At 55.5% G+C, this 274,114-nt stretch overlaps 12 protein-coding genes and 2 non-coding genes across 17 annotated transcripts; 8 read left to right on the plus strand and 6 right to left on the minus strand.

Moving 5' to 3' along the window:
* Nucleotides 1-25,756: 25,756 nt before the first annotated feature.
* TMEM94 (transmembrane protein 94) lies at nt 25,757-58,754 on the plus strand. 3 transcript variants are annotated; one of them, XM_049776120.1, is made up of 32 exons: nt 25,757-25,889; nt 37,470-37,599; nt 44,747-44,866; nt 45,797-45,924; nt 46,404-46,540; nt 47,520-47,722; nt 48,093-48,244; nt 48,557-48,659; nt 48,742-48,828; nt 50,097-50,213; nt 50,441-50,497; nt 50,704-50,808; nt 50,910-51,074; nt 51,180-51,374; nt 52,012-52,327; nt 52,575-52,748; nt 53,276-53,378; nt 53,467-53,684; nt 54,376-54,557; nt 54,668-54,806; nt 54,932-55,047; nt 55,191-55,290; nt 55,445-55,553; nt 55,717-55,906; nt 56,058-56,135; nt 56,353-56,438; nt 56,534-56,615; nt 56,748-56,896; nt 57,003-57,097; nt 57,199-57,292; nt 57,684-57,854; nt 58,125-58,754. In XM_049776120.1, the coding sequence occupies exons 2-32, from the start codon at nt 37,576-37,578 to the stop codon at nt 58,195-58,197; spliced, it is 4,068 nt and encodes a 1,355-aa protein (XP_049632077.1). In that variant the 5' UTR covers nt 25,757-25,889; nt 37,470-37,575; the 3' UTR covers nt 58,198-58,754. The 3 variants fall into 3 exon arrangements, with proteins under 3 accessions (XP_049632077.1, XP_049632075.1, XP_049632076.1); XM_049776118.1 differs by lacking the exons at nt 25,757-25,889; nt 37,470-37,599 and adding an exon at nt 40,094-40,201; XM_049776119.1 differs by lacking the exons at nt 25,757-25,889; nt 37,470-37,599 and adding an exon at nt 40,094-40,201 and having other exon boundaries at nt 54,379-54,557.
* A 467-nt stretch (nt 58,755-59,221) lies between these two features.
* CASKIN2 (CASK interacting protein 2) lies at nt 59,222-70,207 on the minus strand. Of its 2 annotated transcripts, XM_049777523.1 has the most exons (19): nt 69,769-70,207; nt 66,206-66,257; nt 65,649-65,746; nt 65,201-65,346; nt 65,000-65,095; nt 64,778-64,908; nt 64,560-64,668; nt 64,068-64,176; nt 63,839-63,933; nt 63,097-63,334; nt 62,878-62,999; nt 62,720-62,780; nt 62,536-62,624; nt 62,318-62,428; nt 62,085-62,186; nt 61,854-61,992; nt 60,110-61,585; nt 59,809-60,031; nt 59,222-59,425 (listed from the first exon to the last, which is right to left on the minus strand). In XM_049777523.1, exons 1-19 carry the CDS (start codon nt 69,860-69,862, stop codon nt 59,335-59,337), a joined length of 3,582 nt encoding a protein of 1,193 aa, XP_049633480.1. In that variant the 5' UTR covers nt 69,863-70,207; the 3' UTR covers nt 59,222-59,334. The 2 variants fall into 2 exon arrangements, with proteins under 2 accessions (XP_049633480.1, XP_049633475.1); XM_049777518.1 differs by having other exon boundaries at nt 59,809-61,585.
* A 2,703-nt stretch (nt 70,208-72,910) lies between these two features.
* TSEN54 (tRNA splicing endonuclease subunit 54) lies at nt 72,911-81,029 on the plus strand. Its single transcript, XM_049782814.1, has 11 exons — nt 72,911-72,966; nt 73,049-73,213; nt 73,310-73,373; nt 73,476-73,559; nt 73,871-73,969; nt 74,856-74,908; nt 78,024-78,125; nt 78,227-78,825; nt 79,685-79,745; nt 80,050-80,166; nt 80,531-81,029. The coding sequence occupies exons 1-11, from the start codon at nt 72,917-72,919 to the stop codon at nt 80,679-80,681; spliced, it is 1,545 nt and encodes a 514-aa protein (XP_049638771.1). The 5' UTR covers nt 72,911-72,916; the 3' UTR covers nt 80,682-81,029.
* Nucleotides 81,030-89,190: 8,161 nt separating this feature from the next.
* Nucleotides 89,191-106,583, plus strand: LLGL2 (LLGL scribble cell polarity complex component 2). Its single transcript, XM_049782751.1, has 25 exons — nt 89,191-89,341; nt 94,897-94,994; nt 95,666-95,747; nt 95,903-96,018; nt 96,997-97,155; nt 97,939-98,101; nt 98,221-98,353; nt 98,486-98,540; nt 99,127-99,281; nt 100,536-100,753; nt 101,268-101,335; nt 101,429-101,582; nt 101,660-101,764; nt 101,967-102,259; nt 102,371-102,521; nt 102,763-102,913; nt 103,369-103,485; nt 103,580-103,746; nt 104,308-104,572; nt 104,669-104,783; nt 104,908-104,954; nt 105,110-105,157; nt 105,278-105,320; nt 105,416-105,454; nt 106,244-106,583. Exons 1-25 carry the CDS (start codon nt 89,267-89,269, stop codon nt 106,245-106,247), a joined length of 3,021 nt encoding a protein of 1,006 aa, XP_049638708.1. The 5' UTR covers nt 89,191-89,266; the 3' UTR covers nt 106,248-106,583.
* Nucleotides 106,584-108,831: 2,248 nt separating this feature from the next.
* On the plus strand, nt 108,832-146,835 carry MYO15B (myosin XVB). Its single transcript, XM_049768498.1, has 65 exons — nt 108,832-111,053; nt 111,146-111,209; nt 111,479-111,588; nt 111,705-111,779; nt 111,984-112,080; nt 112,270-112,373; nt 112,509-112,572; nt 113,094-113,207; nt 113,298-113,459; nt 114,855-114,968; nt 115,057-115,115; nt 115,187-115,325; nt 116,864-116,959; nt 117,111-117,242; nt 124,726-124,851; nt 128,451-128,528; nt 128,723-128,823; nt 128,918-128,963; nt 129,088-129,212; nt 129,528-129,645; nt 129,815-129,978; nt 131,344-131,437; nt 131,763-131,830; nt 131,979-132,012; nt 132,220-132,277; nt 132,566-132,696; nt 133,760-133,855; nt 133,939-134,174; nt 134,252-134,430; nt 134,552-134,624; nt 135,193-135,354; nt 135,508-135,608; nt 135,682-135,758; nt 135,852-135,936; nt 136,057-136,116; nt 136,220-136,326; nt 136,403-136,606; nt 137,367-137,448; nt 137,675-137,770; nt 137,853-138,042; nt 138,133-138,223; nt 138,318-138,603; nt 140,190-140,302; nt 140,384-140,443; nt 140,888-140,963; nt 141,061-141,179; nt 141,281-141,399; nt 141,548-141,689; nt 141,783-141,894; nt 141,983-142,113; nt 142,336-142,463; nt 142,553-142,604; nt 142,682-142,754; nt 142,950-143,026; nt 144,658-144,731; nt 144,821-144,924; nt 145,067-145,161; nt 145,251-145,328; nt 145,410-145,506; nt 145,595-145,740; nt 145,816-145,945; nt 146,060-146,179; nt 146,274-146,407; nt 146,503-146,643; nt 146,779-146,835. The coding sequence occupies exons 1-65, from the start codon at nt 108,832-108,834 to the stop codon at nt 146,833-146,835; spliced, it is 9,198 nt and encodes a 3,065-aa protein (XP_049624455.1).
* Nucleotides 127,271-127,377, minus strand: LOC126025288 (U6 spliceosomal RNA). The gene has a single exon (XR_007501319.1). It is a non-coding gene; the product is annotated as a U6 spliceosomal RNA (small nuclear RNA).
* Nucleotides 146,836-147,054: 219 nt separating the features above from the next.
* RECQL5 (RecQ like helicase 5) lies at nt 147,055-174,360 on the minus strand. The gene is made up of 19 exons (XM_049770756.1): nt 174,219-174,360; nt 171,831-171,952; nt 169,201-169,719; nt 167,781-167,886; nt 166,646-166,757; nt 165,871-166,033; nt 162,311-162,390; nt 149,715-149,936; nt 149,539-149,638; nt 149,421-149,457; nt 149,262-149,320; nt 149,108-149,181; nt 148,809-148,902; nt 148,582-148,716; nt 148,006-148,460; nt 147,846-147,918; nt 147,581-147,766; nt 147,438-147,507; nt 147,055-147,356 (listed from the first exon to the last, which is right to left on the minus strand). The coding sequence occupies exons 1-19, from the start codon at nt 174,343-174,345 to the stop codon at nt 147,256-147,258; spliced, it is 2,835 nt and encodes a 944-aa protein (XP_049626713.1). The 5' UTR covers nt 174,346-174,360; the 3' UTR covers nt 147,055-147,255.
* SMIM5 (small integral membrane protein 5) lies at nt 151,310-156,580 on the plus strand. Its single transcript, XM_049770736.1, has 3 exons — nt 151,310-151,551; nt 153,982-154,103; nt 154,265-156,580. The coding sequence occupies exons 2-3, from the start codon at nt 153,983-153,985 to the stop codon at nt 154,372-154,374; spliced, it is 231 nt and encodes a 76-aa protein (XP_049626693.1). The 5' UTR covers nt 151,310-151,551; nt 153,982; the 3' UTR covers nt 154,375-156,580.
* On the plus strand, nt 160,112-160,291 carry SMIM6 (small integral membrane protein 6). Its single transcript, XM_049777428.1, has one exon. It carries the CDS (start codon nt 160,112-160,114, stop codon nt 160,289-160,291), a length of 180 nt encoding a protein of 59 aa, XP_049633385.1.
* A 558-nt stretch (nt 174,361-174,918) lies between the features above and the next one.
* Nucleotides 174,919-205,281, plus strand: SAP30BP (SAP30 binding protein). Its single transcript, XM_049770671.1, has 11 exons — nt 174,919-175,028; nt 178,111-178,220; nt 182,611-182,658; nt 196,836-196,878; nt 200,642-200,730; nt 201,996-202,087; nt 202,937-202,997; nt 203,220-203,271; nt 204,058-204,116; nt 204,611-204,695; nt 204,819-205,281. Exons 1-11 carry the CDS (start codon nt 174,923-174,925, stop codon nt 204,998-205,000), a joined length of 927 nt encoding a protein of 308 aa, XP_049626628.1. The 5' UTR covers nt 174,919-174,922; the 3' UTR covers nt 205,001-205,281.
* On the minus strand, nt 177,350-177,456 carry LOC125997262 (U6 spliceosomal RNA). The gene has a single exon (XR_007491653.1). It is a non-coding gene; the product is annotated as a U6 spliceosomal RNA (small nuclear RNA).
* A 10,911-nt stretch (nt 205,282-216,192) lies between the features above and the next one.
* Nucleotides 216,193-248,710, plus strand: ITGB4 (integrin subunit beta 4). The gene is made up of 39 exons (XM_049768508.1): nt 216,193-216,274; nt 217,016-217,098; nt 218,444-218,545; nt 218,633-218,837; nt 219,163-219,259; nt 221,801-221,972; nt 223,800-224,063; nt 224,281-224,370; nt 224,559-224,681; nt 225,927-226,091; nt 226,273-226,349; nt 227,857-228,059; nt 230,425-230,528; nt 230,664-230,762; nt 230,900-231,029; nt 231,642-231,764; nt 231,859-231,965; nt 232,416-232,449; nt 233,134-233,325; nt 233,501-233,604; nt 233,726-233,784; nt 233,962-233,985; nt 235,349-235,497; nt 235,585-235,764; nt 236,773-236,921; nt 241,284-241,488; nt 242,567-242,727; nt 242,937-243,117; nt 243,223-243,360; nt 244,458-244,640; nt 244,907-245,038; nt 245,762-245,998; nt 246,081-246,239; nt 246,493-246,636; nt 247,122-247,310; nt 247,492-247,647; nt 247,927-248,091; nt 248,172-248,291; nt 248,378-248,710. Exons 1-39 carry the CDS (start codon nt 216,193-216,195, stop codon nt 248,515-248,517), a joined length of 5,427 nt encoding a protein of 1,808 aa, XP_049624465.1. The 3' UTR covers nt 248,518-248,710.
* A 154-nt stretch (nt 248,711-248,864) lies between these two features.
* GALK1 (galactokinase 1) lies at nt 248,865-255,287 on the minus strand. Its single transcript, XM_049770625.1, has 8 exons — nt 255,068-255,287; nt 254,086-254,275; nt 253,541-253,660; nt 253,267-253,402; nt 252,937-253,118; nt 249,536-249,686; nt 249,281-249,443; nt 248,865-249,170 (listed from the first exon to the last, which is right to left on the minus strand). The coding sequence occupies exons 1-8, from the start codon at nt 255,230-255,232 to the stop codon at nt 249,099-249,101; spliced, it is 1,179 nt and encodes a 392-aa protein (XP_049626582.1). The 5' UTR covers nt 255,233-255,287; the 3' UTR covers nt 248,865-249,098.
* A 7,719-nt stretch (nt 255,288-263,006) lies between these two features.
* Nucleotides 263,007-265,365, minus strand: LOC126004262 (histone H3.3A). Its single transcript, XM_049770726.1, has 4 exons — nt 265,274-265,365; nt 264,777-264,911; nt 264,509-264,662; nt 263,007-264,351 (listed from the first exon to the last, which is right to left on the minus strand). The coding sequence occupies exons 2-4, from the start codon at nt 264,902-264,904 to the stop codon at nt 264,223-264,225; spliced, it is 411 nt and encodes a 136-aa protein (XP_049626683.1). The 5' UTR covers nt 264,905-264,911; nt 265,274-265,365; the 3' UTR covers nt 263,007-264,222.
* Between the last annotated feature and the right edge of the window lie 8,749 nt (nt 265,366-274,114).

The following is a 274,114-nucleotide window of genomic DNA, read 5'->3' on the forward strand; positions in this document are numbered from 1 at the left end:
CATTCCCAGCATTGCCAGGAGTTATTTCTGAGTGCCACCGGGTGTGGCCCATAAACAAAACAAAAATAAGAAGTATGTCAGGTAAACTGTGCTCTGGAGTGACTCGTGACTGTGCTTGGCCTCTATATGCGGTGACCATGGGCTATACAGAGGTCAAGAAAGGAAAACAAGACCAGTCCCTCCTTCTCCCCCAATATTTCTTCAGCCCAGATTGGAAGAACTACAGAAGCCAATGGTGGGGAATTCAAAGATTTGGATGACAGAAATCAGAAAGTGAATGAGGGACCAGGCAATAGCACAGCAGGGAGGGCATTGACCTTGTACGCAGCCCACCCAGGTTCGATCCTTGGCATCCCATAGCATCCCGAGCACCACCAATAGTGATTTGAGCACAGAACCAGGGATAATGGGTCGGTGAGGTGGCACTAGAGGTAAGGTGTCTGCCTTGCAAGGGCTAGCTAGCCAAGGAAGGACTGCGGTTCGATCCCCCAGTGTCCCATATGGCCCCCCCCCAAGCCAGGGGCGATTTCTGAGTGCTTAACCAGGAGTAACCCCTGAGCATCAAATGGGTATGCCCCCCCCAAAAAAAAAAGAACCAGGGAGCACCACCAAGGATAAAGATGATGAATGATGGGCCTGGAGTGATAGCACAGCGGTAGGGCATTTGCCTTGCACACAACTGACCCAGGACAAACCCTGGTTCAATTCCCAGCATCCTATATGGTTCCCAGAACCTGCCAGGAGTAACCCCTGAGCGCCACCAGATATGACCCCAAAAAACAAACAAACAAAAAAAGATGGTGAATAAATTGTTATGGGCAGGGGAGCTGGGGGGATATGAGAGAGACAGACAGACAGACAGACAGACAGACAGAGACAGAGAGAGAGACAGAGACAGAGAGAGAGACAGAGATTATATTTATTCCCCTGGGATTTTCTGCTGCCAGCTGCTGAGACAGGCTATAAAAGTCCCGAGGTGAAGTGGGGGGGCATTTTTCATCTCCAAGGGCAAATAAATAAAATAATAAAATCCAAGATAAGTGACTGGACTCTGGTCCAGAGACACATTTGAAGGAGACTCCCTTCTCACTCTTCCTTGCTGCTCCTTCTTGCTCTGTCTTGTTCCTTCTTGCTCTCGAACTCCCTCGCTTTCACTAGCACAGGCAAGAGTCCAGAGCATTTGGGCTGGGAGCTGAAATGCAAATGGAAAAGTCCACCTGTGTTTCTGAGCATCTCAGGAAGAATCACTAGCAATTTAATTTGAGAAAGTTTCTCCAACTTTGCTTTTTTTTTGGTGGGGGGGCTCACACCCAACAGTACTCAGAGGCTACGCCTGGCTCTGCACTCAGAAATCGCTCCTGGCAGGCTCAGAGGACCCTATGGGATGCCGGAGATTGAATCCAGGTCCATCCCGGGTCCACTGCGTGAGAGACAAATGCCCTGCCGCTGTGTTATGGCTCCAGCCTCTCATTTATTTTAAACAACACCAGGGACCAGAGACCCTTTCTTCTCTTCAACAGCAGTGCTACACTACTCCTGGCTCCGTGCTCAGGAATCCCTCCTGGAAACAATATGTGGTGTCAGAGATCAAACCAGGGAAAGCCACATGTAAGACAAAGCATTTTAACCTCTGTACTTTCTCTCACTTTCTCTCACTCTCTCTTGCTCTTTGCCTTTCTCTCCTGCCAAACATTTCCTTTGTTTATTTTCGGGTCACACCTGGCTGGTCAATGCTGGGTTCACTCCTGGCAGTGCTCCAGGGACCATATGGGGTACTGGGGATAAAACCAGGATAAAACCATATGTAAGGATAGCATCTTTTTTTATTTATTTATTTTTGGTTTTTGGGTCTCACCGGCATCACTCAGAGGTTACTCCTCGCTCTACATTCAGAAATCGCCCCAGGCAGACCATATGGGATGTCGAGATTTGAACCCCCATCTTTCTGCATGCAAGGCAAACGCCTTACATCCATGTTATCTTTCCAGCCCCAAGGATAGCATCTTAACACCTAAGCTCTCTTTCTGACTAAACTGAAAACCTGTCTGAACCTCTGACATCCCTTTCCTTTGTAAAATTTTCTATCAATGAGTTTTATTTATTTATTTATTCATTTATTTATTTATTTATTTATTTATTTATTTATTTTTGGTTTTGGGTCACACCTGGCAGTGCTCAGGTGTTACTCCTGGCTCTACGCTCAGAAATCGCTCCTGGCAGGCTCAGGGGACCATATGGGATGCCAGGATTCGAACCACTATCCTTCTGCATGCAAGACAAACGCCCTACCTCTCTGACCCCAGTGAATTTTACTTTTATTTTCTTTTGGTTTTTTTGGCCACACCCGGTGATGCTCAGGGGTTACTCCTGGCTATTCACTCAGAAGTCGCTCCTGGCTTGGGGAACCATATGGGACGCGGGGGGATCAAACCCAGGTCCGTCCTAGGCTAGTGCTGGCAAGGCAGACACCTTACCTCTAGCGCCACCGCGCCGGGCCCATATTTTATTTAATAATAATTATATGAGGAGGCTGGAGAGATAGAAATAGAGACAGAATGGTTGTGCAGGGGCTGGAGAGATAGCACAGTGGTGTTTGCCTTGCAAGCAGCCGACCCAGGACCTAAGGTGGTTGGTTTGAATCCCGGTGTCCCATATGGTCCCCCGTGCCTGCCAGGGGGCTATTTCTTTTTTTTTTTTCTTTTTTCTTTTGTGGTTTTTGGGTCACACCCGGCAGTGCTCAGGGATTATTCCTGGCTCCAGGCTCAGAAATTGTTCCTGGCAGGCACGGGGGACCATATGGGACGCCGGGATTCGAACCGATGACCTCCTGCATGAAAGGCAAACGCCTTATCTCCATGCTATCTCTCCGGCCTCTTTCTTTTTTTTTTTTTTCTTTTTTTTTCTTTTTTTTTTTTTGGTTTTTGGGTCGCACCCAGCGGTGCTCAGAGGTTACTCCTGGCTGTCTGCTCAGAAATAGCTCCTGGCAGGCACGGGGGATCATATGGGACACCAGGATTCGAACCAACCACCTTAGGTCCTGGATCGGCTGCTTGCAAGGGAAACGCCGCTGTGCTATCTCTCCGGGCACTGCCAGGGGCTATTTCTGAGCAGATAGCCAGGAGTAACGCCTGAGTGCTGCTGGGTGTAGCCCCCCCCCACCAAAAAAAAAGAGTGGTTGTGCAGCTTGCCTTGCACACGGCTGACTCAGGTTTGGTCCCTGGCACCTCATAATGGTTCCCTGAGCACCACCAAGAATGATCTCTAAGTGCAGAGCCAGGAGTAACACATGAGCGCCTCCAGGTATGACTGAAAAATTAAACAAAAAAAAAATTACATGAGGGGCCAGAGAAATAGCATGGAGGTAAGGCATTAGCCTTACATGTAGAGGGTCGGTGGTTCAAATCCCGGCATCCCATATGGTCCCCCAAGCCTGCCAGGAGCAATTTTTGAGCGTAGAGCCAAGAGTAACCCCTGAGCACTGCCGGGTGTGATCCAAAAACCAAAAACCCCCAAAAAAAAGAAAGAAAAAAATTACATGAACCCACCTTTCTCTGAAAGATGCAGGATTCACTTTTTTTTTTTTTTTTTTTTTTTTTTTTTATATTTGGGCTACATCAGGTGACTCTCAGGGGTTACTCCTGGCTAGGCATTCAGAAATCACTCCTGGCTTGGGGGAACATATGGGAAGCTGGGGATTGAACCGAGGTCCGTCCTGGATCAGCTGTGTGAAAGGCAAATGCCCTACCATTGCTGCACTATCGCTCCGACATCGCCGAATTCACTTTTAAGATTATTTATGAGGGCCAGAGTGATAGCACAGCAGCAGTAGGGCGTTTGACTTGTACACAGCCAACGTGGAAAGAACACAGGCATTCCATATGGTTCCCCGAACCTGCTAGGAGCGATTTCTTTCTTTGTTTATTTGTTTTTGTTTGGGGCCACACCTGTTGACATCAGGGGTTACTCCTGGCTATGCACTCAGACATCGCTCCTGGCTTGGGGGACCGGGATGCTGGAGGATTTAACCGCGTCCATCCTAGGCTAGCGCTTGAAAGGGGCTTACCTCTAGCACCACCACTCTGGCCCCCAGGAACGATTTCTGAGTGCAGAGCTTGGAGTAACCCTGAGTACCGCCGGGTGTGGCCCAAACCTGTGTAATACAGAATATGCCCACTGGGATGGGAAAACTTTCCTAATGGAGGAAACAATTTGCTGCAACCAACGTTACTAAAGAAAATACTACTAGGGCTGAAGCCCCAGTACAGCAGGGAGGATGCTTGCCTTGTAGGCAGCCAACCTGGGGCTCAATCCCCAGCTCCCCAAAGGCCCCCCCCCCAAACACCACTAGAAGTAATTCCTGAGTGCAGAGCCAGGAGTAGCCTCTAAGCACCACTGTGCGTGGCAAAAAAAATAAATAAATAAAAATAAGAAAGCAGGGGCCGGCGAGGTGGCGCTAGAGGTAAGGTGTCTGCCTTACAAGCACTAGCCAAGGAAGGATCGTGGTTCAATCCCCCGGCGTCCCACATGGTCCCCCCAAGCCAGGGGCAATTTCTGAGTGCTTAGCCAGGAGTAACCCCTGAGCATCAAATGGGTGTGGCTCGAAAAATAAAAATAAATAAATAAAAATAAGAAAGCAGGTGCAGAAGTCTAGAATTCAACTTTCTCTGCTATAATTTCGCTTCCTTTCCTCATCTTCCTGAAATCCGTGGATTGTGCACTTGGGGCTGGGATTGTCCCAAACTCCACTTTGTGTCCCTCCCTAACCAAACTTCCACCTTCAATCTATCTGCAGATTGTCACTCTGATGTCCCCAATCTTCTCCAGAAAGGAAACAGCCTTTGAGCTTCCTCTTACCTGGGCAGACCCGTGTCTGACTGTAGATTCAGGACAATCACCACCAAAGACCGGAGGCTGGATACAGCCAAACTATGTAGGGGGGTTATATGGGTTGTTGTTTGTTTGTTTGTTTGGGGGTCACACCCAGAGGCACTCAGGAGTTAGTTAGTTCCTGGCTCTGCATTGAGGAATTACTACTGGCAGATGCAGGAGACCATATGGGATTTCGAGAACAATATGGGATGCCAGGGATTGAACCCAGGTTAGTCCTGGTCGCCACGTGTAAGGCAAATGCCTTATTGCTGTGCTATCACTCTGCCCCCTGTTTTTTGTTTGTTTTTTCTTTTTTGGTTTTGGGCCACACCCAGTGGTGCTCAGGGGTTACTACTGGCTCTGCACTCAGAAATCACTCCTGGCTTAGGGGACCATATGTGATGCCCGGGGATCGAACCATGGTCCTAGAGCAGCCGCATGCAAGGCAAAATGCCCTACCACTGCGCCACCACTCTGGCCTCTGTTTGTTTTTTAACTATGGGTAGATGGTCAACACCCAGCATGGATGCAAAGGGCAATCCTGGCAGTGTTCAGGGCACCATGCAGTGCGGGGATTAAACTCAGGTCTCCTGCAGGCTCAGCCTATGCTCCAAGCCCAGGAAATGGTTCTGGGTTCTACCCCAAAGCACCTTAGGGCTGGAGGAAGGGGGCAGCGAGTCAGACACTCATTTTTCTTTTCTTTTCTTTCCTTTCCTTTTCTTTATTGGTTATTGGGTCACACCCGGCAGTGCTCAGGGGCTACTCCTGGCTCCACGCTCAGAAATTGCTCCTGGCAGGCTCAGGGGACCATATGGGATGCCAGGATTCGAACCGATGACCTTCTGCATGAAAGGCAAACGCCTTACCTCCATGCTATCTCTCCGGCCTGAGACACTCATTTTTCAAGCAGCTGAACCCAGTTCAGATCTCCAATACTGCATAGGGTCCCTGGAGCAAGCCAAGTGAGAACCCTGTGCACAGAGTCAGGAATAGCCCAGAACACTGCCGGGTGTGGCCCCCAAACTGAAACAACAGCAAGAAGACACAAAGCAAACTTCACAGGCTTGTGAGCAAGTAAAATGATTTGAACCTGCAGCTGCGGCTGTCAGCCACAAGCACCTGGTGAGGTTCTGTCTGAGGCGAGGGTTGTGGGGATAGTTCTGGTGGTTATTCTTCCCCCTCCTTTTCTTTCTGTTTCTCTTCACCATATGCAAAGCAATCACTTTTCCATTGTGTTATTCTTTTTGGGGGGGTTTTGGTTTTTGGGTCACACCTGGCGGTGCTCAGGGTTACTCCTGGCTCTGTGCTCAGAAATCACTCCTGGCAGGCACTGGGGACCGTGTGGGATGCCGAGATTCAAACTACCATCAATTCTGGATCAGCAAACTCCCTACAGCTGTGTTATCTCTCCGGGCCCCCCATTTGTGTTATTCTTTGGCCCCAAGTTTGTTTTTTGTTTCTCGTGGGTTTTTGTAATTATTTTAGGTCTATGTTCTTGGAGCAGGTTCAGGGGCCACTCCCCACTCAGTGCTCACGAGATGAAGCTTGTTTCGTGGGGATCAAACCTGGGCCTCCAGCTTGCAAATCATGTGCTTCCAGGGGCAGGAAAGCACAGCAGGTAAGGGGCTGTGACTTTGTATGCACCTGGCCGGGGTTTAATCCCTGACATCCTATCGGGTCCCCTAAGCCCTCCAGGAGTGACTTCTGAACGCAGAGCCAGGAGTAAGCCCTGAGAACCACTGGATGTGGACCCCAAAGCCAAAAAAAAAACAATAAATTAATAAATAAGAGATTTCATCCTAGGTAAATTTCCCCATACAGGGACCCCTGGGTAATTCCGTCTGGGGGCCAGGAGGGGTCGCTGTATACAGGCGCTTCTTGGGGAGGCCGCGCTAAGTGGTCTGGAAAGCTGCTTCCTCTGGACCCCAAAAATGCGCCCTGGGTGCCAGTAAACGTCCCTGGCCAGGTCCCAGCCGCAGAGCTGGAAATATTCAGTGGTAGCAGAGGCTATGGAAATCCCACTTCTTTAGGATCCAAAAAAGAGTCAGGGACTAAGGAAACTCCCCACTCTCCTCCCTAAATCCCCCCCTAAATTTGCAAGCACAAGTTCCAGTTTTTGGAAGTCACTCCTCCAAGGACAGAAGTAATCTGGCCACAAGGAGATCGCCCAAGCGACCTTTTCCTGCCCACTCTCTGCCCTCCCGGCCTCTGGGCTTTATGGAGGATCCAGGATGGAGCGAATCTGGCTTGGCCTGGTGTCTGGTTTGTAGATTTAGAAGGTTCCAGAGCCTGGCCAAGAACTTTGCGGCTTTGGAAGGAAATGAAATAACATGGCTGTGTAGTTGGGTCAGAGCAAGGGCTGGCCGGCCTGCCAGGCTCCCCACCGCCAGCTGTTATTACTGTTATCGCTAGGATGACGTCTGGGCCCTGGCACTCAGACCCTCTGCAGTCAAAACCGAGCAGAACCAGATGGCCAGACAGTGCCCTCCAGGGGCACCGTGGGCCCTAAACCTCCCTCTTACAGGAAAAACTTCTGCCCTCAGCCGCCTGAGCACAGAAAGGGGCTAGCGTGGGGTCCAGAAAACCAAGAATTTGGGCCAGAATTATAGCACGGCCTGGATAGTGCTTGCTTTGCATGCAGGCTTCCCAGGTTCGATCCCCGGCATCCCAGATGGTCCCCTGAGTACTACCAGGGGTGATTCTTGAGTGCATAGCCAGAAGGAAGCCCTGAACACGGCCGGGTATAACCAAAAACAAAAAACAAAAAACAAAAAACAACCAAGACTTTCAGCCAGGGGCCAGAGAGATAGCATGGAGGTAAAGTGTCTGCCTTGCATACAGAAGGTCAGTGGTTCGAATCCCGGCATCCCATATAGCCCCCCAAGCCTGCCAGGAGCGATTTCTGAGCGTAGAGCCAGGAATAACCCCTGAGCGCTGCCGGATGTGACCCAAAAAACAAAACAAAAAAAACAAAATAACAACAACAACAAAAAAAGAATTTCAGCCAAAGCAGGGAGGGTGTTTGCCTTGCATGTGGTTGACCCTGGTTCCATCCCTGGCATAGGATTCCCCCAAACACTGCCAAGAGTCATTACTGAGTGCAGAGCCAGGAATAACCCTTGAGCATCACTGGGTGTGCCCCTCTTAAAAAAAAAAAAAAAAGAAAACTAAGAATTTAGGGATGGGGGGGAGAAAAAAATGTAGGGATAGAGCAGGTAGGCAGATTGTCTTGAACCTGGCCTACTTGGGTTTAATTCCCAGCACCCCTGAACTTGCCGGGACGGATCCCTGAGTACAAAGTCAGAAGTAAGCTCCTGTGGGGAGTGATCCAAAAACAAAACAAAAATCAAGAATTTGGGTGGTAGATGCCATTTACCATAGTACAAATAAAGCAAAAATAAATAAACAAAACATTAGAGGTCAGAGCAATAGCACAGCAGGTAAGGCTTTTGATTTGCAGGTCACTCACCTAGCTTTGAGTCCCTGCATCCTATAAGGTCTCCTATGTCTGTCAGGAGTAATTTCTAGTCTAGCACAGAGCCATGAGTAACTCCAGAGCACCACCAGATGTGGCCCCAAAACCAAAACCAACCAACCAACCAACCAAACAACAACAACAACAACAAAATAAGGGAGGAATATTACCAGATGTATGGTAGTTCACAGAATTATTTTCTCAGAGGTCACTCCTGGTAGAGTTTGGGGGACCAGTATGGTGTTGAGGATCAATCCTGGGTCAGCTACATGATGCAGGGCTAGCGACTTACTGTTGGACCAACTCTCTCGCTCCTAGAGAACTTTTTTTGTTTTGTTTTGTTTTGTTTTGAGTCACACCCAGTGATGCTCAGGGGTTACTCCTGGCTATGCACTCAGAAATCACTCCTGGCTTAGGGAACCATATGGGATGCTGGGATTCAAACCGGGGTCTGTCCTGTGTTGACCGGGTGCAAGGCAAACGTCCTATCACTGTGCTATCTCTTCGGCCCCGTGGGGCTTTTGTAGAATTAAACCTCGACACGCAGCAGCAGGAGTTCAGATCAGTGAAGCTCAAAGCTCCTAACTCAGATATTTAGGGGTCAGAAAGATAGCACAGGGCCGGAGAGATAGCATGGAGGCAGGCATTTGCCTTGCATGCATAAGGACAGTGGTTTGAATCCCGCCATCCCAGATGGTCTCCCGAGCCTGCCAGGAGCAATTTCTGAGCGTGGAGCCAGGAGTAGCCCCTGAGTCCTGCCGAGAGTGACACCCCCCAAAAACAAAACAAAACAAAACAAAACAAAAAAACATAACACAGGGGCCGGGCGGTGGCGCTGGAGGTAAGGTGCCTGCCTTGCCTGCGCTAGCCTAGGACGGACCTCGGTTCGATCCCCCGGCGTCCCATATGGTCCCCCAAGAAGCCAGGAGCAACTTCTGAGCGCATAGCCAGGAGTAACCCCTGAGCGTCACAGGGTGTGGCCCAAAAACCAAAAAAAAAAAAACAAAAAAAAAACCATAACACAGTGGTAGGACATTTGCCTTGAACATGGCCTATCTTGGATGTACCCAGGTTTGATTCCTGGCATCCCATATGGTCCCTGAGCCTGCCAGGAGCGATCTCTGAGCGCAGAGCCAGAAGGAACCCCTGAGCACCACTGGGTGTGGCCCCCCAAAAAATAAAAATTATAAAACTACAAAACCCAGACTCAGAAATTTAGGAGGGTCAGACTGGGAAACCTTAATTTCTAGCCTGGGCACAGACACCAAGACCGATGGGGTTTTACAGCAGTCATGGGCTGGGAGGGTGTAAGGGGTGAGAATCAGGGGGCCCTGGAATGCAGTGCTTGTGTGCTGCTCCTATACATGTGTGTGTGTGTATGTGTGTGTGTGTAATTGTATGCTGTTCCTGCCCAATAAAGTGCAAAACAGTTCAGCCAGAGTTGGTGGGAAAAGGTGGTGCAGATTGAACTTTGGGAATCAGCACCCAGCACCAAAGGCTCTAAGCATGGGCATTGCATGTTGGCCCAAAAGCCCGAGCGCCCAGCAGCGCAGAAAGGGGCGCGAATCCCCTTGGTCCAAGGCTTATCTAACTTTTCCAAGACCCCTCCCAGGAATGGGCGGGGTCTTGCAGGTAAGGTAACACCTAATATTCAGTTTCCAAGACCCCTCCCAGAAATGGGTGGGTCTCAGGTACACTACACAATGGGATGCTGGGAGTTGAACCTGGGTTAACCATTGCAAGGAGCTGAACACTATCACTCCTGGCTTTGGTCATTTTTATTTTTTTTTAACTTTTTATTGATTGATTAATTGGTTTTTGGGCCACACCCAGCGGCGTTCAGGGTTCAGGCGTTCAGGCTCTACATTCAAAAATTGCCTCTTGGCAGGCTGGGGGACCATATGGATGCTGGAATCAAATCGAGTTCCTTCCGGGTCGGTCGCATACAAGGCAAACACCCTATAGCTGTGCTATCTCTCTGGCCTTGGTCATTTTTAGTTTTAGTTTTGGGCCACAACAGGGAATCAGACTCAGGGTCTCACGGCTGCCAAACATGCATTTGCTCTCTGAGCCACATACCAGGCCTCTGATCTTTGTCCTTCAAAACTGATCAGAGAGGGGCCAGAATGACAGCACAGAGGGGAGGGCATTTGCCTTGCATGTGGCTGACCTGAGTTCAGTACTATAGGGTCCCCCAAGCCTGCAAGGAATGATTCCTGAGTACAAAGCCAGGAATAACCCCTGAGCGCCACTGGGTTCGGCCCAAAAACTAAACGAACAAACAAAACCCCAGAAAGAAAGCTCGCTCACAAGCAGGTGCATCCAGGACCCCAGGATGCTGGAGCCATGTTGCGGATCCTAGGGACACAGAAGGTTCCCCTGGGGCCTTTCCCAGACCTGGACCCAGAGGCACAGTAGCAGGCAGGCGGGGCCCATTTCCCGTGGTTCCCCACGACTCTCCCCTTGCCTGGCCAGGCCTCTCCAGCAGCTGAAGGAGAAGCTATGTGACCCCAAGTGCCTCTGTCCGGGAGGAGAGCGGAGGGTTGAACCCTCCCATGGAATGTTGGCAATGTGGGCTTGGCAAGCGGGAATGTGGAGACCAAGTCTGCCCTCCTGACTCCCTCCAGCCCTAGGGAGGGAATCCCTGCTGTGAATCACACGGTTTCTCCCAGCCTTTGGGTCTTATTATAGTGAGAAAGGTCTGTGCTGGCCCGGCCAGGCGCTAAATATACTGTCCCAAGGCACCCCACACAGGGGCCCCCCAGGACCACAGAGGCAGCTGTCGCCTAAGGTCTAGCTTAGCTTTAGATCACGTGCTCTTCAAAGTCAAGACTTTGGGGGCCAGAGAGATAGTATAGTGGGGAGAGCGTTTGCTTGCCTTGCACGTGGCTGACCTGGGTTCAATCCCTGGCATCCTATAGGGTCCTCCCCCAAGTCCCACTAGGTGTAATCCGTGAGTGCAGAACCAGGAGTCAACTGAAAGTACCGCTGCTTGTGGGTTTTCCCACCTCCTGAACTGAGTGCCTAGATGTGGTTCTGTTGACGATGCCAACATTTCTTTTTTGGTTTTGGGGTCACATCTGGCAGGGCTCAGGGATTACTCCTGGCTCTAGGCTCAGAAATCGCTCCTGGCAGGCTTGGGGGACCATATGGGACACCGGGATTCGAACCAACCACCTTTGGTCCTGGATCAGCTGCTTGCAAGGCAAACGCCGCTGTGCTATCTCTCCGGGCCCGATGAAACATTTTTTGAGGGGCCAGACCTGCAGTACTCAGGGGTTCCTCCTGACTCTGTGCTCAGGAATATCTCCTGGCAGGGTGAGGGGAACTATGAGATGCCAGGGATCTAACCCAGGTCATCTACATGCAAGGCTAGTGCCCTCCCACTATGTTATTGCTCCAGCCCTCACCCCCAATTTTTTTCCTGGAAGGAAATAGAAACTTGACATTGGAGATGCTGGAAGGTATCCTGGGTCACTAGAAGTTACTCCTGGATCAGTGCTCAGAGGACCATAAGATGCCAAAGATTGGGCCTGGAGAGATAGCACAGCGGTATTTGCCTTGCAAGCAGCCGATCCAGGACCAAAGGTGGTTGGTTCGAATCCCGGTGTCCCATATGGTCCCCCGTGCCTGCCAGGAGCTATTTCTGAGCAGACAGCCAGGAGTAACCCCTGAGCACCGCCGGGTGTGGCCCAAAAACCAAAAAAAAAAAAAAAAAAAGATGCCAAAGATTGATCCTGGGCCTCTGCACAGCAGGGGCCTGAAGCAATAGTACAGTGAGGACGTCACTTGTCTTGCATGTGCTGGGATCCTGTCCAGAGCTCCTGCCTCAATGCCTGGTTTCAACACCTTGAACCATCTCTCTGACTTTATCTTTGATTTTGTTTTGTTTGGGGGCCACACCTGGCTGTGCTCAGGGCTGACTTCTGACACTGGCGCTCAGGGATCACTTTAGGTAGGAGTTGGGGGACCCTCTGATGTGCTGGGGATGGAACCCAGGTTGGCCACAAGCAAAAAAAAAAAAAAATGCCCTCCCAACTGTGCTGTCTCTTGGGTCCCTGTTTCAAGATAAACTTGGTTTGCTAATCAGAATGCATTTAATTGAACTTTTTTTGTTTGTTTTTTGGGTTACACCCAGCGATGCTCAGGGGTTACTCTTGGCTTTGCACTCAGAAATTGCTCCTGGGGCCCGGGCGGTGGCACAGGACTTAAGGCATCTGCCTTGCATGTGCTAGCCTAGGACGAACCACGGTTTGATACCCCGGGGTGCCATATGGTCCCCCAAGCCAGGGGCAATTTAGTAGCCCCTGAGCGTCACCGGGTGTGACCCAAAAACCAACCAACCAAACAAACAAAAAAAGAAATTGCTCCTGGCTCAGTGGGCCATATGGGATACTGGGGATCAAACCTGTATTTGTCCTGGGTGAGCCGCATGCAAGGCAAACGCCCTATCACTGTCTTACTACTCCAGTCCTGTAATTGTTTTCTTTCTTTTTATTGATTTTTTTTTTGGGGGGGGGATTTTGGGTCACACCCGGCAGCGCTCAGAGGTTCCTCCTGGCTCTACGCTCAGAAATCGCTCCTGGCAGGTTCTTAGGATCATATGGGATGCCGGGATTCAAACCACTGTCCTTCTGCATGCAAGGCAAACGCCAGACCTCCATGCTATCTCTCCGGCCCGTCCAGCCCTGTAGTTGAACTTTAGCTGCCAAATGAGGTGGATTTTCTTTTCCGTGCTTCACTCGTTTCAGGAAGGTCCATGACGGGCAGGGCATCTCTTTTTTTAGATTTTTTTTCTGGGTATAGTGTGTGTTCACAGAAGTTGATCAGGTTTGCTCTATAAACCCAAACTCTGTGAAAGAGGAAGAAAGCATGCTGAAGGCTAGAACAGCAGTGGGAGAACACTAGCCTGGAATGTGATTGACTTGGGTTCAAACTTCAGAAACCCAGAGAGTCCCCCAAGTTCACCAGTAGTGATTCCTGAGCACAGAGCCAGATGCAACTCCTGAGCACTTGCAAGTGTGGCCCAAACCTAATAAAAAGGAAACCAGCTGAGCAAAAAAAGGGTCCTTGGCCAGGGAATATCAGATCCACGCTGTGGGCCCTGTTTGTGATAAGGAAAGGCACAGTAACTGTTTTAAAAAAATAAAATAAAGGGAGGGAGACCGAGTGATAGCACAGCGGTCGGGCATTTGCCTTGCAAGCTGCTGACCTGGGATGGACCCAAGTTTGACCTTTGACATCCTATATGTTCCCTGAGCCTTCCAGGAACAATTTCTGAATGCAGAGCCCTGAGTGCCACTGGGTGTGGCCCCAACCCCCCAAAATAAAATAAATAAATAAATAAATAAATAAAGGGAGGGACTGGAGCCATAGAACACCAGTTAAGGCCTTGCCTTGTTTACTGCCAACCTAAGTTCAATTCCCAACATCCCTGAGCCTGCCAGAAGTAACCCCTGAGTGCTGCCAATGGGTGTGGCCCAATCCCCCACAAAATATAAAATGGAGAGAGAGAAAAAAACTAGTAGTTGCCTAAAACAAAAAAAAACAAAACAGAAAAAAAATGAGTTGGGCCCGGAGAGATAGCACAGCGGCGTTTGCCTTGCAAGCAGCCGATCCAGGACCAAAGGTGGTTGGTTCGAATCCTGGTGTCCCATATGGTCCCCCGTGCCTGCCAGGAGCTATTTCTGAGCAGACAGCCAGGAGTAACCCCTGAGCACCGCCGGGTGTGGCCCAAAAACAAACAAACAAAAAAAAAAACAAAACAAAAAACAAAAAAACTAGTAGTTGCAGGAAGATACCAACAGGGAGAGAGAGAGCTCTCAAAGGTGTAACTTTTGGATACAGGAGTCCTGGGTTTCATCCCTGATACCCCAGGGAACTCCGCACAGAACCCCACTCTAAACACAGCCAAATATGGCCCCAAACAGAGTAAAACAAACAAGAAAACACAGCCAGAATGTTTACTGCAGGAACCTTTCAGGAACTTTCCCACGAATTCCTTTGTCCCCCAGACTCAGAAAGAAAAACCCCAACAAAACAGTATCAAAGGGGTTTGAGGCATTTCTTCTGGGTCTTCAGCCTGAGGGCAAAATCGGGGTTTGAGTTTGAGCGCCTGGTCTCTGCAAAATAATGATTCTGAGAGTGGGTCCCCTGATCCCCAACAGGCAAAGCCTGAAAGGGGACCCTCTGAGAGAGGGTCCCTGGGGAGTGGGGCATGAGCATTCAGATAGAAAAGGAGGCATTTGGAGTTTGTGGCCCTGGACATTCCCTCCCCCACACACTCCCACCCAGCCGCCTCTCTGTGGCTTTCCTGGGGGAAATCATTGCAAGCTCCAAGCAAAAGCATCCAGTAGAGGAACAAGTCCCTGACATTTCTGGGGGTTTCTATGGACACCAGAAGAAAGGGCAGGGCGGGATGAAAAACTAAGGAGGCGGTTGGCAATTCGAGACCAGGCTGCAGGGAAAAAAAATAAAACAGCTGAGAATTTGTCACATGCTTTCCTGAAAGCCCTGGTCACCCCAAGATAGAAAAGGGGCTTTTAAAAACAGCTCTCAGAGTCCCACTTATTGCGGCGCAATTCAAGGGCTCGTTCTGCCAATTGTCCTGGAATAAACTTGCTTTCCTTCCTTCTGAGGCTTATTCACTCTCTCCTCTGGGCTGGGGGACAGTTTCCAGTCCATATTGTTTTTTGTTTGGTTGGATTTTTCTGGTTTCTGGGCCCCACTCGACAGCGCCCAAGGGCTAAGGAATTACTATTTCTGGCAGGCTTGGGGGATCCTGTGGGATGCTGGGGATCAAACCTGGGTTGGTGGTCCAGAGCGATAGCACAGTGGTAAGACACAGCCTTGCATGTGGCTGACCCAGGAAGGACCCAGGTTCAATCCCTCGCATCTCATATGGTCCCTGATCCTGCCAGGAGCAATCCCTGAGTGCCACCCAGTGTGGCCAAAACAAAAACAAAAACAAAAACAAAACGAAATGAAACAAAACAAACCTGGGTTGGCCATGTGCAAGGCAAATGCCCTCCCCTCTGTGTTATTGCTCTGGCCCCTTGGGGTGAGACTAGGGGTACCTGAGGGGGGCCAAAAACTGAACCAGTATCATCTGCAGGCAATGCAAGTGGTGCTTTCCACTCCACCCCCATTTGGGGGGGCACAGCTGGCTATGCTCAGGAGTGACTCCTGGCTCTGCCCTCAGGAATTACATCTGGCAGTATTCTTGGAACCACATGAAATGCTGAAGATCAAACCCAGGTTCCTTCCCATTGTGCTATGGTTCTGGGGTTCCCCCTCCTCACTGTTTTTCTCTGGCCATCTGGGATTTAACCCTATGCTGGCCGAAGCAGGTGGGTTACAAGACCAGAAGTAAAGGGACAGAGACTGTCTGAGCCCAGACCAGCTTTTCCAGAGCTCACCCACATCTACCTCATGGTTCCCACTGGGATGCAGCCTCTTGGTTCTACAGAGCTGACTGTGAACTCCAGAGACAGCTGCTGGGAGAGTTTGGCTCCACTTTAGCAGTTAAAACGAGGGGAGAGCACTTGCCTTGCATGCAGCTGTCCTATGTTCAATCCCTTGTGTCCCATATGGTTCCCTGAACCCCACCAGGAGTGATCTCTGAGTGCAGAGCCGGGAAACAGCCCTGAGCACTGCTGGGTATGGCTGAAAAAAAAAAAGAGAGAGAAAACTTCAGGCCTGGAGTGGAGCACAGTGGGAGAGCATTTGCCTTGCATGCAGCCAGTTAGGCATGCCAAAAGGGACCACCAAGCCTGCCAGGAGTGATTCCTGAGCACAGAGCTAAGAGTAACCTCTGAGTCTATTGGGTGTGCCCCCCCAAAAATGGAAAGAAAACAGAAAACTTGACCACATGATGAACCTTCCAGTCGAGAGCACATTTCCATTTCGGTCTAGAAGCTGAAGGATGATTTCTGGGGTGTGTGTGCCATGGGGTAAGCCTTCCTGGTGTGTGTGTGTGTGTCTTGGGGTGAGACCCCCATGGGATGTGCATGCCCTAGGGTGAGCCTTCCTGAACTCCATTCTATACAAGCATAAAAATAGGGGCAACTTCCCTATTCCAGAACTTGAACCCATGAATTGGGATCTACTTTTTTTTTTTTTTTTTTGGTTTTTGGTCACACCCGGCAGCGCTCAGGGGTTCCTCCTGGCTCTATGCTCAGAAATAGCTCCTGGGGGGCCAGAGAGATAGCATGGAGGTAAGGTGTTTGCTTTGCATGCAGAAGGACGGTGGTCCCCCAAGCTTGCCAGGAGTGATTTCTGAGTGTAGAACCAGGAGTAACCCCTGAGTGCTGGCGGGTGTGACCCAAACCTCCCCCCGCCAAAAAAAAAGAAAAAAAAAGAAAGAAATCACTCCTGGTAGGCTCGGGGGACCATATGGGATGCCGGGATTTGAACCACTGTTCTTCTGCATGCAAGGCAAAACCCTACCTCCATGTTATCTCTCCGGCCCCCCAGGTTGATAGTTTAACTCACAAACACCCCATCCACGGTCTGGGTAAGAGAGTGTTCATCTTGCTGGACATCCTGCAGTCACTGCACAGTCACGGCTGCACTCAGCAGGAACACCAGGACTATTTGTCTTCTGTCCTGATCCTGGGAGCTGGATCTGGTCCTGGGAGTTACAGGATCTTCAAGGGGTCCTTCTTATTCAGGCTGTGACTCCCTGCAAAGAGAAAGGAGGTTCCTGCTTCTTCAATCCTGCAATTTAAACAGCTGTTGGGGTGCATAGAACATAGGGCCCTAAAATCCAGTTGCCTTTCCTGCCCTGGGTCAGACAGAGATAAAGAAATGCCTTCCAGACCTTGTGCTAATTTTTTACCCTTAACATTACCAAGGGAAGCCATAATTTTTGCTCCTTTCCTTATACCACCCATCCTTGTTAAATGTCAGCGTCTGGTTAATTCTTGCAACTTGCCCAACCTCTGGGATAGAGAGGCATATTTGATGTCAATGGCCTTAGCTCATTGAATTCCCGTTTCCCTTCTTTGCCCTTATTCCCCTGGAGGCTTTCCTGATGACCTTCTATTTTCCCTAGAGATTTCACCACCTTAGAAGTCATTAAAAGGAGGGTCAGAGAGAGCACAGTTAAAAGGGCATTTGCCTTGCATGCAGCAGGACAGATGGTGGTTTGAATCCTGGCATCATCCCATATGGTCCTCCGTGCCTGTCAGGGGCGATTCCTGAGCGTAGAGCCAGGAGTAACCCCTGAGCACCGCTGGGTGTACCCCCAAAATAAACCATAGCAAAAAAGTCATTAAAAGGGAATGCGGGGCCCGGAGAGATAGCACAGTGGCTTTTGCCTTGCAAGCAGCTGATCCAGCACCAAAGGTGGTTGGTTCGAATCCCGGTGTCCCATATGGTCCCCCGTGCCTGCCAGGAGCTACTTCTGAGCAGACAGCCAGGAGTAACCCCTGAGTGCCTCTGGGTGTGGCCCAGAAAACAAAAAACAAAAAACAAAAAAAAAAAAAAACAAAAAAAAAGGGAATGCGGCCAAAGGTCCATCTTCTGTAACTTCTTCAGGCTGGCAAAGGACTGTGCACATGCCCTGGGCTTCTTCCCCACCGCACAGCTAGTGACTGCCCCTCTCTTTCTGCAAACACAAGACCAACAAAGGCCTCTTCAGCATCTCTGCAGAGGAAGGGATGGGATGCGAGTAACCACTTGGGCTCCTTTCAGCTTTCACACTTCACCCCATTTATTACTCGCTCCTGGAGAGAATTCGTGCTGGGCAGCCCCGTATGCCTACCCACTAGATCCACAGACACAAGGTTTCCCTGGGTTGCTCCCCTGCGCTAGGTTCTCTGGGGGCCGGAAGGAGGGCAGCAGAGGAAGCTGGGCCTAAGCCAGCTGTGCGAACACACCTGAACTTCACCCCCATTAAACAGCCCCAGGAGTGTAAAAGCTCACTTGTTTCTTCACAACCCACAAGACCACACCTGTGATAAACTCAAAACAAAACTAAAGGCGACGGCTGTGTTCTTTGGCCTTTAAACCCAGAGGCACCTCATTGAGGCAGGCCACCCAACACGGACAGCCTGAGGATGGTTCTCTCTGGATGGTGGGGAAGATAGCAATGGCAACCTTGGCTGGCACAAGAAGGTATACAGTAAGCCAATAAAGCAGAAAGGGGAAATCTAAGTGCTGTTCTCAGATTAGTATGCAGGCACTCCCACACCTGCCCTATATTGGAAATCTGACGGGGGGGGGGGGTCCCCAGCTGGTTTTCCTCTCTCCAGTATCCCAATCTTAAGCGCTAATTTGGTTGTTCCTGAAAGTAGCAGAGTCTTACTTATACTTGATCTTTTTTTGTTCTTTTTTTAGTTTGGGGGCCACACCCAGTGGTGTTTAGGGCTGAGTCCTGGCATTGCACTGAGAAATCACTCCTGGAGGAATAGGGAACTCTATGGAGTGCCAGGAATTGAACCCAAGTTGGTTTCATGCAAGGCAAATACTCTACTCATTCACTGTCCTATGGCTCCAGTTCCTAGGAGTGATTTCAAAACACAGAGCCCAGGGGCCAGAGAGATAGCATGGAGGTAAGGCGTTTGCCTTTCATGCAGGAGGTCATCAGTTCCAATCCCGGCGTCCCATATGGTCCCCGTGCCTGCCAGGAGCAATTTCTGAGCCTGGAGCCAGGAATAACCCCTGAGCACTGCCAGGTGTGACCCAAAAACCACAAAAACAAAAAAACAAAACAAAACAAAACAAAAACACAGAGCCCAGAGTAAGACCTTAGCACCACCCATCTCTTCACATATACCAAAAGTAAAAAGAACCAACACCATAACCTAGTGTTAAGTATGTTGTCTTCACAGAAACAAATATATGTGAATGTAGACATCCAAAAAAAAAAAAAAAAGCTGCAAAGTCACTTTAAGTCTAAGTTTATAGACAAAAGTGCATGGGGGGGGGGGCAAAGCAGTGGAACAGCAGTAGGGCATTTGCCTTGCACGCGACTGACCTAGAACAGACCGTAGTTTGATCCCCGGATACTCCATATGGTTCCCCAAGCCAGGAACGATTTCTGAGGGCATAGCCAGGAGAATTCCTGAGCATCACCAGGTGTGGCCCAAAATCCCCCCCCCCCCCCAAAAAAAAAAAAAGGTGCACAGGAGATGGCTGTATAAAAGATTTAGAGAGAACTTTCTTGAAATCCTGTTCTGGGTGGCCCTACTATGGAGGTGCTTCTCTGCTTCTTTACTACCTGAAGTGGGTGGTGGGTGGAAGTGGGGGTGTCTGGTGACTCTAGCAGAAGAAGATCAATCTACTGAACATTGGGAGACTGTCCATCTGTCTGTCCCAAGAGCACATTTCCCAGTCTGTCTGTTTATCTCTCTCTCTCTCTCACACACACACACACACACACACACACACACACACCCACCCATATGTATTTAAACACAAGATAAGCCCAAATCCCAACAGCTTCAAGTTTCTTCCAGGAAAACCGGCTCCTTTTTTTTTTTTTGTTTGTTTGTTTATGATGCAATTACTCAGCTATTTATGTCAATTTTTTCCTACTTCCTACCACCAATATCCGCTCCACCGCCCTTTCCCATTAGTCTCCCATCCATCATTCTGCCTCTGGAAAGGGCACATTTTTGTATATGTTTGTTTATTTATTTATTTATTTTTTAACCACACCCGGCTATGCTCTATTCCTAGCTTTGCTCAGGACGCCTTGGGGGGGGGGGGCATGTGGGATGGCGGTGACCGAACTCAGGTCGAGCGCGTGCAAGGCAAGCGCCCTACCTGCTGTTCTATCGCTCCGGCCCCTGTATATGTTTATTTTTGCTTTTGCTTTTGGGCCACACCTGGTGATACTCAGGGGTTACTCCTGTTTTTGTGTTCAGAAATAACTCCTGGTGGGCTCGAGGGACCACATGGGATGCCAGTGATGGAACCTGAGTCAGCCGTGTGCAAGGTAAACGTCTTCCCTGCTGTGCTATCCCTTTGGCCCTTTTGTATATGTTTCTGCCCTGTGGTATATATATGTTGCTGATAGATGAAAAGCAGCTCTTGAGAGAAGGACCACAGGATTTTTCCCACGCCAGCTACACTAGGTCCACTCTTTCCTGGGAGGTTCTTTAGGATTGGAGGAGGAAAAAGTTCCCTTTTAAGTCAGGGAACACTCCGAGATACTCAGGGGTTACTCCTAGAGGTGTTCAGTGACCCTATGGATGCTAGGGATCCAACCCCTGGCCACCAGGTGGAAGGTAAGTACCCTACCTGCTGTGCCTTTATTTATTTTTTTTTAATTTTTTTTTTTTTTTTTTTTTTGGTTTTTGGGTCTCACCCGGCAGTGCTCAGGGGTTACTCCTGGCTCCATGCTCAGAAGTCGCTCCTGGTAAGCACGGGGGACCATATGGGACGCCGGGATTCGAACCGATGACCTTCTGCATGAGAGGCAAACGCCTTACCTCCATGCTATCTCTCCGGGCCTTTTTTAAACACACCCAGTGATGCTCAGGGATTACTTCTAGGGGTGCTCAGGGGACTCTATGGAATACTGGAAATAAAATCTAGGTTGGCCACATGCAAGGCAAATGCCATTTCTGTGGTGCTGTAGCTCTGGCCTTTCCCTGGTCCCTACTCTGTATTGTTTTGTTTTGTTTTGTTTTGGGGCCATACCTGGCAGCACTCAGGGATTTTTCCTGGCTCAGTGCTCAGGAATCACTCCTGGCAGGCTGAGGGACCCTATGGGACACTTGGGATCGAACCCAGGTCAGCCACATGCAAGGCAAACATCCTCTTAGTTGGCCCGTCCTCTGGCTTTTTCCATCCAATTTTCTAATTTTCTATCTTCTGTGCTAAAACTGCTTTGTTGTTGTTGTTGTTGTTGTTTTGGTTTTTGGGTCACACTGGCAGTGCTCAGGGGTCACTACTCCTGGATCCATGCTCAGAAATTGCTCCTGGCAGGCTCGGGGGACCATATGGGATGCTGGGATTTGAACCACCAACCTTCTGCATGCAAGGCAATCGCCTTACCTCCATGCTATCTCTCCGGCCCCATTTTTTTTGGGGGGGTACATCCAGTTATTCCTGGCTCTGTGCTCTCAAAAATCACTCCTGGCAGGCTCGGGGGACTATATGGGATGCTGGGAATCGAACCTGGGTCTGTCCTGTGTATGCAAGGAAAATGTCCTACCGTTGTTCTATCATTCCGGCCTCTCTGCTGAAATTGTTGAGTGATGGGAAACTAATAGAACAGACAGACCCTTCCTCATGAAGGGTAAGGGTGTGTGTGTGTGTGTGTGTGTGTGTGTGTGTGTGTGTGTGTGTGTGTGTGTATGGGGGGGGGAGAGAGAGAGAGCAGTTAGTTGTTTGTTTTTTGTTACTCCTGGTTCTATGCTCAGAAATCGCCCCTGGCTGGCACAGGGGACCATATGGGATGCCGTGATTCAAACCACCATCCTTCTGCATGAAAGGCAAACGCCTTACCTCCATGCTATCTCTCCAGCCTCGAGAGAACAGTTGTTAAGGCGTTGCATGTAGCCAACCCCAGTTCAATCCCTAACAGGCACTACATAATCCCTTGAGTATGACCAGGGTTCACTCCTGAGCACAAAGCCAAGAAGAGCCCCTGAGCACTGACCATTTATGGCCCAAACTCCTCCCACCCTCAAAAAAAAATAGAAGTAATAAATTGGGAAGACAGATGGTAGTCAAGAAACTCAATTCAGTAACTATGTACTGAGAACAGGAGTCCAAATAAGGGATGCCAGGGAAGCTGGAATAAGCCAGCTGCCTCAGGGAGCTTGAAATCATGCAAAAATAATGCTGTGTGCAGAATCCTTTTGTAAAGGCCATCCTGGGGGATACAGAGGAGATAGCTCTGTGCAGAAGGTTAGGTGGGGTCTAAGGAGGATATTTGGGAGGAACATGTATTGGAATATTGTCCTTTTTTTTTTTTTTTTTTGGCCACACCTGGCGGTGCTCAGGGGTTCCTCTTGGTTCTGCACTCAAAAATTGCTCCTGGGGCTGGAGCAGTGACGCAAGCGGTAGGGTGTCTGCCTTGCATGCACTAATCTAGGATGGACCATGGTTCGATCCCCTGGTGTCCATATAGTCCTCCAAGCTAGGAGCAATTTCTTTCTTTTTGTTTTTTTTTTTTTTGTTTTTTTTTTTTTTTTGTTTTGTTTTGTTTTGTTTTTGGGCCACACCCGGCTGTCTGCTCAGAAATAGCTCCTGGCAGGCACGGGGGACCATATGGGACACTGGGATTCGAACCAACCACCTTAGGTCCTGGATCGTCTGCTTGCAAGGCAAACGCCACTATGCTATCTCTCTGGGCCCCTAGGAGCAATTTCTGAGTGCATAGCCAGGAGTAACCTCTGAGCGTCACTGTGTGTGGTCCAACACCCCCTCTATTGCTCTGGTAGGCTCAGGGGACCATATGGGATGCCGTAGATCAAACCTGGTCAGTTGTGTGCAAGGCAAATGCCCTACCTGCTGTGCTATCACTCTAGTTCCTGGAATATTGGTTTGATTGACAGGAAGGAACCTACTCTATTCAGAACTCCTTGGTAGAGGAGCAAGGGAGAGAGAGGATGCAGGAGTTTGGAGGATAAGTGACATGTCTAAGTAAGTGGCTGAGACTAGTTTAAGGTCAAGAGCCCCCAGAAGTTGACCAGGATGAGGAAGGCTGCAGACTCCACTCTGCATCTTGGCTTGGTTCAGCCCAAGAAACAAAGGCATTGATTGAGGGTAGGTGCTCTGTTTTTGACTCAGTATCAGTTAAAAAAAAAGTTTGGCCCATCGGGCTGGAGAGATAGCATGGACGTAGGGCATTTACCTTGCACGCAGAAGGATGGTGGTTCGAATTCCGGCATTGGTCATCCGAGCCTGCCAGGAGCGACTTCTGAGCGTAGAGCCAGGAGAAAAACCTGAGCCCTGCCAGGTGTGACCCCAAAACAAAAAGAAAACAAAAGTTTGACCCAGGGCAATTATGCCTGGTAAGCCTGGACTTCGTTATTTATTTATTTATTTATTTATTTATTTATTTATTTATTTATTTATTTATTGGGTCACAGCGGCTCAGGGTTACACCTGGCTCTGAGCTCAGTGGTCACTTCTGCCAGGCTTGGGGGACCATATGGGATGCCAGGAATCGAACCACTGCCTGTCCGTCTGTCCTGGGTTGGCCGCTTGCATTGCAAATGCCCTAATGCTGTGCTATTGCTCCGGCCCCTTGTTTAATTTATTTATTTTTGTTTTTGGGTCACACCTGGTGGCACTCAGGGGTACTCCTGACTCTGCGCTCAGACATCACTCCTGGCAGGCATGGGACCGTATGGGATGCGGGATTTGAACTACCGTCCATTCTGGATTGGCTGTGTACAAGGCAAACACTCTTCTGCTGTGCTATCTTTCCGGCCTTGTTTTTATTTGAGGGGGCTACACCTGGTGATGCTCAGGGGTTACTCCTGGCTCTAAGCTCAAGAATCACTCCTGACAGTGCTTGGAAGACCCTATCGGATGTTGGGGATTAAACCTGGTTGATTGTAGAGGCAAATGACCTACATATCTCTCTCTCTCTCTCTCTCTCTCTCTCTCTCTCTCTCTCTCTCTCTCTCTCTCTCTTTTTCTCTTTTGATTGTAGAGACAAATGACCTACATCTCTCTCTCTCTCTCTCTCTCTCTCTCTCTCTCTCTCTCTCTCTCTCTCTCTTTCTCTTTCTCTCTCCCTGATTTGTGATGAATTTTGAAAGTCAAGCAGAGACTTACTTGCTCTTCATCTCTTTATTTTATTTATTTATTTTTTTGGTTTTGGTTTTTGGGCCACACCCAGCGGTGCTCAGGGGTTACTCCTGGCTGTCTGCTCAGAAATAGCTCCTGGCAGGCACGGGGGACCATATGGGACACCGGGATTCGAACCAACCACCTTTGGTCCTGGATGGGCTGCTTGCAAGGCAAATGCCGCTGTGCTATCTCTCCGGGCCCTCTTCATCTCTTTATTTGTGAAGATAAATACATACTGGTGGGAGATGCATGCAGGAGAGCAAAAGTGGCATTTTCTGGTTCAGCGGAGAAGAGAAAATTTACTGGCATGATCACATTTATTAATTGGGGTCAGGGGCTCTAATTTCCCACGACCAGCCATGGCCAGCCATGGTCTTCTTCCAATTTTATAAGCAGACTCAAAAACAAAAACAAAACAAAAAAACACCACCCAGGAGAGTCCAGACTTAGATCTCTGGGAAAACAGAAGCGAATGCTGACACAGGCTCCCTTTGTTTTCCCAAGAGAGAGCTCCCAGGAGATTTTGCTAATGATGCAGAGAAAAAAAATAAATAAAAAAACCCCATAAAAATCTTCTGAAACTTGTTTTTCCTTCCAGAGTTAAGCTGGTCTGCAGGGGAAACCTGCAATATTGCCATAGATTTTCCCCCTTTCCTGAGTGGTTCTGTCCAGTCTTTAAGTAGAGAGTTCCCAACAACAAAGGGGGGACTAGAAAAGAGAGCAGGAGCCATTGCGAGCAGCAAAGTGGGGAGTATTTCGAAACCAAAAAAGGGCAAGGGAGTTAGCCCAAGTCATAAAACACAAGTCTGGCATATGGGCCCCACAAATTCAGTCCTTTGATCACATCTGGCCTAAGCATCTATCAGGCCTGCATCATCTATCTGCCATACTGCTCTGGGAATGATCCCTAGTGTTAAGACAGAAAGAAGAGTGTTCACTCTTCAGGCCTGGGTTACCCCCTTGACCATGTATTTTGCTTGCTCGTCTTTGCTTTGCTTATTTCTGCTTTGGAGAAGCCCATATTCTCTCTGAAACATGTACTTTCTCTTTCCTCACATCTTCCTAAAAGTTTCAATAAGAGCTTCCTTGCTTTACTAAAAAAAAAAAATAATAATAGTAAAATGAAAGTTTCCAATAAAACATTAAAAGGGGCCTAAAAAATAATACAGCAGGATGGGCATTTGCCTTGCACAAGAGGCCAATCCAGGTTCAAGCCTCAGCATCCCAAGAAGTTTCCTCCGAGCCTGCCAGGAGGAATCCCTGAGCATCACGGGTTGTGGACCCCAAAACAAACCAACAATAAAAGTAAGTCCATGAAATCAAATTACAAATAAAGAAAAAAAAAGTTCTCTGTTTCTATAGGATTAGTCTCTAACAAAAAGAGTCAAGGCTTTGCAAAGCCTTGCGCTGGCCCTTAATCAGGGCCTCTGGACCAGAAAGTTCTCCAACGCCCAAGGATGGACAGAGGTTGCGCGCTCTCCCTTGGGTATCACTCTGCGGTGAGTTCCGCCAGGCTCTTGAGGGGGCGGGACCAGCTTCAGCCTCAGAGCGCGCCGCAGCTAATCAGAACGCAAACCCCCCTGCCTGTCAAGGCCGCCAACCAATCGGCGCTCAGAACTGGGAGCGGCCGGCCGGCGTCCCCAGAGTCCCCGCAGGGAGGCACGCCCCCTCCGAGTTGCCAGGAACCGGCATGGCCGCGGCCTCCCGAGGCGGGGACGCGGGGTGAGCGAGGGGGCTGGGAGGGGACAGGCCGCGGGCGAGCCAGACGGGTCCCGGGGCCTCGGTAAGTACGAGGACCCCCCGTGGCCTCCAAGTGGGGGTCGGGGCCGAGGGGCTCGTCCTCCCGCCGCCGCCGCCTTTAGATTCGGAGCCGAGGCCTGGGGAAGAGTCTGGGGTCTGCACCCCGGGGGGCGCCCTGCCAGGGCCAGTTGCAGGGACCGGCTGTGGCCACCGGCTCTTGGTTATTTCCTGAACCCCGAAATGGCTCCCGTTCGCCCGGGCCCCGGTGTGACCCCGCCGGAGTCCCGCAAGAGCCACCGAAGCCAACAAAGAACCCACGTCCCGTTGGGTCGCGGCCTCCCAGGGGGCCGGAGCCCCCCTTTTCCTTCTCTCTTTCCTCCTTTTTCCTTCCCCCTTTCTCCCCATTTCCTTCCCCTTTCCCCCTTTTTCCTTTTCTCTCCTCCTTTTTCCTTCTCTTTCTCCCCTTTTCCTTCCCCCTTTCCCCCTATTTCATTCCCTTTCCCCCTTTTTCTTCCCCTTTGCCCCCTTTTCCTTCTTCCTTTGCCCCCTTTTTCCTTCTTTCCTCCTTTTTCCTTCCCCCTCCCCCTTTTTCTTCCCCTTTTCCTTCTCCCTTTGCCCCTTTTTCCTTTTCTTTCCTCCTTTTTCCTTCCCTTTCTCCCCTTTTCCTTCCCATTTCATTCCCTTTCCCCTCTTTTTCCTCCCCTTTCCCCTTTTCTTCCCCCTTTCCCCCCTTTTCCTTCTCTTCCCTCCTTTTCCTTCCCCTTTCTCCCCTTTTCCTTCCCTCTTCCCCCCTTTTCTTCCCCTTTTCCTTCTCCTTTGCCCCTTTTTCCTTTTCTTTCCTCCTTTTTCCTTCCCTTTCTCCCATTTTCCTTCCCCCTTCCCCCCTATTTTATTCCCTTTTCCCCCTTTTTCCTCCCCTTCCCCCCTTTTCTTCCGCTTTGCCCCCTTTTTCCTTCCCCCTTTCCCCTTTTTCCTTCTCTTTCCTCCTTTTCCTTCCCCTTTCTCCCCTTTTCCTTCCCCCTTTCCCCTCTTTTTCCTTCCCCCTTTCCCCTCTTTTTCCTTCCCCCTTTCCCCCTATTTCCTTTCCCCTTTGCTCCCCTTTTCCTTCTTCCTTTGCTCCCTTTTTCCTTCCTCCTTTCTCCCCTTTTTCTTCCCCTTTGCCCCTTTTTCCTTCTTTTGCCCCTTTTTTCCTTCCCCCTGTCACCCCTTTTCCCATTCCCTCTACCCCCCACAATTCAGACCGTTGCATCCCCCAGCCTCAAGCTCGATTTGGCCGCCCCAAAGCTCGTGCGCCTCCCATAATATCCATCCTGGGCTCCCCAGGCCTGAGTTTGCACTTGGCGACGCGCCTGCCTCGTCCTTGGGGGGGTTTCATCCCGGCCCCTAGTCTTTCCTAGGAGCACCCTGAGAAACACTCCTGTCAGACGTTGTGCTGTGGCCCCTCGTTAGCGTGGAGTATTCCCCTCCCCTCTGCTCCCCTCGCTTCGCTTTGGGGTACCCCGCTTGGGCCGAGCTCAGGCGCTGGATGGAGCTGGTCACGTGAACGTCCTCCCACCCTCCGGCGAGTTTTTGGGGAGGCGCTTGGGGGAACCGAGGCGGACGCCCAGGATGCCTGCTTACATGCCTGGGAGGGGGCGGTCTTCCTGCCTGGCACTTAGCGCTGAGCTTGGTTCTGTGACTTAGTCCTAAGGCCCGTCTCTTTTTGAGAATCTGGAATATTCTTTTTTTCTTTTTCACCCCTGGAATATTTCTTTTTATTTTATTTTATTTTTTGCTCAGGGCTTCTGCCTGGCTCTGTGCTCATGGATAACTCCTGGAGATGCTGGGGGACCGGCCCACTGTCCTTCTCTCCACCCCTCCTTTGGAATATTTGTATTTTATAAGATGTAGAGACACTTTGTTGGGAGTGGAAAAGGGATGTGAAGGATCAAAGAGCCCAGACTCCTGAGTTCTTTATGCATTTGATTGTTTTTTGTTTTGTTTCGTTTGTTTGTTTGTTTGGTTTTTGGGTCACACCCGGCAGTGCTCAGGGGTTCCTCCTGACTCTATGCTCAGAAATCGCTCAGAAATCAGATTCGAACCACTGTCCTTCTGCATGCAAGGCAAACACCCTACCTCCATGCTATCTCTCCGGCCCCTCTTTATACATTTGAACCCACTGTTTCTTAAGAGAGTGTAAACAGAGTGACAGGCACCCTAATATTACCGAGTCCCATGGAATGAGTCTCCTTTCAAATGAGATGGTCTCTGCCAGGACACATTTGCATTCTATAATTTTATTTATTTGTTGTCTTTGGGCTATACCTGGAGATGTTCAGGGGTTACTCCAGGCTCTGTGCTCAGGGATCACTCCTGGAGGTACTCAAGGGACCATATGGGATGCTGGGGACCAAACCCGGGTTGTCCCTCCTCACTGTACCAGCTCTCCAGTAGGGGATAAATTATTCCAAGAATTCATACATGTGAGGTTAGGGAGAAATCTAGGAAGCTGCTTCCTCTATTTTGGGGACCCCACCTTGTGTCACCCACAATGCTTTTAGAGAGACCTGATTGGGAATAGTGTGCAAGCTGGAGAAGAATGAAGAAAGTGAAAGTATCACAACAGAGTGCCTTTTTGATAATATTGGCCAAAGTGGGCCCATCTTTATCTTCCAGAGGTATTTTGAGGGGGTCACACTCAGGAGCACTCGGGTTACTCCTGGCTCTGTTTCCAGAAATCACCCCTGGCAGGCGGGGGACCATATGGGATGCCAGGTTTCGAACCACTGTTTGTTCTGAATCGGCTGCGTGCAAGGCAAATGCCCTGCCTCTGTGCTATCTCTCTGGCCCCTTCCAGAGTTAGTTTTTTAATTTTTATTTTTGGAGGGGTTGGGAAATCACTGTTGGCAGTGCTCAGGGCCTCTTCCTTTTTTTGATTTTTGTTTTTGGGTCACACCCAGCAGTGCTCAGGAGTTATTCCTGGCTCTGTGCTCAGAAATCGCTCCTGGCAGGCTGGGGTGGGGTGGGGACACCATTTGGGATGCGGGGATTTGAACCACCATCTGTCCTGAATTGTCTGTGTGTAAGGCAAATGTCTTACTCTGGCCCCTCAGAGCTCTATGTTCTTAGTGTGGTTTGGGGAATCATATGGGCTGCTAGGAAGTGAGCCTGGGTCAGCTGCATGCAAGGCCAGAACTTTCCGCACTGTACTCTCTCTGATCCCCAAAGGTAGCTTTTATTACAATTTTATTTTACATTGGTAGTTTGAAGTGTGCACTGGTGAGGGATTGGGTGTTGGACTATTGTATGACTAAAATTCAACCATCAACAACTTTTTTTGAGGGGGGCGTTGGGCCACACCCATCAGCACTCAGGGTCTATTCCTAGCTTTGCGCTCAGAGGGGGACCATATGGGATTCCGAGGATCGAACCTAGGTTGGCTGTGTGCAAGTCAAACACTCTACCCTCTGTGCTATTGCTTTGGCCCCCCCAATCAACAACTTTGTCAGTGCACATCTCATGATGATTCAATTAAAAAACAACAGAAACAAACTAACTAAAAAGACCTGAGAGATAGTACAGGGTTTAAGTAGATTTGCATGCAGCTAACCTTGTTTCATTTCTGGGCACTACACTGTCCCTCTTGGGTGACACTCCCTCAAACCCCAAACGTACAAGCCAGGAGAGGAGAGCAAATGTTTTGCATCCTGGAGGCTATGGTGTGATATCTGGCACCCTATGGTCACCTGAGCATTGCCGGGGTGACCCTGAACACTGCTACATGGACTCCAAAATTTAAAAAAAAAAAAAATATATATATATATATATATATATATATATATATATATATATATATATATTGGTTTTTGGGCCACACCTGGCGGTGCTTAGGGGTTACTCCTGGCTTTCTGCTCAGAAATAGCTCCTGGCAGGCACGGGGGACCCTATGGGACACCGGGATTCGAACCAACCACCTTTGGTCCTGGCTGCTTGCAAGGCAAACGCCGCTGTGCTATCTCTCCGGGCCCCAAAAAATATTTTTAAATTAAACAAAACCAAAACCGAAAATAATCAAGGTCACAGGTAATATTCATGATGCAAAGCAGGGACAGGGGACCTTTTCCCCGACAAGGCCCACTTGGGTGTTTATATGCTCATTTATGAGTCTACAGACGGCCAATGAGAAACATTCACATCTGGCCTTCTTGTACCAGGCAAGACCCTCGGATTTCATGGGTCTCTTATGGCCTAGAGACCGGACATGCCTGAGCCTCGCTCTAAGCAGTAGTCCTCAAACTATGGCCCGCGGGCCACATATTGTATTTGTATCTGTTTTGTTTCTTCATTGCAAAATAAGATCTATGCAGTGTGCATAAGAATTCGTTCATAAGTTTTGTTTTTACTAGAGTCAGACCCTCCAATGGTCTGAGGGACAGTGAACTGGCCCCCTGTTTAAAAAGTTTGAGGACCCCTGCTCTAAAGAGTCAAATCCAAGGCAAGTCCGTAAAAGTTTGAAAATTAGGGCCTGGGGTAGACCCAGGATTCTTACACTTGCCTTGCATGTGTGAGACCATGGATTTGGAGCCGGAGAAATAGCATGGTGGATAGGGTGTTTGCCTTGCACACAGCCCTCCCAGTAAGGTGTCTGTCTTGCACACGGCTGACCCAGGAAGGACCGGCTGACCTAGGAAGGACTGTGGCTCTATCCCCTGGCGACCCAAATGGTCCCCCAAGCCAGGAGTAACCCCTGAGCATCACCAGGTGTGGCTGAAAAAACAAACAAACAAACAAAAAATCTCTCCTGGCTCAGGGGGACCATATGGGATGCCGGGGATCGAACCCAGGTCCATCCTGGGTCAGTCGCCTGCAAGGCAAACACCCTACCACTTGCGCCACCACTCTGGCCTCATGCTGTCTGGTTCTTTTGCTTAGAACTACAAATAGGGAAAGTGCCAGATACCCGGCTTGGCTGCTTGGCCATGAGGAACAAGCCAGTCGCTCTGTTCAGAGCTGCCCAGTCATCTCGAGTTCACTGCCCTTGAACTCCCTCCACCCCCACCTCGCTTGGTGCTTGGTGACCCACAGACAAGGGGAGATTAGACTAGCCGAGCTGGCTCGGCCTGGCCCCGAAGCAGCGAGGGGAGAACAGAAAGCCCTTCACATTTCTATTTTGAGAAGTTGCTAGGGAGGGCCCGTTCCAAGGGGGAGAGCAGCTTTTGGGAAGCTTAACTCCTGCCAGTCTAAGGAAAAAGGATGGTGGAAAGTGAGGCCCACCCCCCACTGCAATCCTCTGTGTGTGTGTGTAAAGCATTGATGCATATACAACCTGGACAGACCCAAAGGTTTCCAAGCTTTGGAGTCTCTGACTGTTCCTGAAGCTCAAGGGGGAAAGTTTCTGGCAAGTGAGCAAATAACCTTGTATTTCTCTGTGTTATCTCAGTATAGATCAGTATATCTTCCTTTAGAGCAGGGGTCTCAAACTCAATTTCCCTGGGGGCCGCAGGAGGCAAAGTCGGGGTGATCCTGGAGTGCAAAGTCAGTAGTAAGCCTTGAACATTGGGGTGTGTGACCCAAACAACTGAAACAAAACAAAACAAAAAAAGATTCCTCTAGGGCAGGGCCACAAAATGTTGTACGGCCGCGAGTTTGAGACCCCTGTTTTAGAGGATATCTTCCTTTTTTTTTTTTTTTTTTGGTTTTTGGGCCACACCCGGCGGTGCTCAGGGGTTACTCCTGGCCATCTGCTCAGAAATAGCTCCTGGCAGGCACGGGGGACCCTATGGGACACCGGGATTCGAACCAACCACCTTTGGTCCTGGATCGGCTGCTTGCAAGGCAAACGCCGCTGTGCTATCTCTCTAGGCCCGGATATCTTCCTTTTCTCTTTTCTTTTCCTCTATCTTTTTCTTTGGTCCACACAGTGGTGTTGGAGCAGGCCCACCTCATGTCTCCCAGTGGTTCTCACTGTAGCATCCATTGAGTGTCAGGTCCAGAGTCATGTAAGCAAAGCGTGGGGCCCTGGCTGGCCCTGGTCCGAGAATGTCTTTTCTGGAAAGATCCTCTCCTAGAAAAGAATGAAAGACTGCACAGTGGGGAGGGCATTTGCCTTGCTTGTGGCAAAGATTCTCAGCATTCTATATGGTCCTCTGAGTACTACCAGGATTAATTTCTGAGTTCAGAGCCAATAGCAAGCTGCCAGGTATGGCCCAAAACCAAAAAGAAAAAAGAAAGAAAGAAAAAGAATGACATCTTGGTGGGGATCTGAGGGGACAGCAGGGAAGGCACTTGCCTTGCACCCACGTTCATTCCCCAGCACCCTAGATAGTCTCCCAAGCACCACCAGAAGTGATCCCTAAGCACTGAGCCAGGAATAAACCTTGATATGGCAACCCACCCCTGCCCCCCCAAATTAAAGTGGGGCTAGAGAGAGTATAGGAGGTAAGGCTGAGCTATCTCCTGAGCACTAGGGATCACTCCTAATCACACAGAGTCAGAAATAACCCCTGTGTACTGCTGGGTATAGCCTAAACCCTGCCTAGCCCCAAGTAAATGATAACAAAAAATATTTGTGGGACTAGGGAAATAGTTTAATGGGTTAAAGAAAAACAACAAATGAGAAAGAGAGAAAAAGAGAGAGAGGAAGGGACAGATGGGGGTATAGCTAAGATCTTAGGCACATTCCTTGTATGTGTGAGGCCCTGGCATTGCCCCCACTCAATAAAAAAGGGGGCTGGAGGCTGGCATGCTCAAGGCCCCAGGTATGATCCCTGACCCTCCATTGACCCTGGAGCACTGCTAGGTACCCATTTCGTCTTCAGCAGGTCTGAACATTGCTAGGGTTGTCCCCCAAGGTCCTCTGAACACTGCTTGGGAGGATCCCCCCCAAAAAGTGTAAATTCTGGGGCCAGAGAGAAACTACAGCGGGTAGCACTTGTCTTGCATGCAGCCGACTAGGTTCGATCCCTGGCATCTCATAGGGTCCCTTGAGTAATGCCAGAGTGATTTCTGAGTGTAGAGCCAAGAGTGGCGCCCAAACAAAAACAAGTTTGCGGGGCCGGAGAGATAGCATGGAGGTAAGGCGTTTGCCTTTCATGCAGAAGGTCATCGGTTCGAATCCCGGCGTCCCATATGGTCCCCCATGCCTGCCAGGAACAATTTCTGAGCATGGAGCCAGGAATAAACCCTGAGCACCGCTGGGTATGACCCAAAAACCGCAAAAAAAAAAACAAAACAAAAAAAAAAAAACAAGTTTGAAGCCTGGTTTCTGCCCAGTTCCATTTGGTTTGGTCCTGGAGCACAGGTGGAGAGGAGACCTGGCCATGTGATGACCACAGAGGCGGCAGGAATGTCGTCGTTCCCTCCCACCCCAAGCAGACCCTGGCAGGAAGTGGGAGGCCCCAGCGGTGATGTGATGAGGGGTTTATGTAATGAGCAGCTTTGCCTGTGGCTTCCAGACAGCCGTAAACACTGTGGGGCACGCGGCTCGGACCCCGCAGAATGCCTGCGCCGGCCTGGACACCATCCAAGATGCCTGTGGGTTTCTCTGGCTTGGTGGCAAGAGTAGGGAGAGGGTGGTGACTGGAGGGGCACCTGCAGGCCATCAGCTGCCTGTGGGATGCAGAGATGTGGGAATGCAGGGACAGGTACCAATGCAGCTTGCTTCTTTTCAGGATCTGCACTGGCTACTGTTTTTCTGAGCACGTCCAGTAGTGCTCAGGGCCCACTCCTGACTCGGCACTCAGGAATCACTCCTGGCAGGGCTCAGGGATAATGGGGCATGCTGGAGATCGAACCTAGGTCATCTGTGTGCAAAGCAAGTGCCCTCCCCGCTGTGCTATCACTTCGGCCCCAATTTCAGGGGCCGACTTTGTTTAAAAGGAATTTGTTTTCGGGGTTGGAGTGATACCCCTAGCAGGTAGGTTACTTGCCTTATACGCTGCCAACCTGACTTTAATTATCTGGCATCCCACAGGGTGTCCCGAGCCTCACCAGGAATAATTTTTGAGTGCATAGTTAGGAGTAAACCCTGAGTATCACCGGATGTGGCCCCAGAGACATAATAAATAAAACTCAAACATAAACATAAAACTACGAAGTGGGTATAACAGGTGGGGTGTTTGTCTTACATGTGGCTGATCTAGGTTCAATACCTGGTCTCCCATTTGGTCTCCGGAGCCTCCCAGACCTACCAGAGCACAGAGTCAGGAGTAACACATGTGGATCACAAACAAAACTAAATCCCCTCAATCTCTCTCTCTCTCTCTGTGTCTCTCTCTCTCTCTCTCCCCCCCACCCCCGAACTTCATCACTAGTGACACATAGGCCCTGAGCACTGTGCCAGGAGTAGTCCCAAGCACCCCAAATGAAAGACCCCCAAAGCAAAAAAAACATCTCTCTCTCCAGTTTAATCCTTAGCACAGATACTGAATTGAATATGAGTCCCCAGAGTGTGTTTTTGGGGGTGCAGGCTGTGGCGGGAGACCAGCTAAGGTACATTCCTGGAGCAGGACCTAGCAGCTTTCTCAGCCTTGCCCTCACCCCGAATCTTTGTGTTCTTCCTCCTCTGTTTTTGTTTTTCTGTGGTGCCAGGACTTGAATGCAGAGCTCATGCATGCGGGGCATTCACATCTCCAGCCCTACTTATACATTTTTTTTTTTTTTTTGCTTTTCGGGCCATACCCTGTGACGCCCAGGGGTTGCTGCTGGATCAAACCATGGTCCGTCCTAGGTCAGCTGCGTACAAGGCAAATGCCCTACTGCTATGCCACCACTCTGGTTCCTAGACATTTTTTTTGGGGGGGGGCACACCCAATAGCACTCGGGTTACTCCTGGCTCTGCACTCAGGAATCATTCCTGGCAGGTTCCGATACCCTATGGGACACTGGGGAACGAACCTGGGTGGACCATGCAAAGCAAGTGTCTTCCCTGCTGTGTTATCACTCTAGCCCCCTAGACTTTTTTAAAATGGTTTTTGTTTAGCTTTTTGCCTGTTTTGGCAATGCCAGGAATCGAACCCAGGGCCTCATACTTGCAAATGCTTTACCCTTAAGCCACAACGTTGGTCTGAAAAAAATAGTTTGTGTACTTTGCCTCCTTCCCCTCCTTCCCTCCCTCCCTCCCTCCCTCCCTCCCTCCCTCCCTCCCTCCCTCCCTCCCTCCCTCCCTTCCTTCCTTCCTTCCTTCCTTCCTTCCTTCCTTCCTTCCTTCCGTTTTTGGGCCACACTCAGCAGCACTCAGGGGGTTACTCCTGGCTCTGAGCTCAGAAATTACTCCTGGCAGGCTCGGGGGACCCTCTGGGGTGTCAGGGATTGAACCCGGGTTGATCACGTGCAAGGCAAGCACCCTCTCCACCGACCTCTTGCTCCAGCCTCAGTTGCCTATATTTGTTGCTGGGGACTGAATCCGGGTCAGTTGTATCCAAAACAAGTGCTTCATCCTTACACTCAGCTATTGAATTCTCATTCTTTTTTTTTTTTTTTTTTGGTTTTTGGGTCACACCCGGCCTTGCTCAAGGGTTACTCCTGGCTCCATGCTCAGAAATTGCTCCTGGCAGGCACAGGGGACCATATGGGACGCTGGGATTCGAACCGATGACCTCTTGCATGAAAGGCAAACGCTTTACCTCCATGCTATCTCTCCAGCCCCCTCACTCAAGTTATTTTGAGGCTTTTTTATTGTTGTTGGTTTTAGGGCCACACCATTGGCACTCGGAGGTTACTCCTGGTTCTGCATTCAGGGACCCTTATGGGATGCCGGAGATCGAACCCGGGTTGGCCTCAGGTGAGGCAAATGTCCTCCCTGCCCTGTGCTATCATTGATCTGGCCCCTATTTGGAGCTTTGTTGCTGGCCGCAGGATTCATTTGGTCTCCAGGATCCCAGGGTGGCGCCGACCTCCTCTGGCCCCTGCAGGGATGGGGCGCCATGGGGACTTGGAGCTGTTTCTAAACGCAGCCTTGGGGAAGGGGGGGTTCTGCTTCTTGGGGTCCCACAGGGCCAGCGGGGCGGGCAGCAGAGGGACGAGGTGTGGGGCCACCCTGGGCAGAGGAGGCGGCGGCGGGGACTTAAGAGCTGACGGAGCCCTGGAACCCCGGTGCCTAGTCTGTGAGTGCTTTAGTGGATTGGGAGTGCCACTGGCTTCTCGGACTTGCTCATCTCCATGAGGCTTCAGTGCTCCACTCCCCCGGGAGCCACACTCATCAGTAGGTTAGCGCCCCAACAAGATGACCTCATAACATGCTCTCTGACTTGCCAGTTTTCCCCTGTCTCCCTGTGCTGTGTAGCCCTTGCCCCAGTTCTTCTGGCTACTTGAGTGGTTTCTATTTTTTTTTTTTTTTTTTTTTTTGGTTTTTGGGCCACACCCGGTGGTGCTCAGGGGTTACTCCTGGCTGTCTGCTCAGAAATAGCTCCCGGCAGGCATGGGGGACCATAAGGGACACCGGGATTCGAACCAACCACCCTTGGTCCTGGATTTGCTGCTTGCAAGGCAAACCACCCTTGGTCCTGGATCGGCTGCTTGCAAGGCAAACACCGCTGTGCTATCTCTCCAGGCCCTGACTTGAGTGGTTTCTTTTTTCTTTTTTTTTGGGTTTTGGGCCACACCCGGCGGTGCTCAGGGGTTACTCCTGGCTGTCTGCTCAGAAATAGCTCCTGGCAGGCACGGGGGACCATATGGGACACCGGGATTCGAACCAACCACCTTTGGTCCTGGATCTGCTGCTTACAAGGCAAACACCGCTGTGCTATCTCTCCGGGCCCGGCTTGAGTGGTTTCTAAGATTTCACTTGGCCTTCATTCTATTTCTATTTTGTTGTTGTTGTTTGGGGGCAGTACTCAACTGTGCTCAGAGGTTACTCCTGGCTCTGCACTCCGGAATCACTCCTGGAAGGTTTGGAGGACCCTATGGGAAGCCAGGGATTGAACCTGGGTTGACTGTGTGCAAGGCAAATATCATCCCTTCTGTGCTGTTGCTCTGGCCCCAGACCCTCTGTTGTTTACTTGTTTGTTTTTGTTATTTTTGGGCCACACCCAGCAGCGCTCAGGAGTTACTCCTGGCAGGCTCAAGGGGGTCATATAGGATGTGGCATCAAACCCATTGGCCTCATGCAAGGCAAACTGTCTACCCACTGTGCTATTGCTCTGGCCTCCTGACCCTCTATTGTTGAGACCAGGATGCTGGGGATTGAACCCTGGTTGGCATGCAAGGCGAGCGCTTTACTTGCTATACTATCTCTCAGCCCCTCAGATTCTTGTTTATTTGTTTGGGACCACATTTGCAGTGCTTAGGGCTTACTCAGGGGAATCACTCCTGGCTGGACTTGGGCAGCGGTGGGGGAAGCCATCTGGGGAGCCAGCGATCAAACCTGGGTCTGCAGCTTATGAAGCAAATGCTCTCCCCTCCATTGTCTTGTTCCGGATTTTTAGTTTCCTTTCCATGTGGGAAACGCAGCCCATCCTGGATGAGCACTGAGAGCAAGCACCCCGGGTTTTACCCCGCAGGTTTAGATGTGGGTGTCCGAGTCCTCTGGTCCTCCATGCTTAGAAATGTGGCCACCCCACCTTGAGTTGAAGCGCACAGGTTTCACCATGGTGAGGAGCATGGCCCAGTGCCCCCAACTCCTGACATTTCTTTCCTTCTTTCCTAGAGGCTGTGACTGAGACGCAGAACCAGGGCCTTGTCAATGTGGGGGAGTTGCTGTCCCCCTGGGGGTGAGCACGATACTCTGGGCATGCCTGCAGCACCCTGGGCCCATGGACCTCAAGGAGAAGCACACGGTAGGTGGCACCTGGGTGCTGTGGTTGTGCGTGGTGGGTGCCAAGACCATGGCCCATGGCCTGTGGGTGGCTCTGAGCCGTGTTGACCCCCTGACATCCCCCTCCCCGGAAGTAATTTCACTCCTTGGCTCTGTTCTGAGACATCACCAACAGGCTGCGCATGGGGTCCGGGTACCTCTCTGTGGTAAGGGATCCCATGGATCTCTGTTCCCATTTAATTTTTTGGTGACTTTTTGGTTTTTGGCCGCACCCAGCAGTGCTCAGATATTTCCCTTGGCAGGCTCGGGGAACTCTATAGGATGCCGAGAATCGAACCTGGTTCAGCTGTGTGCAAGACAGATGCCTTCCCACTGTGCTATTGCTCAGCCCCATGGCTCCAGGCCCTTTGTCCAGATCCCTGGCCCCATCTCCTGCCATCTCCCACAGTCCCCAGAAAATCTCCTGGGGGCACTGGGAGGTAGCTCTGACCCCCCCCCCCCATCCCCAGATTCTGACATTAGCGTGAGGGTCTGAGTTCTGTCAGGGGTGACCTGTGGCCAGGTCACAGGGGCCTTAGAGAGCACGTGGGAGGGGGGGTTGGTGTGACCCCCAACACCTTAAGGTAAAGATGGAATAATGAGAGAGTCCCTGTTGCTTCTGGCCCCCACAGCCTCCGGGACAAGCAGGTTCGGGATTGTGGATTGTGAAGGGCCGCCACATCTGCGGGGAGGGAGGACAGCTGGAAGGAAGGAGGTGGGAATAGCTGGTACCCCACAACCCCCAGTTGTCATGGATCACACACAGTGGAGCTGGGTCTCTTCTCCCTGGCTCAGGTGTGGCTCTTGGCTGCTCCCACACAAAGAGCCTTGGAGGGACAGGTTGGACTTTCTGGCCCCTGTGCTGGGAGCAGCAACGCATCATAACCCCACCCCATCCCAGTGCACCCACAAGCTTCTTCCCTCCCCTGGGTCCGCCTTAGTGTTTCCAGGGGTCCCATGGAGGGGCAGCTCTGGAGTTTGAGGGGGCTGCTAAGTTGACTGGGCCTCACCCTCCTGCCAGTTGTCCTTCCTCCCCCCACCTGCTGTCCTCCCTCCATCCCTCCTGCCCACTGTCCTTTCTCCCGCCTATAGTCCTCCCTCTCTCCTGCTAACTGTCCTTTCTCCCTTCTGCTGGCTGTATTCTTTACTGTCAACTCAACTGTATTCCGTCCTTCCCACCTGCTGTCCTCCCTACCTTCTGCCTACAGTCCTCCCTCCCCCTCCCGGGCTGTCCTCCTCCCACAGGGTTATCCCCTAAACCTCCCGCCCATGGCTGCTCTGCGGCGTCGCCCAGGAAACTGGGCCCTGGGGAGGCACTTGGGCCCCTGCCTGCCCGTGGATGGTTCGGCTCTGGTATGGTGCTCCCTGGGGCTTCTGCAGCCCTATCCCGAGGGTGGCCTGGCCATGGGCCAAGGGTCCGTCTGTTCCCAGTGCCTTTGGCCCCTCCTGTACCCAGGATGTGCCCCAGAACTTCCTGGATGTCAAACTGGGGTTTCTCAGAGTCAAACTTGGACCAGCTCAGGCTGCTGCAAGGGGGAGGGGGACCCGGAGTCACAGCTTCATTGTCTGTCTGGGATGGACCAGTGGACAGATGTAAAAACGGACAAACTCACACGCTCACGCCAGTGTCCTGGAGCCCGGCAGTATGTGGGCGTGTGTGCAAGTGCAAGTGTGTGGGACTCAAGGCTACTGGGGAGCCCCAGCCCCCACATACCTGAGGAGCCCCAGTCTCGGGGCTGGCGTCTGTCTTCTCCTCCCGCCTCCCCCCTGCTCCAGTTTCTCAGGCTCCACAGGATGCGCCGCTATTAATAGCCCCCCCCAGTCCCCTCTGACCTCCTTCCCGCAGCCTTGGCGTCGCCTCTGCAGTACCCTGCATCCCTGAGTGATCGTGGGTGCTCCCGGAAAGCAGGCTGGACCTAGCCAGCTGGGGGGGGGGGCCTCATTCTGCCTCTGCGCAAAGAAGGGCACCTGGGAAGAGGGTTGGCGTCGCCCCCTCGGCTGCTCTGCTCCCTAGCACCGGCCCCTGGTGGATGAGCCCAGCTCCTGGACATCTGGCGGAGCCCAGAGTACACAAACTTTCTCCCCCACCCCCCCCTCCCTCCTGCGCTCCTGCCTCTGCCTCTGTCTCGCCTCCTCCCCAAATCTGCAGCCGCTGAGAAATAGGCTGAATTAATCTGCACATCAGACCGGCTCATCACAGTCTGGTCTGGTCTGGTCTGGCTCTCTCTCTCTTTCTCGCTCTCTTTCACACACACACCCCTCTCTCCTTTTCATTTCTTTTCCTCTCTCCTTATTTCTCTGCCCTCCTTTCTGTTTTTGTCTTTCTCATACACTCCTTTCCTTTTTCTCTCTTGCCCTATTTTTTTCTATTCCTCTTCCCTCCCTCTCTCCATCTTCTTCTCTCCCTCTCTTCCCTTCCCCCATCCCTCCCACCTTCCTTCCATCCCTCCCTCCCCACGCCCCCCCTCTTTCTCTCCATTTCTCCCTCTCCTTCACTCTCTCTCCTCTGTGCTGAAGTTCTGAATTGCCCCATGCTCTTCAGACAGGCAGAGCTGTGGATGCCCCAGCAGGGGAAAGGCAGCACAGTGAGTACTGCTAGGCTCTGTGCTCTGCAGATGTTGGGGGTCAGGGCTGCTGTGGGCTAATGGGAGCCCTGGAGGGGGCCAAGCAGCTGGGTTGCTGTCACCGGCCCTGCGCAGGTCATGCTGAGTCTGAGGTCTTTGGCCAAAGCCACGAGAAGTCTCCGCCTGCTCTCAGGACAGCATGAGGTGGACACAGGAGGGTGAGTGAGGCTGCTGACCTCCTCACCCTGCCTGGCTCAGGCTTGTGATGGGTATCCAGGGCCTGACTCCTTTCCCGGATTTAGGGGTTCCCTGGGGCCCAGTGAGGGTTCGGGGCAGGGAGAGTCAGGATGCAGTTGTGACTGGTGGCTCCTAGCCTGGCTAAGCTCCTGCAGTTCACCTGCTCCCCCAAACTTCTGGGGCTACCTGCTGGATTCCACTTGCTCCCCCAAACATTTGGGGCCTAAAGGGAAGCAACTGGGGTGCAAAGAGAACCCCAGGATGCCCTAAGTAGCTCAACAGCCACCAGCCCCAGCCATGTGCTCTGGAGAGCAGATTCTGATTTGTGATGACATGGGGAAGGGGCTTCACCCCACCTCTGCCGGGGCCCCTCATGGAGCAGTTCAGTGGAGTGAGGGATGGGTCAGTGGGCTGGGTTGGTCCTGACTGTGGAGACAATGGCGGTGGGGGTGAGTAGAGCTGGGGAGATCTTGCCCCTTTGGGGTCCAAGTATCTCAAGTCTCCAGGCGAAGAGCACAACACCCCAATTTCCTATGCTTAGGACCTCCCTGTGGCTGACCCCGTCACCCACCTGCGTCACCACTTTCTGCGTCTCCCCTGGAAAGCTGCCACCCCAGGCCCTTGAGTGTAGATGGATTGGGGAGACCGAAGCACAGCACAGGGGGGGGCCTTGGGGAGCTGGCACCCTGCAGGCAGCAATGGGGGTGTCTGTGCTTCCTACTCCTTCCTGGCCTGTGCAGGCAGGCCTTGCCCGGGGTGAGGGGTGGGGAGAGGGGGCGTTGGTGTGTAATTAGGAAACCGCTAGGCCCTGAGTTGCAGGGCAGCTTGGAATGGCCCGTCTGGAGCCAGTGCCCCCGGCCAGACACAACATGCGGGGGTGGCCGCCTGCTCGCTCATGCTGCCGCCGCCAAAGGGCTGGCAGGCCCTGTCCTGCCTTGGCTTTGCCCTGCCTTGTTCGCTGCCATCCTCTGTCCACACCTGGAAAGGAGTGGGGGACAGGGTCTGGAATCTGGGGGCCCAGCCAGAAAGGGGCCCTGGGCAGCTGGGCTGGGGATCGGGAGAGCCTGGTTTGCGGGGGACCTACGATGAGGTCAGGGTTTTGGGGCAGCAGAGGAGACGTGCTGAGATTTATTTGGGGTGACATGCAAGCGGCTCTCTAAGGCTCCTGGTAGCTTTCTTGGGGGATCCCAAGACCTGTGGATTTGGCCAGGGCCCCCTTCATAGTTGAGGTCACACCCAGAGGTGCTATGGGGTTACTATTGGCAAGACCCTGTGAGATGCGAGGATGGAACCCAGGTTGGCCTCCTGCAAGGCAAACTCCCTCCCCGCTGTGCTATTTCTCTGACCCCCCTCCCTTTTCTCCAGCCCTTGCCTGCCTCTAGGGGAGAGGCCTTTCCACCTCTGCCCCTGGAGGAAGCTTCTGGGGGTACTCTGAATCCCTCAGTTCCATCCTTGGGGCTTTCCCAAGTGACCTCCTCAGGGGCTGGCTGGAGCTGAGCTGGCTCCCCCTTTTTCCTCCCCCCCTCCCAGCCAGCCTCCTCTGTTTCTGTTCCCAGAGGCATCCGCGCCCACAGCCACTTGAGAAGCCTCATCAGATGTTCCTGTTGGTCTGTCCTGGCTGTGGCCTCTGGGGAAACCCCAGAAATCCCTGGACCCCCAGTGGAGAGAACATGGCTCAGCGATAGTTTTTTTGGGGGGGTGCAGTCCCTGAGGTTTTTTTTTTTTTTTTTTTTTTTTTTTTTACTTCTGGCTCTGCGCTCAGAAATCACTCCTGGCAGGCTCTGAGGACCAACCATATGGGATGCTGGGAATCCAATCCAGGTCTATTCCTGGTCCTCCGCGTGCAAGGCAAATGCCCTACGACTGTGCTATAACTCTGGTCCCTCTGAGGGTTTTTTTTGTTTGTTTGTTTTTGGGCCACATCTGGCTCTGCGTTCAGGAGTTATTCCTGGCAGGCTCCAGGGATGCTGGGAGAAACCTGGGTCAGCTGCATGCAAGGAAAATGCCCTCCTCGGGGCCGGAGAGATAGCATGGAGGTAAGGCGTTTGCCTCTCATGCAGAAGGTCATCGGTTCGAATCCCAGCGTCCCATATGGTCCCCCGTGCTTGCCAGGAGCGACTTTTGAGAGTGGAGCCAGTAATAACCCCTGAGCACTGCCGGGTGAGACCCAAAAAAAAAAAAAAGAAAATGCCCTCCTCGCTGTGCTCTCCATCAGGCCCTGTGAGTCTTGAATCCAAAAAACTGCCTGGGAAGCAGTTGCCCTGTGACCAGAAGTGGGGAGCTGGGGCTTAGTGGAATTGAAGGGGAGGACTGGGAGTGTTGGGCCGTACCAGGTACCACCCCACACCGGTGATCAGCTGTGGGCTTGCCAGGGCTCCATGATGGAACTTTGATCTGCTCCGCCCTTCCCAGATGAGTGGATGTTAAGTGGGGCATGTGGGGCTGAGGCAGTTTAGTGGCCCCTTTCAGGGGTATACAGTCTTGGGGAGACCTGGGCAAGACCAGGAACCCTTGATGACTGACTGCACCTATTTTTGTTTGCAGGGGCCACACCTCAGTGCTCAGGACTTACTCCTGGCTCTGTGCTCTTGGCAGTGCTCGGGGACTATATAGGATGCTGGGGATCGAACCCCGGGTGGGTCATGTGCAAGGCCACCTCGCTGTCATATGTCTCTGGCCACATCTAGACAGCACCAGGCCAATATAATTTCCGGATACAGCCCTTTCCTTAAAAGTGGGGTCCCGGGGCCAGAGAGATAGCACAGTGGAAGGTCATTTGCCTTACACACAGCTGATCCAGGACAGATGGTGGTTCGAATCCTGGCATCCCACATGGTTCCCCGTGCATGCCAGGAGTGATTTCTGAGTGCAGATCGAGGAGTAACCCCTGAGCGCCGCCAGGTGTGACCCAAAAACCAAAAAAAGGAAAAACATGGGGCCAGAGCGATAGGACAGCAGTAGGGCATTTGCCTTGCATGCTGCTGACCCAGGTCAGACCTAAGTTTGATCCCTAGTGTCCAGCCTGCCAGGAGAGATTTCTGAGCACACAGCCAGGAGTAACCCCTGAATGCCACTGGGTGTGACCCAAAAACTAAAAAAAACAAAAATGGGGTCCTGGATGTGCAGGTCCTTCCCCAGGGATTTAATGTGGGGCTGAGCCCTCAGTCTGTCAGAGCAGCACAGGGTCTGGGGTGATCAGAGTTGTGTGAGCAGACCCCAAGAGTCCCCCTGCTGGCTGGGGTGTAATGATTTACTCCTGGTTCTGTGTTCAGGGATTACTCCTGGCGGTGCTCAGGGGACCACATGGAATGGTAGGGGTTGAATCATGATCAGCCACATACATGCAAGACAATCACCTTATTCGCTGTAATATGGCTCCAGCCCTGGAATTTTGTTTGTTTGTTTTTTGAGCCCTACCTGGTTGTTCAGAGGCTACTCCTGGCTCCGTGCTTCAGGGTGACTCCTGGTGGTGCTCAAGGACCCATGCTGGGGATTGAGCTCAGGCCTCCAGCATGCAAAGAATATGCTGGCCGTTTTGTACCAAATCCCCCACCCCAATGTCCTCTTCTCAAACAGTCCTTAGGGACCAGTTGGGGCTTCTCCTTCATGTTTTTATTTCTTTTTTTTTTTTTTTTTTTCCCGCCCGCCCGCCCGCCCGCCTTCATGTTTTTATTTCATTGCTTTTTCCGCTGTGACAGGAATGTAGTTTGGGGGTCATACTTGAGGGTTAAGCTGCTGAGTGCCCCCTTCTCCAGGAAATGGCAAAGCTAGCATTTTTCTGGGGCCTCTCCCCACCACATGAAAGAAGTACCTGCTTCTGGGCACAGCGTTTATAAGATGGTGCCTCCAAGCAGTGGAGGGAGGTGGGCTGGTGAGAAAGGGTAGGCGTGGGGCCTTGATGCTGTGGGTCCAGAGTTGACTGAGATGAATCAGGAAAGGCTGCCTAGAGTTTTGGGGGAAGGTCTGATGCCTTGGTGGTTACTCCCAGCAATTCTCAGCCAACCTGGTGGGCAGCACAAGGCTAGGGCTGGCAGGCTTCGTGCCAATCCCAGTGTTGGGGCCAGCGGTGCTGGGAGCCTCCAGTGCTAAACCTGGATGCTGGGGGGACCGTATGGTGTGGGGGACCCATCAGGCATGTGCCCCAGCTGTTCTCCCTGGCCCTGGCTTCGGTTTAAACTGGAAGTGTGGGGGTTTGACAAGAGGTTTGACCAAGCTCACCCTAAGAGAGGAAGAAATAGGACCATGAGGGATGTGATGGTGGGGCCTGTGGGCACGCTCTGCAGGGCTTCTTCCCCCTGGGGAGGTGCTGAGCGCCTTCTGCTTCCACAGGGCGAGCCCCCCTCGGCCCTGGGCCTGTCCACCAGGAAGGCACTGGGCATCCTGAAGCAGCAGCTGGAGGCGGTGCTGGACGGGCACCTGAAGGAGCGCAAGAAACGGCTCACATGGAAGGTGAAGCTGCTGGGCGGACTGCGGACTGCCAATCTGGGCTAAGGGGGGGGTCCAGTTGGAATGAAGCTGAAAGGGCTGTGGAGGGACTCCTGCATCTCACTTCCTATATGGGCCCAGGGGCTGAACTCCACAGCAGTACAGGAAGGATGGGACCCGGGTCTGGGGCGCGCGCGCACACACACACACACACACACACACACCCGGACACACCCGGACACACACACACACATCCGGACTCACACACACACCCGGACTCACACACACACCCAGACACATACACACACACACACACACCCGGACACACGCACACATCTGGATTCACACACACACTCAGACTCACACACACACACCCAGACACATACACACCTGGACTCACACACATACCCAGACTCTCTCTCTCTCACACACACAAACACAGACTCTCTCACACACACACCAAGAATTACACACACACACCCAGACACACACTCACCCGGACTCACACACACCCGGACTCACACACACACACCCAGACTCTTACACACACACACACACACACCCAGACACACACACACACAGCTGGGGCGGGCTACACGCACAGACACCCCCCCCCCCCCGAACACACACACACATCTGGACTCACACACACACCCAGATACACACACACCTGGACTCACACACACACCCAGACTCTCACACACACACCCACACCCAGACTCTCACACACAGACCAAGAATCACACACACACACCCAGACTCACACACACACCCGGACACACTCACACACCCAGACACACACACACACACCTGGACCCACACACACACACACAGACTCTTACACACACACAGATACACACAGACACTTACCACACACACAGACACACACACACAGACACACACACCCAGACTCACTCACACAGCGGACTCATGCCTTGCCTCCTGTTCCCCCAGGAGATGTGGAGGAACAGCTTCTTGCACCAGAGTAACCGCTGCTCATGTTTCCATTGGCCGGGCGCCTCGCTCATGCTGCTGGCCGTTCTGCTACTGCTGGGCTGCTGTGGGGGCCAGCCGGCTGGCAGGTATGTATGTACAGCTCTGGGGTGCCTCTCTAACCTGAGGCCTGTCTTCTTTTTTTGTTTTTGTTTTTGTTTTTGGGCCACACCCGGTGGTGCTCAGGGGTTACTCCTGGCTATCTGCTCAGAAATAGCTCCTGGCAGGCATGGGGGACCCTATGGGACACTGGGATTCAAACCAACCACCTTTGGTCCTGGATCGGCTGCTTGCAAGGCAAACGCCGCTGTGGTATCTCTCCAGCCCTCTGAGACCTGTCTTCTGCCTCTCTAACCTGAGGCCTCCCCTTGCCTCCCAGGGCAGCAGACTGGCCCTCGCTGCTCCCACCTGGGGCCTGTGTTGTTGAGCTACTCTACCGAGTGCCAGCGGGTGTGGACGAGAGTGGGAAGCTGACCCCAGAATGATGGGTGCAGGCCTGGGGGAATCACGCTGAACTGAGCGAGTGTCTCTCCACCAGAGTCCCCACCTTTCCTCTCCTTTCTCCCAGTCAAGGTGTGGAGCTGGTGAACGCCTGTGCTCTCTTCCTCCTGCTGATCCTCAACCTCTTCCTCATCGGGCGCCAAGACCGGCTCAAGCGCAGGGAGGTGGAGCGGCGGCTCCAGGGAATTATCGACCAGATCCGAGGTGAAGAGAAGGCCTGCAGCGGGTCTGATGGGGGCTGGAGGCAAGAGCCTGGCATATAGGCTGCACCCCTGGGGCCTGCAGCTGGTTCCTAGGATCCATGTGGCTTGTGGGAGGCATCCATGGTGCTCCCTGGGCTCTTCAGCATATCAAGGTGTGGGTGGGCAAGCTGGGGGGGCGTTAGCTGAAACTTGCTATCCAAGTTGGGAGCCTCATGAAGCCCTTGCTTTGGTGTCAGTCCTGCTTGGGGTCCCGTGCAGGGATGGTGTAGGGACAACGAACACCCATCAGGAGCAGCCCAGTAGGATCTCTGTTCCTCCAGTTGGGGTGATGTTGCATGGCCTGCACCAGGGCCTGAGGACTGTGTTGGTGCCTGCTGAGAGCTGACCAGGGACTGGAGGGAGACAGTTCTCTCCTCTCCCAGCATCTCCTGCCACCCCTTCCCCAAGGCTGCATACGAGTTATTTTGGTCAGCCCTGAAATGGCAGTACCATAATGGGGTGACAGAGGGGCCCTGATATCCCCAGGCAGGATGAGTCTCTAGTTCTAGACCATCCGTGGCTCCTTTCTCCCTCCCTCCATCTCTCACTCCTCAGCTTCATATCCCACAGCGGGCTTCTTGAGCTTTGTGTTTGGTACCCTAAAGCCTCTTCCTGTCCCTCTATTGCTCCCCCTTTCCCCTCAGCCTGATCAGGGGTGGCAGCGAAGCCTTATGCTCACAGGATGGCTTGTATGTGGCATTAGCAGACACATGTGGGTCTCCTCTCATGAGGTTTAGACTGTGACTGGTAGTAAGGTGCAGGGTATGAGAGTTTCAAGTATTGGGGGAATGAGAAAGGGCCTCCGGGAGAGATTTGAGGCCTACAGGAAAGCTGGGGTAGACGTGAGGGTCATTGCCTGACAGTCGGGAAAGGCAGGACCAAGAGGCTGCCTGCATGTGAGGGGCAAGGGTGACAGGGCCTCTGCTTTGTATTCTCTTCAGATGCCCTTGGGGACGGCAAGGAGGTCACATGGCCCAGTGCCATGTACCCTGATCTGCACATGCCCTTTGCGCCGTCCTGGTCCCTGCACTGGGCCTACAGGGACGGCCATCTAGTCAACCTGCCCGTCAGCCTCCTGGTGGAGGGGGACATCATCGCTCTGAGACCTGGCCAGGAGTCCTTTGCCTCCCTCAGGGGCATCAAGGTAGCACTGAGATCCCCACCTCCACTGTAGGTCCATTGAGGGCTTTGTGGGCCCAAATCTGGGAGCAAAGGGGGGGACTTTCTCTGGGTCAGGGCTGTCTTCTCTCTGGAAATCCAGCTTCTCCCCAACACACAGCCATTTCAGACCAGAGGGTGTTTGCCTTACCAGTGGTCAACGGGTTCCATCCCCTGGACCCCATAAAATCCCCTGAGCCTGCCAGGAGTGATCCCTAAATGCAGAGCCAGGAGTAACCCCTGAACATTGCTAGGTGTGGCCCAAAACCAGAGAAGCGCCCTGACAGGGTTGTCAGGGGTGTCCCTGTGTGTCCCAATGTGCCCAGTGTCCATCCTATGCCCCTTCCTGCCCACAGGACGATGAGCACATTGTCCTGGAGCCCGGTGACCTGTTCCCGCCCTTCTCGCCGCCACCTTCCCCCCGGGGGGAGGTAAAGAAGGGCCCCCAGAGCCCCCAGCAGCACCGACTCTTCCGAGTGCTCGAGACCCCTGTGATCAACAACATCCGGTATGGCGGTCCACCCACCCTCTTCCCTTTCTTTGCCCAGGGTGGGGGCTAGAATGGAGGCTCTACCCTTGCAGGAACTCTGGCATCTGTGGAGACTGAGTTGGGTGGGCTAGAATATTGGGGCCATTCCTGGGGCTGACTCTGGGAATGACAGTTGGGGATGACCCTAGATCGATCCCAGGGACCAGAAGACAGTCACAGGGTCATATTGTTACTCGCTGAGGTTGGGAGACACTTGCATATGGGGGATATTCGCAGCCCTGAGACACTTGCATGCTGGCTGCCAGCCTCCCTGAGTCCCTCCTCGCACAGGTGGTGTCTGGACACAGCCCTGTCACGCCCTGTCACGGCACTGGACAACGAACGTTTTACAGTGCAGTGGGTGATGCTGCATTACGCGGTCCCAGTAGTCCTGGTGTGTAGGTGCCTGGTGAGGGAAGGGTGTGGGTGGGCGAGGCAGGCTCCAGGGGCTGAGGCTCTTCTGTCCTGTTCCACAGACCGGCTTCCTCCTCACCAATGCTCTGCGCTTCATGCTCGGGGCCCCGGGGGTCACCTCCTGGAAGTATACACTCCTCCAGCTGCAGGTATATTGGGCTGCTCGTCCCCTCTCTCCTCTCTCCTGCTCTCTCTCCCTCTGTCTCCCTCTTTCTTCTTTTCTCACTCTTTTTTTTTTTTTTTTTTTTTTTTTTTTTTTTTTTTTTTTTTTGGTTTTTGGGCCACACCCTGTGACGCTCAGGGGTTACTCCTGGCTATGCGCTCAGAAGTTGCTCCTGGCTTCTTGGGGGACCATATGGGACGCCGGGGGATCGAACCGCGGTCCGTCCTAGGCTAGCGCAGGCAAGGCAGGCACCTTACCTCCAGCGCCACCGCCCGGCCCCTTCTTTTCTCACTCTTGCTCTCTCTCATCTTTCTCTCTCTCCCTTTACTTGCTCTCTCACTTTCTTCCCCCCTTCTCTCTCCCCTTCCTTCCTTCCTTCCTTCCTTCCTTCCTTCCTTCCTTCCTTCCTTCCTTCCTTCCTTCCTTCCTTCCTTCCTTCCTTCCTTCCTTCCTCTTTCCTTCCTTCCTTCCTTCCTTCCTTCCTCCTTCCTTCCTTCCTTCCTTCCTTCCTTCCTTCCTTCCTCCTTCCTCCCTCCCTCCCTCCCTCCCTCCCTCCCTTCCTTCCTTCCTTCCTTCCTTCCTTCCTTCCTTCCTTCCTTCCTTCCTTCCTTCCTTCCTTCCTTCCTCCTTCCTTCCTTCCTCCTTCCTTCCTGCCTCCCTCCCTCCCTGCCTCCCTCCCTCCCTCCCTCCCTCCCTCCCTCCCTTCCTTCCTTCCTTCCTTCCTTCCTTCCTTCCTTCCTTCCTTCCTTCCTTCCTTCCTTCCTTCCTTCCTTCCTTCCTTCCTTCCTTCCTCTCTCCCTCCCTCCCTCCCTCCCTCCCTCCCTCCCTCCCTCCCTCCCTTCCTTCCTTCCTTTTCCTTCCTTCCTTCCTTCCTTCCTTCCTTCCTTCCTTCCTTCCTTCCTTCCTTCCTTCCTTCCTTCCTTCCTTCCTTCCTTCCTTCCTTCCTTCCTTCCTTCCTTCCTTCCTTCCTTCCTTTTTTTTTTGGTTTTTGAGCCATAGCCAGCAGTGCTCAGAAATTTCAGAAATTTCTGGCTCTGCACTCAGAAATTGCTCCTGGCTCGGGGGCCATATGGGATGCCGGAAATCGTACCTGGGTCAATCGCATGCAAAATCAACGCCCTACCACTATGTTACCACTCCAGTCTCCTCTCTTTCTTCCTTTCTCTACTTCCTGCCTTCACTTTCTCACCTTCGTTTTTCCCATGTGTCTCCCTCTCTTCCTCTTCCCCCCATTATCTTTCCCTCGTTCTGCAGGTGAATGGCGCATTGCCCATCCTCCCACTCCTCTTCCCAGTGCTCTGGGTCCTGACCACGGCCTGCGGGGAGGCCCGAGTCCTTGCGCAGATGAGCAGGGCTTGCCCCAGCTCCCTGGTGGGTACTTCCTAAGGGTGCTGGGCAAGGATGGAAGGGGGGCTGGGCTGTGCCCCAGTCAGTGGGTCGAGTGCTGCATGCCCTAGGTGGGAAGCCTCCTGGACCCTGACTTTGGCCCTAATCCCCTACCAGGGATCCTCCCACCTGCCTGGGGTGTGTGTAGGGGTTATGGCTTCATTCAGGAGGCCACCACCTACCCACTGAGGCCGTGCCCTTTGTCCACACAGCTGGCCAAGTTCTCAGAGGACACTCTCAGCAGCTACACCGAAGCTGGCTCCACCCAGGTACCCCTCAGTTTATCCGTCTTTCCCAGGTGGAGACTGTCCTCCCACACCTGCTACCCTTTCCCCAACCTGGGGACGTCCCCACTTTATGTGCCTCTGAGACACAGTCCCCCACCACTGCATCTGCCTGGCCGTAATCAAGGGGACTTGCCGACCGTACCCTGGCAACTTTGTCTGCTTACAGCCCCACTGTGTCCCCCCACCAGGAAATGCTGCACTGCATCTGGGGCCATTTCCTGCGCGTGGTCCAGGGCACATCGCCCACGCTCAGCCACAGCTCCAGCCTCCTACACAGCCTGGGCTCTGTCACGGTGAGGTGCCCACAGGGGACTGACCTTCGGCAGGGGTTGGAGGAAGGAGGTACCCCTCACCAGTCCCTGCGTCTACCCTGTGTGTCTCCTCTGCCCCCAAGGTACTGTGTTGTGTGGACAAGCAGGGGGTCCTGTCCTGGCCCAACCCAAGCCCTGAGACGGTGCTGTTCTTCAGTGGAAAGGTGGAGCCCCCCCACAGCAGCCATGAGGACCTCACTGAGGACCTGTCCAGCCGCTCCTTTTGCCACCCTGACATCGCAGAGGAGGTAAGACCCAGACTGGCTGCTGGCTTGAGGAGGATGAGTAGGGTGGGGAGAGTGCTCGGAGCCTCAGCTCAGCTCGGACCCCAGAGCATGTTTGCTTCTCTGCAGCCCCACGAGCGAGATGCCCTCCTGACAGGCCCACTGAACACCACCTTCGACCTCACCAACGAGCAGGAACATGGGGACTGGCCCAGTGACGGGCCCAAGGCCCCCGAAACACACAGCCAACACAAAGCACATGGCTGCAGTGCCAACGCTGGCTTCAGCAGGGACAGCGAGGGGGCTGAGGAGGGGCTCAGGAAGGTGAGGGACTATGGGATGGGGCCACTGAAACTGAAATCCACCGGCCCTCTGGTCTCCCTTACGACCCATTTCTTTCTCCTCATCACATCACACAAGACAGAAAGGTCTGGGCTGGAGCAATAGCACAGAAGGGAGGGCATTTCCCTTGCATGCAGCTAACCCAGGTTCGAACCCAGCATCCTATAGGGTTCTCCAAGCACCGCCAGAAATGGTTCCTAAGCACCACAGGTATGGCCTAAAATTAAAAAGGAAAAAAATGAAAGGCCTGGGCTCTAGCTTTATGGTAGAAAATAAGCTCAGAGCTGCTGGTTACCTGGAAACACTGCTGAGAGTAGCCCCAAAACATACACTGATACTAGGGAGATGAAGCCCTTGGTTTGGCACTATCCTAACACGGACTTTGCTGCAAATGCTAAGCATCGGCCCCACATGAGGAGCTGATTCTCTCTGCAGCCCTAAGTTGGCTGTGGTCCCTCCAAAACATAACCTGATATCTCGGACTCCCTCTGTGGCCCTGATTCGGGGAGTTGCTAGGAGCCAGGGGACAGGTGGGCCCAGCACTCTCTGGAATGGGGGGATCCTTCTCTTAGATACAATCTCCATATTTCCCCTTGCTCCTGGGTGCCCCTCCCACCAGAGCTTGCCGGCGCTGGAGGGCCCAGCCTTGGAGGCAGAAGATTTGGTGTGCGACTACCGGCTGGAGATGCTGAGCCTGTCCCAGGACCAGCAGAACCCCTCGTGCATTCAGTTCGACGACTCCAATTGGCAGTTGCACCTCACCTCGCTCAAGCCGCTGGGCCTTAACGTGCTGCTGAACCTGTGCAGTGCGGGCGTCACTGAGCGCCTGTGCCGCTTCTCCGACCACCTGTGCAACATCGCGCTGCAGGAGAGTCACCGTGCCGTGCGGCCCGTGCAAGTGCCCTGGGGCCTCTGCGAGCTGGCACGCCTCATCGGTCAGTGCCTGCAATCCCTACCACCCCTACCTGCAACTCCCGTCATGCTGTTTCCTCCCCAGTTGCATCCATAGCTCCACGCACTGCCTCTGTTCTGCCCCTTTGCACCAGCCGCTTCCTCCAGGGTGAGGGGAGGCAGCTCAGGAGAACTGGGTGGGGACTGGGTGGGCTTTCCAGGCTGGGGAAGGACACGAAGAGAACTTAGCTTCCTGGAGTGAGGGCTGAGCACCCACCATGGCCCTGACAGGCTTCACACCCGGCGCCAAGGAGCTCTTCAAACATGAGAATCACCTGGCGCTATACCGGCTGCCCAGCGCCGAGTCAGTGAAGGAGACGTCGCTGGGTCGGTTGTCCTGTGCCACCAAGCGGCGGCCCCCTCTCAGCCACATGATCAGCCTCTTCATCAAGGACACCACGACCAGTGAGTCCCACCGTGGGAGCTTGGCCACGTCTGTTCTCTCTCTCTTTTTTTTTTTGGTTTTTGGTTTTTGAACCACATCTGGTGATACTCAGAGGTTATTCCTGGCTATGCTTGGGGGACCATATGGGACACTGGAGGTCATCTGCGTGCAAGGCAAATGCCCTATTGCTGAGCCACTGTCCCAGTCTCTGATCTCTTGTTTTCGGGCCACACACAGCGGGACTCAGTAAGCCTGGTTTACTCCTGGCTCCTGCTCAGTAATCATTCCTGGCAGACTCCGGAGATACTGTGGGATGCTGGGGATCAAACCCAGGTTGGCCAGTGCAAGGTCTGCTATGCTATGGCTCTGGCTTCCTGTTCCTCTTCTTGTGGGGGAAGGTTCTTCTTGTGGGGGAAGGTTCGGACACTTGAGCCTCCAGTGGACCAGCCTGGTGTGGAGACCTGTTGTCCAGGTGGCTCCCCTGTGTCCCCAGAGGGTCAGCACAGGACAGGGGCCACTCAAGGCCGGGTCCCTCTGCGTCCTGCAGGCACTGAACAGATGTTGTCCCATGGGACGGCTGATGTGGTCCTGGAGGCCTGCACAGACTTCTGGGACGGGGCTGACATCTATCCACTTTCTGGTTCTGACAGGTGAGTGAACCCCAGAGCCTCTGCTGTTGTAGCTGGAGTGGTCACCTCCTAGCACCCCTCACTCCTCCCACCCTGTTTCCCCATGCAGAAAGAAGGTGTTGGACTTCTACCAGCGAGCCTGCCTTTCCGGCTACTGCTCTGCCTTTGCGTATAAGCCCATGACCTGCACCTTGTCCTCGCAGCTCAATGGCAAGTGCATTGAGCTGGTGCAAGCGCCCGGCCATGCCAGCATCTTCACCACCTGTGAGCTGCCCAGCACCATCCCCCTCAAACTGGGTGGACGCCGCAGCAGCTGGAGCTCTGACGGTACCCACAGGGCCAGTCCTATCTCCGCTCTGTCCCCAGATGCCCCCTTCTTTCTGCCCCCCGCCATTGCCCCATGGGTTCATGCCATCTGTCCAAGTGAGCATGATTGGTGGATTGCAGTCTGATTCAGATGGGACTAAAAGGCCAGTCTTAGAGGCCAGAGCGATAACACAGCAGGTAGGGCATGTGCCTTGCAGGTGGCCAACCTGGGTTCGATCCCTGACATCCCATAGGATCCCCCAAGTCTGCCAGGAGTGATTTCTGAGCACAGAGCCAGGAGTGACCACTGAACACTGCTGGGTGCGGACCCTCCCCCCAAAAAAAAAGAAAAAGAAAAAAGAAAAGAAAGGCCAGTCTTGGAGCCATCCAGGACAAAGGGACTCAGGGCTCTGCTCACCTTCCTCTACCAGCCTCCAAAGACACCCACTCTGGGTCTTACGACTTTAAGACCCCTGAATTCCTGCCCTGCTCTGTCGGGTGGCTGAGGGTTGGGCCGGGAAGTCACCCGACTGATGAGGATCTTTCATTCTTTTCTCTGTGTCTGTGTTGGTGCTTTCGTGTCATGTGCTTGTGCATGTGTGTGTTGGAATCTGCGGGTTCCTGTGTCCTGCGTTGTTCACGGCTGTGGTGCCGTGCCTGTGTGTGTGCCCATGTATGTCCTTGCTGGGCCCCACCATGTGGCTGCCTGAAGAAGGGATCGGGGAGGTGCTGGAGAAGGAAGACTGCATGCAGGCCCTGAGTGGGCAGATCTTCATGGGCATGGTGTCCTCCCAGTATCAGGCTCGGCTGGACATTGTTCGTCTCATCGACGGGCTGGTCAATGCCTGCATCCGCTTCGTCTACTTCTCCCTGGAGGACGAGCTCAAAAGCAAGGTCCAGGGCCGACCTTCCCTTCCTGGGGAGGGGCCACTCCAGCTCTTTTTTTCCTGCCTTCGATGAGTGTTCATAGGCCCTTCCTCTCTCCCTCTCTCTGCCTTCCCCAGGTATTTGCAGAAAAGATGGGGCTGGAGACCGGCTGGAACTGTCACATCTCCTTGACACCCAATGGGGACCTGCCGGGTTCTGAGATCCCACCCTCCAGCCCCAGCCATGCCGGTTCCCTTCATGATGATGTGAATCAGGGTGAGGGCAGAGGATGGGTTTGTGTGTGTGTAATAACTTCCTTTCGCTAGGGAGAACCCCAGGCCCTCTTTCTGGTCCATTCTGTAGGCTGCCTGCTTCCGCCTGACGGGCTCTTGTCTCTGCAGTGTCCCGAGATGACATGGAGGGACTCCTGCTCATGGAGGAAGAGGGGCACTCAGACCTCATTAGCTTCCAGCCCACGGACAGTGACCTCCCCAGCTTCCTGGAGGACTGTAACCGGGTAGGATGGCTGAGGGGATGTGGGGCGGGAAGTGCCCGTGTGCCCGTGTGCCCGTGTGCCTGTGTGTGTGTGTGTGTGTGTGTGTGTGTGTGTGTGTGTGTGTCCTTTGCGCCTCCTGAGGCTTGGGCATCTGCTTTCTCTAGGCCAAGCTGCCCCGGGGCATCCACCAGGTGCGACCTCACCTACAGAGCATCGACAATGTGCCCCTGCTGGTGCCCCTTTTTACTGACTGCACCCCCGAAAGTGAGCACCCCCGCCAAGGCACCTAGGGGTCTACCAGATCTAGGGAATCAGAAGTGACTCTCCTGGGGGGAGTCCAGTGCTGGTGGGTCTGCCTGCTCCTTCCCCAGCTGCTCGGTGCTCCACTCACCTGATTGCCCCCCCCCATTTCCCCCAGCCATGTGTGAGATGATCAAGATTATGCAGGAGTACGGGGAGGTCACGTGCTGTCTGGGCAGCTCCGCCAACCTGCGGAACAGTTGCCTCTTCCTGCAGAGTGACCTCAGGTCAGCGCCCGGGGGGGGGGGGGCCCTACAAGACTCCCCTGGAGTCACATCTGTACTGTCCTGGGCGGGGTGGGGAGGTGGAGGCCGCAGGTGCTTGCAAGCATGCCAGGAGAGTGGGTTCTTTCTTTTGTGGGGTGCTGCTGCTTATGGGAACTCTCAACAGTATTGCTCTGGACCCCCTGTACCCGTCCCGCTGTTCCTGGGAGACCTTTGGCTATGCCGCCAGCACCAGCATGGCCCAGGCCTCCGAGGGCCTCTCCCCGCTACGGCTCTCGGGCCAGCTCAACAGCCTGGGTTGTTCCCTGACCTTCCGCCAGGAAGAGACCATCAGCATCATTCGGCTCATCGAGCAGGTGGGGTGTGTATGTGTGGAGGGGTGTACCCCGACAGCAGCATCCCCGGCCCTCTAGTTTCAGGTCCTGTTCCCCAAGGGGGGTTCTAGGTGGGGCAAGGCAGCTGTGGGGCCTGCGTGAGACCTATGTGGGTCCCTTCTGGTCTCCCCAGGCTCGCCACGCTACCTACGGCATCCGCAAGTGCTTCCTCTTCCTGCTGCAGTGCCAGCTGATGCTTGTGGTCATCCAGGTGAGCTGGGCCAGGCGGGCACTGCCCTCTGCCTGCTCCATTGCTCAGTTCGCTTTTGTAGGCACCCTGTAGGCAGATGCGAGACCCCCGGACCCTCCTCTCTGCCTCCATTGGACTTACCTCGTTTCTCCGCCCCTGTCAAACCCTCCTCTCCATCTCCAATGGCCTTGCCTCGTTTCTCTGCTCCCATTGGGTCCACCTTGCTTCTCTCTACCAGTTCCTTGCCTGCCTGGTGCAACTACCTCCCATCCTCAGCACAACCGACATCCTGTGGCTGTCCTGTTTCTGCTTCCCACTGCTCAGGTGAGTGTCAGGAGGTACTGGACTGCCCTGTGTGCTTATCCATCTGACTCCCATGGGTCGCTGTCACCGCCTCTCACCCAGTCTCTGCTTCCCAGCATCTCCCTGCTGGGGAAGCCCCCGCACAGCTCCATTATGTCCATGGCGACAGGGAAAAACCTTCACTCCATCCCCAAGAAGGTGAGTGAGTGGGCACTGTGGCGGGACCGCAGCTCAGTGGAGTGTGGGGAGCAGGGTGGCGAGCGAGGTTACCTGGGAGCCCCCACTGGCAGCCCAGAGGGGATGCCTGGCTAGTGACGCCTTCTCCCCCAGACCCAGCACTACTTCCTGCTCTGCTTCCTGCTCAAGTTCAGCCTCCCGGTGGGCTCGTGCCTGGTCTGCTTTGGCTTCACACTGCAGAGCTTCTGCGACAGCGCCCGGGCCCGCCACCTCACCAACTGTTCCTCCATCATGCTGAGCAGGTGTGTGCTGCCCCGGGCCTTGGGCCTTCCCCCAGCACCCCTGGCTGGCCCCCCCCCCCCTCTCCCTGGACCCCTCCCTGGCTGAACCTGTGCCTGGCTTTGGCAGCGAAGCGGACACGGCTCCGGCCTGGTTTAACGACTTTGCCAACGGGCTACTGTCGGCCCAGAAGCTGGCGGCGGCGCTGATCGTCCTGCACACTGGTGGGTGCTGTGGGGCACCCTGGGATGGGGCAGCTGGGGATGAGGGGCAGTCTGGGGTGCCCCGGGACCAGCCTGATGCCCTTTCTTCCCATCCTCGCCAGTCTTCATCTCTATCACCCACGTGCACCGCACCAAGCCCCTGTGGCGGAAGAGCCCCCTGACCAACCTGTGGTGGGCACTGACAGTGCCAGTGGTGTGAGTGAAGGGGCGGGGCCCAGGGCTGGTGGGTGGAGCCTGAAGTTAGTAGGAGTGGCCTGGGCAGGTAGATGGGGCCAATAGTGTGAGAGAGGGGCTGAGAGTTCCTCCCAGAGGGCATGGCTCCCCATTGGTGGGCATGGTCTTGGGGTGGTGGGCAGGGCCTGAGACCAGCAGCTGATGTGCAGAACTTGGTTGGGGCTGGTGGCTGGGCCTGGGACAGGTGGGTGGGACTCGCCATTGGTGGGCGATGTCCAAGGTGTGAGTGACAGGGTGAGTCAGTGACCAAACGGCTGGGCCAGTGGTTGGTGGACATGGTCTGTCTTGGGGGGGCCCCTTGGGCCGAGGGCTCGGTAGGAAGCTGAGCTCTGCCGACCTGGCCCGCCCGCAGGCTGCTCGGGCAGCTGGCCCAGACAGCAGTGGATCTGCAGCTGTGGACGCACAGGGCCAGCCCTGTGCACTTTGGCCCGGAGGATGTGCCTTTGCTGACGTGGCTCCTGGGCTGCCTGTCCCTGGTGCTTGTGGTGGTCACCAACGAGATTGTCAAACTGCATGAGATCCGGTGAGCGCTGCTCCACCCCTAGGCTCAGCCTGGGCCCTAAGGCCTTCCTTTCCCAGCTCTGCTTCCCTCTCTGTCTCAGCTCCTTTGCTGGTCTGGGAGTTATGCTTTAACCTGGACTTTGTTTCGGTTTGGGGCTGTACTTGGTACTGCTCAGGGCACTCTATGCATACTGGGTTCAAACCCTGGTCAGCTGTGTGTGCACATTTTAAGCCTTACTCGCTGTACTATTGAGTTGGCCCTAATCTGGATTTTTAATTTCCTGCCCTCCAGGGTCCGGGTCCGCTACCAGAAGCGTCAGAAGCTGCAGTTTGAGACCAAGCTGGGCATGAACTCTCCCTTCTGAGCTGCCCTACCCGCCCAGGGAGTTGGTATCATGAATGTTTCAGGGCTCAGGGGTCCATGTGCCTCATGGGGACACTTTGGGTCTCCTCCCCTTCTGACTAGGGGCCTGGGCCCATCAGAGTGCCCCAACTTTGCTTTTGTAACTGCGTATCTATGGGCTTCTGAGAACCTCAAGGGCCCAGTATATGAGCCTTTCCCAGCAGCAGCTGAGGCCAGCTTGTGCACTTGAGGCCATGCCAGAGGTTAGGGTGCTGTTGGTGTCTCATACCCTGTACCCTCTCTTCCTAGGGCCTGGACCCAGGGGGGGCTAAGCACAGCTCCCCCTCACGCTGAGACCGGAAGATGAGCCCTCGTGGCCTCAGCCAGTACCACTCACGTTGGCCATCAGAGTGGGTCTTGGGGACCTGGCCCAAGTGGGGTCTTCCACCTCCCCTCCCCGTCCCCAGTTCTCTTGTGTGAAAGTTTTTACTCTGCGTATTTTGTACTGGAAATGAGCCTTTTGGAACGAATGCAGACTGGTTTGTTTGTATTAAAACTTGTAAATTGCTGGAGAAAAAATATCCATGGCTGGTCCTTGAGGTGGCCACAGTGCCTGGGGCTCGGGTGAGAGGTGGGGGTCCATGAGGTGCTGCGCAGACTCAAACACAGGAGCAGGGCCATGTGGAATGACAATGACACTTTCATTGGTGTTAGTGGGATACGAGAGAGGGGGAGGGTCAGAGCCAGGGGCTGGCCAGCAGGGTGGGGTTCGCCTGCTGTGGTCCAAGGTCCCCCCCCACTCCTTCCACCCATGGGGCCTCTCAGGCAGTTATCTAGAATAAATTCCATTTAAAATATATGCATTTCTCTCTGCTTAAAAAAAGAACATTTACAGTTGAAAGTCTGGACTCTGGAGACCATCAGTTCATCCCCTGCCCAGTCCTGGGCAGGCCTTGGCAACTTATTTAGATATCCCCGGGGCCCCTAGGAGGACACCTCAATGCAGGGGGAGGGGCCCACATGAGGGGCAGGAAGCCTAGCCCCCCTTCTTCCTGGGGAGACATCGCCTGACAAGTCCCCGCCCAGCCCTCTCCTGCCAGCTACTCCTGGCACCTTCTAGCATCTTCTGGGCTGGGGCCAAGGCAGCAGGCAATGCAGCTCAATCCAGCATGGCATCCAGTTGGTCGGCCAGGGCATCGAACATGGTGCTGATGTCATCCAGGATGTGCTTGGTGGAGGTGCCAGCGGGGCTGTAAGGGGCAAGGAGGGGACCAGGCCTGATGAGCTGAGTGGGCTGGGCACCCCAAACCATGTGTCTTCATTCTGACCCTTCCTAAAGCAGAGGTGCTGCTGTTCCCCTCCAGTGCCTGAGGCTGGGGGAAGTCACCTCTCAGACATTTTTTTTTGGCTTTTGGGGCCACACTGGCTGTACTCAGGGGTCACTCCTGGGGGCTCAGGGGACCCTATGGGATGCTAGAGGTCAAACCCAGGTCAGCCACTTGCTGGGCAAACACCCTCCCTGCTATACTAGGGCTCCAGTATTTTTGAAAGTTGGGGTGGCTTCAACCAGTTCCATAGACTAGTTCTGGGTAGCTCCAGACCGGGGCTTTTGTTGCAGTGGTGGGTCACTCACCCTTCTCTCTCCTCAGCGCTGATGCTCTTCTCGGCGGCCCTCAAGGCAGCGGCCAGGGAGGAGCTGGTCTGCTCCAGCCTCTGCTGGGCCCGGGCCGGGCCTGGTGGCCGCACGCTCTCGGGCCTTGGTGGGGGCACTGGGCGGGGGCCGGGCCGGGCCGCCAGCTTAGGACCAGAGAAGGCCAGCTGCGTGCTGGCTACGGATATGGACTTGGGGGCTGTCCCTGCAGAGACAGGGCAGGCCCGTGACGTGCCTGGGGGTATAGCAGTGGCCAGTGGACCCTCTCCTGGCGCCATCTCACCTGCTCCAGGCACCTTGAGCAGAGCTGTCGGGGGTGCAGGGAGCTCGGGCTCTCGGGACTGCCATGTCCCAGCTGTATGTTCCAGAGCCGGCCCAGGGCCAGGGGGCGTGAGGGGCTGTGAGGGGCTGCTGGGGGCCACGGGGTTCACAGCTCCTTCACCTGCAGGACTGCTGGGCTCAGGCCGCGAAGTAGGAGCAGCTGGCACGGGAGCCTCGCTGGGGGCCTGGGGAGTTGCTGGTGCTGTGGGGCTGGAATTGGTGCTCACCACCCCAAAAGCCTCCAGTGCCGTCTGCAGCGGCTCCCGCTCCCGACACCGGGGCCGCCGCTTCACTGTGTCAGACTCAGTGAGGTTGAAATCCAGGCCCAGGGGCAGGGCCGTCTCTCGGGGTGCAGGGCCAGCGGGCTTGGGACGCTGCTTGATGGTCAGGTTGCCCTCCTCAGCGAACGGCAGCCCTTCCCCAGAGCTGCCCCGCGAAGGAGGTGTTCCCACCGTCCCCGGCTCCTCCTCTTCTGTGTCCGAAGCAGGGCCAGCAGGGGTTGGGGGTTCCGGGGGTTCGGAGGGACCCGCTGGTTCACTCAGTGTCCGCCTTCGGGGTCCCCCGCTGCCCTCCTTGGGCCCAGGGCCAGCGTCCACGGGAGGCGGCTCAGAGGTGGGCCCCGAAACGGAGCTCAGGCGCTTGGGGGGTGGGGGTGGGGGGCCTTTGCGACGAGCCCGCAGGGCAAAGGACTGGCTGCGGGGGGTACCTCGAGCTGGGGTCAGGCTGGGGCTAGTCCTGGCCAGGGTGCTGCGCCCTGGTCTCCGAGTAAGGGTGGCGTAGCTGCTTAGGGCACTGCCCACTGGCCCTGGGCCCTCCCCGTCCGTGTCCCCCTCTGTCGAGCCAGAGCGACTCAGGCTGTGTGACCTGCGCTTGGGCCTCGGAGGATCAGGGGGGATGGCCTGTGGTCCAGACAAGTAAGAGAAGGCTCGAGGTGCACCTGCATGGGGCCCTGGGGCTGGGCTGGAGGTTGAACCCTGGGGGTGCATGAAGACATAAGAGGGGGCCCCTGGACCCGGAAGAGGGGAAGAGAGCTTCAGGGGCCGCTCGGTGCCTTCTGGCAGGTTTCTCTCAGGTGGGGTCCCAGGGTCACCCCCGCTGGCCGGAGACATGGGCTGCTCTTGTGAGTGGCCAGAGCCCCGTGAGCGTGCACCGATGCTCTCTTGGCTGGGGGAGCGGGCGGGGGGCAGGGGCAGGGGCTCAGAGGCCCCCCCGGCCATGGCCGCCTGCAGCTCGGGGCTCAGCTCGCTGCCCTGAAACGTGAGGAGGCGGGGGCCACCTGCAGTCCCGGGGCCGTCCCCATTCTCCAGCCCCTCGATAGCCATGAGCTCAGGGTCTCTGGCTGGCCGATGGCCGCCTTCACCCGGCGAGTCCCCCTGCAGCAGGCCCCGGCGGAGCTCAGCCAAGCGCTTCACCCCCAACATGAGTTTCTTCTGGTGACCTGGGGAAGCAGGTGGAGGGCGGGTTTGTCAGGAGCTGAGCCCCGACAAGGTGGAGCCCAGTGGTCAGTTCCAAGGAGTCCCCACTTAGCCCCAGTGGGGTCCCACCCACCCAGCTATCAGCCCTAGGGAGGTCCCCACTCCCCACTTAACCATCAGTCATTAGAGGGTCCTGACCCAGGGGAATCCTCACCCAGCCAGTAGCCTCAAGGGGATCCCACTTAGCTGTCAGACCCAGGGGAATCCCTCCAGCCACACCACATCACTCACCTAGCTTGTTGACCCCAATCTCCTGCAGCTCCTCCCACGTGAGCTCAGCCACCAGCCCCATGGAGTCATAACCACTGCACACGAGTTGCTTGTGGTACTGCGGTAGCCCTAGCGCGCATAGCCACTCCAGCAGGTCGGCCTGAGGGAGAGGCGGGCAATGTCACCGGCACGGTTGGGCTAGCTGAGGGGGGGACACATTTGTGGCCTTGTCCCCCCCGAGGGTTTACTCACCGGGACATAACTGGGCAGCCACTCGGCGATACTCAGCTGGGCAATCTCTGAGGCGATCTTCTTCCTGTGGCCAGGCTTGGTCACCCCGATGGCTGTCAGGTCCTGCCGGGCATAGTGATACCCTCAGCCCTGCCTGCCTGCTATGCCTGCCCACCTGCTTGTTCCTTCCTTCCCTCCTTCCCTCCTTCATCCCTCCCTCCCTCCCTCCAGGAGGCGTTGGTGGCGCTGCCCACCTCGGGTGTCATTCGGCTGATGGTGGGCACGTCATAGCCGGCCTGCAGGAAGTGGGCCGTGTAGCCCTCCAGCTGGAACTCGCTCAGCCAGTTGTGGATGGCCTGAGCGTCCTGGAGAGATGGGGTGGGGGGTAAGCTGCTGGGACCCTTATGTCCCTGAAAGCACCACCTGGGCCTGCAAGTGGGGATTGGAGCCTGGGTTGGGGGTTGGCACCTACCTTCCCCTCTAGCAGCTGCTCCGGCCTCACGTCCTGTGTGAAGGGATCCCCGGGACGGTAGGCAGCTGCAGGCCGGTGGCTGAGGTTGTCTATAGGGTAAGAGGAACGGAGAATCAGGGAAGGGATCAAGATGAAGACGCCCCCTATCCCCTCCCCAGCGCCTTTCCTCAGCCCCCTCGCCTACCTGCTAGGAGCGAAGGGTGCGATGCAGGCAGCGCCAGGTCCTCTCGGGCCAAGGGCAGTGGCTGGGACAGACCAGACATGTGAAGAGGCCGAGAGTGTGGGGGATCTGGCCACAGGGGATGAACCCTGCCCTGGCTCCCCTGTACTCCCCTCCCCTACCTGGGCATTCTCAATCAGGAGGCCGGGGCCATGGCCGTTAGTGCCCTCGGAGCTCTGCCCGCTGCCGGCACTGCGGATGCTGCCTACGCTGCCCTCGCTGCCCACGCTGTTCCGGTCACCTGCTGTGGGGCCCAGTAACCCAGGGTCAGCGCCCCAGCGGCCGACAGCTGACTGGCGGCCTGCCCCGTGCCCTGCACCTGGCCCTGCGGGAAGGAGTACCTGGGCTGTCGGGGCCGAGCCCCCCATGCTGCAGAGAGTCGTCAGTCGTGGGCTGGGGCGTCCGTGGGAAGCCGGGGCGAAGCGGGGTGGGTGTGGACGGGAGGCGGGCCACGGGGAGGCCCACCCGCTTGCTGACCACCTCCACGATGCCCGGTGGGAAGTAGCCCACTCGGTCTGTGCCTCTCTGGCTCTCGTGTATGTGGCCCTTCCAGCGGCCGTCAGGGTGCTGCTCCAGGACCTGCGGTTGGGGGCACAAGAGGGGTTCTGTCTATTCTCAGCAGGGACCCTCTTCACCTGTGCATCCACTCCCACAGACAGCCGATCCCTGGGCTTCTGGGGCTTGGAATGGACCCTAAACCGAATGGTCGCTAACTGGCCTCGGCTGGTCACTGATTTCTTTAATCCCCCATTTGGCTGCATTTAGACACAGGAATGCCTGGGCCACAACCCAGTAAGGGTACAGGGATAAATCTCAGCCCATTGGGGCCGGAAGAGAGCAGAGAGGGGAAGGTATTTGCCTTGTACATGGCAAATAGGTTCCCTGCATTCTGAATTCCCTGCATCCCATATGCATTAACCAATTCTAGCCAGGATTCCTGAATGCAGAGCCAGGAATAACCCCTGAGCACTGATGGATGTGGCCCCCTCCCAAAAGAAAATTTCAGCCAAAGCTGAATCCAGGATTCCTGCCCACCCTACTGATGATCAGGTAACCCCACTCAATCAGTTGGGGGTGTCTCACCGTGATCACGTCCCCCGCCCGAATATTGAGTGCTGTGGGATCGTGAAGGTTCCAAAAATCCTTGAGTGCTCGGACCTTTAGTATCCCCGAGGCTTCTAAGAGAATGAGACCAGGGTTACAAGGGGGCAGCTGCTGAGGGTGTCTGTACCCCCCTGCCCACTGCTGGGTCCACGGCTCCTGCTCCCTTCTCCCACCCGCAGGTGGGCAAGGAACCAGGCAGGGCCCTCACCCCGCAGCAGCTGCTTGATCTCCCGGCTGGCCTGCGAGGTGGTGAACTGGTTGACGATGTCCAATGCCGTCTGATTGTAGGTGTTACGGATGTTTGCGTCCACCCCACCCTGCGGACACGAACCCACCAAATAAACACCCCAGGCCCTGTTTGCCTCCACCCCCGAATTCCCTGGACTTGGACCAGTCCTGAGGAGCAGCATTTTCCATATTTTTTTTTTTTGGTTTTGGGGCCACACCCAGCATTGCTCAGGGGTTCCTCCTGGCTCTGTGCTCAGGAATCACTTTTGTCAGGTTCGGGGGTCCCTTTGGGATGCTGGGAATCGAACCTGGGTGGGACATGTGCAAAGGTGCAAAGCAAACTTCCCCCAAGTTGTGCTATAACTCCGGCCCCCAGTTTCCAGATCTTTACAGAGGAGGCTGGGTAGGGCTGCGCTTGAGGTGCCTAGCAGTGGGTGGGATGTCCCCTTGGGTGGGCCTGGATCTCACCCACCTCCAGGAGCAGCCGCACCACCTCGGTCTTGCCGTAGAGCGCAGCCTCATGCAGGGCGGTGCCAGTCTTGGTCTGCCGGTTGATCTCGATGCCGGCTCGTAGCAGCTGCCTGCAGGTGGGCCGGGGAAGCACGGCCATCAGAGCGGGGTAAAGAGGGCAGAAGGACTTCGAGGGACTATGCAGAAAGGGAAGAAGGAAGTAGGAGGGACAGCGGGTACCTGATGACCTCCCTGTGGCCGTTCTTGGCAGCCAAGTGCAGGGGTGTGGTGTAGTTGGGGTCGCACGGGTCCTTGGCCTCGCCCTCCAGCAGGGCCACGCAGAGGTGGCTGTTCAGGAGCAGCTGGGTCACCTGCACAGACAGGCTTGGTTCGAGATGCCGGGACACCCCAGCCTGCCCCCCCCCAACATACACACCCCACAGAGGCCCTGTGAGGCCTCACCTTGAGCCGCCCGAATTCACAAGCCAGATCCAGGGGTGTCTTCTTGGCTTTGTTGACCAGGCAGGGGTTCGATTGATGCTGGAGGAGCATTTCCGACTGGGGATGGATGGGTGGGCAAGAGCACCAGGTGAGAGACCCTCTCGGGCTAGCTAGCACACTGGCTGGTTCCCTCTTCCCCCAGGGGCACCCAGGTTCACGTACCACCTCGTAGTGCCCGTACTGGGCAGCCAGGTGCAGTGGGATCTGCCCGTCCAGTGAGGCTGCATTTACTGCCGCAGCCGCTCGCAGCAGCAATCTTACAGGCTCCAGCCGGCCCTGCCAGGCTGCGTAGTGCAGTGGGCGCATACCTGGTGGGGGTGAAAGGCCAAGAACAGGGGATCAGAGGACACTTGGTGCGGGTTTGGTCAGGGAGAGTCGGGGCTGTGACCTCACAAGAGCCCTGGTCCTCCCACGCTGAGGAGGGGTGTTGGTGCCCCCTATAACACCAGAAGGGGAAGTGTGGGGGGGACATTCAAAGAAAGTTGCCTGTCCTGCACGTATGAGCCCCTGGGTCCCAATCCCTAGCACCCACAAAGTCCGCACTGGCCATGCAGCTCCAACTGAGGCAGGCAATTAAGTCAGGGTGTGCTGGGCTCCCCAGGGCTCTCACCGTTGCTGTCCTTGATGTCCACTGTAGCCTGAGCCTCCAGTAGTAGAGCGATGAGCTCCAGACTGCCCCCCAAGGCGGCGTGGTGCAGGGCTGAGAAGCTGGTGGGAGAAACACAGGTAGGTAGGGGTGTCAGGGGCGGTCCCCAGCTTATTCAGGCTCTTCTTCTGATGGCCCGGCCCAGCCCATCCAGTCCCGGGGGCTGGCAGGGACCCACCGCTGGCCTGTCACACCCCCCCCTTCTCCTACCCCGGGGCTGCCGTGGGAGCGCTGAGCGCTGAGTGGCCATGGCATGAAAGGGCCCAGTGTCTGCCTGAGAGGCCTATTTGTGTGGCCGCCGGGGAGGGAGCCGTGGGAGCGCCCGTGGGGCCCCCTCCAGGGAGAAGAGGGGGCTCAATAGGAATCTGGCCTCAGGAGGCCCCTCAGCAGCCGTCAGATGGACAGGGCTGGACAGGGGTGCTCGGCAAATGCACTGAGTGGAGTGGGGGAAGGGGGCCAGGGGGGTCACCTCTGTCCTGGGGTCCTCCACTCACCCATCAGCATCCTGGGGCCCCACTCACCCATCAGCATCCTGGTAGTTGACGTTGAATCTCTTTGTGGACCCGAGGAGTTCTGCAGGGGTGAGCAGGAAGCTGCCATCAAAGCCCCCCAAAGAGCCCTCTACTCCCAATCTAAGGAGGGCCCCTTTCCCTCCACCCCCGCAGCTGACCTGGTGCGCAGGAGAACACCTGTCCCATGACTGGCTCTCTCCAGCCACAGCCGGTGCAACCTGCGCTCCTCAGCCCGGCCCTGCATGTTTATAGGCCCAAAGGGGGTGGGCAGGGGGCTGGCATGCCCGGCCCTGGGTACACGGGGCCCACGAGTGCATGGTTGGCATTCCTGCCTGCCTCGGGCAGGAGGGTCCCATTGTACCAGAAACGAGGGGGCAGGCAGAAGGGAGAGTGCTGATGTTTGAGGCTCTAAGCACCATGCCAGGTCTTGTGGGCCCAGGACATGCCCAAAAGGAGTGGGGGCGGGGGAGAAAGGGACACACTGCTAGGCTTGAGCTGTGTGACCCCGGGGAAGTCGCTTAACCATTCTGGCCCCAGCTCTGCCAGGCGGGAGTCACGAGACCCTAGGCAAGTGACTTAACCTTTCAGGGTTATCCATGAGGGTGGGGCTGTCACACCACTGTCAGCGAGCCTCAGGGATGAGGTCATTCCACAAAGGTGGGTATGCCCGGTGCCCCTCTGAGTGATGAGCTCAGAAACAGGCAGGTGCCCCCCCCCACAGGAACCGGGCATAGGGAGAGAGGGGCAGCCCTCATGGAGTGCCGGCAGCGACAGCGTCCTGGGTGTCACCAGCTGGATCTCCCACCTCACGCCCCTGCCGGGAAGGAGGAGGCGCACCCCAGGCTGGGCACGATGCCAGACATGCTGGTCCAGGCTTGTCTGGGGGGCCCCCCGGTGGGCCTCTGAGTCCCCCAGCAATCCAGGGCCCCCTGTAACAGGGAGGGACAAGCTGACAGCAGGGCACATGGGGTGTGGACGGGAGCAGGGGGGCCCCCACTAGCTACACACTTAGCCACAAAGGTAAATCCAGAGCCGACGAGTGAGGAGTGACGCAGGGCAAAGAGGGTAGGGACTCAGAAACACGCCCCCCCATTTCCTCCAGCCCCCTTGGAAAGTCCTGGTCACACACAGATCCATTCAGGGCCATGGAAGGGACGGAAGGTTCTAGAAGCAGGAAGGGCACGCTTCCGACTCTTGCTTTTCCCTCTTCCTGGCTGGGTGGCCTTGGCCACCCTCGGGGTCCCTCTCTGAGCCCCCAGTGAAGACAAGGGACTAGACAGAGTCCTGCATCCGGCCCTCCCGCCGCCGGGCCAGGCAGCATGGACAGCTCTGGGGAGTGGCAGGACAATGCGACAGGAGGGACCAACCGGAACAGGGGCCAGGCGGCTGGGCCGCTCTGTTCTCTTCTGAACAATGGCCGGAAAGGCGGCGGGAGAGGCCCGGGGAGGACGCAGGACCCAGGAGGGACCTTGGCGGGGCTCCGGGCACTTCCCCCTGGCCTGGGGCTGCAAGGGGGCGCTCCCGATTTAGGCCAGAGCAGAGGATATGAGCTCAGCGGCCCCCAGCACACCCCATTTCCTCTGGCCAGAACAAGGGACACTGATGAGTGGGGGAGGGGGGCCAGGACAGCCCTTTGCTCCATTGAGGCCAGAGAGCACCTGGTCTCCTGATCCCTCTTTCCACACAGTCCCCCAAACTCCCTAGAAGCAAGAGGCAGACACAGCACTGACAGCTTCCACTACCTCCCGAGAACTCTCCGGTGCCCCGAAAAGTGTGTGATTTGCAGGGAGTCTGGCTTTGTGATCTGGGGGTACTCCTCTCCTGGGGCGGGAAGATTGTCTATGAAATTCTATTTTGTTGTTTAGTTTTTTGGGCCACACCTGGCAGTGCACTGGGGTTACTTACTCCTGGCTCCATGCTCAGTTTACTCCTGATAGGGCTTGGGGGACTATGGGATGTGAGGGATCGAACCCGGGTCAGCTGTGTGCAAGGCAAACACCCTCCCTGCTATGCTCTCGCTCCAGCCCCCAAGGTTGATGTCATTCTGACGTTACTGTAGGTTCTGACCTTACCCGGCTCCAAGTGAGGTCCCACGGAAGCAGGCACAGGGAGCCCTGGTTGGGGGGGGGGGACATCATCACCCAGTGGGGTTCTGTCCACTAACTGATGGGAGAACCCATCAGTGCTGGAAGCGGAACTGGAAGCTGGGGCCCTGGCATGTAAAGCCTGTGCGCAGGGCTCAGAGCCTGCCAGGGACATCCTCTGTATCCTCAATTTTTCCAGCATCTCATCTCAGAGGACTGGCCAGGGAGGTGTGGGGTGGGGGCAGGCCCAACCTCATAAGGGACCCCACGCCTGGTTCCTGTGTAACCTCAACCTGGTCATGTTCCCTGGGAGTTAGATCTGGGGACCTGTCCACCTCCCAGTTCCCTCGGTAGCTGTTGGGGGGGGGGGAATGGAGAGTGCGCAGACCCTACCCCATGTGTGCCAACTTGAGGCTCCCAGGTACAGGGAGGCCAAAACTAACCCAGAGGTGAGAGGGGGTGTGTGGTCACTCACTTCCGGGCCTCCAAAGTCCTTCTGAGGGACTCCTGGCCCATCCCTGTCTACCTTTACCTCACCCAGGGAAGAACCCGCCCCCTTTTCTCCCACACCCTTCTACCTGCCCTGAGGACCCTTAAATTCCTTCCCCAGCCCTGCCCCTGGTGTGGGTGGGAAGAACCGAGTGCAGGTAGCCTGGGGGCACATTTCTGCACCCAAGTGGCTAGACCACAAGCTTGCAGTCACCCCCTCTGCTCAGGATGGCAAGCAAGGGAGCCCCAAGCATGATATCTTTGGGGGTACCCCCAGAGGGGCCCCTTGCTGCAGAGATCTCCAGGAATTCCATTTACCCTGAACCACCCAATAGGTAGAGATGTCACGGAGGAAAGACTTGGGGATAGAACATGGAACAGTTTCAGGGGACACGGGCTGCTACTGGGGCTCAGGGGGGTGTAGAACACGGTTTGCTCTCCTCTAGAGCCCTACTGCCAGGAGCCCACAGAGGGCAGTGACGAAGGCCAGAGCACTAGCACATTTGGGAAGTTGTTTGCCTTGCATACGCTGACATGGGTTCGATCCCTGACATCCTATAGAGTCCCCCAGGCTTCGAGGAGTAATCCCTGAGCGCAGAGCCAGGAATCAGCCCTGAGGACTGCTAGGTGGAGTCTCAAAACAAACAAACCAAGAGAACAAATTAGAGGGCACAGTGAGAAGGACTGGGAGGAGGTAGCACGGAATTAGGGGTTCCTTGAACTCAGGGCTCAGGCCCAGCACAGTCCCCGAAAACTCCTAAATAAATGTTCTTCAGCCCATTCATTCGACAGAGTCCAGGCGGTTAAAGCCCAAAGAGGTTGAGATGCCCAAAGATGCTTGGCAAGGGAGACCATCGCTCTTCTGGCTCTGCCCCAAAGACTTTTGAGGTCTGGCCCCTCCCAGCACCCCCTGCCCCCAGACTGCCCTGTGACCTGAGCAACTCAGGGGTTCAGAAGCAAGACAGCACCACCACCACCCCTCCGCAACACCCTACTTACTTGTCTTCGCTGCTTTGACCTTGGCCACTAGCTTCTGCACGCCTGGCACGTCCCCATTCTTCACGGCAAGGATCAGGTCCTGCTCACGCCCCATCCTGGCCTCTGGGCGCAGGGGTGTAGGGGAGAGGCAACGGTGCAGAAGGGCTGGGAGGCGTCAGCGCCCCATGCCTGGGCCCCACAAGGGGCCAGCAGGCCTCCTGGGGAAGCTGTGAGCTGTCCCAGGCTTTTGGGCTTCAGGTCGGAGGCTCCCTCAGGGTGCTTAGTGAGAGGCCCTCACTGGGCTGTGAACTCTGGTTTGCTCTTAGCCCAATGTTTTGGGGTCCAGCTGGGATGGGAACTGCCGATCCTTCCGGCGTGGCTCAAGAACACCCGTGCGTGCCCCAAAAGTTGCCAGCATTCCTTGTGCCCAGGACGACGGGTCTTGGGATTCAGAAGGTGGTGAAAGCTGTGCCCCACACTGAAGAGCGTAAGAGTGCCTGTAAGGAGGGCAAAAGCCAGGCTCAGAGGAAGAGCAGAACAGTATTCCTGGGGATATTGGGGGCCCAGCTCCCCACACTGCCCTTAAGACTCCAGGACAGAGTTAAGGGTAAAAAGAGCCTGAGCTGAGACTGAGTGTTGTCTTGGGGTGCAAGTGGCACTCTGGAATCGGGAGGCTGAGTCACGGAGCCACTGAACCCCAGGGCACCTGGCAGCACCCCAGCCTTGGGCAGGAGGGGCCCTGGCAGCCCTGGGAGGCCAGGCCAGCAGCCTCAGGCTCCGACACCCACAAGCTGGCAGCCGTGGAGGTGGGGCCCGGGGTGGGTCGGGCCGGGCCGGGTAGGGAGGGGAGGACCTGGGCAGGGGTCACTGGGCAGCAAGTAGGAAGGTACCTGCCGGCTCCGCCTCCCGCCCTAGCTAGCTCGCTCGTGGCCAAACACCTTCGCCCCGGGGCTCTTGCAGAAAGAGCGCGGAGGGAAGGAAGAGTTGGGGAGCAGATGGCACCCCAGTTCTGCCGCTGGCCTGGGAAGGTTCTCAGCACCTGTTGCAATAGGCTGAGCCTGGGACGAGGAAAAGTGGGGAAAGCAGCTGGGCAAGGGATGAGAGGAGAGGAGAGAGAGCTGGAGGGAAGAGGGGGTTACAGCCGGGAAAAGAGGGGCTTCCCAGAGGGGGTTCCCCAAAAGCCTGAATCCGAGGCCCAGCTCCAACTCCAACTCCAGGGGCAGAAAAGCAGTGCCTTGGGGCTCCTGGCTGCCCCCCCAAGATCCCCTCTCGGAGCTAAACTCGGAGCACCCACGGTCCTCGACCAAACAACCAGCCCACACCAGGGGGAGGGCGCCCCTGCAGATCTCGGGGGTCGGGCCGGCTCCCCCGCCCCCCGGAATGCCCGTCCGGAGCGGTGCCATCCCCCGCCAGGCCAGGCCAGGCCAGCCGGACCCACCCGGGAACAAAGCAGGCGGGAGGGCTGGCTCGGGGGCGTCCAGCGCCTGCGGGATCGGGGCGCCCGGAGAGGGATTTCGGGGATCGGGGCGAGCGGACGGGCGGGCGGCGGGAAGGGGCGAAGCGATGGCAGAGAAACATACAAAAGTTCCAAGTCCGAGCCCCGGGCCCGCAGCCTCACCTCTGCGCCGCCCCGCCAGGTGGGGAGGACTTGGGGTCCGTCCGGCTGGCGCTTCGGGGTCCCCCGGCGCTCGGGACGGCGGCGGCCCAGTGCCCCCCGGACCCCGGGTCTCCTCCTCCGCCTCCGCCTCCGCCTCCTCTTCGAGGGCCGGCTCGGCGCCTCCCGCAGGAAATCCCGCCCGATCGGGACCGTCCGACCGCGCAGCCCGGCTGTCACTCAACGCACAGGACACGCCCACACCAGAGACCACGCCCCAAAAACGACCACGCCCGTTGCCCCTGCCAATCACCGAGTCGAACACGCCCCCAATAAAACCAGTAGCCACAAAGCCACGCCCCTATTGCCTGAAGGCCACGCCCCGTCCGGACCCGCTTGGCGCATGCGCCCAGGTGAAGCGTCCTTAGCGGGCCTGAGCGAAGTGCCACGCGGGTCCGGGGTTGGGGTTCGAGTGATCGATCGATCGCAGGCCGCCCAGTCCACGAGCGTCAGGGTGGGATGGGAGATCACACGACAGGGCGTTGGGGGGACGCAATCTCCACCGGAAAGCCCCTGCTGCTGCGCCCCAACTGGTCCCTGGAAGCCCCCCGCCCGCTGCGACCCCGCGGTCTTAAGCCCCAGGCGCTGGCCGGGACAATGCTGCCACCTAGCGGACGGTGCCGGCGTGGCTCCTGTTGGCCGCAGCCCCGGCGGGGACTCCCCCACCCCAAGACTGAAAGGAGGTGCAGATGCTGGATGGGGTGGCGCTTCAGCACTATCCCGGGCCGGACAGCGCCTACCCTGCGCCCCCCGGGGTTCGAATCCCGGCTTCCCGGCCCCCTCGGAATGGGATTCCCAACTGCAGGGCCTGCAGGAGCGCTGTTGTCTTCAGTTCGGGGGACACCCCCGGTGATGCTCAAAGCTTACTCCTGGCTCTGAGCTCAGGGATCACTCCTAGAGAAGATCGGGGGTGCCAGGGATCGAACCCTTGCAAAGCAAGTGACCTCCCCTCTGAACCATCACATCTTGAATGCTGACCCTCTGAAGAAGCCCATTCCATTCTGGACAGCTTCCTGGGACTTTCGGGGTGCAAAGCTACATTTTGGAGAGCCACCGCTTTGACATCCCTTCCACCCCCATTGCACCCCGTCCTCATCCCGCTGCTAGGGCTGGCCCGGTTGGGGACCCGGAAGCCAAAGCTTGCTAGAGACTCGCCCTTTTGGTGGTGCACGCCACCTACCAGCCCCGTTTTACTAGAAGACCCCCCCGTGACCCCTGAAAGAGCGAGTGGAGACGGGATCTCCTAGAAACCGGCCTGCTCTCTGGCCCCAACATCCATCACTAATCTGCACAGGCCTCTAGGCTGGGGGGCAGGCGCTAGGACCCAGAGAGCAGCCAGCCACGGCGGGCGGCGGCGAGCCCGGGGCCGGCCGGTCGGACCGGTCGGGACCCGTCCCGGGGGCGGGGTGAACGCGGCGGTAGGCGCTAGGACCGCACGGAGGCCGGCCGAAAGGCCCGTGGCATGGGCGTGTCTAGGGGCGTGGCCCGGCGCGCGCAGGCGCAGTTGGCGGCCCGATGGAGGCCGAGCCCGGGGCCGTGGAGGTTCCCGCCGGGCGCGTGCTCAGGTGGGGCTCGGCCCGCGGGGCCGCGGGGGGTGCAGATCGGGGGGCGGCGTGGCTGCTCACCCCGCGGCTGCTCCTCCCGCAGTGCTCCGGAGCTGCTGGCCGCGCGCTCTCGGTCCCAGAAGCTGCCGCAGCGCTCGCATGGCCCCAAGGACTTCCTGCCCGACGGCTCGGCCGCGCAGGCCCGGCGGCTGCAGCGGTGCCGCCAGGAGCTTTGGCAGCTGCTGGCCGAGGAGCGCGTGGAGCGCCTGTAAGCGGGCATCGGGGCCGGCTGCATGGCTGGGGGGCGCCCCCTCTCCCCCCCGGGGTCCCCTGGCTGACACGCCTCCTCCGCGATGCCCTCCAGGGGCAGCCTGGTGGCCGCCGAGTGGAGGCCCGAGCACGGCTTCGTGGAGCTCAAGTCTCCTGCGGTGAGCACGCTTGGGGGTTCGGGGAGCCTCCTCCTCTTCTCCATCCTCTCCGGACCCCTGTGATCTCTTTTCCCCCTCCTCCGGGCTGGCTTCCCCGATTAGGGCAAGTTCTGGCAGACCATGGGCTTCTCGGAGCAGGGCCGGCAGCGGCTGCACCCCGAAGAGGCCTTGTACCTGCTGGAGTGTGTGAGTTGGGGATTAAACGGGCAGGGGCTTGCGGGAGGTTGTTGTGGGGACTTCCCGAGGGAAGAAGGAACTGGGAGGAAAGTGCAAAAGTTGGGGGCCCGAGAGATAGCATGGAGGTAGGGTGTTTGCCTTGCATGCAGGAGGACGGTGGTTCGCATCCCATAGGGTCCCCCTGAGCACTGCCGGGTGTGGACCCCCCCAAAAAAAGGAGTGCAAAAGTGGGTATGGGGTGCTTTGGGGTGCCTTGCAATGAACAGAGCTTCCAAGCCAAGTCGGTGGGACCGCCCCCCAGTGCAGCGCTCTTTTTCCAGGGCTCCATCCAACTCTTCCACCAAGACCTGCCTCTGTCCATCCAGGAAGCCTACCAGCTGCTGCTGGACGGGGACTCCGTGACTTTCCTGCAGTACCAGGTAGCTGCCACTCCCCCCAGGCTGAGATCCACCCAGCCACAAAAATTCGGAAATTCCATGCTGGGCATCCAGGGGGATGCTGCTGCCTACAGGAAGGGTCATTCAGAGGTGATCAGTAAACGACTGACCAGTAAACAGATAAGCCAGGCCTACAGTATGGGGAGTGACCAGATCTGCTGATAGAAACAATCACAGTCCTGTGGTATGGGAAATAGCGAGGCTGTGGTGGTGGGGTTTGGGGGGGCCCAGTGATGGTCTGCTGGCTGAAGCCTGGGGCCCTCTGGTGGGAAGAGATAAGACTGACCAGACGCCTGGTCTGGCGCCTCAGGAGAAAAGCCAGAGTCTACAGCAAGATAGAAGCCAGAGCAGACAGTGGCAGTGGTGATGACAGGGGAGACATTCCTGTGTGATAAGAGTTTGGAGCTACAGGCTGGACCTGCAAGGGAGCTTTTTCCACTTCCTGCCTTCTCTGAACTGCACTAGCAGCTGTGCTCTTGTAGCAATATGATAGGAGTTCTTTGTTGTTTGGGGGTGGGCTGCATCAGCAGTGTTCAAGGGGCTCACTGCCAGGTCTGGACTCACTCTGGGAACCTTGAGGTCTGAAATGAATCCCAGGTCGCCTGCAGCCCTTTGAGCCATCTCTGGAGAAATTTTTTTTTTTTTGGGTCACATCACACACCAGCAGCGCTTAGGGGTTACTCCTGGCTTTGTGCTCAGAAATTGGTCCTGGCAGGCTCGGGGGACCATATGGGATGCCAAGGAGCAAACCCAAGTTGGCCCCATACAAGGCCAACACCCTATACACTGTGCTATTGCCTGGCCTCAGGATGTTTGTTTTTGGAAAGTGGATGTCTGATTTTTTTTTTCTCTCTCCCTTCCTTTTGAGGTTTTCAGCCACCTGAAGAGGCTGGGCTATGTGGTCCGACGGTTCCAACCCAGGTACGCTACAGGTCTCCTTTCCTTTGTGTTGGTCCTGGTCCAGGACCTTTGGCGTTGGTGGAGAGGCTGTTGGGATCAAACAGGTAGTCCCTCGCTCCTGGCTTCCCTAGATTAGGGTCCCTTCAGCCCACTCACCCTCAGTCTCCCCAATACTCTTGGGAGCCACTGGGCAGGAACAGTGCGTGGCATAGCATAGGCACCACCCAGAGGGCCTGAGCGAGGAAGGAACAGCTGAGCAAAGTATCATGGGCCTTGTTCGTTTTTATTTGGGGTACACACCTGATAGTGCTCAGGTATTACTCCTGGCTCTGTGCTAAGAGATCACTTCTGCTACTCTTGGGGTTGGGGGGAACAAAAGGTGCTGGGGATCCTACCCAGGTAAGCCTGTGCAAGGTAAGCATCCTCCCTGCTGTGCTTTCAGGATGGCCCCAAGGTAGAATGATAATTGCAGTATTTCATTCTCCCTCCTGCGGCCTCAGTTGCCACAGACCCTCAAATCTGAGTGCCAACTGATTCCACTTTGTGGGATTTTTTTTTTTTTTTTTTTTTTTTGCTTGGTTTCTTGTGTTGTTGTTGGGGGGGAAGGGATTGAACTCAGGGTTTCACACAGGCAAGGCAAGTGCTTTGTTTGAGCTTCCCCCCTAACTGCTAGTGCTTTCTTTGGGGGTGGAGGAGTGCTGGAGCAGGGCAAAGGTGCTTGACTTAACAAGACCAACCCTGGGCCGGGCGGTGGCGCAAGAGGTAAGGTGCCTTGCCTGCCTTGCCTGCGCTAGCCTTGGACGGACCACAGTTCGATCCCCCGGCGTCCCATATGGTCCCCCAAGCCAGGAGCAACTTCTGAGCACATAGCCAGGAGTAACCCCTGAGCGTTACCGGGTGTGGCCCAAAAAAACAAAAAACAAACAAAAAAAAAACAAGACCAACCCTGATTTGATTCTCAGCATCCCATATGGTCTCCTTAGCCTGCCAGGAGTGACTCCTGAGTTCAGAGTCTGGAGTAAGCCCCAGGCACCACTGGTGTGGCCACATCAAACTATGCTGGAAGCAGAAGACTGATTCTGGGGAAGCCGGGGCTCCCACAAGCAAGGTCTATGTACCAGCAGCCTTTGCGCCATCTCCCTGACCTCTCCATCTTTGTGGTTTATGGTAGCTAGAAAGCTGGAAAAACAAGCAAAGATTTAAAAAAAAAAAAAAAAAAAAAAACAAGCAAAGATTTTTTAATTTATTTGGAAATTTTTAAATAAAAATTGAGGGAGGGGCAGAGCAATAGGGTAGGGCATTTGCCTTTCACACAGCTGACCCAGCATCCACATCCTTTTTTTTTTTTTTTTTTTTTTTTTTGTGGTTTTTGGGTCACACCTGGCAGTGCTCAGGGGTTATTCCTGGCTCCATGCTCAGAAATTGCTCCTGGCAGGCACGGGGGACCATATGGGATGCTGGGATTCGAACGGATGACCTCCTGCATGAAAGGCAAACGCCTTACCTCCATGCTATCTCTCCAGCCCCAGCATCCACATCCTATATGGTCAGGAGCGATTTCTGAGTACAGAGCCAGGAGCTCTTTAGCGCTGCTGAGTGATTTCCGCCCCCCCCCCAAAAAAAAAAAAATCAAAGGTGGCCAGTGAGACTTAGGTTCAAACCCACTCCACCACCATCCCAAGCACCAGCAGATGTGGCCCAGAAACCAAAAGCAAACCAAAAATAACTATCAAAATGAAGTAACCATAACTGGTACAATACATTTACTAGGTTGTTTTCTGGTGTGTGTGTTTTGGGGTCACAGCTGGTGTTGCTCATAGAACCATATGAGTGCTGGGAGTTGAACCCCAGTCGACAATGTGCAAGGTAAACGCCCTACCTGCTGTCTTGTCACTCTGGCCCTGAAAAATAGGTATTTGTCAAAACAATTTTGACAACAGGTAATCCCTTCAGATGAGATTCAAATGCCAGGGATGGCTGAATCTTTCCTATTTATTTATTTATTTATTTATTTATTTATTTATTTATTTATTGGTTTTTGGGTCACACCCAGTAACACTCAGGAGTTACTCCTGGCTATGTGCTCAGAAGTTGCTCCTGGCTTGGGGGACCATATGGGACACCAGGGGATCGAACCGTGGTCCGTCCAAGGCTAGCGCAGGCAAGGCAGGCACCTTACCTTTAGCGCCACCGCCCGGCCCCTATTTATTTATTTATTTAGCCACACACGGAGGTGCTCAGGTTACTCTTATTCTGCACTCAGAAATCACTCCTGGCAGGCTCTGGGGACCATATGGGATGCCGGGATCAAACCTGGGTCAGCTTTGTGCAAGGCAAATGCCCTACCCACTGTGCCATTGCTCTGGCCCTGAATCTTACCTATTTAAAATACAAAGGGGGATGACTGGAGAGAGAATACTAGGTGAGGTGCTGGCTTTGCATGCAGACAACCCAGGACCAGGTCATCTTTGGTACCACATATCGCATTGCCTGGTGTGATCCCTGGGTGCACTGCTGGGTGTGACCAAGAGACTGAAAAGGACAGTGATAAAGGGTGGGAAGGGGAAGAGGAAGGAGAAAGAAAAAGAAAAGATTGTGACTCAACAAGAGGTGAGCTTGCAGGGCTTTCAATTCCTGAAAGTAGGATTTTTTTTTTTTTTTGGTTTTTGGATCACACCTGGCAGCACTCAGGGAAAACTCCTGGCTCTATGCTCAGAAATCACTCTTGGCAAATGCCTTACCTCCATGCTATCTCTCCAGCCCCAAGATTTTTTTTTTTTAAATTTCGTTGCTTAGGGTAACGTGGCTGTGCTCAGGGGTTACTCATGGCTGCACTCAGAAATTACTCCTGGTAGGCTTGGGGAACCCTATGGGATGCGCCCTCCCCACTGTCCTATTGCTCTGGACCCCAGAGGGTATGCTTTTTCTGTCCTTTTGGTGCGTTTCAATCAGCTCTGGGTTTACTTACACCTCACTCTGCCTGACTCCCCCATCAGAATAGCTTGCGCTGTCCCTGGTACCAGGGCTCAGATTCAAAGGCCTGGGTGCAGACATGGCCAGTGCTCTTGCTGGTACCTGGCTTGAGCCCTCGACTGAGCCCTGGCTCATCATCTGCTTGGCCCCTTCTCACCCACAGCTGCATCCTGTCCCCCTATGAGCGGCAGCTGAACTTGGACAACAGTGACCTGTGCTCAGAGAACCAAAGTGGCAAGAGGAAGCGGAGGGGCTCCAGCTCCTGGTACCCCACCCTGCACAGCCCCTGGGGGGGAGTACTGTGGGGGAACTCGGGTGTTAGGTTTAGGAGCCCCGTGTCTGTGTGTTTCCGCCCACACCCCTCAGGTCTGTGACGAAGAAGCCCAAGGGCCCAGAACACCCCCTGAAAGGGACAGGTGGGACACCCACCCCCCCAGCCATCGTTGGCCCAGCTTCCTGTACCCAGAACAGCCAATGTCCAGAGGACACACCCCAGGAGCCAGGCCCCATGGTGGGCCCCTTTCAGCTTCCAGGGGTGTCCCCAGACCCCTGGCCTGTCTGCCTGGAGAGTGGCCGAGCAGAAAACGGGCTGCGGGCGGCTAGTCGGCCGCGTTGGAACTTTGAGCAAATCACCTTCCCCAACGTGGCCCCCGAAGATCGCCACACGAGCCTGCCGGCCCCAGCCCCAGAGCTGCTTCCGGCCAACGTTCAGGGCCGTGCCATTGACGCCGAGGCCTGGTGCCACCAGATCAACCAGCGGCGGGAGAAGCCATCTAAGCAGGGCCGGAAGCCATCGCTGCAGGAAGGCGTGAACTCGCACCCCGAAGTGCTGAGCTGTTCCAACTGGCACGAGTTCAAGGAGCTGCTGCAGCGCTGGAGTCTGCAGGAGACCCCGGGCCGCCCTCCGCATCTGTGGCACCAGCCTGTCACCCCCTTACTGAGCCCTGGCCAATCTAACTCTCCAGGTAGCCTGTCCCCCGAACCGTGGGACTATGCTGGGCACTGGTGTGTATGTTGACCTAGGCTTCTGGGCCATGGAGACAGGAGTAACCGGTGGGGTGGGACCTGCATGGGAGTTGGGGACAGCAGGTCAGGATCTCCATGCACGGGTGTAGCTGGGCCACCAGCTGCTGAGGTGCAGACCCCCCCCCCCCAACTGTTGGCCAAGAATAGGAAAAACAGTGTTTGTCCTGCATGCTTTTTGTTTGCTGGGAACCACACTTAGCAGTGCTCTAGGATTGCTCCTGGAGCTGCCCTGGGTTGACCCTGATAATGGTGCCGGATGTGGCCTTGTCCCCCAAAATAGACCCGCTATTATTATTAATGGGTTCAAACTCCTTGGATAATGGGTAACTAAATTCCTCACCACATCAGCTAACTGCATTTCAGGTAAACCACAAACTCTCTGTGATTTGTTTTGGGTCCACACCCAGATACTCGGGTTACCCCGCCTCTGCTCTCAGGAATCACTCCTGATGATCAGTGGTCAGGGGACCTTATGGGATGCTGGGGATCGAACCTAAGTGGGTCCTTCCCACTGTGCTATGGCTCCTCCCCAACCACAGTTTTATAGGAAGACTCTTATTTCAAATCCCCCTGGGGTGTGCCCATTAGGGGCCCAGAGTGGGGCTTTGTGTCCCAGGAGGCTGAAGAGCAGCATCTTATGATTTTTTTTTCTGGCCCTAGCCTCCCTCCAGCCATGTTTTCTTCCTGTGCACACACACAGACCCATTTGCACAGTTTTCACCTGTTACCCCTTTTGAAAGGGGTGGGGCGTGAGGAGTGTCACCCTTTTTCTAACGCTCCCTGTTCCCTGTCTTGTAGCTGCAGCCCTCCAGCAGATCTCCGTGCTACAAACCACACACCTCGCTGATGACGGTGCCCGGTGAGTAAGTCTCCAGGTAGTGCCCATCTCTTCTCCATCTCGGATGTCAGCAGGACTTGGCAGCTGGAGGGTGTGTAAAGTCCCCTCACCCCAAGACACACGTAGCCACCTATTCCCGAGCAGAAGCTAATCTCAGATCTAGGAGTAGCAGTTTCTGAGACAGGCCAGCAGAGCCCCCCCCCCCCCCAACAGAATCTCAGAATCCAGCTGCTTCCAGGAGCTGTGGGGATAGAAGGGGCAAGGCAGTGTGGCTGGGAAACCAGGGAGCTGAGGTGCTTCCTAAGGGGCGTCGTCTTGTCCATAGGCTGTTGGCAGAGACTGGGGGCTTGGAGATCAGCTTCGATGTCTACCAGGCCGACGCCGTGGCCACGTTCCGGAAGAATAGCCCTGGCAAGCCCTATGCCAGGATGTGCGTCAGCGGGTATGACTCCAGCCTCCCCCTCCCACCGGTTCTTGGGTGACCCATGTGCAGGCACCTCCCCTCTCCACGCCCTTGGCAAGTGTGTGCCAGCGGGGAGTGGCCCCCTGCTCTTGGCCTGGCATTTCTGGGGATTCCCTCTCCTGTGCCAGCTTAGTTGAGGGCTCCTCCAGCAGGGTGGCAGGACTTAGGGGTGAGACCCCCTCCCTAACTGGCCCCTAAACCTGTGCAGGCTCTGAGTTCCCTGAAAATCTCCCAGGGCCAGCAGCTGGAGTGTGTTGGAGGAGAGAGTGAGTGAGTGAGAGTGTGCTTTAGCCAGCGAGCCAGGGGCCAGTCTCAGTCTGCCTCTGCCCTTCTTTCTCTGCAGATTTGACGACCCTGTGCCCGACCTCCGCACCCTCAAACGCTTGTCCTACCAGAGCGGGGACGTCCCTCTGATCTTCGCCCTGGTGGATCACGGAGACATCTCCTTCTTCAGCTTCAGGGACTTCACGCTGCCCAGAGACCTGGATCAGTGACCATCCCTCTCTGCAGGGTGGCGGGGTGGGAGGTTGACCCAGACCCACACACACGCCACTCAGGACCAACTCAGCCGCCTGCTACACCCAGACTGGGACACACGCACACACCCCACCAGCTGTGGGGCTCAAATGCTCTTGGCAGCAGCGGGCAGCGCCTTGCCTCGCCTTGGCCTCCAAAGCAGCGCTTCCACGTCCACGTCCCGGCCCGAGACGCTGCCTTGCTTGTCACTATCCGATCCCCCCCCAGGGGCTGCAGAGAGGACACAGTGCCTTTACACGAGCGGGTGCCTGCTTCACGCCATAAAGCCAAAGCCATTAAAAATTAAGATTCTTTTCTCTACTGTGTGTGGACAACCCTTCCTTCCCCTCCGCAGTCCTCCCCCAATTCAAGTGTCCATGGAAAGGACCCCCTAAAGTCCTTGAGCTTGCATTCTTGTTTTTTTGTTTGTTTTTGGGTCACACCCAGCACTGCTCAGGGGTTCCTCCTGGCTCTAGGCTCAGGAATCGCTTCTGGCAGGCTCAGGGGACCATTTGGGGTGCCGGGATTCGAACCACTGTCCTGCATGCAAGGCAAACGCCTTTGCCTCCGTGCTATCCCTCAGGCCCCGAGCTTGCATTCTTGGGCGTGAGAACCCCACGACCCCACGCCTTTGGGGGGTGGGGACTGCTTCTAGCCGTGCTGCCTGCCTAGGGGACGCCCCCTCCTTGCCTCGGGTCGCCCCTGCTGCCCCTTAGGGGGCCCCTCTGGCTGCTGCTTGGCAGCTGCTCGCAGGAGGGAAGGGACCCGCCCCGAGGGGAGGCGCCTCGGCGTCGCCCTAGTGTCCCAGAACCCTCCACTTCTGGGCCCCGAAACTTCTGGGGTGCCCTGGGCGCGCTTGGGCCCAGCGCCCTCCGGAAGAGCCTGCTGGGCCGGGCCGGGCCGAGCCAAGCCCTACCCTCCCTCCCTCCCTCCCTGCGGCAGCCCGGCGGGACAGGCGGAAGGGCCGCGTCCCCGACGCGCTCTCGTTCCGGGGACTATTTCCTCCTGCTCCTCCCGGGAGGAGGCGGCGGCACACAGGGCGCGGCACTCCGTCCTGCGGCCAGGTGCGCGCAGGTGAGCCCGGGGGTGGGCGGGGCCAGGCTGGGCGTCGGGGGCGGCGGCCACGCCCCCTCGTGCCATCGGAGGCCGCGGATTGGCCGGCCGGCGCGCGAGGACCCGGACGTCCCCGCCCCGACGGCGAGGGGCGTGGCCGATTGGGGGAGTGGTCTCTGAAAGGGGCGGGGACTAATGGGCACGCCCTTTATGTAAATCGGCGTCCGCGGGCGCTGGAGGTGAGCAGGAAGGAGCCGGGGCCGCTCTGCAGCCCGGCGGAGGAAGCGGCCCGGGGACGCCCGGCCTGGGAGCAGGCAGGTACGCCGACGGGCTTCGGAACTCAGCCTGGAGCCGGGATCGGGGCACGCCCCGTCGGAGCTGGACGTGGGCCGGGCCGGGCGGCTGCGATCGGGTCTGCCCGCCGCGCCCTGGCTTGCTGGCCGGCTGGGTGGGTGGGTCAGTCCCGTCCACCCGGTCGGTCCCCGGGGCGAGTTTGTCCCGGAGGAACTTTCTCCTCCACCGGACTCCGGGCTTGGCAGCGCCCCGCCTGGCTCCGCGAGGGCCGGCAGGTGACAGGTGGGGTCCAGGCTGGTGCCGGGCTGCCGGGTCGAGGCCCCCGGAGCGCCCACGTGCCGGCAGGCCACTTGCCTCCCGCTCCCGGATGACCCCACTCGGTCGCGATCGGGCCCCGCCGGCCCTTTGTGCCTCCGACCTCCGGACGCAGGAAGCACGCCCGGGGAGGGACTCGCTGGGGCTCGGGGCCTTCCTGCTGCTGCTTGCTGTCTGCCGGCCCCCGGGGAGGCCTGGCCTGGGTGGCACCAGGGCGGGCCTGGGTGGATCGGGCCCGGGTCCGAGGGGGGGGTCTTGGCTTTTCTGTCCCCTGGCTGGCTTGCCCCGGGACCCGGGACAGGTGGGGGGATGGGGGTGCTGCGACAGGTGAGCTCTGGGCGGAGCTGCGGGCCCTGGCGCCGCTTCCCCTGGGGAGGGATGGGAAGCGGGTGCAGGCTGGCGTCGCCCGCTCGGGCTCTCTGGGACCCCCAGTAGAGCTCAGGTTGCAGAGAGGACCCCCCCCGCCCCGCTGGGGTGTGTCCACAGTGCGGGAGACCCGGGCTCCCCCGAAGTGGGAAGGTCCCAGCCCTGCGCCTCTTCAGCTTCAAGGAGCTGCAGAAGCTGAGATCAAGTTGGAAGGGGTTTTTCTGAGCAAGGCGAGCCTGCTTGGTTCTGGTTTTGGGGGTGGGGGTCCACTTAAGGCTTACTCCTGGCTTTGCACTCAGAAAGGACTCCTGGTAGGTCACCATATGGGGTTCCCAGGAATCAAGCCCAGTCTGCCATATGAAAGGCAAGTGGCCTGTGTCTGTAGCCCCGTTTTGTTTGTTTGGTTTTTGGGTCACACCGGCAGGATCAGGGGTTCCTCCTGGCTCTACGCTCAGAAATCGCTCCTGGCAGGCTCGGGGGAACATATGGGATGCCGGGATTCTAACCACCGTCCTTCTGCATGCAAAGGCAAACACCCTCCATTCTATCTCTCCGGCCACTTGTTTGTTGTTTTTAAGGAAGCTGGAGATGTTGCTCCAAGATTATTCCCTGTTTTATGGAAGGAGGATTGGGGTTTTCATAAGTTTGCCTGTCAGGACACTGGGGTGGGGTGGAGTGCAGAATTCAGGGTCCTCTTTTATGCCCCAGTGGACTGGCTCTAGGGAAGGGGAGAGCTTTGACAGGGTTCTGCACCTCTCAAGACAGTCGAGTTTCCTTTGAAGGCATAGTAATGAAATTTTAATAATTAGTAACTCCTTTGTTTGTTTGTTTGTTTTGGCCCACACTCCGGGGTTCCTCCTGGCTCTGCACTTAGGAATCACTCCGGGCAGGCTCGGGGACCCTGAAGGATGCCAGAGATGAAATTCGGGTCAGCGGCAAACAAGACAAGCGCCCTTCCCTGCTGTGATTAGTAACTCCCTAATCCACCGTAGCACAGGGGGAAAAAGTTCCCTAACTCTAGAGGACACCTGTGGACATAAAGATAATGGGCAGGAGGGGCCCTGGCGAACCCCCTCACCTCCGAGATTTATACAGAAAAAGTTAACATTAAGAACAGACAGAAGGGGGGTTGTAGGTAGGACACAGAAGAGGAGACCCCATGCCTGCCCGATGCTCTTCCTGAGTGTCCCCCAGACCTCCAACACACCCTTCCCCACCCCCACTCATACAGCTGCATGCCCTTAGCTCCTCCATGTCTCGCAGCTGCCCCTTTTGCTAAACAAGCATGGACCTTGTTTAGCCGAAGACACCTCAGGGATAGCCAGGTGAGGGAAGCGCCTGAGCGCATGGGGGCCCCTCCCCGAGCACACACCTCCAGGTCAACTTTAAAAAGCAGCACCTGGCTTTATTGAAGGCAAGCCCCCCTCCTCTCCTTGACCCTGATCTCCAGGTGGGCTCTGTTTGGGTCTCATTCCTGGTGGGGCTTAGGGGAATTTGTGCAGTGCTGGGGGGGGGGGGATCGAATCCAGGTCCCCTGTGTGCAAGGTCAACGTCTTCCCTGCTGTACTAGGTTTCAGTGCCAGGATTTATGTGGGATTTCTTTTTGGGCCACACCCAGGGGTGCTCAGGGGTTACTTCTGGCTCTGCTTTCAGAACTCCCTCCTTGCTGCCTCGGGGAACCATATGGAATGCCGGAGATCGAACCCCAGTCGGCCATGTGCAAGGCAAACATCCTATCCACTGTGCTGTCGTTCTTATGTGGGATTTAGGTGGTCCCCTTATTTATATGGATTTCTTAAAGTCATTGGGGGTGTACAGAAAAGCACCCCTGGACTCTGCTGGTTGCCATCAATCCCTGGAGATAGTAGACTTCTGGGGCTCCTTCATGCCAGGCCCTTCTGCCACCTTTCCCACATGTCCCGAGCATTTGTGGTCACAGTCTATGAGAATGGGGGTCGGGTTGGAGCGATAGCACAATAAGGAGGGAACTTGCCTTGCACACAACACTCCCGGCTTTGATCCCCAACATCCCATAGGGTCCTCTGAGCTTGCCAGAAGGAACTCCTGAGCACTGCCGGATGTGGCCCCAAAAAGAAAATGGGCGCTACTCCCTGGTGGCCCCTGGGGTTTACCGGGAGGCCCTACCCGCCTGTGCCCTGTACTTTGTTCTGCTCCCTGGGGGTGCCCCTCCCACCCCGCCTTTCAGAGGAAACTGGTCCTTGGCAGAGTCACCCCCACTCCCCCACCCTGTGCTGTGTAGACCGAGAGTTCTGGGGCTGGGAGAGGCAGCTCTGGGCGTGGGTACAGGAGCTACAGGGCGTCTGATGTGCCCAACAGGAATTCAGCAGACACGGATGCCACAGCCCAGAGATCTCACTGACTCAGGGCTCCTGGCACAGCCTCTGGGCACCGGATCTGTGGTACCCACCATGGTCTCCGGGCCCCAATGCCCACTGGTCTTGACTTGTCTAGACACTGGTAGGAAATGCAGAAAGTTTCCTCAAGGATCTCCCCTCCTTAGTGCTTTCTGGGGTATTGGGTCTATGTTCAGTGTGACTAGAGCCATCAAACAGCCACATCATCCATTAGGGTGCAGCAAGGAAAAGGCACATCCTGTGTTTTATGGGACCCACAGTAAGCAGTACACAGGTCAGCTGATCACCCCTTTTGCATTAGCAGCCAGGTCCTGGGTTCCACCCCCACACACTGAAGAAAAAAAATTTGGGGGGGGGGGTCACACCCATTGATGCTCAAGGGTTACTCCTGGCTATGCGCTCAGAAATCACTCCTGGCTTGGGGGACCATCTGAGATGCCGGGGATCCAACAGAGGTCCATCCTGGGTCAGCCACATGCAAAGCAAACACCCTACTGCTGCACTATTGCCCCGGCCCCTCACACTGAAAAAAACTTTTGGGGGTCACACCTGGCGGCACTCAGGGGCTACTTCTGGCTCTGTGCTCAGAAATCTCTCTTGGCAGGGGACCATATGGGGATGCCAGGATTCGAACCACCTTCAGCCCTGGATCGGCTACATGCAGACAAACGCCCTACCACTGTTCTCTCTGGCCCCAACACTGAAAATTTTTTATAAAGGGGAGACCATGGTCTGCACTGCCTGCTTCCCTGAGCCCAGAACAGCACACAGGTGTGGCCCAGACAAATATGAGCTTTGGAAACTAGGGCATCTGTGGGCACCTGTTGGCAGCTTTGAGGGGAGATTAGGCCAATGGAGGCCTGCCAGGTGCAGGTGCTAGTCCTGGATATGGGCAGGAGGGCCGGCACTGCCCTCTCCTGGGATGGCCATTCAGGTGCTTGGCTTTAGTTGGAATTTTGGGCCATGTTCAGCAGTGTGCTAGGGCTCACTCCTATGCTTGTGGATCACTCCTGGCTCCTGGTTCTGTGCTCAGAAAGCCTTTGGAAACCCTTTGTGGTGCTGGGATCGACTGGGATTGGGCCTTTCCTGCTGTGCTAACACTGGACTCAGATGTTCGTTTGCTGTGCCTGAGATTCATCCAGCAACCCAGGGCCTTCCACGGGCTGGGTCCTCTGAGGCTGAACCGCTGTGTTTTGAGTGCGGAGGCCATTCATAGGCCTGGTTGGTCAGCTTGGAGTTCTTTTCACCTGGACTTTTATCTGGACCCCACCTGACAGTGTTTGGGGTTCCATGTGGTGCCTAGAACCCAACTAGAGCCTCCAGTATGCAGAGCCTGTTCTGTTTGAGGGCCACACCCAGCAGTGCTCAGGTGGGATTTGGGGGGACCCTGTGAGTTTTTGGGGATACAGCCCTGGTGGGCTTATGTGTAAGGCAAACGCCCATTCCCACCCCACTGTCCTTTCTCTCTAGCCTCTCACCTGGATTCTTCCAGGCCTGAACCCCGAAGCCGCTGTTCCCAGGATGCTCTGTGCAAGTGAGCAATGCTGGGCCAGTTGCTGGTTCCGATTTTTCTTCCCCAGTGTCCCTTCCTGTCCCACCTCCCTTCTTGCCAAGGTTTGGCTGCTAAACTGTTGCCGGTGCCTTAGGAGTCTGGGTTTCCTGAGGCTTCAGTCGAAGGCTGAAGTCCAAGTGGGCACAAACAGATGCCCAAGGGGTCAGCAGCTCCCCTTTGGTTTAGGGCCCTGCCCCCAGCTGGTGTAGGGGGTGTCTCTACACAGGCTCTCAGGAAGAAAGTTAGGGCAGCTGGAGCCATCGCAGGGCTGTGGGGAACTGGAGTTGAGGGACACCCCAGAGGGTCCCCCAAATGGCATAAGGCAGGATTCCTCAGCACCTCCTGGGGCACCTGTGCAGAGATAAGAGGGTTGTCCGGAGACCCCTCTCCCCCGACCCCGGGCAGGGAGACTAGGATGAAGACTTCTGGGCAGCTGGGAGGGAGCAAGTTTCTGGGCAGGAAACCCCCCTCCCCCCCCCCCCCCCGTAAGTAAGTTGTGGGTGAGGGGCTTCTTCCTGGTCACCAGAGCAGATGTGGATTCAGAAGAGAACTGAGCTCACACACATACACATGTAACACACCCACTTGTACGCACACACTGCCAGGGTGTGGTCTCTGCTCCTTCCTGCCCCCCTGGGGCCCTTGCCAGGGGTGGGAGCAGCTCTGACCCCTCTCTCTGCAGGCCCAGCCATCCCTCCCTACTCTGCCAGCCTCTCTCAGCAGGCCCTTGACCCACCCCGGGATTGGGGTCGGGTTTCAAGGCCAGTCCCAGCAGGCCAGGCAGTTGCTGAGAGTTCAACCTCTTCCCACCTGGTCTCCTTCCTGCCCCCCTCCCCCCACCCCCGTGTCCTATCACCCCTCCTTGGATCTCCTGGGGACCCAGCATTTGAGACCCGCCCGGCTGAGGGCCAGAATGGGATTTAAAGTGGTGGAAAGTATGTCTGGCATGTGCGGGGCCTGGGCGCTCTCCTCAGCCGGAAGGTTGGCCACAGTGGGGCCCCCTTCCCACAACCCCAACTAGGAACTACCAGAATGCCCTCACTCTCTCCGTTACGTCACCCCCTCTTCCAGGCCTGGACCAGGTGGGGGGAGTGGCAGGACACCTGGAAGAGCCTTCCGGAAGGTGACCTTGACTGCTGCTTTTGAAGGCTGCTCTGCAGAGGAGGGTGCAGGGGAGCAGCCAGGTGGGACTCCACACATTACCCATGGGTGTGTATGTGTGCGTGCGCTCGTGCACAGATATGTGTGTGGGATGTGTAGAGCTCTGTGGTGGGGTGCAGGACACATAGGGTTTCTACACAATGGTTTTATGGACACACCCAGAGGCGCTCAGGGGTTCCTCCTGGCTCTGTGCTCAGAAATCGCTCCTGGCAGGCTCTGGGGACCTTATAGGATGCCGGGGATTGAACTGAACTGAACTGAATCCAGGTCGGCCATGTGCAAAGCAAATGCCCTCCCCACTGGGCTCTGGCTCTGGCCCCAGGCCCGCCTGTGCATGAAGCTCTGTTGACCAGGAAATTATTCTGCTTCAAGAAAAGGCCTGGGGGCGGTGGATGGGGAGGAGGGAGGGAGGCTCGAGGGGTACCAGCTCTGAGGGGGGCTGGAAGAAGGGTCTTGGCCCCTCACTGCCCCTCCGCTCCTGTCTCTTCTCAGTCATCTCCTGATTTGGGGTTGGACAGGACAGGCACCTGCTTCTGGGACTGGGATTTGGGGTCGGGTGGGGGAATTTCTTGGGCACCTTTGCCCCTCTCCAGTGAGCCAGCAGGGTTGTTGTACCAGGGCACAGACCTGTTCCATGCCCACCATCTCCTGGGAGGCCCCCCTTCCCTGTCTGTGTGTCTATCCTGAGCCTCCCTGTTCCTGGGGATATGAAGAGGCCAGGGGCTCCTCTCCCCATCTGGCACGAAAACTGCCCCTGGTTCCCCTTTTCCTGTTCCCCTCTGTCCCCCCTTCCAGTGCCCTCCAAAACTGGGGTCTGGCTCAGATCTCCCAGGGTGAGGGTTTCCAAGTAGGGTGACTGTCGCCACCTCCTGGAACCCAGAAAGATCATTTCTGCCCCCTCCCCCTGCTACACACCCACCCTTGAGCCTGGGCACCTGCCCCCTCCCAAGGCTGAACCTGAGCCGCTTCCGGCTGGGCCCAACCCGGCCTTGCTCCTGGACAGGCCCCTGGCCCTGTGGTCAGCGGGAGGCCCGGCTCAGGCGCCGGAAGCCCAGCTCAGTGATCCTGCCTCCTTCCTCCAGGGCTGATCCAGAAATAGTCTCCTGTAGAGGTGGGGGACGCATTGCATGGGGGGCAGGGGAAGGGGGCCGACCCAGGAGACCAACTTCAGCCTCTCCAGCTGCCTCTGGCCCAGCTCCCGAGGTTTCCCTTTCTGTTTCCGCCTGAGTTTTTATGGTTTTTAGCAAACAGGTTAACAATTAAACTAATTGGCTTCCCGCCCGCTGCCCTGCTGCCCTCCCCTCACCTATAAAGCCGAGGGAGGGCCCTGTTGGCTGTTTGCTCCTCCCGCTGGCTGGCTGCTGCGGGGGACTCACAGCACATCCCTGGGGGACCCTCAACGCCTCACACTGTGCTCAACTGCCCCTTCCCTTTCTCTAGGGGGAAGATGAGGCGGTTCCTGAGGTCGGGCCACGACCCTGCCAGGGAGATACTCAAGAGGGACCTTTTCCAGTTCAACAAGGTATGAAAAGGCCAAGGCCTCAGTCCTGCCCCTGCCTCTCACCCCCTCTTGGCCTTGGCAGGCCTCAGTCTGCAAGACTTATCTTCCCTCCCTCCACCTTGGGGTCCAAGGAGAGGCGGCCCAGTTGGGGAGAAAGGTGGGACTCCAAACCGGAACTGCTCTCCGTTCTCCCCTCTCCTTGGGCTCTCCCTTCTCCTTGGGCGCCCTGTAAACGGGGCCATAGCACAGCCAGTTTATGAGCTCCAGCCCCAGTGAGGGTAATTAGCCTCCAGCCTCCACTTTGATCTCAGCACTGACCACCCACCCCCACTTCCCTCTGCCCCAGGCCGATTGCAGGGAGGGGGCACTGCACTTCCTCTGGGCACCTCCTGCCAGTCCGATGGACACTCTACCAGTGCCTGTTTTGTGTCCTGCCACCTGCTTTGCCCAGTACCCATGCCCCCTTCCCTTCACTGGCAGTTGCTCTCCAGTTCTCTGGAATAAGATCACCGGGTTACAGCCCAGCCTGGGGTGAGCCTCCAGTGGTCCCCATGTGCCCTGACCATTTTTTTTTTTTTAAATTTGAGGAGCACAGTGGGAAGGGCACTAGCCTTGCAAGCGCAGGCATGGGTTTGATCAATCCCCAGCATCCCATTTAGTCCCCAAGCAATGCCAGGAGTGATCCCTGAGTTTCACTGGGTGTAGCCACCCCTCAAGTATTGGGGTGGTTTTCAAGCAGTCTCAGGAGGTCTGGGGGGGTCACAGGGTTCAATGGCTCAGCCCAGGGGTACTCAGGCCAGCAGGGACCACCCCTGGCAGTGCTGGGAATCTAATTTGGGTCCTTGGCTTGTGTGCCTGGACCCCCAAACCATCTCCCAGGCCTGTCCTCTGATTCCCAAGACCATTGGCCTGGGAGTCCAGCCTTCCTGCGTGAGCCCCTCCCTGTGTGGGATGGGCTATGAGATGCCCAGGGCCCTGGGTGGTCACCTCTGCTCCTGTGGAGGAGCTGGAGTGGCAGGAATGGGCCTGGAAGCCCCCCATGGGGAGGGGATGGAAAAGGGTGTCTTCGTGCTCCCACTGTGATCTCCGATTCTCTTAGCCCTCTGGCAGTGCTCTGGGGACCATACCGGATGCCAGGGATCAAAACTATGTCAGCCACTTGCAAGGGTAGGAGCAGAACCCCTCCACCCCAGTGGATGAACCTGTAGGCTCTCTGTGTAAACAGCCTCATGTGAGGGGGAAATCCTCAGGGATGACCTTTCGACCTTTATCTATGGGGACTTTACTAGCGAAGTGGCTCTGAGGGGACACAAAGGTCTAAAATTCCACCTCTGGACTGGAGTTACCGGAGAGCCCCAAGAGGGCAGGGAGGTTTTATTGGAAAAAAGAGACCGGAATTGGGGGCAGAGCTTGGGAGCAGGGGTGAGGGGCTGGGGTGGCCTGTCTGACCCCCATTTCTGGCTGCATCCCTGAAGTCTGTCCCCCAGCAGGGGAAAAGTGACCCCCAGAAACTCTCTGGGTCATTGTTCAGTGTGGAAAGGGAAGAGGCAGATGGCTGAGCTGCAGGTGGGTCCAGACCAGGGTGAAGTTCCACATTGTGGGGGAAGCACTCTGCGAGAGTGGGGGTCCCCAAAGCACACACACACCCCTCTACCTGGGTGCCCATTCCCTACAGCTGTGTTGGGGGTCCCCGGTGTCCCCCTCTGCTCACCCCTTTCCCAGAGCCCAAGCTGGAACTGGGGCCAAGGCCTCTGGAGCGGCTCCCCACAGTCCGGCTAAGGTTACACTGGGAGCCTCAACACTGTCAAAGGGGGCCTTGTTCTCTGGTCACCTGAGGCAGGTCCAGGACCTGGGACACAGAAAGGGCTGGTCCCAGAGCTCAGGCAAAGCTGGAGGGGAGATCTGGGAGTTGCCCGCTCCCTGGAAGTCACAGGGACGTTTCTAAACGTCCTTGAGGGAAGTTAGTCAGTGCCTGACCCCACTCTGGTTCCCAGCCTCATTGACCTGGTCCCAAACCCCAAACCCTGTCCTACCTCTTTCCCTGCAAGATCCTTTTGGCCTCCCTGGAAAGCCTCTGCTCTGCTTTGCCCTAGCTCCTTCCCTTGGGGTGGGGCTGTGGTCTCATTTTCCTGTTGGTTGTTGCTGCTGCGGGACCTTTTGTGGAGGACCCCTGCAGCCTCTCTGTGCATTTCAAACCTCTCTCCTGGCCTGCCCCTTCCTTTGAAATTCTGCACCCCTTTTTTTTATTGTATTTGGTTTGGGGATTCCACCCCCCCCCCCCCACCAATCATCTCTGCTCAGGCTGGCCCTCAGCAGCCACACCCCACAGTGCTCTGGTGCAAACCTGGGAAGTGTTTGCCCCTGGAAGTGTCTTCCTCTGGCCCCGGAGAAGGGGTATCCCAGAGAAGACTTCCGGCCTCTGAGCCCTCCTATGGGTGTATATGAGGAGGGGGGCAGCAGACTCCTGTGTCTGGCCCTGGGCCCTGCAGGCGATGAAGAGGGGAGCTGAGCTCAGGGCCAGCAGGAGGGACCCAGATATGAGGTTCTGGTTGGGGCACTTGCTCTCCTCCTCACTGACTTTTGGCCCACATACTGAGGCTGAGATGTCTGGAACAGACTATCTCAACCAAGGCTCCCCTCTCTCCCCCAAAGGGGTTACAGTGGGAGCAACACAGCACCAGACAAGGTAGGATGGAAGTTGCGGGCACAAGAAGGAAAGAAGATCAGAAGGGATCCATGAAAGTGGCAACAGAGCGATAGCACAGTGAGGAGCGAGGGCCTTTACCTTGCATATGGCTGATGGCTGACCTGGGTTCCATCCCTGGCATCTGACCTGGTCCCCAGAGCCTGCCAGGAGTAACCCCTGAGCATCGCCGGGGGTAGCCCAAAAGCCAGAAGAAAGGAGGCGTCCCGGTCAAAAAGAGCTTGAGAAGCACTGGTCTACATCCTTCCAGTAGGAACCAGGGATTCAAGTAATATGTGTGGGTGGGGGGGTGCGGCTAAAAAAAACCTTAAGGGATGAAATGATAGCACAGCTGTAGGGCTTTTGTCTTGCGCATGGCTGGCCTGGGTTCGATTCTCTGCATCCCATATGGTCGTGTGTCGTCCTCCCACCCTGGGTCCTCCAAGCCTGCCAGGAGTGATTTTTTTTTTAATTTTTTTTATTTTTGGGCTACACTCATTGACACTCATGGTTTACTACTGGCTATGCCTCAGAAATCACTCCTGGCTTGGGGGACCATATGGGGCGTGGGGGGATCAAACTTCGGTCCATCCTAGGTCAGATTCATTCAAGGCAACTGCTTTACTGATGTGCCACCGCCCCGGTCCCCCAGGAATGATTTCTGAGCCTGGAGTAATGGAGTAATACCGGGTATGGCCCCAAAAAGACACAAAAAAGGGGGGCCTCCGCCACATTTACTGTGTGGTATCCATGGTGGGCTCAGGTTAGTTGACTGTCTCCAGCCCTAGCCACTAGACTTTTCTCCCACAAGCTGCCTTCGTGGCTTGTGCCATGTGACCCTCTTGGCAGTGTGACTTGATGGTGCAGTTGGGCCATCTGGGGCTCTCCCTGCCTCGGTTTTGGAATCTGGGGGTGTTTCCTGCCCAGAGCTGGGTGCCTAGACTGGGATTTAAGTCCCTCTGCATGGTGCCTGGAATCCAGGTCCAAACCTGTACAAGGACATTCCCAGTTCCCTGCAGCTCTAGGCTCTAGACACCCTGGAAGGGCCTTGTCCCCCCAACCCCCCCATCCCCAACCCCTGCTGCTACCACCCAAGATTCTCTCCCAGCTCTGCCCTAACAGTGTCTGTCTGCTTCCGGAGTTCCCCCCCACCTCGGGCCCTCCCCCTGGGAACTATTTACATTCCAGGGCTTCGCCCCTCTGCATTTTTCACATAGCTGATCCCAGAGCCTGGCAGGAGCTGGGGAAGCCAGGGCTGACCCCCAGCTTGTCCAGGTAGGGCCGTCTGCAGGGCAGAGCCTGTGCAGCCAGACTTTGGGGGGAGGGGGAAGAAGGGGGTCACTCCAGGTGGGCCCCAGAGCAGGCATTTTTTTTCTGTGTATTATTGACCTCCACCCCACAGGGTAATCCCCCAGACCACCAAGAGGCAGACTGACAGCCAGGGCAGGCATTTTATTCCACCCCCACCCCACCCAGACAGAATAATCAATCCACCAGGCCACCTGGCCAATCCAATCTACAAACCAACAGACAGCCCCCCCCACCCCCGAGTTTGCTTGGTGGTTCACAACACCCTTTCAGTTTTTGGATTTTGGGCCACACTCTGTCATTCTTGGCTCCGCACTCTGATAGCTGGGATTGAAGCTGGAGATGGAGCCCACATGCAATGCAATCCTAAAGCCCTACCTGCTGTGCCATTGTTCTGCTCCCTCACACCCCCCTTTGAAGAGGTTGGGTCAAACCCCCCCCCACACACTGGTCAGCTCCAGAGGGCTGGAGACAGCACCACCCCAGGGTGTGGCCCCCAAACAAAAGTCTGGCTGGGCCCTCCGGGAGAAGCCACTTGCTCAGCCCAGGATTCCCTACCCAGGCTCCCAGAGAGTGACCGTGGTGGTCTGGCCTCACCCCTGCACCGGAAAGTACTGCCATAGCTGGCCAGAACCTTTGCTCTGAGCTGGCTCTGCTGGCTCCGGTGGGCGGAACCGATTGAGAAACCACCTGCAGGTCCTGGGGTGTCCACAGCCCCTTCCCTCCCTTGCCTCAGTATCCCAGGTGCTTGTTGACCCCAGAAACAGCTCGACCAGGGCAAGAGGAGTAGCACAGCGGTAGGGCATTTGTCTTGCACTTGGCTGACCCAGTACAGACCTGGGTTCGACCCCTGACTTCCCATATGGTCCCCCAACCCCGAGCCTATCGGGGCAATTTCTAAGCAAAGAGCCAGAAGTAACTCCTGAACATTGCTGGGTGTACCCCCCTGAAGAAAAGAAGGAAGGAAGGAAGGAGGGAGGAGGGAGGGAGGGAGGGAGGAAGGAAGGAAGGAAGGACAGACGACCAGTCCTGGAAAACTTCTAGAAAGTGAGCACCAGCAGCATGGGGCGGATGTTGGATATGGGCCCAGTCCTGCCTACCTGGCCTGTCTTAAGGCCCTGCATTAGGTTCCCAGCACCCCATAATAATCGCCAGTCACAAGAGTGGTGTGTAAGCAAGCCAAGCTAGTGCGTCTGTCTGTCCGCGTGTCTGCAGGTGTTCCCTCCCAACTGGGCAGACTCCACCCTCGGCATTTATGTTTCCCCAAATACCCAGGCAAGGGCACTCAGTGGTGTTTGGGGGAGATGCCTCAGTTTCCCTGACTCCTGCTGGAGTGATAGCACAGTGGAGAGGGCGTTTGCCTTGCACACTGGATTCGATCCCCAGCATTCCATAGGATCCCCTGAGCACAGTCAGGAGCGATTCCTGACTTCAGAGCCAGGAGTAACCCCTGAGTGCTGCCAGGTGTGGCCCCCAAAAAACGAAAATCAGAAGAGTGGTGGGGACTCTTCAGGGGTCCCATGACCCCCTCCCAGTAGGGGTCTGTAGGAGTGCAGACCTCACAGGCCCTTGTCTTTCCCCACAGACTGTGGAGCATGGATTCCCACATCAGCCCAGCGCTCTCGGTTATAGCCCAGCCCTGCGCCTGCTGGCCATTGGCACCCGCTCGGGGGCTGTTAAGCTGTATCCTTCTCCTGTGCCCCTTGGGACAACCCGAACCACCCCACAATTGGCAGAAGTCATAGCATGAGACCCCTCTTGGAAGCTCTGGGGAGGGGGGTGTCCTATCTCCTCTGCCCGCCCACCCCACCTGCATTGAGCAGCGAGTTTCTGCTTGAACTGGGGGTGACCTGGGCTGGGTTAGAGGTGCAGTTTGTTTGGGGATGACACCTGACCATGCTCAAGGTTGAACCCAGGTTGGCCACATGCAAGGCAAGTGCCCGCCCTGCTACACAGTGGCTCCAGCTGCTGGATTCTCTGTTGTCCACAGTGTTGGTTTGCCCACTGAGGATGGATCCCAGTACACATCCACTGTTTTTCCCTAGCACCCCAAAATCCAGGTTTATGGCTGATGGAACCCTGGAAGGTTCCAGAAGATCACCCCCTATTGGTTCTGTAGCTGACCAGGTGAAACTTCAAGTCTTGGATCCCCCCTCCCAGACTGACCCAGACTTAGGGGACAGCCAGCATGCCTTCTCCTCCCTTTGGGAACCCCCATCCCTCTTAGCAACCTTTATAACCAAGGTTCTAGGGGCCACAGCTTCAGGCTCCCTGTGTCTCCCATGGGAGGGAGGTGCCCTCCCGCCATGGGGAGGAACCCATTTCTGCAGCTTTTCCTGAACCGAGGTCCCCAGCTATGGCGCCCCAGGAGTGGAGTTCATGGGGCTGCATCGAGAAAACAATGCGGTGGTGCAGATCCATTTCCTGCCCAGCCGGGTGAGCCCCTCTGCCCCCCACATCTTCCAGCAGGGGTACCTGGGTGACGGGGAAAGTGTCTTTTGGATGGGGGTGGTCTTTGAAGCAGCACCCTGGGTTCTCCTCCACACATTGTTTTGGCTGACGGTCCCCTGCCCTCTACCTGTGTCCCCCAGTGCCAGCTGGTGACGCTGCTGGATGACAACAGCCTGCACCTGTGGAGCCTGAAGCTCAGGCAAGGGGTGTCGGAGCTTCAGGAAGATGAATGCTTCATGCTAAAGGGGACCCCCGGGTAAGCGAGGCCCCTCCCTCAAACAGTGCTGGATGTTCGAACACACCAAGGTTTCTCTGGCCCAGCCTCCTTGCAGCCCAAACCCCTTTGCTATGTGCCCCGTATTGGTAGAAAAAAAAAAATCCAACCATCAGGCCAAAACAAGAGTATAGTGGTAGGGCCCGGAGAGATAGCACAGCGGTGTTTGCCTTGCAAGCAGCCGACCCAGGACCTAAGGTGGTTGGTTTGAATCCTGGTGTCCTATATGGTCCCCCATGCCTGCCAGGAGCTATTTCTTTTTTTTTTTTTTTTTTTTTTTTTTTTTGGTTTTTGGGCCACACCCAGTAACGCTCAGGGGTTACTCCTGGCTATGTGCTCAGAAGTTGCTCCTGGCTTGGGGGACCATATGGGACACCGGGGGATCGAACCGCGGTCCGTCCAAGGTTAGCGCAGGCAAGGCAGGCACCTTACCTTTAGCGCCACCGCCCGGCCCCCAGGAGCTATTTCTGAGCAGACAGCCAGGAGTAACCCCTGAGCACCGCCGGGTGTGGCCCCCCCCCAAAAAAAAAAACAACAAAAAACAAACAAAAACAGCATAGTGGTAAAAAAAAAGAGAGAGAGCATAGTGGTAGTGCTGCACCGGGTTCGATCCTCAGCATCCTATAGGGTTCCCCGAGCCTGCCAGATGTAGTTTCTGAGCCAGTAGGAACCCCTGAGCACTGAAATCAGAAAGAAAAGAGGGACCAGAGCAATAGCATAGCGGGGAGGGCATTTGCCTTGTACACGGCTGACCGAGGTTTGATCCCTGACATCCTATAGGATCCCCCAAGCCTGCCAGGAGTGATTCCTGAGTTGCAGAGCCAGGAGGAACCCCCCTGAGCATTGCCGAGTGTGCCCCCCCCCCAAATGCAAACAAACAAAATAGACCATAATTTGTGGTGGGGGTGTCTGCGGCCTAGCCAGCATCCCCAGTTGATGGGCAGTCGCTGTTGCTGGCAGGGCCGCCCCCAGTGCCACGCAGATCACCGTGGTCCTGCCGCACTCATCGCAAGAGTTGCTGTACCTGGGCACCGAGGGTGGCACCGTGTTTGTGGTGCAGCTGCTGGACTTCCGAACGCTGCAGGAGCAGAGCGTGGGACCAGAGGCCGTGCTGCAGTGGTGAGTGGCACAAGGGACCCAGCGCCCCACGGCTCCCCAATCCCCCCAATCCAAACATGCAGTGAGCATCCGGGTGCTGGCAGCAGGACTCCAGGCAGCCTGTGGCCTTGTTTCCAGGTGAAGAAACTGGAGTCAAAGATGGAGCTTCCCCCGATCTGCCTTGGCAGTTCTTAGCACCTAGGGACCCTGGACTTGCCCTGGTGGCTGGAGCAGCTGTTTTGCTGTTGGGGGATATGGGTTCCAGCATTGTAGACCCTGGAGAAGTTCCACCTGAGCGTACCCTGTAGTCTTGTTTTTCTCATACCTAGCTGTGAAGTCTGGGGTCTTGAACCAGGGCTTAGGGGCATTTGGGGCACATTGGATGTCTCAGTCTCTGCATTCTGAGGGGCAAGTAGGTGGTTGGGGTGCCAGTGCCTGCCCTTGAGGGTCTATTGGCAGCTGATAACCCATAGGCCTGGGCAGACCTGGGTTTGATCCCCAGCATCCTGGACAGTCCTCCAAGCTTGCCAGAGTGATTCCTGAGCACAGACCCAGGAAGTAACCCCTAAGCACAGCCAGTTGTGTCCCCAAAACAAAAACAAAAAAGTAGGGGGAAGAATCAACACCAGACTGACTTGGTATAGCTTTGTCCTGTGCTCATAGGCCCCATTCTTCTGGGTTTTACCTACCTTCCTGGGGTAGCATCTCTGGAGTTCCCCAATGTGTGTTTTGGACACATCCCTTGGTTGCTGTGGTCACTGTGGTATTCTGGCGTCATTAGTGCTCATATCCTCCTGTCCACAGGCTGCCCGAGGAGGCTCGTCAGCGGCGGGTGTTTGAGACGGTAGAGGCGCTGCAGGAGCACCCCCGGGACCCCAACCAGATCCTCATCGGCTACAACCGGGGCCTCATCGTCCTCTGGGACTTGCAGGCCCGCCGTGTGCTCTCGCATTACCTCAGCAGCCAGGTAGGGGTGTGTCCTGGCCTGTAGCAGCTAAGGGGTGGGGGGGGACACACCTAGGCTCTCTAGGCCGCTCCCCTACTTGAGGAGGCACCTCACACACTCTTCCCCATGTGGCCCCACAGCAACTGGAGAATGTAAGCTGGCAGCGGGATGGCCGCCTGATTGTCAGCTGCCACTCGGATGGCAGCTACTGCCAGTGGCTTGTGTCCACAGACGCCCAGTCCCTGGAGCCCGTGCAGAGCTGCATGCCCTACGGTCAGTGTCCGCTATCCACACAGGGCCCACTTGCCTGGAGCACCCCACTCAGGGCCCTGAGATGGAGCCCCAGAGGCTCGGCCCCAGACCTCAAAGCTGCCTGGTCAACTGCCTTTCCCTCCCACCCCCCAGGTCCCTTTCCGTGCAAGGCTATAACAAAGATCTTCTGGCTGACCTCGAAGCAGGGGTAGGTAGTGGGCAGAGCCCCTTCCCCTTTTAGCACTTTTGGGTAGGCAGAGACACAACCTGGTGAGGGAGGTTAGCTCAGCCCCCCAAGTGCACCCTCCTCCCTGCCTTCTGGAAAGACAGTGGGGATCACCCAGCTTTTTGTTTTGTTTTGAGGCCACACCTGGTGATGGTATTGCTCAGGGGTTTGTCCTGGCCCTATGCTCAGAAATGGCTTCTGGCAGTCTTGGGGGACCTTATAAGATATCAGGGATCGAATCCGGGTTGGCCTTGTATACAAGGCAAATGCCCTCCCTGCTGTGGTATTTCTCTAGCCCTCACCGGCTTCTTGTTCTGCTCTAGACCTTGAAGCAAAATCTTACAGGAAGCTGTAATATATGTCCAGAAAAGGGGTGGGGACTCTCAGGCTGAAGCAGAGAAGAGGTCGCCAAAACCCCAGAAATCCACCCCCTCCGACTGTGGGTCTCCACCTCGCCCTAAAGGGAGGATGGTCCAACAAAGCTGCCAACTCAGCCTGGGACTGTCCTGGGATAGGGCAGGAGGATCTGCTGGGGCCCAGCCCACCCCCACACTCCTCTTTGCTGCAGGTCCCCCTTCACCATCTTCCAGGGTGGCATGCCTCGGGCTAGCTATGGGGACCGCCACTGCATCTCGGTGGCCCACCAAGGCCAGCAGACGGCCTTCGACTTCACCTCCCGAGTCATTGACTTTGTGGTCCTGGGCGAGGCTGACTCTGCAGCAGGTAGGCCATCTCGGGTACGGTCAGAAGTGCTGGCTCCACATTTGTTCACCAGCTCTCCTCTCTGTACTTCTTTCTTTCTTTACTCCATACCCCCCCACACTTAGTGCCACCAAGGCCCACCACTGCCCCCAGTGCCAACCCTAAGCTCTCTGCTTCTCCCTGGCTCTGATGGGCCTAGCACCTGGGGTGCATTTCTTTTTTTTCTTTTTTTTGGGAGGGGGGTTTGGGCCACACCCGGTGACGCTCGGGTTACTCCTGGCTATGAGCTCAGAAATCGCGCCTGGCTTGGGGGACCTTATGGGACGCCGGGGGATCAAACCTAGGTCCGTCCTAAGCTAGCGCAGGCAAGACAGGCACCTTACCTCTAGCGCCACCACGCCGGCCCCTGGGGTGCATTTATGGTTCCCTGTGGCACCCACTTGGCTTAGCCAGAGGGTCTGACCTGCACACCCACAGGGTTGGATATAGGGCATCTGTGTGGGCTTGCCCTGAGCTGCTTCCTGGAGCTCAGCCAGGATAGCAAATCCTGAGCCGGCCTCAGAAATGTCAACCAGGCCAGGATGGCCCCGTCTCCAAATGACTCCCACCTGGCCAACCCCCTGGCCTGTGGGCGAGGATCTAATCTGAGCTCTCAGGCCTCACCCTGACCACTTGCCTTGGCTGCCTGACCCCTGACCCCCGACGCTGGGATGCCTCCAACTTCCTGTCAGTTCCTCTGCGTCCTCTCCAAGATAGCCATGTCATCAGCAGACACTGACACTTGTTCTTCCTCATTCCTTTCCAATCCTTGGGCCTCTTATTTCCTGTCTTACTGCCATATGCACTCCGGAGGGATGAGCAAGTGCTTGAAAGGAGTTGGGAGGGGGCCGGCTGCCGAGCCTGAGAAAGCTGCTGGTTTCTCCTGTTGAGTCGGGGATTAACTGTAGAACCTTCATAGTCAACTTGGAGCAGAGCCCTCTTCGTGCAGGATCAAGGCATGGGATCTGTGCCATTTGGTCATGATGTAGAATTATTTGGTTATGGGCTACTCATGGTTCAGTGCTCAGTGGAATGACCCTGAGCTCCTGTGTGCAGATCCTGTGGTGCTCCAGGGAGTTCTTGATCTGCATTGACACCTTTTGCAGCTTGGTTTTCAGATTCAGGTTCCCAAGCGCAATCTGAGAGCATCCAACTGTGAGGTAGCTGGGAATGGGGCTCCCTGCTTCCCCCTAGTGCCTGTCTGTCTCGCCTCACCCTTGCCTGTTCTCTCCCAAGCCTTTGATGACCCCTCTGCCCTGGTGGTACTGGCAGAGGAGGAACTGGTGGTGATCGACTTGCAGACGGCTGGTTGGCCTTCGGTGCAGCCGCCCTACCTGGCCTCCCTGCACTGCTCGGCCATTACTTGTTCCCACCATGTGTCCAACATCCCACTGAAGCTGTGGGAACGGATCATCGCAGCAGGAGCCCGGCAGAACACACACTTCTCAGGCATGGTAGGTCAGGCACTGGCCTGCCCCTAAAGCTGCCCCACCTCTTCTCTAGCCATGGCCCATTGTGGAGACCTTAGCCTAGTTCCAGCCTAGCCCTGATATTAACCCTGCCCATCCCACCCTGTGGTCCATTTGTGGTGGCACCAGCCTGTTCCTTATTGCTCTACCCATAACAGTAGCCCTGGCCACCTCTTGGCCTTTTTTTTTGGGGGGGGGGGGGCACACACGGTGACATTAGGGGTTATTCCTGGCTATGTGCTCAGAAATCGCACCTGGCTTGGGGACTATACGGTCCGTCCTAGGCTAGGATTGGCAAGGCAGATGCCTTACCACTTGTGCCACTGCTCCGGCCCCACCTCTTGGCCTTAAGTAGGCATGGCCCATTGGTGGAGGTATAAGCCTGTCCGTTATTGCCCGCCCACCTCTTGGTCCTCTTTAGGCATGGCTGGCCTATTGGTGGGGCACAGCCTAGTCTCATCCCTAACATTAGCCCCACCCACCTGGCACACTTCCCTAGGCCTGGCCCATTGATGGAGGCACCAGCCTGGCCCCAACGCCGCCCCAGAGGGATCTGCTGCTCACTGGGTAAGTGACCCTGCTTTCTGCTGGTCGAAGTGAGGGTTTGGGGGACCCCCTGCCCGCATGCTTGCTCACAGCCACGGGGCTCTGGGCCTGCAGGCACGAGGACGGCACGGTGCGCTTCTGGGACGCCTCCGGGGTCTGCCTGCGACTGCTGTACAAGCTGAGCACCGTGCGGGTGTTCCTCACGGACAGCGAGCCCAGTGACAGCACTCCAGCACCTGGCGAGGATGAGTGGCCCCCACTACGCAAGGTCAGGCTGGAAACCCTGGAATGGGGTAACGAGATGGGGTTGGAGGGGCCACTCAAGGCTGCCTTCTCCCATGCCAGGTGGGCTCCTTCGATCCCTACAGTGATGACCCCCGCCTGGGCATCCAGAAGATCTTCCTCTGCAAATACAGCGGCTACCTAGCTGTGGCTGGTACAGCGGGGCAGGTAGCAGGCTTGGGGAGACGGAGAGGGGATTGGGGGGATGCCCCCGGACAGGAGGAGGGTCAGGATCTGAGGGCAAGGGAGCAGCGTTCACCCACCCCAGGTCCCCCAGAGCATCCTCTGCCCTGCGAGGCACATGACTGGCTTGGAGCCGGGTTGAGCAGCGACTTGGGTCCTCACTCGGGATGCCTTGGTGCCCGCACAGGTGTTGGTGCTGGAACTCAACGACGAGGCGGCGGAGCAGGCAGTGGAGCAGGTGGAGGCCGACCTGCTGAGGGACCAGGAGGGCTACCGCTGGAAGGGCCACGAGCGACTGTGTGCACGCCCTGGGCCCGTGCACTTCGAGCCGGGCTTCCAGCCCTTCGTGCTGCTGCAGTGCCAGCCGCCGGCCGTGGTCACCTCGCTGGCCCTGCACTCTGAGTGGCGGCTCCTGGCCTTTGGCACCAGCCACGGCTTCGGCCTCTTTGACCACCAGCAGCGGCGGCAGGTGTTTGTCAAGTGAGCAGCCCCCCCTGCCCTCAGGGTGGGGGGTGGAAGGGCGCCCTGCGGTGACCCATTGGGCCTGGCCAGCAAGCAGGTGCCGTGACCCCTTCCTACTCACCACTACAGGTGCACACTGCACCCCAGTGACCAGTTGGCCATGGAGGGTCCTCTGTCCCGTGTGAAGTCGCTGAAGAAGTCCCTGCGCCAGTCTTTTCGCCGAATGCGCCGCAGCCGTGTGTCCGGTCGGAAAAGGCGCCCAGCGGGGCCCCTGGGAGAGGTGAGTTTGAAGTCCCCGGCTTTCCACAGTCGAGCCAGGGGGAGCTGTCCCAGACAGATCAGAGCAGAAGCCAGGAGCATTGGCGGGTGCAGCCTAGCAGCCTGGTTCAGTGCGGGCACCGTATCCTTGAGGTTTGGCACTGGCCTGTCTGGGAACCCCGCCCCCCACCACCACTACTTGGGAGGTCTCGCCCAGAAGGAAGGGGGAGCCCAGACCTGTCCTGAGCCCAGTCCTGCCCCAGGTACCCGAGGGGGGCAACCGTGCCGAGCGCACAGGCCTGCAGAACATGGAGTTGGCGCCGGTGCAGCGCAAGATCGAGGCCCGCTCTGCCGAGGATTCCTTCACTGGCTTCGTCCGCACCCTCTACTTCGCCGACACCTACCTGAGGGACAGTGAGTGACTAGGCGGGGCAGGCAGTGCCTCCACTTGCTCTCCATTCTCCTTCCCTGTCCATCCTCCTTCCCTGTCCTCCTTCACCTCTGTCCTCCCTCCTCCCTATCTATCTTCTCTCCCTGTCATCCATCTTCACTCCTCATCCTCCACTGTTCCTCTTCCTCCCTCCTGTGCTCCCTCCCTTGTCCCCCACTCAGTCGCTTCAGAACCTTGGCCACTCCCCTTTGTAAGTGGAAACCTCATTTCCCCAAAGTGGTGGCGAGTTTGGGGCGATCACAGATATGCAGGGACCCCCTGGGTGCGGCTGAATCAGGGGGGCTGTCCCAGGCTCAGAGAACTCCCCCAGTTTCATCTCTCAGAGGGGGAAACTGAGGCGGGTTGGCCCTGGGGCAACAGAGTGAGAGGCTCCATGGCATCCCACTTCTCAGAGTCATCCACCTTTTCCTCCTGGCAGGCTCCCGCCATTGCCCTTCACTATGGGCTGGCACCAATGGGGGCACCATCTACGCCTTCTCCCTGCGTGTGCCCCCCGCAGATCGCAGGATGGACGATCCCGTGCGGGCAGAGCAGGGTGAGTGGGGGGGCGGTGTGAGTAGGGCAGAGTTTATGGGGACACTGGGGTGGGTCTAGAGCCGCCTGCCCACCCACTGTTCCTCTTCCTGTAGCTAAGGAAATTCAGTTAATGCACCGCGCGCCTGTGGTGGGCATCGTGGTGCTGGACGGACGCAGCGTGCCCCTGCCTGAGCCCCTGGAAGTGGCCCATGACCTGTCGAAGAGCCCCGACATGCAAGGCACCCATCAGCTACTCGTGGTGTCTGAGGAGCAGTTCAAGGTACACTGCGGGGGGATAGAGGTGTCTTCTAGGCATCTGGGCATATCCCTGAGGTGTGTGATGGTGCCCAGGGCACAGGAAAGGGCAGGGAACTGGGGATGGGCACTGTTGTGTGGGAGGGACAGGAAATGAAGGAATTGGGACTGGAGTGATCAGCTTAGGGGTAAGGTGCTTGCCTTGTGCATGGCTGACCCGGGTTCAGCCTTTGGCATCTGATATCCGATATGCCAGAAGCAAATCCTGAGTACAAGGTCAGGATAAACCCTGAGCCTTGCCAGGTGTGGCCACCCCCCAAAAAAGGAAGGATTGAAATGCAGGAAGGGAGGAAGGAAATGCAAGGAGAGAAGGGAAAGAAGGAAAGGAAGGAGGAGAAAGAAAATAAGAAAATGCAGATATGAGAGCTCTGGGTCACACCACAGCACTCCTTGTCCACCACTGAGAATGACCCAAAATCGAAAGGAAGAAAATGCAGATGGGCAGAGGGTTGTGAGTCCATGGGAGACACCTCCACCCCAGATCTCAGCTGCTAACCTGGGCCTGGTGCCCCACCACCACCACCAGGTCTTCACGCTGCCCAAGGTGAGCGCCAAGCTGAAGCTGAAGCTCACGGCCCTGGAGGGCTCCCGGGTGCGGCGCGTGGGCGTGGCCCACTTTGGCAGCTGCCGGACTGAGGATTATGGGGAGCACCACCTGGCCGTGCTCACCAACCTGGGCGACGTGCAGGTGGTCTCCCTGCCGCTTCTCCGGCCGCAGGTGCGCTACAGCTGCATCCGCCGTGAGGATGTCAGCGGTATCGCCTCCTGTGTCTTCACCAAATACGGCCAAGGTGTGCAGGGGCCCTGGGGCCACAGGAACTGGGGTGGAAACTCGGTGCCCGGCCCCCACCTGGCCTCACCTGCCCCCCGCCTCCTGTTCACCCCAGGCTTCTACCTCATCTCACCCTCGGAGTTTGAGCGCTTTTCCCTCTCCACCAAGTGGCTGGTTGAGCCCCGGTGCGTGGTGGAGCCTGCTAAGCCCAAGAATCCCCGGCGAACCAGGTGGGTTCATGGTGGGGGGAGGAACACCCTGCCCAAGCCCTCACTTCCTGCTCCCCTTCCAGTGCCCCCAGCTCAAGGGGCCTCCCTGGGCCTACTGGCCGCTTCCTCCTAGTCTCTTCTACAGGAACTCGGAGAGCCAGAGGGAAGGGGACAGAGACCCAGACAGTGATGGTGAGACTGGCTAACTTCTCCGGAGATGTAACCGGGGAGACTTTGATGAGAAGGAGGGAGGGAGAGGGGCCCCCTGGTGGGTGAGAAGCAGCCCATCTTCAGTTTTTGGGGTTTTGGGGGGACCAGCACGCATGGGCTGGATCTCTCCCTTGCAGAGCTGCGGCCAGGCCCCACAATGGAGCGCGCCCTGCTCAGCGATGAGAGTGAGTGGGGCGGGTCTGGGCCATCCCCGCTTTGCACCCTGCTACTGTGGGTCCCCTGGAGCCAGGCATGTCTGTCTGCTGGCACCCGAGGCTCACAGCTCTGTTCCCCATCCTACACAGGGGTCCTGAAGGAGATTCAGAGCACACTGGAGGGAGACCGGGGGTGAGTTCCTAACCCTTCACTGCTCTAGCCTGAGCTCTGTCAGGAGGGTCTTTTCTGACGCACCCCCCCCCACACACACTTCTCTGCTCCTGCAGGAGCCACGGAGACTGGTGTTCTCAGAGAATTGCCGTAAGGTAGGAGTTCTCCAATTTTTCTTTATTTGTTTGGTATGTTGGGCTACACCCGGTTGCACTCTGGGATTACTCCTGGCTCTGTGCTTGGGGGGGGATCATAGTGGATGGCCAGGATTGAACCTGGGTTAGCCGAGTTCAAGGCAACTGCCCTCCCCTCTGTGCTATCACTTTGGTCTCTTTTTTTTTTCTTTTTTCTTTTTTTGGTTTTTGGGTCAAACCCGACGGTGCTCAGGGGTTACTCCTGGCTGTCTGCTCAGAAATAGCTCCTGGCAGGCACGGGGGACCATATGGGACACCAGGATTCGAACCAACCACCTTTGGTCCTGGATCGGCTGCTTGCAAGGCAAACGCCGCTGTGCTATCTCTCCGGGCCCCTCACTTTGGTCTCTCACTGGTTTTTTTTTTTTTGGTTTTTGGGCCACACCCGGCAGTGCTCAGGGGTTACTCCTGGCTGTCTGCTCAGAAATAGCTCCTGGCAGGCACAGGGGACCATATGGGACACCAGGATTCGAACCAACCACCTTTGGTCCTGAATCAGCTGCTTGCGAGGCAAACGCAGCTGTGCTATCTCTCCGGGCCCTCACTGGTTTTTCTTAATAAATTTTTCTTTTCACTGATTTTTCTTAATAAATCTGAAAAGAATCTTTACCGCCTCAGCAACAGGGGAAGTAGAGATGGGTGTGTATTGGGAAGAAGGCGGGGAGCTCAGACACCTCTTCCAGGTGCCCTGAAAATCTGTGTCCAAGCTGAGAGTGATACCCCCAACTCTGACTCCCCGTTTTTTTGCAGCTGAGTGAGCAGACTCTCAGCCGGAAAATACACTCACACTACTGACAACGATGACCCTGTGGCACTGTCCCCACAGTGCCCCCCCACGGCCTGGGGCCCCCTGGACGCGCCGTGTGCCGGGGCCTTGCCAGGGGTTTGGGGTCCTCCTGGTTTGTACCCTGCTGCTACAACACCCGGCCTCGGAGAGAGCGAGGAGGGACCCCAGGCCTCGTCCATCCTCTTCTCAATGTTGCACACTTTGGAACCCCATCCCCCTTTTTGTAGTGGATTGGATTTTAAATTATAAACTGTAATTGCCTTTGGATGTAAGCATTTTTAAATAAATACCTTATTACCTCTCTGCTGGCTCCCCTCTCCTTGACTCCCTTCATGGCCTCAGGTGGGCAGAGCTGGCCCCATGCCAGGCCGCTGCTCTGGTGTCGGCTTCTGAGAGCACTTGAACGTGAGGCAGCGGCGCCTGGGTGGGGACTGCCAGCATTGTTCTGGGGGGCAGGGGAGTCTATTTTCAGTTACACTCGGCCGACCAGGCTGGACAAGTTCAGTGCTGAGCCCAGCTGTGACTGGGGCACTCAGGAGGAACATGTAGTACAGGGATGGAACTTGGGACCCAGTGCTCACAAGCCTGCACATTCCCCACAGGGCTTCCCAGCCAGCTGAGCTCTTGAGCACTCTGGTGAGAAGTTCTAGCCGTGAAGCACAGCCAGTAGCTCCCAAAACAGGTTCAGGAGGCCAGAGCAGGGAGGCATTTCATGCAGCTGGCCTGGGTTCAATCTCCAGCATCCCATATGGTCCCCTAAGCCCTACAGGAATGATCCGAGTGCAAACCCAAGAGGAACCCTTGAGCACCACTGGATGTAGCCCCCCCCCCAAAACATAAAGGTCCAAAACAGTGAGATGGTATTTGCCTTGCACTTGGCTAATACAGGCTCAATCTCCAGCATCCCATATTGTCCTCCGAGCACCACCAGGAGTGATTCCTGATTGCAGAGCCAGGAGTAACCCTGAGCATCCCTGGGCATGGCTTCCCCCAAAATACGGAGACTGCTGGTTTTGGATGAAAAGCCATCCTCCTTCCCCTTCTTCCCCCTCACCTATATGGTCCCCTGAGTGCTGTCAGGAATAGTCAGAGTGTAAATAAAATAATGACCAGACTGGAACACCAAAACAGAATAGATACCCAACCTATAACAAGCTGTAAGGTGGAGACCAGTTGCACTAGGATTCTGCGGAGTAAAAGAGGGATATGTGGGAGACATGCTGGGAACTGGAGTGGAGGGAGGACAACATTGGTGGTGGGAATGCCCTTCATTCATTGTCACTATGTACCGTAAATAATTGTGTAATGAACTTCAGTCACAATAAAAAAAAAAAATGATCACTGAATGCAGTCAAGTATAAACCCTGTAAGCCCTGGATGTGGTCCTCTCCTTTTAAAAATAAAAAGGCCTTGAGGGCTGGAGAGTGCAGTAGTAGGGCATTTGCCTTGCATGCGGCCTACCATGGAGAGACCCGGTTCGATTCCCAGCATCTCATACAGTCCGCCAGCCTGCCAGGGGCAGAGCCAGGAGTAACCCTGAGCACTGCAGGGTGTGGCCCAAAAAACAATCAAGTTTAAAAAATAAAGTAATAATAGCACAACAGTAGGGAATTTGCCTTACATGCAGACGACCCAGACAGACCTAGGTTCAATCCCTGGCATCCCATATGGTCTCCCGAGCTTGCCAGGAGCGATTTCTGAGCACAGAGCCGGGAGTAACCCCTGAGCACTGCAGGGTTTGACCCAAAAACAAAAGACCAGAGCGATAGCCCGATGCGAAGGGCATTTGCCTTGCACTCGGCTGACCCAGGTTCAATCTCTGGCATCCCATATGGCCCCCCAAAGTATCGGCAGGAGTGATTCCTGAGTGCAGAGCCTGGAATAACCTCTGAGCAATACCTGGTAATGGCCCAAACGCAAGGCAGAGCTCTGGGCAGTGAATGGCTATGGTCATGAGCACTGAGTCAGCCCTTTGGGGTGGGGGATGTCTCCACCTGGCTCTGTGCCAGCTCCAGGGGCTATGTAGATGGCCAGCCTTCACATATCTTTCAAGCAGGGTGCCCCTCTGGAATGATCTCTGCTCTGGTGTGGCACCAGGTGGACTAGGAGGTGCTGTGGTGAAGAGACACCAGAGCCAGGGATCAGCTCAGGCCCAGTCTCCCTCGCTCCCCCTGAGCCTTTTCCCCACAAAAAAACCTCCTAGTCCCAGAGGTCCAGGAATCAGTCCTGGCCCAGTTTCTCTCCATAGGAAACCCAGGTCAGCCCTGAGGATGGTTCTAGATGATTCTAGATGTCTGTACCCCTCACCCCCAGCTCCCTAGGAGAGCGGTGAGATTTGGTGCCCGGTTGCCCTGCCTGCCACCTCTGCCCACGGCCACCAGCTCCTCTTTCCCTGGGCCGCCTGGCTCCATTGTTAGCTGGGGGGTCAGGACCCAAAGCACCTGCATTATTGATGTTCTCTTGGGGGGTGCCCAGGCAGAGCTAGTGCGGGGGCAGCCAGATGCTGCTTGGGCAGGGAGGCCACAGAGCCCGGCTCCAGCGAGTCACCCCCATGGGCCGGCGGAAAGTCAAAGCGTTGCGTCCAGAGCGACCCCGGAGACCCCCGTCGGCAGAGCCGGAGTCCAGCTCGGCCAGTGCAGAAGGTGCAACCCGCCGGGCACAGGCCCAGGTCCAGGGCCGAGGGGAGGCCCATGCACGGGGATCTGGCTCCAAAGCGGCCCAGACTGGGGGTGCAGAGCCCCGCGGGAGCAGCAGCAAGCCCCGGGCAGAGGGGAGCAGAGGCCGCCCCGGGCCTGGGCCTGGGCCTGGAGCTGAGTCCTCGCCGGACGTCCAGGACGGACGGAGCCGCGGATCCAGGGGCAGCGGGGAGCCTGGAGAGAGCAGAGGGGGGCGCCTGGGGGAGGGCGAACCCCGACATGGGCGCGATCCCGGAGGGCGGCGGAGAGGGAAAGGGAAGGCCCGGGGCACCCCTGCCCCGCGCAGCCGCCCACCTCGGCGCGGCCCGGACGGGGACACGTCGTCGGGCAGGGACGGGGACAGCTCCTGCGTGGACAGCGAGGCTCGCCGGGGCCGGGGAGGGGGCAGGCGGGGCGCAGAGTCGCCGCCACGATCGGGGGGCTCCGGGACGGAACCGGGAGCGCATCTGGGGGGCCCGGGCCTGAGCTGTCACGACGCCCCTGCAGAGCGCCCGGGCCAGGATGCCCCGGCCGGGCCCGGGTTCGAGCCCCAGGGCGGGATCGAGGCCTCCAGGACCGACTCGGACTCGAGTCCCGGGAACGCCGAGCCCCGCGGGGCCGATCTGAGCTGCGCCCCGGCTTCTGGGGACGTCGAGCGGGGCCGGGACGAGGGCGACGGCGGGGCCTGGGGTGGCAGGGCTGGTGGGGCGGCGGCAGGGGCAGGGGCAGGGGCAGACCGAATCGGTGCCCCCGGGGCGCCGCTGTCCGCCCTCGTGGCGCTCCGCAGGCTCCGTGCCAGGCCGCCCCCAAGCCCCGCTCCCCAGGCCGCGGGCGCCCCCCGCACGGAGCTCAAGCGGCGGATGATGCGCGTGGTCCGTGCCCTGGGGCTCCTGCGCTGGTTAATGCGGCTGCTCCCGAGACCCGCAAGCCAAGGGCGAGGGGCGGGGCCAAAGGTGGAGAGGCGGGGCCTAGAGCAGGCTGAGGGCGTGGCCTCGAGTACCGGGGCGTGGCCTCGAGTAGGCGTTGGGTCTTCAAAAGGCAATGGGCGGGGCCTCGAGCAAGATGAGGGCGGGGCCTCGAGCATCGATTCGGGTGCTCCAGTAGGCAAGGGGCGTGACCTCGAGCAGGATGAGGGCGGAGTCTCTAGCATCGGGGCGGGGCCTCGAGTAAGCAAGGGGCGGGGCCGCGAGCAAGAGGTGGGCGGGGCCTCGAGTCTGGAGGCTGGTGCTCGATTAGGAAAGGGACGAGGTCTCGAGCAGAACGAGGGCGGGGCTTCAATCAACGGGGCGGGGCCTCGAGAAGGCGCGGGGCGGGGCCGCAAGCGCGAAGAGGGCGGGGCCGCACGCATCGAGGCGGGGCCTCCAGTAGGTGAGGGGCGTGACCTCGAGCAACGTGAAGGAGGGGCCTCAAGCATGAAGGCGGGATCTTACGTAGGCACGGGGCAGGGGCAGGGGCGGGGGCGGGGCTTCTGGTCTCGGGGCGGGGCTTCTGGTCTCGGGGCGGAGCTCCATGAAGCCCGGGGGCGGGGCCTCGAGCAGGACGGGGGCAGGGCGTCGGGCTCGGAGGCGGGGCCTCGAGTAGGCGCGGGGCGGAGTTTAGAGCGCGATGGAGGAGTGGCCATGCACCTAGGGGCGTGGCGTGGGCGGGGCCGCGGGGCTGGGCTGTGGCGCCGTCTAGCGCGGCGCCTGGCGGAGCTGTCAAAGGCGGGACCGCGGCCGCTTGGAGCTCCCCCCGACGGCGAGGTCGAGCCCCGGGACCCGCAGTTCGCCGTGGTGCTCCCCAGGCCTCGCGGGGCGGCGCAGGGCGACGGGGAGACGCCGGTGCACTGGGCCCAGGGCGCGGACTCTCGCGTGGACTCCGGGCCCGACCCCGGCGCGCTGCTGCCGCGCCTCGCCCTGGAGACTCGCCTGCGGCGATCGGGGAGCGCGGGGCCCGGGGTCGCCCCAAGAGAGCGCTGGGAGCCCGAGGACGAGGCGGAGGCGGCGCTGGAGCGGGACCTGGAGCTGAGCCTCGGGCCCGGCCTGGAGATGCCCGCGATCGGAGCCCGCAGGAGCCGCGGCGAGGGCCTAGAGGATACCGAGGACCTGGCCCGGCTGCAGTGAGTGCCCGCGCCCCGCATTGCACCCCACTTTCAGCCCCCCGGTCGGGGGACGAGCTGGACACTCACCCGACCCCTCTCTGTGGCCCCAGACCCGTGTGTGACAGCTCCGTGCTGCTGTGCCTGAAGAAGAGGTTCCACCTGGGCCGCATCTACGTAAAGGCGGGCCCTGGGCCCCTGGGGGTCCCCCATTTCTTGGAAACAGAGACCCTGGGGATGCTGCTTCCTTCCCAGGACCACCTGCCCAGTGCCCAGGATTTACTCTCAGACCTGCCTTCAGGGGTCACTTCTAGTGGTGTTCAGGGGGACCTGATGGACCCTCCGCACTGTATCATCACCCTAGTCCTCACATTTGATGTGGCTTACATTTTATTGTTGTTCTTTTTCTTCCACGGTCTGACACGAGCCTCTGCCTTCCTCCCCAGACCTTTGGGGGGCCTCTCCTGCTTGCTTTGAACCCCCATCAACCCCTGGCTCTCTTCTCTGCTGAAGTTCTGGCCAGCTACCATCCGGGGAAGGCCCCCAACATGGCCCCGTAAGTGGTCTGGCCCTTCCTGCTCTGCCCAGCTCAGCCTGCAGAACCCCCCAGGTGCCAAGGAAGGCAGACTGGCCACTCCTGGCCACCTTCTCAGCCACCCACTTCTCCCGCAGGCACATCTTTGGCATCGCAGCCTCTGCCTACAGCCTGGCCCAGGGTACTGGGCAGAACACTTGTATCTTGCTCAGGTGAGTGATGGCCACCAGGACTGACAGATGTGGCCTGGTAAACATTGAGGCCATCTTGGGTGTGGCACCTTGGACCATATCCTTTGTGGGATCCATGCCCTGGGTCTGTCTCTCCGTTTCCAGTGAGTTCCACATTGGTGCAGGAAGAGCCCCACTTCCTGTACTCCTTCCCAGAGACCCTGACATGCCCTCTGACCCCCACAGTGGGCACAGCGGCTCAGGGAAGACGGAAACTGCCAGAAAGCTGGTGGAGTTCCTGTCCAGCTTGCAGCAGGAGCCAACAAGGGACAGAGGGTGCCAGGTGAGGGGCCACTGGCATGGCCTAGCGTCCAGGAGGGATCTCCCCCTGGGACAGTCCCTGCCTGCTCCGATGACACAGTTAGGGGTACATTCAGTGCAACACCTGAGCTAGAGGGTCCCTTTCGGAGAACCTATTGGTGGTCATTGCCCCATTGCCCCCTGATCCCTGACTGCCTCCTTCCTCTGCCAGCTGGCCAATGTGCTGCCCATACTTAGAAGTTTTGGCCATGCCAAAACCATCCTTAACGCCAACGCCAGCCGCTTTGGCCAGGCCTTTCATCTCTGCCTGCAGCAGTGAGTGAGGGCCCTGGGATGTGGGGGTTCCCCAGATCAATCCTTATTGGGAACCTGAGGCTACCCGGGTGGGTCCTCTGAGACAGTGGCTGTGGGTATCCACACCCAGGGTCCCCCCAATCTCCTTGCCTACAGTGGAGCCATCGTGGGGGCATCCGTGTCACATTACTTGCTGGAAGCTTCCAGAGTGACCTTCCAGGTAAGGTCGGTTCCCCACCTGGTTTGGGGTAGAAGCAGAGCCTGTGGCCCCAAAGCCCTTGTGTCCTCCCCACCTGACAGGCCTCGTTCTATTTTTTTATTTATTTGGGGGCCACACTCAGCAGTACTCAGGGGTTCCTTCTGGCTCTGAGCTCAAGCTCATTCCTGGTGGTGCTTGGAGGACCCTATAGGATGCCTGGGATAGAACCCAGGTCATCCATGTGCAAGGCAAATGCCCTCCTCACTGAGTTATCACTCTGGCTCCATCAGACCTTGTTCTTTCCCCAATAATAGGTCTGGGTCATTGCCTTTTTTTTTGGGGGGGTCACACCCATTTGACGCTCAGGGGTTACTCCTGGCTATGCACTCAGAAATCGCTCCTGGCTTGGGGGCCCATATGGGACACCGGGGGGAGGAATCGAACCGCGGTCAGCCCTATGCTAGCGCTTGCAAGGCAAACACCTTACCTCTAGCGCCACCTTCCCTGTCATTGCCTTCTTAAACCCACCCTTCTCCCCCAAGGCCCAGGCTGAGAGGAGCTTCCATGTTTTTTATGAAGTTCTGGCTGGGCTGGACCCAGTGGTCCGGGAGCGACTGTCCCTGCAGGGGCCAGAGACTTATCACTACCTCAACCAGGTGAGCAACAGGAGCTTGGTGCCGCGTCCCCACCCCCCCAATGAGCTAGAGCCAGCCAGGCCTGGCATCTCACTCGGCTGTTCTGCACAGGGCAGGGCCTGCTGGCTGGAGGGCAAGGAGGATTTGAGGGACTTCCAGGAGCTGGTGAAAGCCCTGCAGGCATTGGGCTTGCGCCCTGAGGAGCTGGCTGGGATCTGGGCTGTGCTAGCTGCCATCCTGCAGCTGGGCAACATCTGTTTCTCCTCATCAGAGGTAGGTTCTAGGGCAGGGCTGGTGCAGGCAGGGTTGTACTGTGAAGTTGGAGAGGACTTGATGGATGAGGCCCAGGCCCATTATACAGATAAGAAGGCTAAGACAAGGGTGTTCAGTGATTCTAAGGACCAGCCCAGCACAGCACATCCATCTCACAAGCTGTTTTGTTTGGTTTGGGGGCCACACTCAGCAGTACTAGGGGTTTCTCCTAACTCTGCACCCAGAAATCACTCCAATGGGGCTCAGGGGACCCTATGGGATGCCAGAAATCAAATCCAGTTTGGCCATGTACAAGACAAGCGCCCTCTCTATAGTACTATCTCTTTGACCCTGTGCTATTTTATGTTTTAGTTTGGATTTTTTGTTTTTGTTTTTTGGCCCACACCCAGTGACACTCAGGGGTTACTCCTGGCTATGCGCTCAGAAATTGCTCCTGGCTTGGGGGACCATATGGGACACCGGGGGATCAAATCATGGTTCGTCCTAGGCTAGCATGGGCAAGGCAGATGCCTTACCACTTGTGCTACTGCTCCAGCCCTGTGGTTTTGGTTTGGTTTTGGGCCAGACCCACTGGTGCTCAGGTCTTATTCCTGGCTCTGTGCTCAGGAATCGCTCCTGGTGAGGCTCATGGACCCTACGGGATGCTGGGGATCAAACCCAGGCTCTTCATATGCAAGGCCAATTGCCCTCCCCACTGTGCAATCTCTCCAGGCCCAGTGCTTTCAGTTTGATTTGGCTTGAGGACTACACCAAGCCCACTCCTGGGCAGGGGTGCCAGGGATCAAACCTGGGTCACAGGTTTTGTGACTTTTATCTCAGGGTCTTGGGGCTTTTTTGGGGCGAGCACACCCAGTGACCTCAGGGATTACTCCTGGCTCTGCATTCAGAAATCTCTCCTGGCAGGCTCTGGGAACCATGTGGGATACTGAGAATTGAACCCGGGTCCATCCTGGGTTGGTGGGTGCAAGGTAAACCCCTACCGCTGTGCTCTCACTCCAGTTCCAGGACCTGGGACCTTTGTCTCCTGGAACAGTGTGGCTCAGAAGTGGCTCTGGTGGGCCCGGAGAGTTAGCACAGTGGCGTTTGCCTTGCAAGCAGCCGATCCAGGACCTAAGGTGGTTGGTTCGAATCCCGGTGTCCCATATGGTCCCCCATGCCTGCCAGGAGCTATTTCTGAGCAGCCAGCCAGGAGTGACCCCTGAGCACCGCCGGGTGTGGCCCAAAAACCAAGAAAAAAAAAAAAAGAAGTGGTATAGAGACAGAGGTTGTGCAGGAGAGTGAAGGGAAAGGTGTTGCCCATCTATGGTGGCTCTGGATGTGGGTGGCCATGGATCCCCGAGGGATGTGGCTCCCACTTCCCAGCAGAGCTCTGATGCCCCCCTTTCTCCTGTTCAGCGGGAGTCACAGGAAGTGGCGGCCTTGTCCAGCTGGGCTGAGATCCATACAGCTGCACGCCTGCTTCGGGTGCCACCCGAACGCCTGGAGGGGGCTGTCACCAGAAGGGCCACAGTAAGCCTAGAGGTCGGCCGGGAAAAGAGGGTGTCCAGCTCCTCAAAGAGGAAGGCCTGTGTGAATCCTGCATGTTCTCTGCCCCCAGGAGACGCGCTACGGCCGGGCCTCCCGCTCCCTCCCTGTGGAGAGTGCCTTGGATGCCAGGTTCTCCTGGGGTGAGGCTTCCCCCTTGTGGGCAGCGCTTGGGGATCCCGGCTCACCCACCCTGTCCACAGGGATACCCTGGCCATAGTCCTGTACTCGAGGCTCTTCTCCTGGCTCCTGCAGAGAACCAATGCCCGCCTGGCATCATGCTTGTCACCAGCCACAGAAGGGGGTGTCACAGTCACCATCGTGGATGTCTATGGCTTTGAGGTTACCCTTGGAGGGGGAAGCCCGGGATGGGGTGTCCCCTCCTCTCTGATGGCTTTGGAGTCTCATCTCTGCAGCATGAGCCCCGGGATGGGCAGTTCTGGGGCTTGAGGGTACTAAGGAGAGAGGATGGGACACCTAGCCTGAACATGGGGGCTGAGTCTAGCTGAGAATTCCAGCAGGTGGGGAGCATTGGCGACTGTGCCCCCTTGTTGGGTCCTGTTTACTTATTTATTCGTTGTTTGAGAATCCACAAAGAGCTTCCAGAATGAGAAATTGATTCCCATCTCCTTGTCCCCTTTTGGGGGGAGATCTTGGTAATATTTATCCGCAGCAAACAATCCACACAGACAGGAGGGTTAAGGGGTAAAAGGTTGGGCGAAGAGAGTCTCTTGTCAGCCTGCTGCACGCTCCAAAAAAAATAATACCTGGAGCCAGCCAGTAAACTCTCCCAGAAGACCCTGAACACCTACCTCGCTCCCAAACTATTTATTCGGCTTTCAACTGCGCCCCCCACCTGGAAGGTCAAGGTGGGACAACAGGCAAAGGATAATCTTATGGAAATGTTTTCATATACAACACCCCTCCCCCCACCTTGTAAACAGGCCCATGGCTTCCTTCTCTGGCCCTTCTCTGAGCACTGAGCTCAGGAGCCTTAGGCACTCCTGAGTTTAGGTCCTGCCACTCAGCCACCGTGACTTGGGATGGAACTCACCTCACTTCTTAGGGACACAGGTCCCCCTTGGGAAAGGGAATATCGCTATAGAGTCCACTTCAGCTGTGCAGGCTTCAAAGGGGGCTGGCGAGGTGCAGGGGAGATAGATGGCTATGGGGATCGGGCAATGCCTTATAAGCTAGAGTCCTGGGTCGCCTGAGCACCGATCGGAGCACCCCTGAGCACTGAGCCAGGAATAGAGTAGCCCCCAAACATCACAGGTATAGCCCCTTAAACACAGAAAAATGGGCCCAGGGTCTACAATTGAGCTGCCCTGCAATGACCAGTTCTGCTCCAACATTCCCGAATATTCTGCGTAGCCAGGACATCAGCGGAGGACAGAGGCCCTGAGAGGGTCACCCCAGGGCCCGCCTCTGAGGCACCAAGAAGAGCAGGAAGATGGTTCATGATCTTTCCAGAAAGTTCTACACCTTCCTGATGGGGGTGAGGTCTCAAACCTGGGTCCCATTCATAGTGGTACAACTCTGACCACCCCACCCTTGTGTCTTTGATGACTGTTCCTCTGTGTGCTAGCCCCACACCCTACACAGCCACTTGAAGTGGGATCACTGCTGGGCTTGTGAGTCAAGAAGTGGGGGGCAGGAGGGAAATGTCTGCAAACAGCAGGTGAAGTGCTGGAAGACTTCGTGGAGGCAGCTCAACTTGCGAGGATGGGGGATTTGGATCAGCTGGGTCCTTGTGGAGGAAGGGGGAATAGTCTGAGTCTTGGGGCACCGCAGGTCCCTTTAGGGCAGTGCAGTGGGAGAGATGAGGCTCTGGCCTTGGGTGAGTGGGGGGAACTCCCTCACTGCCTGTGCACCCCCAGGCGCTGCGTGTCAATGGCCTGGAGCAGCTTTGCAACAACTTGGCCAGCGAGCGGCTGCAGCTTTTGTGCATCCAGCTGCTGCGAGCCCAGGAGGAGGTAGCCCCCCATTTCAAGGCAGCACCCCAAGGGGCCCAGGGTGCGTGTGTGGTGGGGAGGTGCTGGCCCTGCCCAAGGGTTGTGCCCCAGAGACCCCAAGGCGCTTCGGCAGTGAAGTGAGAACGCAGTGAAGGGCTCCCCAAATTTGCAGGAGGAGAGTCTGCGGGAGCTGCTGCCCTGGACGCCGGGTGCACCGCCTCCCGGGGACCCCTGCCTCGGGCTGCTGGCCGGCCAGCCCCACAGTCTCCTGGACATCCTGGACGCCCAGACGCGGCTGTCCCAGGTGAGAGTCGGGGGACGGGGCCAGCGGCACACATCAGGACCCAGGGACCCACCTGCTCTGGGCATCCCGCATCTGCAGGGCCTGCGGGGCGCTGCCTGCCGCCCAGTCCTCCCGCCAGGAGGGGGCGTGGAGCCTCCTGTCCCCACTGTCGGTCCCCAAGGCCTGGCCTGGCCCCACTCGCCCTGCTCGCGCGCGCCCCCTGGTGGCCAGCGTGGAACGTCACTGGCTCTGCCCGGGCCTCGCTGACCTAGGTGTGGCTGTCAGCTGGGCCCATGTCTCTGATGGAGGGTCCCACCCAGCCCATTTCTCCTGGGCCTGTTGAATGGATGAGTGAATATGAATAAGTGATCAAATGAGTAGATGGATGAATGAGTGCTGTGAATGAATGAATGTGACTGAATGACTAGGTAGGTGAATATGTGTGTTAGTAAATAGATGAAGAAGTGAATGAGGAGCCAGAGAGAGAGCATGGAGGTAGGGAGTTTGCCTTGCATGCAGAAGGACGGTGGTTCGAATCCCGAGCCTACCTTGAGTGATTTCTGAGTGTAGAGCCAGGAGGAAGCTCTGAGCGCTGCTGGATGTGACCCCCCCCCGAAAAAATAATAATGAAGTGAATGAGTGTAAGTTAATAAATGAGTGAATGAATGAGTGGGTGAATGAATGAATGCATGTGTGTGCCTGCCTGCCTCCCCCTTAGCAGCTACAGGGTGGTCGCAGACCCACATCTCGACAGCATCATGCAGGACTGGGGGCCAAAACTATTCAGGTCTGGGACTCTTCTATCATCTGGGCTAGACGAACACTAGGACCTTCAGCCCTAAATGCCTCTTCCCACATTCCCAAATCTCGATTAAAAACAAAAGATGGGGCTGGCGGTAATACAGTGGATATTATCACTGGGTTGGCCCCCAAAACAAGCAGATGGGCTGGAGCATTGCCTTGCACACGACTGACTCGGGTTCTATCCCCAGCATCCCATATGTTCTCCCGAGCCTGCCAGGAGATATTTCTGAGTGCAGATCCAGGAGTAACCCCTGAATGTCACTGAATGTGGCCCAAAAACAAAAACAAAAAAACACAAATGGGGGTGGGAGTTCAGAGTCAGGAGTAAGGCCTGAGTACTGCTGAGTATGGTCCAAGAACCGAAAAAGGAAAAAAAAAAAATGAAAGAAGAATCGACAGGGATTGCATAGGCTCATTTTTCAACACTAGAAACACATAAAGGGCCCGGAGAGATAGCACAGCGGCGTTTGCCTTGCAAGCAGCCGGTCCAGGACCAAAGGTGATTGGTTCGAATCCTGGTGTCCCATAGGGTCCCCCGTGCCTGCCAGGAGCTATTTCTGAGCAGACAGCTAGGAGTAACCCCTGAGCACCGCCGGGTGTGACCCAAAACAAAACAAAACAAAACAAAGAGAAAAGAAACACATAAAGCCGTGGCCAGAATCATGGCATAGTGGAGAGGGCGTTTGTCTTGCACAAGGACCAACCAGTTCAATCCTTGGCCCCTCATAGGGTCCCCGGAGCACCACCAGGAGTAAATTCCTGAGAGCAGAGCCAGGAGAAACCAACCCTTGAGTGCCTCTGGGTGTGCCCCCCCCCCCAAAAAAAAATACACCAAGCATGGCTCTGGATTGAAGGTATCTGGCAAGACAATTGTTATTTTCATGCTATTCCTATATCCCAGTTGGCGTTAGAGACATGCCCAAAGAGCTGGAGCTCTTTTATTTTTATTTATTTATTTACTTTTTTTTCTGGTTTTTGGGCCACACCTGGCAGTGCTCAGGGGTTACTCCTGGCTATCTGCTCAGAAATAGCTCCTGGCAGGCACAGGGGACCATATGGGATGCCGGGATTCGAACTGACCACCTTAGGTCCTGGATCGGCTGCTTGCAAGGCAAACACCTCTGTACTGTCTCTCCGGCCCCATGGAGCTCTTTTTATTTTGCTCGCAGAAGCCCCAGCCCACTACTCCACAACTCCCCTGAGCACCACTGGGTGTGAACCCGAAGCGCCAAGCTGGGAATAACCCCTGGACACTGCCAGTTGTGAACCCCAAATAGAATGAAAACCATATCATGGGGTCTGAGCAAGTACAGTGGAGAGGACTCTTACCATCTGGGTTCGAGTCCCAGCATCCCTTGGGGTTTCCTGAGCACTTCTAGGAGTGATTCCTGAGTGTGGAGTCTGAAATAACCCCTAAAAAAAGAAATAACCCCTGAGGGGGGCAGAGAGATAGCATGGAGGTAAAATGTTTGCCTTGCATGCAGAAGGGCGGTGGTTCGAATCCCGGCATCCCATATGGTCCCCAGAGCCTACCAGTAGCGATTTCTTAGAGTAGAGCCAGGAGGAACCCCTGAACACTGCCGGGTATGACCCCAAAAACAAACAAAAATAACCTCTGAGCATTGCCAGGTGTTTCCCCCCAAAAAATGTATATATAATTCTCATTTATTTGTGCTCACATAGTTTGTTGGTTTTTTTTTTCTTTTTTTTTTGGGGGGGGTCATACCCAATGACACTCAGAGGTTACTTTTGGCTTTGTGTTCAGAAATCACTCCTGTTGGAGCCGGTGAAGTGGCGCTAGAGGTAAGGTGTCTGCCTTGCAAGTGCTAGCCAAGGAAGGACCGCAGTTCAATCCCCTAGCATCTCATATGGTCCCCCCAAACCAGGGGCAATTTCTGAGCGCTTAGCCAGGAGTAACCCCTGAGCATCAAATGGGTGTGACCCATAAAACCAAAAAAAAAAAAAAGAAAGAAATCACTCCTGGTAGGTTGTTCAGAGGACCCTATGGGATGCCCAGGATCAAACCAGGGTCTGTCCTGGGTTGAGCACATGCAAGACAAATGCCCTACCGCTGTGCTATTATGCCAAACCCTCTTTTTGCTCAGGGATCACTCCTGGCTCTGCATCAAAGAGTTACTATTGATTGTATTTAGATGAGGAGACTATATCGAATGCCAGGGATCGAACTCGGGTTGACTGTGGGCAAGGCAAGCGCCTTCCCTGCTTCACTACTGCTCCTGCCCTGCCTTTATGGTGTTGAGGTCCAAAGTGCCAACACCGCTACGGCTGAAGTTCCCCCTTCATTCCCACTGTCCCTCTGTTCCTTCTAGCCTGCCTCCCTGTCGCCCCTCCCAAATCTAATCTCACTCTCCTAATCAGAGGCCACAGGTTGTCACTAGTCTATACTATCTATTTCCTTGTTTGTCTCTGGTCCAGGTGACTTACTCATCTGGCATTTGTCCTCCCCTCTCTGACTTATTTCCCTTCACCTGACATCCTGGGCCCCACCCAACCTTGAGCCAACTGCGAGGTTTCATCTTTTCTTACAGTTGCTTTGTATTCCATTGTGAAAATAGACCATAACTTCCTATTTGGCGGTGGGGGAATATACCTAGCGGTGCTCAGGGATCACTCCTGGCTGAGGATCATACACGGTACAGGGAATCAAACCAGGTCTGCTGCATGCAAGGCAGACTTCTTCCCCTGTTCTCTCTCTGCGGGTCTTCGGGTCCTAGAGTGGCTTCTCAGAAGCTCTTTGAAAGAATTTCTGCCTTTTTTCTTTTCTTTTATTTATTTATTTTTGTTTGTTTGTTTTTGGTTTTTGGGTCACACTTGGCGGTGCTCAGGGGTTACTCCTGGCTGTCTGCTCAGAAATAGCTCCTGGCAGGTACAGGGGGACCATATGGGACACCGGGATTTGAACCAACCACCTTTGGTCCTGGATCGGCTGCTTGCAAGGCAAATGCCGCTGTGCTATCTCTCTGGGCCCCGCCTTTTTTCTTTTTTTTAGTATTTTGGATTTATTTTAATTTTGCTTTTGGGTAACACTCAGCTATGTTCAGGGGTTACTCCTAACTGTCAGGAATAGCTCAGGGAACCATGAACAATATTGAGAATCAAACCTGAGTAGGTTGGCTGCATGCAAGACAAGGGTCCTGCCCACTGTGTTATCTCTCTGGCCCCTTTTTCTTTTGAAATTTTGGAGTCACACCCAACAGCGCTCAGGGGTTCCTCCTGGCTCTATGCTCAGAAATTGCTCCTGGCAGGCTCGGGGGATCATATGGGATGCTGGGATTCAAATCACCATCCTTCTGCATGCAGGCAAATGCCCTACCTCCATGTTATCTCTCCGGCCCCTCTTTTGATTTTTATTTATCTCCTTATTTTGATTGTTGGGCTGTACTTAGTGGTATTCAGGTTACTCCTGGCTCTGCACTCAGAAATTGCTCCTTGCAGGCTCAGGGGACCATCTGAGATGCCAGGAATTAAATCTGCATAGGCCACATGCAAGGTGACACCCTACCCTCTGTGCTTTTGCTCCAGTCTCCTCTCTGGCCTCTTTTTGAATATTCTGAAAGAGCTTGAGGACTATAGGTCATAAGTCTTCTTTGAGTAAACCCATCTGGGCCTGGACTTTTGTTCTTGGGGAGATTTTTAATTACGTTTTCAGTTCCTTCCTCTCCATTGGTCTATTCAAGTCGTTCACTTCCTCCTGCTTGAGTCTTGGGGTTATTAGACTCATGTGCTGTGACTTTAATAAATGATCCATTTCTTTGAATTTCTTCAGCTTAGCCCATAGCCATTGTCATTGTAACCTCTTAGGATCCCCCCCCCCCGCACCCCCCCTCAGATAGGACAGTAGTTGAAATTTCTCCCTTTTCCTTTTTGGTATTATTTATTTGGTTTTCTCTGTCTCTGTTTGCCTGTCTCTCTTTTCCCTCTTGTGAATCTAGCTAATGGTTTATCAGTCTTGTTCATTCTTTGTTTTTGGTTTTGGGGCCATATCTAGTAGTGTTCAGGGTTTACTCTTTCTGGCCCCCACACTTGGTAGACTTGTATAGTTTATCTTTTATGTTCCAACTTTCCTTCCAGTCTCTGTCTCAGTTCACAGATTTCTTTTCTCTATTTGGATGAGCCTATGTTCAGTCATAGATTGTATTTGATTACATTTTGTCAGTTATCTCAAGTGTCCTTGATGACTCAGGCTCATATATTTTTGGCGGGGTGGGGTTTGAGCCACTCCCTGTGATGCTCAGAGATCACTCCGGCAGCATTGGGAACAATGCGGTGCTGGGCATCAGACCTGAACCTCTCACGTACAAAACTTCGGCTCATGAGCCATTAGCCCAGCACCTGTTTTGAAAAAAAAAAAAAAATTGTGGGGGGCACACCTAGTGACACTCAGGGGTTACTCCTGGCTATTTGCTCAGAAGTCGATCCTGGCTCGGGGGACCATATAGGACGCCAGGGTCCATCCTGGATCAGCCACATGCAAGGCAAACACCCTACCACTGGCTATTGCTCTGGCCTGCTTTGAAATTTGACTTAGTAGAAACACGTGATGTGGGCCCAGAGGGAGAGATAGCACAGCGGCATTTGCCTTGCAAGCAGCTGATCCAGGACCAAAGGTGGTTGGTTCGAATCCCGGTGTCCCATAGGGTCCCCCGTGCCTGCCAGGAGCTATTTCTGAGCAGACAGCCAGGAGTAACCCCTGAGCACTGCCGGGTGTGACCCAAAAACCAAAAAAAGAAAAAAGAAAAAGAAACACGTGATATGACTGAAGGACTAAAATGTCGAGTTTGGGGCTGGAGAGAGAGCACAGCGGTAGGGCCTTTGCCTTGCAAGCAGCCGATCCAGGACAGACTGTGGTTCGAATACCAGCATCCCATAAGGTCCCCTGTGCCTGCCAGGAGCAATTTCTGAGCTCAGAGCCAGGAGTAAACCCTCAGCATTGCTGGATATGACCCAAAAGAACAAAATAAATAAATAATGAAAAATAAAATAAAATGTTGGGTTTGGGGGCCAGAAAGATAGTTTAGCGGGGAGACCATTTGCCTTGCATGTGGCTGACCTAGATTTGGACCCCAGATCCCATTTAGTTCCCTCTGAGGGCCACTAGGAGTGGCCAGGTGTGGCCCCAAAAATAAAACAAAAATAAAACAAACTAGGGCCTGAGAGATAGCACAGCAGTAGGGCATTTGCCTTGCACACAGCTGATTCAGGACGGATGGTGGTTTGAATCTCAGCATCCCATATGGTCCCCCAAGCCTGCTAGGAGTGATTTCTGAGCACAAAGCCAGGAGTAACCCCTGAGTGCCACCAGTGTGACCTCTCCCTCCCAAAAAAAAAACAAAAAAATTTAAACTAAACTGGAGCTGGAGCAATAGCATAGCGGTAGGGCATTTGGCTTGCACATGGCTGACCCAGGACAGACCTGGGTTCAATCCCCGGCATCCTATATAGTCCCCCAAGCCAGGAGCAATTTCTTTTTCCTTTTTTTTTTTTTTTTTTTTTTTGGTTTTTGGGTCACACTCGGCAGCGCTCAGGGGTTACTCCTGGCTCTATGCTCAGAAATCGCTCCTGGAAGGCACAGGGGACCATATGGGATGCCGGGATTCGAACCACCGTCCTTCTGCATGAAAGGCAAATGCCTTACCTCCATGCTATCTCTCCGGCCCCATCAGGAGCAATTTCTGAGCACATAGCCAGGAGTAACCCCTGAGCTCCACAGGGGCATGGTGAGGTGGTGGTGTAAACAAATGGTTTCTAGGGCCCGGAGAGATAGCACAGCGGCGTTTGCCTTGCAAGCAGCCAATCCAGGACCAAAGGTGGTTGGTTCGAATCCCAGTGTCCCATATGGTCCCCCAAGCCTGCCAGGAGCTATTTCTGAGCAGACAGCCAGGAGTGACCCCTGAGCACCGCCAGGTGTGGCCCAAAAACCAAAACCAAAACCAAAAAATAAAAATGGTTTCTAGCCGGAAATGATATCACATGTGTTTGTGTGGGTGGATGTGTGAGCATGGATGTTGTATGAGTACGCATGTATGTGCCTATGTATGTACATGTGTGTATGAGTCTGCCCTGAGTGCAGGTACATTTGGTTTGGGGATCCCTCCCTGCAGTGCTTGGGTGCTGCTACCCACTCAGCACCTATGTGGACCCTACAATGCTGGGAATCGAACAGGCCTCCCTCTTGCATAGCACAAGCTCCAGCCCTTTGAGCATCCTCCCTGCCTCCCCACTTTTTTTCACTCCCACGTGACCCCCAAAGAGCTGCTCATGAACCAGATGCCAAGAGGAGAGGCTTCACTGTAGCCTCCCTGGGCTGGGTAGGATGCTTTGCTGACAGACTCAGAAAGGGGGACTGGGGCTTGGAGCGATAGCACAGTGGGGAGGGAAGTTACCTTGCATGAGGCTGACCAGGGTTCGATCCTCAGCATCCCTTAGTGTCTCCTGAGCATTGCCAGGATTGATTTCTGAACACAGAGCAGGAGTAATCCCTGAGCACCACCAGTTGTGGCCCAAGAAACAAAAGAAAAAGTGGGGGGATCTCTTCTTTCTGTGTGCAGAGCCGAGCCCACACTCACTAACCTGCACTCCACTGGCACCAACCATTGTTTCATACTTGCAGACATGGTGGGGGGGGGGGAGGCTGGAGGGTGATGGAAGCACCCAGGTCTGGGGTTCCCCCTCTTCCTAGGCCACGGCCCACACGTTCCTGCAGCAGTGCCACTACCGCCAGGGCGAGCATCCCTGCTACGTCAGACCCCTGCAGCCTCTGCCCGTCTTTACCGTGCGGCACTCGGCCGGGACTGTCACCTACCAGGTATAGACTGGGCCAGTCTCACGGAGGGCAGAGGGTCCCCCTCCCTGACCCAGCCTCAGTTGAACACAGTCCCTGAGGTTGTTCCAGGAAGGGACCTTGGACACCTCCCCCTAAAAAGGGTATAGCTCAAGCCCTATGGCCTCCATTTTCCCATCTGTAGAACAGGACTGGGCACCTGTTCTTCTTCCAGCCTCCTTCCAGGACGGAAGGTGGCAGCATGGACTTGGCCAAGGTTAGAATGGGAGTGAGGTAGGGCAGTTCTTCAGGGAAGACTTCCTGGAGGAGGCCTCCAGGGCAAGCATTCTTTTTTTTTTTTTTGGGGGGGGGTCACACCTGGCAGCAGTGCTCAGGGGTTACTCCTGGCTCCACGCTCAGAAATTGCTCCTGGCAGGCTCGGGGTACCATATGGGACTTCGGGATTTGAACCAATGACCTTCTGCATGAAAGGCAAACGCCTTACCTCCAAGCTATCTCTCTGGCCCTGGCAAGCATTCTTTTAATGAGGGGCCGGAGTAGTCCTACAGCAGAGAAGGCGCTGGCCTTGCACACAGCCAACTGAGTTGATTCCTAGCATATAAGATGGTTCCCTGAGCACCACCAGGAGAGATTCCTAAGCACAGAGCCAAGAGTAAGCTCTGAGCACTTCCAGGTGTGGCCCACAACCAAAAGAAAAGGATGAAAAGTCACAAAAGAAAAATAAAAGGGGGCTGGAGAGATAGCACAGCAGTAGGGCTTTTGCCTTGCAAGCAGCAGATCCAGGACGGACAGTGGTTCGAATCCCAGCATCCCATTTGATCCCCCAAGCCTGCCAGCAGTGATTTCTTTATTTTGTTTTGTTTTGTTTTGGTCATACCCAGTGTCACTCAGGGGTTACTCCTGGCTATGCGCTCAGAATCGCTCCTGGCTTGGGGGACCATATGGGACGCTGGGGGATCGAACTGTGGTCCATCCTAGGTTAGCTCGTGCAAGGCAAACACCTTACCGCTTGTGCCACCACTCCGGCCCCTGCCAGGAGCGATTTCTGAGTGCAGAGCCAGGAGTAACTAACCCCTGTGCATCAGTAGGTGTGGCCCAAAACACATAAAACAGAACTGGAGGAGCTTGGCAGGTGGAGGAGATTCTGGATTTGATCCTGGATCTGATCTTAGGTTTGATCCCTGACACATAATCCTCCGAGCAAGGCCAGGAGCAACTCCTGAGCACTGCTGGGTGTGGAAAACAAATAGAGAAACAAGAGTGAGGGCCGGAGCGATGGTGCAGCGGTAGGGCGTTTGCCTTGCACGTGGCTGACCCAGGACGAATCTTGGTTCGATCCCGGGCATCCCATATGGTCCCCAAGCCAGAAGTGATTTCTGAGCACATAGCTAGGAGTAACCCTTGAGCATCACTGGGTGTGCCCCCCCCCAAAAAAAAAAAAAACAACAAGAGTGGAGATACAGGGTGTAGAGCCATAGCACAGCATGGAGGGTGCTGGCTTTGAAAGATGAACCCCTGGCATCCCATATGGGCCTCCGGTTCCCGCCAGGAGGGATCCCTAAGCACAGAGCCAGGAGTAGCCCTGAGCACCACCATGACCCCAAAATAAAACAACAAACGTGGATCTTCAGAGACAGCAGTGACTGACTCTGCGGCTGACTCGGGCTTATGCCAAGCACCCTGTGCTCGTGAGGTGCAGCCCAGAAATGAAGATAAAATAGAATCCTTCCTCCTCCCTTCTCCTCCTCCTCCTCATTTCCTTCTTCATCTGGGTTTGAATCTACAGCTTCACACATGCAAGTGCTCTACCTCTGAGACCGTTCCTGGCCCCAACATCAGTTTGAGAGCTTCCTGAAGGCTCCTAGTTTGCTTTTCATTTGGGGGGCTACACCTGGCAGTGCTCAGGGATCACTCTTGGCAGCACTCAGAGGACTCTATGAGATGCTGGGGATCGAATCTGGTTAGATTAGCTGAGTGCAAAGCAAGCGCCCTGTAGTATGACTGAACTCCTGTTGATGTAGTTTTCTTTCTTTTTTTCTTGTTTGTTTTTGGTTTTTGGTTTTTGGGCCACACCCAGTAATGCTCAGGGGTAACTCCTGGCTATGCGCTCAGAAGTCGCTCCTGGCTTGGTGGACCATATGGGACGCCGGGGGATCGAACCGCGGTTCATCCAAGGCTAGCACAGGCAAGGCAGGCACCTTACCTCCAGCGCCACCACCCAGCCCCCTTTCTTTTTTTTTTTTTAAACCGGACATATTAAAAATATGGAACGTGGGCCCGGAGAGATACCACAGCGGCGTTTGCCTTGCAAGCAGCCGATCCAGGACCAAAGGTGGTTGGTTCGAATCCCAGTGTCCCATATGGTCCCCTGTGCCTGCCAGGAGCAATTTCTGAGCAGACAGCCAGGAGTAACCCCTGAGCACCGCCAGGTGTGACTCCAAAAAAAATTATGGAACGTTTCACGAATTTGCGTGTCATCCTTGCGCAGGGGCCATGCTAATCTTCTCTGCATCATTCCAATCTTAGTATATGTGCTGCCGAAGCGAGCACTGATGTAGTTTTCTCTTTCTTTCTTTCTCTTTCTTTCTTTCTTTCTTTCTTTCTTTCTTTCTTTCTTTCTTTCTTTCTTTCTTTCTTTCTTTCTTTCTTTCTTTCTTTCTTTCTTTCTTTCTTTCTTTCTTTCTTTCTTTCTTTCTTTCTTTCTTTCTTCTTTTCCTCCCTCCCTCCCTCCCTCCCTCCCTCCCTCCCTCCCTCCCTCCTTTCTTTCTTTCTTTCTTTCTTTCTTTCTTTCTTTCTTTCTTTCTTTCTTTCTTTCTTTCTTTCTTTCTTTCTTTCTTTCTTTCTTTCTTTCTTTCTTTCTTTCTTTCTTTCTTCTTTTCCTCCCTCCCTCCCTCCCTCCCTCCCTCCCTCCCTCCCTCCCTTCCTTCCTTCCTTCCTTCCTTCCTTCCTTCCTTCCTTCCTTCCTTCCTTCCTTCCTTCCTTCCTTCCTTCCTTCCCCTCTGTAAAATCAGATTTTATTGGGAAGTACTGAGGAAGAGGAGAGAAAGAGAATAAAAAAAAAAAGTAAGAAAGAGAGAAACATACCCGACAGAGCACAAGTTCAGGAACTGGAGCGATAGCACTATGATAGGGCATTTGCCTCACACAGGTTCGATTCCCGGCATTCCATATGGTCCCCCAAGCCTGCCAGGAGCAATTTCTGACTGCAGAGACAGGAGGCCAGAAGTGACCCCTGAGCACTGTGGTCCACCCCCCCCAAAAAAAAGAGTACAGGTTTCTCTAAAGGCAGAGAGAGCTGGGGTATAAGCCCCACATGAAAGCAGGAAAGCCACATCACAAGTGGAGGTAGATAGATACTGGAGCATGTTCTCAGGTACCATGGACCCAGGCAGCACAGGTGCATTGTTGAGGCTCCTGATCCATTCATCTGGGCTCTCTGGGGAGGGGGGGACCTGAACCCACTTTCATGAGTCTCCTTCCCAGCAGCTCTCGTCAGAGACCGCAGTCATATTCTGTGAATGCAGAAAAATATGGCCAGAAAAATATGGCCAAAGAGACCCGGTTGTGTTCCAATGCCTGCCCCCCCCCTGCTTCCCCAGGTCCCCCAACACTGACTCTTGCAGGTTCACAAGTTCCTGAGCAGAAACCGGGACCACCTTGCCCCAGAGGTGGAGGACATGCTGGCACAGAGCCAACTCCAGGTGCTCCCCGCCAGCACCCATGGGGACCCCCAGCCTGTCGTTCCCAGTCCCCACTCCCCCATTCATCCTGGGGTATGAATCTGCCCATGGGACTCACTCTCAAGTGCCCAGACACAGTTTGGATCCTGGGATGGGGGGTATGGTGGGGGGACAGAGAAGGTCAGGCAGTGGACACCCTCCTTCCGCCTCCCCAGCTGGTGGGTAGCTTGTTCCAAGCTGGTGTTGGGCAAGACAGTGCCACGCTGGCCTCACGCTTCCAGCGCTCCTTGGGGGACCTCTTGGCTCAGCTGGGCAGGTGAGGACAAGGTGGGGTGTAGGTGGCCCCAAACCTCAGAGGAGCTAAGCTGGTTGGGTGAGCTGTGTGCCCACGTGACCTTTTCTCTGTCCAGGAGCAGAGCCTTCTTCATCCAGTGTATCCAGCCCAACCCCAGGCAGGTGAGCACTCCCATACCAGGTGCCATAACTTCCCAGCCTTTTCGAGACCCCCTCTCCCTGTCTGTCTGTCTGTCTGTCTGTCTGTCTGTCTGTCTGTCTGTCTGTCTGTCTGTCTGTCCTACAGCTGCCTGGTGCCTTTGATGTGGGACACGTGGCAGAGCAGTTGCACCAGGCAGGCGTCCTGGAGGCGGTGTGCAGCCGTAGTGCCAACTTCCCTGTGCGCAAGCCCTTCCGGGATTTTCTGGCCAGGTGTGGTTCCCTCCAGGGGTGATGGAGGGTGTCAGGCAGACCCCAGATGGAAGAGAAGGAAGAAGAGGAGGAGGAAGGGAGGGAGGAAGAGGAGGAGGAGGGGAGGAAGAAGAGAAGGAGGAGGAGGAGACTCTCCTGGAACTGCTGTTGCTGGGACCCACTTTTATCCAGGGACTATTACTGCCCCTCTCTCTCTCCAGCACCTGCTCCCTGCACCCCTCCCGAGTCCCCTGCTTCCATCGGTGCTCCCTAGTCCCCAAAATCCTCCACCCTGCTACACTCATCCCTGACTTCAGTTCTCATCCACCCGGGCAGGTTTCGGGCCTTGGGGACAACTGGACAGGGGGACATCTCTGATCGGGAGCGATGCAGCGCCCTCCTGAGCCAGGTGCTGGGGTCCGAGTCCACACTCTACCACCTCGGGACCACCCAGGTGCATGCATGTGTGTGTATGCCTGTGTTGGAAGAAAATAGATAAAGACAAGGGTTGGTGGTCTCTGACTGATGGCAGGTGGAGAGGGCAACCCCTGAGATTCAGGCCACTGCCTGGCTGTGACCCGTGAGGGGACAAGCAGGTGCCCCCTGCTCACACCTTGTCGCAGGTGCTGCTGCGGGAGTCTGGTTGGCAGCAGCTGGAGCAGCTCCGAGCCCAGCGGCGTACCCAGACCTTGCTTGCCCTGCGCCGCGGCCTCCGTACCTGCCTTTCCCATCAGCGTCTCCGCCTCCTGCCACGCATGCAGGCCCGGGTGCGAGGGCTTCAGGCCAGGTGTGTGGGGATGTGTGGGCTCAGGGGCTGTAAAGGCACTTGGCAGAAGTCCATACCTATTCTCAGTCTACTCCTGAGTTCATGTGCAAGCTTGCATGCCCCCAGTCCTGGGAAGTTCCTTACCTGCCTGTGATCCGTCAGTTATCAGGATCTGTAGTGAGGTGTGGGGCAGAGGGAGGACACATTCTTGGCCTGTGCAAGTCCCTGGGTTCAAACCACCTCAGCACCATAAAGACAAAATGTTGAGAGGCTAAGGCGAGATCACAGCGGGTAGGGCATTTGCCTTGCACAGGTTGACCCAGGTTCGATCCCTGGCATCTCATATAATCCCCTGAGCCTGCCTGGAGCGATTTCTGAGCACAGAGCCAGCAGTAATTGCTGAGCACTGCCGGGTGTGGTCTTCCTCCTCACAAAAGACAAAAAGTTGATAGGGGGGCACAGGGTTGGCAGGGAGAGGATGGAAAGTTCTCTCAAAGGGCACTTTTGTTATTTTTGGGTTTGGGTCGCACCTAACCAGACTCAAGTAATTCCAGGCTCTGCCTCCTGGAATTACTCCTGGTGGTACTCAGGAAACCATTTGGGGATGTCAGAGTTGGAACCTGGGTCCAATGCATGCAAGATCCTCCCCGCTGTTCTGCTCTGGCCCTTCCTCAGGGGCATTTTGGTCTGGGTGGGACTGCATACAAGTGCACCACCTAAATAATGAATGAACAGCCAATCCAGGACGGATGGTGGTTCGAATCCCGGCATCCCATATGATCCCCTGTATGTGCCAGGAGAGATTTCTGAGCCCAGAGCCGGGAATAACTCCTGAGCCCTGCAAGATGTGACCCCCCCAAAAAATATGAATAAACAGGGGTGGGGTAGGAAGCACTTGCCTTGCTTGAGGCTTGAATCTGATCTGGATTCATTCCCCCCACACCCAAAGAACATTTTCTTTTAGTTTTTGGGCCACACCTGGCGATGTTCAGGGGTTCCTCCTGACTCTACACTCAGGAATCACTCCTGGTGGTACTCGGGGGACCATATTGGATGCCAGATATCAAACTTGGGTCAGCTGCATGCAAGGCAAATGCCCTCCCTGCTGTGCTATTGCTCCGGCCCCCTAAGGAACATTTTCACTTATTGAGGTGCTCTGGAGTGTGACTTTATGCCCATCCCCAAGTGCCTCATTTGACAGGTGGGTCCATCTGTTTCCTTCTGTGGTAGGGACCACACTCACCCGTGAGCTGCAGGTGGGGGGGTCCCACGCATGCTGCCCACTCCAGTGCTTTGAGCTCCTCTCTGAACCCAACATATAGACTAGGGGTGCTGGGACTCAGGTGTGGGGTGTGGATTCCTCACCTGCCCTTCCTGGCCCTCCAGGAAGCGGTACATACAGCGGCGGACGGCACTGGCTCGACTGTCTGTGTCGCTCCTGGTAGTTCGGCCTCTGCTCTGGACACGCCGGAGGCTGCAGGTGAGATGAGAGGTGAGGGGAGGTGGGGCAGGCATGAGGAAGCTCCAATGGGAGGGGGACCCAACAATTCCACCCCAACCCTGGCTCACCGACCCAGCACTGCAGCCTCGGACACACACAGGCTGCTGGCATTTGCCCATCTCTGCTGGCCGGACAAGTTGGCACTACTTCCGGGATGCCCACACCCTGGAGTGCTGGGCCCCTCCTGTTGGCCTAGGGTCCCCTCTCTTGCCCTGTGAGTCCAATCCGAGGCCATAAAGCAGCTCAAGGTTCAGGTCTCCACATCTGCCCCTTCGGGCCCCGCCCTGCCTGGACTTTGCCCCAGGGACTGACCATTCTTGCCCACTTCCCGGCACCCCAGCAGACGGGCACCGCGCCCTGGGCTGAAGGCTGGTGAGGGCTCTGCACGGCTGCTCCCGCATTCCCCACCAGGCCTGTGCTGGAGGAGGGGGGCCGGAAGGGGACTGATTGGGGGTGAGGGGGTTCACCGGGTTCCCGGCGATTCCTGGAGGCAGCGGCTCCTCCTGTCTGTCCTCCACAGCGGACGCCCGGGTGTGGTCAGCAAGGAGTTGGTGGTGGGGCCCCCCACACGGTGCCAAGCATGGTAGGTGGAAAAGGGGGCAGCTCCAGGGCTAAGCCGGAGAATGGGGGAGGGCTGGTTCCCAGGGGCATGAGTGGTACTCCTGAGGATTTCTGGGACCCTGGGGTGGTCTGAGTCCTGGGTGGGAGTGGAAGGGGCGGGCCCCCTGCACCCCTTACCTGGGCATGTGCCCCTCATGCAGGAGCTGAGTCGTGTGGAGCTCCCGGCCGAGCTGGCCGTCATGCTGAAGATGGCAGAAGGTGCGTCTTCCTGCTTTGTTTTGGGTGATTCCCCCACTGCTGTTCTCAGTGCTGGGGAGAGTCACACCAGGATGAGGAGAGAGATAGAAACCCACTCAGTAGCTTTCTGAGCTCCCCAAATTTTGTTGTCTTATGTGGCTCGGGGCCACCGTGGGAGGGTCTTTCTGGGGAGGGTTCCTTGATGTCTAGACTCCCCCAGCACACTTCCCAGTTCCTTGGGGGTGAGGGGTGGAGGTGGTGGACTCGGGCCAAGGGACCCCCCACTGGGAGCTGCTGTGACATCCCCAGGCCAGCAGCAGACCCTGGCCGAGAGCATCACGGAGTCCCTGCCCCCCGAAGTCCCCGCCCGGCCCAGCCTGACCCTCCCCACGGACATCAACAACTTTCCCTTCTCCAGCTTCATCTCCATTGGCTTTCAGGTGGGTTCCCCGGGCCTCACCTCAACCTTTCCTGGGTCAGCCCCCCAACCAACTCCACCCCCAGTTTCCAGGTTTGCAACAGGCCTGTCCCTGTCTGTCTGATGCCAGGGCTGGGCTTTGCATGCCTATTTCCCCTAGCTTCCTGGGAGCATACCTGGGGCCTCATCTGGGGCCCCCAATATCCTTGACATAATCTCAGCAGGAAGAGGAACAACATGGACCCTGCCCACAGGGATGGGAGTGCCCAGCCTAGCACTCAGTTCACCTGGGTTCCATCCCCAACACCCCGTAGGGTCGCTTGAGCTCTGCCAGGCATGAGCCCTAAACATGGTGGGCGTGAGCCCAAAATCAAACAAAAATAAATAAATAAATAAATAAATAAATAAACAAGGGAGCCATAGCGATAGCATAGCGATAGGGCATTTGCCTTGCATGCTGCCAACCTCGGAGGGACTCCGGTTCGATTCCCGGCATCCCATATGGTCTCCTGAGCCTGCCAGGAGCAACTTCTGAGCGCAGAGCCAGGAGTAACTCCTGAGCACTGCCAGTGTGACCCAAAAACCAAAAACATAAAAATAAAAATAAAAAAGTAAACAAAAACCCAAACCAAGCCGGGAAGTAGTCAGACAGCTGAGTTAGAGACAGAAGCCACGCTGGAACCAGCATGTGCAGTTATGCACACCCTACCTGCTCTGCTATTGCTCTGCCCTTGAGTTTTGTTTGTTTGTTTTGGGTTTTGGGGGGCCAGACTGGTGATATCAGACTGGTGATGCTCAGGGATTTCTCTAGTCCTGCATTTAAGATTCACTCCTGGGAGACTCAGGGAACCATATGAGATGCTGGGGATCCAACCCAGGTCTGCCTCATGCAAGGCAAATGCCTTCCCTGATTTTTGTTGTTTTTTTTTTGGGGGGGGCACCAAGCAATGATGGGGTTTAAACCCAGGACTCCTGTCTCCATCCTAAGCAGTGTTTGGAAGGTGTTTTTCCTCTCCAGTCCATACCCCCTCTGCACACACAAGCACTACCCCCTTCTCAGGTGCCCGTCCCCGCCTTCCTTGCAGGAACCAGCCCTGCCCAATCCCGGGCAGCCTCTGACCAAGCCCCTGACCCGGATGGAGGGTGAGGACCCCCAGAAAGCGCTGGATATCAACAAGGTGGTAAGTGCCACTCGGGCAGGGCCGGGATGGGTGACCCCACCCCACCTGCAAGCTGGCCTTCACCATCTGGCTTGTGTCTGTAGATGCTGTGGCTTCTTCGAGATGGCTCCCTGCAGCCCTGGCAGGAGCTGACCCTGGGCACATACCTGGTGCGGCAGGGCCAGCGCCATCCAGGGCTGCGGGATGAGCTCTTCTGCCAGCTGGTGGCCCAGCTTTGGCACAATCCAGATGAGCAGCAGAGTCAGCGCGGCTGGGCCCTCATGGCGGTCCTGCTGAGTGCTTTTCCCCCGCTGCCCGCCCTGCAGAAGCCACTGCTCAAGTAAAGGGGGGTCCAGGGGAAGGGTGTCCATGGCTGGACCCTCACAGCACACCACAACCCCTGCTATCTATGTGCAGGTTCGTGTCTGACCAGGCGCCCCAGGGCATGGCTGCCTTGTGCCAGCACAAACTCCTGGGGGCGCTGGAGCAGACCCGGCTGGTCCCCGGGGCGGCTCGGGTGCACCCTCCGACCCAGCTGGAGTGGACTGCAGGGTGGCGGCGGGGCCGCATGGTGCTGGACATCTCCACCTTCAATGGTGAGGCCCTGCTCTCCCTGTACCCCTATGCTGCTGTAATCCATCCTAATCCCACCCCCGTCTGCCCACTCTCCTGCTATGGGGCTTTTCCTCCAGTGCCACCCATCTTTCCCCCCAACAGAGCAGTGTTACTCAGCAGAGGTGGGGTCCTGGACCACGGGGGAACAGCTGGCCGGTTGCATTATGCAAGCACAGTAAGTAGGGGTCCCCTATTCCCCTCTTTGCCCTTCCAAAGCCTCACGGCTCCAGAACCCTACCTAGAGGCAGGGTGGGAAACAGGGGTGAGGGTAAGTGGGCAGGTCCAGGCTCTGTGTTCAGGGAGGGGTGCGGCCCATGGGGGTGTCCTCAGTCTAGACTGTCGTGTCTGGGCCAACAGGAGTAAGAGCAATAGCACAGTGGGGAGGGTGTCTGCCTTGCATGCAGCCAACCCAGGTTCAATCTCTGGCATCCCATAGGGTCCCCTGAGCATGCCAGGAGTGATTTCTGAGCGCAGATTCAGGCATAACTCCTGAATGCCACAGGTTACACACACACACACACACACACACACACACACACACACACACACACACACACACATGCAAGTCCACCCATCAGCAAAAACATGGGTGAATAGCCATGTGCTTGTCTGGGGGTGTCGAGAGGACTGTGATCCTTTACGGACAGTGGGTAGAACTCGGGGGCCCACCTAGGTTCTGGACCCTTCTGCAGCTTCCCTCAGTTGGGAGCTGGCTGGGGTGGTCACAGCCTCTGTCCATACAGGGGCCTGGATACGCCCCCTCGTGGCTGGTCCGTGTCACTGCACTCCGGAGACTCCTGGCAGGACCTCCTGGGCTGTGACTTCGTGCTGGACCTAATCGGCAAGATTGAAGACCTGGGGGACCCCACGCCCCCCCGCAGCTACCCCATCACCTCCCGGAGCCTGTAGGTGACCACCAGCACCCCTTCCTTTCCCTGTGCACTCTGGGAAGCAGGGGCGAGCACCCCATTCCCACGCAAATGCCTCCTCTCCTTGGGGGACTCCCCCCATTGCAGTCCTTACACATGGCCCTGAGCTGGGTTCCCTTTCTCCTGCAGAGTCGAGGACATCCCACCCGTCCCTGGCTTCCAGGCCCCCTCGTACCCCCCAGCCCCTCCTCCAGGTCCAGCCCCAACACTGCCTGGCAGGAGCTTCTCAGGTAAGGCCAAGCTGGGAAAGGCGGCCGGGAGGGCCCAGCCCAGACGGGTCACTCACTTTCTGTGGTCCCGCAGGTGAATCCCAGGCCCCAGGGAGTTTGGACGGCTTCCTGGACCACCTCTTCGAGCCTGTCCTCTCCTCAGGCCCCAGTGTGAGTCCTGCACCCCATTTCTGGCCGGGGCCTCCCCATGGCCCTCTGCCACCCCCACTTCCCACCTCTAAATCTGTCCCCTTTGACCTTCAGGACCTGGAGCAAGGCTGGACTCTGAGCAGCCGCATGAAAGGAGGGGGTGGCATTGGGCCCATGCAGCAGGGCAGCTACCCCATGAGTAAGTATGGGGGCTCCTGAGTCAGTACCCCTTGTACTTGGGGGTACAGAGGGAAGGGGCTGGAGGGACACAGCCTGAGGGGTGCAAGGCAAGCTGACATGGGAGGGCTTGTCTCCTCAGTGTACCCCGGTATGATGCCAGCATACCAGCCTGCCATGATGCCAGCGCCTATGATGCCACGTGAGGCCAGGCCTGCCAGAGACTGGGGGAGATCTGGGGGGGGGCAGTGGGCTTGGTTGTAGCCTCACACACCAACCTTGGCCCCCTCGGACCTCCCTTACAGCCATGATGATGCCCCCACAGCTGCCTCAGCCGCAGTTTCCGAGCCTGAACTCACAGGAGCTGATGCGGCAGCAACAGGCCTTCATCAACCAGCAGGCCATGCTCCTGGTGAGGAGGGAGCACTCCAGGACTTGCAGGGGCGGCTGGACTGGCTGCCCTCACTCATGTTCCATGTCCCGAGCAGGCTCAGCAGATGACTGCAGAAGCTATGACAATGTCCCGGGAGCAGCGGTCGCAGCAGCAAAAGACGCAGCAGCAAAAGACGCAGCAGCAGGAGCCCGCCACGCCCCAGGCGCCCGCCACGCCCCAGGCGCCCAAGTCCAAGAAGCCACCAGTGCCCGTCAAGGAGCCAGAGCCAGAGTCGGAGCCAGAGCTGGAGCCTGAGCCGGTGGGTGCTGGCCTGATGTTGGGGAGTGGGGGTGGGGACACCCATAGGCTCCCAAGCTGCAGTGGGGAGCTTGAGAGGGTGACAATGTCCGGCTCTTGGGATCCTGGCCAGCAGGCAGAGCCTTTGAGCTTTTTGTTTTGTTTGTTTGTTTGTTTGTTTTTGGATTTTGGGCTACACCAGTGACGCTCAGGGGTTACTATGGCTATGCACTCAGAAATCACTTATGGCTTGGGGGACCGATGCCAGGGATCGAACTGAGGTCTGTCCTAGGTCAGCTGCATACAAGGCAAACATCCTACTGCTTGTGCCACTGCTCCAGACCCGAGCTTTTTGTTTGGGGGCCACACATGGCAGTGCTCGGGGCTTACACTTCCTGGCAGAATTTGGGGAACCCTGGGCCCGGAGAGATAGCACAGCGGTGTTTGCCTTGCAAGCAGCAGATCCAGGACCAAAGGTGGTTGGTTCGAATCCCTGTGTCCCATATGGTCCCCTGTGCCTGCCAGGAGCTATTTCTGAGCTGCTGTATTGTACGTAGTAGTTCCAGTCCCTGAGCATTCTGATTATTTTGCTTGTTCGTTTTGGGGCCACACCTGGCACTCAGGAGTTACTCTTGGGATCTGTGCTCAGAAATTATTCCTGGCAGGCTCAAGGGACCATATAGGATGCCAGGGATCGAAACCTGGTTGTGTGAGACAAAAGTCTTTGCTGTGCTATCACTCAGGCCTCTAAAAGTCTTTGATTTTTGTCCCTCTGGCCACAGGATGAGTCTCCATGGGACACCTGTGACGGGACCCTGAGTCCCAGGAGCTTCCAGGAGAAACGGGCCTACTTCCTGAAGATGGGTGAGAGAGGGGAGCCAGATGGGTTGGCCGCCCTGGGTCAGGGTGCCAGAGGGGGAACAGGCGTGGGGGAAAGAGAGGTGCTTGCCTGGCATGTGGCTGTCTCAGGTTTGGGCCCCAGCTGGGGTGATCTCTGAGCACAGAGCCAGGAGTACTGAGCACTGAGCACTGCTCGGTGTGGCCCCCCCACAAAAAAACAAAACCAAAACCAGGCCTGGGGCTCTCACAGGGCAGAAGCCGGCCAAGACCATCAAGAAGCGCCCCACCAAAGTGTGGACGCCCCCTGAGCCCCCTAAGGTGGAGCAGGAAGAGGAGCCCAGAGCAGGTGGGGTGGGGAGAGATGGAGGGTGGGGTGGGGTGGGGGTCCTCGGCAGGGCCCAGGGCCTCAGTCTCCTCTCTGTGGACAGAGAGGCCCCTCGCTCCACCCCCGGTGGCCAGGAAGCCGGCGGCCAGGACGGAGCCCCCAGGCAGAGAGGTGGTTCGCGGCAGCTCCACGGAGCCCACGCCCCGGCCCCAGCCCAGCCGGGAGATCGGGAACCTGATCCGCATGTACCAGAGCCGCCCGGCCCCGGTGCCCGCGCCCGTGCAGCCGCCCAGGTGGGCCCGGGGGCGGTGGGTGCCGGGGCCGCTGGGTCCCACCCGCCTGGGGCCTTGCCCTGACCCGCGCCCGCTGCTCCCGCCCGCCAGGAAGCCCCCGAAGTTGTTCGCCAAGAAGAGCGACCCCAAGGACGAGGCGCTGGCCAAGCTGGGCATCCAAGGCTCGCAGCCCCCCACGTCGGTGAGGCCCCCCCGGGCTCCCCGCAGCCCAGGCCCGGGCGGGCAGGGCCGGGGCCCCCGGAGGCTCACCCGTCCTCCGTTCCCCGCGCCCGCAGCCGCTGTCGCCCGGCCCCAGGAAGGAGCCCGCGCCCCCCGTGGCCCCGCGCCCGCAGCACGCCCGGCGGCAGGGCCCTTGCAGCTCCATCAAGGAGAAGCAGGGGCCCCTGCAGCAGCTGTTCAGCCAGAGGGCCGCCGCCGAGGCCCCCCGCGCGGCTCCCGTGGCCCCCGCGCCGCCGCCGCCGCCGCCGCCCCCGGGGCCCCCTGGATTCCCCGGGCCCCCGCTGCCTCCGACGCCGCCCCCGGAGAGCCAGAGCTCGGATGCCCCGGCCAGGGCTTCCAGGGGTAAGGGGCGTTCCCGGGGCGGGGTTCTGGGGCGGTGGGCGTGGTCACAGGGTAAGGGCGTGTCTTGGGCGTGGTCCTGGGGCAAGGGGCGTGGTTCTCGGGTAAGGGCGTATCGTGAAGCTGTTTTCTGGGGGTAGGGGTGTGACTACAGGTAAGGGGCGTGTCTTGAGGGCGGAGTCCTGGGAGCAAGGGGCGTGGTTCTAGACAAGGGGCGTGGTTATGGAGTAAGGGGGCGTGTTCTAGAGCGGGTTATGGGGCGAGGGCGTGGTCCCGGGCGATGGGGCGTGACTACAGGGTAAGGGGCGTGTCTTGGACGGGGTCCTGAGACAAGGGGCGTGGTTATGGAGTAAGGGGCGTGGTTCTAGAGCAGATTCTGGGGCAAGGGCGTGGTCATGGGACGATGGGCGTGGTCCTGGGCGATGGGGTGTGACTACAGGATAAGAGGCGTGTCTTGGGCGGGGTCCTGGGGAAAGGGGCGTGGTTCTAGACAAGGGGCGTGGCTATAAAGTAAGGGAGTAAGGGGTGTGTTCTAGAGCAGGTTCTGGGGCAAGGGCGTGGTCCTGGGATGATGGGCGTGGTCCTGGGCTATGGGGCGTGGCTACAGGGTAAGGGGCGTGTCTTGGGCGGGGTCCTGGGGAAAGGGGCGTGGTTCTAGACCAGGGGCGTGGCTATGGAGTAAGGGAGTAAGGGGTGTGTTCTAGAGCAGGTTCTGGGGCAAGGGCGTGGTCATGGGAGGATGGGCGTGGTCTTGGGACAAGGGGCATAGTTCTTGGGTAAGGGCATATCGTGAAGCGGTTTTCTGGGGGCAAGGGGTGTGACTACAGGTAAGGGGCGTGTCTTGGGCGGGGTCCTGGGGCAAGGGCGTGGTTATGGGATGAGGGACATGTCCTGGGGCCAAGGGGCGTGACTTGAGTAAGGGGCGTGCCCTGAAGCGGTGTTCTGGGGCAAGGGGCGTGGCTATGGGTAAGGGGCGTGGTTCTGGGCAAGAAGCATGTCCTGGGTAGGAGGCGTGGTCTGAGGCAAGGGGCGTGGCTCTTGGGAAAGGGGCGTGTCCCGGAGCAAGGTTCTTGTGAAAGGGGCGTGGTTATGGGTAGGGGGCGTGTCCTGAAGTGGGTTTTTGAGGCAAGGTATGTGCCCATGGGCAGGGTCTGGGGGCGAGGGGCGTGGTTCTGGGCGAGGGGCGTGTCCGAGGGCAAGGCCTTGGTGGGTGGGCATGTGTCTCTCTGGGTTCTGAGACACATCCTCAGGCTAGTGGCCTACCCTGGGGTAAGAGGCAAGTCCCCAGAGGAGGGCCTGTCTAGGGTAGGGCTTGTCCTGGGGCAGCAGGCGTGATCTGGGGAAGGGGAGTGCTGGGGAAGGGACGCCGGGCTCCCCCAGAGGAGCCGGGCCTGGGGTCCCAGCAGCCTCTTGACACCCAGAACTTGGCAGCCTTGATGGGCATTTACTGCATTTCCACCCAGGACCCGCCAGGCCAAGGACGCAGTCCTGACAGCCCCGGGGAGTATCATGGTAGTGGGTGGGTGGGTGTCAGGGCCTGCAAGGGAGCTCGGGCAGCCCCTCGCCTCACCTCCCTGCATTCCCTGCAGGCCTGGCGGAGCCCATGCACGACACGGGCTTGTCCACGCAGCTGCACGTCGCCTCGGCCAGCGTGTGCTTCTCCTACGCCCACCCGAGGTGGAAGCTGTTTCTGCGCAAGGAGGTGGGCGCTGGGTGTGGGCCAGGGCGAAGGGGCTGGGGAGCCGGGCACCGCACCTCCATCTCACCCACCCCTGCTCTTCAGCTCTTCTATCCCCGGGAGAACTTCAGCCACCCCAGGTGCCTCGGGCTCTTGTGTGAGCAGGTGAGCAGGGGTTCGGACCAGCGTGCCGGAGGATGTGGGGGGCAAGGTCTGATGGGGAGATGACAACCTTGATGGGAATTGGGAAGCGGGGTGTGCTGGGGACATGGGCAAGGGGACAAGCAGTGTCAGTTTCTGTTTCCCCGCACCCTGTCAGCACTACCTGAGCACTGAGCCTAGAGTAACTTCTGAGAATGGCTTCCAGCAGGGCTCCCTGACTTGCTGTGGTCCTTTGCCTCCTCTGGTTCTCCCTAGACAGTTGCTGGACACCCCCCCTACACCCCCTTCCCATTTCAGTCTGAAATGAAGCAGGAGCAGGCTTGCAGCCTCTGAGCCAAAGAGGCGAATAGGGATTGTGTTGGGTGGGGGTGAGCAAGGAGAGACAGAGCATGGAACATTGCCTCTGTGAGGGGCTCTGACTCGCTGCCTCATTCGGGACACCCCCAGATCATTCGAGACACCTTCGCTGAGTCCTGCATTAGAATCTCCCCAGATGAGCGGCGCCGGATGAAGGAGCTGTTGGGTATGCGGGGTGACCCGGGCAGTGGCCTGCAGTGAGGGGGGCTGACTCTGGCATCCTGGTGAGGGGCCTGGGGACAGTGCTGTTCTCCCATCTGCAGGAGACCTGGGGGTGGGCCTGGACTCGCTGCACAGTGCTGAGGACAGTGCGAAGAAACGCATCGTGATGGCTGCGCGGGACAATTGGGCCAACTACTTCTCCCGCATCTTCCCTGTCTCGGTGAGGGCTGGGTGTGAGGTGCGGGTGGCTGGATAGGGGGTAGCGGGTGAAGGACCATGGCGGGACAGGGCCAGGGCCTTGGTGACCCACCTACCTTGCAGGGGGAGAGCGGCAGTGATGTGCAGCTCCTGGGTGTGTCACACCGAGGTCTTAGGCTGCTCAAAGTGGCACAGGGCCCCAGCTTCCAGCCAGAGCGGCTGAAGACGCTCTGCTCCTACAGGTGAGGCAGGGAGGGGATGTAAGCGACACCAAACCCACCACACCTCCTCCTCTTCTGCATTAACTTCTCACCACTCCTATGCAACTCCTTGCTCCTCCTGTGCACCCCCTCGCCCCTTCCTACGGGCACCCTCTCTCTCCCTGCCCAGCTTTGCTGAGGTGCTGGCGGTGGAGAGCCGAGCCGGTGACGCCCTGGAGCTGACCCTGAAGAACGAGCAGCTATTGCTACGCACAACCTGGGCAGACGCCATTGTGGCGTTGGTGGGCCTGTTCCTGGCCGAGCTGAAGAAGGTCAGTGCCCAGCTCTGGGTCCCTGGCCTCTGGGTCTCTGGGCACTGTGGACCATTGGGCTGAGCGACTGTCCCCTCGCCTTGCTGTGCCCAGGATTCAGATTACGTGGTGGCTCTGAGAAGCTACATCACGGACGACCACAGCCTCCTCAGCTTCCAGCGTGGGGACCTCATCAAGCTGTTGCCAGGAGCCCCTCTGGAGCCAGGTATGGGAGGAGGACCCTTGGTTGCTGGCTCTGGGCAGCTGCGTTGGGGTGCCGCTGGGCTGTGGGTGAGCTGCAGGCTGCCTTGCAGGCTGGCAGTTTGGCTCTCTGGGCGGCCGCTCCGGACTCTTCCCTGCCGACATGGTGCAGCCAGCTGCGGCTCCCGATCCTTCCTTTGCAGCAGAGAAGAAGGGTGGCCAGAAAAAGGACCGAGGTCCTAAGGTGAGGGCCCCTCTCTGCCTAGGCCAGGTTTGCTTGAGTAGGCACCTGGGAAAGATGGAACTGCCGGTCCCCAGCAGTGGCCTGAGAGTCCCCTATGCTCCCCTTGCTACCTCGGCAATCAACGCTCTTTCGTGGCTTCTGCTGCTGGGACGGGGCCCCCAGGGCTGCAGAGGGTGCCACTGGGTATCCCAAGCTTTCTAGCACCCTTCTGGCCTTCCCCAGAAGCATGGCGAGGACATGGAATATGCCAGCCAGCCACCTTCTGTGAGCAGCATGGCCACATCAACCGATTCCCAGGACTACAGCATGCAGGAGTTCGCACAGAGATACTTCTGGAAGCCCCAGGGCTCGTGAGTACCCTGCAGTGCCTCCCCTGCCCTCTCGGGACGCAATGTCTGCTGGGGAATGGCCGGCAAGCAGCTCATTGTCCTCTCCTCAGGCTGAACTCCATGGGCCTTGACAACGTGGCTGGCCTGGTCTGCTACACCAAGGTGAGGGGTCAGAGGGTGGCTGGAGTGGCAACCAGTGTGCGGGGCCCGGCCTGTCTCATTGGCATCTCTGGCTGCAGTACCCCATCCATCACTCCCTCATCGACTTCACGGATGAGAAGGTCAGCAAGCAGGCGGTGGACAGCTTCCAGAGTGAGTGGCCCTGAGGCCTGCTCAGCACTCCAAGATAACTCAGGGATAACCCAGGGGTTCTGGGTAGAGGGGTAGAGTGGGGCAGGACTGCAGTGAGGGGGTCCTGGGAACTCACAGGCTCTGGGTTTTGGCCCCTTCTTTGGGGCTGAGCCACGGCAACCAGCCTCTCCCTCTAGCTCCCCCCTCTGCCCACAGCACTGAGGCAGTTCATGGGGGACCAAGCTCGGCCCCGTGGCAAGAACGAACTGGACCTCGTTTACTCGCTTCTGAAGGTGAGCGGGCCAGGGACTCCTGCCTGGGTCCAACTCTCCTAGACTGTGTTCACTGTCATGTGCTAGTTCGGTGGCAGTGTGGTGACAGCCACAGGGCTATGGCCAGGTCCTCTAGGTCACTCAAACGGGAAACCACTTGGAGTCTTTTATTTTGGGGCCATACCCGGCAGTTCTCAGGAATGACTCATGGCTCTGCTCTCAGGAATCATTTCTGGTGGGGGTTTGGGGTACCCTATGGGATGCCAGAAATCAAATTCAGAATGGTCATATGAAAGGCAAACATCCACTTGAACACTTGAACAATATATTACTCTGGCCCCATTGTTTTTTTGTTTTTTGTTTTTCGGGCCACACCCGGCGTTGCTCAGGGGTTCCTCCTGGCTGTCTGCTCAGAAATAGCTCCTAGCAGGCACGGGGGGCCATATGGGACACCGGGATTCGAACCAACCACCTTAGGTCCTGGATCGGCTGCTTGCAAGGCAAACGCCGCTGTGCTATCTCTCCGGGCCCTTTGTTTGTTTGTTTTTTTTTTTTTTTTTTTTTTTTTTTTTTGTTTTTGAGTCACACCTGGCAGTGCTCAGGGGTTACTCCGGCTCTATGCTCAGAAATTGCCCCTGACAGGCACAGGGGACCATATGGGATGCCGGGATTCAAACCACTGTTCTGCATGCAAGGCAAATGCTTTACCTCCATGCTATCGCTCTGGCTCTGGGTATTTTTATTTCTGGATAATATCTTTCAGCACCATGATTACAAACATGTTTGTAGTTGGGTTTCAGTCATAAAAAGAACAGCCCCTCTTCACCAGTGCAACATTCCCATCACCAATGTCCCCCATCTCCCTCCTTCCCCACCCCTTGCCTGTATTTGAGACAGGCATTCTACTTCTCTCACTCATTAATATTGTCATGATAGTTGCTAATGTAATTTCTCTAACTGCATTCACCACTCTTTGTGGTGAGCTTCATAGCATGAGCCGGTCCTTCCAGTCCTCATCTCTATTGTCTCTGGCTATTATTACAATAATGTCTTTTATTTTTCTTAGATGAGTGAGTCTCACTCTCTCTCTCTCTCTCTCTCTCTCTCTCTCTCTCTCTCTCTCTCTCTGACTTATTTCACTCAGCTTAATAGTTTCCATGTCCATCCATGTATAGGAAAGGAAAATTTCATGATTTCATCTCTCCTGACGGCTCCATTGTGTATATGTACCAGTTTCTTTTCTTTTCTTTTTTTTTTTTTTCTTTTCTGTGGTTTTTGGGTCATACCCGGCAGTGCTCAGGGGAAATTCCTGGCTCCATGCTCAGAAATTGCTCCTGGCAGGCATGGGGGACCATATGGGAAGTCGTATTCAAACTGATGACCTTCTGCATGAAAGGCAAACGCCTTACCTCCATGCTATCTTTCCGGCCCCATGTACCAATTTCTTTAACCATTCCTCTGTTGAAGGGAATCTTGGTTGTTTCCAGTCTTTTCTTTTTTCTTTTTTTTTTTTTTCTTTTAGTGTTTACATTTGCTTTAGGCCCACACAGTGTTATAGAAGCCCAGAGCTCCTGCATCTAGTGCTCAGCCCTCAGAGCCTTGTTCTTGGCTCTTCTTCCCGCCTCTGATCTCCACCCCCTGTCCCCCCACAGTTGTGTTGCCAGGAGCAGCTAAGGGATGAGATTTATTGTCAAGTCATCAAGCAGGTCACAGGACACCCCCAGCCGTGAGTGCGGGGGGAGGAAGGGGGTATTGGGGAGAGGACCGGTGGGGAATGGCCTGGCCAGTCTGCAACAGCCCCATCTTTCTTCATAGCAACTTCTGTGCCCGTGGCTGGACCTTACTCAGTCTCCTTACTGGCTTCTTTCTGCCATCGCCCAAGCTCCTGCCCTACGTCACCAAGTTTCTGCAGGAGTCAGGCCTGAGCCAAGGGGGTGCGTGTATATGTGTGTAAGGGCATATGTGTGTATGTGCGTGTTGCGTGTAAAGGTGAGGGCAAGGGTATAGCCTGGGCAGGGTCCCACAGAACCCGAGTGACCCTAGCCTGGCCCCTTTCCACAGGCCCTTCCCAGATCAGCCAGGAGAACCTCCAGCGCACAGTCAAATACGGGGGCCGCCAGCGGCTGCCCTCCCCGGGGGAAATGAAGGCTTTCCTGGTATGGAGGTGCAGGCAGCCGGGTGGTCTGGGGCAGGGGGAGCTCGGGGGTCTTTGCCGCTGATGGGTGATGCTTGACCTCCCTGGCAGAAAGGTCAAGTGTCCCGCCTGCTGGTTGTCCACCTGGCGGGCGGCACCACCTACAAGACCAACATCCAGACTTTCACCGTGAGTACGGGCGGGCCAGGGAGCTACCCATGAGTGCCCTGGGGCTCCACTCCACTCCTCTGACAGCCTGATGGTGCCCAGGTGGCTGTGGAGGTGCTGGAGCAGCTGTGCACCAACATGGGCATCACGGACCCACAGGAAGTCCAGGAGTTCACCCTCTTTCTCATCAAAGGGGAAGGTGAGTGGCTCCAGGGCCCACTGTGCCACGGGACAAGGGCTCCCCACATTGGCCAGCCACCTGGGTGTGATCTGGGCTTCCCCCACAGGCCAGCTAGTTCGGCCCCTGCGGCTCCACGAGTACCTGAACAGTGTGATGACAGATCGGGACGTGACCGTGCACAGCCGCCGGCTGGGCTGGGAGACCCCGCTGCACTTCAGCCACCCCACTTACGTCAGCGTTCACTATCACCAGGTGAGTGGGGACCCGGGTGGGGTGGGGACCCCCTTTTGGGGGACTCCAGCAAGGCTGCCCTGGCTGCTCCTGCAGGTACGGCTTGACTACGTGCAGGGGAAGCTCCCGGTCAGCGCACAGGCGGTTGCCCAGCTGGCCCGGCTGGCGGCTCTGCAGTACTTGAGCCAGGACCACAGGGACGACGCCCAGCCAAGGCAAGCCCTGTGCCCCATCCCTCCTGGCACCTCCCTCTACACCCCCGTGGGTTGGGCCGATCAGCCCCTTCCCCTGGCCTGGCCTGACCTCATGTCTCGGCGTCACTGCAGGCTGGACCTGGCAGTGTATCTGCCGCAGCCGCTGCTCCCGCAGGTGGAAATGGCTGTGGTCAAGGACCTGCTGGACCAGGAGCTGAGGAAGCTGCAAGGCTGCAGCACGCAGGAGGCCCAGATCAGCTTCATTGGTGGGTCTGGAGCCCCTGGAAACTCCCTTTAGCCCGTCACTGGGTCGTGCTCCCCGAGCCCTGCTGTTACTCAGCCCGTGCCATGCCCCCGCAGAGGCCGTGAGTCAGCTGCCACTCTTCGGACACACCGTATACGTGGTGCTGCGGGTCAGCGAGCCCAGCCTGCCTGGGTACAGCCTCCTAGGGATCAACCGCCAGCAGCTGGTCCTTGTGGACTGCAGCTCCCAGGTGGGCCAGGCACCGGGAGAAGGGGGGCAGGTGCCTCCTAACCCTGCACCCCAGAGCCTTCCGGGAGCTGAGCCCGGTCATCTGTCCATCTGCAGACACAGTGCTGCGCCATCGCACTGCAGGATGTGCAGAAGCTTCGTCTGCTGAGTCCACAGGAGAAACAGGGGTCACCCGGCCTGGAGGTCAATTATGGCCCCCCCACCAACCCCCGCACCATCTGGTTCGAGCTGCCACAGGTGGGTCATGGGGGGGGGCGGCAGGGCGTGAACACTGGTGGGACTGTAGGTGGGACTGCAGGGGGCTGACCAAAACCTGGCACACGGGGCTGGACTCTGGGGGGGAGGGGCTGGCTTGATGCCCAGTGCCCACAGGCCCAGGAGCTGCAGCACACTATCGCCTTCCTGCTGGAAAATTCAGCTGCCACTTAGTGCCTTGGTCAGGCCCACAAGAGCCAAGACAGATCTGGACGTGCACAAGCCTTGGGCCCCTGTGACTCGGGTCTCCTGACACCCGCTGGGGAAGCAGCGGCAGCCCAAAGGGGACCTAAGGAGGGGCTGCTGGGACTCGACCTGGGGAGATGCTCTGTCTGCCACCCCATTGCACGTTTCCAGGCCCAGGAGGAATAAAAACTCAGAGAGAACAGGCTGTGGATGTCTGTGTACCAACTTTATTCCTCTGAGTGTCAGCCCTCCCCAAAGGTCCCCTGGGTTAGGGGTGGCTAGAGGGACCCTGAGGCCACAAGGGAACTTCCTGAGTAAGAATCAAGGCCGTTGGGTGGGGGAAGGCCCTGATGGGGTGGGCATATGGGGCAGGGTGGAGGTAGGGCACTAGGATGCAGTTGTGGCCTGTCACTTCTGGGGATTCCTCAGGTCCTGCCACTCAGCCTCGCTTTCGCAGCGCGCCCGGCCTCGGAAGAACTGTTGGATGAGCCGCTGGGCCTCCTGCTTCACTAGATTGGGGGTGCAGGCATGAGAGCTTACCCCCACGTGCAGACCCTGCCCCTGTATCTCGGGGCCCACCAGGCACTCACCACTCCTGCCCCCTGAGGGCTGCTGGGCCAGCAAGTGTGCGAGGCGCTGGGCCAGGCCTTTGAACAGCTCCTGCAGGCCGACAATGATGAGATGTGGGGGGCACCCACTCCCCAGCATCCCCAGCCCCCACCAGCCCCCGTACCTTGGAAGCAAACTTGCCCTCCTTGTAGAATGGGCTCAGACATCGGACCACCACATCTGCTGCCTCCTTCAGCGAGATGCCAGGGGCCATGACTGTGGGTTTTGAGGTGCTCTGCTCGAGGACCTCAGCACCAGGGGCTTCAATGGAGGGGCACAGCTTCTTTGGAGTGCCGCTGTCTGGCCCATCCTGGCCAGGGCACAAGCGTCACTCAGGCTCCCCAGCCTGGCAGGAAGCCCCACACCCACAGGCCCTACCCCACTAGTACCTGCTCAGGTCTGGGCCGCTTGTCCCTCTGCAGCTCCTTCGCACGGGGTCCCTGGTCTCTGAGTGGATGGGCCCTGCACAGGAGAGAGCAGGCTGCAAGCCCGGGGGCCCGACCGGGTGCTTCGAGGCTCCACAGAACTCCAGACCATTGTGCCCCTTACCTCGGCATGTCCTTGGCGCAGGCCTCAGCCACAGAGGGGGTGGCCGAGTGTGCCAGGGCTGTGACCTCCTCCGGGGTAGAGGGTTCTGGTACCTTCTCCTCAGGAGTTCCTGAGGTGCCAGCAGGCACGGGTGGGCTCAAGAAGCGAGTAATGTCCTGGGAGTCCCTGAGAGCCGCTGAGGCCAGGAGTTGTTGCTTCCTGGGCCGGCCCTTGGCCGCTGCCTTCTGGCCAGGGTTTGGGTCCCCACTGTGCCCACTGCTTCTGGGGGCCTCTCCTTGGGACCCAGAGGGAGATTGGCTGCCATCTTGGTCCTGGAGTCTGCATGGCCGGCTGGGGGACGTCTGTGGGTCCCCCTGCTTGGGCTGCTTGGCCTTGGTCTTCTCCAGCAGCTCTGAGGCTGACTGGAAGGGGTGGGTGTCTTTGGGGAACCCAGCCCCCACACGCTTGGGTTTAAGCTGTGCAGGGAGAGAGGAGGGACTATGTGTGGACAGCAGGACCTGCAGGGCTCAGCCCTGGCTATGGAGCACTTTCTGGGGGGTCCCGGGCAAGGGAGGACACCTGCCTGGCTGGCCTCACCGAGTACAAATGGGAGGTGGGCGGGATGTCGTACTCATCGGGCTCTGGGGGCATGGCCGGGGTCCTGGAGCTGCTGGTGGCGTCCCCTGCGCAGTACGTCTGCCGCTCCTGCGAGGCTCTGTGAATCTCAGCCACCTGCGTGAGGTGAGGTGAGCAGGGCACAGAGTGTGGGTGCCAGACTCCCCTGTGGGGAGTGGGGCTGGGGGCACTGTGGAGGGGGTCCCCACCTTCTTCAGCACGCTCGCCTTGTACAGTGTGGCTGCCCTGGCGCTTTGGAACGCTTGGTGCTCCAGCTCCACTGCGTCAGCCTGTAGGGTGGGTCTGTGGTGGGGGAGGCCGAGGCTGGAGCTGAGGCTGGCCCCTCCCCATCCTGCCCAGCGTGGCTGCTTTGGGGTGCTAGGAATGGCTCCGGGAATGAGCTGGACACGCCACCCCCAACCTGGGAGAAGACACACAAACTAGGGGAGACCCTCCAGAGGAACAGCTCTGTGGAGGGCCTTTGGGGGCACCCGCAGGGGCCACTCACCCCACTGTAGAGCCTGTGGCCTTGCAGTTCCTGCTCAGAGCCTCCTCCAGGAGCCGCAGGCAGTGCTCCCGGGCCTGTGGGAGAGACACTTGCCAGTATGAGGGGCCCCAAGCCTAGAGGAGTGCCCCGGGGCAGCAGGAGGCCCAGCCCTCACCTTCACTGTCAGTCTGGGGATCTTCCTGCTGTCTGCATCCTTCAGCGGACAGTTGTCATCTATGGGGAGACCACGGGGGGGGGGGGGGCGTTGGTGCAGTGGCACTCTGCTCCCTAGAACAGCCCTACAGCCGCCTTGGGACCCGCCAGCTGTGCTTACCTGGGGGCACGAAATCTTCCGTCTTGGGGTCTTTGCCCTGGAAGACAACAGGCAGGACCGTGAGGGGCAGGTGTGAGCAGGGGCAGAGACTGGCACCCACCCCGAAGCTGCCCATCACCTTGCGCAGGCTCATCTGTTTCTGGTAAAAGCGGTTCCACTCCTGTTTGTGGGCCTCGTCTCTGCTCTCGTCCCCGCTGCCTCCAGAACCTTCGTCGTACCTGCCCAACAGGACGGGTGGGTGTGGGTATCCTGGGGCCACCAGGCCTGGCTCAACGCTCAGAGGCAGCCCCATACCTGCTGAAGCCCCCGTAGCCCCGGCGGCCGCCCTCGTAGAGCTCTGGGTCGAAGCCACCAGCCTGGGAAGGCCCCACAAAGCAGGTACTGCTCCGGCCGCCACTGAGCTCCAGGGCATCCAGCTGTCTGCGCACGGCTGTGGGGTTCCGACAGTGATCACAACCCTTGTTGCAGGCGGGTGCAGCATCCCCGAAGTACTTGGCAATGGCAGCATGGCGGCACCTGGGTAGACGGCAGGGTAGAGGGAAGCTGAGTCCTGGCAGGGTAGAGGGGCTGCCCAGTGTGTCCCCAGACGGGCTGGGAGGTTCAGGGGCACATGTGTAACACGGAATCAGGGCCTTTGTGTGGGGGGCTGTGCATGAAGTGGTCCTGTTTCACTCTGGGTCCCAACTGTACCACCATCCTGTAGCACAGGAGGTGGGGCCGTGTGTGCTTTTGGGGAAAATATCTGACTTTTGGAGCCCACAGGCTCAGTTACAAAAAGTTGTGACACATTCCATGCAAGAGGTGACGTACACTGAGGCAGAGCCTGAGGTTGTGAAACTGCCGGGGGCTTTGGGGGGAAGGGGAGAAAGGAAAGGAGGGTAAAGGGAAGAGAGGGGTAGTGCGGGTGACCATCCCCCCATCCCCCTGTGCTGTCCCTCAGGCTGGGCAGTTGTTCCTGGGTCAGCTGTAGAAGCAGCCCCAAGGAATAGGCAGCTGGCAAAGCCACAGGGAGAGGACATGGGAAGGCTGGGCCAGGTTCAGTGAACGGGAAGAAGCCAGGCCGGAGTAGCAACCCAGGGCAGAGGTACTGGAGTCTAGCCCCCCACCAGACTTCCCCAAGCCTTCCAGACTTCAGGGGTGCAGCTCCAGGAAGACGTGAAGCTGTCATGGGTGCAGGGGTGCCTGCAGCCTCCAGAGGGCGCTGTTGGCGTTGCTCTCCTCAACCCGGGACTGAGGCTGGCCTCAACGGGCCACGGGTCCAGCCCCAGCAGGCTCGGGCACTCAGCGTGGCCACAAAGCTGCCTTCCCCGCCCTGGCCTCCTTGGCCTGACTCATTGGGGTTCTGTGCTCAAGCTCAAAGGGTTCCATTGACAGCCACAGATGCTCTGGGCCTGCTCCGGGCACGGCCACCCTGGCCCCGCCAGCCACACCCGGCTCAGAGCACCCCCTCCTGCAGAGAACTGGGCCAGGAACCCAACAGACACCCAGCAAGTCAGGAACAGCTGGTCCCTTCCTCTGGGGACCCCAGGGAAAAAAGGTGCCCCCCTCGCAGCAGGCTTGGCAGGGCCCCACCCAGGTCACAGGGGACTCCCCTGCTCTCCGCCAATGCCTCTGCAGGGTTCCGCTGCCTGGGTGGTCGGGAGGCTGGGTAGGGGCAGCAGGGAGCTCTCTGGGGGGACAGTGACCCCACCCTTCAATCTCTGGCTCAGGTGGAAGGTCCCAGGAGGGATCAGGGCTCAGTCGACCTCCTGTTTCATCAGCCCAGCCCAGCCCAGGCCCGCCCCGGCGGGGAGCGCAGAGGGGCGGGGAGAGGCGAGAAGGGGAGCCGGAGCTGGCCAGAACCAGGCCGGGCTACAGACCCGAGCCCACAGGCAAGAGCCCCAAGAGCCCAGAAGGGATTCCCGCTTGTGGCCTTGGTGGCACTGCCCCCTCCTCCAGGGGCCGCCCCGGTAATCTGACACTGGGATCTCCAGGAGACTCGCCAGACGCCTCACAGCAAAGCCGGGGGCGGGAGAACCTCAGCTGGGCTGTCAGTGGCAGGAGCGGTTCCTCACTAGCCAGCTTGCTGGCTCACTCACTCACTCACTCTGGCCGCTGGGAAAGCCACAGCAGGAGGCACCTGGGCTCCCAGGTAAGTAGCGGGCAGGGGCAGTTGAGGCCCCTCTCCACCTGCCTCGGGGAAAGTCTGAACTGGGTCCCAGGGCCCGAGCAGGTCTGCTCCAAGGTGGCCGAAGTCTTTTGTGCTCTGGGGCTGAAGGAGGGACTGGCCTCCCCTGAGCCCCACATCTTACTAACTCAAGACAGCACAGGAGACTCTGCTCAGCCAGCCACAGCACCCCAAGGCCTGTGTGCAGTGCAAGGGGTGGCATCATGTGGGGGTTGGCTTGCTCACCCTAGAGGCTCTATCTGCCCCCAGCGGCCCGTTAAATCCCCAGATGCCCTGAATACCCCACATAAGTAGTTCTGTGTAGAGGAGGCGATGCCAGAGGCACAGGCTGGGGGTGAACGCAAACCATGGGGCCCGGTTGTGCTCCCCTATGGGCTACTCAGTGTAGCCTCCTCTATTGGGTCTTGGTCATCGTCTCTGTCCCCGCAAAGGAAACTGAAAAACCCTGGTCAGGGAGATGCAGGAAGCCAGGTTGGGCACCAGATCCTGTCTGGGAAGTCGCAGTAGTCTTGGATGCCCAGGCCCACGGGCAGGGACAGGGCACACAGGGCACTTGGGCACTGGCCGAGCCAGGGGGGAAGGAAGAGGCCGCCCTGGATCCCCAGGCAGTGAAGGGCATGGGAGCCTCGCCTGCCCCACTGCCCTCGGTTACGACCTCAGATAAGACGGGAAAGGGCGGCGGGAACCCACCCTGGCCTGCCAGGGCTTATCTCCCCCCCCACACCCACTCTGTCCTGTTGCTCCCCCAACACACAGGATGCCAAGGCTCGGTGCCTAAGGGAAGCATAGGCTTCCACCTCCCAGCTGAGGCTCCCTCGGAAGGTTCAAAAAGGTCAGGGCACACATGGCCCTGGCAGGTCACAGCTCCCCAGGGTGGCAGGATGGGGTGGGACGCTGCATCCTGGACCCATGGACAAGAAGTTGGGCTTGGAGTTGAGGAGGAACTACCAGGACCCCATGGGGCTCCCTGCTCCCCTCCCGAGCCACAGCCGTTGAGTCACCTGACGGCTGTGGGCTATATCGGGCCCCAGGCACGTCCTGGCATGGCTGTAAATAGCCCACTGGAGGCCCAGCCAGGAATGTGCCCCCAAACCCCCGCCCCACATGGGCCCCTATGGGCTCCTGCATAAGTTCTAGCTGGAACTGAGAAAACACCTCCCAAAAGAAGTTGGGGTGACCTTTCAGTGCAGAGAGCTTCCCACGAGGGTACCCTGGGATTCAGACTATGGTGCACCCAGGGTGAGCCAGGGGCCATAGGGGCCCAGCCCGCCAGGCCCCAGCCTACTCTCACCCCAGCACTGGACTACTATCAGGAAGGGCAGGGGATGTGCCTTCCAGCACCCTCCTCTAAGGAGCTAAAAAAGCATCTGCGGCCGCCCTGTGGGTAGTTAGAGGCCAAGTGCAGAATAACAGGGGACCCCTTGGCTTGAGCACCTCATGGTCAGCATGAGGATGTTGGGGTGGCCAGAGGGTTGTGGGGGCCCAAGATCTGTGCCACTCCTTCAGGGGCCCCAGCTGTGTTCTGTGCCCAGTCTGACCCCACAATGTCCTCCCCTCTTGCCAACATTTCGATGCTGTGAACCAAAGGGGCCATTCGAGGATAGTCCATCCCTTAGGAACTGACATCATTCCTGAAACCAGCTCCCATCCTTGCCATCAAGGAGGTCAGCACTCTGTTCCCCTGTGCATGGTTTCATTCCAGCACAAGCACCTCAAACAGGAAGAGCACATGGACGGGCGCCAGGGAGGGCCCCCAAGAGCTGGAGCCTTCCTGACACCTCTCCTCCCAGGAAAGGGGCGAGACAGGGGGCCCAACAGGGACTACATCTTAAGGGGGCTTCCAGCCGCTGTCCTGAGCTAGGGAGGCAGAGGGTGGGATGACTTCAGTGAGCAGCAGGAGGTAAAGGGTGGCCCCACCTGCCAACAATCACCAAAGGGGTGGGGACCCCACAGCCCAGGGGCTCAAACAGAGGCCACCTGCCCGGCAGCCCTCCTTGGCCATGCTGCAGGAACACCCCCACTTTCCCTGGGCAAAACCTGCTGGACTGCCCTATGGAGCGGCAGTAAGTGGAGCTCGAGGTTGGTCCCAGGCCCCTGCCAGCCAGTGCCCACCTGTGGGTCGGCACTGCCCGGTGGGTGGGACAGGCACAGGCCAGTGGGCACAGGGGAGAGCGGTGGGTACTAGGAGGGGCATCCTGGGGGCAGAGGAGACACCCTCCCCATGCCTATGTGACTAGAGGCTGAGGGACCCATCTTGGCATCAGACCGGGCCCCCTGCGGAGGGGAGAAAGTAGGTGGCCCTGCTCTTCCTCTTGCAAAGGAGAGGGCTGGGTGAGGCCTGACCAACCCCTTCTCAGAGACCTGGGCCTGAGCTCTGGGCCTCTCCCTGTCCAGCATGGCCTCCGTGGTGGAGGAGCTGCGCACTGTGGGCCAGAGGTTGCTGCTGAAGCTGCAGAGGCTGCCGCAGGCCGAGCCCGTGGAGGTGGTGGCCTTCTCCATCATAGTCATCTTCACAGGTCAGCCCAAGGGTGCTTCTTGCGGGGGTGGGGCTGGGGCTCAGAGGGAATCAGAAAGGGCCCAGGCACCCAGCTGAGGGGCAAAGGAGCTCCAGGCCAGTGGGCGGTCGTGAGGGGCACGGAGGGCCATGTGGGGCTGAGACTCCTATCCTCTCCCCCAGGCACCGTCCTGCTGCTGATGCTAATAGCCTGTAGCTGCTGCTGCTCTGGTTGCTGCTGCCCCGAGCCCAGGACCAGGAAGGAGCAGGTTCGGCCCCTGTCCCCTGCCTGAGAGCCAAGACAAGAGGCAAGAGCAGAAAGAGCAGGAGTGAACCTGCCCTGCAACTTCAGATCCCAAAGTGACCTACAGCCTACCTGCAGCCTAAACCCACAGAGCTGCTTACATCCCAGAGCACAAGCCCGGGCCTGGGGGCACCGCCTGCCCTTGGGGTCCTTTTGTGGGGCTGGGTTTGGGGTTCTGCTAGCTGCTGCCGCCATGCCCAGCACACATCACATCAGTATCCAGCCCAGGAGCAGCGTCAGCCTATTCCTTTCCCACTAGAAGCTTTGGTTTCTGGGGTCCTACTGAGGGCCAGGACCATCCTTTCCTGGCCTCTGTGCCTGGGGTACCCAGGAGAGCTGGAAAAACACTGGCAGGAGGAAGGCGCAGCGGAGGGGGCAGCAGGCCGGTCCCACCTCCACTTGCCTCCCTGCAGCTCGGCCCTCTGGGGGGAGATGTCTCCCAAACACCAGAGTCCTGGCCCTGGGGTCTGCCTACCCCTGCACCCCAGCCCTGGTGCCTCTCACTAGCCTCTGCTTAGTTTCTGAGGTCCAAGTCCTCACCCCAACTCAGCACAACCCAACCCTGGACCAGTCGTCACATTCCCAACGCTGTAGAAAAGGAGCTTCCAGAGGACACGCCCAGCCCCATGTGCTGCATGCCTTGCCTTGCCCTGGCCACCTCGGTCCTCCACAGAAGGTTCCAGAGGTGGTTGAGCCAGAAGGGGTGAGAAGTGAGCGGGTTCCATGAAGCCTGTCCAAAGGGAGAGCCTGAGCTTCCCAGGGTGGAGAGGCCCCAGAACTAGGGGCTGAGGGTGTGGCTGGCTCAGGCCAGTTTCACTTCCTGGTGTCCATGGACCTGTCCAACGGGTTAGGTATGGGCCAGAGACCCAAAAGGGAAACACTTCTGTGCCTCAGAGAGCCGGCTGCTCCCTCCTCCCTGTACACCCCGAAAGACAGGTCCCGGGTCCTGAGGAGCTGAGACCCACTGCCTTTGCAGGTGGCCATCACTCAGCCCTCGCCGCACCTTATCAACTCCTTTCTAGAGCCACAGCCACACAAAGTTTGAAAGTTTGACTGCTTAAGAGGGAGCAGTGCAGGGATAGACACAGCACCAATGGCCGAGCATGCCTGGGTCTGATCCCCGGCACTGCCCCGGAAATGAACCCTACGCACAGACTCAGGAATGGGTCCCCCCAACACGCTGCCGGGTGTGGCCAAAACCAAAGTGGCAGAGCCAGCTCCTGCCTCGCCCCCTTAGCCTGACACGCCTGGGGCCCCAGGCAAGTTGGCAACCTAGAGACACTCCTGCCTCTCAGAACACCTCCCGAGTGGATAGGTGGGGCCACCAGGCACCCCCACAAGACAAACAGGGAAGGTGGGAGACCAGGCAGTGTCTGCTTCTGCAGCCCAAGTGGAGTGCCCAGACCCAAAGCTTTGTGGTCCCTGCTTTTGGGGGCTGACCACACCCCACAGCCAGTGCACCCCTCCATGCCAGGCCCTGTCCCACAACCTCTGTCCTCTGTAGCAGACCTATGGTGGCATGAGAGTTGGGTTAGGGCTTCTTGGGGGTGATGAGTGGAAAGGAACCAGGCTTTCCTTGCCCCCACAGTGCCCACGGCAGATGGAACATAGACCAGCAGGGGCTGTCTGAAGCCAGAAGCCAGGAGGCCCCTCACCTCACCCCCTAAGGTGCCCCAGAGCAGGGGCACAGCCAGCTCTCCCCCTCCCCTGCAATTCCACATGGCAGCCCCAATCTCTTGAAGGGGTCCCTGTTGCACCTCACTCGTACCCAGCACCTGCTTCTCCTCCTGCCCTTCAGGTGCAGGGGACAACGTCCACTACGCCAAAATGTCCCTCTGGATAGGGGCTCCCACACACCTTGTAACTGCTCTCTGGGAGGGCACCCCGAAACCTGCTGACAGACTCCCTCAGCTTCCAGTGCTGCTCCTGCCCCTCATGCTCCTCGTAACAAGTCATGGAGAGCTGGTTCCTAGCTTGGGGCTCCTCCTCTGCCTGCGGCTGTGCATTATGGCCATTATTTATGACAATATTCAACTTTATCTCTGCCATTGTTCTGGGGGTTGCACCCAGAGGTGGCGAGTGGGGAGGGCACACTCCAGAGACCAAACCCAAGGCTCCCCCACTTGAGCCACATCATCAGTCTGAATCTTATTTATTACAAGTGTCCTCATTAAATGTCTGGGGTCTTTTTGTCCTGTCAGTCTTAGGCTGCTGGTTATTACGGGTCAGAGGAGAGCAGGGGTAGAACGGCCGCACCCAGAGCAGCAGGTGAGATATGGGGCTGACCCAGGCTCAAATGGGCACCCCAGAGGGTCCCCTGACCCTTGCCAGGAGTGATCCCAGAGTGCTATCAGGAGTCAGTCCTGAGCACTGCGAGTGTAGTCCCCAAGAAACAAACGAACCCCCCACCCCTCAGCAGCTGGTGAGGATGTAGTGAGAAAGGCTGATCCCACAGGAGAAGGGGTTAAGGGCTCTGGAACCCACAGCTTGCCACACCTGGGGTCCCCAGCTTCTTTGGCCCCATTTCACCACATGTCCACGACCGCCCGCCAAGGCCAAGGCCTGGGAAAGAGACCTTGAGGCTCCATCATGTTGTCTCTTGGTCCCATTTTAAACTCAAATGCTATCCCCCAAATATTCACACCACATTGACCCCAGGATCAAGCAGCCCTGCTCGGAATTACCTGAAAGACACAAACACGTTCATTTATAGATACATGGGGTCTGATGGGTTGGGGTGAGGTGCTGGCCTTCCTCATGGTTCATCTAGGTTCAATCCCAGCACTGCAGAAGGTCCCCCGAGTACCACTCAGGTGTGATCCCTGGGCACCGCTGGGTGTGGCCCAGACATCCTCTAAACAGATACACGCACATGGGCAACAGGCAGAGACGGGCCTTGAATGTCTGGGGCCTGGATTCAATCCCTGAATTGCCTAGTTTGCCCAAGGGGGCTCCTGAGCACTCCCAGGTATTTACCCCACCCCATTTTAAAGCAACAGGCACGCACATTGTAACCTGAGTGCTATGTACCAGGTGCAGACCTGGAGAATGTCTGAATGCCAGTCATAGATGAGAAAACAGGAATGTGTCTGGGGCCAGAGACAGTCAACAGACCAAGGGCGGGGTTGGTGTACGAGAAGCCCAGGTTCGGTCCCAGTACTGCAAGATGGAACTGGGGAGAGGGTGGCTGTTCCAAATGATGTCCACTGGGGGCAATCAGGACTGGATGAGCTCACTCCTATACAGGATGAGGGACGCAAACTGAGGAACAAGGAAACACACATACCCACCCCTGGATTTGGGCTGCAGAATCAAGGCCACCAGAAGGAGAGAGGTGAGGGCTAGGGAAGGGAGATCTCCGTGGACAATGGCGGAGGCGTTGCTACTGAGGTGTGTAAAACATACCCCTAAACCGCAGTGTGGGAAGCCAAAGTCATCGCCAAACAAAAGAGCAAGCTGGCGGAGGGGAACACGACCGGGCAGTTCCTGAGGCTCTGCTGGCTAATTCTGGTTCCCCTGACGCAGAAGTCAGGGACAGCTGCACAGACGTGTGTGGAACCCTGCAGTGTGGACCACATGCTGTGTCTGTTCTGACAAAAATATTCTGAGTGGTGCCACAGGGGACAAATAGCATTGACAGAATCCACTGCCTGCTCCAGGACCGCATTCAGATGCATGGTCTGGGCTCAAGCCCATCAGCTGCATGGCCACTGTCAGTCACCAAAACTCTCTGGGCCTGCTCCCCAGTTCTGGAGTTGGGGTTTCAGCTGCTAACACGGCTGCATTTTTTAAGGCAATTGTTGGGCTCAATTATGTCTTTTTTTTTTTTGTTTTTTGGGCCACACCCGGTAACGCTCAGGGGTTACTCCTGGCTATGCGCTCAGAAGTCGCTCCTGGCTTGGGGGACCATATGGGACACCAGGGGATCGAACCATGGTCCGTTCAAGGCTAGCGCAGGCAAGGCAGGCACCTTACCTTTAGCGCCACCGCCCGGCCCCCTCAATTATGTCTTTACAACTACAAGGACAGTCATCACAAACAGGTTTGGGAACAAACATGCGTCTTCTGATAAGCATCTGGCTGAGCGGAAACACGGGTCTGGGCACCACTGGTGGCAGCCCCTCCCCTCCCCCAGGTGGTACCAGGTAATCCAGGGCACCCTGGAGCCCAGCTATGGAAGGTCGTGCTCATAGTCCCCTTTAAGAGCCTGGCAGTGCGCCAGGGTTCCCTCTGCCATGTCCAGGGCACAGCTGCCAGAGGGGTGCAGTGGGGCTCATGGACACAGCTGTGGGCAGGTGGGGCCAGGACACGTGGCCGGAAGCTTTGCCAAAGTGTGCACTGTGCCCTCTACTTCTGAGCAGTCCTGGCACACAAGACAGAACAAGACCTGCCAGACTAGGAAGTGGCTGAGTCCAGGGCTGGGGTCAGACAAAGGCCTCTCAGAAGTTGGGGCCGTGATGGTGATAAACACCTGCACCCAGAAACCAGTTCCAGGAGGTGTGGGCAGATCCACAGTTAATCATCCACCCGCACCCCAGCTCTGGCCCCGCACTCCCAGTCTGGGGCCTCTTGGGCCAGAAAGGCAGAGGGAGTTTCGCCCCATGAAAGATGGACAAGTAGCGGGACTGGCCACTGAATGGCAGCTGGAGTCTGACTTGTGAGCAGCCCCCAAATGACATCACAAAAGGGCAGAAGGGGGGAGGAGCAAGTGAGGAGGGGGCATGTTGCCAGGTGATGGGCCTGGTGGCCTTTGTGCTGGCAACAGCTGAGGGGTCTGGTCAGGGCTGTGGGCAATGCGTCTGCCGCCTATGCTCCCATCCTTCTCGGCATCAGGGAGCGGCTCTGAAGGGACACCCAGCCGCCCTCACTCAGGACACAGGAGTTCAAAGGCTGAACTCAGGTGAGCCACCTTGTGTTTGCTGCGGCAGCACTTATTCTAAAAATCAGATGAGCCACCTGACCGCTTCCTACCCTGGAGCCCCTTCAGCCGCAGGCAGGAGGCTAAGTCAGGCCTTGACTTCCAGAGGCCTCCAGGGAAGGCTTTTTTTTGTTTGTTTTTTTGCAGGGAGGGGGACGGGACAGGACTGGGAACTACCTTTGGTAACACCAGCCAACTGGGCCAGATGGTCCAATGCCCAGAGCTGTGTGGCTGCCAGGGCCACACCTAAGTGTGGGGGAGGGACATGCAGTACTGGGGACCCAACTCACTCTGGGGCATGTGAGGCCCATGCTGCCTCCCTGACCCCCCAAGAGGTTTCTGGGGTCTCACCTCCCTCCTCAATACCAACTCACAAAAGACTTCCCCCAGTTAGCCAAAACCAGTGGGGGTGATGTCTACAGAGTTTGGGGTATCTCTGAGCAGGCCTGGAAGACAGCTGGTGACTTAGAAGGTCCTCAAGGAGGCCCCGGGGCCCCGTGAGAGAGTTACAAGGTTTTTTCTCTGACCTTGTTTGGTGTTTGTGCCACAGCCAAACGGGTGACTCCTGGCTCTGCACTCAGGAATCACTCCTGGTGGGTTCAGGGGATCCTACGGGATGTCGGGAATTGAGCCCAGGTCTGTCAAGTACAAAGCAAATGCCCTCCCCACTGTGCTGTCCCTTTGGCCTCCCTTCATCTCTCTCACTGCATGTCTGGCATCCCCATACAAGCACCTTCCAGGGCATCGGGCCAGGTCCGGGTCCAGGAGCTTCTGCACTCAGGGCTCCCGTGTCCTGTTTGCAGCCCGAATGGACATCCAGGCAAAGAACAGACAGGTGTGGAAGGACGAGTACTGGCTAAATCCCTGGGACGAGGGTGCCCTGGCCATCATCTTCCTTTTCATCACCATGGTCATGTTACTCATCTTGTTGGCTGTGACCTTCGGCAACTTCCCTCTGTTTAAGAGGGATGACTGTGAAGACCAGTGAGCCAGCTGCCAGCCGAGGAGGGATCTGCTGCCTGAGCCCCGGCTTCCCTTCCTCACAGCCCTGGCACAATCTAGAAATACATGTGTTTTTTTATGGGACTGATGAGTGGAGTCTTCCTCAATGGACAGTCCACTCTAAAGGAAGGGACGGTTTCTGGGCTCCCCGCTATTTCCCCCCCGCCCCCCGCCCCGACTCCCAGAGGCTTAGCCCGGTGCCACTGCCAAAAGCAAACCCAATTTGCTGGCTGAGCAAAAAGACGGACAAATAGATGGTGCAGGACTCAGTACTCCCTGTCCGGGAGATCTTAGGAGGGAACCTGGAGCCCCAAGGGAGGTGGGCCCCACTAAGAGAGAGCGTAGGCCCTGAGCAGGAGACTGCTCACCCCCAGTCACATTCAGAAAAGTACACGTGAGGGACCAGAGCAATAGCAGAGTAGTAGGGTGTTTGCCTTCACGCAGCTGACCCAGGGCAGATCTGGGTTTGATCCCCAGCATCCCATATGGTCCCCTAAGCCAGGAGCGATTTCTGAACGCAGAGCCAGGAGTAACCCCTGAGCTTCACCGGGTATGGCCCCAAAACAAAAACAAAAACAGCAGCTCACCTTCCACATGGGCTTAGAGAAGCACTGGGCACTTCTGCCCCATGACTGACCCCACTGTGTTGTGTGGGTTCCAGAGATACCTGCAGCCCCACCAGGCTCCCTACACCCCACAATTCTGTCTTCTGTGGAAAAGCACCTGCATAGACTGAACACTGCCTGCAGCCCCCACCTCCGCTGGAAGCCAGTCTAGAAAAGGGGTGAATGTTGGGGGAAGGACTTCCCTGCACACTGGACACCACTTGTACAATGGTGCAACTTTATCTCAAGGTGGAGAGTGGGTAGAACGTTCACCCACCTGGCAGCTGAACGAGGTTTGATCTCCACCACCACATAGGATACCCTGAACCCTGTCAGCAGTGATCCTTGAGCACAGAGCCAGGAGTAAGCCCTGGGCACTGCCAAAACAGAAAAAAAGACACTTTATCTATCCTCAGAGAGCAGTTTGGACAGCAGCTACATGGCAGGGCCTCACCTCCTGGCATCTAGAAAATCCCTGATAGCAAATGATGGGGGGAGGGGGGTTTGCTACAAAGTCTCCATCCCACCCAAAGCCTCAACCCCTTGGAAGAGGAGGAAGAGGTCATGACACCCTTTACAGCCCAACTTATCCAGATAGAGCCCAGCAGGATGGTGGGCAGCAGGGGGACATTAGTAAGGACCGGGCCTATTACTCGGAGCACCGTCACCTCTGAACCCTGGAAGATCCTAGTTCAGCAAGAGATGGATAAGGGAGAGGGTTGCCTCAGCCCAGGAGCCACTTCCTGGGAATGGAATGTGAACGGGGAGGGGGAACATGTGATGTGACAGTTCCCCCCCCCCACCAAGTAAGTGCTTCTTTTTCCCAGAGCAGAGCCCCAACACCTGCCAGATGCTACTTCTCTGCCCTTAGAGGCCCGAGCTTTGGGCATCTCGCCTGGAAAGACCCATGTGAGCCCAGCAGCCGCACACCTGGATCCTGGTTCCAAGCAATGATGAGGTTAGCACCTCTTCGGGCATCTTGGTTCCTTCCGGCTGCTACCCCAAGTGCCCGAAACTCACATACACACATGCAGGTACCCAAGCCTGTCTGCAACCTCTCGGATCACTCACAGGTGATCAGTCCCAGCCTCAGCCTTGTCCCATGCCCCCAAACAGAGAAGTGTGTTCCCAGATTCCCAGAGAGAGAGTCGAGGGTGAGCTGGGGACACTCAGATAAGTCATACTGAAACAGTCATTCTACTCAGGGGGAAGCTGGGAATGGGTGAGTGCCCCGAATCCCGGTAAATGCTCCCCCTGCTGGAGCTTCTGAGCGTCAGGCAGGAAAGCAGAGGCCCTAGCCCTCGGCTGCCCACACAGCAGCCTTGGGGAGGCAGCGGGGGTCCCCAGGCTGGCCAGTCACTGGACACCAGTTCACTCTGCAAACAGAAGCAGTCACTCACCCTGGTTCTTCACAGAAGGTCACCAGGGCCTCAAAGGCCAGCATCGAAGCTTTGTCTGATGGTTTGTTCCCCCTCTTTTCCTGGGGACGAGAAAAGGCTGTTAGCAAGAGCACAGTGCAGAGGGCGCCTGTCTGACTGTGGCCACCCCAGGGTCAATCCCCAGCACTCCACAGGGTCCCCTGAACTCTGCCAGGAGTGACTGCTCAGCACAGAGGAAGAAATAAGTCCTGGACACTGCTTGGTGTAGCCTCAAACCAAATCTACCTCATCTGTCTCACAAGTTCCAATCCTGGAGTCCCATATGTGTCGAGTCCAATTGTCCCCAGACCTCATATGTCCACTAAGGGCATGTACAGCCGGTGACAAGAGGGGAGGAATGAAATAAACACAGCAGGTCTCCTCTTCCCGAGCCACCCTCCCAGAGCCTTCTGAAACCCAGGATTGGACTAAACCCTGGCTGCTATGAGCCTACTTTTCACACATTCTAGGACCATCCCGTTGCCAGGCTCCTGCGACAGACAAGGCCCATCCTCTGGTGGCTTCTGCAGGACAGGAAGCTGTTTGAAAGCCTGGATCTGATATAAGTAGGCTTTTTCCTACCTTCCCACTCAGCTGGACAGAACCTTCTAGAATACTCAGAACTGGGCCTGCATTGCAGCGAGCAATGCTTACAATTCCTAATAGGCATTACAGAAAGGCTCACGCTCTGCTGGCTGTCAGGCCTTCACATCTTGGAGTTGTCTGGAGCTTCTTTTTTCTAAGACCTGGAATGTCTTACTGAGAAGCAGAGTGTGGGTTCTTGCAATTCCATTGTGTTAATGAGGAATTTGGGGACCACACCTGGCAGCACTTGAGTTACTCTTGGCTCTGTGCTTAGGAGTTACTCCTGGTGGGCTCAGGGGATCCTATAGCATGCCAGAGATCAAACCCGGGTTGGCCGCATGCAAGGCAAACGCCCTCCGGCTGTGCTATCACTCTGGCACTCCAGTGTTAGTAAGATTTTAAACAAACACCTATACCAATCACATTGCCAAAGTGTTTTCCTCATTTAACTTAACTTTCAAGTAAAAGACAGGAGTGAAGTATGTCCCAGATCACTGTGAACTGTCGTTACTGGCCCCCCTGCTCCTGACCACCCTTCTTCTCTCCCCATTCATTCAACTGCCTACTGGGGGGGGGGCAGGGATCCCAAAAGGCAGCACTGCTGGATCCCTCTGGGGATGTTGGATGAGATATCAAACTCATGGTCTCAACTACAAGGCGCATCCCTACAACTGAGTCACATCTTGTCTGCAGGACTCCTGTACATTCAAGTTCAACAGGTGAGATTTTGAGGAGCACAGGGGTTATGGGGCCTGCTCACTGTGGTCTATACTGGCTGGATCCCAACACAGGGTCACCCACCCCAAGCACAGCCAGAAAGAACCCCTGAGAACAGGTGTAACCCAATCCTGCTACACACACTCCCCAAAAACCCACAGATGTTGCTAGATGCTTCCCCCTCCCTGCAAAGATGTGATACTTCGTTCTCCTCTCGGCAAAGCCCAGGCTCCTTTCCCCGCACATGCTCATTTGCAACAAGGGGGCCCTGGCGCTTTATATACATGCAAGAGCATTTCCATTTCATTTGCATTTATCTGATCCCTGTTGAAGCTGCCCATCTCTGGACGTGCCAGATGGGTGAGCTTTTCTGAGAACCTGCTTTTTTTAGCCTTTGCTTTTCATAGCTTTAGGTTTTATTTTCCTTTTTTTTTTCTTTTGCCCTTTTTCTGACAGCTGATAAAAAAAGCTCTTTTCGTAATTCCTTTTTTGGGGGGGTGAGACCAGTTCTTTGCTGACCTACCGAAGCCCTAGGGAGCATGTGAGATTTTTGCCAGTGCCACTGTAACCGATGCCCGTGTCCCTCGGAGGGAACTGAGGGACCCCCAAAGGGAGCAGGGGCCACCACAGGACACTTCCCATTCCCACTGCCCCACAATAGGGCAGTGGAGTCAAGACTTTGCATTCCTGCTTCAGGGAAGCCGTTCTCTCCTAAGGGAGAGCTCAGTGGGATGCTTGGGTCCAGCTATAAGATAGACAGACGGACGAATACACACATACTCTCCCCCTTCCCCCCACCACACGCCTCTCACTTCATCTGAACTGAATCCCAGGCCATCTTCCTTTATGTGTCACACTTTTCTCAAATTTGGGGGTGTGGAAAGGGGCTTCTGGGCCATACCTGGCAGTGTTCAGGGGCCACTGCAGGTTCTGTGCGGGGGCTGCTCCTAAGGGTGCCCAGATAGGGCCATGGTATGCTAGGCTTGAACTGAGGTTGGTGTCATGCATAGAAAGCACCCAAACCTCTGTGCTGTATCTCCTGTTCTCTGAATTCAACTTTCAAAAGCTCGACAGCTCTTCTTGTCCTCAAGTCATAAAATATCCAATCCCCACCCCCTTTTTTCAGCTTTTAGGGTTCTTTTTTTTTTTGGTTTTTGGGCCACACCCGGCAGTGCTCAGGGGTTACTCCTGGCTGTCTACTCAGAAATAGCTCCTGGCAGGCACGGGGGACCATATGGGACACCGGGATTCGAACCAACCACCTTTGGTCCTGGATCAGCTGCTTGCAAGGCAAACACCGCTGTGCTATCTCTCCGGGCCCATCTTTTAGGGTTCTTCACATCAGCTCAATATCTGAGGTATCTAATCTGAGACATCTAGTTTGACCTTTGTCCAGCATCAATGACATTTATTATTATTATTATTATTTTTTTTTTTTTTAGTTTTTGGGTCACACCTGGCGGTGCTCAGGGGTTACTCCTGGCTATCTGCTCAGAAATAGCTCCTGGCAGGCACGGGGGACCATATGGGACACCGGGATTCGAACCAACCACCTTTGGTTCTGGATCGGCTGCTTGCAAGGCAAACACCGCTGTGCTATCTCTCCGGGCCCGACATTTATTACTTTAACCATCGACTACGTAACTATATTCCCTTGTCTGCTTAGCTTAGAGCTATCCTAGATCTTTACAATAAACAATTGGGAAAATAAATAACCCCAAGGACTAAAATAAAAATTTACATGGAAAAATGCTATGACCTAATACCATTTTCTTTTATTTTTTTTCCCAAGGCTTTGGGCCATACCTGGCAGTACTTAGCTTACTTTTGGTTCTCAGGGATCATTTCTGGGGGTCTCTGACCCCTCCCAATACCAATTTAAAAAGGCAGGACTCTGAGCCAGAACACTAAAATAACAGGTAGAGAGCTTGTCTTGCATGTGGCAGACCCAGGTTCAATCCCTGACATCCTATATGGGCCCCTAGGTCCTGCCAACAGTGGTCACTGAAAACAGAGCCAGGAATAAACCCTGAGCACTGCCAGACGTGACCCTAAAACTTAAATCAAACATGAAAAGAGAAAGAAACAGGCAGGATTCTGCATGATTATATACAATGACATGAAAACAGAAGACCACTAAGAAAAAGGCTGGAGCTCAAGTCCATCACACAGTCGAGTCAGTACACGGTGGACATCGCTCACCCCAGGCCTGAGACGCTCCTGTCACCCCAAGAACATACCTGGAGTTTGGCTACTTCCTTCCTGATGAGAAAGTTGACTTGGTCCCGGTCATTCCTGGAGTAGTAGAGCCGGCACCATGAGGGCTTCCCGTCCCTGCCTGCCCGGCCCGACTCTTGGTAGTACCCAGCCATGGACTTGGCGATGTTCCAGTGGGCCACAAACCTGTGGGACACAGGGCAAAGTCAGGAGTGAGTTCGGAACTATGAGTTGGTCTTGCCAGCAAGGAGTTGGGCATGTGGGGGCTGGAAGAAGCCAGTGAGGCTCGGACACCTGCATCCCATCAGCATCAGCAGACCTCTATGCCAGGGAGCCAGCCAGCCAGCTGGGGGGTGGGATGGGGTGGGGAGGGCCGCCCAGGAAACTGAGAATAATCACAACACATCTGGGAATTGCAGACTAAAAAAGAAACACAGCCAAAGGTCAGGGGCGGGGGTTTGCGGGAGGATGTACTGGACCAGAAGAATAACAGTTTTGTCTGCCAAAAGAAAATAATGGACTAAAAGAGTAACAGTTTTATCTTCAAAAGAAAAATCAACAATTTTGTGGGATTTTTTTTGGGGGGTGAGGGGCAATATCAAGCAGAGCTCAAGGGGCAGTCCTGGCTCAGCATCTGCTCAGAGGCCCGTGAATGTGCTGGGGAAACTGAGCCAGGGAGCAGAGTGCACAGGCCTGGCAGCCTGGGGCTGTGGCTCAGAGACCCGCCCACACCTCCCTGCTCTCTGAGGACAGTCCACCCACAGTGCCCCACAGGAAGGGACCAGACCCACAGCATACCTGACATTGGCTTTATCCACCCCCATCCCAAAGCTGATGGTGGCAACAATGACAGGGACCTTGTCCTCCATCCACTCCTTCTGCACCAGTGTCCTTTCAGATACCTTCAACCCTGTAAAGGCAGACACAGTGGGAAAGAAACAGTAGAGAAATAAACATCCGACCACTGCAGGATGGTGTGTGTGTGTGTGTGTGTGTGTGTGTGTGTGTGTGTGTGTGTGTGTGTGTGTGTGTGTGTGTGTGTGTGTGTGTGTGTGTGTGTACTGGGAATCAAACACCCCTCAAATGCATCCCTTGATGGTGTGTGTGTGTGTGTGTGTGTGTGTGTGTGTGTGTGTGTGTGTGTACTGGGAATCAAACACCCCTCAAATGCATCCCTTGCAGGGTCCTCAAACTTTTTGAACAGGGGGCCAGTTCACTGTCCTTCAGACTATTGGAGGGCCAGATTATAGTAAAAACAAAAATTATGAACAAATTTCTATGCACACTGCATATATCTTATTTAGAAGTGAAGAAACAAAATGGGAATAAATACAATATGTGGCCCGAGGGCCGTAGTTTGAGGACCATTGCTTAGTGTTTGACCCTGGTCCATGCCTTCCCCCTCGCTCAGGGTAAGATGGCTAACAAAGACCCAGTCTCGGGGCCGGGAAGGTGGCGCTAGAGATAAGGTGTCTGCCTTGTAAGCGCTACCAAGGAACGGACCGCGGTTCGATCCCCCGGCGTCCCATATGGTCCCCCCAAGCCAGGGGCGATTTCTGAGCACATAGCCAGGAGTAACCCCTGAGCATCAAACGGGTGTGGCCCAAAAACCAAAAAAAAAAAAAAAAAAAAAAAAAAAAAAAAAAAAAAAAAAGACCCAGTCTCTGTGGGCTCAGTAAACGTGACTGGGATCCCTAAAGTCTGCACTCATCTGAAACCACCAGTGCTGGAGCTAGAAAAACCTCCGACCTGTCCCGAGGTATGAACATGGGGTTGCAAGCCACAGGCTTCGTTTGTACCCCCTGGTCTAGATTCCTTCTCCCCGTTACTAAAGGACTCATATTGCCTGGGAATCTGGGCAAGACAGCACTGCCCCAATTATCTGGATCCCTAAAGAGCAGCAGGCGGCCCTGGGTGAGCCCCATGCACCCACCTGCGTGGTAGGCTTTGGCATTCACTCCCCGTGAGCTGAGTTCTATGGCCAGCTGCTCACAGGAATCTCGGGTCCTGCAGTAGACAATGCCACAGCCAGCCAACACCTGCCAGGGGTAAGAGGGAGAGCAGTGTGGGAGAAAGAGGAGGCTCCAGTGTCACCAGCAATGTGCACCCACATTCCCCAGCCCTCCGGTCTTCCTTAAGGTAGGACATTGGTGGGGCCATCCTGACATCCAGGACCAAACCCACCATGACTAATGCCTCGACTTCCACTGCACGCTTTGGATAAAGGCCTCTCACAGGAGGATTCTTGGACGAGGGGCCCAAGATGGAATCAGTTATTCAAGAGGCCATTTTTATTTATTTTTGCTTTTTTGGGTCACACCCGGCAGCGCTCAGGGGTTACTCCTGGCAGGCACGGGGATTCGAACCACTGTCTGCTCGAGTCAGCTGTGTGCAAGGCAAACACCCTACCGCTGTGCTATCTCTCCAGTCCTCAAGGGGCCATTTTTAAAAAGGTCAGGGCCCTATTGTGGGAACTAAGAGCAGCTGAGGTCTTAGGGAACCTGCATGCTGTTGTAAACAGCAACTCTTGCTTTTTTTGAGGGGGCCACCTTGGTGGCACTCTGGAGTTACTCCTGGCTCTGCACTCAGAAATTACTCCTGGTGGGCCCAGAAAGATAGCACAGCGGCGTTTGCCTTGCAAGCAGCCGATCCAGGACCAAAGGTGGTTGGTTCGAATCCTGGTGTCCCATAGGGTCCCCCGTGCCTGCCAGGAGCTATTTCTGAGCAGACAGCCAGGAGTAACCCCTGAGCACCGCCGGGTGTGGACCAAAAAAAAAAAAAAAAGAAGTTACTCCTGGTGGGCTGAGGGACCTTACAGGATGCCGAGGATCAAACCTGGGTCAGCCACATGCAAGGCAAAGACCCTACCTTCTATGTAATACTGCTGAGGCCCCTTTCTTTTGTTTTTGTGTTTTGCTGTTTGGGGGCCACACCTAGTAGTGTTCAGGGCTTTCTCCTGACTATGCATTCAGGTATCACTCCTAGTAGGTTCAGGGGCCATATTAGGTGCTGAGGATTGAACCCCGGTTGGCTGCACAAAAGGCACACGTTTTGCCTGCTGTACAATAGTTGTGGCCCAGCACCTCTGTTTATTTTCTTTTTTGGGGGGGCCACACCCAGTGACGCTCAGGGGTTACTCCTGACAATGCGCTCAGAAAGCGATCCTGGCTTGGGAGACCTTATGAGATGCTGGGGATCGAACTGCAGCCCGTCCTAGGCTAGCATGTGCAAGGCAGACGCCTTATCACTTGCTCCACTGCTCCGGCCCCGCACCTGTTTCTGATGCAGTTTGGCCCCTGCCCGCCCCCCTTGCTGAGTGCCCCAGCCCTTGCCCACCACGCCAGAGACCTCACCCCGCCATCTGCTTTCTTCCCAAGCGCCTTGAGGCAGAAGTCCTTGAGGTTGCTGTAGGGGTCGGAGAGCAGCTCCTTGAATTTTACGTCGTAGAAGAGGTTGGCCCGAAAGCAAGGGGTCCTAAAGATGGCGGTGGGCTGCCGCAGATGCAGCGCGGCAAACACGTCCTCCTGGACCTGCGGGCTGGCCGTGGCCGTCAGAGCCACGCATGGAGCCTGAGCCAGGCGGGTGCGCAGGGTGCCCAGGCGCAAGTAGTCGGGCCGGAAGTCGTGGCCCCACTGGGAGACACAGTGAGCCTCGTCCACTACCAGGTAAGAGAGCAGGCGGCGGGCCAGCAGAGAGCCGAGTGTGGGCTGAAAGGAGGCCGAGGCTGCCATCTCTGGCGTGATGTAGAGAAGTTTAGTGCGAGGCTGGTCCTGCTCCAGGTCCGAGAGCAGCTCATTCCGCTCCTGGGGCGACAGCTTGGAGTTGAGGGAGCGCACGCGCACCTTCAGGGCCAGGAGGTGGTCCACTTGGTCCTGCGGACAGAGGAAAGAGACCGTGGAGGGAGGACTGATCCCCGGATCTCAGTAGAAGGTGACCCAACCTGGTGACTTTCTGGGCCTCTATCCAAAATACCCTGCAGGGGCTGGAGCGACAGCACAGGAGACAGGAGGGCACTTGCTTTACACATGCCCAATCTGGATTCAGTCCCCAGCATCTCAATATGGTCCCCCGAACTCACTAGGAGTGATTGCTGAGTGCAGAGCCAATAACCCCTGAGTATCACCCGATGTGGCTGCCTCCTCCACCCTCCCCAAAAGAAACCCAAACAAACAAAACAACAAAAAACCACTCATGACCTCCACCAAGGCAGTTCTGGGCCTGGGAGGCTGGAAGGTGAGAGCAGATCTGCATTCTGTAGTCTTTCTAATCTGGAAGCGGGGGTGGGCGAGTGGAGGGTGGAGGGGTTATTTGGATCTCACTTGCCTTAATTTAGGGCTTACTCTTGGCTCTGTGCTTAGTGGTTCAGGGGATTTTACATGGTACTGGGATGAAATTTGGGTCGGCTGCTTGCAAGGCAAGTGCCTTACCATTGTCCTATCTCTCTAGCCTAGCCCTGTTGTTATGGGACCATACTTGGTGGTGCTTGGGGGAAGCTCCCCGCCCCAACTTCTCCCCAGTATCTTCATGGTCCATCCAGTGCTGGGGCCTGAACCCAGGAGGTCAAATCTGAATGCTGTGAATTCTACTACTCTTGAATCCAGGTCCCCAGATCTGGGTCTGATCCCAGCTCACCTAGTCCCATACATTCTCTGGTTCTGAGCTTTTCCATTCTCTCATTTTTTTTCTCCCCAGGAGAATATGGACTACCAAGTAGGACTCTTGAGAGAATTAGAAACTGGAGAGATAGTACAGTGGGTAGGGCACTAGCCTTGCACACTGTAGACCTGGGATCCATTCCTAGCACCCCATATGGTTTCCCAAACCCCATCAGGAGACCTTTGAGTTCACAATCAGGAATAAACCTTATGTGTAGCCTAGTGTGGCCCCAGACTCCCTCCTCCAAAAGAATTAAATAAAAATTTATATTTTAAAGTTGGCATCCTCCCAAAGCCTAGTTCCCTCTGGTCAAACTGTCTCCACATTTCTGTTGCTGGCAGCCCACCTGCAGCTTTGAAGACAGCCCAGTGCTGAGCAAGTGTTGACAGGAGCCCACCTGACACCTCATCTTTGTTCACTGTCCCAGGATAAAGGGCACTAGGGACTCTCACCCATCTAGCTTCCTGAAACCATGGCTTCCATTCTATTAAAAAAGAAGTGTGGGGCCGGAGAGATAGCATGGAGGTAAGGCATTTGCCTTGCATGCAGAAGCTCGGTGGTTCAAATCTCGGCATCCCATCTGGTCCCCTGAACCTGCCAGGAGTGATTTCTGAGCATAGAGCCAGGAGTAACCCCTGAGCGCTGCTGGGTGTGACCCAAAAACAAAAAACAAAAAAACAAAAACAAAAATAGAAGTGGACCAGAGCAATAGAACAGTGGTAGGGTATTTGCCTTGCAAGTGGTCAACCCCGGATGGACATCGGTTCCATTCCCAGCATCCCATATGGTCCTCTGAGCCTGCCAGGTGACTTCTGAGAGCAGAGCCAGAAGTAACCCCTGAGCACCACCGTGTGTGACCCAAAATCAAAAACAAAACAAAAAATAACGTGTACCTGAGGCCAAAGTGATAGCATAGCTGGGAGGTTTATCTTGCATGCAGTAGACCTGGGTTCAATCCCTGACATCCTGTATGATTCCCCAAGCCTGCCAGGAGTGATCCATGAGTACAGAACTAGGAATAAATCCCTTAGCACAGATGGATGTGACCACCCCCAAACAAACACAAGAATGAGATATGTCTGGGTATGAATATGCTTAAGGGTCTCCAGATGCAGAGTCACAGCCTTCTGGACAAAAAGGAATTAAGGAGGGTGAGAGGCCCAGGCTACCACAACCTGAGACTCATTCATCTCCTGACAGAGTGACAAGCACCTGGGCAGAACTTCTCCCCTCTGGGAAATTCAGAAAACCTAACCTAGGAGAGAGACATGCAAAGTCAAGGAAAGGAGAAGCACAAGAGCAGATTGAAAACCTTCCTGAGCCTCACCTGAATCAAAGCAATGAGAGGAGAGATCACGATGGTGATACCTTTGGCCAGCAGGGCAGGGAGCTGATAGCACAGGGACTTGCCTGCCCCAGTGGGCATGCATACAAAGACGTCCTTGTCTCCTGGAACATGACAAAACACAAGGAGTGGGCTGAAGAGAATACAGCCAGGAGGGCACTTGCTTTGCAAGAGGCTGAAGCCTGCAAAGTCAATCCCCGTTATCCTATATGGACCCTCTAATCTGCACAGTAATAATTCCTGAATGGAGCCAAGAGTAACTCGAGCATCACAGGGTGTGGTCCTATGTATGGGACACCGGGGGATCGAACCGCGGTCCGTCTCCTAGGCTAGCGCAGGTAAGGCAGGCACCTTACCTCGAGCGCCACCGCCCGGCCCCTGTATGGCCCAATTTAAAAAGAAAAGAAACACAAGAAGCCAGCACACACACTTTTCCGGCTTCGAATACATCACACCCCTCTTTCAAGGCTGTAGCAGTGGGGAATTTATTTCAGCCTCTTGTGGGCCACTCACAGGAGCTCCCAATACATTGGGAATTCCCTTCCCAGGCTTCTGAGGAAAAGGAAGGGCCTCCAGAAACACTGTAAAATGGACATTACAAGGTTGCAGAAAGGATGAGAACTACTACAATGTTAGGAGGTTTTTCTTTTTCTTTTTTTTCCTTTTGGTTTTTTGGGCCACACCTGACAGTGCTCAGGGGTTATTCCTGGCTGTCTGCTCAGAAATAGCTCCTGGCAGGCATGGGGGACCATATGGGACACCAGGATTCGAACCAACCACCTTAGGTCCTGGATCGGCTGCTTGCAAGGCAAACACTGCTATGCTATCTCTCCGGGCCCGAGGTTTGAGTTCTTACTATTGCTCTTATATTAGTGCCCAAATAAGAAATAAATGGAGGATAGAGCAAAAGCACAGTAGGGAGGGTCATTTGCCTTGCATGCAGCTAACCTGGGTTCAATCCCTGGCATCCTTTATGGTTCCCCGAGCCTTCCAAAAGTGATTCCTGAGCATAAAACCAGGAATAATTCCTGAGTGGCACTGGTATGGCCTCAAAAACCAAAATAAACAGAAATAAGACAGTCCAGGGATTATGGTGATTGTTTCTGGAGCATTAGTTCCATTCCTGGCACAGCTGTCTCCTGAGCACCACAGGGAATGAGCACAGAGCCAGGAGTAACCTGAGCGGAGTGCTAGGATAGGCCTAACACAATACCAAGTGTGGCTCCAAAACCAAATAAAGAGAAATCTGGAGCTGAACCAATTATTGGACTGCAGGGAGGGCACTTGCCTTGCATGTTGCCAAACCAGGTTCAATCCCGGACATCCCATATGGTCCCAAGTACTTCAGGTGTTACTCCTGAGTACAGAGCGAAGTGTAACCCCTGAACATCACTAAAAAAGGTGGGTGACCACAACACAAAACAAAACAAAGGGAAGTCAGAGTTGATGGTCATCTGGCCAATGAAAAAACACAGCCAAGAAAACTGATTTCATGGTTCGAATCCCGTCATCCCATATGGTCCCCAGAGCATGCCAGGAGAGTTTTCTGAGCGTAGAGTCAGGAGTAACCCCTGAGTGCTTCCGGGTGTGACCAAAAAAAAAAACAAAAAAACAAAAACTAATTTCATTTTGAGTGAGTGGGTCTCTGTCTAGACAGAGGCTTAGGAGACACAGTCACTTTGTGATCTTCATAACAGATATAATACAAACAGTTCCTTTTCTTTTAGTTTTTGGGCCACACCAGCAAGACTCAGGGATCACCCCTGCTGGGCTCAGAGACTCTATGGTGTGCCAAAGTTCTACCCGGGTTGGTTGTGTGCCAAGTGCCTTCACCACTTTTTTTTTTTTTTTTTTTTGATTTTTGGATGTTTTGCCACACCTGGCTGCGCTCAGGGGTTAATCCTGGTTATGCACTCAGAAATCACCCCTGGCAGACTGGGGAAATATGTGGGATGCCGGAGATCGAACCAGGGTCCGTCCCAGGTCGGCAGTGTGCGAGGCAAACGCCCTACTGCTGTGCAATCGCTCCGGCCCCTGTACTTCATTTCTTGACAATTTCCATCCGCCATAATCTTGGAGCATCGAGACTGCACCTCCTTTGTATCTGGAACCCAAGCTTCCACTCTTCACCAGTGGGGTTTCAAGAGTGTAAGGGACGACTCCAGAACACACCAATGCAGCGAGATCGAGCATCCACCAATTGTCCTGGGGGCGCCTGCATCTCTGGCTTTCTATGAAACATCAGGACCTGAACCCGGGTGTGTATTTCGGACGAAAGGGGTCGAATGGATAGAAGGCACCGCCCCACCATGGGCCCGGCCTCTTGAGAGATGTTCTGGGAAGGGGTTCCAGGGCTTGGGGCCGCGTTACCTTTCACCACCGCCATGGTGGCCTGCTCCTGCAGAGGCGTCTTAAAAGCCTCAAACCCAAAGACTTTCTTCAACGTGCTGCGGACGCGCCGCTCGGGGTCGACGGGGGAGGCGAGGCGGGCGCTCATGGCGGCGCAGACAGTGGGGCCTGAGGCGCTATGCTACTAAGGGGGCTGCTGGTCATGGGGCGCTTATGGGGATCCTCGGGATGATGGTGTTTCTCCAGCGCAGGAGGCTTGGGAACCCCCCAGCAACATAGTCCTAGTCCTGGCGCCAGAAGTGCCTTCCGCTCCCCTAAGAAGCACTTTTGGCTCCTCGTCTCCAAGCAGCCATGACGCCCCTTCGTCCCGCTCTCCCCTTTCCCTTCTGAGTCCGAGTCGCCCTTTCCGCCTTTTCCCCAGCTCAAACCTCCCTCTCTTCACCCAAACCCGGCAGATGGGGCTCTGGCGCGGGATACAGGATCCCGGGGCACGTCTCAAGCCTGAATGATGCTCATGGGCTCCCCTGTCAAACTAGGCCACGGGAGCGGAAGCGGCGCGCCGTGATGACGCAAAAGGGCGCGCGTCGGTGGTGGGCCGAAGTGTCAGCTATCTCCGCTTCTGATTGGTTCCCGGCCGCGGGGCCTGCTGGGAAAACCCTCTGTGCCCGGAGGTCGCCTCTTTGGCGTCATCAACGTGCGCCCCGCCGTCGCCGCCGCGCGCGAAGATGGCGGGGAAGAAGAATGTTCTCTCGTCTCTAGCGGTGTACGCGGAAGACTCGGAACCCGAGTCCGACGGCGAGGCGGGCGTGGAGACGGCGGGAAGTGCCACCGGTGAGGCTCGAGGCGGGAGCTGGCAGGGGGCAGGCCGCTCCTGGGCGGTGCCGATTCACTTGGGCACCCGGGGTCGGGTCCCGTTGCAACCATGGCAGATGCTTTGCAGTAACTTTGGGTCGATCCCTTCCGCCGTTTCCATAGTTTTTTTTTTTTTTTTCTTTTCCGAAACGTACTAGAAGCTTCGGTGCTGAGCATAAGGATGTGCCGAGGAGGGTGTAAGTCTACAGATCCCCCCCTCGACTCCCTCCTGGCTCCGTTTGATGGGGTTGCAATGAGAAAAAGAAGAAAGAAAGGTGGTAACTTGTTGGGGTTTGTAGCTTTTATTTTATTTTTTGGTTTTGGGTCACACCCGGCAGCGCTCAGAGGTTCCTCCTGGCTCTACACTCAGAAATCGCTCCTGGCAGGCTCAGGGGACCCTATGGGATGGATGCCTTGTGGCATTCGAACCACCGTCCTTCTGCATGCAAGCGAACGCTTTGCCTCCATGCTATCTCTCCGGCTCCAGCTTTTATTGATTTTGCTTGTTTTTCTTTATAGTCTATACCTGGCTGCACTCAGGGCTTACACCTGGCTCTTGCGTTCAGGGCTCACTCCTGGCGGGCTAGTAGGGTAAACTATTTCAGGGATCTAACCCTGCGTGGGCCACATCCAAGAAAAGTGTGGCCTACCTACTGTGCTGTTGCTCTGGCCCGTAAATTTGTAGCTTTGGGCTAGGGATACGCCTTAGACTCTTGGACCTTTTATGATTTGGGGATCACACCGGGCGGTGCTCAGGAGTTACTCGTGGCTCTCCACTCAGGAATCTACTCCTGGCGGTGCCCATGGTACCATATAGATACCGGGAATGGAACCCAGGTTGACTGTCGGCAATGCAGGCAGGCGCCTTATCTGCTGTAGCATCTCCAAACCTCTTTTTATGGGCTTTCTATTTGTTTGTTTGTTTGGGGTCACATCCGGCAGCACTCAGGGGTTATTCCTTGCTCAGCGCTCAGAAATCTCTCCTGGCAGGCACGGGGGACCATATGGGATGTTGGGATTCGAACTGCCGCCCATCCTGAATCAACTGTGTGCAAGGCAAATGCCCTACCGCTGTGCTATTTCTCCGGCCCCTTTTCGTTGGCTTTTTTTGTTTTGTTTTTGGGCCACACCCTGCAGCTCTCAGGGATTACTCCTGGTTCTACGCTCAGAAATCGCTCCTGGCAGGCTCTGGGGACCATATGGGATGCCAGGATTTGAACCACCGACCTTCTGTATGCAAGGCAAATACCCTATCTCCATGCTATCTCTCCGGCCTTTTTTCTTTGGCATTTTAAGAACACACATAAGCCAGTCTTCATTATAAGTAGATCTGAGCAGAATATGGGTTTGTTCAGTTGGGGTGAGGGGTTAGTCTACACTTTGCTCTGGAACTACTCCTGGCTCTGTGCTCAGGGATCACCCCTTTAGGGTACAAAATTCAGTGTGGGAATCACTGTGTATAAGGCATGCGCCTTAACTATCTCCTGCCGAATCTGGGTATTGTGTGAATCTCGAGCACCCATAGTGGCTGTGTTTGAGTTGTTTCAGACTCTTAATATTGCTTGTTCTCGGGCCCGTAGAGATAGCTCAGCGGCGTTTGCCTTGCAAGCAGCGGATCCAGGACCAAAGGTGGTTGGTTCGAATCCCGGTGTCCCATATGGTCCCCCGTGCCTGCCAAGAGCTATTTCTGAGCAGACAGCCAGGAGTAACCCCTGAGCACCACCGGGTGTGGCCCAAAAACCAAAAAAAATATTGCTTGGTCTCAGCTAAAGGTCTCAGACATAGAAACTGGTTTCTGAGAAGCAGAGAGAGGTAACAAGTTTGTTTCTGTGCCTTGATTTCCTCATCTGGAAAAGGATCTGTGGGAAGGAAACACTAGACTAGCTCATTGTTTTTGTGGGTCCCTTCACCCTGAAGAGTCTCTTATTGCATTGTCTCAAAGTTGCTTCTTTCTTGGATAGTTTTGACTGGAACTGCTCCGAGGGTCCCCATTTCAGGTATTTTTTCCAGAGAGAGACTCCCTTGTCAGGTCATAGAAGAGAAGCTCTGATACGTGTGAAAGGAGGGAGAGATGAGCATGTTGGAAGGGTTAGTCAAGGGCTGGAGAGACAACAGCAGGGAGAGCGCTGGTCTTGCATGCGACTGACTTGGTTCAATGCCTTGCAGCCACTATAGTTCCCTGAACCCTGCCAGGAGTGATTCTTGAGCATAGAGCCAGGCGTAAGCATTGAGTACCACTCTCCACCTCCCCCCCCAAAAATGTTCAGGTGGCCAGGCAATTGCCCTAATATATATATATTTTTAATATGGAACGCTTCACCAATTTGGGTGTCATCCTTGTGCAGGGGCCATGCTAATCTTCTCTGTATCGTTCCAATTTTAGTATATGTGCTGCCGAAGCGAGCACGCCCTAATGGTCTTATTCCCAGTTGTTCGTGGTCCTTTGTGCACCACTGGATGAGACCCTGGTGGCCCCAGCACTACTGGGCTGACCTTGGTGGTACCCTGGACCTCATGGCTGAGTCTCTGGGCCATACATTGAACCACTGGACTCGTTGACCAAGAACCACCAGTGGTTCAATGCATGGCCCAAAGCCCTTGGGGCTCCTAGGGAGCCCTCCCCCAAAAAAGGTGTTCAGGTATGAGAAGGTGGCACTAGAGGTAAGGTGTCTGCCTTACAAGCGCTAGCCAAAGAAGGACCGTGGTTCGATCCCTCGCATCCCATATGGTCCCCCCAAGCCAGGGGCGATTTCTGAGCACTTAGCCAGGAGTAGCCCCTGAGCATCAAACGGGTGTGGCCAAAAAAAAAAAAAAACAGGTGTTCAAACAACTCTTGTAATCACTCAGTAAAGGAAGACTTGAGTTGTCTTCATTTGGTTAGAAGCTTTGGAAGCTTCACTTCATCCACTGACTTTTCCCAAGGCAAGTCCATCTCCCGTCAGTCCATGAGGGTCAGGGTTCTAGTTCTAGTTCTCTTCAGAGACTCTCCTTCCAGGCCCCGCAAGGTTGTTGTGGATTTTCTTTTCCCCACAGTGATGCTCCTTTTCCCCCTCGGTTTCAGAGGAGAAGGGTGGGCTGGTGTCTGAAGCCTACGGAGAAGATGACTTTTCTCGTCTCGGCGGTGACGAAGAAGGTTACGAAGAGGAGGAGGATGAGAACAGCAAACAATCGGTAGTATACCTTGTCCCCAGCCCAAAGACCGCCCCCAGCTGCGCTGTTTCTCCCTCATGGCCTACTTGATTTCATCTGATCCCTCTCCCATTCCTCCTACTTGCTTTGAGGGGGCCATTGCGAAAACTGGATTGGGTTATCAGTAATTCTGTTTGGAAACTAAAGTTGTTGGCATCTGGGCGAATTTGTAGGAGTTTCTGAATTAAAATTTGGCAGGAAAGGTGTGGGCTTCTGTTTCCTGCACCAGAAATTCTTGGGTGTTTGTTCTTGTTCCCTGTGTAGTTAATTTAATTCATTTTTAACGGTGTGTTGTCCTAATATGTGCCCTGTTTGTTTTTGGCTCTAACCAATTGTATTGATTTTGATCTTGTACTTCATACCTTTGAGTTAGAAGTTGAAAAGGAAAATATGTGTGTGTGGTGTATGTGTGTACACCGCATGTACCTGCGTGTGTGTTTTGATTTCTTTTGGGGGGGGGCACACCTGGCTGTGCTCAGGGGTTACTCCTGGCTATCTGCTCAGAAATAGCTCCTGGCAGGCACGGGGGACCATATGAGACACCAGGATTCGAACCAACCGCCTTAGGTCCTGCACTGGCTGTTTGCAAGGCAAACATCGCTGTGCTATCTCTCCAGCCCCCCCCCTCTTTTTTTTTTTTTTTTTTTGGTTTTATGTTTTGATTTCTTGGTGTTTTGCTTGGCACTTTTGATCTGTGTGACCTCCATTCTCTTATCTTTTGGGGCCACAGCTGTTCATACTTGGGGGCTACTCCAGGCTCTGTGCTCTTGGGGGAACTATGTGGTGCTGGAGGATCAAAGCTGGCTTTCTGCTTTCGAAGCACATTTACTCAGCCTGTCAAGCTCTCCGCCCAACGGTGCTCAGGGACCAAGCCCAGTGCCAGGGTTGGCTGCCTGCAAGGCAAGTGCCTTAACCCCTGTACTTTGGTAGAGGAAAGAGAATGTATTTTAGTGACTGAGAAAAGACTCTGAGGTACACGGTTACCTGAGCATCGTGAACCAGAATTGTAAATTTTGGAAGGGGAAGAAAACCAGGTTTTCAGTTAAAGGATCTCAGTTAAAGGGTCGGTATCTGGACATAGAAACTGACTTCTTTTTGGGGGATCCACACCCAGTGGCGCTTAGGGGTTACTCCTGATGCTACACTCAGAAATTACTCTTGGCAGGCTCAGAGGACCCTATGGGATGCCAGGGATCAAACTCGCATCAGCTGTGTGCAAGGCAAACACCCTCCCTGCTGTGCTATTGCTCTGGCCCCTGTTTGTAAATTTGGGGGGTTTGGGGGAAGGTGGGCTCAGACCTTGTGGCGCTCAGGGGTTTAGAGGGCTCTGCACTCAGAAATTGCCCCTGGCAGGCTCTTTGGGACCATATTGGATGCCAGGAATTGAACTGGAATCAGTCGGAATGGTGGCATGTTTGCCTTACCGCTGTGCTATCGTTCTGGCCCCTGTAAATTTTTTACACGAAGCTACTATAGGGTTAGTATTAACATGCTTTCCAAATGAATCCCTTTTTTTTTTTTTTTTTTTTTGTCTTTGGGGAGATTTTTGGGTCCTTAGTCCTGTCATTGATGTCTCTAGTATTTCCAAATTACCTGTGTTTGCTTGAGAAAAGCTTTGCAAGATTTGCTTTCCTGGCTTCGGCTTTGGTATTGTCTTTTTTTTTTTTTCCCCGGGCCACACCCGTTTGATGCTCAAGGGTTACTCCTGGCTAAGCGCTCAGAAATTGCCCCTGGCTTGGGGGGGACCATATGGGACGCCCGGGGATCGAACCGTGGTCCTTTCCTTGGCTAGCGCTTGTAAGGCAGACACCTTACCTCTAGCGCCACCTCGCCGGCCCCTGGTATTGTCTTTTGGGCCTCACCTAATGGGGTTCAGGACCTACTATTGGAGGAGCTCAGGGGTGCACCATCTGGCGACTCAGACTCAGGCCTCTCATATGTGAACCACCTGCTCCAGTCTCTGGAACTTCCATGCCTTCTGTGACGGCTCAGTCAGATCTCCCAGCTTATGTTATCAACAAGCATTATCTGCAGTCCACAGGCTTGCTGTGTGCTTTAGGGGTCTTGTTCGTTGGCTTTTGGTTTTGTTTGCTTTTTTTTGCTCAGGGGTTACTCCTGGCTATGCGCTCAGAAGTCACTCTTGGCTTGGGGGACCATATGGGACACTGGAGATCGAACCACGATCTGTCCTGCATCAGCTGCAGACAGGGCAAGTGCCCTACCACTGCGCTATCACTCTGGCCCCTTATTGGATTGCTTTTTGTTTTTTGTTTTTTGTTTTTTTTTTCTTTTGGGCTATGTGTAGTGGTGCTCTGAAACTGTTCCCAACTCTGTATTCCGGGATTTTTCCCGGTGGTGCTTAGGAGACCAGGCAGTGTGGATATGGAAACTGGGCCTTTTACATGCAAACTCCAGCCCTTTGGGCTCTCTCCAGACAGCATGTGTGTCTTTATGTCTCTCCACAGGTATTTTGCAGAGAATGTCCATTGTACTTAAGTTTGGACCCATACTTTAGTGAATTCGTCTCAGCAGATTCTACTGTAGCTAATCAAATATGTGACTGGTGACTAAACTTCACCTCGGATTATTTGGCATGATTGGTTTCACTCAAAGATTTAGGGTGGAGGGGAGACACACCTGGTGGTGCTCAGGTGTTACTCCTCACTCTGCACTTAGGAATCACTCTTGGCAGTGCTCCGGGGACCAATTTAGTACCAGGGATCAATTCTGAGTTACCACTTACAAGGCAAGCACTCTGCCTGCTGTACCATCTCTCTGGTCCCACTTGAAAAGTTGGGAGTTCTTGCTTAAAACTTTGGCTATCTGACAGTTCCCAGCATTGTCTGATCTCGGAATCACCAGAAATTTATTCCGACATCTTAGTTCATGTTAAATTAGCACGTGTCTAATTTCACCTACTCTTACTTCCAGTGGTGTGTATAGCATCTCTCTGGCTGCTGTTTCATGTTTATTAGCTCAATTGAAACTAGCAAGTTGGAGGGCCAGAGCGATAGCACAGCGGGGAGAGTGTTTGCCTTGCATGTGACTGACCCAGGTTCAACCCCTGGCATCCCATATGGTCCTCTGAGCCTGCCAAAGTGATTCCTGAGCACAGAGCCAGGAGTAAGCCCTGAGTACCACCAGGTGTGGCCCCAAAACTAAGCCAAAGAAACAAAGAAAATATTTTGAAGCCACAGATAGTACTGGGGTTAAGGTGCTTGACCTGGTTTGTTCAGTCTGGCGCTTCATAGCATCCCCCAGCACAAAGCCAGGAGTAAGCCCTGAGAATCACCTTGTATGGCTCCATCCCACCCCCGCAAAAGAAGATAACAATTTGGGTCTGCAACAAATAACGGGTTACGGGGCTTGCCTTGTGGTGCCTAGATGTTCAATATCTGGTACCCATGTGTGGCCCATACTCTCCAGTGGTAAAGAAAAGGACTATTTGAAATGGTTTTCCCCTGTCTCCTGGGTGTTAGGGCTGTTGTCTTGTGGGGTATCTAGAAGCAGGGCAGTGGGAGACTGGGTCTTCGGGTGGTTAGAGGGAAGGTGGGCTTTTTGCCTATGGTCATTCTAGCAACTTGGGGACACCTGGAGGGGAGTCTGGACCAACTCCCGGGGAGCATTGGGCTTACTGGCCTGTCCCCACACCTCTTCCTGTCATTCACGGTGATATGGGGCTCGGGGCACAATGATGGCGAATGAGGCCCTGCCAGGTCTCTGTGTGTGTGGTGGGGAGGTGCTTGGGGGAGTGAAAGGCAAAGAAGCAACAGGTTCTAGTTCTGCTTTTAGAATTGGTTTGGGGTCACCTAGTCCTCTTCCGTTGGCCAACATAACTGGTGAACACAATTAAAAGCTGTTCCTTTTATTCCCCATCTCCTCTGGTTTGCTGGTTGTGCCCAACAGTGCTCAGGACTTACTCCTGGCTCTGTGCTTAGGGCTGACTCCTGATAGGGCATGAGGGACCCCATGGGGGTGCTGGGAATCAAACTTGGGTAGGTTGCATACAAGGCGAGTATCTTTTCTGCTGTCATGCTTTGAGGCCACTGGGCTAGCCCTGGACTCTCCACGTTCCTCTTGACCCTGAGGGGTGAGTTTTCCGTCCCCAGCTCTTGTACACTTGGCCACACTTGAAGTTTGTGGCTTGGGACCCTGGGCATTTTCCTTAGTGCAGGTTCTGGCCCCATTCAGATAAACAAGTTTACTGACCTTCTGGTGTTCTCCCCTACACCCCACCCTGTCCCTCTGCTTTCTCTGGGACCCATGCCATTTGCTCCAGCCTCTTGTTTTGTAGGTACCTCTCCCTTTGGCACCCCCCCCCCCCTTGGTCCAGCTCCTTGAAGCTTAATCCTCTAAACTTTTTATTTTCTAGGAAGATGACGACTCAGAGTCTGAAAAACCGGAGACTGATGACCCCAAGGTAATTGTTGTTAGTTGGCTGTGGTGGGGTGGCTGGAGGCAAGGAAGCCTCATTTTGGGGGTGTGTGACGGGCTCAGTTCACATATCCGGTTGAGGTCTGCCCCTAGTATACTGCCGAGCTTTCTGTCTCCTGTTTGGGGCATAGGTATCAAATCCCAGACTCCCAAAGGATGTGAGGGGAGACAAAGAAAGACAGAGAGAAAGAAAGAGAGTTCAGATTGGAGTTTACAAGCAAGCAGGAGCTGGACGTCCCAGTGTTGTGGGAATAGCCAGCAGCTGGGCAGGGCAGTGACCCTCCTGTGCTGGTTTTGACTGGCAGGAGAGGGCACTCAGACTCTGTAGCTGAACAGATGTGAGTGTTTCTGGTCTCGGGAAGCTCTGAGGATGCTCTTATGTACTCTGGGTCCTCAACAAAACCACACAGAGACCAGAAGGACCCCACCGGGCCTTGTCCTGCTCCCCGCCCCCCCCCCCCCATATAAGGTCCCTGTCCCCAAGGGACCTGGCCTCCACACAAGCAGAGGTCGAAACGACTTCCTCAAATTCCAGAAATTTCTCCCCAGTAACAATGCCCTGGTGTGTCTCTGCCATTTAGGCAGAAGCAGTTGGGAATTTGCAGAAACTGGTTGGGTAGAGCCCCCCAAGAATATGTTTCACCAGGAAAGGAAGTTCAGGTGCCAGGCCACAGAAAAGTGGGTTCCATCTCTGAGCCCCAGGGAGCCCCAACTTTGCTGATCTCCGGCACCCCCTGCACATTGGTATTGCCTAGGGTTGGAGTGAGGAAGGTCACAGCCCTACATGAAATATGGTCCCCCATGTCAGGCTTGTTTAGCAGGTGTTGAGTTTCGTTCTCATAGTTATTAATTTGGGTGAGGTTCGAACCTCAGCATCACACACAAGGTACATCCCGCCCCAAAGTGATCTATGCTATGCTGCTCCTTTCCTGTTTTCACATTTGGGGCATGTGGGGTCTCAGAGACTGCGCATAAGACTCTGAGGGTGGCTCAGTGTGGGGAGACCTGGGGTTTGTGGCATCTCAGGCTCTGCATGTTTGTGCCTCTGCCCTTTGTCTGAGGCGGGATCGGAGAAGGGCTAGAACTCAGGGTGGATACTCAGAAATGTAAATATCAAACCTCCCCTCCCCTGGGAGGTTTGACAAGGGAAGAATCCCATCTCTCCACCCCCCACCCTCCACCCCCAAGTTGGGAAACAGGACTAGAAGGCTGGAGCTAATATGCTCCCCATCTGCAGGTGGAGGCAGCCTGGCCCACCACCTGTGATGGTTGCAGGAATCCTCCCTGGGAAAGTTTGTGTGGCCCAGCAGGGGCGCCATAACTACCCTGTCCACTAGGTGGCAGCCCTCCCCACCTTTGTAAGTTAGTCGTAAGTTCTCTTATTTTTGTTTTGTCTGGGAGTCACACCAGGCCATGCTCAGGGCTTACTCTTTGCTCTGTGCTCAGGGAATCACTCCTGGCAGTGCTGGGTGGACTCTAGGATGGCGAGGATTGAACCTGGGTTGGCTACATGCAAGACAAAGTGGCTTCCCCGCTGTGCTATTGCTCCAGAACCCACTGTTCTTCCAAAACAGTGACTGGTTCTGTGATGATTTTTATTGATTTATTTTAACTTGATTGATTGGGTTTTGGGCCACACCTGGCAGTAATCAGGGGTTACTGGAACACAGAAATTGCCCTTGGCAGGCTGGGGAACCATATGAGATGCCGGGAATCAAACTGGGTCCCTCCCAGGTTGGCCACATGTAAGGCAAAGGCCCTACCGCTGTACTGTCTCTCCGGTCCCAATTTTTATTTCTTAATATTTTTGGCAGTGTGTATTTCAGGCCATCTCTGGAAGTTCTCAGGAACTACTCAGCTCTGTGGGGTGGAAGCACTCGAACCCAGACCTCCCGGTGCTGGCTCTGTCTCTGCTTTATCAGTGCCCAGAAAGCTGGTGGCCTGGGAGTTAGTGGGAGGCTTGGGGGTCACTTGCCCCCACATGAAGCCCAGCTTATGGGTTGGGGGTGCAAATGGAATCTGGAGCCAGACCCTGGGGTGTCACTGAAAGAACCCCTGGTCCCCTGTGCATCTCTACAAAGGAGTCTCCGTGTCGGGATTCACAACACCCCAGCACCCCAGAGCGTGGTGGTGGCGCACACAGCCATGCAGGGTGGGTGCTCATTCCCATACCACTCCCCTCTGTTCATCAGCCTGGTGGCAGAAGGTCCAGCTGTACCGTTAGGATCTGTTTGTGCAGATGTGCTGGGGTACACGCAGCCCCCAGGGATCAGGCGTGGGCTGCGTGGCTGAACTGAGGCGGGTTTGTATGTGGATTATCTTTGCTGAAGGAGTCACACATGGGGCTACAGTGGCTGAAGGTCGCCCTATTTTCTACTGCTCTGATATTTGGGGCAACCTGTGAGTGCCCAATCCCATGTTTGGCATCTTAAACAAAGACGGGGCCTTGGAGAGAGCACCGAGGGCTGAGTCGTAGGAGGAGGTTGAGTTTCCTTTCCAGCATCAGCCAGGTACCACCAGGAGTTAACCCCGAACTTGGGGAGCAGGCCCCTGTATACAGCCCAATGTGGTCCACAAACCAGAGCAGAAAAGGAGGGACAGGAGTGACAGCACAGAAGGGAGATCGTTTGCCTTGCACACAGCCGACCCAGGTTCAATCCCAAGAGTTCTCCGAGCCTGCCAGGAGTTATTCCTGAGTGCAGAGCCAGGAGTGAGCCCTGAGCACTTCTGGGTGTGGCCTCAAAGCCAAGAAAACAAAAAGAAATAATGACTGAGTCAGGGCTGCATCTTCCCAGGGGCTGTGGGGTGGGGTTAGACTCAGGGGTTGGGGTTTGCACTGGACAGTGGGGGTTGTCCAGTGTTGACGCCAGGGGAGGTGGCAGTGCTGCCCAGAGCACCCTGGCTGCACCCGCCCTCCTGCTCCTCAATTATTTCCTGCATCTGGTTGCCTTTGGCCTGGTGCCGGCCTGGCCACGGCACTCCTTTGTCCGTCTCTTACCTTGGTTGCCCTGGAAGGTTTTCCATGTTAATTCTCCCCATGCTCCTGGGTCCCTGTGGATAAAGGTTTTTCCACCCTATCCTGGACACGCCTGGCCTGGGCGAGCAAAGCCGGCACTCAGGGCTGCGCCCGCGCCAGGGTTGACACCCCAGGAAAAAATCCCGGCCCTGTGCAAATCAGCATCTGTCAAAACAAAACTGGGGCTTGGGGTCACTCACTGCAGGGGCTTTGGTGTAGGGGTGGGGAGCACCAGATTTTATTTTGTGGGGGGCAACATCATGGTGCAGGTTCTGGATGGGGCTAGGGGGATACACTCCCACCTCTGCTTCAAACCCACCTCTGAGGTTTGCTCCCAGATCTCCCAGATGCACTCAGCCTTTGGAGCTCCTTCTCCTGCCCCCCAGCATTTTTCTCAAAGGCGTGCATGTCCCCAACTCAAGAACAGAAAACATTTCTGAGATTCTTTTTTTTAGAAGGGGGTGGTCAGCCCCATCCAGTGATGCTCAGAGCTTTCTCCTGGCTCTGTACTCAAAGATCTCTGCAAGTGGGGCTTTAGGGCACCCTGTGGGGTTCCAGGGATTGAACCTGGTAAGTGCCCTCCCCCCTGTGCCAAGGCCCCAGTCCCGTGTGAGATTCCTTGTGCTCCAAGAAAGGAACAACATGGAGTTCACCCCTGGAAGCATCTGCTATAGACTTGGGATTTACAGACCCAGCTTACGTGCAGGCTAATGCCATTGCAATAGGCCCTGTGCTCCTTGCCCCTCCTGGCGGCCAGTACCCCAGAACAGAAAGAAAACTGTCTCCCGGAATCCAGGCCTCGCCCCTTCCTGCAGGGCAGGCGTTGTCCTGACTTCTCCATCCCCTTGAAGTCTCAGGAATTTGGGGCCAAGCTTGGGGCCAGTGGAAGTAGCTGAGTATCAGGCTTGGAAGCACCGCGGCACACAATGGGCTCCCTGTCCGCCCCCGGCTGGCCTCAGAACTGGGAGAAGCCGCCCCTAAGTGTGTGTGTGGTCCTGGCCAGAAGCAGCGGCACTTGTGCCGCTCCTGGGTCATGGGGGCCTTTGAGAAGGCCTGGGAGCCCCGGGACTGCCTCAGCCCCTGTCTGCTGTGCGCACTCCCCCCCCACACACACACATACGCCCTGTCATCTGTCTCCCTGCCACTTGGGTCTCCCATGCTGCCCAGGCCTGATGCTGAGCCCAGGAGGGGTTTACATTGGGCAGAGTTCACAGAGATGTCCCCACCTCCTCTAAGTGTCCCTCGCTCTAGCATCTAGCAGTGATCTCTTTTTTTTGGAATGAATCTGCGACTACATGTTCCTCTCGACAGTACTCTCGGGCCAGTCAATGCCAGGGCTCAATCCCAGGTTTCCTGCTTACAAACCAAATCCTCATCTCTCTGGCCCCATGACTCTTTTTTTTTGGCTTTTGGGTCACGCCCAGCAGCACCCAAAGGTTACTCCTGACTCTACACTCAGAAATTGCTCCTGACAGGTTTGGGGGACCATATGGGATGCTGGTACTTGAACCACTGTCCTGCATCAAGGCAAATGCTATCTCTCCGGCCCCAGTCAGTGACTCCTTTTTAAATTAATATTATCATCACTGTTTTTTGTTTTGTTTTGTTTTGGTTTTGGTTTTTGGGCCACACCCAGCAGTGCTCAAGGGTTACTCCTGGCTGTCTGCTCAGAAGTAGCTCCTGGCAGGCACGGGGGACCATGTGGGACACCGGGATTCGAACCAACCACATTTGGTCCTGGATCGGCTGATCATCACTGTTATTGCTACTATTATTTTGGTTTCCAGACTACACCCAGCTGTACTTAGGTTTTACTCCTGTCTCTATGCTCAGGGATCACTCATAGTGGGGCTTAGGGGACTATATGGGGTGCTGGGAATTGAACCCAGGTCAGCTGTGTGCAAGACAAGGGCCTACCTGTTGTACTAACCCTCCAGCTCTATTATTGTTCTTTCTTTTGGTTTGTTTTTGTGTTTTTGGGCCATACCTAGTGGTGCTCAGGCATCATTTTTGGTGGGGCTCGGAAAGCCGTATGGGATGCGTGAGGTCGAACCCAAGTCAGTTGCATGTAAAGCAAGTGCCCTCCTCACTCATTGCTCTATCTTTCTGGTCCCCAATTGTCTTATAAAGTGCAGAAGCCAAAACCCTGGTCATCAGGCCCCAGGAAGACAGGAAGAGCTTACAGTGGCCCCTAAAGAGATCTCTCTCCCCTTCTCCCCCCCCCTCCCCCTCCCCTTCTCTCCCCTTTCCCCCTCCCCCTCTCTCCTCCCCCCTCCCCCTCTCTCCCCCTCTCTCTCCCTCCTTCTTCCTATTTCTCTCTCCTTCTCTCCTCACCCTCTGTCTCCGGGGATGGAACCCATTTCTCCCACGTGCAAGGTGGGCTGTGCAGCCCAGTGCCCACATCTCCACCCTCAGTCTCACCTTCTCTGGACCCAGGACTTGGAGGCTACACTGGCCAGCAGGACCCCCACCGAGCAAGCCCTTCCTTCCCAATGGGTTTTTAGGGTGTTTGTGGACCCTCCCAGGTGGAGGAAACCTTGGCTGGCATTTCAGGAACAAGTAGGCCTGAAATGGGGCCTCTAGTGTGGACCCTGCACCCTGGGAGACAGGTGACCTGGAGGCCTTGCTGGGTGAGCTGGTCCCCACCCATCAGGGCATTGGGGTAGCTCAGGATGGGGCCCCAGAAGGGGCTTCAAACTCAGTTTTGTCCTCACAGCCCCGAGAGGGAACCTCTAAGAAAAGATCTTTTTCCAGGAAAGGAAGCCAGCGCTTTCCTGGAGGTTCTGGAACCGCAGTTTGTTTTCAGTTATAAAGCAGTGCTAGGTCAGGGAGGGGTGGGGGGGTGAGTGTTTTGTGTGTGTGTTTATTCATGTGTGCCGTGTGTGTGTGTGTGTGTGTGTGTGTGTCTGTGTCTGAGTGTCTGATTCTGCAGTCTGTGTTCTAAGTTTGTCTCCAGGACTGTGTGTTTATTCATGTGTGTCCCGTGTGTCCCGTGTGTGTGTGTGTGTGTGTGTGTGTGTGTGTGTGTGTGTGTGTGTGTGATTCTGCAGTCTGTGTTCTAAGTTTGTCTCCAGGACTGTGTGTGTTTATTCGTGTGTGTGTGTGTGTGTGTGTGTGTGTGTGTGATTCTGCAGTCTGTGTTCTAAGTTTGTCTCCAGGACTGTGTGTGTTTATTCGTGTGTGTGTGTGTGTGTGTGTGTGTGTGTGTGTGTGTGTGTGTGATTCTGCAGTCTGTGTTCTAAGTTTGTCTCCAGGACTGTGTGTGTTTATTCGTGTGTGTGTGTGTGTGTGTGTGTGTGTGTGTGTGTGTGTGTGTATGTGTGTGTGTGTGATTCTGCAGTCTGTGTTCTAAGTTTGTCTCCAAGACTGCTCACTCCAGTCTGGTCATAACAGCATGATCTCTCTTTTTCTTTCTTTCTTTTTTGGGCCACACCCAGCGGCTCTCAGGGGTTCCTCTTGGCTCTGCGCACAGAAATCGCTCCTGGCAGGCCAAGAGCAAAACAGAGAGGGAGAGAGGGAGGGAGAAAGCTTAGTGGGTTCAAGCTTTGGAAGCTTTTCTTCTGAGTTACACTAAATCTCTGTACTGAGCTGGTATCCCCTAGTTCAGAAGCAGGGTCCGGCTACCCTTCCCACCACACAGACTCAGTCCTGACTCTGAGGCTCTGAGTTAGGGGCTAGAAATAGGGCCCTCATCCCCTGCTGCCCCGAGGTGAGCACCAACCTGGAGCTCCAGCCCTGGGATCCCCCTGTCTGTGGCTCTGGGGCCTCTGCTGAAATCACTGCCTGCCCTGCTCAAGGCTTCCACATTCTAGCTTCCGCATTCTGGGGGAGTAGCTGAGCCCCTAGGGATGAGTAATGGGGAGTTGTAGGCCCCAGGCTGCAGGCTGGAGGATCAGGGACCCACTTCCTGGGCAGGGTGCGGCCAGTTTGGACTTTACCTCTCTTTACTCACTGAAGGAAATGTCTGCCTCAGGGCCTGCAATGTGGCCTTACTCACCTGGGGCACCTTCAGGGAATGAGGTTCTGAGGATTCTGTCCTTTGGTTTGATTATCCAGCCCTCTTCCATAATCCTTGCTGTGCCAGGAATGGGGTGCGCCAGGGGATGTGGCAGGACTGACGTGGGGACCCGACATAGTGCAAGCCCCAGCCCCTGGCTGTTTTGTGCACCACCCACTTGGCCCTTTACGCTGGGACTTGTCTGTGTGGTGTTTGAGCAGTCCCTGCACCTCCCTGGCACCGTCTGGCACGTCTGTGCCTCCCTCAGAGGCAGGGCCTCGAGCCGGCTTCTTTGTGTTGTGATGCCTGGGACAGAGCCACAGGGCCTGGAGGCAAGCACCAGCCTTCATCCACCTCCTGGTCACAGCCCCAAGTCAATACCATCTCTGGGGAGGTCTGGAAGGGTCCTGGGGTCTGTCGGCCAAGGTCCTGTACCCCATGCCCCAGAGGCCCCATCTCATCCTGTGCTCACTCGCCCCAGGGACCCAGCACACTTTTTGCCCTGGGTACCCCTGCCCAAAACCCTGCAGCCCCACCTGCCCCTGGGGCATTGGATGCCAAGCATGACTCCCAAGGTGTGGCCAGGCATCTCCACCCAGCATAGGCCCAGGCTAGGAAGCAGTGCCTGTCCTGGGGTGCAGCGCTCCCCTCTGGGGGTGTCCAGCACCCAAGACATGCCCTGACAGGATTGGGCCCAGGGCGTTGTCCTGACTAGGATCAGGGACTGTTTCCTGCACAGCGCTCCCGCCATTCTTTCTGCTAGCCCTGCCCGTTCTCAGGACCCTCTACCCGGCCTTGGCAAGAGGTGCTCAGAGCAATGGTTGGGAGGCCTGGGACTTGGGGGGTCTGGGCTTTGGGACACAGGCATACTTGGCTCCTTGCTCCAGCATATCCCCATGTTTCCTTCCTGTATCTTCTTGGCCTCTGGCCATGCTGTTCTGTCCAAGGCAGGGGTGCTGCCCAGCTCCACCTCTGGGGCTGGACTCTGGTACCTGTGAGAGGTTGGGAGTGGCCTGAAGGAGGCTGTCAGGGGAGCCCCTGGGACGGTTAGAGGAGCTGCTTTTCCCGGAGACTGGCCACAGGCCCCGAGCATGGCATCCTAACTGTGGCCCTTTCTCCACCCCACACCCTGCAGGAACTGGGGTCAGGCCTCCCACTGCGCCCTCCAATCACCATCAGATTATGCCTTAGAGACACTTAGAGGAAACATTCCAGAATTTCTCTTTGCTGTTCCGCCCAATATGGCTCTTGTCTGTGTCAGAGAGGTGGTCAAGAGAGTACGCCACGTTGCATGAAGTAGTATTGGGTTCGAGCCCCAGCACACTCCTATGGAGTCCCCCGAGTACTGCCAGGAGTGATCCCTGAGCACAGTCGGAAGTAAACCCTAAGTACCGCCACCAGACACACCCAAAAGTGAAAGTAGACTAGAAGAGCTGAAGACATAGTGTTAAGTCCAGGAGAATGATGCGCCGTTCAAAGACACCAAGACCACAGTCTCATGCAAAAACAGGGGGTTTATTTTCTTACAAGCATGCAGGGGCTGTGCTAGAATCCAACATAAGCCAGAAACTGCCAGCCCTGAGCCATGAGCTTACAAGCTGTATATAGTATTTCAAACAATAGAAAGGTACAGTAGATTGATTTGCTTTAGGAAGTACATGACATCTGGCATTTGCTTAATCATATTTTTGCAAGGTGCAGGTGCAAGCTTACAGGGTTAACATGACCAGGTTAAAACCATGTAGGAACAGAAAGAAAGTTAAACTATAACTGGGTCTACACGTTCCCACAATTGTGAAGGGGGGTGAGTGATCAGGGCAGTCAGGAAACTCAGGGGAAATTTAAGTTCCCAGAATTGTGAAGGGGGGTAGGTGATCAGGGCAGTTAGCAAACCCAGGGGAAACTTTTCCTTTACATCAGTACAGCAGAGAATGTGTTTGCCTCGAACACAGTAGACCAGGTTCTAACCCGGCATCCCAGATCACAAGGAAGCCCTGTGAACCTCTGAGTACGACCCCAAAACCAAAAACCAGCAAAGAAAAGGCAGCTTTGGGCTGGAGCAGTAGTAGGGTGGGGGGCTTGCATGTGGCCAAGCCAGGATAGCGTGGGTTGGATCCCCAGCATCCCCTATGGTTCCCCAAGCCTACCAGGAGTGATTTCTGAGCACAGAGCCAGGAGTAACCTCTGTGGCTTCTGGGTGTGGCCCAACAATCCAAACAAAAAGAAAAGAAAAGGCAGCTTCCTCTCCCAGGCTCCTTTGGGGGGCTCCACCCAATGTGGGAGAATGAGGTGCCCCTGACTTCTGGAGTGCTCCAAGATGCTTGCTCACTGTGAGTTCTCACGATACCCACACCCACACCTATCTCATCCACGGGCTATGCCCTGCGTTTGTCTTGTGTAGAGCAAGTATGCAGCAGCTCCCTTGCAAGGTGAAGGAAGAGATAGAGCACTGGAAATCCTGCCTTTTCTTTTTCCCTTTGTCCCGAACAGCCTTTGGGACAGGTTCAGCCCTTTATCAGAGCAGGTGCCCTGGAGTTGCCTCTGCCAGGCTTGCTCCTGTCTCCCTCAAAGGGACTTTGGCTTCTCAAATCCTGCAGGGAAGGGGTGTAGCCCCCCATACCCACTCCAGAACCAGCCTGAGGTGACGGCCATCAGTCAGGGTGTTGTGCATTTTAGGGTTGCTGAGGAGGCCACCTGGAGACATTCTGATGGAGGCGGGGCCTGCTGTAGACCAAAGGGATCCCTGGGGGGTAGGGTGGGGGGGTGACCCAGGAACTCATGCCAGGCAGAGTTTTCTGGTGGGCACAATGGTGTGGTTAGTCCACAAACTCCTTGCCCAGAGGAAAAGATCTAGAAGACAGCAGGAGGTGGCAGAGGCTCAGGGCATCCTGGAGTGAGGCTCACTTTGGACACTGGGCCTTGGATGAGGTTCGGGGAGCCAGTTCCTGGCTGGAGTGGAGGCCAGGCAGGTGATGAATGAATGATACACCCCCAATCATAACTCCTTCTGGAGCCGCTTTGTTTCCCTCCTCCTCAGGCTCCTGAGTCTGCAGGGACTCAGCCAGGGTCTGCCTCTCCCTGTCAGGCTGCAGCCCAGGATAAAGCAGCCGCCTGGGTCCATCCCTGGCACCACCACAGGAAAACAGCAAAACCCAAGTGCAGCTGGGGTGTGGCATGAAGGCTGGGCTTGCCTGGTGTCATGGGCGGCAGGGGGGTTGCTCACACCCTGAGGAAAAGGAAACCAGCCTAGAAAGGAGGTTTCACACCCTGGGAAGCCGCCTGGCTGTGTTCCCGTCTATCTTCCAGGAAGGGGGTTGGGGCCGTACCCAGGGTTGCTTGGCTGTGTGGGGCTGGGCCTTGGACCTGCATCTCACGCTGGCAGAGTGTGTGCAACAGGGTCTGCCTGGGTTGTCTCCCAGCAGCAGCTGAGGCATACCTCAATTGGGGTGAAGTAGGAACTGGGGAGGGGGAGGTCTCACAGTACCTCAGAGCTTCTTCTGGTGGAGGTTTGACTTTTTTTTTGGGGGGGGGGTCACACCCGGCAGTGCTCAGGGGTTGCTCCTGGCAGGCACGGGGGTGGGGGTGGGGTGGGGGGGGAACCATATGGGACACCAGGATTCAAACAGATGACCTTCTGCATGAAAGGCAAACACCTTACCTCCATGCTATCTCTCAGACCCCGGAGGCTTGCCTTTGACCTGAGGAGTCAGTGCCTGCAAGTCCTGGGGGCTCCGTGTGTTCCGCACCTCTACACGGAGATGGCTGCTGGGGCTTTTGTGGGGGACATACCCAGCAATGCTTGGGTTACTCAGGGCTGGTCCCTGGTTCTGTGCTCAGGAATCACTCCTGGCAATGCTCAGGGTACTTAATGGGGTGGCAGATCAAATCTGGATGGCAGGGGGGCCGGAGAGATAGCACAGTGCTAGGGTGTTTGCCTTGCAAGCAGCCTATTCAGGATGGATGGTGGTTCGAATCCCTTTATCCCATATGGTCTCCCATGCCTGCCAGGAGTGATTTCTGAGCGCAGAGCCAGAAATAAACCCTGAGCGCCACAGGATGTGACCCAAAAACCAAAAATGAATAAATGAAAAAGTTATAAAAAAAAAAACAAAACACCTAGGGTCTGGAGAGATAGCATGGATGTTGGGCGTTTGCCTTTCATGCAAAAGGATAGTGGTTCAAATCCCAGCATCCAATATGGTCCCCTGAGCACTGCCGGGTGTGACCCCAAAAAAAGGCAAAACAAAAAACACCTATATCAGCCTCTGTGCAAGACAGGGCCTGCTGCTGCTCCGGCCCCTGTGGTGGCTTCTCATCACTTGGCCCCTTGACAGAGCAGGAGACTGGACAGCCAAGAGGTCTCAGGAAAACAGCAGCCTCACCCCAGCTGCTGGGCCTGTGGGGCAGCTGTTTCCTGGGATGGTGGCCTGGAAAGCTCCCTGGGGTGCAGTAGGAATAGACAGGCCTTCGCCCTTCAGCATGGTGCCATCAGCTTCCTACAGCAGGGTGGGCACAGGACCCTTCAGTCTCCCTTATGCCCTCCCCCCTCACTGACTCCTCCACCGTCTAGCCATGCCCCACCTCTGTGCCCAGCGTCGAGTCAAATGAAGGGGATATGCTGAAGGCAGGGTCAGGGCCCATCCCAGAGTCACACTGAGCACTGGGGGATGGGCAGGGGTTGTCCCAGACAAGTGAGGGACAGAAGCAGCCAGATGTGTCACACACACACGCACGCACACACACACACACACACACACACACACACACACACATTCTATGTGAGGGGCTTGGGACCCCAGAAGTGAGAGGGATCTCCCGGTCTAGGAAAGTGACTGATGAGGCGCTTTCTGGAGGGGCCGGAAGGACAGCACAGCAGGGAGGGTGCTGTCTTGCATGCAGCCCTCCCTGGTTTGGTCCTGGACACCCCATATTGTAAAATAAATGCCACAAGTTATGAGGCCACCCAGGCACCATATCTCTATGTAGTCCCAGGCAGAAGGGTCTGAAGAAGCAGGGTGGTGGTAAAGAATTAATAAACGAACCCAGTTTATTAATAAATAATATAATTAATAATATCAATAATAATAACTGCTTGCTTAATAAATAACAATAATAATGATGATGAATCATTAATAAGCCAAGCCAGGAGAGAGTCTAGGCAGTTGCCTCATCTCTCTCAGCCAAAAGCCAGAACTGCTCTTTTATTAAACCCAGTACAAAATTCAACTAGACTGGGCAGGGTGAAGTTAGATCCAGGTGGGTTTTTTTGTTTTGTTTTGTTTTGTTTTGGGCACTATGGTGTACTCCTGGCTCTCTGCTCAGAAATCGCTCCTGGCTGGCACGGGAGACCACCCTTGGCTGCTTTCCAGGCAAACTCCCTATGGTTGTGCTATCTCTCTGGCTGCCAGGTGGGCTTTTACATACCAAAGGAAGAGGTTTAAGGGAAAGAGGAAGATGGGGAATGTCATTATTTTGGGTTACTAGCTCAGTGTCACCTTTTTTTTTTTTTTTTTTTTTTGCTGGGTGTCATCTTACACCATATGGTTCTGCAGTCTTGCCAGGAGTGAGCCCTGAACACTGCCAGGTGCGCTTCAGCACTTCACCCCTCTCCCTGTGGCAGGGAGTGGAGCCCACCGTACTGAGCACAGTCCGGCCTGACTATCCCTGGTGGCCCCTCGTACCTCAGAGCAAAGACTCCCTACTTGGTCTTTGCAGGAAAATGGCACAAGGCACTGGGAGGGTCTCTGAAGGGTGGGAGGCAGTGGGGACATATCTGCAGGGAGGATGGAGTGGAGTAACAGAAGCTGTTTATGTACTGGCGCTTCTGAGGCTGAGCTTGGGGCCCGTCAGTAAACTGGTTTCTGTTTTTGCTTCAACCAAAAATGTCCAAAGAGGGGCCGGGAAGGTGGCGCTAGAGGTAAGGTGTCTACCTTGCAAGCGCTAGCTTAGGACGGACCGCGGTTCGATCCCCCGGCATCCCATATGGTCCCCCCAAGCCAGGGGCAATTTCTGAGCGCATAGCCAGGAGTAACCCTTGAGCGTCAAACGGGTGTGGCCCAAAAACCAAAAAAAAAAAAAAAATGTCCAAAGAAAGGGAGCAGAGCCATAGCACAATGGGGAGGGCGTTTGCCTTGCATATGATAAACCCAGAGCCGATCCCCGAGTCTGTCAGGAATGATTCCTGCGTAGAGCCAGGAGGAACCCGAGTGCTGCCGGGTGTGGTTCCCTCAAAAAAATCTTCAGGAGGGGCCGGGAAGGTGGCACTAGAGGTAAGATGTCTGTCTTATAAGCGCTACGTAGGATGGACTGCAGTTCGATCCCCAAGTGTCAAACGGGTGTGGCCCAAAAACCACAAAAAAAAAATCTTCAGGAGGGGCTGGCGAGGTGGTGCTAGAGGTAAGGTGTCTGCCTTGCAAGCGCTAGCCAAGGGAAGATCACGACTGCAGTTCGATCCCCCGGCGTCCCATATTGTCCCTCCAAGCCAGGGGCAATTTCTGAGCACTTAGCCAGGAGTAACCACTGAGCATCAAATGGGTGTGGCCCGAAAAATCAACAACAAAAAATCTTCAGGGGGGCCGGAGAGATAGCATGGAGGTAAAGCATTTGCCTCACATGCAGGACGGTAGTTCAAATCCCGGCATCCCATATGGTCTCCCGAGCCTGCGAGGAGCGATTTCTGAGCGTAGAGCCAGGAATAACCCCTGAGCGCTGCCGGGTGTGACCCAAAAACAAAAAAACAAAAACAAAATCTTCAGGACTGGAGAGATACCACAGCCGTAGGGCATTTGCCTTGCATGCAGCAAACCCAGGATAGACTCTGGTTCAATTCCCAGCATCCCTTATGGTCCCTGAGCCTGCCAGGGTTGATTTCTGAGGGCAGAGCCAGGAGGAACCCTGAGGACCACCGGGTGTGACCCCCCCCCAAAAAAGTCTTCAAAGAAAATCGCCCAGGAGCAGCCAGCCAGCGCTCAGTGGGGCTGGCGCAGTGCTAGGGTGCAGTTTCCTGGCCCGTGTCCACTGAGGAGGGAAGGGAGAGTGTGGGAACTTTCAGGGTCCTGGTGGGGCCATAGTTCCTGACCCCAGTTCTCTCAGTGAAAGGGGTAGCTGGGTCAGACCCGCAGCCACTGCCTTGTTTCTGCTTCTTCTGTAGGAAAACACGGAAGTCGAGAAACGGGACCCCCAGGAGTTGGTAGGTAAGTGCACTGGAATCTCGTACAGGTGTGGGAGCTGCTGGGCCTGAGCTGTCTTTGCTCATGAACTCGCTGTTGCTCTCTGTTGCCTTCCAAAGGGACAAGGGGGAAAAGGACAAGAGCAAGACGGTGCTCTTTCATCTCCTGGTATTTGTCCCACCTGCCCCTCTGCAGAGAGGCCTGAAACTCTCTCTCCCCGCCCCCACATCACAACTAGCTCCAGGAATGTCACCGAGGAGACAAAATTGCCTGTAACCCTCCAAAGTGTCCACTGTGTCCAGCCAGGCCCAGCCCTGCACTGAGACACCCCCTGTCGCCCACCCCTGACTCTAGTTCAGTGTGCTTGGCAGTACCGATGGCTGCTCTGAGAAGGGACCAGCCGACCCAATTGAGAACCGCACCCCCACTGCATCCCCGAGGGCTTTGGTCAGTTGCCTGTAGCCAAGAGGGGAGTGGGAGCTCTTACACAATCACACACACAGTGTTCTAGGCCTGTCTGCCTTTTGCCCCTTAGTGCAACCCTGCAGACAGGCAAAGCCCAAGGTCTTGTAAAGGTGGCGAGGCCTCCCCTGGAGATGGGGTGTCTTCATGCTGATATTTGGCAAGAGCAGCTCCCCTGTCCTTGGATCCTGCCTTCATCCTGCGTCCCTGATGAGTGGCTGTGAATTTCTCCCAGCCCCAAAAGGGTTCTCTGGAACCCAAGCATTTGCCCCTTAGATGTCGGGGCCATGGGGCAGAAGGAGCAGAGACAAAGCACCTTGGACTGGCACCTCCTCTCCCCATCCCTGCTGTTCGTAACCTAGAAACTGGGGGCCCGGGAGGACGCCTCCCCATTTGCTGTCACGCTTCCTCCACCCCCTCCAGGGACCAGCTTCGCTGAAATGCAGTTTCCATAGCATGAGAGTGGGTGGTGTCGTGTGTCAGGAGATTTGGGGGACCCACCCCAGTGGTCTAGGAAGGCCAGGTAGGTGGATTAGAATCTGGGGGTCCCCCTGCCCCACAGAGTATCGGCCTTGTCAGCCTTGGCATATGTTGTGTCTGTGTGGGCCCAAGCTTGGGGTTGGCCTCCAGCTCTGCACACACACCCCAATGCCTGCCACTAGCTCCCCTGGTTGTGTCAGGGAAGCTGTTTCTAAACATGCCAAATGATGGGGACCAGTGGGGGGAGGCTGAGAGTTTCTGGCATTTACCTGGCATCACCAAGCACAGTGCTAGGCATGAGGTTGATTTTGGTTCTGGTATTTTGGTTTTTGTTTGTTTGGAGGCCACACCTATTGGCCCTCAGAGGTTATTACTGGCTCTGCGCTCAGGAATCACTCCTTGCAGGCTCAGAGGACCATATGGGATGCCGGGGATCAAACCTTGATCTGCTGCAAACAAGGCAAACTCCTTACCCATTGTACTATCACTCCGGCCCCTGGTTCTAGTTTTCTTTGGAATTTGTTTGTTTTGAGGGGGGCCACATCCAGTGATGCTCAGGGGTTACTCCTGGCTCTGTACCCAGGAACCACTTCCTGGTGGTGCTTAGGAGACCTTCTGGGATGCCAGGGATTGAACTCATGCCAGTCATGTGCAAGGCAAGCTCCCTCCCCATTGTGCTATTGGCCGGGCCCTGCCTTTCATATTTCTTTGATGAGGGATCAAGCCCAGATTTCTTGCAGCTGTGTACACCAATGGACCCTCCAGGCTGGACCTGGCCTGCTGCAGCTGGGAGGGTACATGGGGGAGGGGATGGTGATCACCCCCAGCTTAGGGGCCACACACAGGCCACAGACCTGCCGTGGCCACAGGGCAGTACACATTCGCCTGGCTGCTGCCCAGACAGTACCCTGCTGGGTTCTCTGCTGTGTGCAGCCCCGCCTCCTGCCGCTCCCGGGCCTGGCACCACAGCACCTGCTCAGATTCCTCCCTGGCAGCTATGGATGCCAGCGCTGAGCGGGCTGGTGAATCACGCGGGCTTCCCTGGACCCCAAGCGTGGCTGCCTTCCCGGGTGCCCAGAGACCTCAGCACCGCCCAGGATCCCCCTCGGCCCCCACCCTGGTTCTCTGCATGTTGTTGGCTTGGGGGATTCTCAATAGGATGTCATGCCAGGAAAATAGACACTGTTGGGTCCAGCTGCACCCCAGATTAGCGCTTTCTGGGATTTGTGGAGGGGGGACTATGAGCACTGCCTTGCTCCTCAGTACAAGACCTGGCACAGGGGACTCACCTTGCGTGCCAGCTCGTCCCCAGTACCATATAAGGCTCCTGAACACCCCTGGGTTGGGCCCAAAGACATTTTCTAAAGATTTTTTGTGTTGCTGTTTTTTTTTTTTTTTAAATAACAATCTACAGGATAAGCTTTTATCTCATTTCCTGCATTTCTCCTTCCGTTCAGGAAAGTTTTCCCTGCTCACAGGGGCCACATTCCCAGACCTCAGAGCTTGGCACCAGTGGGCTCTGCGTGCTGGTGTTCCCGGGTCTGCCGACCTGGGGTGCAGGTGACTTGCCATAGGCACGAACGTGCCCCAAGACCAAGCGATGCTTGAGCAGTCATATCTGCATCTTCAGAGTTGACAGCCCTCTGTGTTCAACAGCAGGGCTTGTAGCCAAGGGGGGGGCCTTTGTGGGTGGGAGGTGTTTGCTGGGGTTCTTCCTATGGGAATTCTCTGGCTCCTGGCCCCCCAGCTCTGAGGGGCCGCCTGCCTGCCCTCCCACACACCCCACCCCATTGTCACCCTGAGAGTGGCTGGGTTGCCCTGGCAACAGTGGCACACCCTGTTTTTCCAAACGGCTTTCCTGGTAAATGCCAAAGGGTGTCCTTTGTCTGTGTCCCAGGCGCTCACTCGCTCTCTCTCTCTCTCTCTCTCTCTCTCTCTCTCTCTCTCTCTCTCTCTCTCTCTCTCTCTCTCTCTCTCTCTCTCTCTCTCACACACACACACACACACACACACACACACACACACACACACACCAGCCCCCCTGGGCAGAGCTCTCCCGTCGCTCAGTATTGGAGGCTGTTGGAGGAGACCAGCTCAGCCCCGCTTGGCCTGGCCCAGGCCACTCTCTACCAGCCCCCGAAGCCTCCAGCTCTCAGAACTCCTAAAGCTGAGGATGGGGGTGGGGTTGTAGCTGCCTTTTCGTGGGGACCCCCCCCACCAGAAAGAACAGAGAGGAGCCCTGTGCCTAGTGGAGTCAGGCTGGCATGGAGATGAGTGGAGACCTGTTGGCCTGAGTGCTCTAGATTCTCGGAGGGGCCTGAACCCACCTTTAGGCTGGGGGGGGGGGACACACATTGTCCTGCCCAGCCGGTTCATGGCCACTTGCCCAGGCTTCTCCCCTACTGCCCTGCCCAGGCTGCTGTTTGCCCTCTGGTAAGTCCCTTCCTTCAGAGACTGTTCTGAGGAACGCAGGCAGAAGCTCAAACAACAGCGCATTGTCTGGCAGTAGGGCTGGCCAGGAGATGCTGGGAACCGGACTCCAGAGACTGACTCTGCAGGGCTGGTCTTGCCCCAGCCGGAGCTATGGCTCCGAGGAGGAGTTTGACAAAGGGGGATTGATGGGCTCGTTGTTCAGAGCCCCCAATCCCATCACCAGTAGGCAGTTCTACAGTGTCAGGAATCCACGGCTCAGTTACAGCGTGATATGAAGGGCCTGTCCACGGGTGTTGGGGTGATCAGGCTCTGCTGGCCACAGCCGGAGAATGGACAGTGAGGCAGGGGCAACGCCTCCCTCCGAGGGGCCACCTAGAACTTACTCTGTCTCCCTCCTCTCTCATCCCCACAGCTTCCTTTTCTGAGCGAGTGCGGAACATGTCTCCCGACGAGATCAAGATCCCTCCCGAGCCCCCGGGCCGGTGCTCCAACCACCTACAAGTGAGCACAGTGTCCGCCCACCTGCCTGTCCACCCCCTCGAGCTGAGTCTGAGCCAGCTGGACCTCATGCCAACAGCCAGAATGAAAGTGCCAGAAGCCTCCAAGGACTGAGCCTGGCGTGTGTACAGGCTCTGCTGTGTCCCTGTCTCAGGAGGCCTCAGGACCTGGGACCACCTTTTCCTCAGCTGCTCTGCCTTTCCCTGTCCCCCTATGGGGACAGTGACACGGTCAAGGCAAGGGCAGACAAGGACACACATGACACACATGGAAATAGAGACCTGGGGACACAAACACTCATATACACACACAGGGACACAAATGAATGCAGGGATATACAGAACATAAACTTACACAGGGGAAGACTTGGACATGGGAATATATACACATAACATACGGATACATTCTATGCACATGGACCACACACATGCACCCCGCCAGCAGCAGATGGTGACCCCAGGCTAGGGTGCAGTGCGAATCCCTCCCTTTTCCTTGAGGCATCTGCTCAGCCACTCACCGCCCCACAGTTCCCCACGTGCCAGAAATAAGTCCCAGTTTATAAACCCAGTGACTGCCAGGAAGGGATATTCCTTTCTGGCCTCCAGCCAGCGTGCCCCCCAGCCCCACCCTCAGAGCAGCCCTGCCAGGTGTGGCTGGGGGGGGTCAGGTGGTGGGTGTGAGCCCAACCTAGGAACCTACTGTCACGCTTCCTGGTACAGGCTAGCCCATGTGTCCCACCAAACCCCAGTCACAGTGGTACCCTTGAGGGGCACAGACCCTGTCTCTGATGCTTCCTTCTATGGGTGCCCCCTTGGCATAGGGGTTGTGTAGCCCAGGATCTTCTGCGGAAGGCTCTGTCCAAGCTGAGTTTGGGATCCCCTCCACAGGGTAGTGCTGCTAATGCTGCCCTAGTGACTTGTCCAGGGGTTTGTGTCCAGCAGAGACCCAGAAGGGGCTTGAAGTTACATAGCATGGCAGCCACTGGCCAGTCGTGAGCCTCCAAACATGAGCTGGTCCCCAAAGCTCTGATCTGGCCTCCCCAGATTGGCTGGACACACCCCGTGTTCAGAGCAAGTCAGAGCTGCCCACAGCCCACCTCGTCTCCCAGCCACTCAGTTTCCACCCCATCCTTGCCAGCAGTCCCTGCCCAGAACCAACCACACACTCCCATCGCAGCAGCAGGCAGGACAGGGGGACAGCAGGTGGCAGTGTGTCCTTGGCACAGCGCCACCAGTGTCCCTGCTCAAGTGACCTATTGGTCTCCCTAGGACAAGATCCAGAAGCTTTACGAGCGGAAGATGAAGGAAGGCATGGACATGAACTACATGATCCAGCGCAAGAAGGAGTTCCGCAACCCCAGGTTCCACCTCAGTTTCCTCTACTGTGCCAAGGGGAGGGGGGGGGATTAGGGAAGCTGGTCTTGGTCTGCCATTGCCTCAGGGAACAGGGATAGGGGAGGGGGAGTGCCTGTATGTGACAGTCCCTTCCAGTATCATAGGCTGGAGGTAAGACTGGACATGTGGGCCATAGCACAGTTGGAGGGCACGTGGTTTGCATGAGACCGAGCCAGTTCAATCCCCAGCACCCCGTATGGTCCCTGAGCCCACCAGGAGTGACCCCAAGCACAGAGCCAGGAGTTAGCCCTGGCACCACCAGGTATAGCCTCAAAACAAACAAAAGACCATATCAGGGGCCAGAGCAATTACATAGCGGGGAGGGCATTTGCTTTACACACAGCTGACCCAGATTTGATGCTGGTATCCCTTAGGGTCCTGCCAGGAATAAACTGAGCAGAGTCAGGAGGAGCCCTTGAGCACTGCCGTGTATGGCCCCAAATGAAAAACAAATGACCAGGGCCCGGAGAGATAGCACAGCGGTGTTTGCCTTGCAAGCAGCCGATCCAGGACCAAAGGTGGTTGGTTCGAATCCCGGTGTCCCATATGGTCCCCCGTGCCTGCCAGGAGCTATTTCTGAGCAGACAGCCAGGAGTAACCCCTGAGCACCACCGGGTGTGGCCCAAAAACCAAAAAAAAAAAAAAAAAAAAAGAAAAACAAATGACCAGACTGCACCAGCTTGTTCTGGCCCTGCCTCCTTCAGGGTCCGTGGGGATTGGCAGTCACCCCAGAAGCTCGCCTAGAGCAACCTTGCTGGGGTTTATGCTTTGCCTACACCCTGCTTCAGGCCTGCTGACCCCCACTTTCCCTGCAGCATCTACGAGAAGTTGATCCAGTTCTGTGCGATAGATGAGCTCGGCACCAATTACCCGAAGGTGGGTCCTAACAGTTCGGGGGTCTGGGACGGTGGGGAACATGGACCCCGGCACCACCTGAGACCTGCGTTGCTGTTCCTGTAACCTGGAGGGAGCTGCCCCTGGGCTGCACCCTAGTAACCTCTGAGCCCTGGAAGTTCAGAGAGACACCAGGCCTGAGACCCATATTGGGACATGAGGACAGGCCTGGAATGACTGACAGGGCCCTTCTGTGTCTTGCAGGACATGTTTGACCCCCACGGCTGGACTGAGGACTCCTACTACGAGGCCTTGGGTAGGTGGCTGCAGGTCTATGGAAGGCCTGTTTCTAGGGTCTCTGGGTCTCTGAGGCCCCCGTCTGTGGATCTCTGAGGTCTCTGAGGCCCCGTCTGCGGGGTGGGGCAGTTAGGATTAGACAGGCCCTACAGGATTAAATGGGCTGATGCCAGGAGCAAGCAATATGGCAAGGCCAGCGGCAGCCACTCCCCAGGCTTCAGGTATGGAGACTTGGGGCCCCCCAGGAGTGTCCACTGAGTGTGCACTTGGCCTGTGAGAACACGGCCTTTTCTCTGAGGTTCTCTTTGGGAGACTAGGAAGCCCCAGAGCCTGCAGAGGACACTAGTCGTGTCCGTACCCTGCACTCTAGGGCCTGGTTTGCTTTCACTCGAACATTCTGGCATGTCCCTGACACTCCCTGGCACTGCAGACCTTCGTCAGAGGGGGCTGGACCCGCTGCCTTGCTCGCTCCCCCCAGGTTTGGGAGTCAGAAGCCTCACTCAGTGCTGGTCTTGGCCCTCAGGTGGGGTCCCAGGCAGAAGCCCTGCCCGGAGCAGGGAAACAAGCCCCGTTACCCCTCATTGCCTTTCCTTTTTTGTTTTGTTTTGTTTTGTTTTGGGGTCTGTTATACTCAGGGGTTCCTCCTGGTTCTGTGCTCAGGAATCGATCCTGGCAAGCTCAGGGAACCCTTTGGAATGCCGGGATCCAACCCAGTTTGGCTGCATGCAAGGCAAATGCCCTCCCTCTGCTCTGCTCTCGCTCTAGCCCCTCAATGCCTTTCTGACAACTTCTCCCTCCATCTTAGCCAAAGCCCAGAAGATCGAGATGGACAAACTGGAGAAGGCCAAGAAGGAGCGAACCAAGGTATGTAGGTGGACCTGGGGTGTGGAGGGTTTGCCCAGCCACTCCCTCACTTCTTTTTTTTTTTTTTTTTTACTCCCTCACTTCTTGGCGTGACATCCCAGCACACTGGGGGATCACCACTTGCCTCATACACCCCTCTCACCCAGCCTGTCCGGGCACCCCAGACAGCAACAGCCGTGTGCAACTTTCACAAAGGGGATGTGCTGAACCCCCTTGGGCCCAGAGTGAACCTTGAGTCCTTTGTGAGGCCCCTCACGTCAGGACTGAAAGACCCACATTCTACCAACTACCAGACTATGGTTCGCCCTTGTGGCTAGAGAGAGAGACAGAGACCTGGGATCTGCTTTGATCTCCCCAGCCACCTGCTTCCAACCCTTTGTAACCCCCTTGCCCCATCTCCCTGTCTGCCAACCTGCCCTTTCAAGAGGTCCTGTTGCATCCCCAGCACAGGGCCCTGTACCTCATCCTCCCTCCATTTCTCCCTCCTACTGCAGATCGAGTTTGTGACGGGCACCAAGAAGGGCACCACGACCAGCGCCACAGCCACTGCCACAGCCACAGCCAGCACCACCGTTGCAGGTTGGGGGGCAGCCTGGGGCGGGGCAGGAGGAAGTAGGGGCATCCTTGGGCTACCAGCCGGGCCTGCCAGAGAGGTACCTCCTGCAGGCGCCCCATGTCCCAGCTCCTCTTCCTTCCCTGCAGACGCCCAGAAGAGGAAGAGCAAGTGGGACTCAGCCATCCCGGTGCCCACCATCGCACAGCCGGCCCTCCTCACCACCAGCGCCACGCTGCCCTCCGTTGTGACCGTCACCACCAGTGCCAGCGGCTCCAAGACCACCGTCATCTCGGCCGTGGGCACCATTGTCAAAAAGGCCAAGCAGTGACAGAGCCAGCAGACAATCTCTCCGGCCAAGCCTTGACCAGGCCGGCCCGACACAGCGGACACCCTCCCTTCCCCGACAGGCCTGCCACTCTGGGTACCAGGACATGAGACAGAGAACGGGGGTGCCCTGCGGACATGACCTGCTGCCCAGCTGTGCCCCATGTGCCGCCTGTGACATTGCAGGAGATGCAGGACAGGATGCGGCCACCGTGGGGGAGAGGGTGTGGGCACAGCGGCCACATGCCAAGGGGGGCTATTGCCCTATTAAAGGTTCCTTTTTTTTTAGCTCATGGCCCCCCCAGGTGGTAGCAGTTTCGGGGGACCCTACCTAGGGATGCTGGGCAGACAGTGCCCGGTGAAGCCTGGGGCTCCTGCACACACAGGCCAGCCATCACCCTGAGCATTTCCAGCCCTCTTCAATGTTCAGGGACTGGAAGAAGCCAGGTCAATGCCCAGGGGTTTGGCAGTGACGGGCCTGAGGCAGAAGCAGCCACAGCCCCTGCAGGTGATGGGGAGTATGGCTGTTTCCTGGCTGCTCCCCGGTCTTGGCAGTGCGCCCTCCTCAGTGGCTGGACCTGACACACGGTGCCCAGCAGTGTGAATCATGTCCTGCATGCCAGGAGGGGCTCAGAGAATGTGAGAGCCGGGTTTCAGGGCTGGCACCACACCCTTCCGGTGCTGTTATCACTGTCTTGCAGCTGCCCCGGGTACTGCCAGCCACATGAGCCGGGGTCTCCCTGCCTTCCTGTCCTCACACCTTTGCGGAGGATAAGCACGTGTTGAAGGGAGGAAGCCAGGCTGGGGGTATCAGGGACACAGCCCCCACAAAAGGGCCCAGCAAGGGGGCAGCAGGAAGCATGGACCATCCCCTATCCACCAGCTCCTGGTGAATGGACTGTTTTGGGCTGGAGCCAGGCCAGGAGGGCATGATACACGGAATCCAAGACCTGCGCTGGTCTGGGGAATGGCCCCTGCCTCCTCATACAGGCAGGCTCGGGTGTGTCCAGGCTGCAGCAGCTAAGGCATCAGGCAGCATGCAGTCGGTTCACCCACACTTAGACTGCAATGCCCCCCCAGTTGCTGGGTGGCCTTGAGGGGAGCAAGGGGAGAAGCAGTGTTTTTTGAAGGGAGGTTGGGTCACACCTGGCGGTGCTCAGGGGTTCCTTCTGGCTCTGCACTCAGAAATTGCTCCTGACAAGCTCAGGGACCAACCATATGGAATGCCGATAATCAAACTGGGGTTCATCTGGGGTTGGCCATGTGCAAGGAAAATGCCATACCGCTGTACTATCACTGGGCCTAAGAAGCGAGTTTGGATCAAGAGTTTCCCATCTCCTTCAGGGATTCAGGCTGGAGGTGGGGAAGGGAGTCTTCACCATTCCTGGGGACATGCCACGGCCCTGGGCTGCTGGGGCCCAGTAAGGGGTCAGGGTCACTGCTGCAACTAGGGAGATTGGGGACCCCTGCAAGACAATTACCTCTGTCTTCTAGCGTTTTTCAGTCCAGAATCCCACTTCTGAGGAGGGACATGGGGAGTGGCCACTTCTGTGGAGAATGTGTCCTTGGCCTCAACCTGCCAGGCCCCTTCCCCGCTCCTGCCACCCCCAGGCCTGTGGGCCTACCACCTATCCAGTGGCTCCTTAGCTCCCCTCACCTAAATCACTTCTGAGTTGGAGTCCTCAGGCCCCACTTGCAAACATCAACTTGCCTCTCTCCAGCCTCCTGTACCCCGGTCCCTGCAAATGGCCCCTCCAATGTCCCTCCACTGCTGGGCTCCTGTGCAGAGCAGCCCAGGCAAGGGGGTGGCATCCCCCAGCTGCAAGGCCACCCTGTGTGAGATGGTCCACAGTGCTGGGTGCCTGGCATCATGCAGCAGCATACCACCTTGTACTGGGACACTGGCTCCAAGTTTGGCCTGGAGTGTCATGGTCACTCCTTGAGGAGACAGAACAGCCCGTTGTCCTCAAGTTTTATTTTTGGTTTGGTTGTGGGGCTGCACCCCAATGGCACTTGGGGATTACTCCTGGCAGGCTTGGGGTATCCTATGGGTGCTGGAGATTAAACCCAGGTCAGCCTCACGCAAGGCAAGTGCCCTCCCCACTGTACTACCATCCAGCACCCTCTTTATCAGTGTTCAAAGTCACAAAGTAGGGCCCGGAGAGATAGCACAGCGGTGTTTGCCTTGCAAGCAGCCGATCCAGGACCAAAGGTAGTTGGTTCGAATCCCGGTGTCCCATATGGTCCCCCGTGCCTGCCAGGAGCTATTTCTGAGCAGACAGCCAGGAGTAACCCCTGAGCACCACCAGATGTGGCCCAAAAACCAAAAAAAAAAAAAAAAAGTCACAAAGTAAGCAATAGCACAGGAGGGGAGGGTGTTTTCCTTGCACAGAGCCAATCAGGTTCCAACTCCACATCATGTGTACATAACCTTACATACAAACTACCAGTAGTAATTCCTGGATGCAGAGCCAGGAATAAGCCCTAAGCATTAGCCAGGTGTTGCCCCAGAGATATGGATGAAATAAATTATGCCTATTAATGGGGCCAGAGAATGTGCGGTGTGTGATCCCTGACACGCATGAAGCCAACCCCAATTTAGACCCCAGCATCACCAAAAGATGCAATAATAAAATCAAAATTGAAAGCAAATTACAGGCTAGAGCAATAGCACGTTGGAGAGGGCCAACCTGGATTCCATCCCCAGCATACCATAAATAACTGATTCCCGGCATCCCATGTGGTCCCCAGGCCTGCCAGGAGTAATTCCTGAGCACAGAGTAATCCCTGAGCAGCAGGAGATAAATGACAGCAAGGAGGGCATTTTCCTTGCATGTGATCTACATGTTTGAGTCCCAGCATCCCTTATGGTTCCCTGAGCCCACCAGGAGTGATAATCCTTGAGCAAAATTGGTTTGTGGCTCCCAAACAAGTAAACTATGGTTGAATTTGAAATTGTATCCAGTCGTGATTTAAAATAGTTGTTGGGGCTGAGGCAGTGGTCCAGTGAAGGCAAGGACATGCCTCACCTCATTCGAACCCTGGCACTACTTACAGAAACAAGCTTCCAGGGCCTGGGGTGACTCAGCCAAAGTACCTGCCTGCATAGTGGGGTTTTAGGCTTCACTTTAGGCACCCTACAAGGTCCTGCTGAAACGAAGGATGTGCTAAACAAGGGTGAAAACATTTCAAGTAAAGGCCGTGGTGTGTGGCATGTGACCACTACCCCAGCATTTTGGCCAATGGCAGCCTGGATGGGCCCGAGCTGCACAAAGGAGCAAGATTGTTGGTGAGTGCTGTCGCCTTATGCCTTGACCCCAGCACAGGCAGGAAGTGCTGCCCCAGCAGCACCTTCTGGAACCAGTTGTCCAAGAGAAGCAACCAACAGGCTCCCTGAGCAAGAAATAGCTGGGTCAGGTCCAGAGCTTTGGTAGTAGGCTTTTGCTTTGATAAGTTTTGGGGCTACACCTGGCAGCACTTGGGTTCTCCTGCCTCTGAAATTAGAAATTGCTCCTGGCAGGCTCAGGGACCATATGGGATGCCAGTAATGGAACCCCGGTCTGTCCTGGGTCATCCTCGTGCAAGACAAATGCCCTACTATTGTGCTATCGCTTCAGCTTGGGCGTTTGCTTTGAAAGTGACTAATCCAGGTTTGATCTTCAACATCCATAGGGTCTCACAAGCCTGCCAGGAGAGATTCCTGAGCTCAAAGCCAGGAGTAGCCCAAAAACCAAAAAATTATAAATCGCTGTCTAAGGAGGGACATTGAGTGAGTTTGTTCCAGAAAGCAGATCTGATCTGAGCACATTTCCAAAAGCCAAAAGAGTTGCTTTGGGAGCTAGAGAGGCAGAACAGCAGGCCAGATACTCCCCTGCCAGGCAGCTGATCCAGGTTCCGTCCTCAACACTCAGTAGAGCCCAAAGACCCAAACAAGGGAGTTAGCAGGAGGACATTTGACTATCATAACTGACTTGGGTTCAATACCAGCATCTCATAGGGTCCCCTGAGCCTGCCAGGAGTCATTTCTGGGCTAAGAACCGGGAGTAACCCCTGAGCACTGCCAGGTGTGGCTCAAAAACAAACACCAGGGGCCAGAGAGATAGCATGGAGGTAGGGTGTTTGCCTTGCATGCAGAAGGAAGGTGGTTCAGATTCCTGCATCCCATACGGTCCCCTGAGCCTGCCAGAAGCGATTTTTGAGTGTAGAGCCAGGAGTAACCCCTGAGCACTGCCAGGTATGACCCAACAACAAAACAGGAAAAAAAAAAAAAAAGCTATTTTGAAGGGATTTGGCGCTGGCCAAGTCGGTGTATGTTTGGGAGATGTGTCATCTGGAAAGAATGGCTGCGACCATTGTCTGGAGGAAGAGCCCCTGCCCTGTGCCTGCCAACCACCCCAGCGCTTGGCACTGACTGCCCTCCCTCCCCCTGCCCTAGGCTGCCTGCACAATACCCCCAGCCCAGCACCTCCACTGGCCCCTTAGCCAGCTGCTTCCCACACTCCCAACGGCAGGGCTTGGTATCCGGAAACTCAGCTGCCCCCTCCACCTTGGGTGGGTTGTCAAAGGACTCAGATGGAAGTGGCGAGGGTGTCTCAGGTCCACACCCTGGGGAACTCCTGCGATGAACCTCTTTGATGGGATCATGAAATAAGTCACTGGCCTGGCCAGGATGATGGATCCCTGGGGGTTGGGGGTAGAGGCAGGAGGGGGAACTGAGATCCCAGTTCTGTTCACTGGGTGGTTTCCCTGACGACCAGCACCACTTCCCCTCCCCACCCTCCACCGCCTCCTCATTAGCATAAATCCAGGGTAACCAAAGATGGGCTTTTCATCTTCATCACTGGAGCAGCTCCGAGCCTGCAGCCCAGAGACTGAGCTCTTGGCTCCCAGTGTCCACACTTGGAAACTGGATCATCGGGCTGGGGCTGAAGCAAAGCACAGCGAAGAGGGCGTTTGCCTCGCACGTGGCCAACCTGGATTTAATCTCTGGCATTCCCAAAGGTCCCCTGAGTACTGCCAGGAGTAATTCCTGAGTGCAGAGCCAGGAGGAACTCTTGAGCATCGAATGGTGTGGCCCCACAGTCCAATAACATAATAAAATTTAGGAGCCGGAGAGATAGTGTGGAGGGAAGGTGTTTGCCTTGCAATCAGAAGGTCAGTGATTCGAATCCCGGCATCCCATATGGTCCCCCGAGCCTGCCAGGAGCGATTTCTGAGCGTAGAGCCAGGAGTAACCCCTGAGCGCTGCCAGGTGTGACCCAAAAACAAACAAAACAAAACAAAAACAATACAATTTAGATATTGGGGGCTGGAAAGATAGCACAGTCTTGCATGCAGTCGAACTGGGTTCAATCCCACCATATCCCATATGGTCACCCGAGCCTGATAGCATAGCAGGAGGGTGTTTGCCTTGCATGTGGCCGACCCGGGTTCAATCCCCAGCGTGCCATAAGGTCCCCAGACCACTGCCAGGAGTGATACCTGAGCGCAGTGCCAGGAGGAACCTCTGAGCACTACCGGGTGTGACCCAAAAACAAACAAAAAGGAAATAAAACTGAATCCTCGAAGCTCAAGCATGTTGTAATTGTGCAAAAAAGAAAGGAAAAACTGCATTCCCCCCCCTTAGAACTGAGTCAGGGACTGGATAGACAGCACAGCAGTAGGGCATTTGCCTTGCACGAAGCTGATTCAAACAGATAGTGGTTCGAATCCCAGCATCCCATATGGTTCCCCTTGCCTGCCAGGAGCAAACGACTTCTTTTTTTTTCTTTTTTTCTTTTTTTGGGCCACACCCATTTGACGCTCAGGGGTTACTCCTGGCTATGTGCTCAGAAATCGCTCCTGGCTTGGGGGAACCATATGGGACACCGGGGGGTCGAACCGCGGTCCGTCCTAGCACTTGCAAGGCAGACACCTTACCTCTAGCGCCACCTTCCCAGCTCCAGCAAGTGACTTCTGAACACAGACTCAGGAGTAAATCCTGAGCACTGCCAGATGTGACACAAAAAACAAAAACAAAAAAAAAGAACTGAGTCAGTCAAATATGCTGTCACAGGGGCCATGCTGGTAGCACGTGGAAAGGGTACTTGCTTTGCAGGTTCCTGGGTTCGATCACCAGCATCCCATATGGTTTTCAACCACAGACAGGCGTAATTCTTGTGTGGCGGAGTTAGAAGTTCTGAACAATGCCACGTTTGGCTGAAAAGCTGAAAGAAAAAAAAAACTAAAAGTAGTGTCCTGAAGAGGACTTTGTACCTCCGTGATGTTAGCAGCATGATTTACAATAGCCAGGAGGCAGGTGTGCCCCAGCCTTCACCAACATACAACTGATAAGCAAAAAGTGGTTTAGGGGCCGGAGAGATAGCACAGTGGAGTTTGCCTTGTAAGCAGCTGATCCAGGACCTAAGGTGGTTGATTCGAATCCCAGCGTCCCATATGGGGCCAGGAGCTATTTCTGAGCAGAGAGCCAGGAGTAACCCCTGAGCACCGCCGGTTGTGGCCCAAAAACAAAACAAAACAAAAAGTAGTGGACTACTATGGAATACTATGCAGCCTTTAAAAAAGGAGGTCCTAGCTGGAGAGAGAATACAGAGGGGAGGGTGTTTGCCTTGTGTGTATTCAACCTGAGTTCAATCCCTGGCATCCCATTGGGTTCCCTAAGCAATAAAGGGGTGATTCCTGAGTGCAGAGCTTGGAGGAACTCCTGAGTATAACCAGGAAGTGGCCTCAAAACAAAAACAAAAAATAGAAAAATAGAAAATGAAACCACCTAGAGAGATAATTAGCTCAATGACCTGGAGCATGTTCTCTGACTGCTGGAGATCTGGTTTGGTTTATTTTGTTTATTTGGGGGTTGTACCTGGTGGTGCTCAGGGGTTACTCCTGGCTCTGCACTCAGGAAACACTTCTGGTAGACTGAGGAAACGGTATGGAGAGCTCCATCGGCTGTGTGCAGAACAAGACAAGCATCCTACCTGCTATTCTATCACTCCAGCCTGGGTTTGAATCCCCTCACTGCTGATCTCCTGAGCACTATCTTATGTACCTTTCAATGGAACATCAAAACATGTAGCTCTGGGCCAGAGTGGTGGCGCAAAGCAGTAAGGCATCTGCCTTGCCGGCGCCAGCCTAGGACGGACTGCAGTTCGATCCTCCAGTGTCCCATATGGTCCCCTAACCCAGGAGTGATTTCTGAGCTCGTAGCCAGGAGTAACCCCTAAACGTCACCAGGTGTGGCCAAAAAAAAAAAAAACAAAAACAAAAAATTTCAAAACACATGGCTCAAGGGCCAGAGCGATAGCACTGCAGGGAGGGCGTTTCCCTTGTATGTGAACCACCTAGGTTCTATCTCAAGCATCCCATAGGGTCCCCCAAGCCTGCCAGGAGAGATTCTTGAGTGCAGAGCAAGGAGTAATCCCTGAATACTGCCGGGTGTGGCCCCAAATGCACACACACACCAAAACAACAACAACAAAACACGGTTTGCATATGTAAGATTTTTCCTAGAACCTCAATCTCGGTCATGATGAAAGAATTTGGGGGACAGTGCTTTGCGCCTCACTTTCATGCTTTCAGAGCAGAGGGTCTGTGACCAAGCAGGAACTTGAACCTCAAGGAGGGTACCTGAGCCCTGATCCACCTGCTGGCCCACCTCCTGGCCCCACTGATCCCCACTGCACCCCTGACCTGGCCAGGCATCACCATGCCCAGACCCGAGAGATCCTGGCACTCTGAGCTTGTTCCCCCTTGACTGGGCTCTCTGGCAGATGCTGAAGGAGACGAAGCTGGACTCTGGGCAGGGTGCTCTGCACTGGCTGTGTGGGGTGGGTGAGGCCCTGAAATATCGGCTTCTTTGTTTTGTTTTGGGTCCACACCAGATGCTCAGTGGTTCCTCCGAGTTCTGTGCTCAGGAATCACTCCTGGCAGGCTCCTGGGACCATATGGGATACCGAGGATCCAACCAGGGTCTGCCATGTGCAAGGCAAAAGCCCTACCTGCTGTGTACCGCTCGGGCCCAGAAACATCTACTTCTGAGCTTTGGCACCTTGGCATGGAGCAAACAGGTACCAGTCTAAGGTAACGTAGATGGCTCCCTTTGGGGAGGGGGGGTTGCTACTACATTGCTGGGAGAAAACGCCCAAGTTAGGGTCCCTGTACCCACAGAGACAGGGAGGTAGAAGGTCAGCCCCTGGGTGAGCACAAAGTGGGGAGATGTTTCAGTATGGGGCCAGGTCGCAGCTCCCAAGGGTGCAAATCACGGTGGGGAGACCCCTGGGAACTAATCCAGTCTCAGAGCTCCGGGGGAACAAACCAGGATTGGACTCGCAGCGATCTGGGGGGCCGAGTGAGGGGTCCCCCGTGGCCTCTTCCCAGCGCGCGCTCTGGCACATCCAGAAGGCGCCGTCGGTGCCGTCGTGGGGAGATGGCTCGAGGCCCGACGGCGGAGGCGGAGTTCCGGGCCCGGGACGCCCGGTCCGGAGCCGGGGAAGCGGGACCTGCGGGGCGGGGGTGGCTCCTCCCGCCCCGCCAGCGACGATCGGTCGGCCGGGCCGCCCCGGGAGCCGCAGCCTTTTCCGGGGGGCGGGCCCGGCTGCGGCTGCTGCGCCCCGGCTCCTGCCCCGACAGGTGCGCGCGGCGCGCAGGAATGCGGGGCGGCCTGACTCACGCGCGCCTCCTTCCTACCTGCGCCCCATAAAGGCGGCCCGGCCCGGCCTCGCCTCCCCGCCGCCCGCCCCAAGCCCGCCCGGTCCCGGGCGCGCTGCAGCGGAGCCGCCCAGCCCAGCCCAGCCCAGCGCCGGGGAGGACACGGGTCTGGACTACCCGCGCTAAGGTACGGGCCGGCCCGGGGTGCCAGCCCAGGGCCACCCCGCTGGGCCCGAGGGCGGTGGTGGGTGGGCGCCCCGAGACCCCGGGGTGCCCCTTCTGGCACCCAAGGGTGGACGGAGCGATTGGGGAGCTGGTTGGGTGGCTTTTGCTCTGCGCTTCCTCGTGCCCGGCAGGCCTGCTCCTTCTGCCCCTGCCGCCCAGAAGGTGCCCAATGTGCCCAGGCGTGCCAGAGGGCAGCGGTGAAGGCTTCTAGCTGTCAGGCTTGGGGGTGACAGAGGGCAGCGGGGAGAGAAACCCTAGAAGGGCATGGGTGGGTAAGAGGGTGGGCAGAAAGGGGCGGGCACTGCCTTGGCCCAAGCCCCTATAGATCTGCAAAGGTGGAGGCCAAAGGGTCCCTCTTGGGCAGAGCTGGATGGAGAAGGGGACTTATCCCCTCTCTTCCTTATTCTCCCAGAGCTAGTGCAGGGGGCCCTTCCTGCAGGAAGTCCTCCAAGTTGTCCCTATAACTCAGGCTAAATCCACAGGCTCACTTCCTCCAGAGTAGTAAGTACATGGGCGACTCCCTGCTTCAGGTTTGGGGGCTCCCCGTGGTTCCCGCAAGCAGGGATCACACCTGAGTTCATGGGTAGAGCTGTTTTGGATCAGGCAGACCTGGATGGGGCAGCTGGGGGGACCTGCCTGCTGCTGGGCTGAAGGGGAGGGAGCAGAAGCGACCGGGTGGAGATGCCTGCGTCTTTGCTCCCAGTCCTGCGGGTGACAGAGCAGCAGAGGGTCCGAAGGGAGTTGGATGGACAAGCACAGAAGTGCTGAGTCGGGGCCCTGCAGGGCATGGGGAGGGGAGTGCCCAGTTTCTGAGCACTGTGGGTCCCTGTGACACCCTTTGGGTGGCTAGCACTGTTTTCCCCGGGGCAGGGCTGGTGCAGAAAATAGCCAACCCCGGGGTTTGATGCCCCCAGCATGTAACAGCATCCCCCAAGAGCTGCTGGAGTGACCCCTGAGTTTAGGGCCAGGAGTCAGCCCTGAGCACTGCCGGTAATGCACCTTGCAAAAATAAATAAATAAATAAGGTAAAGGAAATGGGGCCAGCAGCCTGGCAGCTGGGGGGCGTGAGTGTGCCCTGCCCTGCCCCTTTAGCCCCGTCAGTGCTCCCGGCCCACCCCTTTAGCCCCTGTGGAAGCTCATTGTTTCCACGCCAGCACCCACAAGGCAACGCCTTAGCCCACTGCCTGTGTTGCCTCTGGGGGGAGGTTTCATGGGGCCCTGCCCTGTGCTGGGGCATTGTCTCCTCCAGGAGACCGGCTGGAAACCCCCTATTTTCCTGAGGCTCCTGGGGAGTCAGAACCACCCGCGGAGTTGCCCAAGAGACACTGCAATGTGGAGAGCACTTGCCTTGCACATGGCCGACCTGGGTTTGGTTTTTGGCATTCCATAAAGTCCCCCTCTACCCCGAGTCCCGAGTCCTGCCAGGAGTGATTTCTAAGCACAGAAACACTGAGCCAGAGTAATCCCTGAGCACTGCTGGGCATATCTCAAAAATCAACCAAATAAATAACAAAGACCATCACCCTCACAGCATGCACATCTGGGGGGCATGAGGGTGGGAAAAGCTGTACCCACACCCCCCTGGAGGTCCTGGAGGTCAGCCCCTCACAACAGAGCAGGGTGCACTGGCAGGTTCGGGGAACCCCTCTCTTTTGACGGGGGCGTCTCACCAGGCAGCAGCTGTTGGTGCTTAAAAGCTCAGAGACTTGTGGCTGCTGGGTGGGTGGATTGGCCGTGAGCTGGAGCAGAGGGTACCAGGGGCTGCTTGGGTGCGAGTGAGGGGAGGCCGGACTAGGCTGGAACCAGGGTGCTGTGCTTTGGAACCCAAACACTCAGCTGGGGATTGGGGACTCACCCTGGGCCCAGAAAGGAAGTGGCAGGAACCTGGCCCCACGGGATGGGGCATGGGGTGACCCTCCCCTGCTCCACAGACCCAGACCCCCAAGTCTGAGAGTCTGAAAGGTTGAACAGAAGCTGTTTTTGCTGCCTTGGGGAGATCGCAGGCTGCCTAAAGTAGGAGCCCTGGAGCCCTGAAGAGTGATGTGGGGCGTCGTGGGCAGGCCCAGACCTGCGGTGCTGCGGGCGGCGTGTGGCAGGGCCAGGGCAGGGCTGGGCAGCGGCAAGGGCGAGTCCAGGCTTTGCCTCTGTTTCCATGCCGAGCCTGGGGACTACAGTAGGGCCCAGCAGTGTGTGCTGTGTCTGTGTGTGTGTCTATGTGTGTCTGTGTGTTGCATGCAAGTATGTCTCTGTATGTGTGTGTCTGTGTTGTGGGGGACAGAAGAGCCTCTACAAAGGCAGTACTTCCATCTCTCTCACAGGAGGAGGAAGATGGTGAGGACACGGCCTGGCCCCTGCTGGGCCTTAATGCTTCTCATAGCTCTGCTCAATGCCCCCTTCCCAGAGGTCACGGGTGAGTCCAGCCCAGCCCCCTCCACCATCCCATCACCATTCTCACCGAGCGTCCCTGAGCCAGAACAGTGCTGAGATCTCCAAAGCAGAGACAGGGGAGAGAGAGGGATAAATGAGGAGCACTATGGGGGAGAGGGGTCCCTCCAGGGGTGGCCAGCTTCATGCTCAGCGTTGCTGAGAATGTGAAAGGGGTCCCGAGGGACAGGGGCTGAGACATTTGCCTTGCATGCAGCTGACCAAGTGTGATCCTCAATACTTGGCTCAGATCCCCTGAGCCTGCCAGGAATAATCTCTGAGCATAGAGGCAGGAGTAAACCTTGAAAGTTGCCGGGCGTGGACCAAAACAAAACAGAACAAAACACACACACACACACACACACACACACACACACACACACACACACACACACACACACACACACATAGAAGAAAAAGAAAGGCAACCCAGTGAATGTTGAGAAACTACCAGCATTTCCCCAGCTCCCACCTCTGCTGGATATTGAGGACCCAGGAATGTGGCATTCAGGGACCCATCACCCCTAGAGATGGGAAAAGGCATCAGCCAGAGCAACCCAGCCAATATGAGAGCCTGTCACTTGGGCCTCCCCTTGAGTCCCCACCCCCCAGTCCTGGCCTGGAAAGTTAGAGGTTGGGCCCTGGCTTAGCAGGCTGAGCAAGCTGTGTGAGCCTGGCTGATGCCCCCACATCTGGGGCCTACCTCCACCGCTCCATGTCCCTCCAGCAAACCGCTGCAAGAAGGCTCTGGTGAGGACCTGCACGGAGTGTATTCGGGTGGACAAGGACTGCGCATACTGCACAGATGAGGTGACTGCTGGTTCCCCCCCCCCCCACTGCCAGGTCCTCAATGGGTGGGAGAACCAAGGTGCAGGGCTGGAGCAATAATAGCACAATAGGGAGGACCCTTGCTTTGTACAAAGCCATCCTGGGTTCGATCCCCCACAGCCCGTAAAAGCCCCTGAACACCCCAGGAATGATTCCTGAGCGCAGAGCCAGGAATCAGTCCTGAGCACCACCAAGTAGCACCCAAAAATCTAAACAGGGGCTGGAGCGATAGCAGAGCAGTAGGGTGTTTGCCTTAAATGTGGCTAACCTGGGACAGACCTGGATTTGATTCCCGGCATCCCATATGGTCCCCGGAGCCTGTCAGGAGCGATTTCTGAGCACAGAGCCAAAAGTAACCCCTAAGCACTACCAGGTGTGACCCATAACTCCCCCCAAAAAAATGAAAACAAAAATAAAAACAAAGGGGGGGGCTGGAGAGATAGCATGGAGGAAAGGCGTTTGCCTTGCATACAGAAGGTCGGTGATTGGAACCCTGGCATCCCATATGGTCCCCCCGAGTCTGTCAGGAGCGATTTCTGAGTATAGATCCAGGAGTAACCCCTGAGCACTGCCGGGTGTGACCCAAAAACCAAAGTAAATAAATAAAATAAATAAAAACAAAGGGGTCAGAGCGATAGCACAGTGGTAGGTTGTTTGCCTCGCACACAGCTAACACAGGATGGACCCCGGTTCAAATCCCGCATCCCACATGGTCCCCTGAGCCTGCCAGGAGCGTCTTCTGAGCGTAGAGCCAGGAGTAACCCCTGAGTGCCACCTATTGTGACCCAAAAACAAACACACACACACAAAAAAAAAAACAATAAATAAATAAAAATAGGGGCCGGAGAGATAGCACAGCGGCGTTTGCCTTGCAAGCAGCTGAACCAGGACCTAAGATGGTTGGTTCGAATTCTAGTGTCCCATATGGTCCCCCATGCCTGCCAGAGCTATTTCTGAGCAGATAGCCAGGAGTAGCCCCTGAGCGCCACCAGGAGTGGCCTAAAAATCCAAATAAATAAATAAACAAACAAATACAAAGCAGGGCCGGAGAGGTAGCACAGTGGTAGGGCATTTGCTTTGCATGCAGCAGATCTAGGACAGAGAGTGGTTCGAATCCTGACATCCCATATGGTCCTGCCGTAGCCTGCCAGGAATGATTTCTGAGAACAGAGCCAGGAGTAACCCTCGAGTGCCGTAGGGTGTGACACATACCCCCCCAAAAATAAAAACAAAAATAAAAACAAGGCAAGAGCCAAACTCCAGGTAGACCAGACCTGGGGCCAATCATGGTGCCCCATTGACCCTCCTCTCCCCACTTCTTGGCCAGACATTCAGGGACCGTCGCTGTAACACCTTGGAGGAACTGGTGGCCGCTGGCTGCCAGCAGGAGAGCCTGGTGGTCATGGAGAGCAGCCTGGAAATCACAGAGGTGCTCGAGTGAGCCCGGGAGGGAGGCTGGGTGGGGAGGATTGGGAGGAATGGGGGGGGGGGCTGACACTCCACCTGCCGTCCGCAGGAAAGCCTCATCGACACCACCCTACGCCGAAGCCAGGTGTCCCCGCAGGGTCTGCGGGCCCGGCTTCGGCCCGGTGAGGAGCGAGAGTTTGACCTGGAGGTGTTTGAGCCCCTGGAGAGCCCGGTGGACTTGTACATCCTTATGGACTTCTCCAACTCCATGTCGGACGATCTGGACAACCTCAAGACGATGGGGCAGAACCTGGGTACAGGCCCGCAGGGTCCTGGGGGGCAGCTGGGACCTTGACTCAGTCATGGGAAGGGCTCAGGGAAAAAGGTCCCCACCCCCCATTAGACATCCTTAACTTCTGGGGATAATAGAGAAGATGCAGTCAAATCTGGGGGATCCCCAGGAGGCAGGACTCTAGCAGACACTGGTCTGGTTTCCCCACCCAGTTCTGGGTCCCTGGTCTGTGTAGGCACCCACCAATGCTGATCATATGGGACAGGAAGTCACTCGCTCTTTTCACTCCTGCACAACCCCTGAAGTTGGGGGGGTGGAGGAGGCGCTTAGGAAACCCTCTTTTCCAGCCCAGCTCCTCAGCAGGCTCACCAGCGACTACACTATTGGATTCGGCAAGTTTGTGGATAAAGTGAGCGTCCCACAGACGGACATGAGACCCGAGAAGTGAGTGGTGGTGGGGGGTCAGGGAGTGCAGCGGCCCAGCCCCATGTCCTGCCCTGTCCTTTTGGGTACTTTGGGCTGTGGTGGGTTCTGGGGTTCTGAGGAAAGCATCTGGCGAATGCTTAGCCAACAAGCATTTTCATTGTTTAGCTCACTTGGCCCAAAGACAGTTTTTGTTTTTCCCATCCCAAAAGATTTTGTTGATGGGAACAGAGTGATAACACAGTGGGGAGGGCATTTGCCGTGCACACAGCTGACCTGGGTTCGATCCCCAGCATCTCATAGGGTCCCTCGAGCCTGCCAGAAGTGATTTCTGCTTGCAGAGGCAGAAGTAACCCCTGAGCATTGCCGAATGTGGCCCAAAAATTAAAAAAAGAAAAAAGAAAAAAAGATTTGGTCTGGTTTGGTTTTGGGACCACAAAGAGATCACTCCTGGCTCTGTACTCAGGGATCACTTGGGGTATTCCATGAAATGCCAGGAATTGAACCTCAGTTGGTCATGTGCAAGGCAAGCGCCCTCCCCACTGTCTCATCACCCAGCCCCCAGCATCAGCTGTTTGAGGTGCAGCCCATTTGCTCATTGTTGTGTGCTTCGGACTGTCACCCCAAACTTTCAACTGGTTCTTTTATCTTTTGGGGGTTTGAGGGTTGTGTTCTTAGGCCGTGAGGGGATCATGCAGTGCTGGAAAGTTGAACTCACATCTCCAGTATACAAAACTTGGCACTAGTCCTTTAGCTGGAATCTGTCTCCACTTCTCTCTTCTCCTCTCTTCTTTTCTTCCCCTTCATTCCTCCCTTCCCCTCCCATTTCCTCTCCTCTCCTCTCCTCTCCTCTCCTCTCCTCTCCTCTCCTCTCCTTCCTTCCTTCCTTCCTTCCTTCCTTCCTTCCTTCCTTCCTTCCTTCCTTCCTTCCTTCCTTCTGCCACACCCGGCGGGTTCTCAGGGGTTCCTCCTGGCTCTTTGCATTCAGAAATTACTCCTGGCAGGCTCAGGGGACTATATAGGATGCTGGGGATCTAACCCAAGTCCATCCTGGTCGGATGCATTGCAGGCAAATGCTCTACTGCTGTGCTATCTCTTCGGCCCCTTCTCTCTTTTTTTCTCTCTTCTTCCCTCTCTCTCAGATCAATGAGTTATGCAAGGAAATTGTTTTGGTAAAGAACTAATGGGGCCGATGAGGTGGCACTAGAGGGAAGGTGTCTGCCTTGCAAGCTCTAGCCAAGGAAGGACCGTGGTTTGATACCCCGACGTCCCATATGGTCGCCCCAAGCCAGAGACAATTTTTGAATGCTTAGCCGGGAATAACCCCTGAGCATCAAATGGGTGTGCCCCACCCCCAAAAAAAGAACTAACAATGCTGGAGTGAAAGCACAGAAAGTAGGACATTTGCCTTTCATGGGGTCGACCTGAGTTCTATTTCTTTTTTTTTTTTTTTTTTTTTAAGCTTTTTGGGTCACACCCAGTGGTGCTCAGGGGTTACTCCTGGCTGTCTGCTCAGAAATAGCTCCTGGCAGGCACGGGGGACCATATGGGACACCGGGATTCGAACCAACCACCTTTGGTCCTGGATCGGCTGCTTGCAAGGCAAACACCGCTGTGCTATCTCTCCGGGCCCTGACCTGAGTTCTATCCCAACATCCCATATGGTGCCTCCCACATGCAATGCAGGAGTAACCCCTGAGCACTGCTGGGTGTGGCTCCCCAAAACAACTAACAGTGTGTTCTCCCACACAAGAAACTAGCAGAGGAAACAGTAACAGGGAGGGACCTGGATGCTGTCCAGTGGGGAGCCCCAGCACTGCCTGATCCCCACTGTGAAATACTGTGGGAGAGGGCTGGACAGTCCAGTGGTGAGGGCTCTTGCCTTGCAAATGGCCGATCCCAGAACTCTATAGAATGCCCTCAACCCCACCTAGATTAATTCTTGTGGCCCCCAAACAAGATGAAAATTGGGGCCACACTTGGTGGTGCTCAGGGCTGGCTCCTAGTCTGTGCTCAGGGAATCCTACATGGTACCAGGGATTAAACCGGATCTTGTTGTGTATACAACAGGCACCTTAAATCCCAAAATCTCTCTTTCTCTCTCTGGTCTTACTAAAACCAACATTTTGCTTATTCAGGGGTACACTCAACAGTGCTCAGGGGACTCCTGGGATGCTGGTAATCAAGTCCAGATCAGCTATCTGCAAAGCAAACACTTTTCTAGCTGGCTGTGCTATTGGTCTGACCCTAAAATCAGCATCTTGTTTTTTTGGTTTGTTTTGTTTTGGGGGCCACACCCATTGACACTCAGGGATTACTCCTGACTATTTGCTCAGAAATCACTCCTGGCTTGGGGAACCATATGGGGGAATCGAACCACAGTTCATCCTAGGTTAGCCTGTGCAAGGCAAATGCCTTACTGCTTGGCCATGTAGAGTTTTGCTCCGGCCCCTAAAATCAGCATCTAAGGGACTTTTGGGAGTGAACAGGGCTCACGTGTGCATGTTTTCAGGAGCACCGAGCTGTGTGTTTTCATCTCTCCTCTCCATCCTCTCGGCTCAGGCTGAAGGAGCCCTGGCCCAACAGCGACCCCCCCTTCTCCTTCAAGAATGTCATCAGCCTGACAGAGGACGTGGAGGAGTTCCGGACCAAACTGCAGGGGGAAAGGATCTCGGGGAACCTGGATGCACCTGAGGGCGGCTTTGACGCCATCCTGCAGACCGCCGTGTGCACCGTGAGTGCCACCCGCCACGCTCCTCCCCTGCACACAATCTCAGACACACAGGAAGTACATGCTCCCTGACTCAAGCACTGCAGCTTGTGCTGCGATGGGTCAGCCAGCCTAAGCCTCTAGAACCTTCTGTGTGCTTGGAGACCTGCCTCCCAACCGACCTCACTGCTTGTAAATGCTTCTCCCAGCCACCTGTCTCGACCTATGTGGAGCAGCTGAGTAGAATAAATCTCTTTTTTTTTTTTTCAGGGTGGGAGTTCCCCTCCTCCCGATCTGTGCTCTGTGCTCAGGGATCACTCCTGGTGGTCTTGGGAAACCATATCCTGCCAGGGATCGAACCCAAGTTGGCTTTATATAAGACAAACGCCCTCCCCAGTGTGCTGTCTTTCCAGACCCTCAGAAGTATTTCCTCTTGTGACACAGCTTGCCTGCTGCACTCCCTTCCCGCCCTGTAGTGCTTATTTTCCTCAGTCTTTTTGTTTTGTTTGGAGGCCATAACCGGTGCTGCTCAGGAAAATTGCATTGCATTCAGGGATCACTCCTGGAGGGCTCTGGGGACCCTACACAGTGCTGGGAATCGAATTCTGGTTGTCTGCATGCAAAGGAAGTGCCTTCCCCCACTGGACCATCTCTATGGCCCCAAATTGGTCTTTCCTGTTTGTTGGTTTTGGTTTTGGGCCACACCTGGTGGTGCTAGGGGTTACTCCTGGCTCTGCACTCAAGAATCACTCCTGGAAGACTGGCGGACCCTATGGGATGCCAGGGATCAAACTCAGGTCGGCCATGTGCAAGGCAAATTACCCCACCCCACCCCTGTACTATCAATCCAATCCCATAATTTGTCTTTTTTTTTTTTTTTCGGTGCCAGGAGATGGACCATGAAGCTCCTACATTGTAAAGCATGAGCTCATCCAAGGAGCGATGTCCTTGCCCCTATCTGCCACTAGAACTCACAGAAGGGCTGCAGGGGGAGTGCAGTGGGCTCATGCCCAACACTGCATGAGCCCCTGAGGACCATTGCACTGAGGGACCCCAAGCACCAAGCTAAGAGTAGCCCCTGAGTACTGCTGCTCAGGTCCAAAATACAACCCTCCCAAAAAACAAACAGTAGGGCTAGAGAGATAGCACAGTGGCTTGAGCACTTGTCTTGCACGTGACTGACTTGGGTTTGATCCGTGGCACCCCATAGGGTGCCTTGCCAGGAGTGACCCCTGAGTGCAGAGCTAGTAGGAAGCCCTGAGGACCACCAGATATGGCCCAAAAAAACAAAATTAAAGCAGAAAAAAAAAACTAACAATAGGAATCAGGTAAACAGCTAAGCTGTGTATCCCTTGATCCCCAAAAGTTCACAGTTTACCAAGGATATCCTTAAAGGCTGAACCTCAAATCACTCTCCTAGTTAAGTGTCCCTGGGAATAGCTCCAGGGCTGCCTGAGCACCACTTAGATGCTCCCCAAAATAACATCCCGGGGCCGGGAAGGTGGCGCTAGAGGTAAGGTGTCTGCCTTACAAGCGCTAGCCAAGGAACGGACCTTGGTTCGATCCCCCGGCGTCCCATATGGTCCCCCCAAGCCAAAGGCGATTTCTGAGCACATAGCCAGGAGTAATCCCTGAGCGTCAAATGGGTGTGGCCCAAAAACCAAAAAAAAAAAAAAAATAATAACATCCCAATGTCATGTTGCTGGCTAAGAGCCTGGGGCAGCAAGAAAAGCCCAATATGGGGCTGGCACACTGCTGGCACATCGCTGGTCTCTCTCTATGCAATGCCACCATGGTGAGCATTCCTGGCAGGCTGACATCTGCTCACGGTTATTCCTTGCCCCCCTCCAGAGAGACATCGGTTGGCGCCCCGAGAGCACCCACCTACTGGTGTTCTCTACTGAGTCTGCATTCCACTACGAGGCAGATGGTGCCAATGTGCTGGCTGGCATCATGCGACGCAATGACGAGGAGTGCCACCTGGATGCCACGGGCACCTACACCCAGTACCGGACCCAGGACTACCCCTCAGTGCCCACGCTTGTGCGCCTGCTGGGCAGACATAACATCATCCCCATTTTCGCTGTCACCAACTACTCCTACAGCTACTACGAGGTGCCCAGGCAGGGGGACCCAAACCCCATCCCCATTCCCCCTTCTCTCTTGGTCTCCTTTCCAGAGTATCCAGCTGTCCCACCCCAATCCCGACCAATCCCGAGGTGGTGGGATGAAAGTGAACCAGACCTCCTGGGTGTGCTGAGGAGAACCCCAGAATGGCCGTGGCTTCTGGAGGCTTCTTCTGGGCTTGATTGCGTTGCATCTGTCCCTGCAGAAACTGGGCTCCTACTTCCCTGTGTCCTCGCTGGGAGTGCTCCAGGAGGACTCAGCCAACATCCTGGAGCTGCTGGCGGAAGCCTTCGATGTGAGTGTGGCCCCGAGGAGACAGGAGGATGGGGGACCAGAAGATACTCTGGGTGGAGATGGGCAGTAGTACAAGGAAGAAGCAACCTCGCAGCCTGGCACCAGGCTTTTGTGGGTTTGCTACCTGAACCCTAGGAGCTGAGCCCAGCCTCCCCTCCCCCTGCTCATGGATCCCCTCCTCTCTTTCAGCGCATTCGCTCCAACCTGGACATCCGGGCCCTGGACAGTCCCCGAGGCCTAAAGACAGATGTCTCCTCCTTCATGTTCCAGAAGACCAAGACAGGGTCCTTCCATATCCGGCGAGGGGAAGTGGTATGTTGGGGGGGCTCAGGGAGGGGAAACGCTTTCTTTATTTTGGATCATACCCAGGGAAGCTCAGGGCTAACTCCTGCTCTGTGCTCAGGAATCACTCCTGGCAGTGCTTAGGGGACCATATAGGATGCCAGGAATGGAACCAGGGCAGGTGTATGCAAGGCAGATGCCCCACTTGTTGGACTATCATACTGGCCCTGGCATAGGAAGAAAATTAACCAGTCCAAGTGGCCTTCAGGAATGGCTCAAGGGCTGAGCACAGGATTTGTTGTTGTTATTGTTGTTGTTTGGGAGATTTGGGCCACACCCAGTGGTGCTCAGGGGTAACCCCTGGCTCTTTGCTCAGAAATTACTTCTGGCAGGCTTGGGGGACCCTTTGGGATGCTGGGGATCAAACCTAGGTTGGCAGTGTGCAAGACATTCTCCCCACTGTGCCCCTGAACACAGGTTTTGCATGTAGGAAGTCCAGGGTTCATCCCCAGCACCATATGGTCTCTTGCTTACTGCCAGGAGCAATCCCAAAGCAAGAAGTTGAGTGTAGGGGCCGGAGAGATAGCATGGAGGTAAGGCGTTTGCCTTTCATGCAGGAGGTCATCGGTTCGAATCCCGGCGCCCCATATGGTCCCCTGTGCCTGCCAGGAGCAATTTCTGAGCCTGGAGCCAGGAATAACCCCTGAGCACTGCCAGGTGTGACCCAAAAACCAAAAAAAAAAAAAAAAAAAAAAAAAGAAGTTGAGTGTAGCCTCTGAACACTGGGGGTAAGACCCAAATCAAGGCCTCTGGGGCCACCCAGACTAGGTCTCAGACCCTCTGGAGAAGCTTCTGATGAGCTTGGCCACTTTTTTGGGGGAGGGGGGCATATCTGTCAGTGTTCAGGAGTTACTCCTGGCTCTGTGCTCAGAAATCGCTGCTGACAGAACTCAAGGGACCAAATGAGATGCCGGGGATCGAACCTGGGTCCATCCTGGGTTGGTAGTGTGCAAGGCAAATGCCCTGCTGCTGTTCTATCTCTCCGACCCTTTGAGCATGTTCTTAACCTGTCCATAACCTGCTCAGTGCTCATAAGCTGGTGCCCAGCTGCTCCAAAGGGCTGACTAAGGACACTTGGTTGCTGCCTGTTTCTGGGCCCAGGGCTGGGCATACACTCGGGATCCAGCCTAACCCCACCAATCCCAAAGACAAGTGTCCCTGGGATTCTGCCCATGTGTCCTGGCTGACTGCAATGCTATTGCCGGGTCGCTGCAGGGTACATACCGCGTGCAGCTCCGGGCTGCAGAGGAAGTGGATGGCACACATGTGTGCCAGCTGCCAGAAGAGGACCAGAAAGGCAACATCCACCTGAAGCCGTCCTTCTCCGATGGGCTCCACATGGATGTGGGTGTCATCTGTGAAGTGTGCGCATGCGAGCAGGTACGGCCCAGCCCTGGGACTGGAGAACAGGATGGGGGAGCTCCAAGTTCTGAATCTGAGCCTCCTTCAACAAGAACACATCTCCTTTCTTGGGGTGCTCAGAGGGGGGCAGACAGCTGTGGCCCAGCCTCATGTTAACCTCCCCTACCCCCACTCCTGACATTCCACTGTGATCTTCCAGCAAAAGGAGTCTCGTTCAGCTCGCTGCCACTTCAATGGGGACTTCATGTGTGGCCACTGTGTGTGCATGGAGGGCTGGTGAGTGCGGAGCCTGGGAGAGCTCTTCAGGGATGGTTGCACCCCCATAGTCTGCAGCCTGGAGGAGAGCAAGGAGCTGGGTGGGCTTTAAGAAGGGCGGGGTGTGGAGGTGCAGCCATCCAGTTGTTGAAGAGCTGTGAGTGCTTCCTTCCATATGCTTCTGGAAGCACATGCAATGTTCCTGTAAGGATGGGAATTCTGGGAGATTCGCTTTTCACTTAAGGATTCTGAATGAGGTGCTGTTTACCTAACAATATGCTGAGGGTGTGGGAGATATGACTCAGAAACTGGGTGCAGGCTTTGCACACAGGACCTAGGTTTGATTCCTCAACCCTGCAACCTCATAATTCCCTGAACATCACTGGAACTGACCCCAGGACCACTGACTATGGTGCAAACAATAACCTCTCAGCCTCCCTCCTCTCCTCTCCTTCCTTCCTTCCTCCTTCCTTCCTTCCTTCCTTCCTTCCTTCCTTCCTTCCTTCCTTCCTTCCTTCCTTCCTTCCTTCCTTCCTTCCTCCCTTCCTTCCTTCCTTCCTTTCCTTTCCTTTCCTTTCCTTTTTTTTTCTTTTTTCTTTTAGGCCACACCTGGCAGTGCTCAGGAGTTACTCCTGGCTATCTGCTCAGAAATAGCTCCTGGCCGGCAGGGGGACCATATAGGACACCGGAATTTGAACCAACAACCTTAGGTCCTGGGTTGGCTGCTTGCAAGGCAAATGCCGCTGTGCTATCTCTCCAGACCCTATTTCCTTTCTTTTTTCTTTTCTCTCATCTTTCATCCTTTCTTCACTCCCTTCCTCCCTCCCCATTCTCTTTCTTTCTTTAGAGAGGATATACAGTGAGTAAGGCACTGGCAGATTCAGAGAGGCCCCCAGCATTCCTTATGGTCCCCCAAGCGCTGCCAGGAGTGATCCCTGAGCACAGAGGCAATAGTAAATCTTGAGCACTGTTGGGCGTGATTCCAAATACAAACAACAAAAAACATAGCTGAATTCCTGGAGGACTCTGGGAAAGCTTGGATTTGATTCTGGCTATGGGTAAGCCCAGTGATGCTCAGGGGTGACTCCTGGAGGTTCTTGGGGGAACCCTATGGGATGCTGGCGATCGAATCTGGGTTGGCTTTATGCAAGGCAAACGCTCTCCCCATCTACATCATTTCTGGGAGTGCTTTGAGACCCTGACCAAGCAGAAATCAAATCAAATTCCTTAGGGCCAGAGAGACCCTCTTATTGCTGGGGATCTAGCTGTGCATTCCCAGCACCACATAGGGCCCCCTGAGCACAGAATCAGGAGTAATCCCTGAGCACAGCCAGTGTGGCCCAAAAAACCCGAAAGGGAAAGCTCTGAACACCCTATAGATACCGCACCAGTCTGCTGTGGCCTACTGGCGAGGCTTTTGTGTGAACCTGGGACTCACTCAGCCATGGGGCCGCAGTGAAGTGCGATTCTAGAGGTGCTAGGACGTGACCATGACCATGACCGTGACCGTGTCCGGCTCCTCCCTCAGGAGCGGCAAAACTTGCAACTGCTCCACGGGCTCGCTGAGCGACACGGCGCCCTGCATGAAGGACGGTGAGGACAAGCCCTGCTCGGGCCACGGGGAGTGCCAGTGCGGCCGCTGCGTATGCTACGGCGAGGGCCGCTACGAGGGCCAGTTCTGCGAGTACGACAACTTCCAGTGTCCCCGCACGTCCGGCTTCCTCTGCAACGGTGAGCATGGGCCTTGCATTGCCAGCTGGGCTGGGGCGATGGAGGGCAGGGCGGGGTGCCTGGAACCCAGCCTGCCAGGCTAGAGGGAGGCCAAAATCCCATGAACTGGACCCCCCAGAGCCCCCCGAGTGCCTCCTCCCATGCCAGCCCCAACGCGATCTCTCTGCCCGCCACACGCGAGGTCTCTGCTTGCAGCGCCATCTTCCCACCTGCAGCATGGGCGCCGCCATGGCACATGACATAGCCCAGCTTCTACGCCTGCGCAGGGTCACACCCCCAGGATAAGCTACGGGATTGGACGGAGGAAGATGAGTGACAGCTCATTCATCCAATGCCTGTTAGGCCCCATACTTGGCATAGGGCAGGGACTCATGCGCCCTGTTAAGTATGTCTTTCCTTTACCACTTGGCACCTCTAGGAAAATGTGGGCTTCTTCTGCAGGGCACCTGGGAGTGAGATGCTCTCAAAAAGTTGGCACGAGCCAAATGTGAGCTTGTGTTCTCCAGTCCAGGATCCATTCAGTTCTAGTGGGGCCCACTCATTTGGGGGGATTGTCATGCCTAACAGTGCTCAGGAGAGTCTCCCAGCTCTGTGCTCAGGTTGCCCCTGGGAATGCTCAAGAAACAGTGAGGCGCTTGGGATCGAACCAGGGTCAATTGCATGCATGGCAAGCGGCTTAATGATCTTTCCAAATCGATACCAAACTTTTTCCTAATGAGCACGAAGGGGAGGAGCCAGGGAGATGGTCAGTGGGTACCAGTGCTCACTGTTTGCAGTGGAGACTTTGCATCTGCACCCCAACACTGCATACTGCACTCCCTGCACTGAGTGGAGCCCTGGTAACCCAGTCAAATCTAGTTTAAGGGGGCCGGAGAGATAGCACAACTGTAGGGCTTTTGCCTTGCACGCAGTCAATTCAGGACAGACGGTGGTTCGAATCCCAGCATCCCATATGGTCCCCCGTGCCTGCCAGGAGTGATTGCTGAGTGCAGAGCCAGGAGTAACTCCTGAGGTCACCCGGTGTGACCCCAAAACAAGACAAAACAAAACAAAAATCTAGTTTAAGGTTTATTGAACCAGGGCTGGAGCAGTGACGCAGCAGTAGGGCATTTGCTGACCTAGGATGGAATACAGTTCGATCCCCTGGTATCCCATATGGTCCCTCAAGCCAGGAGTGATTACTGAGTGCAAAACCAGGAGAAACCCCTGAGTGTCACTGGGTGTGGAAAAAAAAAAGGTTTATTGAACCTTAAATGTATTTATTAAAGATGAGAACTCGGGACTGAAGAGGTGGCTCAAGGAGTAAGATGTTTGTCTTGCACAGGCTAACCTAAGACACACGGTGGTTTGATCCCCTGGTGTCCCATATGGTCCCCCAAGCCAGGAGCGATTTCTGAGTGCATAGCCAGGAGTAACTTCTGAGCATCAACAGGTGTGGCAAAGAAAGAAGAAAGGAAGGAAGGAAGGAAGGAAGGAAGGAAGGAAGGAAGGAAGGAAGGAAGGAAGGAAGGAAGGAAGGAGGGAGGGAGGGAGGGAGGGAGGGAGGGAGGAAGGAAGGAAGGAAGGAAGGAAGGAAGGAAGGAAGGAAGGAAGGAAGGAAGGAAGGAAGGAAGGAAGGAGGGAGGGCAGGAGGGAGGGAGGGAGGGAGGGAGGAAGGAAGGAAGGAAGGAAGGAAGGAAGGAAGGAAGGAAGGAAGGAAGGAAGGAAGGAAGGAAGGAAGGAAAAGAAAGAAAACTAAACAAAGATGAGAATTCATTTTTTATCTGCATAATTTTGGGGCCACACCTGGTGGTGCTCAGGGGTTACTCCTGGCTATGCACTCAGGAATCACTTTTGTTGGACCTTATAGAATGGTCTGGGGACCTATGAAACTAGTCAGCCATGTGCAAGGCATACATCCTCCCTGCAATGCAATCGCTCCAGACCCAATTTTATTTATTTACATTTGGTTTTGGGTCCACACCCAAAGGTTCTTGGTGCTTATTCTCCCGAGTTCAGGGATCACCCCTGGTTCAATGATGGTTCAGTGGACCTTTTAGGGTGTGGAGGCTTTTAACTGAATCAGCCAAGTGTAAGGCTGTACTAGTATTCCAGCCCCTCACCATTTTTTTTTCTTCTTATCATTGCATTGGCCAGGATTCATTCAAAGTCTGGAAACAGGCCCACAGGACTAGGTCTTTGCTTTGAGAATGAATTCCCCAGGCTGCTGTGTGAAAGAGGGAAGGCAGGGATCAGAGACACAGAGACATGGGGAAGGAGATTCCAAGGGAGAGGGATAGCCACATCTGGATGATGCATCCTGGCCACCACCATGGGGACAGGAGAAGCAAAAAGCTCTCCCTCTCCCTTCCTGCCCCCTCTGCAGATCGAGGCCGCTGCTCCATGGGCCAGTGTGTGTGCGAGCCTGGCTGGACAGGTTTGAGCTGTGATTGTCCACTTAGCAATGCCACCTGTATCGACAGCACTGGGGTAGGCCTGGGCCATTGGGAGGAGGAAGTGGGCAGAGGGGGGGAACCCCAGTGGGACCTCCTGCCTACAGGAGGGGAGGTGAGGGGAGAAGACTGGAGCATGGACTCCACTGACTCAGTTTTCTCCTCACCCCAGGGCATCTGTAACGGGCGTGGACACTGCGAGTGTGGACGCTGCCACTGTAGCCAGCACTCGCTCTACACTGACACGGTCTGCGAGATCAATTACTCAGCGGTGAGGCCTGGGAAATGCAGTGGGGATGGCCCCGAGGAGCTGAGCCAGCCCCGGGGACCAGAGAAGCTTGTGGTGGGTCTGAGCAGGGAAGTTGGCCTACCAGAGGCCTGCCCTGCATGGTGCCCATCTGCCCCCAGGTCCGCCTGGGCCTCTGTGAGGACCTGCGTTCCTGCGTGCAGTGCCAGGCCTGGGGCACTGGGGAGAAAAAAGGGCGCACTTGCGAGGAGTGCAGCTTCAAGGTCAAGATGGTGGACGAGCTCAAGAAAGGTACCTTATGGGGGGATCAGAGTGATAGCATAGTGGGTAGGGCATTTGCCTTGAATGAGGCTGACCCAGGTTCGATCCCTGGCATCCCATATGGTCGGTCCCCCGAGCCCACTTGGTGTGATTTCTGAGCACAAAGCCAGAAGTAAGCCCTGAGCATCTCTGGATGTGGCCCTAAAACAAAACAAAATAAGGGGCCCGGAGAGATAGCACAGTGGCGTTTGCCTTGCAAGCAGCCGATCCAGGACCTGGTTGGTTCGAATCCCGGTGTCCCATATGGTCCCCCGTGCCTGCCAGGAGCTATTTCTGAGCAGACAGTCAGGAGTAACTAACCCCTGAGCACCGCCAGGTGTGGCCCAAAAACCAAAACCAAAACCAAACAAAACAAAACAAAATAAGGATGCGGCAGGGGACCAGAGCAGTTGCACAATGGGTAACGCACATGCCTTGCACGCAGCCGACCTGGATTCAATCATTGGCATCCTATATAGACAGTGTCCTCTGAGCACCACCAAGACTGATTTCTGCTGATCATGGGTGGGAGTAGTGGGGGAATGCTGTAGGTGGGAGTGCCTGATGATCATATGGGGGTGCCCTGCTGACTGTGGGGTACAGCCGAGGAGGTGGTGGAGTACTGCTCCTTCCGGGACGAGGATGATGACTGCACCTACAGCTACACAGTGGAGGGTGATGGCGCCCCCGGCCCCAACAGCACGGTCCTGGTGCACAGGAAGAAGGGTGAGCCTGCAGCAGAGCAGAGTCTGGGGACAGCCATGGTGGGGGGTTGGGACAGCTGCGGAGCAGGGAGCAATCACCTTCTCCTCCTCCTCAGACTGTCCTCCCGGTTCCTTATTGTGGCTCATCCCGCTGCTCATTTTCCTGCTGCTGCTGCTGCCGCTGCTGCTGCTGCTCTGCTGGAAATATTGTGCCTGCTGCAAGGTCAGCCCGGCTCCTACAAGTCTAGTCCTGAAAGCAGGGACCCTCCACCACCAGCTGCAATGGCTGGGACTGCACTGAGCCCAGAGGACCAGAAATGGAGGACCCTGGTCCACGTGCTATTGGGGAGGAGAAGACGAGGGGGTTCCTGAGCACAAGGCGGGAAGGCCTTTGACCCCTGAGTCCTGGCTGTTGGTGCTCATGGACAACAGGAGGACAGGCAGAGGGCTGCTGTGTGTCCCGAGCCTCTGCCCGGTGTCAGAGGCCTTCAGCTTGCCCCAGTGGGTTTCCTCACTGAGCCTTGACAACACCCCTGGGTGGACCCAGGTTTCTTGGCACAGGTTCTGGGGAGCCCCCTGCTCTCTAGGCCCCCTGTGTGCCCATAGACAGTGACCTGAATATTGGGGTGTCTGGGAGGCTTTGTCCCCATCTCACCCCCTCCTTATCTCCTAGGCTTGCCTGGCGCTATTCCCCTGCTGCAACCGAGGTACCTTAAGGGCTCTAATGGAGGGGAATAGTGGGGAAGGGTTGGCTGCCTAGGATCGGGGTCTCCTCTGAAGGGTGTGGTCAGCGGCATGTCCTGTCTGAAGGGGTGTGGCCTGCGCGTGTCCTTCTGGAGGGGTGTGACCAGGGCATGTCCTGCCTTAAGAAGTGTGAACAGGGCCTGTCCTTATAAAGGGGTGTGTCCAGGGGCGTGTCCTCTCTAAAGAGGTGTGGCCAGGCCATGTTCTGTCTGAAAAGGGTGTGGTCAGGGCTTTCCTTCTGGAGGTTTGTACAGGGGTGTGTCCCTTTGAAGGGGTGTGTCCGTGGATCCTGTCCTATCTGAAGGGATGTGGTCAGGGTAGGTTCTACTAAAAGGACATGGCCAGTAGGCCTGTCTAAAGGGTCCCACCTTGGGGCCGGAGAGATAGCACAGCGGTAGGGTGTTTGCCTTGCATGCAGAAGGACGGTGGTTCAAATCCAGGCATCCCATATGATCCCCTGAGTGCTGCTGGGTGTGACAAAACAAAACAAAAACAAAAATCCCAAAACGTTTGACTTATGTAGTGCTCCCAGTCCTCTTATAAGTCCTCTCAGACTTACCCACTAAAAAATAAAGGGTCCCACCTTAAGGGCTGTGGCTGGGGAGCCTGGGGAAAGGGGTTTGTGCTGAGGGAGGCCCATCCTGCAGGCCACATGGTGGGTTTCAAGGAGGACCACTACATGCTTCGAGAGAACCTCATGGCCTCTGACCACCTGGACACTCCCCTCCTGCGCAGTGGGAACCTCAAGGGGCGCGACACGGTCCGCTGGAAGGTCACCAACAACGTGCAGAGGCCCGGCTTTGCCTCCCGTATGGGCAGTGCCAACCCCTCCGAGCTGGGTGAGGCCCGGGCCTGGCACCTGCCATTCTGTGCCCAGCTTGTCCCAGCCATGTCTCCTGGGGGTGTGGGCTGGGCCCAGCCCCCTTCCCCTCTAGGCTCCAAGCCTTGGCTCCCCTGCACCCTCCAAGAGAGGCTCAGGGTGCCCTGAGAACCCTCCTCTCTGCTGCCCTGCAGTGCCCTACGGGCTGTCCCTGCGCCTCAACCGCCTTTGCACCGAGAACCTGCTGAAGCCTGACACTACCGAGTGCGGACGGCTGCGCCAGGAGGTGGAGGAGAATGTAAGCTGGCAGAACTGCCAAAGGGGTGCAAGGGCTTCCTGGGGTTGTTCCTGGGAAAGGGGGCGGTTGTGGGCAGTGGGGAATCCACCGGGACAGCCTCATACTCCTCTTCATCCTGCAGCTGAACGAGGTGTACAGGCAGGTCCCAGGTGCTCACAAGCTCCAGCATACCAAGTTCCGGTGGGTCCAGGCCCAGGTCGGAGGAGGGGTGGGAGGCGAGGGGTCATGTCAGCCCCATGCCCCACTGTTGGCTCCCTGGGAGCTGGGTGGGGAGCCAGCTCTGGGATACCCCCCCTCTGCAAGCCTTCCTTGCACCCCAGGGACATGTGACTCAAGCTCCCCTTCTGTCTCCCACAGGCAGCAGCCCAATGCAGGGAAAAAGTAAGTGACTTGACTGTCCCAACCCCAACCCAGTTGGGATCCTGAAGCTTAGGGAGATGTGGAAGAGACACCCCTAATATTGTTCCTGGGGCTCTTTCTCTGTTTTTGTTTGGGGGGGCACACCTGGTCTCTATGTTTGGTTTCTTTGGGCCACACCTGGTGATGTTCAGGGGTTACTTCTGTCTCTTCACTCAGAAATCACTCCTGGCAGGCTTGGGAGACGATATGGGATGCTGGGAATCTAACCTGGGTCCATCCTGGGTCAGCTGCATGCAAGGCAAATGCCCTACTGCTGTGCTATCACTTAGGCCCCCCAGCCAGGGTTTTCGGGGAGTTTGGGTCACACCTGGTGGTGCTTGGGCACTGGGATGGAACCTGGGCCTCTGCATATAGGGCATGTGCTTAACTTCTTTTACCATCTCTGAGCTCCCAAGAGCCTACCCTTATTTGTTTTGGGGTCATACCTGACTGGGCTCAGGTACTCTCAGGGATCGCTCCTGGGAGTGCTCGGGGCACTGGGGAACCCATGACGCCCACGTGCAAGGCAAGTGCCCTCTCTGCTGTACTATCTCCCTGGACCTGTGCTTGCCCTTTTTTTTTTCTTTATTTTGGTTTGACTTTTGAGCCCCTGACTCTACTCTGAAGAATTACTCATGGCAGGCTTGGGAGATCCTCTAGGCTGCTGGGGATCAAACCCAGGTCAGCCGTGTGCAAGGCAAATGCCCTCCCTGCTGTGCTATCACTTCAGCCCCATAAGTTTGTCCTTGTACTGTTCCAATTTTTGTCCCCTGGGCCCAGAGTGATGTAACGACAGGTAGGACACTTTTCTTACAAACATAATTGAACCAGGTTGATCCCTGGCATTTTATATGGTCTCTTGAATACTGCCCTGAACAAAGAGCCAGGAATCATCTCTGAGAGACCCCACAAAAATTATCAAGTGTGGGGGCAGAAGCGATAGCACATCGGGGAGGGCATATGCCTTGCATGCTGCTGGCCCAGGTTTGATCCCCAGCATCCCATAGGGTCCCCCAAGCACTGCCGGGTATGGCCCCAAAACAAAAACAAACGAAAAATTGAATTTTGGGCCCGGAGAGATAGCACAGCGGCGTTTGCCTTGTAAGCAGCCGATGCAGGACCAAAGGTGGTTGGTTTGAATCTTGGTGTCCCATATGGTTGCCCGTGCCTGCCAGGAGCTATTTCTGAGCAGACAGCCAGTAGTAACCCCTGAGCACCACCGGGTGTGGCCCAAAAACCAAAAACCAAAAAAAAAAAAAAAATTGAATTTTTTCCCATAATGGGGAGAGGCTGGGTGAAAGGGAAGTGTCCCACTAGCCAAGCCCTGATGCACCCACACCCCCAGGCAGGACCACACCATTGTGGACACTGTGCTCACGGCACCCCGATCAGCCAAGCCGTCTCTGCTGAAGCTGACAGAGAGACATGTGGAGCAAAGGGCCTTCCACGAGCTCAAAGTGGCCCCCGGCTATTACACCCTCACTGCCGAGCAGGGTAGGTGGGTCCCTGAATAGCTCCATGTCCCTCCCACCCCCTAGGTAGCCCCATCTATGTTTCACAATGTGCCCTTCCGCCCTCCAGAGGCCCGTGGCATGGTGGAGTTCCAGCCTGGTGTGGAAATGGTGGATGTGCGGGTACCCCTCTTCACCCGCCTTGATGATGACGACGAGAAGCAGCTACTGGTGGAGGCCATCGATGTGCCCGTGGGCACTGCCACCCTGGGCCGCCGGCTGGTGCATATCACCATCATCAAGGAGCAAGGTCAGGTGGGGGCAGGCATGTGGGGAGTCAGCCAAGGTGTGAGTGAGGCAGGTCATTTAATCTTAGGGAGTCCTGGGGATCTTCTTTTGTAAACGAGGTACAGGGGCGAAGGCGCTTGCCGTGCAGGTAACCAACTTCAGTTCGATCCCTGGCATCATGAGCACCAGAAGGGGTGAGCCCCAAGCACATGGCTACGGGGCTAGGGGTGAGCTCTGAGCAGAACCAGGAGTGATGCCTGAGCACTGAACAGGAGTGATCCCCAAGCAGAGCCCAGAATGATCCTGGAGCACAGAGTCAGGAGTAATCTTTGAGCACAAAGCCAGGAGTGAACCCCAAGCACAGAGCCAGGTGTGAGCCCTGAGCACTGTTGGGCATGGCCTCTCAGTTTCTGGGACAGAGTTTCTGAGTATGGTTGAATATTTCCACACAGCCTGGCAGGGAGTGTGGTGTCAGTCATTCTGGTGTGTGTGTGTGTGTGTGTGTGTGTGTGTGTGCTTTCCCTGTCCCATGCCTTATTCTTTGTCTCCCTCTGGCCCTTTAGCCAAGGAGATTAAAGTCTTGCCTTCACCATGTGTGAGGGAAATTTTGCAGCGTGAACAAACCAGGGGCTGCTCTGGGGGCCAGGATTAGCCCCAGAGATTTGGGGAACATACATCTGTGTTAAGCTCGGGGTCCCACTCCAGTGCCACCTGATCCAAGTGGCATAATACCGCCAGAACCAAATGAGGCCCTGGGTTCTACCACAGTCCTAAGCAGAACATGATAGTGTCACACCCTGTCCCCATAGCCCAGGACCTCTGCTCTGCTCCCCCCAGTGCTGGCCCTGCCCCTGCCTTCTGGCTTCCTCCCTCTGACCATTCTGGATACCAGTCCAGCACCTGCACTTGTCCCTTCCCTATCCTACCTGGAGTGATAGGCTAAGGGTGACCAGCTGTGTCAATGTCTTGGTGTGGGTGCGAGTGGAAAACCTCAGGAAGGGCCCCCTGACTCGCATTTGAACTCTTTCAGGCAACGGTACTGTGTCGTTCGAGCAGCCTGAGTACGTGGTGAGCAGAGGGGACACGGTGGCCCGCATTCCCATCGTCCGGGACTCTGGGAACAACGGCAAGTGCCAAGTGTCCTACCGTACGCAGGACGGCTCTGCCCAAAGCAGGCGGGTAAGAGCTGAGTGGGGCACAACACCTGGGGGGGGTGCTTAGAAGCGTCTTTTTTAAGTTTTATTTTAATTTTATTGATTTACAGAGTCTCTCATAGTTGGGTTTTAGTTGGCCCTCAATAAATGAGGGCCAATTCCACCACTAGCGTTCACCTCTCCCCACCAATGTTCCCCAAATACATCCCATACCACCCCTCCAGCCCCCCAGCTTGCCAGTATAACAGGCTCATTTAAATTTAGATGGTTACAGTTTGAGTCTCTTGGTTTCATTGTTGTTGCCCTTGGATTGGACATTTTTTTTTGTTTTGTTTTTGGTTTTTGGGCCACACCCGGCAGTGCTCAGGGGTCACTCCTGGCTGTCTGCTCAGAAACAGCTCCTGGCAGGCACGGGGGATCCTATGGGACACCGAGATTCGAACCAACCATCTTTGGTCCTGGATTGGCTGCTTGCAAGGCAAACGCCGCTGTGCTATCTCCCCGGGCCCTGGATTGGACATTTTTTTCCGTCCTTTTTTAACACCATTAATGCACCTGAGACTGTTGTCCCTTGGCCCCCATCCTTTCATATTTGTTTCTCCTCTTCTACTCAGTTTCTTTCCTTTTTTGCTCTATACTCTGGGACCGAGGTTTAGAAGTGTCTTTTAAGTCATTCCCTCATTTTCATGTGGAGATATTTCAAATGTAAGGAAAAGTGGAGCAGGAGCAAAAGTGATAAGGCTCATGGGCCTGACTCAGCCCCCAGCACCCACATATGGGTCCTCCCACCCCTCCTGCAGCACAGAGTGCGCCCTGAAAACAGAGCCAGGAGTTAAGTGCTAAGCACCAAGTGTAGCCCCAAAACAAAAGCAAAACACAATCAAGGGACCAGGAGTGACAGGACAGCAGGGAGAGCATTTGCCTTGTGCCTGGCAAATCCGGGTTCGATCTCTGACATCCCATATGGTCACCTAAGCACCACCAGGAGTGATTCCTGAGTGCAGAGCCACAAGTAACCCCTGAGCACCATTAGGTGTGGCCCAAAAAGAAAAGAAAAAGGGGCCAGTGTGATAGCACAGCAATAAGGCGATTGCCTTTCACACGGCTGACCTAGGACAGACCCAGGTTTGATCCCTGGCATCCCAAATGGTCCCCCAACCCTTCTAGGAGCAATTTCTGCAGAGCTCAAAAACAAAAAGAAGAAAAAAAAAAACACCACACACAAAAGGTAAGGTAAATAGAAAGTAGAAAGACTTATCACATCCAACCTTTTGCCTTTCATGCAGAAGGTCAATGGTTCAAATCCCGGCATTCCATATGATCCCCTGAGCCTGCCAGGAGCGATTTCTGAGCATAGACCCGGGAGTAACCCCTGAGCACTGCCGGGTGTGACCAAAAACAAACAAGAGAGAGAGAGAGAGAGAGAGAGAGAGAGAGAGAGAGAGAGAGAGAGAGAAGCAAATATGTAGTTATTTTTACAGTTACAGCATAAAAATGCATGAAAGGCAAACGCCTTACCTCCATGTTATCTCTCCGGCCCCACAAATTTGCTTCTTGATATGTAATTGCATTTTGTCAAGGAATATCACAAAGAATGTATATATATATATATATATAGATGTATATATACATCTATATATATTTAAAAAAAAAGACACATGACCCCAAAATGCAATGTGGGGGGGGAGAGAAGGGACATCGGCAAAGCAGGACATGACAGGTCTCCCAGTGACCTGAGTCTTGGGGGGGGGGTGGTCTGAACCCGGATGCGTTGTGAGGTCCTAGGGCAAAGGGACATCTCAGTCATGATAATCAGTGGGGCTCTTAGCAGGTGCTGTAGACCTCAGTGGGCCAGTACTCACTGACTCCGGTTTGTTTGTCTTTTGGGCCACACCCGGTGACACTCAAGTGTTACTCCTGGCTATGCGCTCAGAAATCGCCCCTGATTTGGGGAACCATATGGGATGCCAGGGGGTCGAAACAGGGTCTGTCCTTGGTCAGGCAAACGGCCTAACGCTTGCGCCACCACTTTGGCCCTACATTTCCCTTTCTTGAGCAAAAAAAAAATGTGTCTCCTTTAAATCTAGACTTTCAGGGCCAGAGAGAAAGTATAATGGGTAAGGTGCTTTTTTTTTTTTTTTTTTTTTTTTTGGTATTTTTTCGGGCCACACCCGTTTGATGCTTAGGGGTTACTCCTGGCTAAGCGTTCAGAAATTGCCCCTGGCTTGGGGGAACCATATGGGACGGCGGGGGATAGAACCGCAGTCGAGATCTTTCCTTGGCTAGCTCTTGCAAGGCAGACACCTTACCCCTAGAACCACCTCGCCAGCCCTTTTTTTTTTTTGGTTTTTGGGCCACACCCGGCGTTGCTCAGGGATTACTCCTGGCTGGCTGTTAAGACATAGCTCCTGGCAGGCATGGGGGACCATATGGGACACCGGGATTCCAACCAACCACCTTTGGTCCTGGATCAGCTGCTTGCAAGGCAAACGCCGCTGTGCTATCTCTCCGGGCCTGTAAGGTGCTTATCTTGCACGTGGCTGACCCAGGTTCAATCCCCCCACCTGAGTGTAGAGTCAGGAGCGACCCCTGAGCAAAACTAGGTGTCTCCCCAAAACAAATCTAGACTTTCTCTGATATTTTCTTTTTTTTCTTTTTCCTTCTTTTTTTTGGGGGGTGGGGAAGTCAAGACAAGTGCACATCTCTCCAGCCCTTCTGGTATTTTCTTAAATGATTGACTTTGGGGCTGTACCCCAGTTCTGCACTGAAAGAACCTTGCATGCCTTTGTGAGTCTGATGGAATTTGAGTTTGCGAATCAGCTTCTAGAATGGAAATGTTAGTGCAAAGCACCCCCTAGTGTTCCTACATGAGAAGGCACCACGCAGTGCGCTCACCTACATGCATGCATTGATGCTGGGGACGGTTCTGGGGGCCTGCCCATGCCTGGGACCAGACTTCAGAGCAGCATGTGGGGTAGTTCCTCCTCCCCTGACCTGCAAAACCCAGCTCCCTAAACCTGAGTCTTGCCATGTGGATCCCCGTGTCCCTCTGTATGTGCCTGGCAGCACGGCAGCAGAGTATCTGGGAGCTTGCATGAATTTATTAAATCTCCGTGTGCCTCAGTTTCCCAGCTGGGGAAATTTATTTATTTATTTGGTTTTGGGGCCACTCCTGGCGGCGCTCAGAATTATGGGTTACTCCTGGCTCTGCACTCAGAAATTACTCCTGGCTACTCAGGGGACCATATAGGACTCTGGGGATCGAACCCGGGTCCACAGTTCTACCTATTGTGCTATGGCTACTACAGCACCGCCTGGGGACTTTTAATATGTCTCACTACCTTGAGGGCTCAAAGACAGTAATTGTTTAATTTTTAATTTTTTATTATTTTAATTTTTTTTTTTTTTTTTTGGTTTTTGGGCCACACCCGGCGATGCTCAGGGGTTACTCCTGGCTGTCTGCTCAGAAATAGCTCCTGGCAGGCACAGGGGACCATATGGGACACCGGGATTTGAACCAACCACCTTTGGTCCTGGATCGGCTGCTTGCAAGGCAAACGCCGCTGTGCTATCTCTCCGGGCCCTATTATTTTAATTTTTATTTATTTAAAATTGTGAGGTGGGTCAGAGCGATAGTACAGCATTTGCTTTACATACTGCCAACCTGGGTTTGATCCCCAGCACCTCAGGGGTGCCCCAAGCCCTCCAGGAATGATTCCTGAGGCCAGAAGTAAGCCCTGAGCACCATAGGGTGTGCCCCTCCCCCCAAAAAAAAGTTGTGTGATGACTGACATCTGGTCTGGTCTTTGAGTGTCTGGGAGGATGGGTGGGCCTTGATGGCAATAAAATGAGGTGGCTGGGGCCAGGAAGATGGCGCTAGAGGTAAGGTGTCTGCCTTGCAAGCGCTAGCGTAGGATGGACCGCGGTTTGATCCCCCGGTGTCCCATATGGTCCCCCCAAGCCAGGGGCGATTTCTGAGCGCATAGCCAGGAGTAACCCCTGAGCGTCAAACGGGTGTGGCCCAAAACCCAAATAAATAAATAAATAAATAAATAAATAAATAAATAAATAAATAAATAAAATGAGGTGGAAATGGGGCCAGAGAGATAGCACAGCGGCGTTTGCCTTGCAAGTAGCCAATCCAGGACCTAAGGTGGTTGATTCGAATCCAGGCATCCCATGTGGTCCCCTGTGCCTGCCAGGAGCTATTTCAGAGTAGAGAGTCAGGAGTGACCCCTGAGCACCGCCGAGTGTGGCCCAAGAACAAAAAACAAACAAAAAAAAATGAGATGGAAATAAAATGGAGCGGGTCTTGGTGTAGGAGCAGAGTTTTGACATGGGCTTGGCTGAAGGTGAAGCCAACCCAATCTTACCCCTCCACTTTCAGGACTATGTGCCTGCTGAGGGTGAGCTGCTGTTCCAGCCCGGAGAGTCCTGGAAGGAGATGCAGGTGAAGCTCCTGGAGATGCAGGAGATGGATTCCCTCCTGCGCGGCCCCCAGACCCGCCGCTTCCAGGTCCAGCTCTTCAACCCTAAGTTTGGGGCCCGTTTGGGCAAGCACCCAGCAGCCACCGTCATCATTGGTGACCGAGGTGGGCACAGACCTGCACAGGTGGGGAAGACAGGTCTGAGGGGGAACTGCTGCAGGGCCCATGCCTACCTGCTGTGTGCACCAGGCCTGGGTTGATGCCCCCTGGCTCCAAATAAAGACAGGAAGGTGGGCGGGCAGGTAAATTCTCACATTCAGATTCACAGCACCACCATTAGGGTACAGGCCTGTACGCTGCCATATTGAAGACTTACTGATTTTGGAAAAGAAGATCATTGTTGGGGATAAAGAGGCAGTACAGCAGGTGGGGTACTTGCCTTGCATGCAGCCAACCCAGGTTCTGTTCCCAGTTACCTCACAGGGTCTCCCTGAGTGATCCCTGTGTTCAGAGCCAGGAGTGATTCCTGAGAACCCCCAGATCTGGCTCCCAAAAGAGACTATTTGGGGGCTGGAGAGGTAGTACAGCGGGCATTTATTTACCTTGATCTGGCCCAGCCCAGTGGGAACCTTTGGGAAGAAGGGTGAAGAGAGAGTGTTCTCAGTTCTCAGGATGGGGGGGGGGGGGCAAGGCAGGCACAGGGATTGTGGTTCTCACTGGAACATTCCCTTGGCAGTCAAGGGAAAAACAGGGTCTGCCGGCCCCCGTTCCTGAGAACCCCCACAGCACAGATGATCAGATGAGGCACTGCCACCATACTAAGCGGGCATCAGGAGATAGTACAGAGGGGAGAATATAGTACAGGGAAGGATTCCTGCACCTGAGCACAGAGCCAGATGTGGTCCCCCCAAAAATAGGCATCAGTATGGGGGGGGGTGCAAAGCTCGGTGGCGAGTAATGGGGAGAGGAACTGGAGCGACAACATAGTAAGAGGGCACTTGCTTTGCATATGGCCAACCTAAGTTTTATCCCTGACATCCCACCCAGGCATTGCCAGGGTTGATCCCTGAGTACAGAGCCAATAGCCCTGAGCACTACTGATGTGCACCCCCAAAAAAAGGAAAAACAAAGAAAAGAGTTTCATGGGATGTGGGTCTGTACACTTGTTTAACTGAAGCCCTGGTGGGGGGGTGGTTCTGCCCTCACCTCCAAGAAAGGGCTCTGAACTTCTGACTTATTGTAGATGAAGTGGATGGAAACTTCATGAACCAGACCCTGCTAGGGGCCGTCCCACCATCAGGTGTGGACCTAGGAGCTCCTCAGAGCCCCAACGCCAAGGCCGCGGGGTCCCGGAAGATCCACTTCAATTGGCTGCCCCCTCGTGGCAAGCCCATGGGGTACAGGGTAAGGAGGGATGGTGGGGAAGATGAGGGTTTGCAGCCAGGCTGGATGGGGCTTGCCCAGGTGCCCCAGGAATTAGGAAAGCCTGTTTTTAGAACGTGCACACCCAGGTGGGTCTCTTCTCTCCGTATTCTCTGTGCAGGGGACACCAGGGGTGTGGGGGGGGGGAGCCTAGGGGTGCTGTCCCACCCTAACCATGCTCCCTGGCACAGGTTAGGTACTGGATCCAGGGGGACCCCGAATCAGAAGCACACCTGCTGGACAGCAAGGTGCCATCTGTGGAGCTCACCAACCTCTACCCACACTGCGACTATGAGATGAAGGTCTGCGCTTACGGGGCGCAGGGTGAGGGGCCCTACAGCACCCTGGTATCCTGCCGCACCCACCAAGAAGGTGAGGCTGCCCTTCCTTCCTTCCCTATCTCTGAATGTGCCTCCTCCTTTGTGTGTGCCTGGCCCTTTTCCCCGACTCATGGCACTGCTCTGCTACCCCCCTTAGTACCCAGCGAGCCGGGCCGATTGGCTTTCAACGTTGTGTCCCCCACTGTGACGCAGTTGAGCTGGGCAGAGCCGGCAGAGCCCAATGGCGAGATCACGGCCTACGAGGTCTGCTATGGACTGGTCAACGAGGACAATCGTAAGGACCGGGCAGGGTGCGGGTGGCTGGGGTCGAGGGGACAGAAGGCCTGAGACTTCCCCAGGGAAGAGAGGTGCCCTTAGTTAGGATGGCCTGGGGACCCCAGAAAGGTGGGAGTGCCAGAGTGGTTCCCAACATCGGGTGCCTGTGTGGGACCCTCTGCACAGCCACGCAGAGCAAGCTTTGCACAGTCCTTTTCCAGAACTTTACTTTGAAGATGGGGCCTTTCAGCTCTTTGTCCTTTCTCTGGTCCCCATCACGGGTATGGTGGAGTCTCTGTCTTTCTCTAGGGACCATAGCCTTGCAGATGGGAATCTGGGGTGTTGGTGATCCATTCTTGCTCATGTGATCTCCACTGGCCTCCTGAAGGACAGCTCCAGGGTCACCAACTTGCCCCCTCGTGGCAAGCCCATGGGGTACTGGGTCTTGCCTAATCCCTTGCCACACAGCTAGGGCAGTGCTTCTCAATTATTTTCTGTCATGCCCCCCTAGGAAGAAAACATTTTTCATGCCCCCCGCGCTACTGTAAATAGTATCTTTATTAAAAAAAAACTTTAACCTGTAAAACAAAATCTATGAAATAATTTGAGCTGATTTTTTAATCAGAGGCGATGTCTGGATGAATGGCTACAATGAGCACGTTTTGCAATGCAGAGCTTTTTGAAACGGAGTTTGAAGCAGGACACAGCAACTCTCAGCTCCAGAGACATACAGAGACATAAACACGGGGCTTAGCTTGTTATGACAGTGTTTGCAAAGGTCAAACGTGCCCTCCTTTACGGAGCCTCGAGCCCCTCTGGGGGGCTTGCCTCACTATTTGAGAAGCACTGATAGGGGGGCCCCAACACACCAGTGGACTGACTGCCGTGTCCTTTAAGGAGTGTCCCCAGAGCTGGTACTGTTCTAAGCACACTCCTGCCCAGCTTCTAGGGCATGGCCTTGCATGGGGATCCTTCCATGGGCCTTCCATGTTGCAAACTGCCCCCTACAGCCTGTCCCAACTCCCCTCCCCGGCCTACAGTGCAAGATTTTAAGTGGGGGTTCCTAGGGCCAGAACTAACCCTGGCAACCTCTCCGGCCTCCTCTCCCCACTGCAGGCCCCATTGGGCCCATGAAGAAGGTGCTGGTGGACAGCCCCCGCAAGCGCATGCTGCTCATCGAGAATCTGCGGGAGTCACAGCCTTACCGCTACACCGTCAAGGCCCGCAACGGCGCAGGCTGGGGGCCTGAGAGGGAGGCGCTCATCAACCTGGCCACGCAGCCCAAGAGGCCCATGTCCAGTGAGTAGGGAGGCGCGGTCTGGGGTGGAGCTGGGGTAGGGCCGAGGACTGGAGAAGAACCCACATGGAAGGGGCCTGGGACAGCAGAGAGGAGGCTGAGGGCAAGGCCTGTGTGGGACGGGGCTGAGGTTTGAGACAGGGGGAGCCAGGGCTGAGGGTGGGGCTCAGTATAGCAGTGTGGGGCCTGTGTCGAGCCAGGTCGCAGCAGGAGCAGGGTCTGGGACTGGTCCAGGGCCCAGCTCACCCCTTTCCCCCCTACCTCGCAGTCCCCATCATTCCTGACATCCCCATCGTGGATGCACAGTGCGGGGAAGAGTATGACAGTTACCTCATGTACAGCGACGAAGTGCTGCGTTCCCCGAGTGGCAGCCAGAGGCCCAGCGTCTCCGATGACACGGGTGAGCCACACAAGGCCCCCCTCTTGGCCACACCTGCGGGTGCCCCCAAATAGGGGACCAATTGTAAGCGCAGGGACAATAGCAGGAGTGCAGACACTCAGGCCTGTGGGAGCCCATCTTTAAACCTTTGAGCCTTCAGGGACACTCCAGAACTTTGTGAGACCCCCCCCAATCCCAGTGAACCCCAGATGCACCAGGTCTCCCTCCACTCCATAGGGCTCTCTCCTCATGTCTACCCCTTATTCCCTCTGTGACGCAGAAAGTTGGGGCCCAGGAGAATTAGATGGTGGATGCCCCTGAGCCCCCCAGAGTACATGGGAGCCGCAGCCCAGGGGTTCAATCTTGAGGTGATACCGCAGCCAGGACTCCCAGGCTATCCAGACTGCACCCCTGGCTGTGCTCAGAGCCACAGGACCCCCCCTTCCTGGAAAGAGGGATAATGACCCCCCAACATTGTTACTCAACATCTGCTGTGAAAGTCCCCAAGGAAACAGGCCGACTCAAGATCATTAGTTCTGGCATCACCTCCTCCAGGTGGGGCTGCCAACCCAGGAGCCCCCAAAATGGAGTCAGCGGGGCTCCAAGACTGTGGTGGCTGCATGCAGGGACCAGGGACATTGCTCCTGAGTCTCAGTAGGGCCCAGGAAAACTGTCCAAATTCTTAGGGTTGGGGGAGACAGGCCAGCTCAGGGACCCCACAGTGACCCCACAGCCTACCCACAGAGCACCTGGCAAACGGACGTGTGGACCTGGCCTTCCCGGGCAGTGCCAGCTCCCTGAACAGGATGACAGTGGCCAGTGCCGCCTACGGCACCCACCTGAGCCCGCACCTGGTACCGCGCATGCTCAGCTCCTCGGCCACCCTCACCCGCGACTACCACTCGTTGACTCGCACTGAGCGCTCACTGCCTGCCACCCTGCCCCGGGCCTGCACTACTCTGGGCTCCCTGCCACCCCACAGTGAGTCCCCCGCACCCCTCCTGTGCCCGGGGCCTTAGCCCCACCTGCCACCCCTCACTCACTGTGCTCTGTCCCGCCCTAGGCCTCCCTCCCATCTGGGAAGGCGGCAGAACCAGGCTCCCGCTGTCCTGGGCCCTGGGCTCCCGGAGCTGGGAGAAGGTGAAGGGGTCCCCCACCTGTGGGGACTCGAGAGACTCTATAATCCTGACTGGGCAGCCGGCAGCGCCCTTAGGGGGCCCAGGTACTGAGGTGGCTGTCCCAGGATCCACAGCCGCGCTGCCCCACGCATCCATCCATCCATTTATCCATCCATCGCTGCCACAGCCACACCAGGCCAGCTCACCCCATCATTCACCCTTGCTGGTGCCTAACCCGCCTCTGCTATGCAGGGTGGGGGGCGGGGTGAGGGTGGCAAATGAATGAGGGGGCCAAGTGGGTGCCAGCTGGACCCATCCAGGGGCTTGGTATGGACTGACCAGCCTTCTTGTCTCCAGTCTCCCGCTCGACCACGGGCATCACCCCTAGCCGCCTGGTGTTCTCGGCTCTGGGCCCCACATCTCTGAAAGTGAGCTGGCAGGAGCCACAGTGCGAGCAGCCGCTGCAGGGGTACAGCGTGGAGTACCAGCTCCTGAATGGCGGTGAGCGCCCCATCCGTCCATGTAACCCAGCCTTGGGGAGGGATCGATCTTCCGAGCCCCACGCTGCTCTGACCTCCTTTTGGGGCCCTTACACAGCCTCCAGCCTCATTTCTGCCCTATCCCCACAACCTGGTTCCAAAGGCGGGTCATACCTACCCAGCCATGCTGGAGCCAGGATGTGCTGGGATATACTCACTGGATCTGTGGATTTGGGGGTGAAAATTGGACTTTCCTGGAGCTGACCTGTGGGGACATGGGGAGAGGCAGCTCTAGAGAACACTCCAGCCCCAAAGTATCCAAGCAACAATGGACAGGATCCTGGCTCCTCTCCCCTTATCCTAAGTCATCATTCCAGCTGGGTACAGACCGACCTGGGTACCAAATCCTCCTCGGAGGTCCAAGGGCTGCTACACCCACCTGGTGGAGAGTATGCCAGGGCAGCAGAAATCAGCAGGCTCTCTGAGATTGGTTCTGGCCCTTCCCAGGCGAGGTGCACCAGATAAGCATCGCCAACCCCAGCCAGACGTCGGTGGTGGTGGAGAACCTTCTGCCCAACCACTCTTATGCCTTCCGCGTGCGGGCCCTGAGCCCCGAGGGCTGGGGCCCCGAACGGGAAGGAGTCATCACCATCGAGTCCCAGGTGCACCCCCAGAGCCCTCTCTGCCCGTTGCCAGGTGAGCGATACCCTCTTCTCAGACTCCCCACACTTTATTTTTCCCTTTCTGGGCTACACCCAGCCACACTGGCGGGGAGGAGGGGACCCTGCAGTCCTGGAATTAAAAACCTGGGCTCCCTGCCTGACAAGTGAACGTCACAACAGGTGTGGGCCTTGACTCACTTCCTCTTTGGCCCCAGGCTCTGTCTTCACCTTGAGCACCCCCAGCGCCCCGGGCCCACTGGTGTTCACCGCGCTGAGCCCAGACTCCCTGCAGCTGAGCTGGGAGCGGCCTCGCAGACCGGATGGGGATATCCTGGGATACCTGGTGACCTGTGAAATGGCCCACGGGGCAGGTGAGTCGGGGCCAGCGCCTGGCCCAGCCAGAGGTCCTCGCTAAGGGTGGAGCAGGGACCAAGGGACATGGCCTGGGTGCAATGAAGCTGAACTACGGGGCGTGCCCTTGGAACGGGTCCAAGACAGCTGGACTGGGGGCGTGTCCAGAGTATAGGTCAGATCCAAGGCAGCTGGACCGAGAGGTGTGGCCAGAGTGTATGGACGGCGTGGCCAAGACAGCTGGACCGGGGGGCGTGGCCAGAACCCAGAGGTGCTCAGTGGGCTTGTTCCCCTTCCAGACCTGGCCACCACGTTCGTGGTGGATGGCGATGCCCCCGAAAGCCGGCTGACCGTTCCGGGCCTCAGCGAAAACGTGCCCTACAAGTTCAAGGTGCAGGCCAAGACCACCAACGGCTTCGGGCCTGAGCGGGAGGGGATCATCACCATTGAGTCTCAGGATGGAGGTGAGGCAGCAACCCCCCGACCCCAGCCCAGCCTCTCGGGGTGGTCGGGCACCCCTGGCCTGACCCCACTGTCCCCACAGGCCACTTCACGCAGCTGGGCAGCGCCCCAGGCTTCTTCCAGCACACGCTGCCCCCCGAGTACAGCAGCCTCACCACCACCACCACCACCCTGGGCAGTGCCACGGAGCCCTTTCTCCTGGGTGAGTGGCTGCTGTGGGTGTGGGGCAGGGGTGAGGGTGGATGAGACTCAGGGTCCCCCACTCACTCACCCCTCCTTCCCCGGCAGATGGGATGACCCTAGGGTCCCAGCGCCTGGAGGCAGGTGGCTCCCTCACCCGGCAAGTGACACAGGAGTTCGTGAGCCGGACCCTGACCACCAGCGGGACCCTCAGCCGCCAGGTGGACCAACAGTTCTTCCAGACCTGAGCCCCCCTCCCGGCTATCCACCCCCTGCAGCTAGTCCCTCTACACCTGATGACAATTTAGCGACCCCTACCAAAAAGCCCAAAGCCCGGCAGAGTCCCCACTCCTGCCCCAGCCCATCCGTAACCAAAGCACTGGGACCCACACACGGGCCTAACTTTATTCTGCACTTAATAAAGGGTGTTGCTAGCGACCAGCTCTGGCCTGTCCTCAAAAGGGCATCCCAGTGCTGTGGGGCTCTTCTGCCCCAACCCACCCTACCTCCCCGTCTCAGGAAGGCAAGTAGGTGATGAATCAAGAGGTACAAGGTTTTTTTGTGTTTGGTTTGGTTTGGTATTTGAGCCACAGCCGGTGGTGCATAGGGCTTACTCCTGGCTCTACACTCAGGAATCACTCCAGGTAGGCTCAGAGAACCCTACAGCATCCCATAGGGTCTGCCAAGTCAAGGCAGATACTTTGACCTCTGTGTTATTGCTCCAGCCCCTGAGCCACGTTTATTGATCTGGTGCCAGAGGCCTGGAGCATCCAGACACATGGCCCAGCGCCCGCCCGGTGCCCGCCAGGAGCCTGGGCAAGGTTGGCTCTCACAGGCTCAACACCTGAGCCCCGTCGGCTGCCTGTGAGAGGTAGAAGGTGGCTGTGCCGCTGTAGCGCTCCTGTGGGAAGAGGGGAGGGGATGGGTCTGAGCACAGTGGGGCCCAGGAAGTCCCCATCTTCTCCGCACAGCACCCTTCCACTCTCCCTGTGCCCTTGGGTACGCCCCCACCTGTATGCACTGCATGGCCCGGGCAGCAGCAGAGGCCTCCAACAGGGTCACCGTGCAGCCACCAAAGCCACCACCGGTCATGCGACTGCCATACACACCGGGCACGGCCAGCGCAGCCTCCACCAGCTGGTCCAGCTCCAGGCAGCTCACCTCGTAGTCGTCCCTGTGGAGACACAGCAGGGGATCAATCTAGCATCTGTCACCCTGGTCCAGGGTAGGGAGTACACAGTGAGATGGGACTGGGATGGGGCTCACCTAAGCGAGTTGTGACTTTCCACCATGAGGCGGCCGAAGGCCCGGTAGTCCCCGCGGCTCAGAGCAGCTGCAGCCTGTGCCGTGCGCCGGATCTCCCCGACCACATGCCGGGCCCGCCGGAAACCCTCTTTGCTCACCAGCTCACGGCCAGCTGCAGAGAAAGGGGCATGGAGTGCTTTCCTGAAGGTGTAGCAGTAACTGGGGGTAGTCAGCTCCAGACCTCTCACCCGACTATCTCGTCAAGTGGGGCCGGGCCTCAGTGGGACTGAGTTTTGTGAATGAGGTGGAACAAGGGGCTGGCTTCCAGAGGGGCCCAATGGGGTGCAGCTGAGGCCCCACCAGCCCAGCACATCCTGCCTGGCCCTCGAAGGCCAAGAGAGAAGGGAGAGTTGGGCTGAAGCTGGGAGGCCTTGGAGGTTCAGGCTGAAGATTGATGGAGAACAGCTATCAACAGTTGAGTGGTGGAAAGGGGGCTGTGGGAACGTGGAAACCCATCCAGAGGCAGGGAGGAAGGAAAGGGGGGGATCAGAGTGAAACTGTCCTCAACAAAAGGGAGCAGAGAACATGTTTCAAGTGGAAGGCAGGAAAGCACCATGGGAAAGGCACTTGCCTTGCCATGGAGGATCCCAATATTGTTCGATCCCAGCCCCATCTGGTCCCCCAAACCTGGCAAGAATGATTCCTAAGCATAGAGCCAGGTTGGACCAAAAATAAATTTCAGGGCCAGAGTAATAGCACAGCGGCAGGGCATTTGCCTTGCAAGTGGCGGACCCAGGACAGACCTGGGTTCGATTCCCAACATCCCATATAGTCCCTGGAGCCTGCCAGGAGCAATTTCTGAATGCAGAGCCAGGAGTAACCCCTGAGCAACACCAGATATGGCAAAAAAAAAAAAGGGGGGGGGCAAGTCAAAAATAAGTTTCAAGCAATAGTCATGAGGCCCTTGGAACCTAGGCTGTGTATATGAATACAAATGCACAAGCAAATGTGTCTGTGCATGCACAATTGGGGAAGTGAATTCTGTTGTAGGTCTGAGGTAGATATTGGGGGTGCAGGCTCTGATCACAGCAGCAAGGGTGGCTGTGCCCCATCTCCCCTTTCTGGAGAAAGGCAGGCAGGGTAAAATCCATTCCAGGAGGTGTTGCAGACAAGGGCAAGAAGGAGAGTGGAGGGGTCACTTCTTCAAGCAGAAGAAAGCTCTGTCCCTTGGTAGGGGACCCCAAGAGAAAAAAGGGGCAGCAGAGGCAGGTGGGAGTCCCTGGCCAATGTCTCCTGAAGAGTAGATGGGTAGGTCTGTGCATGTCAAGGATGAGGCAGTCCTCCAGGGAGAGGAAGGAGTGCAGGCCGAACTGCTGAGGTTCAAGTCTCAGCCCTGCACCAGCTGTGGGGCCCTGACATCCCATGGGTCAGTTGCACAGTCTGAGAAAACTGAGTTAATATTTACACAACCTTCAAACTATCAAACAGACATGCTACTAGCCATGTGTACCAGGAGCCATGAAATATCTGTCAAGGGCCAGTGAGGTTTGGCATGTCACAAGCCCTGCGATTGATTCAACCCGTCTCTTCCCCTGAAAAAAAAATATCCAAGGTGGGGCAATAGCATAACAGGGAGGTCATTTGCCTCAAAAGCAGCCAATCCAGGTTCTACTCTTGGCATATAGTCCTTGAGCCTGCCAAAAGTAATTTCTGAATGTAGAGCCAGAAGCCCCCCTGAGAACCACCAGGTATGACCCAGAAAGCCAAAAAAGAAATCTATATAGGGCCAGAGACTTAGATCAAAGGGCTGCAGCACAGTTCTGGCACACCATTGTGTGACCTAACAACCTGATGACTCCCAGTACTGCTAGGGAAGTTCCCCAAAGGATGATAAATGGGGGGCTGCAGTGATAGCACAGTGGGTAGGGTGTTTGTCTTGCATGTGGCCAACCTGAGACTAGCCCGGGCTCCATCCCCAGCATCCTATACAGTCTCCCAACCCTGCTAGAGCGATTTTTGAGCACAACTCCTGAGTGCCGTCAGGTGTGGCCCCAAAACCAAAAAACAATGATAGAGGTGGTCCTGAGCAATAATAAAGTGGGGAGGGTGCTTGCCTTACATAAATCAGACATACTTTTTGGGGGGGAGTTTATTTTGATATTTTGGCCATACCCAGAAAGTGCTCAGGGTTGCTCCCAACTTTGCTGGTGGAGAGGGGTAACCATATGGTACCAAGGATGAAACCCAAGTCTGGCATGCAAAGCACTTGTTCGAATCCCACCCTGAGCCCTGCCAGGAGTGATTCCTGAGCTCAGAGTCAGGAGTAAGCCCTGACCACTGCCAACTGTGGCCCCAAAACATGACTGCTGGGTCACACCCAGGAGTGCTCAGTGGTTACTCTTGGCTCTGCACTCAGAAATTACCCCTGGCAAGCACGGGGGACCATATGGGATGCTGGGATTCGAACCACCATCCTTCTGGATATAAGGCAAACGGCCTACTTCCATGCTATCTCTCCAGTCCCAAAAAAGAAGAATTTTTTATTTTTTTGTTTTGGGCCACACCTGTTTAATGCTCAGGGGTTACTCCTGGCTTGGGGGGACCCTATGGGACACCGGGGGATCGAACCGTGGTCCTTCCTTGGCTAGCACTTGCAAGGCAGACACCTTACCTCTAGCACCATCTCACCGGCCCCCAAAAAGGAGAATTTTTTTTTTTTTTTTTTGGTTTTTGGGTCACACCCGGTGGTGCTCAGGGGTTACTCCTGGCTGTCTGCTCAGAAGTAGCTCCTGGCAGGCACGGGGGACCATATGGGACACAGGGATTCGAACGAACCACCTTTGGTCCTGGATTGGCTGCTTGCAGGCAAACACCACTGTGCTATCTCTCCGGGCCCCCAAAAAGGAGAATTTTTTAAATATTGTGTGTGACTCTGAAAGAATGTTAAGTCAGAGATAGATGTTGAGTCACCCTATGTACTAGAACACTCTCCAGATTGGGGGCCAGGAAAAAGGCTCAATGGGTAGGGTCAATAATTTATATATGAAAATTAGGATTGATCCCCAGCACACAGGGAAGCAACACCTCTGCCCCTAGAATGTCCAAGTGGCCCTCTCTCCATTAAGTGGGGTGCATCACGTCGGTGATGGGCCTTTTGTGGCCAATAAATGGCTTAGGTTTGGAAGCATGTGAGGAAAAGGCTCAGCTCCCAGAGCTGTGATCTGAGGCTGAAAGGTTCTGCCACACGCTGATCCATATTTCCCACTGGATCTCCATCTCCCAGTGACTCCTCCCACACTCTGATCACTCCTCCCACTTCCCCAGTGACTCCTCCTCCCCAGGCCAGCAAGCACCAGGTTCCCAGCAGCCCTGCAAGGGGGCAGCACCCAGTGGACAGCATTGAGGGGTACGGCCATGCTCACCTTCCAGCTCCTCCAGCTGCACCTCCCGAAGGCTCTCCTTGCCCAGAGCACGGGCCACTTCCTCACACTGCTGCCGCCGCACTGGGTACTCGCTGGAGCCCAGGGAGTGGCGGACGTTGGAGTTGGTGATGAGCACGGCCAGTTTGGGATCCGACAGTGGCACGAGGCTGGTCTCCAGGGACCTGGGATGGAGTTGGGGAGAGGGGAAGGGAGGCACAACAGACAACAGGAACCGAAGGGCTGAGCTGGGGTGGCACTGGGCAGGGGCCAGGCTTTTACCCAGAAGCTCTGGGGCAGCGGCAGGAGGTCCCAGGGAAGGCCCTGCCTGACCTGCAGTCAATGAGCAGCGCGTGACCCTTCTGCCCCAGCAGTGCGATCAGCTGGTCCATGATGCCACAGGGCACCCCCGCGAAGCTGTGCTCGGCCCGCTGGCACACCTGTGCCCGAGCAGATATGGGTCCGGAGTCTGTGACACATGGTGAAGAGGTGACACGGGGGCACAAAGGGGCACCAAGAGGGTGCAGTTCAAGGGAGTTCCCCCACCCACCACCTCCGGAAGGTGAGACCCTCAGAGCACAAGGGGGACCCCGGGTCCAGGTGGTACCTGGGCACAGCTGTTCCAAGAAGGTGTATGTAGCCACTTCCAGGGATGCCGAGCTGGACAGCCCGCCTCCCAGAGGCACAGAGCTGATCACCACCGCGCTGAAGCCAGGCAGGGGACCCGCTGCAGGGGAGAGGGAGAAGGTAGAGGAAGGTGGGTTGCCTGGATGGGTGGGTGGGTGACCTGGTATATTTAGAGAGAGGTTCCTGTGTCCTCATTCTTCTGGCTGTATAGAGGGGCCACACCTGGCAGCACTCAGGGGCCCAGCCCTCTGCACTATCTCTCTGGCCTCAAACAATGTCCAACAGTCAGAGGTCACCAAGCTGTCAGTAGGGGGCCCTGGGGCCTCCTGCTCTTTCCTGGAATAGTCTTTCTAGTCATCCTGAGTGTGGGCTGGGGGGTTGATGCAGATTCCTGGCGACTCACTACAGCAGGTCCCGGAGCTCAGTTTTCTCAGAATGGGGAGCATTGGCTCTGCCAACCTACCCTCCTGTGGCAGGTTCAGGAAGAGTGAGTTCTGCGTCTGTGGGGGGGCCGGGACCCCATACCTGGGTAGTGCTGAATCACACCCTTGACATAGTTGGCCCAGCGAGGGGTCCCTGGTTCCAAGGCCCGCTGGCTTGTGGGCAGGGGAAACTGCAACCTCCGGGGCTGGTCGGCGTCGTCTGAAGTGGTGAGGAGGGAGACCAGGCCATCAGGGCGAGGGCTGCCCACCACCACAGTCACCAGCTCCAGTGCCTGGAGGGAAATAGAAACTTTTGCAAAAAGCCAAGATTTCAAGGCAGAAGCACAAAAGAAACAGGTGTGGCTTGGGCTAAGCCACCTCAGGGTCTGGGGCCCTGCCCCCCCACCTACCCAGGGTCTTCAGGGTCAAGGCCAGCCCTTCTGAAAGACAGATATGGACTTTGCCCTCTTTGTTCCTAGCAAGAGGCTCCCAGTGGAGCGGCAGTGGGGGGAGAAGAGAAGGCCAACCCAGGCCAGCAGCATCTGAGAAGCCTCTTCTGGAGCTTACAGGACTTGGGGACGGTTTAGGATGCTCTCTGCCCAAATGCACAGTGGGGAGGCAGCTCCCACACCCCCAGACCAGCCTCTGCCTGCTGTCTCCCCAAGAAACTTCCTATGCACCTTTAAGCTGGTGGCTTGCCCTCTCTGGGCCCCACAAGTCGAGGCTGCAACCCAAATCTAGTTAGCCCAGAGTGGTGGCGGCCTGAGGCCCCGGCACGCCCCATTCTGCACGCTCCGTCGGGGCCCCACCTAGTGAGGGGGTTCTGGGGGTGCTGAAGGGAGGCACCCAAGGGAGGGCCTGGGTTGCAGCTGGGCACGTCGACACCCCCATGCCCAGCCTCCTTCCTCCCTCCCTCCCTCCCACCCAGGGCAAAGGCCCGGGCCAGGGGCGCGCCCACGTGCTCGCCCCCCGAACTAGCTCGCGGGGTTCAAGTTCCGCGCGGCCGCCCGCAGTCCACGCAGGCAGGGAGGCGGGCAGGCGCCCCCGGGCCCGGCTCCGGCTCTGGGGGTCTCCGGGGACCTCACCATGGGCAGCACCAGGCCCTGGTTGTAGTCCGTGTGCTCCCCGATGAGGTTGACGCGGCCCGGCGCCGCCACGGCCAGCTCGGGCTCGGCCCCGAACTCCTCCCGGAAGGCCCGCCGGGCCTCGGCCAGCAGCTCCCCGACCTGGGGCGGTGTCGAGGCGGCCATGACGCTCCGCTCCCCCTTGCAGCTGGGGCCGGATCCCCGTCCGCGCGCGCCGAGGTTCGGGGAGGGGAGGGGCCGCATTCCTGCACGCCCCGCCCCGGGCCACGCCCCCAGCATCCTGATTCGTCCTCGCGACGCATAGCCCGCCCCAAGAGGACTAGCCACACCCCCGTCCGAGCCACGGGCCACGCCCCCGGCGCCCAGGGCTCGCTTCCGATCCACAGGCCCCGCCCTCGATCTCGCCATATGGCCACGCCCATAAAGCTTGTCTGGCCACGCCTCTTTCTCGAAGACACGCCCCTGTGTGTCTGCCCCGCCTCCGGCCCTCTCGTCCAGGCCCCGCCCCTTCCGCCGGCTACCTGGGCCCCAAGCCTCCCTGTGGTTCCCTCCTGGCCTGGGTACCATCAGCTCTTGCGGGCAGCGACTTTGGGGAGACCTCACGCGAAGGGTTTACAGCCCTGACTAATAGAGGCCTGGCTGGCTGAAAGGACTGAGCTGCCATTCTAAGTGCCCACATCTTCACTGAGAGGTCACTCCCACCTTCTGAACTACCCCCCCCCCCCATAATGTCCAGCTGGGTACAAAGACACTTGGGCTGCAGAGGGAGGGAGACTCGATTGCCTTGCACACATCTTACCCGAGTTCGATCCCCAAGTGAGCGCAGAACCAGGAATAAGCCCTAAACGTGTGCAAAGTGTGGCCCAAGGAAAACACCCCCGAAATAGGGAGGGAGCGAGACAGAGAGAGAGAGAAGAAGCAGGGGAGGAGATGCATATGTCTTGCATGCAGGAGGCCCAAATTTGATCCTGATACCAAGCTAAGAAGTGTCTGAGCACCCAGATGTGTGGCCACACCCCCACCCATGCAAAAAGAAAGTGTCTCTGGGTTGTTAAGATGAATGAAACTTTCTAGCAGTGCCTCTCAAACCGCACCCCACTGGAGGAAGCCAAGCGAGGTTCCCCCTTCTGGGCATGCTCCAGTTCCCCCTCAGCTTTGATGTTCTGAGCCCAAATCTCTGCCCTTTCTTTGGAAGGGAGCTGAAAGTGGGCCGATCTCTCCCTAAGCTGTAATGGCCCCAAACGCCATATTTCCACCTAGAGAAAGCAAGTCTGGAGCAAGGATTCTCCCCACCGGAAATAGTCCAAACAAAGCTGAGAGTAAAATATGCGTGGCGTTGGCCAAGTAGCAATCTGTCTCATCTGCCTGACAGAACTACGTTTTTTGTGTTTTTTTTTTTTTGTTTGTTTGTTTTTGGGTCATACCCGGCGGCGCTCAGGGGTTACCCTTGGCAGGCACAGGCTCCTTTGTCATTCATTTTCATAGAGCCTTCTTCTTCCTTTGTTGGGAGACCACACCCGGCAATAATCAGGGCTTACTCGTGCCTCTGTGCTCAGGGATCATTCCTAATGGGCTTGGGGGACCCTACAGGCTGCTGGGATTGAACCCGGGTCAGCTAAGTGTAAGGCAAACGTCCTGCCCGCTGTGCTATGGCTTTGGCTCTATCTCTCCCCTTTGTATTGTTTCTCTTCTTGGAGAGCCTATAGCTGACCTAAGGGAAAGCAGCGCCAGCGGTTCCAGACAGACTGGGAAACATGGATTTCATCAGGCAGGAGGTTTGTTTACTCTCCACTTGCGAAACCATCCAGCGTGTGATGGGAAACGTGTTCAGAGGCAGCGAGTCGTGCCCATTAAGACTTCCTCTGGGATCGGGGCTCAGCAATCACAGAATTGGGGGACGTTGGCATCATACAGGGAACACTGCTTCCCCAGGTCTGTCTTTTGTGCTGGATGAATATTTCCCTCGATTCAGCTTGGGGAGGCCATTGAATAGGACTAAAGTGTCCTGATGGAGCCCCCAGTCCTGCAGGGACATGAATCTGTGGGGAAACAGCACCATTCCGGCTGGGATGCCCAAATCTGAGCTGGGCGAGGGTCCTCCAAGAACAAAGGTATTGGCTGGACTTGCAAAGAAGCATCTGGACCCATCTCGTCTCTGTGACTCTCTCAGCTTCCCTTTTATACCAGGTGATGGTTGGGACTTAGTAGGGGCTCTTGAGTCATACCTGACAGAGATCAAATCTGGGTGGGTCATATGCAATGCAAGTGCCCTGCCCTTCATACTATCTCTTCAACCCCCTCATTTTTTGTTTTTGTTTTTTTTGTTTTGAACCACACCCAGTGATGCTCAGGGGCTTCAGAATTATTCCTGGTTATGCTGGGGGGACATATGGGTGCCAGAGATCAAACTCAGGTCAGTGCATGAAAGGCAAGAGCTTTCTCTATTGTGCTATTGCTCTGGCTTCTCAATTATTTTTTGTTTCTGGGTCATACGCAGCTGCTCTCAGGGGTTGTTACTCCTGGCTCTGTGCACAGAAATCACTCCTGGCAGGCTTGGAGAACCATATGGGATGCCAGGGATTGAATCCAGGTTGGCCAAGTGCAAGGCAAATGGCGACCTGCTGTGCTATTGCTCCTGCCCCTCCTCACTTTTTGAAAAATAAAAACAATGGTAGGAATCAAACCAAAGGCCTCCCACATGCAAAGCAGGGGCTTAACATGGCTTTTCACAGCTTAGTTGTTAAATCCTTTCTGTCTTGTTTGTTTTGTTTTGAGGCTAACTTCTGGCTCTGCACTCAGGAATCACTCCTGGTAGGACTTGGGGACTGTATGGGGTTCCAGGGATCAAACACCAGCTGATCACATGCAAGGCAAGCGCCCTCCCTACTCTACTATTTCCCCAGTCCATTTGTTAAATCCTTTCAAACATATTAAACTGAAACTGATTTGAGGGAGCAGGATGGGGCTGAGCTTGCAGAGGTGCTCAGGGGTTACAACTCTGTGCTGGGGGCGGTGGAGCTCCAAGACTGTCAGAACCCGGGTTCCTTGAAGGCAAGGAATGAACATTCAATGCAGTTAACTACTTCTTGGATTTTGTTTAGATATGTGGGTTGTTTTTTTGTTTTTTATTTTTTGTTTTTTGTCTGTCTGTTTGTTGGGGCACACCCGGCAATGCTCAGGGATTACTCCAGCTCTGCGCTCAGAAATCCTCCTGGCAGGCTCAGGGGACCATATGGGATGCTGAGAATCGAACCCGGTTTCTGTCCAGGGTGGGTCGCACGCAAGCAAGGCAATCACCCTACCGTTGTGCTATCACTCCGGCCCCAGATTTGTGTTTCTTTTTGAGAAGTGTCTCAACTGACAGTGCTCAGGGTCACTCTGACCCAGTCCAGGAGACCGTGTCCAGCCCTATGTTGCTGCTGTTTGTTTAAGGGCCCAGGTAGAGTAACCCCAGATGATGCTCGGCTTAGGGGCTTCTCCTGGCTCTGTGCTCAGGAGCGGGCCCTGGTTATGCTCCCGGGACAGCACACGGTGCGGAGGGCCCAGCACCAGCAGAGACCTGACTGGTGCCACAGCTGCTCGAAGCCCTCGGATCGTCCGGGAGCCCCAGTTTCTTCTGGAACACTCCCCATCTGCAAGCCAGACCGCTTTTGGGAACGCACTGGGCTGTCTGTGCCCCCGTGCCCGGTGCTGATTGAACCAGCTGGGTTGTAGGACTGCCAAGATAACATGCCCAGAGCCATATGCTGGTGCCAGGCACCCCTCCCATGCCCCGAGCTCCAGGTGACAGCCTGGCCATCCTGCCCTGGCCAGCTGCAGGGCTTGTCCTCACGCCCACACGGTGCCCAGGCCGGCCACCAGCCTGTCATGGGCAGGAGCAAACCCAGAGCTCAGCGCCATTGACGCCTCTCCCGTCCTGGGCACCAATGCTGGGGGTGGGTATGCCCTTGTCTCCTCGTGGGGTGCCCACCCCACCCGTTCTTGTCTACTGGGGGGCAGAGAAGTAAAGATCTGGGGGGGTCCTCTGGGTGAGCACCAGGACCGGGTGGGGGCCCTCAGACTGGAGACAGAGAGATTGGGCAAGATCTAAGTGCGAGCACCTTACACCAGCCCAATTTTTTTTTTTTGGGGGGGGGGGGTTGGCAGCTCGGAGCTTTCATCTGGCTCCACGCTCAGAGTCCTGGCAGGACTTAGGTCTCTATGGAATGCCAGAGATCGAAACTGGCTTGACTGTGTGCAACTCTTCATTATCTCTCAAGTTCCACAGAAAAGTTCCAGTTTCCTCTGGAACCCACTGCAGACTATGGACCAGCATGTCTGTGTTCCCCTCGTTCCTTGCCTGCAATTGACCCAGGGGGCCTGTTCCCCTATCTGCTGCCAGCAAGTACAGCTGATGGGGCGCTAGGCATGAGGAGCCAGAGTAGTGTCCCAGGCTGGGGTAAGCCAATCAATTGTCTTGGATTAATTTGCAGCCCAGCTGCCCAGCTCAGAGCTTGTTCCCTACAATGAGATATGGGGGTGGGGGTGTCAAGCAGCAACTTGGAGGTGTAACTGTGGTGGGAAGACCCTGGCTTGGAGGGGGCCGGAGAGATAGCACAATAGGGCATTTGCCTTGCACACAGCCTAGCCAGGATGGACCCGGGTTCAATTCCTTGCATCCCATATGGTCCCCGAGCCTGCCAGGAGATGTTTTTGTTTTTGGGTCACACCCGGCAGCGCTCAGGGGTTACTCCTGGCTCTATGCTCAGAAATCACTCCTGGCAGGCTCAGGGGACCATATGAAATGCCGGGATTCGAACCATCAACCTTCTGCATGTGAGGCAAATGCTTTACCTCCATGCTATCTCTCTGGCCCCATGGAGAGAGGAGTAACCCCTGAGCGCCGCCAAGTGGGACCCCAAAACAAACAAACCCTGGCTTGGAGTGCTGGGTGCTTGCAGATGTGCTTCCTTCCAGCTGGTGTGGCCCAGAGAATTTTTTTGAAGGAGACACATCAGGAAATGGGTTGTATTTGAAGTGCTTGACCCATCATCCCCCACCCCTTCAAAAAAAATTTTTTTTGTTGTTTTCGGGCCATACCCAGTGGTGCTCAGAAGTCGATCCTAGCAGGCACAGGGGATCATGATCATATAGGATGCTGAGATTCAAGCCACTGTCTGTTCGAATCAGCTTAGTTCAAGGCAAACACACTACCACTGTGCTCTCTCCAGCCCCACACCTTCAAGATATTGTTTTTTGGCCACACCCAGCGATGCTCAGGGTTACCCCTGGCTATGCTTTCAGAAATCTCTCCTGGCATGGGGGACCCTATGGAACACCCGGACATCGAACCAAGGTCCGTCCTAGGCTAGTGCGGGCAAGGTAAGACACCTTAGGGCTTGTGCCACAGATCCGACCCCAATTTAACATCATTTTTTTGTTTTTTTTTTGGGAGGGTCACACCTGGACCATATGGGATGCTGGGATTCGAACCACCGTTCTTCAGCATGAAAGGCCTTACCTCCATGCAATCTCTCCAGCCCCAACCTTCAAAATCTTTTTTTTTTTGTTTGTTTTTTTTTTTTGGGGCCACACCCGGTAATTTACCGCTCAGGGGTTACTCCTGGCTATGCGCTCAGAAGTCGCTCCTGGCTTGGGGGACCATATGGGACACCGGGGGATCGAACCGCGGTCCGTCCAAGGCTAGCGCAGGCAAGGCAGGCACCTTACCTCTTGCGCCACCGCCCGGCCCCTCAACCTTCAAAATCTTAAAGTGAACTGTGAAGCACCAAGAGAGCAGCAGGCAAGGTGCTTGCCATGCACTCAGCCAATTCAGGCTCAGCCCTTGTACCCTGTATAGGCCTGTATGGGCCCCCGAGCATCATCAGTGTGGCCCACTAACGTCAAACTGAGGAGTTGGTTTTGTCTTAAGTCTGACTTTCACCTGGTTCATGCATGTATGTACCTGTTCTGTGACAAAGCACTGTTTCGCTTTGTCATGGGGATGGGAGCCATAGTACAATAGGGAGGGCTCTTGCCTCAATGCAGAAACCAGGCTTTGATCTCTGGCATCCCATTTGGTACCCCCCAGAGTAATTCCTGAGCATCACCAGGTATGGCCCCCCAAACAAGTTTTTTTTTCTTAAATGAAGTGGGGGTCAGAGTGATAGTGATATACTTGCTCAACTCAGGTTTGTTCCCTCATCTTGTAGTCCCAGAGTCTGCTAGAATTGATTGGGGCAGAGCCAGGAGTAAGCCCTGAGCACTGCCAGGTGTGACCCTAAACCAAAACAAATGGTCTTCTAGACCTAGGGAAAAAGAAAATGAAGGTAGGCTGAGTGCTAGTAAGATCATCAGGGAGGGCACTAACCTTGCATGTGACCCACGGGCTTGTATCCCCCAAACCCCCACATCACACTGGGTCTCAAGCGCTGCCAGGAGTGATCCTTGAGCGCAACCACTCCAGTAAAATCTGAGCACTTGACAGGTGTGGCCCATAAAAACAAAGTAGTTGGGATGGGGCAGTGTGTAGGCGTGAAGGCACTTAATTGCCTCACATGTGGCTCACTGTAGTCCCAGCACAACTGGGTGTGGCCCAGTGCCCAAAAATAAGAGGGAGGTCAAGGGGCTGAGCAGTTTTGCATGTAGGTCTATTTTTGACCCCTGAGCACTGCATGGTCCCTGTGCCCCTCTGGGAGAGGCCCCAAGCACAATTTGTGGTCCAAAACCCCACAGAAATAGGATCTGAGGCCAGGGAGATGGCATAAAGGGCCGGGCTCGCACCAAGTCCCCCCATTTGATTCCCCATCAAGAGTCAGACCTCCACGATCACGGTGGTATCCCAAGCACTACCAGCCAGGGCACCCGAGTAGTACTTTGGAGGTTACCCTCCCCAATAAAGTGTCACCAAGATCACCCTCCCACCCTCAGCAGAGTTGGGCTCCCTAGACATTCCCCTAGAATATCGCTCAAATGAAAACCATTAACAAAATAAGGACTTCTCAACGGCAAACAAAACCTTTTATTATTTTGTCTCATCCATCAAGAGCACAGGATACCTTCGGCAGCTCCCCCCTTTTTCTCCAATAGAATGTTCCATCATCACCTTTATCGCCTTTGGAGATAGCCCACACGGGTAGGCTGAAGACCATCTTCATCCTCAGGCGGTGGAGCTGCAAGTGCCACCAAACAGCCATTTGTTTCCAAGCTGCCCGACCAAGTCAAGGAACCTTTCACTCAAGGAAGCAGTTTGGAGGTTCAAGGGCTATGCACGCGGTTTGGGATGAAGACCCCTTGGACACAGGCAGAGGCTCCTGCATAGGGCACATCCGACTTCCATCTCCTTCCAGAACCCTATGTGAGTTGGCCTCTTTGGTAAGTGCTTGTTCCAAACCAGGCCCTGCAGGTTACAGTGGTCCTTCTGCAAAACCAGTTGACTTTCTACAGGACTCTGACCTGTGGACACCCCTCCCCCCAATCTCTAGTTTTTTGAAAAAGGGATGTTTCCAAGTGGCGGATGTCTTTAATAGAAGCAAACTCTTCCTAAACTACTAGGTTCACATGCTTGCTGATGACTAATTTGCCCACACCCACTGACACCTACATATTCCGGTCAATTTTTCACACTGCCAAAGTTTCAGTGTAAAAAGTGTTGGTTGAGACCCAACATTGCCTCCTGGAAACCCGGGCATTTGCTAGTAGAGCTAGCTCTAAAACTTTCCTTCCCTGGGCCTATGTCCTACACTAAGGATTTACGCTGGACAACTCTGGGATGGGAAGACAGACTTAAGCTCATGCCGCAGGTATGGCAATCTCAGAAATTTTGAGAGGCAGAGGGCCAGGCACATGCTTTAGAATATTTTTCTGAGATTCCGTGGTCTACCAAGACGGACCGAAAGTAAGGTCAACTTTAAAACACCTTAGAATCTGGATGATGGTGCCAATCAAGTTTTTGACACTGTTGAAGAAAACAAGTTTTATTTGTAAATTTAGCCAATATTACATAATTAGCCTCAAAACTTCCACTTAAGAGTGAGGTTTGCAACCACTCAGAAGGCCGTCACTCCGGGTTTCCCCCAGGAGCAAAGCACACCAAATGTACCCTGACCCAAAACCATCCTAAAACTGGCAGAAGTTCCGATCCTCTGGAGCTGTGCGCCCTCCCTAAGGGCAAACAGATCAAAGGAAAGAGCTTCATTAAGGTCTCCTCTTGGTAGAGAAATCAGCTTAGTCGAGACTAACCACAACACAAAGGAAAGCTGCACTGAACTAGTTTAGAATATTAGTAACAGATGATGCTGGTGTGAATAACTTGTATTATATTCTAGAGCCCTTATAAATATAAGACCCCCCCCCCATTAGTGTTCTGCATTATCAGCTAGAGGGTTAGTTAACATGTGGTAGAATGAGGACTTAGGCAAGGGGTAGAATTCGCAAAAGCGTCTTACCACTACAAGGAAAAAGAAAAAAAGTGTCTACTTCAAAGGAAACCAACTCATCTCTCAATTACACACGCCTTAATGACAAGACTCCCCACCGAAATGCGAATGTAAAACATTTAATTTAAAAATGCCGACACTACAATATATAAAATAGCTATTATAAATGCACATAGTGTATTCTATAGCTGCCAGGTTTACGTTTTTTTTTTCTTTTTTCTTTTCTTTTTAAGGAAACTGAGTTACACTGTGGTTAAGACTTGTTGATCTTCACCCTTGAAAAGCCCACATTCTATCACAGTGATGTATGGTCAGACTTAACAGCCCCAATTGTTAAACACTTGGATCAAGTCATAACCAGTTTTATTGCAAAAGGACCCTGTACACATGTATCGACTCTAGTACCTTAATAAGCTACCCAACAAGTCGGTAACATACAGAAACATGCATCATGAGAAGCAAGAAAAGATCACCCATCCCGTCCCTTCTGCATATTAGCAACTTGTCACTCCTGAGCAACAGCGCTCACATCACTGAGTTCTGTGAACAGTCACTTGTTTTGTTTTGTTATTTTCTGCATTCATCCTGAGTGAAAGATGGAATGACTGAAGTACAAATGCAACATATTATAAACAATCTCTTACAAAAAAAGGTCACAAATTAAACCAAAGTATTTTACAGGATTTACTACAAAACACCATAAAAACGGCCCTCGCTGCTTTGTGTTTGCTGTATTTTTTAAGCTCGCTCCCCCCGTATCCGGCGAGCCAACTGGATGTCTTTGGGCATGATGGTGACTCTCTTGGCGTGGATGGCGCACAGGTTGGTGTCCTCGAAGAGCCCCACCAGGTAGGCTTCGCTCGCCTCCTGCAGAGAGGGCAGAGCGGGAGAGGGCACCGTGAGCCACCACCAGCCGGGAGCCGGGAGGAGCCCAGAACCCTGCCAGCCCAGGGCGGGGTGCATGTTTGTCCGTATCTGTGTGTGTGTCTGTGTGTGTATGCATATCGGGGTGTGCGTCCCCTACCTGCAGCGCCCCGATGGCGGCGCTCTGGAACCTCAGGTCGGTCTTAAAGTCCTGCGCGATCTCCCGCACCAGCCGCTGGAAGGGCAGCTTGCGGATCAGCAGCTCGGTGGACTTCTGGTAGCGGCGGATCTCCCGCAGCGCCACGGTGCCGGGTCTGCGGGGGGCGGATGGGTGGGCGTGGGCGACGGGGGTGGGTTGGGGTCGGGGTGAACCCCATCTCATCGCATCCTGCCCACCCGGCCCGGCCTTGCTTTGCCCGCCGACCTACCTGTAGCGATGGGGCTTCTTCACCCCGCCAGTAGAGGGGGCGCTTTTCCGGGCCGCCTTGGTGGCCAGCTGTTTGCGGGGCGCCTTCCCCCCGGTCGATTTCCGCGCCGTCTGCTTGGTTCGGGCCATGGCTCACCTGCGGCGACAGCGGTGACTCGCGGCCCGGCCCCCTCCCTCCCTCCCGCGCCCAGCCGGGCAGGCGGATGGTCCCCCGCCGGGTGACTCCCCGAATGACTCAGGCGGCGGGTGGCAGCGGCGGGGCCTCCCCCGGGCCCGGGAGGGGGGCCGCGGGGAGGAGCCAGTCACCTCCCGGGCGGGCGGACGAAGGCCCGGAACCCCCCGATCGGCGGCGGGCAGGAAGCCGGGCCGCGATCGCCCCCCACCCGCCCGCCCGTTCGCCCCCTCGGGAAAAGCTCCCCGCGCCCGCGGATCCGCAGCAGCCGCCGGGGCTCGGCACGGCGCGGCCTCCGGGCAGCCAGAGGCATCGCGGGCACTTACCGAAAGTCGAGGTCCCGGGCCGCTTCTCCCTCCGCCGCTGTCGGTGCCGCCGCCGCCGCTGCCCAGGGAGCGCCGCAGGTCCCGAGCCAGCAAGTGTCACCAGCCAACGACTCAACCGCTCTGCGCCCCCAGCCCCCCCGAAGCCGCCGCTTTTATACGCACGCTTCACGCTGCGTCTCTGCGTCACAGGCACCTCATTTGCATACACCAACGACTTTTCTCATTGGCGGGCGCCCTTGCCGACGCGCTGACATCCCCGACACAAAGGCCGTGCTTCGGCCCCGGCTGCTGATTGGTGGAGGCCGAGGCCGCTGATTGGCTCTTAAACTCGCCCGCTGATTGGGTCAAGGCACCGAGGAATGGGCGAATCAGCGCTTAGCGCCAAGCGGCTCTTCTGATTGGATAAAATGGAACGCGGTTTGGATCCTTCCCTTGGTTCCAAAGCTCGACAATGGAAAGTCAATGCAAATGAAGGACTTGGGTCTCTAGGTGGGTTTCAGGGTAGAAAGGGGCAGGAACCTAATTCTAGTTACCTTAGAGATAGGAGGAAAAGTTACTTTAAGGAGAATTTTGATCAACCTTTGAAATAAATGGGTTTACAGAGATTATTTACTTTTCATTAAAATTTTAAGTATGTATGTATAACTGAGTATTGGAATTCAATTTATCTTGTTAGATTAGGTTCACTAGCAAATTTGTCATAAACCAGAAATATATTTGTTAACCAAAACGCAGTTCTGAGGCCAGAGCAATAACAGCAGGTAGGGCGTTTGCCTTGTTGGTGGCCTTTGGGGTTCAGTTTCCAGCAACCCACTTGGTTTCCTGAACCCAACAGGCCTGAGTCCTAAGTGCAGAGCCAGAAGGAAACCCTGAGAACCACCAGGTGTGGACCAAAAATCAAAACCAAATAAATAAAAAACAAAAAAAGCCTTTCTTTTCCTGGGTGGAGTTGGGAAGAGAAAATGATAGAAACAACCACACAGAGGTCAATATGATATTATTAGGGCTATTTGTATGGTCCTAGGTCATCACAAAATAATGTTGTAATGTCAGTATGCTTCCAGTAATAGAAGTAAACTATCCACGCAAAATAATTGGATTTTTGTTTCTTGACTATTCTCTATTGATTTATTTATTTGATATTTTTACCACAGCATCTTTACATTGAGAACAGTCTTAGGGCTGTAGGTCAGTTACAGAATTTAGAGGGTATGAAACCCTGATCTCCCTCTTTAGCACTTTTTTTTCTTTTTTTTTGCACAAAAGGGTGCGAGGTAAAGAGAAGAGGCAGAGGCCTAAATTAAATATGTACTAATCTTTAATTGGGTGGTGGTGGTTCTTACCTAGCTGTGCTAAGGGCTTACTCCTGACTCTGCAGTCAGGCATCATTCCTAGCAGGAGACCTCTATAGGATGCTGGAGATTGAACTTCTGTCGACTTGCAAGGAAAGTTCCCAACCAACTGTACTATCTCTCCAGCCCATATAATGATTTATTTTGGTAAACAAAGCTTCTCCAGAAACATGAAAACTGTAAAAAAATGGTAATTTCTACCTTTGCCTAAGTAAATGTCTTGGGTGGATTGCAAGTTGCAATTCTACAGCTGACTCAAATTTACTAAACAGCAAAGTAAGGCTTAAAGGTAAAGGACAGGGGCCGGGCGGTGGCGCTGGAGGTAAGGTGCCTGCCTTGCCTGCGCTAGCCTAGGACGGACCGCGGTTCGATCCCCCGGCGTCCCATATGGTCCCCCAAGAAGCCAGGAGCAACTTCTGAGTGCATAGCCAGGAGTAACCCCTGAGCGTCACAGGGTGTGGCCCAAAAAAAAAAAAAAAAAAAGGTAAAGGACAGTCAAGGCTCAGATAATCGGACATAGAACCGTGGGCATTCAAATCCTTAATTCTTACACTGGATTCACTGAATACATTTTATTTAGTTATTTAAAAATAATTTTTGCTTATTTTGTTTGGGGGGGGGCCACACCTGGCAGTGCTTAAGCTTTATTCCTGGCTCTGTACTCAACAATCCCTCCAGGTGGGCTCAGGAACCCATTTGGGGGAGTCAGGGATCAATTCTGGGTCAGCTGCATGAAGACGAGTACTCTGCTATCCTATCACTAGACCTCAAGGATCCTATTATACTATCACTCTATCTCCTTATCCAGTAACTTCTTGCCACACCTGGTAGGACTCTGGAGCCCCTCACTACTGGGTCCTGGCTGGGCTGGACCATCTGGGGTTAAAGAATTTATTTGAGCTTCCCACCTGCAAAGCTCATTGAGTTCATTCTCAATCCCTCTGTGAAAATGTCAGAGTATTCAACTAAAATTCAACAAAGTGGGCCAAAGCATTAGCACAACTGGTAAAGAATCTGGCCTACCCAGATTCAATTCCTGGTATCCCTTAGGGTATTGAATTACTGATCCCACCCCAATCAATATTCATACTCCACCTTAGGGTGTGATCTGATGCGGAGATTATTGGATTATTCCCTACTAGATATTCCTTTTTCCACCCTAGGGTGTGGCCTGGTTCTTATCAATAAAAGCAGGGGTCTGGGGCTGGAGAGACAGCATAGAGGTAAGGCATCTGCCTTTCATGCAGAAGGTCAGTGGTTTGAATCCCAGCATCCCATATGGTCCCCCAAGGGTGCCAGGGGTGATTTCTGAGCGTAGAGCCAGGAGTAACTTTTGAGAGCTGCCGGGTGTGACCCAAAAACAAAAAACAAAAAAAAATCCCAAACTACAATTTTGGGCCCGGAGAGATAGCACAGCGGCGTTTGCCTTGCAAGCAGCCGATCCAGGACCAAAGGTGGTTGGTTCGAATCCCGGTGTCCCATATGGTCCCCTATGCCTGCCAGGAGCTATTTCTGAGCAGACAGCTAGGAATAACCCCTGAGCGCCGCAGGGTGTGGCCCAAAAACCAAAAAAAAAATAAAAATAAAATAAAAGCAGGGGTCTGAGGAAGGCAGACGTTCATTTTTTAGTCTTCCTCTAAGCTGCCTTCCTTCTTATGAGTGGAAGGCTTTTGTGGTGAGATTCCTTGTTTGAGTGCTGGATTTCCTGAATTCGTTCTTGTACCTTTTCACTGTGTGAATTATTTCCTGCTTCAATGTTTGCTTCCAGAACCGAGTCTCACTAGATCCTCATTTTGGAGCCTGGGGCTCTGATTATAATAGGGTACCCTGTGGACCACCAGGAGGTCCCTGATTGCAGAGCCAGAAGTAATCCCTGACCACCACCAGGTGTGGCCCAAAAAGCAAATAAAGAAAGAAAGGCAATTAAAAAATATTGCATAAAGTGGGGCCCAATTTTAGGTTCTGAAATTTCCCCCATTATTTTAATTTTTAAAGTTTTAAAAATTCACCAGGTATTTATTATCAATGATCTAAAGTTGGATGTGTTGGGTAAGTGGGGGCAGGAACGGTGATGCTAGTGGTAAGGCATCTTGCCTTGCAAGTGCTAACCTAGGATGGACCACAGTTCGATCTCCCAGCATCCCATATGGTCCCCCAAGTCAGGAGCGATTCCTGAGTGCATAGCCAGGAGTAACCCCTGCGCATCACCGGGTGTGGCCCAAAAATAAAACAAACAAACAAAAAAAGTAGATAAACAGAAGAGTGACAGCAGGCTGTGAGTCATTGAGATGGCACTTTCCCTTTGTTCATTGATCGTAGATTTTCAAAAGTGTGTTGACTGATTGCTTTTCTGAAAAGGGAGTAGTAGACCAAACAAGCTCTTGAACATCTTCTAGGATGTTTATGTAAATATGATAACATAATAAAAAATTGTGTTTGGGGATCATATAGGGTTAGACCTAGTGGTGCTGAGGGAACCCTTGAGTGTTAGGGATTGTCCCTGGATCTCCAGCAAGCAAAGATGTGCTCAGCTCCTTGAGCTACCACTTCTCGTTTCTTTTTTCTTTTTCTTTTCATTTCTTTTTTTTTTTTTTTTGACTGTACAGTCAGAAATAGCTCCCGGCAGGCTCAGGTGGCCATACGGGATGCTGGGAATCGAACCCGGTCTATCCTGGGTTGCCTGCATGCCAAGTAAACTCCCTACTGCTGTGCTATTGCTCTGGCCCTGCACTTGACTAGTTTCCATTGCAGCTGTCTTCTCAAAACTTAAGCAATGAGGGCCTGGAGAGATAGCACAGCGGCCTTTGCCTTGCAAGCAGCCGATCCAGGACCAAAGGCGGTTGGTTCGAATCCACCATATGGTCCCCCGTGCCTGCCAGGAGCTAATTCTGAGCAGACAGCCAGGAGTAACCCCTGAGCACCGCCGGGTGTGGCCCCCCCCCAAAAAAAAAAAAAAAAAAAAAAAAACTTAAGCAATGGAAGTTTTGTTTCATTCATACCATGTTCAGAAGAAAAATTATGTTGAAAGTCTCTGTCCTGTTCAGAGAACCTGAATAAAGCAAGAAAGAAGGTTCTGGAAAAGTCCTGTCTTGCAAGATTTTCTGAGAAGTAACCAGGAAAATGCTCATTTATTGACTGCTTGGAAAACCTGAACAGGGAACGTGTTTCTAGATAAATTCCGCCTTTACATTTCAGGGTTTTTCTGGGGGATCCAGATCCCTTACGCTCTGTGGCCTGAGATGCAAGACTGCCCTTCCCCCTCCTTCCATGTTGTTAATTATTGCAGAGGCACTAAAACTGTTCCAGAAGAAATTACTGCATATGGATTTGCCTTTATGTGATCAGTGGAAACTGTTTGGCCCTGTGGCCTGTCAGTCAGAGCTAACTTGGTGTAGGGAGGAAAAGTAGAAGAGAAAAGGCAGTGAGTGCTATGAAACTGAAATTTTGATTTAACTTCATTTTATTTATTTATTTATTTTTTTTTTGGTTTTTGGGCCACACCCGTTTGATGCTCAGGTGTTACTCCTGGCTAGTGCTCAGAAATCGCCCCTGGCTTGGGGGGACCATATGGGACGCCGGGGGATCGAACCGCGGTCCTTCCTTGGCTAGCGCTTGCAAGGCAGACACCTTACCTCCAGCGCCACCTACCCAGCCCCTTGATTTAACTTCAAATATTTTATAGCTACCCAGTTGTATTCAGGGTTTACTCCTGGCTCTGCATTCTGGAATCATTCTCTGATGGTGCTTGGGGGACCGAATGGGATGTTGGGGATCAAACCTGGGTCGGCTGTGTCCAAGACAAATGCTTTACCTGCTGTACTCTGTGACTCCCCCAAAAATTTGGGGGGTGACCATACCCAGTCTTGCTCAGACTTACTCCTGGCTTTGAACTCAGAAATCACTCCTGGAGGGCTAAATGGTGTTGTTTAAAGATAACGTATAGAGTCCTGGAGATTTGAGGAGCAAGGTCTCCCTCAGCTTGGCCTGGTGCCTGGAGCTCCTACCACTGGCAGATCTGTAGGTTGCAGGGTAATGGAGAGAAATGATCCACTGTCAGTCAGTAGAAGTTTCAGGAGTATCCAGCTTCATTTCAAGGCCCTAACCTCCAACTGCATTTCTCCACATGGCTTCTCAGCTAAGATTTTCTTGCAGTCTCTTTCGCTGCCTTTCAAGCACCCTTTCTTTCAGCGTCTGCTCTCCAGAGTGTGCATGGACACCGGGTTGACTGGGGAGTCAGCTGCAGTTCACCAGCGTCTGCTTTCAGTCGGCTTTCTCCCCTGCCCCCAGGTAACCCCTTAATTACCAACCCCAACTGTAGACCCCTCCCAGCTGTGGGTGAATCTGACAGTCTAGGTGAGATTAGCGGAGGCGGAGGATAGCATGGATATGGGGGTTTTGCCTTGCATGCAGAAGGACGTGGTTCGAATTCAGGCATCCCATATGATCCCCTGAACCTGCCAGGAGCGATTTATGAGCATAGAGCTAGGAGTAACCCCTGAACGCTGCCGGATGTGACCCAAAAACCAAACCAAAACCACAATAGATAAACTAGCATATGGAATTGGGGAATGAGTAACATATGGTATGCCAGGGAGTGAAACTGGGTCAGCAAACACCTTACCCACTTTCATTTTTAAAAAATTGTTATTTTGGGGCCGGTGAGGTGGTGCTAGAGGTAAGGTGTCTGCCTTGCAAGCACTAGCCAAGGAAGGACTGCGGTTCGATCCCCAGCATCCCATATGGTCCCCCCAAACCAGGGGCGATTTCTGAGTGCTTAGCCAGATGTAACCCCTGAGCATCAAACGGGTGTGTCCCAAAAAACAAACAAAAAATTGTTATTTTAAACATTATGGATCTTTGGGGCTGGAGCGATAACACAATGGGTAGGGCACTTGCCTTGCACATGGCCGACCCAATGACTCAAGTTTGATCTCTGGCATCCCATATAGTCCTACAACAAGCCTGACAGGAGCAATTTCTGCATACAGAGAGCCCTGAGTAACCCTGAGAGCCTCCAGGTGTGGCCCAAAACCAAAAATATAAAATAAATAAAAACCCCGCTATGGATCACAAAGTTGTTCATAATATAGTTGTTTCTGGTATTCAACGTTCCAACAGCAATCCCACCAACAGTGTACCATTCCCTCTCCCGTTGCCCCCAGTTTCCCACCTACCCCAATGCCTGTCCCTTTGTAGACACAAAACAATTTACTTTATGTTGCATTTTTTTTGTTTTTGTTTTTGGGCCACACCCGGTGATGCTCAGCAGTTACTCCTGACTATGTGCTCAGAAATCGATCCTGGCTTGGGGAACCATAGGGGACGCTGGGGGATCAAACGGCCATCCATCCTAGGCTAGCTTGCGCCACCGCTTTGGCCCCTTTATGTTGCTTATTACAACTAAATTGTAATGGTGGGGCCAGAGCAGTGGCGCTAGAGGTAAGGCATCTGTCTTGCAAGCACTAGGTAGGACGGACCACGGTTCGATCCCCGGCATCCCATATGGTCACCCAAGCCAGGAACGATTTCTGAGCACATAGCCAGGAGTAACCCCTGAGCATCACCCGGTGTGCCCCTCCCCCGCCAAAAACAAACAAACAACTAAATGGTAATGGAATTATTGAATAAGGAAACTAGAGAACATTGTTGCATCTCACACCACAGGGTCCTTAAGTTATAGTCTGAAGGTTGACTAAGGTATTTGGGGTTAGTTGAGCTTTTTATGTGTCATTGGTTTTATTTGTTGAGCTTAGGTGGCTCCTATTCTACTTTCACATTTAATTTGGTGTTTTTCTACTTGGTTATCAGTCTTGAAAAAAAAAAAAAAAAGAAAAACTGGAGTTGTCTAGTGGCCATGTTTATGGCTGTGTACTCCAGTAACACTAGGATCTATGGAAAAGGGTTGATGTTCTATGGAAAAGGGTTGATGGTGGTAGCAGCTGTAGGGATATAGATGTGGCTGCAGAGGTTTCTAAAAATTCAGAGATGGGGAGATTGCCTGCAGTTGCACGTCAGCCCCTGAAGAGGTTGACTGATGGAGGGATGGAGGATGAGGTCTTTTCCCTCCAGCTTGGAGCACTCGTCTGCCACCCTGTTCAGCCGGCGGTTCTGAGGTGAAGCGGGTAAACAGCTCGCAGACAGTCAGGCTTGTGGAAATATTAGTTTTATTCGGTGGACAAGACTGAAGTCCAAAGACTCAGCATAAGTTCTAGCCAAAAGCCTCTCACCTTCCACAGATCCTTGTTTTTATCCCCCAGAATCAGGTACCACCCAATGGTGGGATCAGATACCACCCAATGGTGGAAGCAGAATCAGGCACCGCCTTAGGGTGGGCAGAATGCCAGGTCACACCCTCTAGGGTAAGTCACAATCACCGATCAGGCTAGGGTCAGTAACATAATAATCCCATAAAATGTTTACATACACAACAGCCTGCCCCTACTCCAAGAAGACCTCAGATTTTTCAGATTCAAAACTAGAGTCTCTGGAATCTCTTGCAAAAAGAAAAATTTTTTTTCAGGCCACACCTGGTGGTGTTCAGGGGTTACTCCTGACTCTGCACTACTGGTTGAGCTCAGTGGACCATATGGGAGACTGGGGATTGAACTCAGGTAGGCCTGTAAAAGGCAAGTGCCCTACCTGCTGTGCTATCACTTTGATCCCCCCCCCCCAAAGAAGTTTTTAAAATGTAGAATGGAGGGCCCGGAGAGATAGCACAGCGGTGTTTGCCTTGCAAGCAGCTAATCCAGGACCTAAGGTGGTTGGTTCAAATCCCGGTGTCCCATATGGTCCCTCGTGCCTGCCAGGAGCTATTTCTGAGCAGACAGCCAGGAGTAACCGCTGAGCATCACCGGGTGTGGCCCCCCCCCAAAAAAATGTAGAATGGAATGCAGGTTGGAAGCTGCTATCCTAGCTCCTATATGTCACCTATTTGCTGAGGAACTTAGTACAAATTTCTAAACTTCTCTAAACTTGTTCCCTCTTCTGTAAAGGGAACAGTTCACCAGTGGTGGCTCTGACCCACTTCCCTCATCCCCATGGGATTATGGCGTGTGGATCCTTCCCACACTTGATGGGTCTCGAATGTTCAAATCCAGAGGCCGGAGAGGGGGCACAAACTGTAGGGTACTTGCTTTGTACACACCAACCTAGGATGGACCGAGGTGTTATTCCCAGCATCCCCTATAGTCCTCCATGTCAGGAGCAATTTCTGAACGCATAGCCAGGAACAACACCTGACCATCACTGGGTGTGGCCCCAAAACAAACAAACAAACAAACAAAAAAGTTCAAATCCAGCCCTGCATGTGTGATTTCCATCACATAAATACAATTCTCGATGTATGTGTCTATCTGTTGTTAGGCAGACTCAAGCCAAGAAATGAGCTTAGTTCTATAATATTCTGAGCAGGGGGGCAAAAGCAATTTCTGGACCCTAAATAATTACTTGGTCCCCATAGGAAGGCTTTCTTAGTAGGGGTTCTGTGTTC

This window comes from Suncus etruscus, chromosome 1 (assembly GCF_024139225.1).
Source record: "Suncus etruscus isolate mSunEtr1 chromosome 1, mSunEtr1.pri.cur, whole genome shotgun sequence".
NCBI classification, from domain to species: domain Eukaryota; kingdom Metazoa; phylum Chordata; class Mammalia; order Eulipotyphla; family Soricidae; genus Suncus; species Suncus etruscus.

Excerpts from the sequence above, each read along its gene's own strand:
- CASKIN2 (XM_049777518.1), bottom strand. The coding sequence starts at position 69,862 with ATGGGGCGTGAGCAGGACCTGATCCTTGCCGTGAAGAATGGGGACGTG. Across the intron at positions 63,335-63,838 it reads GGGCGGGGGACGTGATCACG|GTCCTGGAGCAGCACCCTGA; the intron begins GTGAGACACCCC and ends CCCCAACCGCAG. Across the intron at positions 61,993-62,084 it reads GGCTGCCCAGTTATGTCCCG|GCCGACCTGCTGGAGTGGCT; the intron begins GTGAGTAAACCC and ends CCTCTCCCTCAG.
- ITGB4 (XM_049768508.1), top strand. The coding sequence starts at position 216,193 with ATGGTGAGGACACGGCCTGGCCCCTGCTGGGCCTTAATGCTTCTCATA. Across the intron at positions 231,966-232,415 it reads AATATTGTGCCTGCTGCAAG|GCTTGCCTGGCGCTATTCCC; the intron begins GTCAGCCCGGCT and ends CTTATCTCCTAG. Across the intron at positions 235,498-235,584 it reads CACCCTCACTGCCGAGCAGG|AGGCCCGTGGCATGGTGGAG; the intron begins GTAGGTGGGTCC and ends TCCGCCCTCCAG.
- SMIM5 (XM_049770736.1), top strand. The coding sequence starts at position 153,983 with ATGGCCTCCGTGGTGGAGGAGCTGCGCACTGTGGGCCAGAGGTTGCTG. Across the intron at positions 154,104-154,264 it reads CATCATAGTCATCTTCACAG|GCACCGTCCTGCTGCTGATG; the intron begins GTCAGCCCAAGG and ends CCTCTCCCCCAG.
- RECQL5 (XM_049770756.1), bottom strand. The coding sequence starts at position 174,345 with ATGAGCGCCCGCCTCGCCTCCCCCGTCGACCCCGAGCGGCGCGTCCGC. Across the intron at positions 167,887-169,200 it reads GGAAGAAAGCAGATGGCGGG|GTGTTGGCTGGCTGTGGCAT; the intron begins GTGAGGTCTCTG and ends TACCCCTGGCAG. Across the intron at positions 148,717-148,808 it reads AGGCGAGCGTGCTGAAGAAG|GTGGCTGAGATTCACAGAGC; the intron begins GTGGGGACCCCC and ends CACCTCACGCAG.
- LLGL2 (XM_049782751.1), top strand. The coding sequence starts at position 89,267 with ATGAGGCGGTTCCTGAGGTCGGGCCACGACCCTGCCAGGGAGATACTC. Across the intron at positions 95,748-95,902 it reads TCCATTTCCTGCCCAGCCGG|TGCCAGCTGGTGACGCTGCT; the intron begins GTGAGCCCCTCT and ends TGTGTCCCCCAG. Across the intron at positions 99,282-100,535 it reads CGAGGCTGACTCTGCAGCAG|CCTTTGATGACCCCTCTGCC; the intron begins GTAGGCCATCTC and ends TTCTCTCCCAAG.
- MYO15B (XM_049768498.1), top strand. The coding sequence starts at position 108,832 with ATGGGCCGGCGGAAAGTCAAAGCGTTGCGTCCAGAGCGACCCCGGAGA. Across the intron at positions 111,054-111,145 it reads GAGGACCTGGCCCGGCTGCA|ACCCGTGTGTGACAGCTCCG; the intron begins GTGAGTGCCCGC and ends CTGTGGCCCCAG. Across the intron at positions 138,604-140,189 it reads CCCGGCCAGGGCTTCCAGGG|GCCTGGCGGAGCCCATGCAC; the intron begins GTAAGGGGCGTT and ends CATTCCCTGCAG.
- SAP30BP (XM_049770671.1), top strand. The coding sequence starts at position 174,923 with ATGGCGGGGAAGAAGAATGTTCTCTCGTCTCTAGCGGTGTACGCGGAA. Across the intron at positions 202,998-203,219 it reads TCGGCACCAATTACCCGAAG|GACATGTTTGACCCCCACGG; the intron begins GTGGGTCCTAAC and ends TGTGTCTTGCAG. Across the intron at positions 204,117-204,610 it reads CCAAGAAGGAGCGAACCAAG|ATCGAGTTTGTGACGGGCAC; the intron begins GTATGTAGGTGG and ends CTCCTACTGCAG.
- LOC126004262 (XM_049770726.1), bottom strand. The coding sequence starts at position 264,904 with ATGGCCCGAACCAAGCAGACGGCGCGGAAATCGACCGGGGGGAAGGCG. Across the intron at positions 264,663-264,776 it reads AAGAAGCCCCATCGCTACAG|ACCCGGCACCGTGGCGCTGC; the intron begins GTAGGTCGGCGG and ends CGCCCCCCGCAG. Across the intron at positions 264,352-264,508 it reads CCGCCATCGGGGCGCTGCAG|GAGGCGAGCGAAGCCTACCT; the intron begins GTAGGGGACGCA and ends CCCTCTCTGCAG.
- SMIM6 (XM_049777428.1), top strand. The coding sequence starts at position 160,112 with ATGGACATCCAGGCAAAGAACAGACAGGTGTGGAAGGACGAGTACTGG.
- GALK1 (XM_049770625.1), bottom strand. The coding sequence starts at position 255,232 with ATGGCCGCCTCGACACCGCCCCAGGTCGGGGAGCTGCTGGCCGAGGCC. Across the intron at positions 249,687-252,936 it reads GCAGCTGGAGGAGCTGGAAG|CTGGCCGTGAGCTGGTGAGC; the intron begins GTGAGCATGGCC and ends CTTTCTCTGCAG. Across the intron at positions 249,444-249,535 it reads GAAAGTCACAACTCGCTTAG|GGACGACTACGAGGTGAGCT; the intron begins GTGAGCCCCATC and ends GTGTCTCCACAG.
- TMEM94 (XM_049776118.1), top strand. The coding sequence starts at position 40,148 with ATGCTCTTCAGACAGGCAGAGCTGTGGATGCCCCAGCAGGGGAAAGGC. Across the intron at positions 48,829-50,096 it reads ATACACTCCTCCAGCTGCAG|GTGAATGGCGCATTGCCCAT; the intron begins GTATATTGGGCT and ends CTCGTTCTGCAG. Across the intron at positions 57,293-57,683 it reads GCACTGACAGTGCCAGTGGT|GCTGCTCGGGCAGCTGGCCC; the intron begins GTGAGTGAAGGG and ends GCCCGCCCGCAG.
- TSEN54 (XM_049782814.1), top strand. The coding sequence starts at position 72,917 with ATGGAGGCCGAGCCCGGGGCCGTGGAGGTTCCCGCCGGGCGCGTGCTC. Across the intron at positions 73,560-73,870 it reads CCTTGTACCTGCTGGAGTGT|GGCTCCATCCAACTCTTCCA; the intron begins GTGAGTTGGGGA and ends CTCTTTTTCCAG. Across the intron at positions 80,167-80,530 it reads GCCAGGATGTGCGTCAGCGG|ATTTGACGACCCTGTGCCCG; the intron begins GTATGACTCCAG and ends CTTTCTCTGCAG.